The sequence below is a fragment of the Balaenoptera ricei genome, chromosome 3 (genome assembly GCF_028023285.1).
Source record: "Balaenoptera ricei isolate mBalRic1 chromosome 3, mBalRic1.hap2, whole genome shotgun sequence".
NCBI lineage: Eukaryota > Metazoa > Chordata > Mammalia > Artiodactyla > Balaenopteridae > Balaenoptera > Balaenoptera ricei.
In genome coordinates this window covers 64,355,921-64,626,124 of record NC_082641.1, presented here as the reverse complement: position 1 = coordinate 64,626,124, position 270,204 = coordinate 64,355,921, and the positions used below count along the sequence as shown (strand labels likewise).

The window sequence follows — 270,204 nt, the reverse complement described above, 5'->3', positions numbered from 1 at the left end:
CCATCTGAGTCAGGGCAGTTGGACTACTTCCTAGGGAAGAACTCAGAGAAGGGAGTGTACACTTCTGCCCCACATCCCAGGCCCACACCCTTGTTCAGATTTGTCACATGGTAGGACTTGCCCTGACAGTGGCAATCCCTGCTGTGGGGCGCCCTGGCTCTTAGGAATGAGTCTCTGATGCTTTCTCTGGCTTTTCATACTGCAACCCCACCTACCCCACAAAATGAGGGCATCCCTGCCCAAGAGATGAAAATCTACTGAGCAAGCCTCTGCGTCCCACAAAGGAGGTCTCCTCTCTAGATTTAGAAATTACTGAAAAACAAGGAGGCTTCAATGGAAAAGTAGGGACTCTAGATGGTAATGTAAGACCCAGAGCCTGGCGGGGACACACGCGTGCACACACACACACTTGATTTCATGTAGAGAAAACAGATACTGGAGTTTGAGGAGGGCGGAAATAAAGAGAAGGGAGTGATGAGGAGCAGGGTGAGCCTTTAGCACTCTGGAAGTGAGACTTGCAAGCCTCAGTCAAGGGCATCTCTACCCAGCTGCTTCGACCACTGCGGCTACCTCTCTCCATTCTTTTGAACTAAACATACTGGATTCCTTTGGGTAGCACAGTCATTTTCACAATGTTGATTCTTCCAATCCAAGAACATGGTGTATCTCTCCATCTGTTTGTGTCATCTTTGATTTCTTTCATCAGTGTCTTACGGTTTTCGGCATACAGGTCTTTTGTCTCCCTAGGTAGGTTTATTCCTAGGTATTTTATTCTTTTTGTTGCAGTGGTAAATGGGAGTGTTTCCTTAATTTCTCTTTCAGATTTTTCATCATTAGTGTATAGGAATGCAAGAGATTTCTGTGCATTAATTTTGTATCCTGCTACTTTACCAAATTCATTGATTAGCTCTAGTAGTTTTCTGGTAGCATCTTTAGGATTCTCTATATATAGTATCATATCATCTGCAAACAGTGCCAGTTTTACTTCTTTTCCAATTTGTATTCCTTTTATTTCTTTTTCTTCTCTGATTGCTGTGGCTAAAACTTCCAAAACTATGTTGAATAATAGTGGTGAAAGTGGGCAACCTTGTCTTGTTCCTGATCTTCGTGGAAATGGTTTCAGTTTCTCACCATTGAGAATGATGGTGGCTGTGGGTTTGTCATATATGGCCTTTATTATGTTGAGGTAAGTTCCCTCTATGCCTACTTTCTGGAGGGTTTTTATCATAAATGGGTGTTGAATTTTGTCAAAAGCTTTTTCTGCATCTATTGAGAGTATCAACTGGCAAAGGATTAATCTCCAAAATATAAAAGCAGCTCATGCAGCTCAATATCAAAAAAACAAACAACCCAATCCAAAAATGGGCAGAAGACCTAAAGAGATATTTCTCCAAAGAAGATATACAGATTGCCAACACACACATGAAAGGATACTCAACATCACTAATAATTAGAGAAATGCAAATCAAAACCACAATGAGGTATCACCTCACACCAGTCAGAATCGCCATCATCAAAAAATCTACAAACAGTAAATGCTGGAGAGGGTGTGGAGAAAAGGGAACCCTCTTGCACTGTTGGTGGGAATGTAAATTGATACAGCCACTATGGAGAACAGTATGGAGGTTCCTTAAAAAACTAAAAATAGAACTACTATATGACCCAGCAATCCCACTACTGGGCATATACCCTGAGAAAACCATAATTCAAAACGAGTCGTGTACCACAATGTTCATTAAAGCACTGTTTACAATAGCCAGGACATGGAAGCAACCTGTGTCCATTGACAGATGAATGGATAAAGAAGATGTGGCACATATATACAATGGAATATTACTCAGCCATAAAAGAAACAAAATTGAATTATTTGTAGTGAGGTGGATGGACCTAGGGTCTGTAATGCAGAGTGAAGTAAGTCAGAAAGAGAAAAAGAAATACCATATGATAACACATATATATGGAATCTAAAAAAAAAAAAAAAAAGGTTCTGAAGAACCTAGGGGCAGGACAGGAATAAAGATGCAGATGTAGAGAATGGACTTGAGGACACGGGGAGGGGGAAGGGTAAGCTGGGACAAAGTGAGAGAGTGGCGTGGACATACATACACTACCAAATGTAAAATAGATAGCTAGTGGGAAGCAGCCGCATGGCACAGGGAGATCAGCTCGGTGCTTTGTGACCACCTAGAGGGGTGGGATAGGGAGGGTGGGAGGGAGACGCAAGAGGGAGGAGAAATGGGGATATATGTATATGTATAGCTGATTCACTTTGTTATACAGCAGAAACTAACACACCATTGTAAAGCAGATATACTCCAATAAAGATGTTTAAAAAATAAAAAATAAAAAATAAACATACTGGAGATTCCTGCTGTGCAAATAACCCTGCTCAGGTGAGTCATTTAGTCCTAGCTGGCATTTTCCTGCAAAGTAAGTTTTCATCTGAAAAAGCCCAGGGGCATGGTAGTGTCACAGGTAATAGTAATAGCAGCAAACACACTTACTATGTGCTCGGTGTCAGTCCATGTCTTTTTCATAAATTAACTCACTTAATCCTCACCACAACATTTTGACCTGCATTTTATTATCACCACTATCTTACAATGAAGAAATTTAGGCACAGAGAGGTTGAGTACATTACCCAAGGACACAGAGCTCATGAATCATACAGAATTTGAACTCAGGCAGTCTGACTCTATGGACTTGTCCATATTTGTAAAAGGGACATTACATCTCCTGTTCCCATACTAGTCAAATGAGGCTTATCTAGTTTTGTTCTAATAATACTTCTCTTCATGAGTAATAGAACCCACTCTAGGTTCTTTAAGCAAAATAGGAGTTTAATAAAGAGGTTCAAAGAATCCTGGTAAGAGAACGAGGCTTCAAAGTATGGGGCATGGAGCCAGGAACAATAGCTGGGGACCTCCCAGGACTGCCTCAAGGTGAGACATGCCACATCTGGTGCTGGCATCGCAGGTGTCGTCCACAGGGCACCATCACTGCCACTCTGCCCCTGGAAGGGCAGAGTCTCTTGGTCACTCTCCACCAGTCTTACCAGCTGCTTCCTCATGATTTTCTCCTTAAGTGAAGTCATGGGTAGGTATGTCTAACTGGCGGAGCCGAGGTCACATGCCAGTGCTGCCAGGGAAGTGGATAATTGAGTTCTGATTTCTCCTTTGGGGAGACGAAACTCATAACCAGGGTTTGAAAAAGACGCTGGGTATACGAATGTTCATGCCAGCATCGTTCGTGATAGCCTGACACTGGAAACAACCCAACTGCCCTTCGCTATCAGAACAGATATACAAACTGAGGTATATCCATACAGTGGAATAATATACAGCAGTGAAATGAATGAAGTATGGCTACAAGAAACAGCATGGATAATTCTCACAAAATTTCTCATTATGTTGAGAAAAAAGTCTAACACTGAAGAGTATGTAGTATATTATCCCATTTATGTATTAATTAAAGAGCAGGCAAAACTAATGTATGGTGATGGAAATCAGAATAGTGGTGACCTTTGGGAAATTATTAACTGGGCGGGTGTGTGAGAGAGCCTTCTAGGGTGATGGCAGTTTTCTAAATTGTGATGTAGTTGCCGGTTACACAGATTTTCATGTTATAAAAATTTTAAGAGCTGTATGCTGTGATGTATGCACTTTTCTGTATTACATTATATTTCAACAAAAATGTTTACTTAAAAATACATGTTGGGCAGCTACACACATGATAAATATCAGCAATCGTCCTGTTACCACCCTCTCTGTTAAGTGATTGAGCAAATGAATCATTTTGTTTGCATCCATCTCCTGTTCAGAACCTTCAGGGGTTCCTTGTAGACTGGAGAATAATATCTAAGTTCCTTAAACTGCCCTGCAAGAGTCTTTCTAGTCCAATCTGTGTCCAGCACACTGTATTCACCTGCCCTAACCCCTGGGGTGGGCCCTACTCTCACCTGGAAAAGTCCACCATCTGGGAAAACTGGGAAATCTGATATTTTCTGCAGGCCAGTTAAGCCCCACCTCTGCCCTGAGGCCCCTACTCCAACCCTCTACTCCCTTAGCCTCCTCTGAACTCCCAGGGCAATTAGGATTGGTAAGACATAGTTGACAACCAATATGTATTGCAGGCAACATCTCTTGAAATATTACTTTTTTGGGGGTCAGTAACTCCCATTTTATATTTTATCTTACTAGTCAGATTGTGGACTTTTTGAAGAGCGATCATAGCTGATAATAGATCTAATTTCCCTGCAAGGTATTGCACAGGGACCCGCCCAGGCAGACAGTGTTTGGTAACTTGTAGACACACGGATTCTGAGGGGAAAAAAACCCTCGTGTTCAAGGTTCAATGTTCAAATCCCAAATCTGCCGCTTGCTGGCTGAGTGAATAACCCAAGGGAATTAACCGCTCAGGACCCTAGGACGTCCTTTAAAGGGTAGTTAATGATCACTTACATCGCTTAGCCTGGCATACTAAGTACATTATGCATATTAGCTATAGTTAATATTTTCATTCTTGTTTTTAACTCTAGGGCACCTTTAAAAGTTCACCTGAAGCCATAGGTCTCAGAACATAAAGAAGGTGAGGCACCTGACTTTGGCCATTGGAGAGGAGGAGTTTTGCTAGGGCAAGGTTCAAGGGAGAAGAAAGGTGGCTTGAAGGAGCCCATGTTCACATCTCTCCTGCGGGTTCCAGACTGTATATTGAACAATAGTATAAATATGACTCTGCCTTTCACCTTTCAGAATTTATATAGGAACTCAATTGTCCAAATAGTCCTAGCCTGTAAAGGCTGCTTTTTTATTTTTTTTGGCCGCACCTCGCAACATGCAGACCGACCAGGGATTGAAGCTGCGCCCCCTACATTGGAAGCATGGAGTCTTAACCACTGGACTGCCAGGGAAGTCCCCAGTTGTCCAAATAACAACAGAATTTATAGGGTTTGGTTTACTTTAGGTTTTACTTTTTTCTGGGCTTAGCTGTGGCCGATCCACAGCAGTAGGAAAAGGCTCTTTTAACAGAAGATAAATGTCACCACTGAAGCCATTTTTTTAAATGATCAATGGACATAATCTGATTTTTTAGCAGAAACCAGAGCATATGTAATTTGAACTGAGGAAGACAGACCTGGTTGAGACACAACAGTAAGGACCTGGGGGGCAAGAAGCAAGATAGAGAAGCTCCCTGACAATGTTATCTGAGAAAGGCAAAGCACGATGGAGCCTCCTAATACTCAAAAGATAGCACGTCTGAGGCAGTATTGTTTTATATAAATGCTGGGGGAGGTCATGATACCGTAATGCATAATATCAACCTCAGACTCTAAGTCGAACAGATCAGAGTTCAAATCCTGGCTCTGCTATTCATCAAAAGTAAGACTTTGGGGAACTCTATGAGCTGGTACTTCAGAATCCAGTGGAAATGTGTCTACTGATTTCCACATCTGTAAGTAGGGATGATGATGATAGTGACCTGACCTCATAGGGTTGTTGTAAAGATTAATGTATGCGTATTTTTAATACAGTGCTAGGGACATAGTATGTATTCATTAGTTAGCTATTATTATTCTTATCCACGTAATAATTCTACCCTATTGTTTTAAGACCACAATCCCCGGTCTTTGCCAAAATGCCAAGAAATCAGCAGAAGCCTGAATTATTTAACAGCTTCCTTCCTTTGATCAATCTTCAGCCATTGCCACCCTCATTCTTTTATTTCTCACAAAGTTTATGGTAATGGACAATAAAGCATTTCCTGTGGGATAGAGTCATTTGGATTTCCTATGCTGGGGACAAGCTCAATTTCCTGGGAAGGACCATCTGGCACTGCCCCCAGCTAGACCCTGGAGCCAGGAATATTGCCTGGCAGTGAGCACAGGAGAACATTTCATTTTCTCTTGTAGACTCAAATTTTGTACAAATTATAGCTCTGCTCTCCTTTAGTGCTAGAATCAAATGTGAAAATTAGGCGTGAAATGCACATTCATCTTCTAAAATTGTACTGCTCTATGTAGCAGCAGACTCTAGGTCTTGACTAAGTCTATAAATTCTGTGATATTTCTATTAAGAAGGCAACGTGAACCATAGAGATTAGAAAGGAAAGCTCAGAAATCCATATACCCTAGGCTGGCAAGAGGAAACTTCAGAAGATTCAAGGCTGAGAGTTTTTACACTGTGTTATATGTGCATTTTCATTTGCTTTTATTTGCCTTTGTTTGCATGAGTTGTGTGAAGTTAACTGTCAATGGGTTTATTTATTTTTATGACTCTTATGGTATTGTAGTTGCTGATATCTACTGCTGTGATTATTATTTATGACAAAATTAGCTCCTGTTGGTAAGCGTAGTAAATTTTCACTCACAGAGTACATCTATGTTTGTGTTATTTTAATCTGAAATACAAATTGGCAACCACTGTAATTGTGGAAGAGAACAAGGAAGTGGGATTATGAATTGCCTTTATGAAGACAAAATATCCTTGGGATACTTAAAACCTTATTTTTAAATAGCATCTGATGCAAACTATTATACATAGAATGGGTAGACAACAAAGTCCTATAGCATAGGGAACTATATTCAATATCCTCTGGTAAACCATAATGGAAAAGATTATGAAAAAGTATGTGTGTGTGTGTGTGTGTGTATATATATTACTGAATCACTTTGCTGTAGAGTAGGAAGTAATACAACATTGTAAATCAACTATACTTCAATAAAATAAATTTTTAAAAAATAAAGAGCATCTGAGGACGAGATAAACCTATGGTCACCTAATCTATGACAAAGGAAGCAAAAATATACAATGGAGAAAAGACAGCCTCTTCAATAAGTGGCGCTGGGAAAACTGGACGGCTACATGTAAAAGAATGAAATTAGAACACTCCCTAACACCATACACAAAAAAAAACTCAAAATGGATTAAAGACCTAAATGTAACACCGGACACTATAAAACTCTTAGAGGAAAACAGGCAGAACACTCTTTGACATAAATCACAGCAACATCTTTTTTGACCTGCCTTCTAGAGTAATGAAAATTAAAACAAAAAGAAACAAATGAGACCTAATTAAGCTTAAAAGCTTTTGCACAGCAAAGGAAACCATAAACAAGATGAAAGGACAACCCTCAGAATGGGAGAAAATATTTGCAAAGGAAGCAACTGACAAAGGATTAATCTCCAAAATATACAAGTAGCTCATACAGCTCAATATCAAAAAAACAAACAACCCAGTCAAAAAATGGGTGGAAGACCTAAATAGACATTTCTCCAAAGAAGACATACAGATGGCCAACAAACATATGTAAAGATGCTCAACATCACTAATTCTCAGAGAAATGCAAATCAAAAATGCAGTGAGGTATCACCTCACACTGGTCAGAATGACCATCATCAAAAAATCTATAAACAATAAATGTTGGAGAGGGTGTGGAGAAAAGGGAACCCTCTTGCACTGTTGGTGGGAATGTAAATTGATACAGCCACTATGGAGAACAGTATGGAGGTTCCTTAAAAAACTAAAAACAGAACTACCATATCACCCAGCAATCCCACTACTGGGCATATACTCTGAGAAAACCATAATTCAAAAAGACACATGCACCCCAGTGTTCACTGAAGCACTATTTACAATAGCCAGAACATGGAAGCACCCTAAGTGTCCATCGACAGAGGAATAGATAAAGAAGATATGGTACATAGATACAATGGAATATTACTCAGCCATAAAAAGGAATGAAATTGGGTCATTTTTAGAGATGTGGATGGACCTAGAGACTGTCATACAGAGTGAAGTAAGTCAGAAAGAGAAAAGCAAATATCGTATAATAACGCATATATGTGGAATCTAGAAAAATGGTATAGATGATCCTAGTTGCAAAGCAGAAATAGAGACACAGACATAGAGAACAATTGTATGGACACCAAGCGGGAAAGGGGTGGGGTGGGAGGAATTGGGAGACTGGGATTGACACATATCCATTATTGATATTATGTATAAAATAGACAACTGATGGGAACATACTGTATAGCACAGGGAACTCTACCTAATGCACTGTGGTAACCTAAATGGGAGGGCAGTCTGAAAGGGAGGGGATAGCTGTATGTGTATGGCTGATTCATTTTGTTGTGCAGTGGAGGCTAACACAACATTGTAAAGCAACCAGACTCCAATAAAAATTAAATAAATAAATAAATAGCATCTGAGGAAAAATGAGAAATTGCCACAACTCTGATGACTTTGACGATGACATTTTTGGAGTTAAGAAGCTGAATTTTAGCTCATGATCTCCTGGTTTTATTTCCTGTGCCATTACTGTAGCTTGTCAGATCACTGCAGGAATAAACTCGAAAGATCATGGCAACTTTTAAAATATATTCAATTGTCTTAATGGCAAGGAATATTGCTATACATATATATATATATATATTTTTAATATTTATTTATTTATTTGGCTGCACCGGGTCTTAGTAGTGGCACACGGGATCTTTGTTGCCTTGTGTGGGCTCTTTAGTTGAGGCATGTGGGATCTAGTTCCCTGACCAGGGATCGAACCTGGGCCCCCTACATTGGGAGCATGGAGTCTTAACCACTGGACCACCAGGGAAGTCCCTGGTATATTTTTAAGAACAAAAATTAATATTGAAATTGCTTTGAAACCAAGATGTGAAAAAAACTAGACTTGTACAGGGTCAGATGGGTGGACTTCGGTGCATTTGGAAAGAGAGTTTTGCTGATTAAGACTAGCACAGATGAACAGTTGCTGAGACATTCGGAAATTCTTTGGTTTCCAGTCACTGAGACCCCCTTGGGAACTTTATTGCTAACTTTGCTATATGACCACGGTAACATTATCCCTTGAGCAATTTTGACTCTAAATTGTCAAAATGGTCAAGAAAAAGAAAAAATACTATTTTTCAAAGTCCTTTATCAAAGGCACTTCTCTGGTTAACTTTGGACTGAGGCCACAGGAAGCAGCTAAACCTCTCCTGGGCCACATCTGGTTCCAGCAGTGGCACCATTCTAAGTTCATCCTAAAGAGCCACTGCCCACTGAGGCCAGGATCACTGGAATATTCCCATTAAGGCAACTGGCGGGGCACTGCTTGGGCAACAAAATAAAGCAACAGTACTTCCTCATATTTTTAGCAGGCTTTCATTTCAAAAAATATCAAAGTGTGCCTATATGTCATCTTGCAGAAAAGACATTTAGGAAGTCACCTAGACCATGTTTCTCTAAACATTGGTTTACAAAATCTCACTGTTCTCTGTGAAATGAGAAGAGTAAGAACAATGTAGTAAGTTTGTAGTACAACTACATTTATAAAAATTTAAAGGCCTGTCTTTTATTCTGAAAATTTTGCCCTTCCTATTTTAGGAATTAAAATATAACTTTTATATAAATGATAGTTATTGTTGATAGTACGTTTAAAAAATGTATATCCTTAGCAAAATAAGAAACTGACAACCAAAGTTGTCCTCTACACTCCAACCTCCAGTTTAAAAAAAAACAAAACAAACTTTGGATCCACTGATCTGTTCTTTTCAAAAGCTACACTGTATTCAAGTTTCAGGGGTGCTGTCTTCTCCACTGTATTTAAAAATCCTACATGCACAGCAGCCATGTTTCACTCATCTTTGTGCTTTGACTTCCCCGACAGTGCTTGGCACTCTGCATGCAGTAGGCGCTCCATAAATACATGTTGTGTTGACTATGAAGCAACCTCCATTCATAGTGAAAACATCTCCAGGGGAAATGGAAGGCAGCCTTTATTTTATGGTAATAGAGTATTTTGAGATTTGGTTATAACAGTGAAATAGAGTAAAAAGAGATGTGGAGTGACAGGCTTGGGTGGATTCTTGGCTCCATCACTTTCCCATGAACCTCTTAAGTTTTTGGTACCTTGGTGTCCTCACCCAAATCTGTAGGATGTGTGCTTTGCTTCTCTATGAAGTTGGTCGTGAGATCAGATGTGTGGGTAGCAGACCACAGTTTGTCTACCTAGAACTCTATTCTGACGCACCCCAGGCTTCTCTCTGGGTCCCCTCATGTGATTCTAGGGCAGCCAATCACAGCGTCCCTACCTCTCAGCTGTAAGGCTGGGTCACAAAGATGGGGTATGGGACCAGCCGCCACTCTCCCCTCTGTATAGAAGATGCCTCTATGTGGTTGGAACCTGAGGAAGTCAGCCAAAGAGATAAAGCTAATGGGTCACATTTATTAAGTCCTCATTATGCACCAGCACCATCCTAAGCACTGTCACACAAGAAGCCTGGGAGGTAGGTGCTGTTAATTTTCATCCTCATTTGTCAGAGGATAAAGCTGAGGCACAGCTAGTAACAGGAAGAGCTGAGCGAACCCAGGCCGTCTGAGAGGCGCCCAGAATCTCAGCCGCTGCATCATACCTGCCTTCCAAGGTGGAGGGTCAGGAGGCAGAGTAAGTCCTAACAAAGCCTCCCTAGGTCCACTCTCATCCTCCTCAGTTACTCGAGCCAATAGATCACCTTTTTGCAAGCAAGTTGTTATCCTTAGCTCAGCGCTCAGGATCGTAGAGGCTCGGAACTGTACGGAGTCTAAGAAGCGAATGCTCCATCCTCTCAGGAAGGTGAGGACACTGAGGTCCCATGATTTACACAAACAAAGCCACGCACTCCTAACATCCCTGTTGACTCACACCCCACTGCTTCCTCTCACAAAATATCTGACATCCCTACGCAAACACTCTCTGACCCTCCTGCTCTCATGCCATCGCTCTCCTCTGGCTGTTTAATTTCTACTGTCCGTCCAATTCCATCCCTTCTGTGCAGCCTTTGTACATCCCTCCAGCCCACAGTACTCTTCCCTCTGGATCACCCTAGCAGTGTAACTGTATTCACAGGCTGCCTTCCGGGATCTTTAATGTTCATATTAACTCTGGCCTCTATTTAATTCATGTACCTGGCCCCTAATGTCCATCTTGACTAAGTTCCTTGAAGGGTGGGACATTGTCTTTTGTGCTTCCCTAAGCAGCTAGTACCAGGACCTTACATACAATTAATATGTGTGGGTTGACCCTTTACTTTGTTGGTATTCATCTTCCTCTCACATGTTGCTGCCTATCACCTCTTTCCAAGAAAGTCAATAGCCTCCTCACTTTCTGGCAGAATCGCCCAAGCACTCTGCCCATGCCTGCTCTAGTTCTGGGTCTGGTGATGCTCAAACCTTCCAGCCTCAGGCAGGAGTCAGAAGACCCAGGCACTGGGCAGCCCCATGACAGACAAGCCACCATTTGGGAGCTGGATATTTCCTCCATGCAAACTGGACCAACGTACAACTTAGATATGTCACTGTAAACCTTTGCTGAATGAACACCTCAATGGCATTAAAGTTACATCTTAACTTCTTTTCTTTACAACACAGTGGTCAAGAACCTCTGAAGAAAAAAAATGTCTAGGAAACCTGAAGGCTGTGACCATGTGGAAACATTAAATATAGGAAGAAATACTGTCCAGAATTCAAAGTGTTGGAAGAAATTCTACATGGGATCATATAAGTATATGAAATCTATGTTAGATCATATAAGTAAATAAACAAAACATTTGGTCTTGCCCAGTCAGAATAAAGTAGCTCCATTTTTTTTTAGTATCTTCTATAAGTCACTACTACCAAGAGCTGTAAACCTCATGACAAAGTAAGGATTGTTCCATTTTGTAGACTAGGATGCTGACACCCTTCAAGGTTGAGTGACTAGCCCAGGATGACATAAGTGGGGAGTGAGAGAGCATATGGCCATTTAGCAAGGGCTCAAAACACTATTTCATACTCATATTTTTAAAAGCATAGCAACTAGGGCTTCCCTGGTGGCGCAGTGGTTGAGAATCTGCCTGCCAATGCAGGGGACACGGGTTCGAGCCCTGGTCTGGGAAGATCCCACATGCCGCGGAGCAACTGGGCCCGTGAGCCACAATTACTGAGCCTGCGCGTCTGGAGCCTGTGCTCTGCAACAGGAGAGGCCGCGATAGTGAGAGGCCCGCGCACCGCGATGAAGAGTGGCCCCCGCTTGCCACAACTAGAGAAAGCCCTCGCACAGCAACGAAGACCCAACACAGCCATAAATAAATAAATAAATAAATAAATAAATAAAAAAGATAAAATAAAGATAATAAAAATAATGTAGTTTGAAAAAAAATAAAAAAAAAAAAGCATAGCAACTAAATCATTTCTTCAGTAGAATGTGTATGTTTACTCCATTATAACGCACATGAACTTGTCTTCATGCAAATCACAGCAAAGATTCTTCCATCGATCTTGGTTTCAATTATTCTAAAATGGAAGCAGTTCAATTTTTATAATTATAAATGTACATGTTCAGTATATTTTACCACAATAAAAAATCACCAAAAAGGTAGATTCATTATAAAAACAAACAAAAATAGATATTACCACAAATATAATGCACAGAATAGAAATCACTAGTAATCTTCTCTTATCTAGGAATAACTAATTAATAATAAAGAGTTCCTGAACAAATTTAAATTCCTCTGCATTGTTATAGTTCTACAGTGATCCCTTAGAAATGTTAATCATGAATGGCTGGCTTTTCTTTTAGCCAGTTTGTTGCTATATTTTTATTTTAGTTTCATTTACATTTGAGAGGAAAGAAAAAGTAAAGTCAAAGTACTGGCAAAGTCACACAAATCCATTGTAATCTTCAGTCTGACTGCACCTAAACTGACAGTTTCTCCTTTTGTACCCAGAAGACTCACTGTTCAAAACAATATTGTGTTGATCAAGAGACTGAAAGAAACAAGACACTTCAGAGCAAAGAGGACAATTTTACATATCAGTACAGGTGGAAAATGCTGTCCTTCTAAAGCCAGTAAAGTCATCCTGTTCTCCATACAAACAGGTTTTATTTTTTATAGAGACAACTGATTGCTGTTGAAATATTAAGTATCTAAGAAGCTAACAAAAGGTCAAGTATACATGCTTTCTACTTATGCTACTGGCTAACTGCATCTATAACCCAGCCAATGTATTACTTATGTGAAAAAGGGGCATATTTTACCTCTCATAACATACTATACTAAGGAATTACTACATAACATGAATTTAGAGCCCATTTTTATAATTTAACAGGATGTGATCATCTGAGCACTGGGAATAAAATACAACAGAATTATTAAAGAAATTGAAAGCCTTTAGAATTTGAGTTATTTTGCCTGGATTGAGAAGGTTAAGAGGTGACCAAAACTGCCTTTGAGATATAAAGGGGAACTGTTAAAAATAAACTGAGGCAAGGACTTCCCTGGTGGTGCAGTGGTTAAGAATCCACCTGCCAATGCAGGGGACACGGGTTTGATCCCTGGTCCGGGAAGATCCCTCATGCCGCGGAGCACCTAAGCCTGTGCGCCACAGCTACTGAGCCTGTGCTCTAGAGCCCGCAAGCCACAGCTACTGAAGCCCGTGCACCTAGAGCCCGTGCTCTGCAACAAGAGAAGCCACAGCAATGAGAAGCCTGCGCACCGCAGTGAAGAGTAGCCCCCGCTCGCCACAACTAGAGAAAGCCCACACGCAGCAACGAAGACCCAACGCAGCCAAAAATAAATAAATAAATAAATTTTAAAATAAAATAAATAAACTGAGGCATATCAAAAATTTTAAAGTTTACTTGAGCAAAAAATTATTTTAATCGGCAGGGCCCAACTGGAAGTGGTTAGCAGTGCTCCATCAACAGGAGCCAGGGGAAAGACTTTTACACAGAAGAAGGGGAAGCAAAGCAAGGGGATTATTTGATTGGCGATGACTTAAGCATTTGTATTTGGGAAAGCCTAGTTGGGGATGTGTGATTGGTTGCCCTTAGGTCTCAATTTCTTAATCTTGAAGAATTTACATGCTTATGTGGGCTGCTATGGTTTTAGAACCACCTCAGTCTAATGGTCTCCTCGTTTCTTTAACATTACTTTGAGGGACTGTGTTGAACCTACAGTATTTACTGATCGCAAACCACTGTTATTTAAATATGATTTATAATATCTCTAAACTTGAATGTATAACTGGTGTGGTATGAGGGGCCCACCATGAATAATAAAGACACTGCTATTGCTGGGAAATTCTAAGGGTTTAGAGGTTACCTCCCAGGAACTGGGGACAAAGGCTAGCCCAATTCTTTATTATATAAAATTGCATATCTGATAAGGAGCTAGTGTCCAGAATATATAAAGAACACTTAAAACTGAACAGTAAAAGGACAACTCAATTAAAAAGTGAGCAAAGGATTTGAACAGACTTTTTTCCAAAGAAGTTATACAGATGGCTAATAAGCACATGAAAATATACTCAGCATCATTACTTCATTACCCATCTTGGTCATGAAATATTTTCCTTCTTATATATTATTGAATTTATTTTGCCAATACTTTGTTGAGGATTTTTTAGTAGCAAAGGTATTTCTTATTGAATATTGATATCTTGTATCCAGAAACTAACCTGAAATCTCAACTCTTTTTTGACTGAGGGACAGGAAAGCAAAAGCAGCACGGCTTATCTCTCATTCTCTCTGTTCTGCCTGTATTTTCCAAACCTCCACCAGGGAGTCCTGTACTTTGGAAGGAATTAGGTAAGGCTCATTCTTTGGTGCTCGTTTAGGTCCTTTGTCCACCATTTAGAATCTGAGGAATGGAGGGGACAGTTGAGCGCTCCTCACACCTCTAATAGGCCTGGGACTATGAGATAAGCTGTGCCTTCTGCTTCATGCCATTCTCCATGACTGATTTCTCCTCGTTCTTCAGTTGGATGCCACGTCTGCTAGATGACTTCCCTGAATTTCTCCATGTTCCCAACCCCATTTTTTTTTTTATTTAAAATATTTATTTAGGGACTTCCCTGGTGGTACAGTGGTTAAGAATCCGCCTGTCAATGCAGGGGACACGGGTTCCATCCCTAGTTCGGGTAGATCTCACATGCCACAGAGCAACTAAGCCCGTGCGCCACAACTACTGAGCCCGCATGCCACAACTACTGAAGCCCACGTGCCTACAGCCTGTGCTCCGTAACAAGAGAAGCCACCTCAATGAGAAGCCCGTGCGCCACAACTACTGAGCCCGCATGCCACAACTACTGAAGCCCACGTGCCTAGAGCCTGTGCTCCGTAACAAGAGAAGCCACCTCAATGAGAAGCCTGTGCACCACAATGAAGAGTAGCCCCCCTTGCTGCGACTAGAGAAAGCCCACACTCAGCAACAAAGACCCAACACAGCCAAAAATAAATAGGTAAAATAAATAAAATTTAAAATAAAATAAAATATTTATTTGTTTATTTGGCTGTGCCAGGTCTTAGTTGTGGCACACGGGATCTTTGTTGTGACACGCGGGATCTTTAGTTGTGGCATGCGGCGTCTTAGTTGCAGTACGCGGGATCTAGTTCCCTGACCAGGGATCGAACCCAGGCCCTCTGCGTTGGGATCGTGGAGTCTTAACCACTGGACCACCAGGGAAGTCCCCCAACCCCAGTTTTGGTTCAAGTGCATCTCCCATATGTTCCTCCTGTACTTTATGTATATCTCTGCCATAGGTGGCATTATTACATGGTATTACTGTGACATGTAGACAGTGTAGTGTGGTAATTAAAAGTAGGGACACTGAAGTCAGAATGTCTGGGTTTAAATTCTGGCTTTATTTAGTATAGACAATGTGATGTAAAGCTTCTTAAATTCTTTGTGCCTCAGATTCCTCATCTATAACATAATGATAATAACGCCTCTTGCATAAGGTTGCTGAGAAGCAAAATGAACCCTAGATATTTGGAGATAGACTGAAGTTTATTTTTTTAGCTTTTATTATTTAGATAAATAATGTATCTATAGAAATTAGTATTATGTTTGGCACATAGTAATTGATCCATAAAAATTACCTATCATTATTGTTGTTTTTAAAATTTCTAATTTATCCAGGGGATAGTAAGCTTCTTGAGGGCAGAGAGCTTTATCTTATTCCTTTGTCATTCTCCAGCACTAGCAAGTATGCCTGGCAAACAGTAGGTACTCAACAAATGTTCTCTTGTTTTTTTAACATAGACAGACAAGAAGGCTTTGGTCTTAGGTGCAAAGCTAAAAAAATAAACTTCAGTCTATCTCCAAATACCTAGGGTTCATTTTGCTTCTTTCCAGAGTCCATGCACTAATCATCCTTTGGGACTATCCATGGTGCTGACCTTTGCCCAACTGGCTTAAGTGGCCAGAGCCTGCCCCAACAATTTGGGTTGTATTCTCTATTGACTTAATATCTCTGCTGCCCCCCCAGTCTGACTGAGCATGCTGTCACCTCAGTGTGCTGATGACTAAGGCTTTTCAGTAACCCTCCCTACCTGACTTCCTAAGTCGGCCAGTAGATGCTTCTTTCCTAAATCCTATTCAACTTGCTTCTCAGGACTCCAGTCACTAACGTAGCTAACTCTCTTCTTTATTCCCAATCAGTCCCTTTCTCTCTCTCATGTCTTTTCTGCTTTGGTTCCCCCACTATTTTGTTGTGCTTGTTTTTTTTTTTTTCTACCTTTTCCTCCTTCCCCAACTATGAGGAAAAAAATTTTATTTGGTATCCGCTTCATTAATGGTGACTCTCCCTCAAAAAATCCCTCTGGAATCAGTGGCATATTTTATGTCAATGCAGAAAGAGAGGAAGTAGGGCAGGCCTTCCATGGGACACAAGCAAGAAACAGGCAGGCTTTTCAGAGGTAGGGAGCTGTGTGTTTGGCCTCTAACATTCACCTGTTTAAAGTAAGTTCAAATATAGATTTTTTCTTAAGACAGAGTTTAGGATGACGGTGGTTATGGAGCGTGTGTGGCAACAGGGCTCTAACTGGGGGTTAAAACAGGTAGGAAATGCCCCACGGATGAACTCTGGTTACATCACTGGCTTGTGTGGGGCCTTATCTGGCTAGAAAGACATATTTTTGGTCCAGATAAACTCTGCTAGAGGGAAGGCATCCAAAGAAGAAAGGGAAAATTCTAGTTTTTTCTCTCCATGACCCACTTAAAAGAAATTTAGCTGCATCCACAAACAGATAAAAATCATCACCATCTTCGAGTAGGAAGACTGAGAGCATGTATGTATGCAGTTCCTAACATTGCTATACCAAAGTGTAACTGACAAGTTTAGCCTAGTTAAGGACCTCAAGTGAACCAGATTCAGATGTGACAGACTTAGAGCTCCTCAGATGGGTTGGTGCTGGGGGTGGTCTGAGTCCAAGGAGCTAAGCCAACTTCTAACTACTTACATGATCCCAAGCATTTACTAGAATGTTTCTGAAGGCAAATGAATACGTCCTCAGGAACACTTGCTATTGTTTTCTTTAACTATAAGTAACTGGGGCAGGAATTTTTTAAAGTTGTATTTTGTTTTGTTTTGCTTTTTAAAGCTAACACTGCTTAGAGCCAGGCATTTTTCAAAGAGCTTCACATACATTACCCATTCAATTTTTAAAGTAACCCAATGACCTAGGTGCTATTATTATGCCATTTTACGTATAAAGAATTAGGGCCCAGAGAAGTTAAGTAACTTGCCCAAAGTCACACAACACAGCTAGGAAATGACTGTGTCCTTTGAGTCAGGATTCAAATCCAGATGTTCTGACTCCAGAGTCTATGCTGTTAACCCCTGTGCTCCTCTGGCCCTTTCAGGGAATTATGTGTGTTGGGGCTACCTTTCCAGGGTGTAGGAACTGGGTGAATGTGCATTACTTTAAATACTTTCACAACAAATGTCAAGAACACCTTGAAGTAAGGATAATAAGTGAAAATAAGGCTATCTCAATAAAAATAAATGCAATTCAAGGAAGCTGAGAAAGGGGTGAGCAAGTTGTCAGTTTGTGTCAGTTTCCCTACCCACCCTGCATGGGGAGCCACTTTATTCTTCATTCCTGGGGACCCAGTTACTTAGCTAGCTCTCTCCAACTCTGTCCCTCCAAATATACTAGACAATTCGTAATCACACATTATCACATTATAACAAATATAAAATAGCTTTTTTATTGTGAAAAAATAGATCTGAATTGAAACTTCTGGACATTTCTCAAATTATCCCTTATTATTTACTTTTTGAAATCATGGAATTTATCTGAGCGAAATTGCTGCCAAATCATCTACCCTTTCCCTTTGCTTCACCTCCTATAGTTTCTAACATCCACCTTGCAAAACAGCCCCTTCCCTCCAGGCTGTGCTGAAATGGGCTCCCCGCCAATTTCATATCCCCACTGCCCTCCTAACACCCCTGCCAATTATATTCCCATCTAGTTAAATCTGTTTTACCTTGACAATCAGCATTCAACATATGTTTTTAAAGCTTCTTTCTTATTCAACTGTATTGTTTTTCTGGCTATTTAAGACTTACCAGTATTACAACAATATTCTGCTCTTACTTATTGTAATCTATAGAATTTTAGTTATATTTTGGGTGAAATAGGCTTTTATGAACTAACCTAGAAACTTAAGTGCCCCTCTTAACCTTGTTTCCATGGGGAAATGCATTTCAAATAACCAGCTGATATATAGACGATTAGAACACAAGCCATTTGTACACCATTGGCCGTCTGGAATGTCAAGGGCCTATGACTTTTATTTGCCACACGATATGCAGCAACAAAGCAGCTAAATGTGTTTTTCATTTCTATGTGACCACTGTTCTCCCAAGCACAGATGTTTCAAGGTTTCTGTGAGCTGATGGAAGAATGGAAATGCTCCAAAAACAAACAAAAAAATCACAATAAATCAACAAGGTGAAATAGTCATTAAACTCCTTGAGAACTGGGTGCGTTAGTCTATCCAAAGAAAATTTTATGGGACAATGTATAGAAACAGATTTTTTAATAAAGCTTTTCTGATTCAAGGCATAAATCTAAGAAAGAATGCTAAGAATTCACAGGTGCCAAGTAGCAACGAAATTGACCTAAGGGCAATCAACCTATCTATAAATTGGAGGGCATAAAAAGTGGAGAAAAATTGCAAATATAGTCAATTACTATCTATACTAAGCAAATTAAAATAGGAAAATACAAATTAAAAGAGATAGTTATTGTGATGATTATGAACTTGGACCATTCAGGAAAAAAAAAAAAAAAAACTATTGGTTTAATAGCAATTTAACTGCTCTTAGTGGAATTTTTCAAAATAGCTACCAGGATTGATTTAAATAACTGTACAAGACAAATTTTGTATATTTCTCTCTTATTTACAAGGAGAAAAGAAGTACATGGTAGCATAGGCAATAAAGAGGGACACCAAATATTAAAACAACATTTTTGGCAAAGATGAAATATGTATAAAACAGAGATAAAAGGAAAGTAGCACGAGAACAATTGAGATATTTGTTATGTGTTTCCAGAAACCTGAAATTAAAGTAATGCTCCTACATGATGTCCAGAAGCCACACTCAGCTATGACAACAAAGAAAACGATACCTAGAAAAATTAATGAATGATCAGATTTCTGAGACCTTTTCGAGGATCCACAAACACAGACATAAGACAAGGATTAAAAATAAAACATGGTTTGCGAAATAGAAAACTAGAATAAAAACAAGAAACATCTGGAAATACTGCATGATAACAGAATGCCAAAATGGAGGTTGTTCCAAGAAACTATAAAAAGACAAAACTTACGTTGAGCATCGAAAGGCAGGCCTGCTTGCCTAAACCCATGATCTACCCTGTGGTAGTTGCTGTCGCTTGAGACAGCGGCTGGCAGTGGGGGAATATTCTTGCTTCAGAGGAATGACACACAGAGTACTCTTTGAGGCTGAAGCCATGGGTCCCTCTGCACACATTTACTTGCAGCTTTAGGATACAGTATAACAGAGAGAGATCAAGACAATGGCATTGGCAGCTTTTCTGGCTTGCCTATCTTTCATTGGAGAAACCTCATATTGGGGTTTGGTGGTTGAAAAACTTGTTGTCCCCATTGGGGAAATAACCAAGGCCCAGGTAGCTTCTGGGACTACCTAGAGATACAGGAGTGCACACCAAAAGTCCACAGGGAGCTGAGAGCTTCGTTCAGTGCCTATACCAAAGAGGACTTCATGAAGGTTAGAGCTGCACTAGGATGGCCAAATTAAGTAAAATCCCCAAATAACCTTAACTTCCATTGTACTTTTTAAAAAAGAACTGGTAAACCTAAGGCCTATCTAGGGTAGTCATAAAGAAGATGAATTGTGAAACAGACCAAGTGAACAATGCTTTGCCCACATGTGTTGCATCAGTTAGGATGCTTTTGGCAGCAAGGAACAGAAAAATCAGACTTATAGCTTAAACTATAAGGATGAATAGTTCACTAAGAAGTCTAGGTAGGCAGTCCTAAGGTTGATTTGATGGTTCAATTGTGTCATCGAAGACTCCAGCTCTTTCTATCCTTGATTTCACTGCTCTCATGGTCATAGTTCCAGGCATCACATTCTTACATTACAGCTTTCAAAGCTAGAAGTGGAGAAAAGTGGACAAAAACAACTTTCTCTTTGCATGCTCCTTTTATCAGAAAGGAAAAGAATCTCCTGAATTCTCTGGCAGATTCCCCTTAAATCTCATTGTTCAGAACTAGATCAGATGCTCATCCCTAGAGCACTTACTCTCAAGGAGGAACAGAGTTGCTATGATTGGCTTAGACTAATCAAACTATTAGTTGGGCACATTGCAGCTAGAATGAAGTTGGGATTCTGCTATCAAAGAAGGAAGAAGAAATTATACAAATTTGTTCTTTAGGAAAGGATAAATAGGTAAATAAAAAGCCTAAGCAAAATGTTATACAGACTACATAAACGTTTATGCTGCTGCTGTGGTGTGGATGGAAACATGCAAAGATCAGGATAGGCTAAGTAATGCTGCAGGAACAAACAACCCCAAGTAAACAGAGGTTGATTTCTCACTCACGTAACATGTCTATCACGGGTCTGCTCCACTCATAGACCAAGGCTCACAGAGCAGCTCTTATCTGGAATGCTGCTGGTCTTACAGCAGAGGAATAAAAGACATGGCGAACAAGATGCTCGTTCTTAATGTTTCTGCTGCAAGGTGACACATGTCATTTCTGCTCATAATTTATTACCTAAAGGAAGTAATTTGGTCATGCCTGAGTTCAACAGCCAGGGAGTATTATCCTCCTGCAGGAAGGTGATCCCAGGGAAGGGCAACAAATATTTTGAATGATAATGCAATCTACCAAAAGGGTGGATGTGTCATTTACCCGTTACTCACTTCAATGTGGTCATGCACATTTGTGACTCAGCATTAAGCTTTTTTAAAACGACAGTCTAGTTTGAATTTTTCTGTTACCATTAAAGACAGTCCTTGCCATATATCCTATGATAAGCCACCTGAAGAACCAAGTAAATGTACAACAGCATTTGTTGTTTAATTTTTTTCAATAGAATAATGCAACCATATAAAAAATAATTTAAAACATCCATAAACAGTTCCATTTCCTGAGCTCCATCTCCCCTTTTCCCCTTAGCTTTATTTCATTCTGAGTGCAGAAAAGATTTTTAACTGTCCTCCTAACACCTCATGTTCTCTCTCTCTCTCTCTCTTTTTTTAATCTAGAATTAGGTTGGCTTAAGGAATAGTTCTGACACAACCACAATAGCCTAATCTTTCACAGTTCAGATATGGCCTAGTTGGAAAACGCATATTTTATTGTTGAGAAGTTTGTTTATACTGGGGGCAAATCCCACACTTTCTAAAGTTCTATTCTAATCCTCCCAGGACATAGCCTGATAAAGTTCTTGCAAAGCAACTCTCTTCCAGAGAGAGTTTTCTTCCCATTCCGCTCCTGTATCCTCAGGATGAGAATCAGGGCAATTATGTAACTATCTGTGATTTCTCTGCACTTAATTATGGGAAGAAACATTGCTTTTCTTGTTGCCTAGGGTTTTGCAGAAGCATTTAAAGCAAGTTTTTGCACTGAGAGCTTATTTTAACTTATTTTGCGATTAACAAAGTTCTACGGCAACATATTATACAGAAATCATATATGACTTTTTGGAAAGTTAATAGATTAACTTCTTTGTTCTTTAAAGAACTCAAAATTAACGTGAATTGGGCATACATAAGGCATTTTCCCCTAGTATTTCTCAGTCAAGACCTACAGAAAAGCGATATTATGTGATCTATTAACTTTGTGTGTGTGTCTAAAATATACATAAAATTTACCATTTTAGCCATTTTAAGTGTATAATTTAGTGGCATTAAGTACACTCATATTTTTGTGCAAATATCACCACCATCCTTCTCCAGAACTTTTCATCACCCCAAACAGAAGCTCTGTACCCATTTAACAGTAACTCCCCGTTACTCCATCCTCCAAACCACCATTCTATTTTCTGTTTCTATGAATTTGACTACTCTAGATGCCTCATATAAGTAGAATCATACAGTATTTGTCATCTTATAATTAGCTTATTTCATTTAGCATAGTGTCCTTAAGGTTCAACCATGTTGCAGCATGTGTCAGAATTTCCTTCATTTTTAAGACTACTAATTTTTAAACTGACATAGATGATAATGTATTTTAAAATGATCTGCATTGTTTTTAAATATTGTTTTGTTTTATTTTTAATTTACACACAGTTAGATGTACTCTTGAGGTACAGTTCTATGTGCTTCAGTATATGCACAGGTTTGTGTAATCACAAACACAATAAGGATACAGAACTCCCCCAAATTTCTCTTGTTACATTCTACCCTCCCCCAATGCTAATCCCAAGCAATCATTAATCTGTTCTCCCTCCCTATAGTTTGCCTTTTCCAGAATGTCACATAAGTACAATCATGAGTATGTAACCTTTTGGAACTGGCTTCTTTCAGTCAGAATAATACATGAGAGATTTACCCATGTTGTTTGTATCAATCATTTGTTCCTTTTCCTTCCTGAAAAGTATTCCATTGTATGGAACTGTCATAGTTTGTTTATCCAGCTGCCAGCTGTAAGACATTTGGATTATTCCCAGTAATGGGCCATAATGAATAATGCTGTTATAAACATTCATGTCTAAGTTTTTGTGTGGATACAAGTCTTTGTTTCTCTAAGGTAAATAAGAGTAGGAATGTTAAATCACATGGCAAATGCATATTTAATAGAAACTGCAAAACTGTTTTCTAAAGTGGCTGTACTATTTTGCATTCCTACTAGCAAAGTGTAAGAAATCCAGTTGCTCCATATTCTCACCAGCATTTGGTTTTGTGTTTTGTGTGTGTGTTTTAAGACATTCTAATAGGTGTGCAGTGGTATTTTACTGTGGCTTTAATTTACATTTCTATAATAACTAATGGTGTTGCACATCATTTTATGTGCTTATTTCCCATTCAGTTCTCTTCTTTGGTGACCAGTCTGTTCAAAACTGTTGGCAATTCATGTACTGACTTGTTTCCTTATTGCTGTGTTTTAAGAGTCCTTTACATATTATGGCTATGAGTCCTTTGTTTGATATGTAATTTGCAAATATTTTCCCCAGTATATAGCTGACATTTCATTCTCTTAACAGTGTATTTTGTAGGTCAAAAGTTGAATTTTATACGCTACTAAATAACCAAGAGATCACTAGAAGAAATCAAAGAGGAAATCAAAAAATACCTAGAAACAAACGACAATGAAAGCACGACGATCCAAAACCTATAGGATGCAGCAAAAGCAGTTCTAAGAGGGAAGATTATAGCAATACAATCCTACCTCAAGAAACAAGAAAAATCTCAAATAAACAACCTGAACTTACACCTAAAGCAATAGAGAAAGAAGAACAAAAAACCCGCAAAATTAGCAGAAGGAAAGAAATCATAAAGATTAGATCAGAAATAAATGAAAAAGAAATGAAGGAAACAATAGCAAACATCAATAAAACTAAAAGCTGGTTCCTTGAGAAGATAAACAAAATTGATAAACCATTAGCCAGACTCATCAAGAAAAAAAAGGGAGAAGACTCAAATCAACAGGATTAGAAATGTAAAAGGAAAAGAAACAACTGACACTACAGAAATACAAAGGATTATGAGAGATTACTACAAGCAACTCTTTGCCAACAAAATGGACAACCTGGAAGAAATGGACAAATTCTTAGGAAAGCACAAACATCCGAGACTGAACCAGGAAGAAATAGAAAATATAAATAGACCAATCACAAGTAATGAAATTGAAACTGATTAAAAATCTTCCAACAAACAAAAGCCCAGGACCAGATGGCTTCACAGGTGAATTCTATCAAACATTTAGAGAAGAGCTAACAACTACCCTTCTCAAACTCTTCCAAAATATAGCAGAGGGAGGAACACTCCCAAACACATTCTACGACGAGGCCACCATCACCCTGATACCAAAACCAGACAAAGATGTCACAAAAAAAGAAAACTACAGGCCAATATCACTGACAAACATAGATGTAAAAATCCTCAACAAAATACTAGCAAACAGAATCCAACAGCACATTAAAAGGATCATACACACTGATCAAGTGGGGTTTATCCCAGGAATGCAAGGATTCTTCAATATACGCAAATCAATCAATGTGATACACCATCTTAACAAATTGAAGGATAAAAACCATATGATAATCTCAATAGATGCAGAAAAAGCTTTTGACAAAATTCAACACCCAGTTATGATAAAACTCTCCAGAAAGTGGGCATAGAGCGAACCTACCTCAACATAATAAAGGCCATATATGACAAACTCACAGCCAACATCATTCTCAATGGTGAAAAACTGAAACCATTTCCTCTAAGATCAGGACCAAGACAAGGGGGCCCACTCTCACCACTATTATTCAACATAGTTTTGGAAGTTTTAGCCATGGCAATCAGAGAAGAAAAAGAAATAAAAGGAATCCAAATCAGAAAAGAAGAAGTAAAATTGTCCCTGTTTGCAAATGACATGATACTATACATAGAGAATCCTAAGGATGCTACCAGAAAACTACTAGAGCTAATCAATGAATTCGGTAAAGTAGCAGGATACAAAATTAATGCACAGAAATCTCTTGCATTCCTATACACTAACAGCGAAAAATCTGCATGAGAAATTAAGGCAACAATCCCACTGACCGTTAAAACAAAAAGTACCTAGGAATAAACCTACCTAAGGAGACAAAAGACCTGTATGCAGAAAACTATAAGACACTGATGAAAGAAATTAGATGTTAAAAACAGATGGAGAGATATACCATGTTCTTGCACTGGAAGAATCAACATTGTGAAAATGACTCTACTACCCAAAGCAATCTACAGATTCAGTGCAATCCCTATCAAACTACTAATGGCATTTTTCTCAGAACTAGAACAAGAAATTTCATGATTTGTATGGCAACACAAAAGACCACTAATAGCTAAAGCAATCTTTTTTTTTTTAACATCTTTATTGAAGTATAATTGCCTTACAATGGTGTGTTAGCTTCTGCTTTATAACAAAGTGAATCAGTTATACACATACAATATGTTCCCATATCTCTTCCCTCTTGCATCTCCCTCCCTCCCACCCTCCCCATCCCACCCCTCTAGGTGGTCACAAAGCACCGAGCTGATCTCCCTGTGCTATGTGGCTGCTTCCCATAAAGCAATCTTGAGAAAGAAAAACAGAACTGGAGGAATCAGGTTTCCTGACTTCACACTATACTACAAAGCTACAGTAATCAAAACAGTATGGTACTGGCACAAAAACAGAAATATAGATCAATGGAACAGGATAGAAAGCCCAGGGATAAACCCACGCACATATGGTCACCTTATCTTTGACAAAGGAGGCAAGAATATACAATGGAGAAAGGACAGCCCCTGCAATAAGTGGTGCTGGGAAAACTGGACAGCTACATGTAAAAGAATGAAATTAGAACACTCCCTAACACCATACACAAAAATAAACTCAAAATGGGTTAAAGACCTAAATTTAAGACCAGCCACTATAAAACTCTTAGAGGAATACAGGCAGAACACTCTATGACATAAATCACAGCAAGATCCTTTTTGACCCACCTCCTAGAGAAATGGAAATAAAAACAAAATTAAAAAATGGGACCTAATGAAACTTAAAAGTTTTGCACAGCAAAGGAAACCATAAACAAGATGAAAAGACAACCCTCAGAATGGGAGAAAATATTTGCAAAGGAAGCAACTGACAAAGGATTAATCTCCAAAATATACAAGCAGCTCCTGCAGCTCAATATCAAAAAAAAACCCAACCCAATCCAAAAATGGGCAGAAGACCTGAATAGACATTTCTCCAAAGAAGATATACAGATTGCGAAGAAACACATGAAAGGATGCTCAACATCACTAATCATTAGAGAAATGCAACTCAAAACTACAATGAGGTATCACCTCACACCAGTCAGAATGGCCATCACCAAAAGAATCTACAAACAATAAATGCTGGAGAGGGTGTGGAGAAAAGGGAACCCTCTTGCACTGTTGGTGGGAATGTAAATTGATACAGCCACTATGGAGAACAGTATGGGTGTTCCTTAAAAAACTAAAAATAGAACTACCATATGACCCAGCAATCCCACTACTGGGCATAGACCCTGAGAAAACCATAACTCAAAAAGAGTCGTGTACCACAATGTTCATTGCAGCACTATTTACAATAGCCAGGACAGGGAAGCAACCTAAGTGTCCATCGACAGATGAATGGATAAAGAAGATGTGGCACATATATACAATGGAATATTACTCAGCCATAAAAAGGAATGAAATTGAGTTATTTTTAGTGAGGTGGATGGAGTTAGAGTCTGTCATACAGAGTGAAGTAAGTCAGAAAGAGAAAAACAAACATGGTATGCTAACACATATACATGGAATCTAAAAAAAAAAGGATATGAAGAACTTAGGGGCAGGACAGGAATAAACACGCAGATGCAGAGAGTGGCCTCGAGGACCCGGGAGGGGGAAGGGTAAGCTGGGATGAAGTGAGAGAGTGGCATTGACATATATACAATACCAAATTTAAAACAGATAGCCAGTGGGGAGCAGCCTCAAAGCACAGGGAGATGAGCTCAGTATTTTACGGCCACCTAGAGGGGTGGGATAGGCGGGGGGGAGGGAGGGGATATGGGGATATATGTATACATATAGCTGATTCACCTTGTTATACAGCAGAAACTAACACAACAGTGTAAAGCAATTATACTTAAATAAAGATGTTAAAAAAAAGTGTTTTTTAAAAAATTTTGATGAAGGTCCATTTTTAAATTGTATTGTATTTGATGTCATATCTAAAAACTCTTTGCCTAATCCAAGGTCATGAAGATTTTTCTCCTATGTTTTCTTCTAGTAATTGTATAGTTTTACATTTTACATTTAGGTCTACAGTAAATTTTGAGTTAATTTTTGTACAAGGAGTATAGTAGAGGTCAGGGTCATTTTTTTTTTGCACATGGATGTCCAGTAGTTCTAACATCTAAGATTATATTTTCTCCAGAGAACTGCCTTTCTTGTCAAAAATCAATTGACCAATTTGTGTGGGTTTATTTCTGGACTTAGTCTGTTCTATTCCACTGATCTATGCAGTTATCCTTTTGCAAATGTCACTGTTTTGATTACTGTACTTTTTGAGTCTTAAAATCAAGTAAGATGAGTCTTTCAACTTGTTTTTTCTTTTTCAAAGTTGTTTTGCCTTTTCATATAAATGTTAAAACAAGCTTGTCTATATCTACAAAAAAATTCTGCTGAGATTTGGGTTAGAATTCATTAAAACTATAGATCAATTTTGGAGAATTGACACCTTAATTATACTGAGTGTCCAAATCCATGAATAGTATCTCTTCATTTATTTAGGTCTCCTTTGATTTATTTAATCAATGTTTCTAATTTTCGACATATAGATTCTGCAGATATCTTGTTAGATTTAAACAAAAGTATTTTATTTGGGGGGAACTATGTAAATGGTACTTCTTTTTAAATTTCATCTTTCAATTGCTAATGGCTAGTATACAGCAATGTGCTTGATTTTTATATGTCAACTGTGTATCCTGCAGCTAAACTGACTAATTAGTTCTAGCAGCTTTTTTATACACTCCTTTGGATTTTCTACATAGACAATCATATTGTTTCTGAATAGAGAAAGTTTTGTTTCTCCTTTCCAACTTGCATTCTTCTTATTTCTGTCTCTTGTCTTATTAAACTGGCCAGAACTTATGATGTTAAATACAAATGCTGAGAACAGACATTCTTGCCTTTTTCCCTATCTTAGGGAAAAGTATTTGGTCCTTCACCATTAGGAATGATGTTAGCAGTAAGTTTTTTTTTTTGCCCTTCATCAACTTAAGGATCTTGTATTCCCAGTTTGTTGAGTTTTCTTTTGTTTTTTTAAATAAAGAATGGATGTTGAATATTTTCAAGTGCATTTTCTACATCTATTCATATGATCATATGGTTTTTATGCTTTAGTCTATTAATATGGTGGATTACATTGATTTTGTAATAATTTTTTAATTATTAAAATATTTATTCATTTATTTATTTAATGTGAATACATATTTTATTGGATCTCATTTTTTTTACATCTTTATTGGAGTAAAATTGCTTTACAATGGTGTGTTAGTTTCTGCTGTATAACAAAGTGAATCAGCTATATGTATACATATATCCCCATATCCCCTCCCTCTTGCTTCTCCCTCCCAACCTCCCTATCTCACCCATCTAGGTGGTCACAAAGCACCGAGCTGATCTCCCTGTGCTATGCGGCTGCTTCCCACTAGCTACTTGTTTTACATTTAGTAGTGTATATATATCAATGCTACTCTCTCACTTCGTCCTAGCTTCCTCTTCCCACCTCCCATGTCCTGAAGTCCATTCTCTAAGTCTGCATCTTTATTCCTGTCCTGCCCCTAGGTTCATCAGAACCTTTTTTTTTTTTATTCCATATATATGTGTTAGCATACGGTATTTGTTTTTCTCTTTCTGACTTCACTCTGTATGACAGACTCTAAGTCCATCCACCTCATTACAAATAACTCAATTTCATTCCTTTTTATGGCTGAGTAATATTCCATTGTATATGTGTGCCATATCTTCCTTATCCATTCATCTGTCGATGGATACTTAGTTTGCTTCCATGTCCTGACTATTGTAAGTAGTGCTGCAATGAACATTGTGGTACATGACTCTTTTTGAGTTATGGTTTTCTCAGGGTCTATGCCCAGTAGTGGGATTGCTGGGTCATATGGTAGTTCTATTTTTAGTATTTTAAGGGACGTCCATACTGTTCTCCATAGTGGCTGTATCAATTTACATTCCCACCAACAGTGCAAGAGGGTTCCCTTTTCTCCACACCCTCTCCAGCATTTATTGTTTGTAGATTTTTGGATGATGGCCATTCTGACTGGTGTGAGGTGATACCTCATTGTAGTTTTGAGTTGCATTTCTCTGATTAGTGATGTTGAGCATCCTTTCATGTGTTTCTTCGCAATCTGTATATCTTCTTTGGAGAAATGTCTATTCAAGTCTTCTGCCCGTTTTCGGATTTGGTTGTTTGTTTTTTTGATATTGAGCTGCATGAGCTGCTTGTATATTTTGGAGATTAATCCTTTGTCAGTTGCTTCCTTTGCAAATATTTTCTCCCATTCTGAGGGTTGTCTTTTCATCTTGTTTATGGTTTCCTTTGCTGTGCAAAAGTTTTAAGTTTCATTAGGCCCCATTTTTTAATTTTGTTTTTATTTCCATTTCTCTAGGAGGTGGGTCAAAAAGGATCTTGCTGTGATTTATGTCATAGAGTGTTCTGCCTGTATTCCTCTAAGAGTTTTATAGTGGCTGGTCTTAAATTTAGGTCTTTAACCCATTTTGAGTTTATTTTTGTGTATGGTGTTAGGGAGTGTTCTAATTTCATTCTTTTACATGTAGCTGTCCAGTTTTCCCAGCACCACTTATTGCAGGGGCTGTCCTTTCTCCATTGTATATTCTTGCCTCCTTTGTCAAAGATAAGGTGACCATATGTGCGTGGGTTTATCCCTGGGCTTTCTATCCTGTTCCATTGATCTATATTTCTGTTTTTGTGCCAGTACCATACTGTCTTGACTACTGTAGCTTTGTAGTAGTCTCAAGTCAGGAAGCCTGGTTCGTCCAGCTCCGTTTTTCTTTCTCAATATTGCTTTGGCTATTCGGGGTCTTTTGTGATTCCATACAAATTGTGAAATTTATTGTTCTAGTTCAGTGAAAAATGTGTTGGTAGTTTGATAGGGATTCCATTGAATCTGTAGATTGCTTTGGGTAGTATAGTCATTTTCATAATGTTGACTCTTCCAATCCAGGAACATGGTGTATCTCTCCATCTGTTTGTATCATCTTTGATTTCTTTCATTAGTGTCTTACAGTTTTCTGCATACAGGTCTTTGGTCTCATTGGGTAGGTTTATTCCCAGGTATTTTTTACTTTTTGTTGTAATGGTAAAAGGGATTGTTGCCTTAATTTCTCATGCAGATTTTTCGCTGTTAGTGTATAGGAATGCAAGAGATTTCTGTGCATTAATTTTGTATCCTGCTACTTTACCGAATTCATTGATTAGCTCTAGTAGTTTTCTGGTAGCATCTTTAGGATTCTCTATGTGTAGTATCATGTCATTTGCAAACAGTGACAATTTTACTTCTTCTTTTCTGATTTGGATTCCTTTTATTTCTTTTTCTTCTCTGATTGCCATGGCTAAAACTTCCAAAACTATGTTGAATAATAGTGGTGAGAGTGGGCCCCCTCGTCTTGGTCCTGATCTTAGAGGAAATGGTTTCAGTTTTTCACCATTGAGAATGATGTTGGCTGTGAGTTTGTCATATATGGCCTTTATTATGTTGAGGTAGGTTCGCTCTATGCCCACTTTCTGGAGAGTTTTATCATAACTGGGTGTTGAATTTTGTCAAAAGCTTTTTCTGCATCTATTGAGATTATCATATGGTTTTTATCCTTCAATTTGTTAAGATGGTGTATCACATTGATTGATTTGCGTATATTGAAGAATCCTTGCATTCCTGGGATAAACCCCACTTGATCAGTGTGTATGATCCTTTAATGTGCTGTTGGATTCTGTTTGCTAGTATTTTGTTGAGGATTTTTACATCTATGTTCATCAGTGATATTGGCCTGTAGTTTTCTTTTTTTGTGATATCTTTGTCTGGTTTTGGTATCAGGGTGATGGTGGCCTCGTAGAATGAGTTTGGGAGTGTTCCTCCCTCTGCTATATTTTGGAAGAGTTTGAGGTTAGGTGTTAGCTCTTCTCTAAATGATAGAATTCACCTGTGAAGCCCTCTGGTCCTGGGCTTTTGTTTGTTGGAAGATTTTTAATCACAGTTTAATTTCAGTGCTTGTGATTGGTCTATTTATATTTTCTATTTCTTCCTGGTTCAGTCTCGGAAGCTTGCGCTTTCCTAAGAATTTGTCCATTTCTTCCAGGTTGTCCATTTTATTGGCATAGAGTTGCTTGTAGTAATCTCTCAGGATCCTTTGTATTTCTGTAGTGTCAGTTGTTACTTCTTTTTCATTTCTAATTCTGTTGATTTGAGTCTTCTCCCTTTTTTTCTTGATGAGTCTAGCTAATGGTTTATCAATTTTGTTTATCTTCTCAAAGAACCAGCTTTTAGTTTTATTGATCTTTGCTATTGTTTCCTTCATTTCTTTTTCATTTATATCTGATCTGATCTTTATAATTTCTTTCCTTCTGCTAACTATGGTTTGGTTTTTTTGTTTTTTGTTTTTGTTTTGTTTTGTTTTGTTCTTCTTTCTCTATTGCTTTAGTTGTAAGGTTAGGTTGTTTATTTGAGATGTTTCTTGTTTCTTGAGGTAGGACTGTATTGTTATAAACTTCCCTCTTAGAACTGCTTTTGCTGCATCCCATAGGTCTTGGGTCATCGTGTTTTCATTGTCATTTGTTTCTAGGTATTTTTTGATTTCCTCTTTGATGTCTTCAGTGATCTCTTGGTTATTTAGAAGTGTATTGTTTAGCCTCCATGTGTTTGTACTTTTTACAGTTTTTTTCCTGTGATTGATATGTAGTCTCATTGCATTGTGGTTGGAAAAGATACTTGATACGATTTCAATTTTCTTAAATTTACCAAGGCTTGATTGGTAAATTGATCCAATATATGATCTATCCTGCAGAATGGTCCATGTGTACTTGAGAAGAAAGCACATTGTGTTGTTGTTGGATGGAATGGCCTATAAGTATAAATTAATTCCACCTGGTCTAATGTGTCATTTAAAGTTTGTGTTTATTTATTTTCATTTTGGATGATCTGTCCATTGGTGAAAGTGGGGTGTTAAAGGCCCCTACTATTATTGTTACTGATTTCCCCTTTTATGGCTGTTAGCATTTGCCGTATGTATTGAGGTGCTCCTATGTAGGCTGCATAAATATTTACAATTGTTATGTCTTCTTCTTGGATTGATCCCTTGATCATTATATAGTGTCCTTCTTTGTCTCTTGTAATAGTCTTTATTTTAACGTCTATTTTGTCTGATATGAGTATTGCTACTCCAGCTATCGATTTCCATTTGCATGGAATATCTTTTTCCATCCCCTCACTTTCAGTCTGTATGTGTCCCTAGGTCTGAAATGGGTCTCTTGTAGACAGCATATATATGGGTCTTGTTTTTGTATCCATTCAGCCAGTCTGTATCCTTTGGTTGGAGCATTTAATCCATTTACATGTAAGGTAATGATCAATATGTACATTCTTATTACTATTTTTTTAAATTGTTTTTGGTTTGTTTTTGTAGGTCTTCTCCTTCTCTTGTGTTTCCTGCCTAGAGAAGTTCCTTTACCATTTGTTGTAAAGCTGGTTTGGTGGTGCTGAATTCTCTTAACTTTTGCTTGTCTGTAAAGGTTTTACTTTCTCCGTCGAATCTGAATGAGATCCTTGCTGGGTAGAGTAATCTTGGTTGTAGGTTTTTCCCTTTCATCACTTTAAATATGTCGTGCCACTCCCTTCTAGCTTGCAGAGTTTCTGCTGAAAGATCAGCTGTTAACCTTATGGTGATTCCGTTGTATGTTATTTGTTGCTTTTCCCTTGCTGCTTTTAATATTTTTTCTTTGTATTTAACTTTTGATAGTTTAATATGTGTCTTGTCATGTCTCTCCTTGGATTTATCCTGTATGGTACTCTCTGTGCTTCCTGGACTTGATTGACTACTATTTCCTTTCCCAGGTTAGGGAAGTTTTTGACTATAATCTCTTCAAATATTTTCTCAGACTCTTTCTTTTTCTCTTCTTTTTCTGCGACCACTATAATTTGAATGTTGGTGCATTTAATGTTGTCTCAAAAGTCTCTGAGGCTATCCTCAATTCTTTTCATTCTTTTTTTTTTTTTTATTCTGCTCTGCGGCAGTTATTTCCACTATTCTATTTTCCATGTCACTTATGTGTTCTTCTGCCTCAGTTATCCTGCTAATCACAGGTAAGACAAAGAGGAGTGTGCTTACTGCACCTTAAGTGGAAATTAAAGTCTGCACTCATTTTTATTTTTTAAGGGACTTGATATTATTCCTCAATCAGGGAAATCGAATATTTGGAGAAATAAGTATGAGAGTAGTGAGATGTTTTATCATCTATCTTACAACTGTTGATATGAATATTTTAAGTTGTGTGTAATATTACTGATTAATTATAAATATCAGACATTGTTAAAATAGTATCAATAGAGCACAAAAAAAATCAATCACAACCCAAACAGACTATGAGCTTCAAAGACAGATTTTCTCATCCTTGAGTTTTCTTCTTTGCTTTGGTCATCGGAAACTGCTATACCTCTACTTCATTTTGACTCAACCTTCACAACAAGTATACCTCAGAGCTTGAATACAAAGCACAATGATCATTAAAGTACATAAGACTACAGTAATTAGTGGCATGTTTTACACAAAGAAACAGTTCTATGTGCTGCTCTACCAGGGCAAGATGCAGTTACAAAGAGGCATTAGAGAACTAACAAGGAATTCTTAAACAAATTTCTTCTCAGAACACACCTAATAGCCTCAGAAACCATGTGCATTAGATATATATATTTAAAGGATTCTTCAGAAGGAATAGTGATTGACTTTTCAATTTAAAAAAATGAGCTGATCCCAAGCAGGATGTCTATTTTTAGGTTTAGGGTCAAAATTGTGCCAATATTCATCATTTTAAAAAGAGGAAAGATTAAAGTTCCAGGAAACATGAGAGGAACATAAAATGCATAAATCTATTTTTCCCCCTCTGATACCCAGAAATAACAAACAGGGCCAAACATGAAGAAGGAAATATCTATAATGAAATCAGTGCAGCCAAAATCCCATTGAATAGACTCTGAAGAATGTTTGTCAAATACAGTAAAATTGGGATAAAAAAACTGAAGGAGGATGCAGAAATTTGACATACATCTAGTCTTATCTTAAGAAGGATACAGGTGTAGGGAGGGAGGGGAAAATATGGTGAGCCCTCTCAACAATGCTTACATTGGATATAGCTAGATTGAGGGTGTGGATAAACACAGCAGGGGTAGTAAGCACTCACTTTCACACCAGCCTACAGTGAAGCATTTGAAGAATGACCTTTCAGCATATTAAAAACAAAACCTTCTTATTGAAGTATACTACACACACAAAATGAATTAAATGAACACACCCATGTAACTAGCATCATCTCAAGAAAGAATATTATCACCACTACAAAGGCCCCTATTGTCCTTTTCCAAGGGAGCCCTTCTAACAACATATATTGGTTTTGTTTCTTTCTGTACTTGATATATATGGAGCCATTCATATGTATGATTTTGTCTGTCAGCCATGTCATTTTTATTTCCCCCTATCTGGTTTCCTAACCAGGGAGGAAGGTGAGGAGATGATGAAACTAGCTCTACCAGAACAAAGATGACTGTACAGAAATAAGTAAGACCAGACCTTCCAAACAAAGGGCTTGTGAGCCGCAAGACCTCACACTGTCCTGCACTCTGAAGCGAGATGGACATGAGAAATCTGGGATTGTTAGAATCCTCTCCCCGTTATGCCAAACTAGACAGACCCCAGTGATGGAAGATGCAATAACTATGTGATTATATATTTGGAAACAGCATACCTGAAGTAGGTTGGCTGATTTCTTGCTGCCTAATATCACTGCTCCCTGCCCGGAACATAATTGAATGATTGCATAAAGATTATAAGATGAAAACATAAAGAAAAAGGCAGGAGAATTATTACTTTTACTATACTGGGCAAAGAGCAGTTCTACATAGAAGTGCCTCAATTCAAAGATAAAAAAAATAATTGTATATGACCCATGCAAAAATAATTTTTATAATTAAGAAAAGGATTATAACATGAAAAGATAAAAGCAGAATATACAACTGAAGAATTCCTCCAGAAAATTTGATAAACTTTTAGGGGAAAATGTGTCCTATGCTGTCTTGGGATCTGAAAAAAACAAATGTAAACAGAAGGGGATAGTAATGGAGGATAAGAAATAATAGATAAGGATACAGATTTGAACGTTATTATTAAATGAGTAACCATATAGAAAACAATAAAGAGTCAACATATGGTAACTGAGTTTTCTAAAGAAGATAACAGGACATGAAACAAACAAAAAAAAAGCTCAAATATATAGTAGAAGAAAAATTTTCCATGTGAAAGGAAAGCTAGAACATGCAGAATGAAAGGGATCAACATGTTTAAAAAAATAATAGAATATGGTCATTAATGAAATAAATTCTGGCTATACTGTTGAACTTCAAGGATAAAGAAAGAATCATACAAGTATCTATGCACAGGAAAAATGTCATCCTAAAGGAAAGTAAGACTGACCTCATATTCTTCTTCAGCAACATTAGATACCAAAAGGCAATGGTGCAAAGTCTATGGTGCTTGAATGAAACAATGAGATCCTAAAAAGCCAAGCTTCCATTCATATATACGTGCAAAATAAACTATGTCCATATATGCAAGAATTCAGGAAATACAATAACCAATGAAACCTTTCTAAAAAATATTGTTAAACTATAATCTAACTAAGCTGCTGCATTACAATAAAGAATTCATAGGAAATTTTGGTATGAAAAAGCTGGAGATAAGCATTATTTTCACTTAAACAAAGAAATAAATACAAACATACGTGGTAAGTGTAGATACCAAATAGACTATAATTTTTATAATTTTTTGAAGAAAAGCTAAATACAATTGACCCTTGAACAATGCCAGGGTTACGGGCACTGTCACCCCAGGCAGTTGAAAATTCACATATAACTTTTGACTTCCCCAAAACTAAACTCCTCATAGCCTACTGTTGACTGGAAACCTTACTGATAACATAAACAGCCAATTAACACATATTTTGCATGGTATATGTATTATATACTGCATTCTTACAATAAAGTGAGCTAGAGAAAAGAAAATGTTATTAAGAAAATCATAAGGAAGAGAAAATACATTTACAGTACTGCATTGTATTTATTGATACTGTAAGTTTACATCTGTTTATGAGTCATCTGTCAGTACCTACATCAATATTGTCTTATATGATACAAAACATTATAGATGCTATATGTATTACTAACACTAGACATGAAAAATGAAAAGATAATGTTAAAGAGAAATTCACACTTATTTACAGATATAACAATCATGCATTGATAATGAGGAAGCAGCAATATGATTATTTTATGGTAGCCTAGTGTAACTGACACAACTGCTTCACAGTAGCCTAGCCTATACACTAATGAATGAATCATCATAAAATTTTTATGGCATACAGTTTACAATCATATTCATAATACAGTACTGGAAACACTGCTACATTAAAAAAAAAAAGAAAAACACACACACACTTACTTTTTTAAAGACCTAAACATAAGACCTGAAACCATACGAGTCCTAAAAGAGAACATAGGCAGAACACTCTTTGACATAAATCGTAGCAATATTTTTTTTAGATCTGTCTCCTAAGGCAAAAGAAACAAAAGCAAAAATAAACAAATGGGACCTAATTAAACTTAAAAACTTTTGCACAGCAAAGGACACCATCGACAAAACGAAAAGACAACCTACTGATAGGAAGAAAATATTTGCAAATGATGCAACCAATAAGGGGTTAATATCCAAAATACATAAACAGCTCATACAACTCAATATAAAAAAAAAGATTAAAAAATGGGCAGAGGATCTGAATAGACATTTTTCCAAAGAAGATATACATATGGCCAACAGGGACATGAAAAGATGCTCAACATCGCTAATCATCAGAGAAATGCAAATCAAAACCACAATGAATATCACCTCAAACCTAGTCAGAATTGTTACCATCAAAGTCTGCAAATAAAAAGTGTTGGAAAGGAAGTGGAAAAAAGGGAGCCCTAGTATACTTTTGGTGGGAATGTAAATTGTTACAGTCACTGTGGAAAACAGTAAGGCATTTCCTCAAGAAACTAAAAATAGAACTACCATATGACCCAGTAATTCCACTCCTGGAAATATATCCAAAGAAAACGAAAACACTAATTCAAAAAGATACATGCACTCCAATGTTCATAACAGCATTATTTATAATAGCCAAGATATGGAAGCAACCTAAATGTGCACCAACAGATGAATGGATAAAGAAGATGTGGTATATATAAAACATGGAATACTACTCAGCCATTAGAAAAAGAATGATATTCTGCCATTTGCAACAACGTGCATGGACCCAGAGGGTATTATGCTTAGTAAAATAAGTCACAGAAAGATAAATACTCTATGTTATCACTTGTATGTGGAATCTACAAAATAAAACGAATGAATATAACAAAACAGACTCACAGATAACAGATATAGGAACAAACTAGTGGTTACCAGTGGGGACAGGGAAGGGGGGAGGAACAAGATACGGGTAGGGGATTAAGTGATACAAACTACTATGTAAAAAATAAATAAGCAACAGGGATATATTGTACAGTACAGGGAAATAAAGCCATTATTCTGTAATAACTTTATTTAATTATTTATCTTCTGGCCACACCACGCAGCATGTGGGATCCTAGTTCCCCAACCACGGATCCAATCAATGTCCCTTGCGTTGGAAGCACAGAATCTTAACCCCTGGACCACCTGGGAAGTCCCTGTAACAACTTTAAATGGAGTATAATCTATAAAAACATCAAACCACTGTTATACGCCTGAAACTAATACTGTAAATCAACTATACTTCAATTTTTTTAAAAAACCACTTACTTGTGATGATAGTCTGATATGCGGTTTCTTCAGTTACAAAAGAGAGGAATACTGTATGGTACTGTAATTTTTTTTGACAGCAAAGTTATAAAACAGTAAGAAAGCTAACACATTATTATTACTCACCTTATGCCTATGGAAAGATAGGCTATCCGCTTCAATGCAAGTCTTGCACATAGTGTTCTACAACATGAATATTTAGGCAGTGATGATAATCATGATGACACAAAAACAACTCATATAATTCTTGCCATAGTTACTAGCTTTCCACACAAAAATACACAAACATACACAACAGATAAGTTTATTAACTGCATGGCACAATGATTCTTTACTATTCATTAAGTGGAGGCGAGTCATCATAAAGGTCTTCATCCTTGTCATCTTCACATTGAGTAGGCTGAGGAGGGGAAGAAGAGGAGGGCTTTGTCTTGCTGTCTCAGGGGTGGCAGAGGTGGAAAAGGAGGCAGGAGAGGCAAGCACATTCAGTGTAACTTCATGGAAACACACAGTAATCTGTCTGACTTTTTTGCTTTCTCATGTGTCTAAAGAATGTTTCTATACAACACCAATCCTTTTTCCACCATTTGCTTTTGTTTCAGTGTCCATATCATAGAAGGGTCTGTGTTGTAAAAGAAGTCAAAAGCAGTCTTGTATAATAAAAACTCTTCTGCCAGATTGTCTAATGTCAATTTGTTTTGTGGCACTGCTTCTTCTACATCTTCTTCCTCATCATCTGGCACTGGTTTGGAAGCACCCATCTCCATCAGGTTGTCTTCTGTTCAGTTCTCTAGTTTGCTGTCTACAGCTCTTGAATTTTTCCAAGGTTCATATCTTGAAACACTTCACCCCCCATTTTTTTTTTTTTTTTTTGCCATATCCACAACCTCTTTCATGATTTCCTTGACTGTCTTTGTTGTAAAGCCTGTGAGGTCATGCGAACATCTGGACAGTTTTCTCCAGCAGGAATTTATTGCTTTGGGCTTGATGGCTTTCACAGCTTTTTCTATAACTATGATGGCACCTTCAATGGTGTAATCACTTCAGACTTTCATGATGTTCTCTGTATCCGGGTTCTCTTCCATAGCATTGACAATTCTTTCCATAGAGGACCATGCATAATGAGCCTTAAAGGTCCTTATGACCCCCTAATCTAGAGGCTGAGTTAGAGATGTGTTTGGGGGCAAGTAGATCACTTTGATGTCTTCAGTACTGAACTCATGGGGTTCTGGGTGGCCAAGGACATTTTCCAATATCAAAAGAACTTTAAAAGGCAGTCCTTTACTGGCAAGGTATTTCCTGACCTCAGGGACAGAGCATTGTTGGAATCAATCCAGAAAAAGTGTTCTGGTTGTCCAGGCCTTCTTGTTGCACAACCAAAAGACGGACAGCTCTTGCTTATCTTTTCCCATTAAGGTCCAGGGGTCAGCAGCTTTATTGGTAAGGGCAGTCTTGGTCATAAACCTGACTGTATTTTCACAAAACAGTAGAGTTAGCCTATCTCTTCCTGCCTTAAATCCTGGCACACGCTCCTCTTCCTTACTAATAAGTGCTCTTGGTGGAATTTTTTTCCCCCAGAATAAGGCGCTTTCATCTGCATTAAAAACCTGTTCAGGCAGATATCATCTCTCCTTAATGATTTTCATAATGGCATCTGGGAACTTGTCTGCTGCCTCTTGGTCAACAGAAGCTGCTTCTCCTGTTACCTGACATTTTTTAAGCCAAACCTCTGTAACTATCAAATCAGCCTTTGCTGGTATTAAATTCTCCAGTTTTAGATCCTTTACATTCCTTTTGCTTTAAGTTGGCATATAATGACTCCACTTTTTCTCAAATCATATTAGAGTCTACAGATATGCCTTTTTTATAGCAATCCTGCACCCACATAAAAGCTGCATTTTCAATACGAGCTAAAAATGTATTTTGCAAAAAGTGCAAGGTTTTTGTGTCCACTGGCATAGCTGCACTAACGGCTTCATGAATTTCCTTTTCTTTTTTTTACAATGTGTCTTACCCTGAACTCATTTATCGTGAAATGGCGGGCAACCACAGCTGCAGACCTCAATCTATAATACATACCAAGCAATTCAACTTTTTCTTGTAATGTCACGACTTTTCTCTGCTTCTTGTGAGCACTTCCAGCAACACAAGCAGCACTTGGTATGGGTCCCATGGTGTTTTTCAAAGTTTGTGGTATTGCACTAAACAAGGTAAAAAACATGCAAGAACCACAAGAGATCACTTTTTACTGTGACACACAATTTACTGGAGAAACAAACTGCTCACACAGAGACGATTAGCGTCACACAGCATTTTAAGTGGATACTCACAACTCTTGAGCTCATTGCAACAGCTACAGGAGTTGGCTACAAAATTATTATAGTAGTATAGTAAATACTACAGTTAATTTTATGCAATTATGACTTAATACTGCGTCTTTGTTTACATTTCTCTCATCTGCAGATGGTGCCATATGGCCTGTGTTCGCATGTGTAAATTTTGGTAAATTTTAACTTTTTATAGTAGATTTGTGTATATTTTATGGTAATAAATGATAAAATAGACTAGTATCTGCATATATTTTATACATGGATGACATCCCTTTTTCTTACTTTTTCGATATCTCTAGGCTATTTGATTTGTAAGTTTTTACAAATTGCCACAAATCTCCAAGAAATTTTCCAATATATTTATTGAAAAACATCCTCATATAAATAGACCCACTCAGTTCAAATTGATATTTTCAGACCACGATGAAAAAAAACTCCTCAGAATTAATAACAAAAGCAGATGCTGCAGGTTGGCTCAATCAATATAACTTCAACTCATCTGTAGTATTTCCTCCTCTAGAAGAGAGCTGGAAGGTCAAAGACCAAAGGGATTTCTCCCGTTCCCTTGAAGCTAAAGTTATGTATGGACTACCTTTGTAAAGTGAAGATCACATGCCTCCTCAGGCAGGTTTTGTCTTGGAATGTGGTTTCTCTGCAGCAGTTATAGTAGAACATCTGGTGTCTAATAATTATCTTTTGTGAACTGCAAAGGAAAGGTATTGCCTGCAACTAAGAACTTGGCCAAAACAACCCCAACTACTTGATGATTTTAAAACTGTCTCAACTTTAGACCAAAGAAGAAATAAAAACTGCACTTATATCATGTTTGGAAATTAACTACAATGAAAATATCAAAATTTATGGGATTATACCTAAAGCTGTATTTAGAGGAAAATTCATAGCTTTAAAATGTTAATATACAAGTATCATTATTAAATATGAGACTTATTTTTTATACAGCAGGTTCTTATTATCTATTTTATACATATGTATTTGTTTATTTTTATTGAAGTATAGTTGATTTGCAATGTGGTATTAGTTTCTGATGTACAGCAAAGTGATTCAGTTCTATATATATACACATATATATATACATACATAAAACACACATATACATATGCATATATATATTCTTTTTCATATTCTTTTCCATTATGGTTTATTATAGGATATTGAATATAGTTCCCTGTGCTATACAGTAGGACCTTGTTGTTTATTTTATATATAGTAGCTTATATCTGCTAATCCCAAACTCCTAATTTATCCCTCCCCCACCCCCTTTCCCCTTTGGTAACCATAAGTTTGTTTTCTATGTCTGTGAGTCTGTTTCTGTTTCTTAAATAAGCTCATTAGTATCATATTTTAGATTCCACATATAAGTGATATCATATGGTATTTCCGATCAGATATTTTTATCTTTCCTTTAGTTATAGTCTCCCTTTCAATTTTAAGATGTTACTGAATCTATAAATAGATAGTGCAAAATGTTCTGTACTTCAGGTATTTCACTAATTCAGATGAGTATGTCGGAATACTCCTCCAACCAGGCTGAACCAGTGAGGTTTTCTGTTTCTAGAAGGCTGATTTCCAGTGTATTCACATATTGCACAAACCTCCAGCACTTTCATGAAATCAGATCAATCACTTGTACTGGTGTCCAAATTTGCTGCCAAGCTCATAGTAAAGTGAAGCTGGGTAAAGTGAAGCTGCCATTCTGGACAGAACTGACTAAGCAGAGTAGATGCTTGATCTTGGGGTTGCTACTCTCCAGGCCAACCAGCTGCTCATGTGGTGACCCAACAGGAACAACCATGATAAACTGAACCAATCAAGTCTGCCTTCTTAGGGCATCTGAAGAAAAAAGGAAGTAAGAAATATGTAAGAAATTGGTAGTGGAGGCAGAAACAGAGACTCTTGGAGAGAAGGCAGTAAGCATAAGTGACGGAAATGCAGAGGCCAGAAAACAGAGAGAAACAGAGTACAAAGTCAGTAATGGCAGAGGCAGCAAAAACAGAGAAAAGCTGATTCACTACAATGGTGGAACAGCTGCCACATAGGGAGAAAGCGAACCCTGTTGCTGATGAAATAACCAAACAACAGAAATAGAACCGTATATGCTATATTCTGAAAATCATTCAAATTTCTCCTCTTCCATAAGCCCGAGTTAGGCTGCTCTTTCTGTTTTCCTTACTTTCAATGTATCCTCTAGTGTCTTTCTGTTCTTGCAACTTAAAATAGAATCTATCACTATTAACTAAGTTTGCAGTTATTAACTTAAACACAGATCAATGAATTTATGATAAATTGCTATTCTGAAGGAATCATTTTAGTCGAAAAAAATATCTTAACTGTGGTTAGACATTTACGTAACATTTTCTTCTGTTTTGAGGCCAGTAGCTAAATTGAATATAGTAAGATGTCTTGCAATTGGCTATCTACACTTACCTGCTACTAATAAATGTAGTTTTTACATTTAAATAAGATGCCTTGAAGTCTCTGGTACTTTCCTCTGTAGAAAAGTTATATTTTCAACTTGCTCCTTCCTATAAATAAGGAATTGCATTTTCTCACTTCAAGAGAACACTAACTCAATAACTTTTTTATTCAAACCTCACTCAAGGTTTCTATCTGACATAGGAGTGATTGTTCTGGGAGCTTCTAATACTGCAGGTTTGTTAAACCACTGCTGACCAGCATTAATTTACACAGGGACCTGTAAGCCTGTTGCTTACAAAGTGAGTTAATTTTTGGTTCCATCAACAACTCTTTTCTGACTAAGGTCATCTTGTTCTTGTGCCTACAGTGAAAGAATATTTTAGAACTTAGCTTGTGTACTAATAATAGCAAAGCTACTGTTCACTAGAAAATTCTAGTGCTCAAGGTCATGAAGCAGAGCTGATGCTTGGAAAGATTTTCATTATCTCCTTTCCTGATTATGCTCTACACTGGCTGGAATATTACTTAGAATATAAAATACCATTATGTCAGAGAGCTTACGAACAGTTTGAGGCATCATGCATGCTCTTTATAGACACTCCTGTAAGTTTCATAACACAAAAATGCAACTTTATGTGTTTCTTTTGCCTAATATTCTGTTACAAAGAAATGCAAGGAGTTTGCAGAAATTAAAGGCCCACCGTTATTTGCAGAACTGACTTCTTATGAATAAGAATTTGAAGGCATTATGACCATGCTTCTCATAACTCAATTCTTTAACTATCTGCATCAAGATCACTTATGAGACTCATTTCAAAAATAAACTTTCCTCTTGGTACTTTCCACTCAATTTTGCTGTGAACCAAAAACTCCTCTAAAAATAAAGTCTATTTTAAAAAATGAATCTGGATACAGACCTTACACTTGTCACAAAAATTAACTCAGAATGGATCATAGACCTACATGTAAAATGCAAAACTGTAAATCTCTTAAAGGATAACAGAGAAGATCTAGATGACCTTGGGTATGGCAATGACTGTTTAGATATAACACCAAAGGCACGATCCATGAAAGAAACAGTTGATAAGCTGGATTTCATCAAAATTAAAAAAACTTCTCTCTGCAAAAGACACTGTCAAGAGAATGAGAAAACAAGCCACAGACTGGGAGAAAATACCTGCAAAAGACACATCTGATAAAGGACTGTTATTAGAAAAATACAAAGAGTTCTTAAAATGCAACAATAAGAAAATGAACCGTGCAATTAAATAAACAGGCAGAAGGCCTATACAGACAGCTTACCAAAGATATATTGATACATACGGCAAATAAGCATATGAAAAGATGCTTAGCATCGTATGTCATAAGGGAATTCCAAATTAAAACCACAATAAACCTACACACCTATTAGAATGGCCCAAGTCCAAAATACTGAGAACACCAAATGCTGGCAAGGATGTGGAGCAACAGGAACTCTCATTCATTGCTGGTGGGAATGCAAAACGGCACAGTCATTTCGGAAGAGAGTTTGGCAACTTTTTACAAAACTAAACATACTCTTACCATACAACCCAGCAATCACACTCCTTGGTATTTACCCAAAACTGTGTTGCACAAAAACATGCACACAGATATTTATAGTAGCTTTATTCGTAATTACCAAAACTTGGAAGCAATTACAAGGTCCTTCGTAAGGTGAATGGATAAACTGTAATAAAAACAGACAATGAAATACTATTCAGTGCTGAAAATATGAGCTATCAAGCCATGAAAAGACATGGAGGAAACAAACACATATTACTAAGTGAAAGTAGCCAATCTGAAAAGGCTACATACTGCATGATCCCAACTAAATGACAGAGGCAATGGAAAAGACAAAACTGTAAAACAAAGGTTGTAAAAAGAGCAGTGGTTACCAGGGGTTAGAGAAGAAAAAGGGATGAATAAGCAGAGTATGGAGGATTTTTAGGGCAGTGAAACTATTTTATATGATACTATAATGGTGGATACATGCCGCTAAACATTTGTCCAAATCCATAGAATGTACAATGCCAAGAATGAACCCTAGTATATATACCATGGGCTTTGAGTGATAATGATGTGCCAATGAAGGGTCATCGATTGTGACAAATGTACTGCTCTAGTGGGGGATGCAGACAGTAGCAGAGGCTGTGCTTGTGTGGGCAGAGGGTACATGGGAAGTCTCTGTAGTTTCTCCTCAATTCTGCTGTGAACTTAAAACTGCTCTAAAAAATAAAGTCTATCCAAAAAAAAAAAAGTTCCTTGGGTTCCATACCAAAGTTACTGAATCAGACAGAAAACTGGAAAAGTGTTATGATCTGAGGAATATGAGTTTTAGCAAATCTCTCTGGAGACAAGACCACTAATCATGTAGGGAGAGGTGAGAAAAGGAAAGGGGAGAGAAAATGGGAAAGAAGAGATGAGGACAAAAATTAACATTGACTGATATTCTTGTGTACCAACCTCAAAGATTCAGATTCAGCAGAGCTAAAGTGAGGCCTAGAAATCTGTATTTAAAACCTCCTTAGGTGATTCTGAAACTACAATGAGGTACCACCTCACACCAGTCAGAATGGCCATCATCAAAATGTCTACAAATAATAAATGCTGGAGGAGGTGTGGAGAAATGGGAACCCTCCTACACTGTTGGTGGGAATGTAAACTGGTACAGGCACTATTGGAAAACAGTATAGAAGTTCCTCAAAAAACTAAAAATAGAGTTAATATATGATCCAGCAATCCCACTCCTGGGCATATATCCAGACAAAACTATAATTTAAAAAGATACATGCACCCCTATGTTCACAACAGTACTATTTACAATAGCCAAGACATGGAAACAACCTGAATGTCCATCAACGAATGGACAATGAAGATGTGGTGTGCGTGTGTGTCTGTGTGTGTGTGTGTGTGTATAATTGTGTATATATATGTGTCTGTGTATATATATATATATATATATATATATATACACAACAGAATATTACTCAGCCTTAAAAAAGAATGAAACAATGCCATTTGCAGCAACATGGATGGACCTAGAGATTATCATACCAAGGGAAGTTAAGTCAGAAAGAGACAGACAAATACCATATGATATCACTTATATGTGGAATCTAAAATACAACACAAATGAACATATCTACGAAACAGAAATAGACTCACAGATAAAGAGAACAGACTTGAGGTTGCCAAGGGGGAGGGAGGGATAGGGGAGGGAAGGATGGGAGTTTGGGATTAGCAGATGCAAACTATTATATATAGGATGCATAAACAACAAGGTCCTACTGTATAGCACAGGGAACTATATTCAATATCCTGTGATAAACCATAATGGAAAATAATATGAAAAAGAATATAAATATGTATAACTGAATCATTTTGCTGTACAGCAGAAATTAACATAACACTGTAAATCAAATATACTTCAATAAAATTTAAAAAAATAAAATAGAATAAAACCTCCTTAGGTGATTCTGATAGAGGGCGGGACATCCCTACATCCGATGAAGGAGCTTCATGGAAGTAAGGTTTTAAAAAAAGGGAGCAGGAGGCTGAAAAGGAGGTTAAAATGGCACATAACATTTCTGATGTAGAAAATAAAATGACTGTTCTGAATGTTAAAAAGAAAAAGGATATAGTCAAAGGCAACGAAAGGATGATTTGAGCAAAGGACAAAACAACTAGAGAAAAGGGTTCTCCGTCCTGAGATCAATAATTACTTCTGCCAGAAGACAGCCCTGCTATGTGTTTCATGATCATATAGGTGCACACTCTTCACCATCTTCATGGAGACAAGGCCGATGACAAAGTTATCTCTGGGGATTTAGTCTCAAAAACAGATTAGTTAGTAAAGCTCTAACATGCCAATTACCAGAGTGGTAGTTTCTAAATGCCACAATGTAAAGCATTTATTATAAACAAGCAAAAAACAACTGGCAGGTCGTTCAGATAAAAATCAGTTCATACAGTGGGTTAAAAAAATCAATTTTTAAAGACGACATTCAAAATCCATCAAGTCGGTAAGTGTGTCCATGAATTAGCACCTAAAACTAGGGTAACCACGTAATTTATTATTCAGAACAAGACACTTTTGAGTGAAAGAGGCTTTTAACAAGTACACCAGGAAAACAGGGGTAGACCAGAATGTCCCAGATTGATCCCAGGCAAACCAGAATGGATATCTCCCTAGTGGTAATACCTCTTTGAACATTAATAAACCTAACGATAATCATCTATACTAACCACAATGTTCCAAAGAGGAATTGATGGTAATTACAAAGTTAGAAACCGCAGATGGTATTAATCCAAGTTCCTTTTTCTCTCCACCCATGTCCTTAGTGTGAAACATCAAATGACACTTTTATAATTACTTGGCACAGCAGTAATTAATACTGATCTTGGAACTTAGTAAAGCTCTACAATAATTTGTAGACCACATTGGATTCAATCTAGTCTTTATTCTGGAATTCATGCAGTGAGCACTATTTCACCAGCTACCTTACCACTACCACTAAGACAACAGGCTCTAACTTGGACAAATTGGCAGAAGAAATTTTAATTTTTTTGTTTTAAGATATAGTATACTTCTATATGGATCTTGAATCCCTAGTGAAATAGTATCTTGATTATGAAACGAAGAGTCATTTCGTTGGATTTCTAATATGAAAGGGTTTGGTTTTTCTTTTCTATTTCAACAAATATTTATTGGGGTTCTACAGTATGCCATGCTTTGTCTAAATGATAGATTAAGCAGAGGAGAGAGAGAGATCAAATGATTGTCAATCCAATGAAAAATATTGTTTAGTCACTTGTAATCTATGAGACTAGTGGTTCACAAACCAGACTGCACTTTAGAATTATTGGGGGGGAGCTCTAAAAAAAATCTTGTGGCTTGCCACATAAAAATCTGTACATAAATGTTCACAGTAGAACTATTCATAATAGCCAAAAAATGGAAAGAGACCAAATGTGTATCACAGTTGATGAATGGATAAACAAAATGTGGTATATACATATAATAGAATAGTTTTCAGTAATAAAAAAGAATGAAGTACTGTTACCTGCTAGAACATTGATGAACCTTGAAAACAGTAAGCTAAACGAAAGAAGCCAGACACCAAAGACCACATATTGTATAATTCCATTCATATGAAATGTCCAAAATAGCAAATCTATAGAGACAGAAAGCAGGTTAGTGACTGTCTAGGACTGGGGATTTGGGGGAGGAATGGAGAGTAACTGCTAATGAGAACAGATTTTAGGGTGATAAAAATGTTATAAAACTGACTACAATCATCAGAGAAGTGCAAATAAAACCACAATGAGATATCAGCTCACACCCCTTTGGATGGCTATTATCAAAAAGACAAGCAGTAACAAGTGTTGGTGAACGTGCGGAGAAAAGGGAACCCTTGCACCCTGTTGGTGAGACTATAAATTGGTACAGCCATTATGGAAAACAGTATGGAGGTTGCTCAAGAAATAAAAAATAGAACTACCATATCATCCAGCAATCCCACTTCCAGGTTTATAACTAAAGGAAATCAAATCAGGATCTCAAAGACATTATATCTAATGTTAGAATTGCAGCACTCCTTAAGTTTGATACCTGGAGTACATACCCAATCAATGGCATCTTCCCTGCCAATCTCCATGGCACATGTGCAATCTTCATGTCTAGGACTCTGACACAACTTTCCCTTCAACACCTCAGCACCCTGGCTGGGAAGGAGCCTCACTTAGAATTGCAGTTTGGCAGTGCTGATCTTCTTCCAAACTTGGAGCAGGCCTGACCTCCTGCAAATTGGCTGGCTGGCTGATATCCTGCTTATCTTAGAGAATCTACCTTGTAATATTCCACACTGTCACCTGCCAGACACTGAGGACCGTCACTGCCTGGACACACTGCTCCTGAAACCCTTACCTGCTTGAATGTTGACATTGGGCAAGCCAGAGATAGCCCCAACTGTCCACTTGGATATGACCTGTGATTGCTGGTCCCTGCAGCTCCCTCAGGCATGAGCATGACATTCCTGGATTCATCTCCTTTTTCTGCTGGCCTGCCAGTAAGGTTACAGCACTACCTCTGTTAATATAAAACATTTATGGTCTTACAGAGTATTGAAACATTGCTTAAAAAGTGTTATTTTTAAAATTTAAAGAGTAAATCCCAACTAACTCTATTTGGAGATACGTTTGAGAATTTCACCGTATGTTAATATTTCTGGAAGGATGGAGGAATCAAACTACATCATATTCTAACTCCATAAAGGTGGGGAATCACAGGGCTAAAGCGTGAGTGACTCAAAAGTGTAGCAACCAACCGCTCTTCATCAACTTGGGGAGACTTAATTGACTGTGTCCAGGGCTCACTGTTAGGGCCACTGTAAGAAATGATCTAAAGGGACCTTCCCTGGCGGTCCAGTGGTTAAGACTCCGCGCTTCCACCGTAAGGGGCGCAAGGTTCCATCCCTGGTCGGGGAACTAAGATCCCGCAAGCTGCGCAGTGCAGCTAAAAAAAAAAAAAAGAAGAAAGAATCTAAAGAAGAAATTAGACATGTGGCCATCAAGTGAAGGCATTTCACTGAGTAGGAATGAAAACCGAGTGGGAAACAGGATGGAAAGCCTTTGTGCAAGATCATATATTTAGAAACAAAAAGAATATGGCTATGAGAAGCCAGGCTGTGAGTGCTATAAAAAGCTCAGGGACAAAGCTGAGCACTGTCACCCTAAACATGCAGGGAGCGAGCATTGTTATGAATCAACATAGCTACAAGGTCCAATACCGGGAAGACCACACATTTGCTATGTCAGTTAGTAGAAAGGTCCAAAACGAGAAAGCTCAGTTCTGTGTACTTGGGAGGAGCAGCAACCTTGGTTCCACAATTAAACCTAACAAGTAACAAATGTCCCAAATAGTTGAGAACCCCCGAATTCAACAGGAAAAAAAATCATATATTATAGCAAGTATTCATCAAATGTTTATTACTTGAATGAATGACAAATAATTTAATCCAACAATCTTCAAATTGCTTAAAACTATGACAATATTTAGCTTTTCAAATTTCATATGACCTGACTCTTTCTGTGCTCGTTTCTAAAAGCCTGATAATTCCTTCTATTTCTCTTCAAAAATCCTTATGCTTACAGTGAATAAACTGGCAGCATTATAAAATTATTTTAGTTCGAATGAAAAGGTATATTCCTGCAAGACATTTCAACCAGTTGCAAATTATCTGAACTGAAACAAATAAAATTATGCATTAAATTTTTATATCACTCTAATAGTTCATGAACTGTATATTCTACCACTCCAGGTTTTACTTAGAAGTTTTTGATTTTATTTGACTCTTACCTTCCACGAGATTTTCTAATGACATGATAGAAATCTTAATATTCAAAAGTGTTTATACTTTTAAAAGGATGGCAGGAACCTGAAACAGACTTTCTACACAAAAGGCCTCCCTGTTTCTAACAGGAATATATCACTGTCAGGTTTTATGCTCAGGTCACACAAAGATGGGCTGTTATTAGAGAGTTGTTTTATACAGTTGGTATTTTTAATTCTCTATTTTTTGGTTCCAAAACGTTGTCTTCATTTTCATCAGGAAGAGAAGTCTGTAATTTCTTCCAGTTTGAACTCATCCATCCACTTTTGCAAATCATTTGCATCATTTATCGTCCATAACTTCGCAAAACACTTTAGCCTTTTCCTGGAGAGAAAATAAAATACTATTTCTTTTATAAATGCAATTGTTAGAGGCCAGCACATCTCATGGAAAGCTATGAAAAGTCTGTAACATTAGACTCACAGGCAAGGTCCTGTGGTTGGGAAGCTATGTCAGGAAGCATCAGCCTTCCTGAGAAACAAGTTTTTCAGTGCTGCTATTATAATCAAGAGACCAAAGTTGTTGATCAGCTCTCTTGCCTCCGGGGAGGGGAGAGCCCAGCTTCCTCCCTCTTCTAACTCAGCCGGAGGCTATGTGTGCTCACAGGATGAAAAGTAAAATTGATTTAATAAAATAATGCAGGCTATGGAAACAGTAAAATGCCAACATAACAGACCTACTTAGGGTCTGAAGAGGGAGTATTTGAGTTCCAATCACTGCTCTGGCACCAACTAGCTGCGTGACCCTGGTTTCCTGGTCAGCTTCCTACCCCCGTTTGGCCTCATTTCCCCCAACTATAACATGGGGATGACAGCAGTACCTATCTCACAGGGCTGTCGTAAGGATTAAGTGAGTTAACGTATGTAAAGCAATAAGAACAGTAACTGGCACAGGGTCTAGGCTGCTGCAAAGGACTGACTGCCCAGACTTGCTGGTGCACACAGCAAGCATTCAGTAAATATTAGCTATTACCAAACCCACATGAATGCACCAGATTCAGTTTGCTTTCTTTGATCTCGCCAATGGAATCGATGTGACAGGCACTTTTAGTGAAAAGGAAAAACAATAAATGCAGTGTATCCCGATAAATCATCAGATTCCATCCCAATGCAATCTCTTTCTATAATTCTGTCTTTTTAAGATAACTTTCTAGATTTCAAAATGTCATATACTAGTTGGAAGAGTTAAAATATTTATAAATAACCTGTGAATTTCACTGCTCTTGCTTTATAGGCTATACAGCAGCAACATGTATAAAATCTCATATTTTATCACCATCTTGCTTATGTATCTTTTGTAGTAAAGTTTTATTCTAGTTTCTTTAGGGAAAAAGAAAAATAAGAAGACAAGAGAGGATTTAAAGCAGCCCAAAGAACTAAGGGCTAAGCTTATTTTTAAACTCTCATAGATGATTACTTTTCTCTCTAGAAAAATTCTATGTTAATCTATTTTGTAACAAATAACTAGAAATAGTCGGTCACTGATTACATTTGTTTCTAACTTGGCATTGAGGAAAGTATCCAGAAGAGAATGTCAACAGAGGAAACGACATGTCTTTTATAGTATTCCAGCACTTTAGACCTGGTTCACCAGCATTTACCACTGCGAAGTGTGGAGTGCAAGGCAGAACCGCAGAGGAAGGAAGAGGAGAAAGAGAAGTTGGTTGCACAACTGTACATCAGTATACAAGTTGGCAATTGTTTAACTAATATTAGGTGTTAATATTTCAATATTTAAATAGGGGATGATTTCCAGAACTAAAAAATATTCTTACAGTATAGTGGTCAGCCAAGATGTTCTATTGGACTAACAGCCTGTTCACTCTTGGTCATATGGTTATGGACCAGGGCAATAATGTCCTGCCCCAGGCTGAGCAGACTCTCCAAGCAGAGAAGGAGTGGGGTAGGTGGCAGGTGAGGAGCTTATGTTGTTTTATAATATAATCTTATATTTGGGGGAAAAAGGCTATAATTTATTATTTATTAGTATGATATTTTCCTAGGAGTATCTTCCTTCCAAAGTATGTCTCAGGTTTATATGAAGATTAGTATATATTCATATAGGTTTATATGAAGATTAGTATTAGTATATTAGATTATATGAAGATTAGTATATATATATTATTAGTTTATATGAAGATTAGTATATTAGTATATATTAGTATATATGTCTCAGGTTTATATGAAGATTATATATTAGCATATATATTAGTATATTAATATATATTACTGACTATATACTTGCTGGCTATTCAGGGTAAAAGGTGAGTGCATTCACAAAAGCGCTCCTAGATGATGGAGAAGTCGGTTAGAATGAAAAATTTGTCACAAACAAATCCACAAAGTAAGTGACGTGTGGATACTGACTCTAATCACCTAGTTATGTGATACTATTATTTTCATTCATGTCCTGACAGAATTCTTCATTTCTGAATGCAACCACTGCATATCTGAATGCAATATATGAATAAAAGAAGTACTCTAAACATTTTATATATTGAGGTTTCCATTAGTAATTTTTTGCATAAATGAATATTTTAGGCAACGAATGTGTTGGTACATATTAAGGAGTTAATTCTTTAGAGAAATGATTAAAAAACCAATTTATCAACTTAATAAAGATCTGACTAGAGAGGGCTGAGTGAATTCACATGAGCTTTGGTAAGAGCTGTTTTCATTTTACTGTAATTAAATGTTTCACAATACTTCAAGAGACACTTGAAGGAAGTCCTGATGTTCATTTACAGGACAATCCTCTTCCTGGGACAACTTGGAAGATTTCATTATAAATCAAAAAGTGCAGCACAATCATTCTGACCTTTTCATATTTACTAATCCTTCCAGCTCTTTTGATTTGCTAGCTGCTTTCTTTAAAATTTCTCCAGGAACATCTGCTAGTTTAGCCACATTGAGTCCATAACTCCTTGCTGCAACTCCTCTGGTTATTTGATAAAGAAAAGTGACAAAATCAGGAACCTGGTCTTCTTCACCTAAAAAATAGAGTTAAAAAAGAAAGAGAGAGAGAGAGATAAAGAAAACCATGCTTGAAAGTTGAAAGAAATTAGAGGATTAAAGACAACATACAAATTCTTATAACTTTATTCAATTAAAATCTATAATATGAAAAAGAAATCCATTGTTCATAATCCCTTGTTAGCTCCTTTTATCAATACTACATATCTAGAAAAGGGTAAATACTGCTTTGAAAATGCTTTTGCATTTAGAATCTATCTTTTAGCTCAGTTAAAATGGTTTTTAACAATTACTCATTGTAAGCTAAGAAGTATTTAGTTTTATGCTGTTTGCTGAAAAATTTCAGATGACCTGTATCAATAAAAGAGTGATTCCGATACATGGTACAATACAATTTCTCCTTTAAAAATAGATTTTTTTTAAAAAAGTGTTTCCAGTGGAAGAATATATTCACCAGTCTTATAATACACTCTGTAAAGTAACATATATAAAAGATGTTTCTAAGAGTGCTAGAAACAAAACCACAAAAACAGATAAGGAAATATTACATGTTGCACAGTTTAAATAACAAGACTGAGAAATTCTGGCTTATTAAACATCCTAGTTAACTAAGAGCTATACATATTGAAGTGGATGCTGTTTGGTACCACCCAAATCCCACTCAGGACTGAAGCGTTTACTGCCCCAACTGTCAGGAAGGCTGTTAAGCCTGCAACCCTCAGCTGTGTGCTCTCTTTGGGAACTTCCTCAGCTGAAGAGAACTGCTTCACCCAAGGTCACATCCCATCTTGGGCAACCTGCGTCCAGTGACTGGTTGCTATGGGGGTTTGTAGGCAGCCTCTAAGATGGCCACCAAAGTTCCCTGCCTCCTAGTGTTCAAGCCCTTGTGTCACTCCCTCTCCTTGAGTGTGGGCTGGTTCAAAGGACTTGCTTCTAGTGAATAGAATATGACAAAAATTATGGCATGTCACTTTTGAGATTACATTATGAAAGACTGCGGCCTGTCTTGGGCACTCTCACTTTCTGGCTTGTTTGCTCTAAGGGAAGCCAGTGGTCATATTGTGGGCTGCCCTATGGAGGTCCCATGGAAAGAAACTGATGTCTCTGGGCAACAAGTCAGTGAGGGCCTGGAAGCCTACCAACAGCCACGTGAGTGGACTTGGAAGTGGCTATTCTGAGGTCTGCCAACAGCATGTGAGTGGGCTGGAAAGTGGATTGCCCCAGTCAAACCTTGAAGTGACTACTGCCCTGGCCGATACCATGATGTAGCCTGTGAGAGACTGTGAGGCAGAGGTGTTCAGCTTAGCTGCCCCTGGATTCCTGCTCCACAGAAATTATGAGATAATAAATATTTGCTGTGCTAAGCTGCTATGTTTTGGGGGGTAATTTATTATGCAACAGTAGATAACTAATAAAAGGTATAAGGCCTGGCTCTCTCACCCGAAGTTGAGGTAACTCTGAAGGACCAACCCTCGTCAGAGCTCTCTGCAGGGTTGGCTGAAGCCTTATAACTGTAACACAGCCCAGGACTGCCCAGTCCTGCTCGGGTGTTGATCGTGAGAGGACTCCCCAATAAACCCTGGCATGTAAACCTCAGAATCTGCTTCCTGGGGAACCAGTCTACCACATAGTACATATACATGAAGTTAAAACTTTTAAAGAATTGGGATATAATGAAGTACAGTAATACAAAGACAAGGCTGTGAAGGGATTCAGAACAAGCCTCCCTAAAATGTGCCACTCTGGCATGCAGACTATCTGGAGCTGAAGACAGGGAAGGTCCAACAGGCTCAGGAAGGGCTTTTTAGCTCCCCCTTCAACGGCCTAAAAGAATTTAGATGGAGGTAGGGGGGGCCCTGGCTCAGAGACAGACTGTTACCACAGATAACGTTTATCTGAATGACCTATGTATAGGGCAAGACAAGCATATAATTACCAAATATCTGTTTTTCTTATTTCCCTGTGAATTACCCTCCTCCCCTTTGATGCCCCAGTCTCCTATCCCATTCCTTAGCTCAGGATGGCATAGGAGCCTCAACTGCCCAACTTGCCCTCATATTCTTATGAGGCCCCCGTAGATAAATAATTAAATTTGGTTTTCTCCTGTTAATCTGTCTTATGTTAATTTGATTATTAGACCAGCCAAAGAACCAAGAAGGAGTGCTTCCCTGGTGGCGCAGTGGTTGAGAATCTGCCTGCCAAGGCAGGGGACACGGGTTCGAGCCCTGGTCTGGGAAGATCCCACATGCCGCGGAGCAGCTGGGCCCGTGAGCCACAATTACTGAGCCTGCGCGTCTGGAGCCTGTGCTCCGCAACAAGAGAGGCCGCGACAGTGAGAGGCCCGCGCACTGCGATGAAGAGTGGCCCCGCTCGCCGCAACTGGAGAAAGCCCTCGCACAGAAACGAAGACCCAACACAGCCATAAATAAATAAATAAACAAATACTTAAAAAAAAAAAAAGACCTTCGATATATGTTAATGACATTAAAATTTCCTTTAAAAAATAAAAATAAAAATAAATAAAAATTAAAAAAAAGAACCAAGAAGGGCAGAGAACAAATTCTTCTCCCCAACAGCTGCATACAGTTTAATCTTTGATAAATCTAAAGCAGCTCGGGATTATGCAGCTCTTATTACAAAATTCAATATAATTGCACGGTATTGCAAAAATGTCCAAGATAAACCAGATTCACAATGATTTCTGAGACCCTAGTATACTTATTATAAGTTTATCAGGAGCTTTTCTCATATATTATTTCATTTGATAAATGTGTATGCTTTATTCTTTTACCAGCTAAAAGCTAAAAAGCCAAAAGACTGAACACAACGGAGAACAAGGATAACGGAATTTTCTTTAACCTCCTCTAAGAATTCAGCAACAGACAAATAATACCTTTCTAAGGGTGGGTGCTAGAGGTGGGAGGTGAAAAGAATGCTGACACGCCCAGGAATACATATAGACTAAAACTCACATTACAAAGCACTAAGAATACCTTTTGCCTCCAAATAAAACTCAAGGAACACAAAGAACAGGTGACAAAGTGGGTGGGAAAAGACTAGGAAAGAAGCATGTAGAAACCAGTACCTGCTAACCTGGATAGTTTTTTGTTACCCTTCAATGCTCACAAGACCCAAACTCAAGTGAACAGCAGTGGGGTATCAAAAAAGCCAATTCTTTTCATCTCAAAGACAAGTATTGCCTTTATCACTTCAACTGGGTTAGTCCTAACTGATTTCTCCACCTCCAGCCTCTCCTCTATAATCTAGCCTCCACACTGACCTTTCTAAAAAAGAGGTTAATTCATCTGTCAGTCCATCTGTCCATTCATTATCCATCCATCCCTCCACCCATCCATCCATCCATCCAACCATCCATCTATCCTTTTCTGAAAGCCTACTAAATGCCACAAAACCCCTTCATTTAAACACTGCTCTGCTGACGGCTTTTTCCTTTTTTTTTGCTTTATATACATATAACATGTAGTATATATAATATAGCTAGCTAAAAAATGTCTCTTAAATATAGCTATAAAATATAGTTAAATTATATAAAATATGATACTGCTCCCAAAAAACTCATTAACATACCTCAGTACAAACAACTGCTGAATTTGTCATCATATGCTGGTCTCTACTTTAGTACTAATTATGGTAGTTCTTACAGCATCAAGGTAAATAATGTAACCACTCTTCCATAATCACCTGAAGGAGCTATTTTTATAGTTACGTTCTACTTCAAGACTATCTTTCACCACTCTTCCATGGGAGAGAGAGGGAAGAAGAGGGAGAAGAGAGAGAGAGAGAGAGGGAGACGTGTGTGTGTGTACAAAGGAAACATGGAGGTGGAGAGAGCCAGGTCGCAGAGCAGATGGTAAAACGACTCACTTCTTTACAGCTTCAAATAAAAGTTCTTAGTGAGGACCCTCCTTGTAAGCTATGACCAAATTCTTAAAACAGGTATTACTGAAAAGCTTATCTGACACAGCTTAGAGTCAGTGAAAGTAATCATTCAAGTTTCTGTTTGTTACAGGGAAACTTAGCAAAACTGTTTTAAAGCAAAACTCCTCTAGGCAGGTATTAAAGAGATGTGTGCTGATCAAATAGTTTCTGAAGTCACTTTTAGGATAGATTCATAAAAATTTAGAGATGGATGAGGTTAGGTGACTTTTCCAACATCTATTGGACTGGAAGAGACTAAAACGCAGGTTTCTTACTGGTGGTCCCTTGCTGTATCTACCACACCAAAGGAAACAGATAAGCATAGTATCTTGGAAGTCACCCAAAAGGCCACTGGGGCATTTTACCGATGACCAATGGCCTCTAATCTAGACAGAAGAAGAATTAGGTCAGAGGTAAAGGCTGAAGCATAGATACAGTCAGGGATAATATTGGAAGTGAGCAGGCAATGGAAGAATGCTTCAAGTTTCTGAGTGAAAATTATTTTCAACCTAAAATTCTAGCCCTAGCTAAATTATAAATCAAGTGTGAAGGTATGGAGACATTTCCATTCATGCAAAATCTTAAAAACTTTACCTTCTTTAGTTGATATTATTAGTAGCCTATCCAAAATCTATTCCACCTCTAAGAAAACCCTGATTTATAAAGGAATTAACTCCCTGACCATTTATCTCAGGGAGCAGTGTCTTCATATCCAGCTCCAAATGTTGATCCCAATTAGTCTAGGCTGATCAAAGTTATCCCTTCCATTCTTACTTCTAGGAATTGGTTTAAGAATGATCATGTGATTCAGTCCTGAAAATAAGATAGGACACTGATGAGATGCTAGTGGGTATCTAAGAAAAGTTCCCTTGCTCCTAAGAAAAGAGTCACAGGAAAAGCTGGTCCCTTTTCTTCCTTCCGACATTGTCAATTCTGGATGCAATGCCCAAAAGAGCTGCAGCCATCTTGCTGCTAGTCTGATGATGAAACCAGCAGGGCAGGAAGACAAAGCCTGGAGAACTGCAAAGAAGAGGAGCTGAAGCCCACCCTTCCTGAGGTTCCTGTAATACGAGATTATACGTATCCTCATCATCTGAGCTGGTGTGAGTCCAAGTGTTCTGTTACTTGCAATCAAATGCACAGAGGAGAGGTTAAGAGACTTCCTAGGATGATATCAACAGCTGGGCAGCAGGCCTAGGAAACAACCAGTTCAGATGAGCAGGAGGACAAAGGGCTCCAGGAAGAATGACACCACTGGGGAAAACTGGAACCAACAGGTTCAATCATGTGGAAAACTGTCTAGAGAGGTGTTTTGCAAAACTATTGGAGGATACAGGAATTTTCAACAATAGACTCAAATAAAACAATGAAAAACTAAAAACAATTATTACCTTCAAGAAAAACATTGTTAAAGAAAGAAAACATACTTGTCTCCATACTTGGCTCATGAGTAAGCAATACCTACTGGCAGTAATAGTGAAAACAATGAATGTGAATGAAATGGAAAAAACGTGAAACTACTATACCAGGAGGAAGGGGAAGGGAGGGCCGAAGACCCTCATTTAACAGAAGTCAGTAAATATTGTGTCAGGTTGATGAACCAAGAGATAGGAAAATAAGCACAGTATTTAGAACTATGGAAGAAATGGATGAAAGAGTCAAAAGCAGTTGCCTTGGGACTGGGATGGGGAGGAGCCGTGGAGTAATAAAAGGATGGAAGCAGGGGAACACTGCCTGTTAGCATGAGTCTTTGGATCATTTAGTTTTTAAAAATTATGTTCACGAATAAAAATCTAAATCAATAAAATAAAATGCCAAAACACTTAAGATGTAAGGGTCTGGGTTAGCAGTCAGTTCACATCAAACACTTACCACTGACCCTTCCCTGCTAGTGAACTCTGTTTTGTTTATCCCATTGGATTTTAGCTTATAAGCTCCTCCTGTCACTTTGGATGCAGATGAATAGATACAAAACTGCTTCCATGAGAGAATTTATGATGTGTTTTTCAAGACCGCATGGTGGTGAAAGGCCAGGACTGCCTAACATTACATTTATCTTAGGTCCAGTACTTTGTTTTATTTGGGCCAGTTGCCTGATATCTTTTTCAGGTCCATCCTTACTTATTACTTTTCCAAAATAAAATTTGGACTCTGGAGTATCTTTGATAATGGATTTTTCCATTGTAGCACACCAAATGCATAAACCATCACTGGCCCACAGCTTAAAAAAAATTATTATTGAACAGGGGAAAAAAAAAAGCTAAAATCTACTATATTACTTACAGCACTTGAATTTTTTCTATTGGCTAATGATGTTCTTTTTCACGAAAAGAACATTTCTAGCAGAGCAGAAGAGAACCTGCAGGCAGAGGACATGGATTCTAGGCTCAGTTCAGCCCCCACCCAGGTGTCTGACATGGGGAACCCACTTTACCTGAGATTCACTTTCCTTGTCAAATTAAGATAACATGTATGGCCCGTATAGAGTACTGCTCTTAGTAAGTAATTAATGTTAAATGATATTTTGGGAAATGTATTGAGTATTTTTAAAGATAACTAATACACTTGGACTGTTAGGGCATCTTTCCTGAGACGGATCTAAGAATAAAACCTAAATGATCCCCTCACCCCACCTTCTTGTAGAAAAATGAGATAAGGAGGGCCAGAGAAGGAGTCAGACATGGCGAGGATAAATGCAAATTCTATCTGACCCTAAGCTTAGAGAAAATGAATTTGGACAAATGTCAATTACAATCAACATTCACAGCTTTTATGATTAATAAGCAATAAGTTCATGCTTCTATGAACTTCAAGTTATAAATTATGAAAACCAACAGAATTCTAGTTGTACTTACTGCAAGAACAATTCATACCTGGGTCCTGTTTGCTTTCATCCTCATTGACCAAGAATCCCATGTGATAATTCCCCACCTGTTGTGAGTAACTTTTTTCTAATTCACAGACTGGTGGATAATGGGTAACAAAGAGGGTTAAGGATTTCACCTAAAGCAGTGAGACATAATGAAAGTTATTTTATTTTTAAATTTTAATTTAAATTTTTCTCCAACTTCATTTTGAAAAATTTCAAACCTTCATAAAAGCTTCAAGACAAGTACAATGAACACTCATGTATTCTTTATCTAGACAACCATTTGTTAATATTTTGCCATATTTCCCCTTTCTTCCTCCCTCCCCCTCTACACACACACACACACACACACACACACACACACACTTTTTTCCTGAACCATTTGAGAATTGTAGACACCATGACACTTGGTCCCTAAATACTTAAGATTCTATCTTCTGAGAACAAAAACATTCTCCTACATAACCAGAATAAAATTAATACACTCAAGAAATTTAACAATGATATATCACTATTTACTAATATATAGTCCATGGATTCCCCTTACTGTCCCAATAATGTTCTTCAGAAATTTCTTTATATTAAAAAAAAAAAAAAATCAAGACTCATGTGGTGCACTTATTCGTGCCTCTTTAGGCCCCATTAATCTAGAACAGTTCCCCAGACTTCTCTTTTTTGACTTCTATGTCTTTAAAATTTTTGAAGTATCCAGGAGCGCTGTTTTGCATAATCTCCCTCAATTTGGATTTGCCTCATTCAATTCAGATTAAAACTTATTACCAGCAATATTACATATATACGTAGGTGACATACCCTTTTCAGTATATCACATCAGGAGGCACATGATGTCAATCTGATCTATTATTGGGGATGCTAAAGCTGATTATTTGGTTTAAGTGTGTGCCCAGAAGATTCCTTCACTGCACTGACACCTTTCTCCTTTGTAATTAATAAATAACTTTGAAACTGTGTGAATATCATTTTCTCCAACAATCTTTCATCCAAAGGTTTTACTATCTGTTGATCATCATTGCCTGAATCAGTTATTATTCTGGTAGTTAATAAATGTAGATTAAAAAAAAACCAACAAAGCATTCTCTGTTAGCTGGAATTTTGTAAAGTAGAGCTTTCCCTTCTTCCTCCCTACCCTCACCATTTTAAAATTTATTTTTGTGTTGTTAGTATCAGTACAGACTTGTGGATTACTTAATTAGCAATGTTTTAAAGCACAGTTATACGTGTTCTAGAAATCCCTATCTTAAGGGAAGTTAACACCAAATCTTGGTCTAAAAATTAGCAGAAGAGGGTAATCAAATTGAAGAACTCCAGTTTTGATTCATCTGCCATTCGCCATATTAAAAGTCAGAACATATGCCTTCTCTCTAAAAACAATTACAAATAAACCTATTAAGGCAGGATTTCTTTGACAAGTTGCTCTTAAAATCTGCCCTGAAATATCTTAGGACCAGCTGTCTCCCTGGTGTCCCTTCCCTGAGCTGACGGGCATTTCTAGCTGGAAGACCTAAGGGTTTGGGTTACACCACTGCCCCCCTCAAGGCCATTTTCACCCTGCAGCAGCAACACGTAGCCTCCCTGACTCCTCCTTTTCCTCTCTTCCCCATCCCAGCAATCGAAACACATGAAAAATAAAGATTTTCATCCATAAAAAACTTAGGGACTCTTGTTCCTGAAGAATCCTCTTCAATGACTTAACTCCAAGGTAAACTTTATCTAAAACTAACACTTTCTTCATCAACGTTTAAAATATCCAAAAACTGCTACAGAAGCAATGAAAACATAAGTGACAAATTCAACTCTGTCCTAATTTGTTCCTGAAGGTTCTTAAATGACTCTTTGAGATTGTGACAAACTGCTTTTGGCAGCCAGCCTCCAACATGGCCCCAAAGATCTTCGCTTCCCAACGCTCATGCTCTTAAGTAGCCTCTTCCACACTGATCAGGGCTGGCCCTGTGAAGTCAACAACATGACGGCAAAATAAAATGCACTGTTCCTTCTACCTTGGCCTCTTGGAACGCCTCCTCTGGGGGAAGCCAGATGCCACTCTGTAAGGATACTCAAGCAGCCCGTGGAGAGGCCCATAGCGAAAGAAATTGAGGGCCCTGGCCAATCGCCAGCACCAACTTGCCAGCCATGTGAGTGAGCCACATTGGAAGAGGATCCTGTAGCCCTGGGTGACAACTTGACTGCAACCTCAGAAGAGGCCCTGGGCCAAAACCACCCAGCCAAGCTGCTCCCAAATTTCTCACCTCCAGATACTCTGAGAGACAATAAATGATTATTGTTGTTTTAAGCCACTAAGTTTCAGGGTATTTTGTTATGCAGTCAATAGTAACTGATACACTGCTATAGAGTTGATACAATTAAAGGAAACTCAAAGTTGACAAATTCAGCTCTGTCATAATTTGTTCCTGAAGGCTCAAAAAAAAGGGAATGTCTTAATTAATTAACCTATTTTTTATTAAATGAAAGATTCTTTAAATTCTGTAGTGCTTTACAATTTTTGGAAGTTTCACACACATGATTTCATATAACCCCATAATAACCCTTTTTCCCCTTACCCCTAAAAAGCCCTTCCCTGCTTCCTTCTCCCCACTAGTTTTCTCTCTGTATCTGTGAGTCTGCTTCTTTTTTGTTATATTCACTAGTTTGTTGTATTTTTTGATTCCACCTAAGTGATATCATACAGTATTTGTCTTTCTCTGTCTGAGCTATTTCACTTAGCATAATGCCCATCCATTTTGCTGCAAATGGCAAAATTCCATTCTTTTTTACAGCTGAGTAGTATCCTTTTTTTTTTTTAAACATCTTTATTGGAGTATAATTGCTTTACAATGGTGTGTTAGTTTCTGCTTTATAACAAAGTGAATCAGCTATACATATACATAGATCCCCATATCTCCTCCTTCTTGCATGAGTAGTATTCTTAAATGAATGTTTAAAAAGTGTGTTTTGGAGGCAGATATAGAACTATACTGAACCTGTCGTTTCTACAATGATTAAAGAAAAGTTCCTGAGCTATATCTTTTTGCAAATACAGAATTTCTTTAAAAATAAAAAGTATTAATTTTAAAACAGAAAATATGTCATCATTAACTATGTAATCTAACTAAATGTTTAAACAAAAAACTGAGGGCCACAAAACTTTAAAGAAAAGGGGATTTTACTTTTGCAAAGAAATATGAGCAAAAAATGAGCTTTTATTGGCTATTTAAGGAAGAAAGGAAGAAATGAAAATGGAAGGAAGACACAAAGAAAAGTGTAAAAAGTAGAGAACAAAATAGAAAAAGAAAAACCAAAGAAGAGACAAGGTTCAGGGGCAGGTGTTAAGGTGAGAGAAAAAAAGGAGAGATCAAAATAAACAAAAATAGAGACAGTTAATAAAGGGGACAGTTTGATGGAGATGACAGGGGTGCAAAGTTTGACACAAACAAAAGTTCACATTCAGATGCTTAGAAACGAACTCTGGTACTTCCCCGGTGGCGCAGTGGTTAAGAATCCACCTGCCAATGCAGGAGACACGGGTTCGATCCCTGGTCAGGAAGATCCCACGTGCCACAGAGCAACCAAGCCCGTGCACCTCAACTACTGAGTCTGCGCTCCAGAGTCCGCAAGCCACAACTACTGAAGCCCGCGTGCCTAAAGCGTGTGCTCCGCAACAAGAGAAGCCACCACAATGAGAAGCCCACGCACCGCAATAGAGTAGCCCCCACTCGCCACAACTAGAGAAAGCACACGCACAGCAACAAAGACCCAATGCAGCCAAAAAAAAAAAAAGAAATGAACTCTAAAAAAAAAAAAAGACACATGCACTGAAGGTGTTACTAACATAGAGACACCGAAAGATCAGATCAAATGTCTTATAAGGAGATCTTCTAGGATATTGCTGAAAAAAGTATTTCACAGGGCAAAAATGGCACTATCTCTTATTTGGTTCTTTTCTCAAGGATTGGGTCGCAGGTGGATGGCCCCTGCTCTTGATTTAGTTTGCCAAGGAAAGTAAGATACAGTTCTAGGTGGAAATATTGCCAAGGAGGCCTTTCTCCTACTGACCAGGTTTATTCTGCCTCAGCAAAAGAAAGTAAGACACATCAAAGAACTACAAACGTTACTTAGGGCCAATCTACCTGACTTCCACGTATAGCATTTGAATGATCAATTGCAGGAATAGGATCAACTGCAGGATAATATTGAATATTTCGAAACTGAGGTCAGGAAAACAATTTGTATAGTATGCACCACTCCTGTACAAAAAGGTATGCAAGATACTTACATCTCTAATAAAATGCTCAAGTGTAGCGTAAGCAATGGCGATTCCATCATGGGTGCTTGTCCCTCTTCCCAGTTCATCCAAGATAACCAAAGACTGTGATGTTGCTTTTCTTATTATTTCTGCTGTGTCAGCCAGTTCTTCCATAAATGTACTCTGTCCTTTATATATGTTATCTGCAGCCCCCATCCTACAAACAAGATGACAAAATCCTGATTTTCCTCTGAACTTCATTATTAGGAAGCCAGACATTATTTTCTGAACAATAACTATAAAAGATCCCTACAGGGGTCTATGTACTTTGAGCCATTAACAGTTGAAATTGTATTAAACAAAAGAAAATATGTTGGATATAAAGAGTGTCTAACATCAAATGGCACCTTATAGAAACATTCTGGGTAGAACCTGAGGTACTGGACAGAGCTCTTGAAAAGCAGGGAAACCTCTGACTCGGCCTCTTTCTGACCAATCATTTCAAATCAAGGTTTTGGTACTCACAGGGGAAAACAACGCTTCTCTGTAACACTGTGTGTAAAATCCATGAGTACTAGGATGCTGTACATTCAAAGGCTTTTTCCAGTGTTTCCCGAAGAAGATTCCACACCGATATTACAAATTAAAGTACCATGTTGAAATAAGATAAAACTTTTTTTTTTTTTTACTAGAACTAGAATTATAGAGGTTTAAATAACCTCAGACACCTAATACAGGTTCCTAAAGTGGACTTCATGGAACAGAGTTCTTAGAGATGTCAAGAAACAGGTTCAAAAGATGTAAGGGTTCTTTCCTGTAAGACTTCTTAGAGCCTTTAATATTCTACTACATATTATGCATTTCTTACACCTGATCTAGTACACAGCATTTCTAACTCATTTAACCATGGACCCTTGAAACTTCTCCTGGAGCCCCTTCTGACAATAATGGTTTACAGAACACATTTGGGAGAATGTAAAAAGAAATCTGGGGGGGAAAATTAGGTATTTGCACTCCAGGTCACGCAGTTAGCCGCAAAACCTAGAATTCAGACTCTGACCCACTAGCCAGCTTTGTGGACGCTGGTGACTATTTTCTCAGCAAAATACCTTCATCAATTTAGTTTTTCTACAGCAGTTCACATGTGACCTACAGCAGCATAAAATGTCTCTTATTTCTGGAAAAACTCATGGTAAAACCGAGCCTTAACTATCCTGTGACTGGAGCCACGTACTGGGCAGGAGCGATGGAGTATAATGCCCACCCCCTCACTTCCAAAGACTGGTGGCACCTTAGGAGAAAGGCTCCAGTAATAAGTGGCATTTAGAAACTGTAATTAACTACATCTATGATGGAGGTGATAGTGCTGTCGATTCTGTCTACTTTAAAATCTATAACTACAAAACATAATTTCTGAAATGTTGCTAACTCAGGAGCATTCTGGTTACTTTTTCAAAGTTCAAACCCTATTACTTACCTCAATTTTCAATGTTTACTTTACTAATATGTTCCCTACCACGAAGCAAGAAGATTAAACTTTCCTATCCCTGCAACCACTCTGAATTCTTCAGAACCATAATGTTTGATTCTCACTTAACAATGTTTGATTTTATTCCTGACAGGTTGTGAACTGACAAAAAGAACATATCTTTCGTTGATAATAAAATAGCTCTGATAAGGCAACTATCGGGGGTGGTGGTGTCTTTGATTCAAGAGTTAGAAAAACAAGCAAGCACTGGCTAAGATTTTAATGCAACAGTTTACATATACTTAAGTGCTTTCTAGAAACACTACGGTAACAGAGTGGTCTCACTGGGAACTGCAGGAATTGTAGAATGCTTTGGGGAAAGATATTCTAAGGTGAGATTTCAAATCAGGAGGGAAGGCTGAATGATCAATCAATAAAAAAAGATGGTAGCTAATTGGTTCTTTCAGAAAAAAAAACCAAAAAAACTGACAACAAAGATGTGTCCCTACTCACACCATATTCCAAAATCAATGTGTATGAATTTAAAAGTTGAATGTAAAAATAGAAACCATACACATACCAAGCAGTCTAGATGAAATTTAATCTCTAGACAGGTGGGTGGGTGGCTTTATATACATGGCATCAAAACATGTGTGTAGCAAAACGCCATGGTACCAACGTGTCTTATGGTGTTACAGGGTTTCTGTCCTTAAGGAGGTCAGGCCAGATTTCAGGGGATCTTGGGTGTATTTTTATTAAACAATGGTCCCAACTCTACTATTAGACCAGTAGTTTTCAAATATCTTTTACCTGTTAAATCCTTTGTTCACATGAAATTTTACAAAGAAACTCACTCTGCCAATGAGATCAAAGGAACGCTGATTTGGTCAAGAACCCAGCACTATGAGGCCTCGCTTCCCCTTCTAGAGGGGGCTCTGTGGGACTCCTAACACCCTGTAGAACAGTCTGAAAGCCACTCCATTATAGGAGCCAAAACGTTTTTTCACAATTCTATTTTTCCATAGCACCTGATGATAAAGTAGCAATGCTGCCCAGCAGACGCTAAAGAAGTGGTGGCGCCTTAACCAGTCACTGGGGCCACTGGGGAACTATGTGTTTGTAACTGTGGGAACTGTTTATTGATAAAAATATTTTCTGTTAACTTCTCAAGAAATTTCCTTTAAGGAATTCCTCTTCTTAAATTTATTTTTCCAATAAATTTCAGCAATATAAAGATTTTATATGATTCTGATGGACACAGAATTTTATCAATAAATCCATTTTCCTTTTGGTCTTGGTTACTAGGAGACAACTGGATAGCACCTTATAATGACAAATAGCAACACTGACTTTATCTTAGGTTTCTATCCTTACTTGTCCTTGATCTTTGAATACCATTTTACTTTCTTATTGTCCTGCTCTATTGTATATATCCCAGTAAACTGTCTAAAATACGTTTTGGAAATAAGGCAGGGTATAACACCATTAACAAAAGGTCTGTAATTTTCTATTAATCCAACAAGCATTTACAACACATCCTACTGGACAATGATTCTGAAATTTTTCAAATGTTAAAATATGTTAGAGATTTAAGGAATTCAGAACATATGTCATTATTATCATTCTGCCTGTATTTGTATTCAAATGCAGGGGAAAATGGTAAATGCATTCTTTAGGTTTCATCTCAGAGTAAGTTTGCTCTGACAGGTTACAGATATGTGATTAAGAAAAAAAAAATCACTCTGATATTTTTAGGAGTGGAGGCTGACTAATCTTTCTAATCCCCTACTCCCTCCTCGTCTAACCCTTATATAGGTCAACAAAGCTTAATAAAGCATTAATGGAGAAAAGAAATTACTACTTTTTTGAATCAGTTTCTAAAATCAAGAACACTTTCATGAAAATTTGAACAAGGGTTTGTTTTTATGAGGTCTTGATATTTTGAGATAACATTCTAGATGTTTCTAACTTATAGCAAATAGGGTGGGGCTCTGTCCCTTCAAACCACAATCTCTGGGCCTTATGAAAGGAAAATGCTAGCATGAGGGAGAAATTCTGAAATTAACAGGTGGAAAAAAGGATTCTTTATATTGAATGATAAGTAATTGGAGCTTAAACATGAAAATTGTTAACTAGAGGAAATGATTATTGTACTGCATCAGGATTTTTTTGGACATACTTCAAGTGCTTTTAAAATAATATGTAAGTACATATATTTTACATATATATAACTAAAATTTACCATTTTTTAAAAAATTTTATTTATTTATTTATTTTTGGCTGTGTTGGATCTTTGTTGCTGTGCTTTCTCTAGTTGTGGCGAGCTGGGGTTACTCTTCGTTGCGGTGCGTGGGCTTCTCATTGCGGTGGCTTCTCTTGTTGTGGAGCACGGGCTCTAGGCACGTGGGCTTCAGTAGTTGTGGCACGCAGGCTCAGTAGTTGTGGCTCTCAGGCTCTAGAGCGCAGGCTCAGTAGTTGTGACACACGTAAAATTTACCATTTTAACACTTTTTAGGTGTATAATTCAGTGGTATTAAGCACATTCACAATGTTGTGCAGTCATCACTACTATCCATTAGCAGAACTTTTTCATCATCTCAAAATAACCCATCAAAAAATAACTCCCTGTTCTTCTCTCCCCTCAGCCTCTGCCTCTATGAATCTGCCTCTTCTAGTTCCTCAGATAAGTGAAATCATACTCTATTTGTCCTCTAAGTGTCCTCTAGGAGGGCTTTTATATTAGCTAATTTTGCCTTCTTTTTGGAATTGAAGATGTTCTACTCACTTCACTTCGCTAAAAACTTTGCAGAATTCTGTACAGTATGGGTGTTTTAGCTTGGGTTTTTTTTGCATATTATGTAAATTTTACAGAAGGAAATAATCTCCTGAATAGCAAAGTACTCTAACTTAAGAAGGATGGTGTAAGGAAGAAAAAAAAAGTTAAAGTCTAAGAAGAGAAAAACGGCTTCAAAAGAACACCAAATATTGAAAGATGTGTAGATACAGCATGGTATTTAAAAGGTATAAAAAAATGTGAAGTAGTAGATCTGTATCACATTTACACATAAACACTAACCCAGCAATGGAATGAAATCACAAATAATTTACCACTATGCGTGTGCATTTTTTAAAACCCTGGAAGGCCATACACCTAAAGGACGATTTCCAGGTAGTGGAATTACAGGTGATTTAAATTTTTTTCCTTTTTGAGCTTTTCTATAGTTTTCAATTTTGCACAATGAACAAGCTTTACAGTATCATTAGAAAAACAAATGTTATTTTAAAAATCACAGTACATTTAAAACACTTTATACTCTATTGATACATTTCAAACACTTTATTGTATCATTGTGTTAAGACAAGGCAAAATGATTGCAATTACCAAGATAAATAACCAGCTTTCTTCTACCAATATCAAAAACACCTCATTAGCAGCAATGAAATTATTATAATAGATAATGAAAAAGGTTTCTTTATCTAGGGTAATTGTTTCTACTATCAGCTGCAATCAGATCACACTATGGTATTTAAAGTCAATTTATAACAGCTATTACAGTGAACTGCAAATATAACCAAGCAAAAAAACACTACAGCAATCTTTCAGTGTCAATGGAAACATAGCTGAAAATCAAAGCAGCAATCCAGGAAAATGCCAAACTTGTATTGGCTCACATGAAACCATGTTCACTAGAACCACCTACAAAGCACATGCAGGCCACATAAGGACACAGGTGTTTTCCTATCAAAGGAAACCCACAGTGTGCTGACTGGGCAAATCATTCCCCAACACATCTACTTGTCTATTCAGTGGGATAGTCCCAAGAAATTCAAAGGAAAATATTCAACTATTTCTTAACTATTATCTATGAAACAACACAAATAACTAAGGCCATCAAAGCAAGGATAAATCAGTCATGAGGGAAAAGACTAACCAGATTAATTACTAAGATCAATACAGGGGAACGCGACACAACCAGAGAAGGCATTCTTATAACTGAACTCACACTATGAGCTCGAGCAAATCACAATTTCTGTTTCTGTTTTTCCTTCTGTAAAATGTCAAGTGTTGAAACTAAATAATAGCTCCTAAACCTGGATATGTTTCTGAGTCACTTGCAAAGGTTCTTTTTTTTAAATATTTTTTTCAATTGAAGTATAGTTGATTTACAATGTCATATTAGTTTCAGGTGTACAGCACAGTGATTCAGTTATATATATATATAAATATGTATGTGTGTGTGTGTATATATATTCTTTTTCAGATTATTTTCACTTACAGGTTATTACAAAATATTGCGTAGAGTTCCCTGTACTATACGGTAGGCACTTGTTGGTTATCTATTTTATATACAGTAGTGTGTATATATTAATCCCAACCTCCTAATTTATCCCCCCCCTTTCCCCTTTGGTAGCCATAAGTTTGCTTTCTATGTCTGTGGGGCTATTTCTGCTTTGTAAGTAAGTTCAATTGAACCTTTTTTTTTTTTTTTTTTAAGATTCCACATATAAGGGATATCATATGATATTTTTCTTTCTCTGTCTGACTTACTTCACTTAGCATGATAATCTCTAGGTCCATCCATGTTGCTGCAAATGGCATTATTTCATTCTTTTCTATGGCTGAGTAATATTCCATTGTGTGTGTATACACACACACACACACCCCACATCCTCTTTATTCAGTCATCTGTCAAAGGACATTTAGGTTGCTTCCATGTCTTGGCTACTGTAAACAGTGCTGCAATGAACACTGGGGTGCACGTATCTTTTTGAATTATAGTTTTCTCCAGATATATGCCCAGGAGTGGGACTGCTGGATCATATGGCAACCCTATTTTTAGTTTTTTAAAGAACATCCAAACTGTTCTCCATAGTAGCTGTACCAATTTACATTCCCACCAACAGTGTAGGAGGGTTCCTTTTTCTCCACACCCTTTCTAGCATTTATTATTTGTAGACTTTTTCATGATGGCCCTTCTGACTGGAGTGAGATGATACCTCATTGTAGTTTTGATATACATTTCTCTAATAATTAGCAATGTTGAGCATTTTTTCATGTGCCTGTTGGCCATATGGATGTCTTCCTTGGAGAAATGTCTACAGATTCAATGCAATCCCTATCAAATTACCAAGGGCATTTTTCACAAAACTAGAACAAAATTTTAAAAATTTGTATGGAAACACAAAAGACCCTGAATAGCCAAAACAATCTTGAGAAAGAAAAATGGAGCTGAAAGAATCAGGCTCCCTGACCTCAGACTATACTGCAAAGCTATAGTAATCAAAATAGTATGGTACTGACATAAAAACAGACACACAAATCAGTGGAACAGGATAGAAAGCCCAGAAGTAAACCCATGTACCTATGGTCAATTAATCTACAACAAAGGAGGTAAGAATATACAATGGAGAAAAGACAGTCTCTTCAATAAGTGGTGCTCCAAAAACTGGACAGTTGCATTTAAAAGAATGAAATTAGAACATTCTCTAACACCATACACAAAAACAAACTCAAAATGGATTAAAGACCTAAATGTAGGACCAGATACTATAAAACTCCTAGAGGAAAATATAGGCAAAAAGCTCTTTGATGTATATTACAGCAATATTTTTTTGTATCTGTCTCCTAGAGTAATGAAAATAAAAACAAAAATAAACAAATGAGACCTAATTAAACTTAAAAGATTTTGCACACCAAAGGAAACTGTAAACAAAATGAAAAGACAACCTACAGAATGGGAGAAAATATTTGCAAATGATGCAACTGGCAAAGGATTAATTTCCAAAATATAAAAACAGCAAACAGCCCAATCAAAAATGGGAAGACCTAAGCAGGAGTTCTTAATTACAAAGTCCAGGAGTCTCCTTCATCATACCGATAACAACTGTATCTCCAGGGAATCTACATTCCAGGGACATGCCCGGAATCTGCACTTAAAACTAAACGAAACCAAACCCTCAGGTGACTTTGAAGCATTAAATTCATATGACCACTTCCCATCAAAAAGATGAAGTGAGATATCTCCTGTTTGGCAGACACAGCTACAGGAGCTAAATAAACCAGAGAGGCACTCATAAGGCAACATTTCTGTTGCCAATAAAATTCTCAACAGCCCACTCATTTTGTAAAATATAATGTGGTTTTTAGTGCTGGTATTTACTACCAACTAGAAGACATGTACTCAGTCAAGATATTTTCCTTCTGTCCAAGAAGTATACATATATTTTAATAGAGTACAAATACTCCACAGTAGGTACTCAATCAATATGTGCTGAATTAAACTAAATTCGGCAAACAAACCAGTTATCATCCACACAGCCAAAAGCAAACATTTAAGATAATTTAATTTAAGCATTTGAAGACCTATTACTTTCCAATTCTCTCTCAAAATAAACACAATGGTGTGATTCTGGGTACAAAGCATTCCTGAAGCTAGGGACCATAAGAAAGAGTTTACGTGGGGAGGGTGGCATGAAAATTATTAACCAGAGGCCACTTAATGTAAATACCCTTTTCTACCAACACTTAATTGACGTAAATAGAAATAAATTATGCTGAGAGAAGCCAATTGTTTTGTTGTTTTTTTTCAACCAGACTTAATAATTCATCGCTTTCCTAAAACTTAATTACTGAGTCCAAAAAGTTGAATGAGGTTTAAGTTTGCACTTATCAGGATAATAAGAAACAGATCTTAATTCAGTGATGCACTCAAAGATGTTAATAATCCTTGGAAATATGTGTCTAGAAATATAATATTTCACCAATGAGTACATATATCACCAATTAGGGCCAAATGTATATGTTTGCCAAAATTCTACTTTTAAAAAATCCTTCTTATTCAGAGAAAGGTTCATGAGGTTACAACATCCAGAAAAAGACTCCCAAAGCCTCCTATTTATAGCTTTTCACACATTTATTTATTCTTCTTATGGCACAGCACACACCACATAGTAGGCACTCAATGAATATTTATGGAAAACATGAATTTAAACCTAGTGTTGTAAATGTCCAATTAATAATGCAAAAATAACCAATTTAAAGATAAAGTTTGGGAATTCCCTGGCAGTCCAGTGGTTAGGACTCCATGCTTCCACTGCACGGGGCACGGGTTCGATCCCTGGTCGGGGAACTAAGATCCCGCATGCCACATGGCATGACCAAAAAAAAAAAAAAAGACAAAGTTTGGAGCCAGATTTTATGCACACATCTGCTAGATTTTAATATTTTTTCCATTGAACACAAAAAAGGATTTGAAGTGATTTAGAATAACAAAATATTTATAACAGAAGAGTTACAATGAACGTGAAAGTAAGATTACAAGCCATATAGTAGATGCTCAAATTTGAGACAGCAAATTTAGCATGAGCATTTAAAATGCTAATTTTAGGGTCTCACGCTGAAGATTCCAATATAATAGGTCTGTGACAGGCCTTAGAAAGCAGCATTTTTAACAAGCATCTCTGATTCTGATGCAGCTGTTCTAAGAATCATGCTAGAGAAATACTCATGGAGAAATACTCCCATATAAGAAGAGATGGGGAAAACTAAACCAAATTTGTTTCTACACTTGCGCCTTAAATTTAGCTCTTAACCTCTTGGCAGTCAAGACAAAAAGGAATTAAAGGGGAAGCAGCCATTGGCTGAAAACATGAGGCCTGGCAGTTTGTCAAGGAAGGCCAATAAATTGCTTCAAATCTCTTTATAAACAGGCACAGCACGCACATGGAGAGAAAAAAATTCCTTAGCATTAATAAAATGTGATTTATCAGATGGTACTTCATGTAAAAGATATTAATAGAAATGAAAATGCCCTTATGACCAATTTTGGAGACTATATAGAAACATCATCAAATGGGTATTTCTTGTTCTAATTAATTTAAATCGTAGGGACAAACTTTTACACACTGCTGGTGGGATTCTAAACTGGTCCATGTTCCTTGAAGAACAAGAAAGATGCACATTCCTTACACTCTACGGTCCCACTCCTAGATAAAGCCCAGAATCAGAAAACTCACACGTGTACTAGATGTGTGTAAGACAGGTATCAGCACTGCTGATATTTGCAAATATCAAATTTGATATTTGCAAAACAAATTTGAATCATATTAGATATTAATCAAGAAAAATGGATAAACTATGGTACATGCATACAATGGACTATCATAATTAGAGAAAAATGAGTGGACTAGAATTATATGCATCCATATGGATGAAGTTCATAAATATAACATTGAGGGGGAAAAAGCCACTTGCAGAAGAATGACGTTTAAAAGCATACCAAACATAAAGTTTAAAAGCATACCAAATAATTCCATATATTATTTCAAAACATACCTATGTAGTAAAAATATAGAGAAACTCATGAGATAAAAACCAGAGTCAAAAAGGGTTACTCTGGATGGGGTGGAGGGGAACAGGACCAGGGAGGGTTATGGGTTCAGTTGGATTGGCAATGCTTTATTTCTTTAGTAGGTTGGAAGCTACATGGGGGACTGTAATATGTCTGAATAATTTCATAATAAACAAATGAAAAATATGAGGTTATAATATTAAACCATATCCTAGTAAAAATTTAAAATCCTAGGGATATAACTGAATGTGGTCCACATAGACTCCTTTCCAATGGTAACAGGAAGAGAAGGCGAGGACAGGGGGAATGGACAGGGAACAGGGTCCTTCTACTAGAGCAGTGCATCCCAGATGGAGGTCTCAGAGGTTAAAGAGTTCAGGGAACCTCTGCATAGCAGACACACCACAGCCAATAAAAGCGTGAGACTAATCTGTAAGAACTGACAGGGAAATTCAGTTTCCCCCAGGTTAGGAAATAAAAGCAAGCTACATAATAATAATGCTTAGTATAAGACCATTTAAGAGAGAAGACTTATGTATACCTCTAAACTTGTGGAAAGTTACATGAAAAACCATAAATAGATGCTGACCTGTAGAGAAGTAAACATTTCACTTAATACCCTACTACACTGTAAATAGTTTTCATAATAAGCTTCTCTTACTTTTAGAATTAAATAACTGAGCTCTCCAGCAAGGGCTTGGGGAATTGCTTCTCACCTTGCCCACATTTCAAAACCACCTGGACATATGTAAAATTCAAATTCCCAGACCCTGCCCCAGGCCAACTTAGAACCTCTGAGGGCAGGGTCCAGGTTTCAACATACTTTAAAAGCTCCATTAAAAAAAATCTAATGTACATTAAGGGTTAAAAAAATCAAAGATGTTAAATGTGCAAAGGGCAATGTTTCTGTTATGAAAATTAAAGACACCAGTCTTGCATACTGATCTGACAGAAAGCCATCAATTCCTAAAGGAGGAAGAACTAGGGCTACTTAGAGGCTGGGTTAAAACTTCGGAAAAATAAGGTCTGATATGCTGTTGGGAAGGTTTAAAGCTTAGAACCCCAAATTCCATGCTACTGAGTTGGGAAGAGAAGTCTGTCCTGGAAAAAAGTATTCCCAGACAATGACCATATATGCATTTCATTAGACACCTATGAAACATCTCATTTTGACTGATATAACCCTTAACATTTTTTGGGCAGGGGAGTACTTTTGTTACCTGTTTATTTCAGAATTTTGAAAATATTCATAAGCCAAACTAAAGAAAAGTCACCATAATCCCATATCTTTTACGATATTTTGGAATGCAGCCTTCTATCTAGATGGTTTTCTCTGCATATATTTACATATATAATTGGTCATACAAAAGTGGAATCACACTGAATGCCAAGCTTCATAACCAGCTCTTTTTCATGTATTGTAATAAGAATATTCTTTCATAATACTACTTCTGGATTGGCTCATCAGGACCAGGTAACTATAAAATGTATCCCCAAGTAGATGAATAAACTAACGTGTTTGCAAGAGTTAACTCAGAATGAATACTACTATACTGAAACAATGAATTTGGTGTTGGCAAGGTTTAGAGTGCGGAATATTTGGTTAACTTCTTTCAAGGATGACAGCTAAGACCAGCAATTCGTAGTGATTTCACACCCTTTAAAAATTATTCTCAAAACCTGGTATTATCAAACTTTTTGTTTCATAGATGTGAGACCTGAGGCTAAGTTTAGAAAATGAGTACTATACTAACATATATATGAAGACAGACTTTTAAATCCAAAATACAAATGACACAGACTCTAGAAGAAGGAACAAAACTCAAATTTACTGAGTACCTATTACATACCAGGCACTTCATGTACTTAATTCCCACAATAATCTGTGATTAAGCAGTATTATCTCTATTTTATAGATGAAAAAACTGAGACATTGAGAAGTCAAGTAATTTGCCAAAGGTCAGATAGTTGTTAAGTAGCAAAAGTGGGATTTGTACCCAACTATAACACTTTTTTTTTTTTTTTTTTTTAATTCCATGACACCATACTTCTTTCAAGGCTCTAGGTGAATGAAGTAACTAGCACACAGTCAGGAAACTGGTGAACTTGTATTGAGACCTGAGCTTTCTGGCTCTAAAACTTCCATCCTTTCCCACACATAACCTATCTACTCACATTTTAGGGGCACTTATTATTAGCAAGAGATAAGAGAATCCTACTGACCCATCCAGAACTGGGCAAGGTCTGGGATTTTACCCTATTTATATCAAGTTAAGCCAATATGGTTTCACAGATGCTAGCAAAAGACATGAAAACCCTAAATCAGAAACAAAGGACTTTTACCCACATTGGTCTGCATCAGCTGTCAAGTCCCCTAAGGGCAAGGCAAAGGGCTCACCACGGATGCTGTGCGTGCAGTGGGTTGTATTACAAGGCAGAGAACTGAACTTGAGGATTCACTACTTGTACAACAAAAAGAAGCAAGCTTCCTCTTTGTGGGGAGATGTTATTACCTCTTCCCTCAAGATTGCTTGCTGCAAGCCCAACCCTGACAAATGCCCAGGTAGGGAGCAATCAGGGGCTTTCTTGGTGTACTCAGCAGGGACATGCAGGGACACTCAGGGCCCATGGCAGACTGCTTTTATAAACATGACCTTAAGGTCCATGAAACAACAGCTACTTGAATGGTAAAGCGTAAGAGAATGTCCCATATTTCAGTGTTTATATCTTTATAATCTATTTATTCCTTTAACTGACTGAAATGATTCTTTGCTAATTAATATTTTAAAGTTGTGATCAATCTTGCAGTATAGGGACTTCCCTGGTGGTCCAGTGGGTAAGACTGCGCTCCCAATGCAGGGGGCCTGGGTTCCATCCCTGGTTGGGGAACTAGATCCCACATGCATGCCACAACTAAGAAGTCCACATGCCGCAACTAAGAAGTCCACATGCCTCAACTAAAAAGATCCTGCATGCTGCAACAAAGATCCCGTGTGCCGCAACTAAGACCCAGTGCAGCCCTCTACCCCAAAAAAAATCTTGAAGTATAAAAGATCAATATCTCTCTGTGTTTCAGATAGATCTAGATATACAAATATATTAAGGTTTGATTTGTTTGCCCAGACTTCATAGCTTGTGTTACAAACTTTGCCCAAATGTCTGGTTGTCTCTCTTTTCATGACATTAGCAGCCATTTCTAATTATCGCCTAGATCTATAACTACATTAGAGATTGCAAAAAAAGAGAGGGGGTGATATTCTAATACCTTCTCTGTTAGCTGGAACACTTCCATAAAGAGAAAATTCTTCTCATCATATTTTTGGAAAGGCATGGTAGCTGCATGATTCTTCCCCTTTATTTTTCAATTTTCATTCTCCAAAGTGACTATGATTTTTTGTTTTAAGTATCATGAATTCATTCTAATATCCTCTAAGGTGACTGATGCATTTTTTTAGAATCATAAATTCATGGACATAACATATTCCACTGGATATCCCTCTTAAACATGTTCAAGTCTACCACTCAAAAATAAAACAAGTCCCTTATTGGATCTCTCACCCCCTCTTCCCAGCCAATCTGCTCCAGGGTCACCTACTAACTCTATTTCCTAACCTCTCACTTACTCTCTAACCCTCTTTAACTGGAGTGAGGCCCCACCACTCCACCATAACAGCTCTTGCAAAAAATCAAGGTGGACTTTTCAGGCTTCATCTCATTCAGCCTTTCAGCGCTGTGGACCACTTCCTTCCTCCTTGAAGCACTTTCCTCCATGCTCCCATGACACTGGGATGTCCTGGTTTTCCCCTACCTCTCTGGGTACTCCTTCTCTGTTGGTTTTTCAAGCTTATCTTCTTACTCAGCCATGACATGTTGGCAGTTCTAAGGCTCAGCCTTGGAACATTATCTTCTTCACTATACTTACTCTCTGCCAACATGATCTCATCCACACCCAGGATCTCACTTCCCACTTATACAAAGATGTCTCACAACAAATCTACATTGTTACCTTTCATCTCTCCCTCTGAACTCAAACTTTATATCCAACTGACTACATGACAGCTTCCCTATGGTCTCAAGAGTATTGCTACCTACTACATACAAAAACCAAGTCAATACTCAGCCATAAAAAAGAACAAAATAATGCCATTTGCAGCAACACAGATGGACCTAGAGATTAGTATACTAAGTGAAATAAGTCAGACAAAGACAAGTATATGATATCACTCATATGTGGAATCTAATTTTAAAAAAATGATACAAATAACTTACTTACAAAACAGAAACAGAGTCACAGATTTCAAAAACAAATTTATGGTTACCAAAGGGGAAATGAGTGGCGGAGGGATAAATTAGGAGCTTGTGATTAACATATACACACTACTATATATAAAATAGATAACCAACAAGGACTTACTGTATAGGTCCTATTGAATATTCTGTAATAACCTACATGGGTAAAGATCTGAAAAGGAATGAATATATGTATAACTGAATCACTTTGCTGTACACCTGAAACTAACACAATGCTGTAAATCAAAAAACCAAAAATAAAGTCAAGATCCATGGAAAAAAAATCACTCTCTTACAGTAAATGCCGGCATTCTCCACCCAGATACGCAAACCACTGTCATTGCTGAAAACTCCATTTATCTCAGCCTCACATCCCATCTATCACCAAATCCTGTTGATTTATTTCCTGTTATTTATTACCTTTCAAATATGACTCCTTTCCATTTAAACTAACACTACAACCCAGTCCAAACTACTGATACCTCTCACCAAGGCCACCGCAAGGGCCTACTGGTAAGACTGCGCTGATCAACTGTGTTCTTCCTCCAAACATTCTCTGCATTTCAGCCAATGTAGATGTGATCATACCAAGCCCTGTTTAAAACCCTTCAATGGTTTCCCATGGCTCTTACATAAACTCCTAACACGGCCTACACTTTGTGTAACTTGCCCTTACCTATTGTCTTCAGCTTCATGGAGAATCTTGCTCCCCTAGAGGGCCACCCTTCAGCTGCTGTCTCACTATGGTTTTTTTTTAATGTGAAAGAACATCTGTGCATGCTGCTTTCTTGGTCTGAAATGCTCTTCTTTCCTTTGATTAGTTAACTCCTCCTTCAGATTACACATCACTTGCTAAAGGAAGCCTTCTCCTGACGTTCCTGACCAGATCAGGTCCCAGCACCACAGGCTGCCACAGCCTCATATACCTAGCCTTTGTAGACTTGTCACAGCTGCAATTTTCCATTTCTTTATACAATTTTTTGGTTTATGCTGATCTTCTCCATCAGGTAAACTTCATGGGAACAGAAACTATGACTGCTTTGTATTCTGAGTGCTTGTCATATGTTAGATGCCAAGTTAGTATATGTTGGATGAATGAACAAATGAAAATGAATGGATAAAGATCCAAATTTGTTGAATTAATGCACTTCGTCCTTTTCCAGAAGGCTTATATTTGCTCTCACCGAATATACTTTATATAAATGTTTTATATACATAGAACAGGTTCTATACATTGGTAAGAATTTTATTATACTAATATTATAAATATGTTATCATCACAAAGGTTAGTTATTGTTATTATCATTGAATTCATTCCTTATGGCAGAAACTATTTTCTGGTTACCTCTGAATCCATTCCTGAACACCTGTCCCTTGCCTAACTCCGTTATAAAAGCTGGATAAAATCAAATTCATACTTTGTTTTGCTTATAATTATGGCCATGAGACACAGCGCTGCGTTAGCGAAATGTAAGTGAAAGTTTTCTGGGAGGCTTCTGAAAAGGTACTGGTTGCCTGAAAAAAAGGAGACGCTTTTGCATTCCTTTTCCCTTTTTCCTCATATGAATATCAATGTGATGTCTGGAGTCACCGCAACCATCTTGCAACTATGGGAAGACAACAAAACTGCAGAGCCACTGAAACATCAGAAGTGGTCACCTATTTCAAGCTTCCTTGTTAAATGAGAAAAGTAAACCCTTATTTTCTTTTCTATTACTTGTATCTAAAAACATTCCCGATATTCTGCTAACAAGATTCTCTTCCAGACAAATTACCTTACATTGCCCAAGATATTTTTTCTCTTTCTTTTTATTTTTCTTTCTTTTTCTTTTTCTCTTCTTTTTTATCTTTTTTCTATTGATGAAATTTCTCTGTCACTCCTCCTAATAATGTAACCAAAATAAAATACCTAGCATTTTTTCTTAGGAAATAGAAAATTAATTATAATGTTAAAAACTAAAGAAATATTTTTTAAATTTATTATATTGAGTTCATTTACAAATATATGGAGATCAAAATAACATCTGTTTGGTGATATGGCATCAAATATTGGGTTGGCCAAAAAGTGTCTTCGGGTTTTAAGTAAAAATAAAAGACATATTTTTCATTTTCACCAAGAACTTTATTGAACAACATATTTACTATTTTGTTCCACTACCTTCTGCCATTTTTCAGGCAACTTCATAATTCCATCTTCCCAAAACTTTTTATCTTTTTGAGCAAAGAACTGTTTACAGTCTTCCAGGGAACTGAAATTTTTTCCTTTAAGAGAATTTTGTAAAGACCGAAATAAATGGAAATCTGAAGGTGCAATGCCTCATGAATAAGGTGGATGAATTAGAACTTCCCAGCCAAGCTGTAACAGTTTTTGCCTGTTCATCAAAGAAACACGTGGTCTTGCGTTATCCTGATGGAAGACAATGCATTTTCTGTTGACTAAATATGGACACTTTTCATAGAGTGCTGCTTTCAGTTGGTCTAGCTGGGAGCAGCACTTGTTGGAATTAATCGTTTGGTTTTCCAAAAGGAGCTCATAATAGAGGACTCCCTTCCAATCCCACGATGCACACAATACATCACCTTCTTTGGATGAAGACCGGCCTTTGGTGTGGTTGGTGGTGGTTCATTTCGCTTGCCCCATGATCTCTTACATTCCACATGATTGTACAATATCCACTTTTCATCACCCGTCATAACTTGTTTTAAAAACAGAACATTTTCATTACGTTTCAGTAGAGAATCGGACGCGGAAATACAGTCAAGAAGGTTTTTTTCACTTAACTTACGTGGACCCCAAACATCAAAGCGATTAACATAACCAAGCTGGTGCAAATGATTTTCAATGCTTGATTTGGATATTTTGAGTATGTCGGGTATCTCCCGCGTGGTATAACGTTGATTGTTCTCATTGAATGTCTCGATTTGATCGTTATCAACTTCTACTGGTCTACCTGACCGTGGAGCATTGTCCAGCAAATCTCCAGCACAAAACTTCACAAACCACTTTTGACACATTTGATCAGTCACAGCACCTTCTCCATACATGCAAAAATCTTTTTTTGCGTTTCAGTTGCCTTTTTACCTTTCTTGAAATAATAAAGCATAATACGCTGAAAATGTTGCTTTCTTCTTCCATCTTCAATATTAAAATGGCTACACAAAAATTCACCAATTTTGATGTTTGTTTTTAAATGCATGCTGATATGACAGCTGTCACAATACAATCGTAACAAAATTGTTTCAAATGAAGTTAAAGACAGCTAAGAACTACTAGAGCCATCTTACGGTAAAAAAGGAACAAACCTTTTAGCCAACCCAACAGAATTTAGGTTGCTTTGCTTTGTTCATTCTCTGATTAAAAACCAAGCCTTAAAGTGTTTTAATGTCTACTCAACTACATGAACCTTAGCATGTGATATATTCTGATGTGTTCAAGGGTCAAATATTAAATAAGTAGGAAAATAAATCAGACATTCCACACATATACTTTGACTATACACTATAGACTATATTTACTTTTTTCTAAAAATGTAAGTGTAAGAAGTATAAATAATATTTTAAGAACTGATAAATCTGACTAAATAGATTAAACTATGAATCCTAATTGGTGAGACCACGATATTTCACCTATATTCCTAATACGGCATGCAATTTAGGTTTATAGGTTGAGGGTAAGTCTTAGCCAGCTGCATGTTATGTCCTTACAGCAAAAAAGAATATGAATTAAATTATCTTGGGCCAGTGCCTTTTCCAGTCTGTTGTCAGTTCCCGACCTATAAAATAAGGAGGGTAGACTAGGTTGCAGACTGCTCTATAGAGCCTAGAAGCCAAGTCTCCAAGCCTTCTACCTCTTTTTTTTTGGAAATTAAGAAAAATTTTATTTTATATTGCAGTATAGTTGATTTACAATGCTGTGTTAGTTTTAGGTGTACAGCAAAGTGATTTAGTTATACATATACATATATCTATTCTTTTTCAGATTCTTTTCCCATATAGGTTATTACAGAGTATTGAGTAGAGTTCCCTGTGCTGTACAGTAGGTCCTTGTTGTTTACCTATTTTATATATAGTAATGTGTATATGTTAATCCCAACCTCCTAATTTATCCCTCCCTCCACCTTTCCCCTTTGGTAACCATAAGTTTGTTTTCTAAGTCTGTGAGTCTGTTTCTGTTTTGTAAATAAGTTCATTTGTATCATTTTTTAGATTCCACATATAAGTGATATATGATATTTGTCTTTGTCTGACTTACTTCACTTAATATGATAATTTCTAGGTCCATCCATGTTGCTGCAAATGGCATTATTTCATTCTTTTTTATGGCTGAGTAACATTCCATTGTATATATGTACCACATCTTCTTTATCCATTCATCTGTCGATGGACATTTAGGTTCAAGCCTTCTACCTCTGATTAAGCAGAGCAGATCTGCTTTTATCTGTTTAATTTTCAACTTCTACAAATAATTTCCTTTAAGAAAGAACTCGGTAACTAAAAACAAGTTGAAAATGACCAGACAAAATGATCTCCTAGGTCTCTTTTGATATTAATTTCATGATGAAATGATTTCTTTAAGTTCCTAAATTCTAAATAGCAAAATCCTATATAGCAAATCTGTTCACCTAACTATGTATGTAAGAAGAAAATTCATGTGACGATGTGGGCTTGATTTATTGTCAGAAATATATTCAAATAGAACTAATGTTTTTACCTTGTGAAAATGCCATCCACAATTCCAATTGTTGCTTCCTCTGCCGGAACATAGGAGCCAATCTGAGCCATGATAGTAATCAATGCAACTTGCTTTATGTAGGAGCTCTTTCCACCCATGTTTGGTCCAGTAATTATCATTACTCTCTCTGAGTCCCCCTAGAAAATTAAAAAGCAATTTCACTTATTGTACTAGAGGGGCTTCTATGTAATAGCTACAATTTATTCCATAAATGAGAATGTATTAGGCAAAAGATTAAGGTGTGGTATTTAAATATGTCACCCATTAAGTATCACAAAGGGAAAGAGGACCTCTTTGTCTTCAACTTGAACTGTGCTATTACAGAACAGTGAAGTCTTAGCAGCACGCATGGTTGCTTCTGGACTTAAAAAAGGAAGTAACAAGAAGCAACCTAAACGAGATAAATACTATGGCTTTCTCTTTAAATAATTATTAATCTGCCTATGTCTGTTTTTTATATTACTTACATTTAAAATCTATCAATTTCCATTTGTCCATACTAAAATTATAGGTATTACACATCTAATTGCAGAAAGCCCTAGTCTGGGTTGGTAGCACATGAATATTTTCAGTTAAAGAGGGATAACTGCTAAAGGGATGGATAATACTAAATTCTAGATATTGGTTTTATCAGGATTTAATTACTCACTGGTACTTCACCAGAATAAGTGAAAATGGGAGAAAAGCTGCAACACTTGCAATGATTTAATTTCTAGAACTTACCTGTATTAACTAATTCTAGTACTTGCCATGTATAGACTCATCCTAAGAGAAACTGTCCAGCTGCAGCCCTCTGCAGAGGAGTTAGCCTAAGGCATCCATGTGCTATGCTATGTGAACCCACCACTTTTGGCAATACCTGCCTGGTCAAGAGTAACCAATCGGTAACTGACCAACAGCTTAAGAGGTGGTTTCACATAGGGGTCTTCTGAAACTAATCAACTAATCTCTTGGGAGCTGAAATCGAGAACCATGGAGAGGTTCAGTCAAACTGGAGGAGAGGTTGAAAAGAAACACAAAATGAGGCTACAAGGCACTGGGGACCATGAGTAAGAAGTTATGAGTAACCAAAAGGTAGGGCAGGGAAAGAAAAAATAGAGAAGAGCCAAAAGGAATTAAGAAACTTCATGCAAACAATGGGGGCATTAGAGTAAAGCATTAGAAAATCTTACTATTAAAGGTATTAAAAAGTAAACCTGTTCCGTCTCTAAAGATGTCCCATATCCTTATTAACAATACATTTCCAGTCTCCCTAAAGCCAAGGTATACTAGAGATCTTGCTCTTCCTGTGTGATTCCTTTCTCTTAGGATTACATATGGCTTTATAATGAGCCTCATGAATCTCCATTACTTGAAGGAACTTGAGTGAATCTGTGTTTCTTGGAACAGAAAGAGCCTAGCACAGTAAGAGCAAAGGAAACAAACTTGGTACAAGTAGAATGATAAAACTTATGATTAAAATTTTAAAAATTCTCCTACAGATGTTAAAAAATAATAAGCCTATTATAAACAAATGAACATTTGGCATATGAAATGTTTTGAAAATTCAAATTAAATGAACAGATTTCTTTTTTAAAACTGACAGAAATTACACAAGAAATAGAAAATCTGAATAATCCTATAACTATTTTAAAGAATTAAATCTGTAATTAAAAGCCCTTCCAAAAGAAAAACCCCAAACCCAGATAACTTCCCCACTGAATTCTTGCAAACATATAAGAAAGAAATAGCACCAATCTTACAAAAACTCTTCTAGAGAAGAGAACAAGAGGGAACTCTTCCCAAATCATTTCAGAAAGCCAACATAATCTTGACATCAAAACCTGACAAGAGCATTACAAGAAAAAAAAAAATTACAGGTCAGTTTCATCCATAAATATATAATATATGCAAGACTCCCTAATAAAATATTAATAAGACAATCCAAGGATATACAAACCATTTAGAATTTTTGAGGAATACAAGGTTGGTTTAATATTCAAAAGCCAATCAACGTAATTCACCACATTAACAGAATAAAGAAATCATATGATGCTCTCCAATGACACACAGAAAGCATTTGATAAAATTCAATATCCATTCATTTAAAAAATTGCAGGAAAAGGAAATAAAAGGTATAAGAATTGGAAAGAAAATGATGAAACTGTCATTATTCCTACGTAAAGGAATAATGACATACAGGAAAAACTGTGTTTCCAGAAAAATCTAAAGTAATCTATGAAAATAATTAGAATTGACTAATGAATTGAGCAAGGGCTCGGGGCATAAGTTCAGTATTCAAATGCCAACTTTATTTCTACATTTTAGCAACAAGTAATTGCAAATTTTAAAAATTTAATGACATAATTTACCATAGTATCAAAAGAAATCAAATACCTAGGGATAAACCTAACAAAATGACCAAGACTTCTAAAGAGAAAACTACAAAACATTATTGAAAGAAATTAAAGAAGGCCTAAGTAAATTAAAGAAAGCACCATGTTCATAGAATAGAAGGCTGAATATTGTAATGCTACAATAATTAAACTAGTGTGATTCCGGCACAGACACAAATAGACCAGTGGAATAGAATACAGTCCAGAACAGACTGACACGTATACAGTTTCCTGACTTGTGACAAAAGTGACACTGTAGCACAGTGGACAAAGGATGTTCCTTTTAATAACTGGTGCTGAGTCAAAAAGATATCCATATAGAAAAATTTTAAATCTTGATTTCTTAAGTTACATCATAAAAATCAATTCCAGGTGGATTATAGATTTCAAAGACAGGGAAAAACTATAAGGTTATTAGACAGTAACATATGACCTTGGGGTAGATGAAGATTTCATAAGCTGATCATGAATCACAATTAACTATAAAGAAAAACGTTGAAAATTAGAGTACATTAAAATTAAGAACTTTTATTCATTAAAAGATGTCATTAAGAGAATGAAAAATTATGGAATAGAAGATATATGCACTAAGTATTTCCCAAAGACTTGAATACAGTATACATAATGAACTCCCACAAATCAAAAGAAAGACAACCTCAAGAAATATGGCTGGAAAAAAAAATTTTTAAATGACAAGAGAGGGACTTCCCTGGTGGTCCAGTGGTAAAGAATCTGTCCTGCAATGCAGGGGACACGGGTTTGATCCCTGGTTGGGGAACTAAGATCCCACATGCCATGGGGCAACTAAGCTCATGCGCCACAACTGCTGAGCTTGTTGAGCACCTCAACTAGAGAGCCCTGCATGCTGCAAACTACAGAGCCCATGTGCTCTGGAGCCCGTGTGCCACAACTACAGAGAGAAAACCTGCAAGCCACAACTAGACAGAAGCCCATGTGCTGCAGTGCAAGATCCCGCAGGCCACAACAAAGACCTCGCAGTGCCACAACTAAAGACCCGATGCAGCCTAAATGAATGAATGAATGAATAAATGAATAAATGAATGAATTAATGAATTAATGAATGACAAGAGAAAAAACACAAATGGCCAGTAAGATGACATTCTACTTCAAATCATTAAGAAAATGTAAACCAAATCAGAGAGACCACATCACTTCACTAAATGGCTAAAGTTAAAACCAGAAACTGCCAGTATTAAGCTTTGGCAAAGATGCAAAACAACTAGAATTTTTATATACTGCTACTGGGGAAGTAAACTGTACACTATTTTGGAAAACTGTTTGGCAGAATCTATTAAAGCTGAAAGTAAACATATCTGAACAATTCTGCTCTTAGGTACATGCCTAACAGAAATGTATATGATGTATATTAAAAAAAAAATGTAAAAGAATGTTCACAGTAATACTTTTCATAATAGTACTAAATTGGAAGTAACTCAAATGTTTATCAATAGAACAGAAAAGTTATCATGTATTTATACAATGAAATTCTCTATGACAATGGAAATAAACAATATGCAAAAAATATGGATGAACTGCATAAAACCAATGTTGAATCAAAGAAGTCAGACACAAAGAGTATATATTGTAGTCTCTATTAATATAAGGCTCAAAAACAAGAAAAAATAACCAAAATTATTATACTTTGGCAAAGAAATTAGGACAGTGATTACCTTTCAGGGGGGAAGTAGCTACTGGGAGGCCCTCTCATACTCTGCAAGTGGAGCTTTTAGAATGTGTTCATTTCCATTCTATTGTTCTACTTCTCGACCTGGTTTTGGGATACTTAAATGGGTACACTTTGTGAAAATTCACTAAGCTGTACACTTATGATTTGTGCATAATTCTGTATATTTCAGTAAAGGTTATTTTAAAAAGGAAATGAATATATTCTCACAAATTAATCTACCAAGCAATAAAATTCCAGAAGTTAATTTTGAAATTTCTTTGATAGATTAAAAAAAACAAACAAAAAAAAAACAAAGAAAAGTCAATACAATTTTGAAGAACCACAATTGTGAGAGGAGACTTTGTAATAAAGCTATAGTAATTAAAAGTGCAATATTGCTTTAGGCACAGGTAAACATAGCAGTAACAGAAAGCCCGGACACAAACCTATACATGGCACTTGGTATTTTGCTTATTTTATAAATAAGCAAAAAAGATACCATGGTTCAATAAACAATGGTGGGACAACTGGGTATCCATATGATAACAGAGTTAGGCTTGAATCTCACAGAGTCCCTAAATCGAATCTAGATGGATGAAAGAAAGAAATGTGAAAAACAAATCTTAAACTTTTAGAAGAAAACATGGGAGAACGACTTAATGACATGAAGGTAGAGAATGATTTACTGAACAAGATAGGAAAAGCAACACAAAAATATAAACCATACAGGAAAAGACTAATACATTTGATTAAAATTTTAAAACCACTGTTAAAAGCAGTCATCAAACATAAAATGAAAAGGCATATAACAAAGAAGTAGTATTCCTACTTATTAATAATACCAAAACAATGGAAAAATGGGCAAAGGACATGAATATGATTATTTATAGAAAAAAGAAACATGAAAGACCAAAAACACATGTTAATCAGGGAAAGGAAAATAAAATCAGCAGTATTTTTCAAGGGACCTATTCCTTACATTCATATGAAAAAATAAAGAAATATCCATAGTGAAAAGTTTTGAAGGAATAATTTTAAGAAATAACTTTTACATTCATCATACCATCAAAAAGTTTAAAAGTCTGTTTACATAGCATGTTGGCAAGAATGTGGACAGCAATTTAGAAATGTTTACTGACGTTAAAGAGTCCATATACTGGTACATATGACACAGCAACTCCTCTTTTAGAAATCTAGGAAAATGCACAAGCGCTCAAAAAGACATTTATAAAGCTGTTCACTCTAATACTGTTTGTTTTCGTAATAGACAAAAAATAAATTGTCTATCACTAGGAAAATGAAAAGATCTACTTTGTACAATTATTAAAACAATTATTTACAAGGTAGAATACAATAAGATAGGTTCAGTGGCACATATTTATGTAAATTTTAAGTATATACAAAAATATGTATATAGTATTAAGATAAATCTGTATCAAAGAATAAAAGCCATGCATAAGGATAATAAATAACATCAGGATAATGGTTGCCAATGACGGTAGGAGGTAAAGAGGGAGGAAAAGAGATGGCAGTTAATTACATATGACCTTAGCTCTACGTATACTATTTTATTCACTTTAAAAAAACCCTAAATTATTACCAAATGTCAGTCTCTATGATATCTGAGTGGTAAATGAATGTTATACTGTTTTCTATGCCTTTCCACTTGTTTGAAATATCAGGTAGTTGAAAGTTATTTAAGTGAATTACTTTAAGATTTAATTATTTCATGGATAATCATGAACAATCAAGTAACTCTTTGCAAAAATACATAAAATTTCAGAAAAATTCACATAAGTTCCAAACGACATTTTGTTATTTGGATTTCCAGCATATTATACAAAAACAAAGTACTATAGAAAAGCACATAATGGAAAGTGAAAGAATATAACACAAAGGAGATAACCCACAGAAGGGTTACACGTGCCATGCTAAGGCCCCCTGAACTGAGAAGGCATTGTTTATGGAGCTTCCTGAAGTGTAACTACCAAATTCAATGAGCACGTGAGGGTGGCCAATGGGAATGCAGGAGCAGAAATTTTTTTTTTAATCAGTAATTAAGGAAAGCTATAAGAAAAACATACACCTTTTATCTTGTAGACAACCTTACTCCTCCCAATGCCTTGAAAAATAAAAGTAATTATATTTATTGTTCGATTCCATTTTTTCATCCTGTGAAAATCAATAAATTTGACAGGGTATCTTAAAAAAAATCTTAATTTAATAACTAAATATTTTAGTAAATAAGATCTATAGTGATAAAGCAAAATATAATAGTATGTGTAGTTAGAAGATGGTATCAGTTTCTGGCTTTGCCATTAACTAGGTAGGTACATCTCATTTCCTCATCTGTAAGAATGAGTAACAGAAATCTCGGCCTTACATGAATTTTGTGAAATTTAAAGTAAATAAGAAAACAAAATATGAAGTTCCTTCAAAATTATAAATGCTGTAACAGTTTTTGCAAATCATGTTTCTTAAAACTAAGCCACAAGAAGAAAAAGTCACAACACACTCTAAACTAATTGAAACAGAAAAAATGAATTAAAGGAAATGGATAAAAGGAAATGAAAGTAAGTTTGCCTTAGGCTTAATGTAACAGTCAAATGTGAAATTTATTGGAAGAGTTTCATAAGTAAAATAAGTATGTGTATGGCACTTACACAAATAAAAATGTTACTCTCTTTTGGATTTAAATTGCATGTAAGTTAGCGAAAAATGAATAAGCAAATCTGGTACTTCCCATTATTTTCAAAAGGAATGACATTTTCCTTTTACACTGAACTACACAGAAACTGCTGGTGTTTAGAGCCACATGATCACGTACATGTTCCTTGAATACTTCATCTCTCCAGCATTCAATACAGGATAACAAAGTTTTTAATTTATTTGATTTCAGAGCCAATTGATACACAAAAATCAATTCTTTGTATGTATAGAGAAAAATATCACATAAAAACTTAGACTTCAGAGTTCTAATATTTAAATAATGTTTATTTAGCTGGAAAACAAGTCTCTTTCCCTGACACTATACACCAGTAAGTGATGAATGATTGATAAAACAAAATGACCCTTAGAGATCTTCTTTAACCAGGTAGAGGGTATCCACCAAAGCCTTATCACAAACATCAGACTTAATGGTCAAATATTAAAAGCATTTCCTTTAGATCAATCATGACAAGATGTCCACTATTACTGCTTTTATTCAACCTTACACTGGAGGCCCCAGGCAGCATAACATGACATTGAAAAAAATAAAAGGTATAATTACGGACTAAAAAGAACAAAACAAAATTGTCATTCACAGACACATGATGGTTTACAAAGATAACCAAGAACAGCTAGACGAATTATTATAATTAATGAGAGAGTCTAACAAGGTGGCTAGATTTAAGATCAAAATGCAAAATAAACTTCATTTTTCTATAAGAGCAACAAATAATTAGGAAATAATTGTAAAAAAGTGGTGTGATGAATTGGGAGATTGGGATTGATGTATATACACTAATATGCATAAAATGGATAACTAATAAGAACCTGCTGTATAAAAAAATAAATAAAATTCAAAAATTCAAAAAATAAAAGTTATGACCTACATAGCAACAAAGGAATACTTAGTAATAAATATGATAAAGATGTAAAAACACCTTTATGAAAATAATTTTTTACTTTTCTTGAGAGGACTTAAAGAAAACCAAAATAAGTATATACTACATTCATAGAGGAACAAATTTATATGCCACATCTATATCATAAAGATGCCAACTTTCTCCCAAAGTGATCCCTAGGGCCAATGCAATTCCAATAAAAATCTCAATTTTTTCCCCCCCAAAGAACTAGTTAAGTTGACCCTAAAATGAAATGGAGAAGCAAATGCTAAGGAAAATTCAAGATGTTCTATTAGAAGAATAGGTGGGGAGATGTAAAACATTATTTAAATGCTATAGTAAATAAAACTGTGTGATTTCGGCTTAGGAACCAAAAACAAAACAACAACGACCAAAAAAAAAAAAAAAAAACTGACCAGTGAAAAATAATAGAGTCCAAAACAGTTCCATGAAAATATGAAAAGTTAATATATGACAGAAATAATTCTGCAGATTGATGGGAAAGAATGGATTATTTGAAAATTGATGTAGGACAATGGATTATATAGAAAGATATGGGATTGGAATCCCACCTCACACAAGATATAAAAATAGATTTTAGGTTGACTGATTAAGGACCTAAACCTGAAAAGTAAAACTTAAGAAATTATAGGTGAATACTTTATAAACTTTATAAAGATTGGTCAAAAAGATTAATATATAACCCAAGTTTATAAAGTATATAGAACTTAACATTTCAAAAAGTCATTTGCGGTCTCTGTAAAACTAGTCAGGAATATGTGACTGCCTTTCCTCTCCAGTTCCCAAGATGACATAGCAAGTACATACATGATCAAGGAATTTCACCTATCTAATGTGTTTATCTATCTTTTAGTGAGGATCATATGTATTTGAGGCACCACACATCAAAGGGTCCCAGATATGAAAGATACATTAAATCTATCTGGAAGACCAGTTTGGATGAGTAAGCATTCTAACAGAATAGCCAGAAGCCAGAAGTTGGCAAAAAAAAACCACTACCCACTCTGGAGCTTACTGAAGTTACTAGTAATGCACCCAACAGGACTGGCCTAGACAGTGCCCAAACCTGTGGTAGCATCAAGCAAGATGCCATGCACAGAGCAAGTTCTCAAGAAACCACACATGGATGGGTGGATGGATGGATGGATGGATGGATGGATGAATGACAGGGAACAAAAGCTGAGGTACTGCACCAAGGGGACTGTTTCTGGATAGCATCTATTACTCTGATGAACCTTTGGAGAGGCTAGAATTTCATTCTTTAAAGTTTTTACCTTAGTATTGGCAATGTCTGGATAGCATGTCATAAGATCTTAGTATTGTGTACTAAGAGTCAAAACACTGAATTTAAATCAGTAAGTTTTAAGATAGCTAATCAAGTTCCACATTTAATGCCATATTCTGTGGGAGAAAAAAAGAGGTAAAGATAAAAAAATAAATAAAAGGTAAACTTTAAGGTATCGTAAGAAAATCACAGACAAGTGCCAGGCACTGTGCTCAAGATTTTATACTGGTCATCTCATCCAGTTCTCACAACAGTCTCATGGAGCAATACTAGTATCGCTGTATTTTCATGTTACAGGTGAGGAAAGAAAGGCTTGGAGAAGCTAACTATTACCTTGCCCAGTAATGCGGAGCTACTAAGTAGTAGAACTGGGATGCTAAGTGAAGACCACCCTGACAGATGTCTCAAAGGGAACCCCTATTCAATGACAAGAAATCACAGTCACCACTAGATAGGAGTGCTGCTCTAGCTCAGAGCCAGCATCCTTGGATTTCTCACTGGGTAAACTACAGTGATGATCAGTCAGAATATCCCTGAAGTCAGGAGATGCATAGCAGAAAAAAAAAAAAAAAGCTAAAATTGTTCAATGTTAATTTCCAAGACTTGAGTATCACCTAATTTTCTGCAAAAACTGCTTTCTTCCTTGACAAGTACAGATGCTGACATCTATCCTTTAAAAAGAATCATGGTAGAACTATTTTTATAATAGCTGCAGACTGCTGAAAAAGTTCAACAGTTTCAAAGTGTTTTATTCCCTGAAAATGTCAATCAATGGCACGTTACAGTAAGAGACTCATCAGTGAAAGCTTCGTCCAGACAAGCTCTCAGCCAAATCCTTGCACTTTTAACCCAAGGCGAACGCCAAACAGAAAGGGGGAGAATGAGGCTGGAGAGAAGTACAGGCTGTATGCTGAGATACCAAGATAAAAGTCCAAATCCTTCCAACAGCTACATGCTTTCCAATTTACGTTCCACTGAGAGCTAGTTGTTACTCTGCCCAACCCCTTCATTTTATAGATGAAGAAATCAAGACCCAGCAAGTATGGTGGCCTATCCGAGATGACAGTAAACTAACAGCAGAGCAGGATTTGAATTTACATCTCCCATCACAGTCAGGCACTTTCCCACTACACTCATGTACCAAAAAGTAGTACACAATAAGAATTTTTTTAAAAAGGAACAGAGAAAGTGCTAGAATAGAAAGAAATTATTTCTGGCCACAGTGATGGGGAAGGCTCTAAGGAGGCAGCAGCATATTTTGGGTCTTGAAGGCTGAGTAGTTCAGTCACTGGAGATGAGTAAGAGATAGGAAAAGAGAAGAGGAACATTCTGCACAGGTCAGAACACTTTAAAAAGCAGTTATCCTTGACATGCAAATTCATGAAGTGTTCCATATTTTTAATCTATGATGAAGGAGGCAAGAATATACAATGGAGAAAAGACAGTCTCTTCAATAAATGGTGCTGAGAAAACTGAACAGCTACATGTAAAAAAAAAAAAAAAATGAAATTAGAACATTCTCTAACACCATACACAAAATAAACTCAAAATGGAATAAAGACCTAAATGTAAGACCGGATACTATAAAACTCTTAGAGGAAAACATAGGCAGAACACTCTCTAACATAAATTGCAGCAAGATCTTTTTTGATCCACCTCTGAGTGAATGAGACTAAAAACAAAAATAAATGAACGGGACCTAATAAAAGCTTTTGCACAGCAAAGGAAATCATCAACAAAACGAAAAGAAAACGCAGAGAATGGGAGAAAATATTTGCAAACGAAGTGACTGACAAGGGATTTATCTCCAAAATATACAAAGAGCTCATGCAGCTCAATATCAAAAAAAAACCCAATCAAAAAGTGGGTGGAAGATCTAAACAGACATTTCTCCAAAGAAGACATACAGATGGCCAAGAGGCACATGAAAAGATGCTCAACATCACTAATTATTAGAGAAATGCAAATCAAAACTACAATGAGGTATCACTTCACACTGGTCAGAATGACCATCATCAAAAAATCTACAAACAATAAATGCTGGAGAGGGTGTGGAGAAAAGGGAACCCTCTTGCACTGTTGGTGGGAATGTAAATTGATACAGCCACTATGGAGAACAGTATGGAGGTTCCTTAAAAAACTAAAAATAGAGCTACCATATGATCCAGCAATCCCCCTACTGGGCATATATCCAGAGGAAACCATAACTGAAAAGGATGCATGCACCCCAATGTTCTTTGCAGCACCATTTACAATAGCCAGGACATGGAAGCAACCTAAATGTCCATCAGCAGAGGAAAGGATAAAGAAGATGTGGTACATACATACAATGGAATATTGCTCAGCCATAAAAAGGAAAGGAATTGGGTCATTTGTAGAGATGCGGATGGACCTAGAGACTGTCAGAGTGAAGTAAGTCAGAAAGAGAAAAACAAATATCATATGATATCACTTATATGTGGAATCTAAAGAAATGGTACAAATGAACCTATTTTCAAAACAGAAGTTGAGTCACAGATGTAGAAAATAAACTTGTGGTTCCCAGGGGGGGAAGGGGGGGCGATAAACTGGGAGATTGGGATTGACATATACACACTACTATATATAGAGTAGATAAATAATAAGAACCTACATATACACACTACTATATATAGAATAGGTAAATAATAATAAGAAGAAGAAGAAGAAGAAGAACCTAGCACAGGGAACTCTATTCAATTCTCTGAAAGGACCTGTATGGAAATAGAATCTAAAAGAGTGGATATATGTGTATGTATAACTGACTCACTTTGCTGTACAGCAGAAACTAACACAACATTAGTTAATCCACTATACACCAATAAAAAAAATTAATTAAAAAAAGAGTTTAAAAAAAAACTGTTGATTTAGGGAAAAAAAAAAAAAAAAGCAGTTTATCCAGGAAGAAAGGAGCACGAGAAGACAGAAGTGATAGAAAATAATATTCAAATGCCATTAATATTTCCTCCAATCATTAACAATATATGATGATCATGCTATGTGAAAAACACATTTATAGTGATTCTCACTGAGGATAAACTGGAGACTGGCACAAAGACTCTTGTACAACCAAAGCTGTAAGAAAGATCCACAGAGAGAATCAAAAAAAAAGGATACAAATGAACTTATTTACAAAACAGAAACAGACTCATAGACGCAGAAAACAAACTTATGGTTCCAAAGGGGAAGGGGTGGTGGGGATAAACTGGGAATTTGGGATTAACAGATACACGTTGCCATATATAAAATACATAAAAAACAAGGACCTACTGTATAGCACAGGGAACTATTTTCAGTATCTTCTAATAACCTATTACAAAAAATAATCCAAAAAAGAATATATATACATATACGTATATATATATAACTGAATCACTTTGCTGTATACCTGAAACACTGTAAGTCAACTACATTTCAATAAAAAATATTTTTTTAAACAAAAATACATAAATGAAAAGAAAGAGCCACTAAGAATCAGGTAGGAAGGGAAGAGAAGCGATCAGGTCAGGACCTATACCCCTAGGAAAGGACATAGAAGAGAAGGGGGATCCTCCCTGGGCAGTGAGCGGTTCAGGCCACATATTGGGCGCCCCAGCCCTGGGGTCCAACACGGGGAAGAAGAGTCCCCTTAGCTGGTTAGAAAGCCAGTGGGACTAACAGGAAGGCTGAAAGAAACCTAGACAACGTTCACGAAGAGTGCACACAAACTTCCTTACTCTTGAAACAAGGTGCAGAAAGCAAATTGAAACTACACTGGGCTCTGGCAGGTTTCCTGCGACCACTCCAGCACGTGCCCTAGTCTGAACCGAGCACCCGCTCAGGCCCCACCTGCTTTGTGACACAGCTCCGTGCTAGGGTGAGTGCTGCTGCAGCTGAGGAGAACGCTCAGTTGCAAGGGACTGCCAGCCCAGACCCAGAATGGCATCTGAACGGGGTAAGAGCAGCCATTACTGGCGCTGACAGAAACAGCTCATCGGAAGAGGTCCTGGGCTTCGACTGTGGCCAGGACCACCACAGCCCGTGCCCAGGTCTAGGCCAAGTGCCCACAATGGCCCCGCCTGCTCTACGGCGCAGCTCCACACTAGGGTGAGAGCCGCAGCAGCCGAGGGGAGTGCTCAGCTGTGAAGCAAAAAGGGGGCTCAGACTGGGAACAGCGTCTGAACAGGGCAGGGGCAGCCATTACTGGCACTTACGGAGGCAGCACATCAGAAGCAGTCTCAGGATCTGACGGTGGCTGAGGCCAACAGCCCGCACCCAGACTCTCCTGCTCCAGCACTGCTCCCTTCTGGGGCGAGGGTACTGGTGCCGGGAGTGGGGAGAGCAAGAGCACACACTTGGAGGGAATGGAGCCAGCTTGGACCCAACTCTCAGGGCTTCTGCTCCAGCACCTTGGGACCTGCCCCTGCCCCCTGTAGGGTGGTGTTGGCCACGGAGCAGAGGAGAAGCTCCAGCTCTCACCTGGCTCTGGCCCTGGCCCTTCCACCTCCAATCCCATCGCCTACCAAGGTGATGGCTTCTAGCACACCCTGGGGAAAGATGTGACTCATGCTCACGTGAGATCTAGCTCTCCCACCAAAGGCACTGGGCACATTCAGACTATATAAGGTCGCTCCCACACAAGGATACCCCTTCAAGACCACAACAGGTAACTGTTTCATCTAATTTCACACAGACAGAGAAAGTTAAGTAAAATAATAAGACAAAGGGATTTGTTTCAATCAAAAGAACAAGAGAAAAACCTCTGAAAAAACAACTAAGGAAACAGAAGTAAGTAATTTGCCAGATAAAGAGTTTAAAGCATTAGTAATAAGCATGCTAACTGAATTAGGGAAAAGAACAGAGGAACACAGTGTGAATTGTAACAAGGACCAAGAAAGTATAAAAAAGAACCAGTCAGAACTTAAGAATAACTGAAATGAAAAACATACTAGGGGCTTCCCTGGTGGTGCAGTGGTTGAGAGTCCGCCTGCCAATGCAGGGGACACGGGTTTGAGCCCTGCTCTGGGAGGATCCCACATGCCGCGGAGCGACTAGGCCCTTGAGCCACAACTACTGAGCCTGCGCGTCTGGAGCCTGTGCTCTGCAACAAGAGAGGCCGCGATAGTGAGAGGCCCGCGCACCGCGATGAAGAGTGGCCCCCGCTCGCCGCAACTAGAGAAAGCCCTCGTACAGAAACGAAGACCCAACACAGCGAAAAATAAATAAAAAAAAAAGCTGGAACAGAAAAAGTTTAAAAAAAAAAAACATACTAGAAGGAATTAATAGCAGACTAGGTGATACAGAAGAATGCACAAGTGATTTGGAAGATAGAATAATGGAAATCACCCAATCAGAAGAGCAAAAAGAAAAACAAATTTAAAAAATGAGAACAGTTTAAGGGACTTCTAAGACAACATCAAGCGAACCAACATTTGTATTATAGGGGTCCCAGAAGGAGAAGAGAGAGAAAAAGGGGTCAAAAATATATTTGATCAAATTATGGCTGAAAACTTCCTGAACCTGAAAAATGAAACAGATAATCAGGTATAGGAAGCACAGAGAGTCCCAAACAAGATGAACCCAAATAGACCCACACTAAGATATACCATAATTAACATGGCAAAAGTTAAAGAGAGAATTCTAAAGTCATCAAGAGAAAAACAGTCATATATAAGGGAACCCCCATAAGGTTATCAGCTGATTTTTCTGCAGAAAGTTTGCAGGCCAGAAGGGAGTGGTATGATATTTTTAAAGTGCTGAAAAAGAAAAACCTGCAAACTAGGATAACCTACCTAGCAAGATTATCATTTAGAACTGAAGGAGAGATAAAGAACTTCTCAGACAAGCAAAAACTAAGAGTTTATCAATACTAAACCTACCCTAAAAGAACTGTTAAAAGGTCTTCTCTAAGTGGAAGAGACTATAACATGAAGTAAGTATCTATAGAAAAGGAAAATCCCACTAGTAAAGGCAAATATATGGTAAAAGCTGAGGATCAACCACTTAAATAAGCTAGTATGAGATTAAAAGACAAAAAATTGTAAAAGGAACTATAACTACAATGAACAGTAAAGGGATAGACATGAAAATGTAAAATATGACATCAAAAACACAAAATGTGGAAGAGGGGATATATAGCTGTTAGCCTAACTGATGCCAACTTGGGCCCTTAGAGTCTCTCCTGTCCTTCCACTGACGCTACGCAGGACTGTACTATGCAGTAAATCACTTCTCTGTTGTTAAGGGCTTTGAGTTAACAGATATTGTTTAATAATAATTAGGATCAGGTGGCCTCTATGCTCTGTTAGTCCCCAAACAATGATGAAAACCTTCACTGATGTATTCCTAGTGCCCACAAGACTAGTTACCCATTCATAAATTTAATTTAGGAATGCACATTCTGTTTCCAAGCACCTATCCCCCACACCCTAGGTCAATTATAAAATTGTCCCAATGGCCCCTTGGCAGTGCAGACTGCACCTACGAATGCCTCTGTATCATTGTCTCCTCAATCCCAATCACACCCTGTGAGTAAGTTACCCTATAATAAACTGACCCATTGATTATATGGGGCTGCCTGCCTCATCGTTTGGTCTCAAGATGCCTTCTCAGTTTGGTGGGACTTTTCATTCCCACTGTCCTCTAACGGGGGAGTAAAAAATTGTTCAAACACATCTTTTAGAATGTGTCTGAACTTAAATGACTACCAATTTAAAACAAGTAGATATAGTTATAGGTCAACATAAATAAACCCCAAGGTAACCACAAATCAAAAACCTACAATAAATAAACAAAAACTAGAGAGAAAAGAACACAAGCATACCACTAAAGAAAAATCATCAAGCCAAAAGGGAAGCAACTAAAATAATAATAGAAGAACAGAGAAGAACTACAAAAACAACCAGAAAACAAGTAACAAAATGGCAATGCCAATAAGTACATACCTATCAATAATCACTTTAAATGTCAATGAACTAAATGCTCCAGTCAAAAGACATAGTGTAGCTACTGAGATTTTTTTAAAAAGGACCCATCTATATGCTGCCTACAGAAGACTTACTTCAAAGCTAAAGAAACACACAGACTGAAAGTCAGGGTGGGAAGAAGGTATTGCATGCAAATGAAACAACAAGAAAGTGGAGTTGGCAATATTTATATCAGACAAAATAGACTCTAAAACAATGTCTATAACAAAAGACCAAAAAAAGGGCATTATATAGTGATAAAGGAATCAATACAAGAAGAGGCTATAACACTCACTAACATATATGAACCTAACAGAGGAGCACCTAAGTATATAAAGCAAATACTAACAGACATAAAAGGAGAAATTGACAATAATATAATAATAGTAGGGAACTTTAACACCCACTTACATCGATGCACAGATCATTCATACAGAAAAGCAATTAGGAAACAGTGGTCTCCAATGACACATTAGACCAGCTGGGCTTAGTATCTACAGGACATTCTATGCAAAAACAGTAGAATACACATTCTTTTCAACTGCACATGGAATGTTCTCATGCTAGGCCATAAAATAAGCCTCAACAAACTTAAGAGGGTAGAAATTATATCAAGCATTTCTCAATCACAACCATATGAAACTAAAAATCAATTACAGGAAGAAAAATGGGAGAAACACAAACACACAGAGACTAAACAACATGCTACTAAGACACCAATGGGTCAATGAAGGAACCAAAGAGGTAATCAGAAAATACCTTGAGACAAATGAAAATGGAAATGCAACACTCCAAAATCTATAGGATGTAGCAAGAGCAGCTACAAGAGGTATGTTTATGGCAATACACACCTACCCCAAGAAACAAGAAAAATGTTACATAAACAAGCTAACCTACCATCTAAAGGAATTAGAAAAAGAAGAACAAAGGTCAAAGTCAGAAGAAGGAAGGAAATAATACAGATCAGAGAGGAAATGAATAAAATAGAGACAACCACCCTCCCCAAAACAGAAAAGATCAATGAAACCAAGAGCTGATTTTTTGAAAAGATAAACAAAATTGATAAACCTCATTAAGGAAAAAAAAGAGAGAGGGCCCAAATAAATAAGAAAGAAGAGAAATAATAATTGATATCACAGAGATACAAAAAATCATAGGAGAATACTATGAACAGTTATATGCCAACAAAATGGACAACCTAGAAGAAATGGACAAATTTCTAGAAAGAGACAACCTTCCAAAACTGAATCAAGAAGAAATCTGAACAAATGATCACTAGTAGTGAAACTGAACATATAATTACTGATAGTGAAATTGAATTTGTAATTTAAAAAACCTCTCAGTGAACAAAAGCCCAGACCAGATGGCTTCAAAGGGGAATTCTACCAAACATACACAGAAGAGCAAACACCTATCTTTCTCAAACTATTCCAAAAAAAACTGAAGATGACAGAACACTCCCAAATTCATTCTATAAGGCCACCATTATCCTGATACCAAAACCAAAGACACTACAAAAAAAGAAAAGAAAATTATAGGCCAATATCTAAGATGAATATAGATGCAAAAATCCTCAATAAAATATTAGTAAACCAAATCCAACAATATATAAAAAGGGTCATATACCATGATGAAGTTGGATTTACTTCAGGGGCCTAAGGATGATTCAATATTCACAAAATCAATGTGATATACCACATTAACAAAAGGAAGGATAAAAATCACATGATCATCTCAATAGACACAGAAAAAGCATTTGACAAAATCCATTCATGATAAAAACTCTCAAAGTAGGTATATAGGGAACATATCTCAACATATTAAAGGCCATATATGATAAATCCACAGCTAACATACTCAACAGTGAAAAGCTAAAAGCTTCCCCTCTAAAATCAGGAACAAGACAAGGATGCCGACTCTCACCACTTCTATTTAACATAATATTGGAAGACCAAGCCACAGCAATCACACAAGAAAAACAAATAAAAGGCATCCAAATTGTAAGAAAATAAGTAAAACTGTCACTATTTGCAGATGACATAATACTATATATAGAAAACCCTAAAGTCTCCACCAAAAAACTATTAAAACTAATAAATGAATTCAGTAAAGTTGCAAGATACAAGACTAATATACAAAAATCAGTTGCTTTTCTATACATGAATAGTGAACTATCAGAAAGAGAAAAGCAAGAAAACAATCCATTTAACATCGTACCAAAAAGAAAAAAATACCTAGGAATAAACCTAACCAAGGAAGTGAAAGACCTAGACTCTGAAATCTATAAAACATTAATGAAGGAAAATGAAGGTGATACAAAGAAATGGAAAGATATCCTGTGTTCATGGACTGGAAAAAATATTGTTAAAATGTCCATAATACCCAAAGCAATCTGCAGATTTAATGCAATTCCTATCAAAATACCCATGACATTTTTCACAGAACTAGAACAAATAATGTTAAAATTTATATGGAACCATAAAAGACCCCTAGTTGCCAAAGCAATCTTGAAAAAAGAGAACAAAGCTGGAGGTATCACCCTCCCAGACTTCAGACAATACTACAAAGCTACAGTAATCAACACAGCATGGTACTGGCACAAAAATAGACACAAAGATCAATGGAACAGAGTGGAGAGCACTGAAATAAACCCACACACTGATGATCAATTAATTTACAACAAAGGAGGCGAGGATATACAATGGAGAAAAGACAATCTCTTCAATAAGTGGTGCTGGGAAAACTGAACAACTACATTTAAAAGAATGAAATTGTAAGATTTTATGACAACATATAAAAATAAACTCAAAATGGATTAAAGATCTGAAACCATAAAACTTCATAAATCATAGCAGTATTTTTTGGGATCAGTTTCCTAAGGCAAAAGAAACAAAAGCAAAAAGAAACAAATGGGACCTAATTAAACCTACAAGCTTTTGCACAGCACAGAAAACCATCAACAATACAAAAAGACAACCTACTGAATGGGAGAAAATATTTACAAATGATATGACCAATAAGGAATTAATATACAAAATATATAAACAACTCAGCATCAAAAACACAAACAACCAGATTAAAAAATGGGCAGAAGACCTGAATAGACAGTTTTCCAAAGAAGATATATGATGGCCAACAGGCACATGAAAAGATGCTCAACATCACTAATCATTAGAGAAATGCAAATCAAAACCACAATGAGATATCACCTCACAGCTGTCAGAATGGCTATCATCAAAAAGTCTACAAATAAAAAATATTGGTGAGGATGTTGAAAAAGGCAACCCATTTACACTGTTGGTGGGAGTGTAAATTGGTGTAGTCACTATGGAAAATAGTATGGAGGTTCCTCAAAAAACTAAAAATAAAACTACCATATGATCCAGCAATTCCACTGCTGGGTATGCATCTGAAGAAAACAAAAAACACTAATTTGAAAAGATACATGCACCACAATGTTCATAGCAGCATTATTTACAATAGCCAAGATATGGAAGCGACCTAAGTGTCCATCAACAGATGAATGGATAAAGAAGATGTGGTATATATATATATATATATATATATATATATATATATATATATATATATATATACATACATACATACATACATACAATGGAATAATACTAAGCCATAAAAAAGAATGAAATTCTGCCATTTGTAACAATGTGGATAGACCTAGAGAGTATTACACTTAGTGAAATAAGTCAGACAGAGAAAGACAAATATTTTATGTTATCACTTACATGTGGAATCTAAATAGTAAACCAAACGAAGGAATATAACAAAATAGAAATTGACTCACAGATATAGAGAACAAACTGGTGGTTACCAGTGGGGAGAGGGAACAGGGGAATGGCAAGATAGGTGTAGGGAATTAAGAGATACAAATTACTATGTGTAAAATAAAGAAGCTACAAGGCTATATTGTACAGCACAGGGAAATATAGCTATTATTTTGTAACAACTTTAAATGGAGAATAATCTATAAAAATACTGAATCAATATATTGTACACCTGAAATCAATATAATACTGTAAGTCAACTATACTTCAATTAAAAAGAAAACACATTTATAGCAGAATCATGAGAATAATCTAGCCATAGAATTAAATTAAGCTTACAACTCAAACATATTTTATGGTATGCATTATTGTTGTTCTGCTTTGTCATTAGGTACAAAGTCAACAGGGTATGCACATTATCGTAATCACTCTTTTAACATTTATATAGACAATACAAGCATTTCTGGGAATATCTGTTCTGGGAGAAGAGAGGAAATGGAAAGTTTGTGGTCTTTGCTCTCCTCCCACACTACCTCAACTTGACTAGTTTCAAGTATCATTCTTGTAACAAATATGTGAGCTCCTACTATGTGCCCACATGGTAGTAGGTTCTAAGGCACCTTCTTGATCTCAGAGTAAGAGACTGTGACCAGGATTCTAGTGTCCATCCTGCCCCACTCTAGAATACTTGGGCTGTGGATTTCCCTGCGGTTACAGAGATCCACAGGGTTTGAGCACTTCCTGGGAATCTTCCTGCTGTGCGTATTTGACTCATTTTCCTCCCTCTTACAAACTTAAAAGCCACCAACCACACTTTTCCCTTTCTCCCTCCCAAAAAGGTAAATTTATATTAAAAAAAAAAAAACCATGATCGAACTAAAAACTCCATCTTGGACTGCTATAAAAAATCCATCCATTATGAAGTCATTTGGTTTAAAGAGCAAACAATCCTGAGACTGCTGTGGGTTATGGTGGCGTTTCCCAAGCAGTACTGAGACAGGCTGGGACCTGGGACCCTTTGCTGCAGTGCTTGCACCTGGACAAACGTCTCCTCGAGAAACAAAATACAAAGAAACTATATGAGACTAAAAACAACTGCATGCACGCGCAGTTGGGGCAAATTTTGGACAACAACATACAAAGAGACCAAAAACCGAACTGCCGCTTCTGAAGAGCCGAGAGCAAAAGCAGGGTACTGAGCATGCCCCCTGCATACAGCACCGCCAAGGGGGTGGGCAAACCACCTAAGCCACTCTCCAGCCCATCCCCTGGATGCATCCCTACCCTCACCCCATATAAGGAACCAGCTTGGCCTCCCTGAGTGAGCCAGAGAAACTGTTGCCTGTTCTCGCTCCTTGTTGCTGAGGCAGGGGCCCCAATAAAGCCTTGCCTGAATTTCTTGTTTGGCCTCTTATCAATTTCTATTGATTAAGGAGGCTAAGAACCCTGGTTGGTAACAGTATGTCTTGGCAAACTGTCTTGCTCTGCCTCACAGGTTACAGGTGTGCCAAGATGCTGACCCTCAAAGTGGCAGGTGGAGCTGGGGCAGTCAGAGCCCCCGGGACGACCTCTTTTTGCTCTGAGCAACCTCTTCCTTCTCCTTTTATTCCAGTGTACCAGCACTAGCATCATTTTGTTAGAGTGCTGCGAAGTGAAAAAGGTTGGAAAGCACTGGCTTGCCTCAGCATACTTTCATGTTTTGGGAAACAGTTCAAGACTATTCAACTTGGGTAACCCCTGGCAGTCAACTCCCCTTTCTGGGCCTTGGTTTACTCACAAGTATGAAGAGGTGGTTACACTAAATGATCCCTAATGTCCCTTTCTAGTTCTACAGTATAATTACTGTGTAAGTTGTGAACTTCCCATATAACATCCTGAAAAATAACATTTTGTGAAGAAGAAAAAAGCACAGATTTGGAGTAAGACTTGGAGACTGCTCAAGACTTCAAGTTAATCCTTATTTAACAAATCTGATTAGACGCCTGCTATGTGCCAGAGAGCCGTGATTGACAGTAGGATTATAACTAAAGCAGAGAAGCAAAGTCCCTGTTCTCTTCAAGCTTATAATCCACTGGGAACCACAAACCAAAAAAAGGCAATTACAATTTAGTGGCATAAAGACTAAACTGGGGAGAAATACAGAGTGCTGTGGGTATGTGACAGGGGTACCCATCCCAGCTTTGGTAGGGAAGCCTTAGTACGGGATATGACACCAGGACCAGACTTAAAGAAAAGCAGGAGCTGGAGGGCGTGTGGGGTGGGAGGTGGGTGTGTGGGAGGTGGGTGCGGACGGTGTGGGGGAAGATGACATTCTAGGCAGAGGGAAGACCATCTGCCAAGTCCCTTAGTGGCGCAGTACGTTGGGAACTATACGACTGGAATTTTAAGCATTAATTCAAATAAGGGAGTGATATGACAGGTTAGGAAAAGCCCTGTGGCTGCAGAGTGGAGAATAAACTGGAGGTGGGCAGATCCAGTGGCTGCTAAGTCTACAAATACTCAGATTATGTAATGAGTCAGGGAAGGGAACCAAAAAAGGAGGGTTTAAAAGCATATTCCTTTCAATTATGCTTGTAGGAAGTCAAACAAGGTTTCCTAGAAGAGGAGGCAGAGCTAGGTCTTAAAGGATAAAAAGGAATATACAATAGCACCTTGCTTTTTAAAATTTTTTGTATTTCTATTTTTTTGATGTTCAGATGAAACAATAACTGAATGCTAAAAATTAGGTAGGGATATATTTAAAAGATAACTTGAAAAATTCTCTTCAGCTAAACCCACTTTCAGTGAAATGACTCCTTCTACGTCACGCCTGAGAGGGCTTTTTCTTCAGCCTTCTTTACATTTTTATACAATCTCCCTGAGTGACAGACCCAGAATCTGAACTCCCTGTACATGCATCGTGATGATTCTTAAATCCCTAACTCCAGCTCAGCCCTCTCTCCTGGCTTTTATATCCACCTTCACACTGGGATCTCCACCAAATGTCCCACAAGCACCTCAAAGTCACAGTTCCTTTCTATCTGATTCTTTGCTATATTCCTGCCAGAAAACCCAACGTAGCAGGTTAAAAAAAAAAAGTTAGCTTGTTTATTGACCATTCGGATATCCTCTACTTTGAAATGCCTGTTGAAGTCTGTTGCCAATTTTTCTACTGGATAATCTGTTTAGTTCCCTCATAGCCTTTATAAGTACTCCATCGGTGTTAATTTAATTGGATCTATCTCCCACCAGATTAGAGAGGTATTGTGTCTCTTCTTTGTAAGCCTGAAATCAAGCACAATATTGACACAAAGTAACTGCGTCAAAATCTGTACGAATAAAATATTCATAAAACAATGCTAGTAAAAAATTCATAAATCAATGCAAGATTGTGAGATGTGAAAAAAAAATGAGTATTCTTAAAACCGGTTCAGGAAAAGCGGGCAGTAAGTTGGCTTGTTTAGAAGCATTACAATGAGTTCATATAATACAAAATTCAGAAAAGTATAATTACATGTGCAAAAGACCATTTCTTAAAATTACATGACTATCAAAAGCAACGATACCACTTGACTTTCAGGAAATTATTTTCAGAGTATATTTTATAATTAACACCTATAAAATATTTAAAATTGAGTTTTACATAGTAAGTTCTTTTGCAACAGTATCCCTATATAGAAATTTATACCCTGCAAAAAAGAATGCACTTCACCATAGCAACAGTTCTATATCAACTCCTACTCAAGTTAGAAAAAGCATATGTAAAAGAAATGAATATTCTGGAATATTCTGAGGTGCTTGCTGGAATAAATCACTCCACTTATTTTGTAAAAATTTAAAAGTAAGAGTTCAGTGTTTCTTTGAAACATTCCTGTAATTAGGCTAATTTAGTTTCTCAAATCTTGCTTTTTTAAATAGTGTAATACATTATTTAATAGAGGGGGAAAAAAGATTAAAAAAGGAAAAAACAAATTCAATGTCAAGAAAAACATAGTTGATTGGTGTTTTGGTTGGTGTTTTGGGGGATGGGAATAACAACAGGAAATGATGTTTCAAGTGATTTATAAGTAAACCAAGGTACTATATGGTACAACTCTATTACTTTCTCAAGAAAAGCTACACCCTACTGGTATTATGGAAACTGAAAAAGAAATTCTTATGTTCACAGAGACTTCCTGTAATAAGTACTTTCAAGTACTTATTAACTTGGCTTGATAAATTAAGTAACTTACAAATTCCCTAATGAGAATAAACATGTTTACAGAGACTGGGGATCTGGTTATGTACTTCTACAAGTCTTTGTATGATATTGCCAACTAAAAATTGCCACTTGCCATCTGCCTCTACAAGGACTAAGTCACAAACCACTGTAGCTGCTGACCTTCAACACACCCTGGAAGGAGTTCAGGGTGGAGATCAGGAATAAGGCACTCTGTGCTCTGGGAAAAACTGGCAGAACAGGTCTTCAGATAGTTAGATATTTTCAGGAGAACATTTTGAGCCCAATTCTTGCACCTCCTCGTATCTAGAAAAGCACTAAAATCATTAATGGTGACATCTGCTCCTCGTGACTAGCAGCAAGCCTCCGCCAAAACGTATGCTTGACTGCACGCTCCCCCTTCACTAAAATCATATGTAACACTGACCTTTCCCCCTACCTCTTTGGAGCAGTTTCTCAGAGCTATCTGAAATGCTGTCTCCCAGGCTATAGTCCTCATTTTGTCCCATATAAAACTTAACTCACAACTCTCACATTGTGCATTTTTTTAGTCGGCAATATCAGAACGTATCATTAAACTAGATGTAATTCAAAGCATTTCCTTTCACTCACCACCCTTGTGGTCAACCGAATTCACCAGGCTCACATCTCTGTCACCCTTGCTCACAGCCCAAGATGGAATACTCTGTGATATTCCCAACTCCCTTGCTCTTCTGGGCTTCCTTTCTCTGACCTAATTTCCAACTGCTCCCCTACATTTCAATGTTCTCACTATCCTCTGAAAAATTCCCCAATACGTCTATGTTTCTAACTTCGTTGCTTAACGTTTCCTTCATACGTTGACTTAGACGGAAAGCTGGCTGTTATTCCCCTGCAGTCCTCTCATTTCAAGGATGAGCTTTTTGCCACATCCTGTCACATGTATCTCAGGGTTCAAACGTTCTCCCATATCTGCTTCCTCAGGGCTTTACCATCTCTACGTGTCTTTACCACAGGCATCTACATCTACCTCCAGGTCACCAGTCTCCATCCCTCGGAATCTCTGACACCTGGACCACCTTCACCTTCCACTACCAATCCTGTTGTTTTATATGATTTCAATGTGCATATGGTTGCCTTTTTCTCAAATGGTGTTCCCTGATCCCCTCATCTCTGAAGACCTTCTCCACTTCCGCTACTCACCTTCCATGGCCATACCTAGGATCTTGCCCTCACCCAGAACACTACCTTTGAAATCTTGAAGTCAGGCATCTCATTCTCTGATACAATCTCTCTCACTTAACTATTCCCTACATATTAATTCTTTCATGTCATCACCAGATAATTTTCCTCTGTATTGACAAAGACTCCCTCCTTGACTAAATTCTAGTCAGCCTCCTCTGAGCCCTCTTCTTGACTAGGCCCCAACCTTGGCCTATAACAACTGCAACCCTCTCAGCACAAATGATTTCATTTACCCTCCCCACTAAGAGACCAGAACAAAAGCCAGCAGAGCTTCTAACTGCTCAAGGCCGCATTCTTGGGATGACCCCAGTCCCCCTTAAAGTGCCTGCCTACAAAAGCACAACACTGCCGAGAGAGAATTTATACTTGTTCCAGCCAAAACACGGTGATAGGCAGATAGACCCCGAACCTGCTCTTAGAGCAGTTACTTCAGAAAGCTTGCAATTATAAATCCTTTCTCTGCCCCTCTAAGAGGTAAATCGTCTACCACCTAGAGCTGCGTGAAATGCAAACATTCATTGAAATGCAAACATTCATGGAGATAACTCTCACTGTCCTTCTCAGTCCCTGTGGGAGGGTATTAGCAACAGTTGCCAGTTAATAAACCCAGAAGGGTCTCACACTAACCAATCCCCTTTCTCAATTTTTCTGTTCCCACTTCCTTGAACCTGCCCACGCCCACCACTCCTCCCTACTCCCTCATTCTCCCTTTAAGACACCCAGTCACCTCTGTACAAACTGAAGTTGAGTTCAGTTCAAGCTGGACTCTTTTCCCTATGCAATAATATTACTGAATAAAACTACCCTTACCACTTTAATTAGTGTGTGGTAATGTACGGCTCTGTTTATCTTTGACAATGTAATTCTATGTAACACACTAACACACACACACACACACACACACACACATACACACACACACGGAGTTCACTTTTTTCCCCAGCTTTAATCATTCTCTTGCTCGTATTCTCAATCCTTTAGGAAAAAAAATAATCTAAATTCCTTAACATGGCTTTAAACAAATTGGCCTCTTCCTTATTTCTGACACTTTTTTCTTTACACTCTATGTCCCAACCTTCCTCAACATCTTTCAGTTCCCTGAACCCACCCTGTCTCACTCCCAGACTCTACCATGCTGGTTTCTGACCTGGAATACTCCTCTCCATTTCCCTGGCCTGCACTGACTCACTCTCTTCAGTCAATATATCCTCCCTGGGAAACTTCGCAAGTGCTCCCCCTGCATTGGGTTAGGTCAACCTGCTACGTGCTCCATGACATCTCGTCTCCTGTACCCTAGCCTGACCAGGCTGTATTGTAATAAGCTATCTTCTCTGCTAGACCACCAGCTCTCTAAGGGCAGGGATATTTCTGTCTTGCTTTCCACTCTCTGTCCTAATACTCTGCTTCACTACCTGGGGCTAAATAGGAACTCAGTAAGTATGTGTTAAATGAATAAGTATTTTAAATCATTAACGTAGTATCAGAGAACTCTAGCCCATATAACAAAAATTCTTATCACTGAAATCATCTGAAGCATCTGTGATTCTTTCACAGAATGTCTGAAAACAGTAGAGCACAAGACAAAGCCTATACTATACACCAACAGGAATCTGCAAAACCATGGTATGATTCTACCCCACTAGCATCTGCGAGCATTTATAAATATAAAATATTTTTCCTGGATTACCAAGGATAACTAATTAAGGCTAATCCTTTAGTTGCTAAATTGTTCCCTCTATGGATAATCTTTCATTGGAAATAGCACTGATTCCATATTTGGTGGTGAATATAAAACTATAGCCAAGGATTAGTTGATTTAAAGCCTAAGGTAAAACTTGTGTAAATTTTTAAAACATTATTTCGTATTTAAAAGTTTGAGATCAGTGTTATCATCTTTCACTTATCTTTGGCCATGATGTGGTACTTACCAACAAATTTGTACTATTGGGAACATACTGGTCCTGTTCTCCCAGCAGCACATTAATCACAGGGTGCCGGCCATTTTTTATTATGATTTTCCTTTCTTCTTGTAGAGTTGGTCTGCGAAAAGAAGCATGTTTCAATTTACAAGGCAAGGAAACAGGCTTTAAAAAACTCTCTAAGAGCATGAAAATTTTTGTGGCCAGTCTGTCAGACACACAACAAAACCTTAAACATGGACTTTAAGAACATATGTTCAGAATAAGACTTTGAGTATAAAAGTTAAATTTCAACTGTAGAATCAGAATTGGAAAGACAATTATTATAATTATAGTGCTCTGAAGAACAAACTTTAGCAGAGTCTTATGATGGCTCTGTAACTGAGATCTACCTTTATAAGACCCTTTTTATTTTTTATTTTTCTACTATTCTCTAAAATATTTTCATTAATAAAAATTACAGTTCAGATTATTACTACTTAAAACATTTTTAGTAATAAGCAAAATAAAGAAAATCATGCAAAATTATTTCTAGATTTAATTATTATATTAATAAAAATTGTGTGTTGGACTTGGGGACAGAATGACCTAAAATTTTCATATTCTGTTTAATTGAAACATATTTATATGGTCTTTAGTATCTTTCACTTTTTTTGATATAAAAAATGTTTGTTTGCCTTGCTGGTTTTGTTTTTTAAGGTTTTATCTTTCTGTTTTTATCTATAGCTTTATCTATCCAAGCTCTTGTGAGCACTGTCCTTCTCTCAGTCTCCTCCCCAGAGGTTACCACTGAGAGCAGTTTGGTGTCTACTCCTTCCAACCTTCTTCTCTGCATTTAAGTTTATATAAACTCATTGTATTGCTTTGTGATTTCTTAAAAAAAAAAGAATCATACTGTAAGATATCAATTCCACACCTACTTTTTTTCCCCCTTAATATTCCTCAATACATATAAAAGGCAGATTTCACCATTTACCATATGGGTCCAATGGACTCTTTCATTTATTTTTTAAATATTTTTAAGTTATTTTACAAGTAATTTGTAGAACTGAGAATAAAAGAATAGTGAAAAAAAATCATGACAAATTTTAGTAAGAATTCAAATATAGCAAATTTTTATTCTATATTTTCCTGGTTTCGAAGGCATATATACCTGGAATGGGCAACACACTGTGAATGTAAATAACTGTTCATAAGCTGTCATGCATGCACCTGGACCATATTCATTTATAAATACTAATTCTAGATTTCAATACATTTCTAATAGGTTTTAGCTTATCATTATTTCTGATTCTTTTCCCACTTGCAACAAAAATGCAATGTTTGAAGAATTTTTTGAAATCTTTTAAAGCTCATAATTTTGTTAAAGAGAAGACAGCCATCTTCTTTGCTTCATAATTGCAAAACGTTTTTACACTTACGTTTATAAATACAATTAGAATAATCAATCAAATGAGTATTTTTATTTTATATCATCTATTTTCTTTCAATCTCCTGCCTTCAGCACCTATCCACCAGCAAACAGTATCAAGAAAATTTTAGCGCAGAAATATCATAAAAGAATACTCCCAGACGTCCTTTTAGCAAAACAGGATGGTCCTGATTCTTGTCACTAAGTATTGCATGCTGTGTGTTTCCTTTGGAATAACAAACTGGATAAGAATACTACATTTCATTTTGCCCTCACAAATAAATTACTCACATGCTAATTCTTGAGTTGGAGACAGTGCACCTAGGATATTATTACCCGCACACTCATAATCTGAGATTTTGTTTACACAAGAAATTTCACCACCATCATTAATATCTAGAGCACTGCTATCTTTCCCTTCACATTCATGTTTTGAATAACCTAGTAACAATGAAATGTCTTCCGTCAGTTTTTTTCTCTTTGCTATTATGGGTGAGAAATGAAAAATTCTGAGTTCTCAACTGTGTTCACCCAAAGTCGGAAGCAAACTACAAGAGTGGCATCTCCAGTCTTCTTAATATACCTTCTTGAAAGATGATGTAACTCTTCGGAAAATACAATGAGAAAAATGAAGAATGATGTGACAGTGATTTCTATCTCATTTTTGCATCATCATTCTCCAGCTTCCTTCTTATTTTAGACTTTTACAGCATACTGGGAAAAATTGATAAACAGTGATGAAATCATTCCTAGGATGATGAAATAGTAAAGCATTCCAGACATAAGCAAGATAAAAATCATTAAAGATCCCAAAATGCATCTTAGATTTATAAAAGGGTCCAATGGACCCATCTGGTAAATGCAAGACAGAATAAATTTTATTCTCCTTTAAAAAAAAAAAAGTAAATTGTCTCTTTGTTCTTTGGAAGACCTTTAAAGAACTCAAAGCTGAAATTAGGTCCAGTGAACCCTGATGGTATGGAATACTGAAGATTACGGATCATTTCTTGTCAGAACTTCAGCATTCTTTGGAAGGTACTGAATAATAAGTTAGCTGTTCTCCACTGTTGAACATTTAGACTGTCTAGATTTTCACTGTTATAAACAATGCTCCAATGAACACCCATATATATATGTGCACGTGCATATTTCCAAGTGTTTCTCTAAGCCAGAGGAAATTCCTGAAGCAGAATTTCCAAATCATAGGGTATGCATATTTTTTAACAGATGAGATACCTGTATCAATTTACCCTCCCACCAGCAGGATATGAAAGGTGACTTTTCATATCCTTACCTAAAGTTGGTATTATCAAACTTTCTAAGTTTTAACAGTGTGACCTCATTGCTTTAATTTGCAATCATTGATTCCTAAGGTTGAACGTCTTTTCAACAATTTCTTGGCCACTTGCTGGTCTTTTTCATCTTAACGTCCTATCAATGACCTCCTCAAGTGCTTAGACTCAGAACTTTCACATATAAGCACATTTCTGAACTTACTCAAAACACCAAGAAATACTACTTTCCTATATAAATACTTAAATTCTTCTTAAATATATCTGGCTAACAAAACCCCAAGAATGTATGTACACTCACATGTCTCAGAGAAAGTCACTAAAGTATCTTCTGAGTAAACAATTCGAAATCATCCTTTGGAAAAGGACATTTAAAATTACAAGAAAAGGACAGTTTTTGAATTTTAGGGTATAATTTTAAAATACAATTTTTACCTAAATGGGTTACGAATCTACTGTAAAAGAAAAAAGATGAAACCAACTGTAAGGGATATCAGATTTAAAATAAAATTCTAAGTGCTCTGCCAAGTGAAATCAACATATATTCATGACATTGATATGATTTCCCAGGAAGGTCTTCACTTTAGAATAAAAATTTGAGTGATTTGTTCTGCTCCAAAATCTACACTGACTTATTCTGTTGCTATCAAAATTACATAACGACAAAACACTTCCTGGTATAGTAAGAAGCAAATGATTATTCAGAGAGCTGAGATGATATACTAGGACAGGACAGTTACAGCAAGAAAGATATGAAAATCATGTTGAGGGCATTTTGTGGCACTCAAGAGAAAGAACTGAGAAAATCTGGATTCTGCCTGAAAAGAATGAAACACTGAACTTGAACAAATTTACTTATTTTATATTTTTAAAATTGCATCATTCTCCTTTAAATGCCCCAGGGAAACAAGACATAATCCATATTAATAAAACAGTATAATGTCCAGAATACGAATTGGATAGAAAGACCTAGAGTAAGAACTTTTGCATAAAAATTTAGACTCTAGTGAATAAAATGTCCTAATAGCATTTAGAAAGAAGAGACTGTAATTATGAAGCCAAATAATCAATTTTAACTGCAATAACTCAGATGCACTAAAATCTTTAAACAAGTTGGAAATCTAAGGAAAAAAGAGTATAAACTTCAGATATTTAAGTACTAGTTTAAAAGGTATTATTTATTTTTTTTTATTTTTTAATTTTTTTTAACATCTTTATTGGAGTATAATTGCTTTACAATGGTGTGTCAGTTTCTGCTTTATAACAAAGTGAATCAGTTATACATATACATATGTTCCCATATCTCTTCCCTCTTGCGTCTCCCTCCCTCCCACCCTCCCTATCCCACCCCTCTAGGTGGTAACAAACCACCGAGCTGATCTCCCTGTGCTATGCGGCTTCTTCCCACTAGCTATCTATTTTACGTTTGGTAGTGTATATATGTCCATGCCACTCTCTCACTTTGTCACAGCTTACCCTTCCCCCTCTGCCTATCCTCAAGTCCATTCTCTAGCAGGTTTGTGTCTTTATTCCCATCTTACCCCTAGGTTCTTCATGACCTTTTTTTTTTTTTTTTCTTAGATTCCATATATATGTGTTAGCATGCGGTAGAAGTAAAAGGTATTTTAGATAAACGTTTCCTATTTCATGGCTATTTACACTCAATTTTATGGCTTCTAAAAAAGAGACTGAGTATATTACTTAAAGGTTATGGTGTGATTTTTCATTTAAATTTTTCAGGTGGATTTTTCTTAATATAAAATATATAGTATCCAATTTGAATAGTATTTTAGTGTGCAACATTTCCTGAAACTGTCTTACTGATAGAAAAGGTGGTTTGGAACAATCCTACTGAGGACAAGTAAGAGGCTGGATACAGTACCGAAAACAGCTACTTGAAGGCTCCTGACAACTAACAGGACAGCAAGGAATTACCAGGGAAGGATCTGGGGTAGAACAGAGGGTCAGGGAGACTGTTTGCCAATTACTGAGGGAACGGCTGACACTGAGCACTATGGACAGCTTTAATCTGGACTGAGACACCAAAAGGCTGCGTATCAGGCGTAAGAGTGCATATGAAGTGAGAACTGCAGGTTCTGAATCTTTGAACCTTTGAATCTTTGAATCTCTGAATCACCTCAAGCCCTGATAAGGACTAAGTGATGCCAGAACGTTAGTGTCTTGAGATGTGACTCTTTCAGAAGAAATATAACATCAAATTATTTCTACAAATGATTCTTCAAATACAATGCCTAGAAGATAATCAAAATAACCAGGCATTCAAGGAGATACATGAATGAAAATGAACAGAAACAACAGACAATAGAAACAGGCCCACAAGGACTACAGATATTCGAATCATCAGACACAGACTTTAAGATAACTATGCTTACCATGTTCAAAGAGACAGACAAGATTGCGAATTGATAGAAAACAAAAAATGATTTTTAAAAAATAAATTATTATAGGTATGAAACATACTAAAAACCCTTAAGCTCAGATATTTTTTATTAAAGACAAAAAAGTTTTACAATACTTATTTCTTTCTGATTTTTGAATAAACATCTGTGAGTAACAAATGCTGTTTATTAAGTGTTTATCATCTACCTGGTCCTGCTTAGAAGTTTCATAATGTCTTTATCACATTTAATTTGCACAACATTTCTAAGAGGCAGGTATTATTTTGTCAATGCAGAAACTGAGGATCAGACAGGTTACAAAACTTGTTTAAGGTCAATTGTCAAAAAACCAGGCTGGTATTCAAAACCATGCCCCTAAGAGGTGATTAGGTCATAAGGGCAGAGCCCTCAAGAATGGGCTGGTACTCTTATAAAAGAGACTCTGGAGAGCCCCCGATAGGGCAATGCCCACAGGAGTCACAGAGGGCCACCAGTGCAAAATTCCGGTCTGGGGGAGCTGCCAGAGTGAGCGCAGGCACAGAGCGGCAGCAGAAGTGGAGCCACCGAAGAGACCTACCTCATGGGCAGGGCCCAGGCACAGAGCCACTGTGGGAACTGGGTGGCCTGGAGCCCTAGGGGCCCAACCTTTGCCAAGCAAAGCTATGGGAACAGGACTGCCACCCCAGTCTGGAAAGCAGGACCCCTGTGCCCCAGTGGGCCTAGAGGGTAGAGCACTGAGTCAAAGATTTAGCTGAAACTTAAGATTTGGACTTAAGGAAGAGCAACTGAGTGCAATTTGCCTCAAAATGAATCATACCTTAACTCTCCCCCATATCTGATTTAGATGATATTTAAATGAGACTTTTATAATTATAAAGTTAAACATAGCATAAAGTGTTCCAGTGAACGTGAACAAATGAAAGGATTGCTCCTTTATAAAAATGTCACCCACATAAACCTAAAAATTGAAATATGTAACATTCCCCTCTAGTTATAGGGAATATCTGCTTTCATTGCACTCAATGGTACAGCAAGAAAGGAATTTCTTAATTTTAAATCAAGCTATATGTGTATGACATTCAGCTTTACCAAGAGTTCAACATATTTGAGTAATTTTAATACTTTACAATAAAAACACTAAAATTAATTGAATAATTCTATCTGTTCTAAAGCACTGGAAAAGGGGAGAAATAAAAAAACACATTACCTGCAGTAATCTCCTTGCTTAGCGACCTTGGCCAGGGAGAAAATGCAGTCAACAGTTGCTAGGTGATGTACTGCTTTACACAAGGAGTGATAATGTTCACTGAAATTCCTACAGAAGCAACAACAACAACAACAAAAAGGTGAGTAAATTGATTTCTTAGACCTGTAAAAGCTGCACAATAAGTAATCACTTTAGCTAAGTGATTAGCTAAGATGAGCATAAACAAAATAAGCAAGCATACCTAGCAGTTAAGAAAGGTGGAAATTACAGTGAACTACTTTTCTGTTTAATAACTCGATCATTGAGGCTTCTTTTTGTTTCACTTGGAAAGAAATATATATATTTAAAATAGTTTCTATACAAAGATGTCTACTATTAATACCTTATTGCACATTTCATCTGACCATGACACTTCAAACTCGGACCTAATGAACACTAATGTAGTGATCATTTTCATTTAGCTTAAATAATGTCATCAACTACCCAAATGGGTCAACCTCCCTTTGTGCATCATCCAAACTAGGAATAACAGTTTTATTATCTTTCTCTCACATTGACTGGAAGCTTCTCGATGGTAGAGAGCCCAAATCCATATGATTTACTTATCTAACATCTAGCCCATAGAGTTGACACTGTAATAAGTTTCGCTGAAGGCAAGCAAGAAGAAAGGTACTTTTTTTCAGTAACCTTCAGTTGTCTTATTAATAATTCATATAGAAATTAAATCTTAGACTTGTTTTTTGAAAGGTCTGCCACTGACTCAAATCTTTGGCCAATTAAGTAGCTGGTGATCTAAAAGCTTAAAAGACGTTTACTGAAAGACTTATTCAAGAAAAAATATAGGAATGTATCCAGGGGGTTTCCTTCTCTTTGTTTTTTTTTTTTTTTTACTTAGATTATCCCATTATCTCTTGTCACAGAAGTCCCTTATACCCTTTTAAAGAAGATCCCCCCAAAAGTGATGACTGTTATGCTGAATGCTTCTCTTAAAAAATATTTCTCTATTGCACTGTGGGTTTCAGAAACTTAAGAGATTTAGTCTGTTTGCTTCTTAAATCCAAAGGTTTTTAGAGTGCTTCCTAGCTTGAAAACGACATCCAGATTAAGCTACTATGTGATTAGTTATTACTATAATACTGTATTGATTTTTTAGAATCTGTAATTTCTGATTTTTTAATATTAGACTAATCTATTCTATGTAAATGACTTTTTCAGATACTAGAAACAACACGTTAAACATCCAGTTCTATTTCTGTGTTAACTTTGTGAATTGAAAAATTTGTGAACTGAAAAATATATTTTTACATTACAGTATATTTTAAACTTCTTTGAGTAGATGAAGCATAATGAATACAATTTACCTATTTCTCCCTGAATTAAAGTTAATCAAAACAAACAACATGAATCCCACTAACAGTATTAAGAGTCTGTGCAATGGGCTTCCCTGGTGGCGCAGTGGTTGAGAATCTGCCTGCCAATGCAGGGGACACGGGTTCGAGCCCTGGTCTGGGAAGATCCCACATGCCGCGGAGCAACTGGGCCCGTGAGCCACAACTACTGAGCCTGAGCGTCTGGAGCCTGTGCTCCGCAACAAGAGAGGCCGCGATAGTGAGAGGCCCGCGCACCGCGATGAAGAGAGGCCCCCACTCGCCGCAACTGGAGAAAGCCCTCACACAGAAACGAAGACCCAACACAGCCAAAAATAAACATAATAAATAAATAATAAATAAAAATTTAAAAAAAAAAAAGAGTCTGTGCAAAATCGCAAACACAAAGGAGACTGGCCCCTGCCATCAGACAGGAGCACTAAGTTGTCACCTTAAAAATGACTCTTAGTTTTGAAGATGCCACGTGCTGCACGGATGTAACACCCCTGAGTGGTTGCCCTGTGATCAGGCCTTGTCATTTCTGGTCTGGCTTCAATTTCAGATCTGACCACTCATCTATCCCTTGGACTGTGGCTGATTCTGCCCCTAATTCTAATTACTGACCCATCTGGTCTTCCTATCCTGGCACTCTCTCTTTTGCCAGAGAGCAGCCACATTTGAAGTTTCTGCTCTTGCCTCTCTGGATCTGAGTGTCGGAGTACCTGTGGCACTTAAAAAAAAAAAAAAAGCAGCCTATTTTTTCCTACTCTCACTCCATCCTTCTCAAGTCCTGTCCAGGCTACTAAAACCCTAATTTGCCACTACCCAACAGCCTTAGGTTGAGGGTAACTGTCCCTGATGATCTTCTAACTTCCGGGATTGAAATGAATAACATAACTCTCAGTCAGTACCATTTCAGTTTAACAACAAAAAAGGCAGGAGAGAGAAGGTAATTATTTTGATATGGACGACAATGTTCTTTTTCATGTCAATTGTATAAATAAGGCATGTGAAAAAAATTTTAAAACCATCATAAACCTTAAACATCACCATCATAACTTCATAATTCTTAAGAAGCCTTGTTTGACTTCTTGGTCTTTGTCTATTTGCTACACTTTGCTGAATTTCAAAGAGATCATTCATACTTAGAAAAATGACAAGCTGAAAAATGGGCAGTTCAGATAACAATCTGATAGACTGGGTTTATGTCATAACAACGTGCAACTTTATCACTAAGCCACCAAACAACTTCACCTAACCACTGTGATTTAATCTCTGGTCAAAAGATATTGCTGGGTCCATGGGAAGCAGATTAAGACACTTGTGTTCTAAAGCTGTTATGACAGTTTACCATCAGATGTTTACTATCAAATGTTGCTCAATGATATCTGAAGTTAATAAAAAAGGAGAATATTTTATTTTTTATTTGCATATGAATTTCTAAAATAATCAAATGACTGTACGAGAGGTATTATAATTCAATTTTTAAAGAATTTGCAATTGAGATTATTCAATATCCACAGGCCATCTTCTAGAACACAAAAGAGACAGTTTTTTGAGAGAGGGTTCTATTCACAGACTTTCTTACAGCCTTGATTTCTTATGATATTATGATAAAAAGTAATGTGACTAATGGATAACTGTTAGTGTCTCAGTAAGAGACAAAAACACTTTGTATAGCTGGTATTCAATCCTCTGGTGTCACGTTCAATGAGGTTAATCATTTCTGAAATGACATTATATTCACACCATCTGGCACCTCAATAAACAATATGCCATAACAATCAATGCTGTTCTCAAGTTGGGGCTCTAGCTGCAAATGCTGTAGCTAAATTTCAGCCAATACTCTTTTTTAAGATAAAAAATTTAATATATTTTTCTCATTTTCAAAGTAATACATGTATATGATAGAAACTTTTGATATCATGTATCTGCAAAGTGCATTAAATTTCCAGTAACCTCATCATCTAGAATTAATCACTTAATATTTGAGACGATACACACCCCCCCACCACACACACTTCTCCAAAGATATACAAATGGCCAATAAGCATATTAATAATAATAGCACATATATTTAATCTTCTAAAATACAAAGATTTGTATGCTGTGCATGTAAGTGAATTTATACATACAGAATTGGCATCACATTTTGATACTTTCCATCCTTTTTTCGCTTAGCAATATATCATGAGTATCATATTCTTCTGTGATGTTTTATTTAATGTTAGCTCACACCCAACTACAGCAAAGGTGTGGTAAAAATGAAAGCAGGATTTTCCTGGGTTAATGGGGTAGAATGGCCCAGCAGAGGGCTGACACAGTGAGAACGGTGGGGTGTGAGAAGAGGACAGGAAAGAAAGGGGCAAATCAAAGAGACATTTCAAAGAGAAAAAAGACAAACAGGAATTTGGTAACAGATAAAGAGACAAAAAGAAAGAATCCAGATGCTGCCAAAATCTTTAGCCTGGAAGACCTGAACTTCCTTTATTCTAGAATTGTGACACGGCGAACATAACCCAGACCTATAAAATCATGTACGGTATGCAGACAGTGAAGAGGAACAACCTCACCAAATCCCAGGACCCTAGGACATGGCCCTCAAAGCTTGAAAGGCGAAATGTGAGTCCAACTTTCATGTTCCCAGTGATATTACTAAGGGAAAAGTCAGGAAAACTGAGAGACTCAAGGGCCCTAAAAACCCTTAATATGGGTAATTGAAAGTAAATTGGAAAAAGGAATTTCAGACCAAATTTCCATCCCTGAATTCAAGACTCTGAGACAAGATAACCTCAAAAGATTCAGGATAAGTAGACTGGAATTGAGATAGGCTGGGACCTGGGACCCTTTGTTGCAGTGCTGCAATGCTTACACCTGAACAAACCTCTCCTCCAGCAACAAAATACAAAGAAACTATATGGGACTAAAAATAACTGCTCACATGCCCAGCTGGGGCAAATTCTGGACAAAAGATACAAAGAGACCAAAAAACCCAACTGTCACTTCTGAAGAGCCCCAAGCAAAAGCACGGGGTCAGGAGCAAAAAGCAGGGTACTGCGCATGCCCCCAGCTCACAACACCACGTAAGGGGTGGGCAAGCCACCTAAGCCACCCCTCCGGCCTGACCCCTGGACGCATCCCTACCCTCACCCCGTATAAGGAACCAGCTTGGCCCCCCTGAGCGAGCAAGGGAACCTGTTGCTTGTTTTCATTCCCCCCTGCTGCAGCAGGGGCGCCATTAAAGCCTTGCCTGAACTTCTTGTCTGGCCTCTGATCAATTTCTATTGATTAAGGAGGCCAAAAACCCTGGTCGGTAACAAAACCTCTTTCTGATCCTATAATTCAAAACTCTGCTGGGCAAGAAGAGATGGTACCAATTTACCACCTTTTAAAAACTCACATATTATCTTTTTCGTTCCTTTTTTTTACTTGTCAGATTGGTTAATTTAAATGGAATAAAGCTCCCTGAAGACTTCACTGAATACTGTTCAAGTTTTTAAAGAGAAAGACTAAGAGATTTCTGTTTAGACTGATGCCCATGGATTGATTCATCATGGGCGGGCTCTACAGCCTGATGGTAAGGGGCACACACCCTACCACCAGACACCCTGGGTTGCATCTGGGCTCCAATCCTTACCCTTGTTGTGAGCAACTTATTTTTCATTTATGCATCTCACTTTATTCATTTGTAAACTGGGGATGATAATAATATTTCATTCGTAGGGCTCTTGTGAGGAATAATGAGCTAACATATATAAAGTGCTTAGATGCGTGGTGGTCTGGAGCCGGCTCCCATGGACTCCTGAAACTCAGCTGTGCACATCTCTTCCCAGTCCCGTCCAGCAGCAGACTGCAATCAGTCCAGGTGGGAGTAGTGACACAACAGAAATCAAACACACACTACTACTCTTCCAGAGAGCTGGCTGTTAACCATTTACCAGCACACCAGCAACTTAAACCTATTAATATGAACACATGACTATTAATAAATCCAGAATGAGACATTCTTTGAGACAAAGGCAAGGACTCTTCAAAAAAAAAAAAATATCATAAAAATCCAAAAACGTAGGGGCCTATTCTAGATTCAAATACACTAAAGAAACATAATAACCAAATGCAACATGTGAAAGTTTTTTTTAAATATGGGGGGAGGGGGACTCAGACATAGAGAACAGACATGTTGCTAAGGGGGAGGCGGGTGGGGGAGGAAAGGACTAGGAGTGTGGGATTAGCAGATGTAAACTATTATATACAGGATGGATAAACAACAATGTTCTACTGTATAGCATAGGGAACTATATTCAATATCCTGTGATAAACCATAATGGAAAAGAATATGAAAAAAGAATGTCTGTATGTGTATAACTGAGTCACTTTGCTGTACAGCAGAGATTGGCACAGCATTGTAAATCAACTCTACTTCAATAAAAAAAAATTAAAAAATTAAATATGGGGGGAGGGGGAATTGAGGCAATTCAATATTTCTTAAATTAATATTAATTTTTCTTAGGTATGATAATGGTGGTAAGATTATACAGCAAAATGTCCTTATTTTTAGAAGATGTATGCTTAAGTATTTAGGGGTGAAGTATTACAATGTCTAAAACTTACTTTAAAATGTTTCAGGAAAAAAAAAGTGTATGAGAGAGATATAAAACAAATGTAGCAAAATGTTAACACTTGATAAACCTAGGTGAAGGGTATATAGATCTTCATTTCAACTTTCCCACAGATTTAAAATTTTTCAAATTACAAAGTTAGGGGGAAAATGTAAAGGATGTAAAAATATAAGAAAAAAATTAAATGGAGATAATAAAAACAAAATAACTAACCCATACTTGTCCAACCCTGAAAATGTTAAGCCTTTATATAAGAAAAGTACACAAAGTCCACGGTAGAATTTCAAAGTGATGCTTCTAAACATCCTTAGCAACAAAATGTTAGTACAGTAACAATAAAGTATATTTGGTCTCTTACCAAAGACTAAAATGAGCTTACATTTCAATGGATTAAAAATAAAATCAGAGAACACATGTACTCAACTATTTTATGGCAGGTCACAAGCAGTAATCTCTACTTTTCTTTTTGATGGAAAGATTTTCCGGTCTATTTCTCATAGCAAAAAGTCAGATTATATTTTTCATTGTAAACTCACTCTAGAAAATCAAGCCATTCAGCACTGCAGTCAAGGACTAGCTGCTCCCGGAGCTGATTCAGATGTCTGTAATTCTCTACAATAAAAGGAGAGTGAAAGCGGCTCACAGCTTTTGTGCTGGAAGAGGAGAAAAAACATAAGTAGGAAATCAAGGTTACTAAGAAATCAGTAATGCCATCACTTCAGAAAATTAAAGTAGTTATTTATTATTCTCTGATGAACACTGAAAGTAAATAGCTGTAAATAGAGAACATTCTTCAATTATGATACTGAACTTTATTGACTCCAAAGATCTTTGTTGTAAATAAAATACTTGAAGTTCATAGGACTTTGTTCAGGAGGCTTTTAAAATTCATTTCAAGTTATATCCATATGGCAAAGTCAAAGTTTAGAATTTCTGTTTCATAAGTAAAGAGCTTTTTTCTTTAAATTATACTAAATGCAAATGCTTGCTTTTTTAAAAAAAGATCAGACGCAAATATAACAAAGGAAGTCCTAACAAAGCGGGGAGTTGGACATATTGGTGAGGGTGGTATTATTTTTTAAATTTTATACTTTTTTGTATGATTAAAGTATTTCAAAAAAAGCATTACAAAGAATAGCAATGCATTAATTCAGGAGGCAGTCAAAGAAGAGTTCTTCACGATCTAACTATAGATTCACAGTGACCCTGGATGGGAAGAAATATCATGTACTCCTCTTTGGGGCTTGCATATAATCTCTGCTTCTTCCTCAAGAAGCTGTAGAACACAATGGGGGATGCTATGGGTCCCCAGTCAGAGAATCCAGACCAAGGCTTCAACTCTGCCACTTACTTGCTAGCTATGTGACTTTGGGCCAATAAAACCGACTTTCTCTAAACTAAAAACTTTCCTCATCTATCAAATAGGGATAATAATATCTACCTTATAGGTACTGTTGAGAGGATCAGATAGTGCTTAGCAGAGTACCTATGTCATTAGTACTCAATGTTAGGAGTTGTTCCATGGTGGTGGTGATTACTGCTATTGATGCTATCACTATGATGGGAACTTTAAGAAGAAAAGGTCAAGTGATAGGCAGGTGATGACAGAGTGTATCCTGATCTTTGTTTGCACCCTCACTCCTGTAACATGCTGTCACAATCACCTTTAATTTGGCAAGTTATTGGATTATAAGTGAGCCTTTCACATTAGAAATCTGACTTGATATTCTAACCTATTCCTGTCAAGGCTCCGATAGCTAAACAACAGATAAAAAATAACAATGAAACTTCCCCCAAACCATCTTACTTATTCATTCAATTTACATCATTGAAATGTTCAAAAGACGCTGGCACTGATTTATGCCTTGCTTATTGCTTTTAAAGTATGTCATCTAGACTTCTATGCAAACATATTTATCATAGTTCTCTTCTGACAAAACTCATTTAGTGAGACATTTTAGTGATTGTTCTAGATAGACTAACATGATTTCTAGTAATTTCTCTTCACAAAGCATATTACCATTCATTAGCTGTAGCACAGGACAAAAATAGATAAAGAATGCCTGCAAAATGAGGAAACATTCCCTAAAATCAATAATACCCAAAATTCAATTATAGCTTCTGGTAACATAGAAAAGAAAAAGGATGGTATTAGAGGTAAAGAAACCCATGACTGTGCCTTCAGGATCCTTTGATAGTGTCCATGGATAATAAATAGTTTTCTTTTTTAATTAAAATAATAATTAAAATTAATATTCATTCACACATCATGTCAAAATAATGTTAAAATTTCCTTCCATTCTTACCACAGAGTTCCTTCATACCGTCACCAGCTACTAGTCCCTCTTCTACTATCTTAGGCAAATGTAGTATTTTCATCTCAAGTTCATGCAAACATATTAACAGTAGTAATAAATATTACACAAACGATGCTACTCACAAGAGGAAATACACTTCTCTAAAACCACTTCTTAAAAGAGTCCCCTCTTGGGGATTAATGCCTAACCAAGGAGAAAAGGCAGGGTCTCAATGTGGTTCTCTAATTTTGTTTCTGATTAATTATTTTCATCAATTCATGATACAACTTAAAAAAAAAAAAAGAACATGTAAAGAACTATTATAACTATGTGCCATGGAAAGCAAGCGCAGTGAGGCACAAAATGAAATGTCAGCTTCTTAAAAGAAATGTCAGGTATAGCATTCATCAAGAAGTTCAAGCAACCAAATTAATCTCATAATTGAAGGTTCTGCAACTTTCTTTTTCCATGTGTTTAAAGTGTTCTCTGAGGTATAAGAATAAAACAGTAGTTCACAAAACAAGAAAACAAGTGTACACAAATAAGATACCCTTTGGAAAAAATGTTTTTAAATCCATGATAAAAAGAGTTTAAGATAATTATTTCTCTAGTTAAAAGCTCCATAAAGAAACTGAAGGGCCAAAATTGCTTTTAATGTCAAGGATGTGGTTATTAACATACCAGAAGCATGCAGGTAAACACATGTCATAATTCACGTTAATAAGAAAAAACATGTATTTTTAAACTTACCTTCCAACCTTAACCCAATCAGTTGGTATACAAGATACAGCAGAATTCTTTACCTCAATCATAAACTAAAATAAATACAAATAAAGGTTAGATATTTAAAGGATTAACCATTATATTTTTAAATCTTTTAAATCTTCCTCAAAATTGTGCTATAATAGCCAAAAATAAATGTAATGATTGTAATTCAAAAAAAAAAATTGTGCTATAATAGTCTAGCAAATATTAATCTAAACATTCAAAATAAATCCAGTATTATTATTGGGAGAGTTCATATATGTCTGTACAACCAAATATTATTAATTAGGGTTTCAATACTTGGGATAAAGTATAATTTGTATTCAGCCAAAAGTTTGTAATAAAGGATATAACTTGGCACTTTAATGTTTGTAACATTGTTATGTTCATACTACGATTTTTCTTTAATGACCTTTTTCATTTATTAGTACCCACTTATCTTAAGAATTCTATTACTCAGTAATAAGATTGAATTTCTAAGTACATAAAATTTTAAAATATTTGATTATTAGATGTTACATCAGTTTGAGATATGGTCAGTCCCTAATTCTGAACAGAAGAGGATTCATCATAATAGTTTTTATCCAAGAACCCTAAGTCCTCTAAAAGTATCCTCAGACAAAGCACTTAACTTCCTCAGCAATTAAGGGAGGAAGAGATTTCTTCACAAGTGTCTTCATTTATATGAACCATATCTTTATAGATCCAACTGTACTCTACAAGCTTTTCTGAAATCATCCAGGAAGTAAATGAAATCACTACTTCAATCACACCTTCCATTTTTAGCACTAGTTATATATCATCTCCTCTTCCTGTTCACTTTCCTGTATTATTGCAATGAAATTTAATGTTTATTTAAATAAATAAAAAATACACTTATTTTGTATGGGATGGGACCCAGAAGCTCTGTGGCTGCCACTAATTTTGAAATGGCTACAGGAACCTTGTCACATGTTTTACAACATTTCAGGTATTTACAATATGCATATTATTAAGTATCAGCCTGGGACTTCCCTGGTGGTCCAGTGGTGGAGAGTCCGCCTTCTAATGCAGCGGATGCAGGTTCGATCCCTGGTCAGGGAACTAAGATCCCACAAGCCGCGGGGCAACTAAGCCCATGTGCCACAACTACTGAGTTTGTGCGCTTCAACTAGAGCCCGCGCACTGCAAACTACAGAGCCCATGCACTCTGGCGCCCACATGCCACAACTAGAGAGAGAAAACCCACGCTCCACAACTAGAGAGAAACCCATGCACCACAACAAAGAGCCTGCACGCTGCAACACTAAGACCCGAAGCAGCCAAAAAAAAAAAAAAGTATCAGCCTGGCTTTTGAGTTTACTTTTCTATTAATAGAAACAGTACAGCTTTTACATTAATTATAATAGGAATTAATGGTTAATTTTAAGAATTTTCATCCTTAGCAAAGGTTTTGTAACTAATGATGTCCTCTTTTATAGAGGGAATTAATACAATTTCAAATCTGATATATCCAGTTAAAGAGTTAAGAGTGAAGAGTCTTTAAAAGTCCCCTTTGGCTAAAAAAAAAGTAACTAAGGAAAAAAAATTCACAAAATAAATATCACTGATGAGAAATCACTTTAAGAGTAGGCTAAAAAATTCTGCTTAAATATTATTTTGAAATGTTCTATGAGAAAACATATTGGTCTTTTTAAAAAATAATTGTGGGAGGAGCTATGTCAAAAGCAAACAGCAAAATTCAGGACCACGTTAGATCACTAATATTTGGGAAGGACACGTGTAACACAGAGCTGCATAGGAATTACTGCCTAAGGATGGTGGAAATTTTGAAAAGAAGCTACAACTGCTTCAATGAGTTCTCTGGGCAGCTAGCTAGGATAGTGTACTTAAGTTATTCACCATAACTCTGCAGCATGGCAGCTCTGGATTCAGATCCATGCCTTACAGTCATTACCAACTGCCACCGGTCACAGCCCTTTGGAGCACCTTGGGAATAGTCTGGACCATAATCGTTCTATCTGTAAGTATCCAGGGTCTATTCTAAGGACCACAGCTCCTCAAGCAACCCATTTATAGAGCCAATACAGGATGGAAAACAGAGTGAGAATCAGGAAAGCTACGTGGACCTCCTGCTTGTTAAACCCCTGGGATCACTTCCTCAGGTGCTGGTCCTGTGTGTCATCTTCTTTTCAGCCTGTGTTTCTCCTCAGAATTGTCATCAACTAGCAAGTTTTTTTCTGTTCTACACTAGCTATGGAATAGGAAATTTTCTATTTCATGAACATTCTAAGAATGAGAAGACAGGCCTTTTGTTTAGAGACTTTATTGCTAAAGAAAAGGAAACTGACAAAAATTGGAAATTAACATATATTTCAGAAATCTTAGAGAGTTCTCATAGCAACTTCCCTCACTCTATAGTTCGTGACTGTGTTTCTTAGGTGTTGACGCTAGAAGTCTGTCCAGATTCATCGTAACAATCCCTCATATTCTTCTGCTGGGATCCAGTTCTGTCCTGGTTAAATGTCAGATACTGTTACTCAATCTACAGCCCGGGGAATCACTGGACTGGCATCATTGTTAAGTTTGCTGAAATTCTTATCACACTCCAGAAACTGCTCTCTGTTTTCTCCAAGGCCACACTTCACCCATTCCTATTCTCCCCCCTTTCTTTCCCACTATGTCTTAGGAATTTGCAAATATTTTTTATTTAGATGTAAAATATAACAGAGATTGCTTTCCACGTCTTAAACATGCTAAGCAGATATTTGGATATGCTGCATGCTGTGAATTAATAGAATTTTTTCTAAAGATTTTCCACTAATATTTCTTTCCTTTTCCTTAAGAAAACTACTAATCAATACTGCCTCAAGTCTAAATATCACCCAATGCCTATTCCATATCTGATTCAAGGTTAAGAGACAATTCTCTCCACACATAAAACATGAAAGAGACTGCCACAGAAGCAATGAACTAACTACGTAAAGCTATGTAAATTTCTGCCTTCATTATTTTCTTTCCAGGATTTTCTTTCTTTCACTATTTTCTAAACCAATACTTTCAGAGTCAGACACAAAAATTCATCATAGTCAATAAGGCTTAGTATTCTAATGAGTACATAAAAACTGGGAACAAAGGTGAAAAAAATGAATGGTGCCAAAAGTAACACTGACTTGACAGTCTATCTATCTATTTTTACTAATATTAACAAGATCCATGTACCACGCAGGGCTGCTATAACAAGTTTTTAAAAATATATTACAAAGTTATATGTATGGAAATAAACTTTCAGACAGAACCGAAGGGTATAAATAAGAAGCACATATATATAAAACAAGGGTTTTCCTTCTTTCCCCCTTCACTTCTCAGAGGTAATCACATTTGATGGAGTCTGTTCTTATTCCTTTGAGTATCTCTAAATTTGCTTATAACTTCAGTACAAATATTTAAACAGAATTTGATTATAACAATGCTGACTATTTAGAATTCATTTGGTGTTCGAATGAACAGAATCAGTAATTCCCAAAAAATGTTATAAAAGTGATTCTGTATTGATGCACTATTAAGATTCTATAGGTTTAAAAAAAAAAAAACCAACAAGAATCCACCCTATTGTTAAAAACTAAGAAATTTCTTGCCTCAAATTTATCACCTTAATTTAGTAAAGGTTAAAAATAATAAGATAATTTACCTTCCTTGTTAATCCTTTGTAATCTAATTACTTAATCTCCATGCTGGCTTTTTCTTAAATGTCAGTGCTATACTGATACAAAATAACTAATCTACTATCCCTTATGAATTCCTAATCAGTTTTCCCCATTTTTACTTTAAAACTGCCAAATGAATCCATGGCTGTCTTCCAAAGCCTTAAGCTTTATTTAAGTCTGAATAGTATGAGCTCTAAAATGTCTGGATTTTATCAAATAAAATCTATGATGTTGATAATCCCTTGTATTAATATTTGTGAGCTGAGTGAAATAACCACATGGTATAAAGATTGGAGGCAGACCTGGGCTGGAAATGAGCTTCTAACTTGGGTAACTTATCTCACTATACTATGCCAAGTCTCAGTTTTCTTTCCTGCAAAACTGGAATAATCCCTTTTTGTGTTGTTACAAGGATTAATAATATATGCAAAGCACTTAGCACCATTCTGAACATTAACAAGTGCTTGACAAATGGTAACTATATTACTATTGTTATTATTATTATATGAATAATATGTGCATAGTGCTTTCTGATTAGAAAATACTTTCATGTATTTTAACTCAATTGGTCTTCACGGTAGTCTCACTACAGAGGTGACTCTTCCATGGTCACGTAGCATATAAGTGGTAGAACTGGCAGCTTTCCCCACTGTAATACCAGGTAACCACTTTTCTACTAAACATCTTTTATTAATGTATTAAGCAATTTTGATCATCTCATTTTCAACAAATAGAACAGAACAGTGGCACTGAGGTCACTTGTCACTTTGCAAGGTCATAATTATATAGTGAAACCAAGAGATACAATTAAGTATTTGGTATTTGCCTGTTCAGGGGAAGAGTGAGAAGTAAGTATACACAGTGTGAAGTCATTTTTCTGTTATATAGAGCTCTATGTGGAATGCATGATGAAATGTCTGCCTTAGTATAATATCTTAATTTTGTCTAGAAGACAGGCTGACTTAATCACTGGTCTGTTACATTACTAAACATTTTAATAAAGATTATAATTTACTGTAGAGTTTCTTATTTCAAGTAATCATACAAATCAACACTTATGGCTAAATAGATAAAGCAGTGCAAATATTTTAAAAACATTTGAAATTATGCTTTTCCCCACTAGAAAAATATCTGTTTTTAAAAATTCTGAATAAAATGTTCATCCTATAGAAATTATTCACAAATTCCCTAATTTGCTATTTTAACAAAGTAGAATTTTTCAGATTCCCTCAGTTGGAATCTTTATATTTTATTAAACATAAGATGTAGAAGTAGCAACACCTCAAGACTCAGAATAGGACCGACAGATATAAGTACACTTTAAAAAGCGTACTTATTCCTGGTTCTCATTCAGATGCTAATATCAAACTTTAAACAGAAATACACATACCAAAAAACACATTCTAGACAGCACCATAATCTTATGGAAGATCCACTAAATGTAGGTTTTTGCTATAGTTTTGTTCTTCTGTTCTTTTAGCAGCTATACTGCTTCAAAAGGAAGCCCTGCCATTTCATCACTTTGTGATCCAATTAGTGTAGGTTATTCACTACATTAGGTGGTTTGTATCATTTCATCATCTGCAGGCCTGGAGTCAAAGACTAACTTCTCTCTCCTGGATTTAGGGTAAATGAAGTCTTGAAAGTTATTATTTACGATAGTCAAGGTTCTCTGTAATATAAGTTCAATAGATAATATTAAAACGCACGTAACATTAAGTTCCATGCTTTTACCGAGACTAAAGTAAGTAAGCAAACCAAATAATGTTATTAAAAGAAAATTCTTATCAAAACAAGCTATTACAATATATTTCCAAGAAACAAAACAGAAAATCTGAAAAAAAAAAGAAAACAATAATACTTTCATCTATCCTCAGATTTTTATTTACATTTTAAAATATCCTTTCCAATTGAGGAAAAGTAACGTAAAAGAAAAGTATCTTTGATACTACCTCCTGTCCTGATACTGTCACATATTGTGCAGAAGGATTTTTTAGTATTTTTCGTATTTCTTGCAAATGTGTTTGGATCTTGTCAGTAACTTCCTGAATTTCGTCCTTCCTCTTTTTTATTAAAGGGAAGTGAGAAAGGTCTTTGAATAATTCAGTTTTATCCCCAATCCTAAAAAAATGAGAAAATGCAAATACATATATTAAAGCATATTACTTACACCAATTAACAATTATTTTTCAAAACATAATGAAAGACCAAAGGGTGGGAAGTCAAGAGAACAAGATTTTAATTCCAGCTCTTCCACTAAATATTTATGGGTAAGTTTCTTAATTTCTTTGAAGACAGACAAAATTACCCTAACATTATTTTCGTTTTGCAAATTCATGATTGCCATGGTGAAACCAAGAGATGAAATTCAACATTTGTTGTATATTCAGAAAATAAACACAAATGGAAATACTGTCAAATCTTTTTTCTTATACATAGAGTTCTTTGTGGGATAAACTGTAAAATGACTACTCCTTAGAGGATAACTTTGCTTCCGCGGTTTCTGAATATAAAGCAGAGGATCTCTGGATATCTAGCAAATAAGCACAAGATGCCATCTGCCATCTATTTTTGGATTAATAAACTGCTACTACTTGCTCGGCCTGGACTTTATCTTTTCATCACCTGATACCTGAAGTACCACATTTGTTCTGTATGACGGAACTGCCTAAACACTAAGTGTTATTTCCAGCTGTAATATAGAGCCTTTAGTATCCGATCACATTTCTAGTTTTACAAGCAACTTCTATCATTACTTCTATAGAAGCTTAAGTATCCACACATCAAATGGCAAATACATTACTTTCACTGCTAGAAAGGAAGAACTAAGGGTCTGCTACTTACTTGGCAGCTTGTTCGTTGAGAATCTTTAAGTAATGCTCCACTGGACTGAGGAGTTCAGGAATTTCTGAAATAAACGTCTGGAGCAACTCTGACTGAACATGGGAATTAACAGCAGGTGTTAGTGCTTGAAATTCTGACTTCAGGTGATACAGGGTTTTGACAATCAGGAAGAACTCTTGCGTAGAACACTGAAAATAGAAATATTTTTCCTAAATAGCATAACATATGTGAAAATGAAATTAGTTAGTGGTCGTTTTAAAGGTAGAATCAGAATAAAAGAAAATTTTAATTTACTGTATAAATTAGTTAATTGAAATAAAGTTTTTGTTGATATGTCCTAAATGTTAATAGTTTTAGCACTTTATAAGATAATATTTTCCAGCTATAAAGAAAATAATTTGAGTCAAGGATAGGAAAGCTAATACTCGTTCAGAATTTTTTTCATTTTAAAATATGTTGACCATGTAACAAAAATACAGTAAACAATGTCGCAAATAAAAAGAATAATTCTGAGAAAATATCTGCAAAACATTTAAGAGATAAAGGGCAAAATTCTCTCAAGTATAATGAGGTTTTACAAATTGACATGGAAAAGATGAATAATCCAAAGAATAGTGGCTAAAGGAACTGAATATGAAGCTCATAGAAAAAAATGTCCAATAAGCACATGATTAATGTCACATATAATTAGGATAAGCAAATTAAAATGACAAGGTAGCATTCTTCACTCATCAGAATGTCAAAGATTTTAAAGTATGATAATAGCTAAGTCACATAGAGTGTGAAAAATGACACTTTTATATACTACTAGTAGAGGCATAACTTTCTTGAAGAGCAATTTGGCATATATTTATAATAAAAAGTGTATATACCCTTTGACTAAACAATTCCATTTTAAAGAATTTAACTAAAATTATTTTTCATAAGTAGTGAAAAAACTGTGTATCTGAATCTTTATAGTAGCACTGTTGGTAATAATATTAAAAAGATGAATAAGAAACAAATACCCAGCAATTGAGATATTAGGAAAAACTCATTCAATGTGATACTATAAAACAGTTAAAAAACTTAGACATCTGTAAATACTGATGTGCAGGTTGCTATGGAACGCTGTAGTTTCAACATATATTAAATATACATAGTATATGCTTACACTATATACCATGTATGTATTTACACAGTAAAATTTCATTTGTGCTTCTTTGAACTATATATATTATTCTACAGAAATAAAAGTATAAGTTGAAAATTTCTGGAAAGTACACATGTAACTTTCTCTAGTTACCTCTGGGTAGTGGATATGCGGGAGGGTGGTAAAGGGAGACTTTTTACTCTTTATTTTACACTCCTGTATACTGTTGCAATTTTGTAACATAAACGTGAATAATTTTTTCAGGGGCATATAGTTGTTTTACAATGTTGTGTTACTTTCTACTGTACAGTGGAGTTCCCTGTGCTATATATCAGGCTCTTATTAGTTATCTATTTTTTACATATTAGTGTATGTATGTCAATCCCAATCTCCCAATTCATCCCACCACCACCCCTGTCACTTTCCCCACTTGGTGTCTATACATTTGTTCTCTATATCTGTGTCTCTATTTCTGCCTTGCAAACTGTTTATCTGTACCATTTTTCTAGATTCCACATATATGCGTTAATATACAATATTTGTTTTTCTCTTTCTGACTTACTTCACTCTGTATGACAGTCTGCAGGTCCATCCACATCTCTACAAATGACCCAATTTCGTTCCATTTTATGGCTGAGTAATATTCCATTGTATATATGTACCACATCTTATTTATCCATTCATCTATCGATGGGCATTTAGGTTGCTTCCATGACCTGGCCATTATAAATAGTGTTGCAATGAACACTGGGGTGCATGTGTCTTTTTGATTTATGGTTTTCTCTGGGTATATGCCCAGTAGTGGGATTGCTGGGTCATATGGTAATTCTATTTTTAGTTTTTTAAGGAACCTCCATACTGTTCTCCATAGTAGCTGTATCAATTTACATTCCCACCAACAGTGCAAGAGGGTTCCCTTTTCTCCACACCCTCTCCAGCATTTATTGTTTGTAGATTTTCTGATGATGTCCATTCTAACTAGTGTGAGGTGTTACCTCATTGTAGCTTTGATTTGCATTTCTCTAATAATTACTGATGTTGAGCAGCTTTTCATGTGACTCTTGGCCATCTGTATGTCTTCTTTGGAGAAATGTCTATTTAGGTCTTGTGCCCATTTTTGGATTCAGTTGTTTGTTTTTTTGATGTTGAGCTGCATGAGCTGTTTATATATTTTGGAGATTAATCCTTTGTCCATTGATTTGTTTGCAAATATTTTCTCCCATTCTGAGGGTTGTCTTTTCGTCTTGTTTATAGTTTCGTTTGCTGGGCAAAAACTTTTAAGTTTCATTATATCCCATTTGTTTATTTTTGTTTTTATTTCCATTATTCTGGGAGGTGGGTCAAAAAAGATCTTGCTGTGATTTATGTCAGAGTGTTCTTCCCACGTTTTCCTCTAAGATTTTTATAGTGTCCGGTCTTACATTTAAGTTTTAATCCATTTTGAGTTTATTTTTGTGTATAGTGTTAGGGAGTGTTCTAATTTCATCGTTTTACATGTAGCTCTCCAGTTTTCCCAGCACCACTTATTGAAGAGGCTGTCTTTCTCCACTGTATATCCTTGCCTCCTTTGTCAGAGATAAGTTGACCATAGATGCGTGGGTTTATCTCTGGGCTTGCTATGCGGTTCCACTGATCTATATTTCTGTTTTTGTGCCAGTACCATATTGTCTTGATTACTGTAGCTTTGTAGTATAGTCTGAAGTCAGGGAGTCTGATTCCCCCAGCTCCGTTTTTTTTTTCTCAAGATCACTTTGGCTGTTTGGGGTCTTTTGCGTTTCCATACAAATTGTAAGATTTTTTGTTCTACTTCTGTGAAAAGTGCCATTGGTATTTTGATAGGGATTGCACTGAATCTGTGGATTGCTTTTAGTAGTATAGTCAGTTTCACAATATTGATTCTTCCAATCCATGAACATGGTATATCTCTCCATCTGTTTGTGTCATCTTTGATTCCTTTCATCAGTGTTACAGTTTTCTGAATACAGGTCTTTTACCTCCTTAGGTAGGTTTATTCCTAGGTATTTTATTCTTTTTGTTGTAATGGTGAATGGGATTGTTTTCTTAAATTCTCTTTCAAATTTTTCGTTGTTAATATATAGGAATGCAAGAGATTTCTGTGCATTAATTTTATATCCTGCAACTTTACCAAATTCATTGATTAGCTCTAGTAGTTTTCTGGTGGCATCTTTAGGATTTTCTATGTATAGTATCATGTCATCTGAAAACAGTGACAGTTTTACTTCTTCTTTTCTAATTTGTATTCCTTTTATTTCTTTTTCTTCTCTGATTGCCGTGGCTAGGACTTCCAAAACTATGTTGAGTAATAGTGGCAAGAGTGGACATCCTTGTCTTGTTCTTGATCTTAGAGGAAATGCTTTCAGTTTTTCACCATTGAGAATGATGTTTGTTGTGGGTTTGTCATATATGGCCTTTATTATGTTGAGGTAGGTTCCCTCAATGCCCACTTTCTGGAGAGTTTTTATCATAAATGGGTGTTGAATTTTCTCAAAAGCTTTTTCTCCATCTATTGAGATGATCATATGGTTTTTATTCTTCAATTTGTTAATATGGTGTATCACATGGATTGATTTGCGTATACTGAAGAATCCTTTCATCCCTGGGATAAATCCCACTTGATCATGGTGTAGATCCTTTTAATGTGTTGTTGGATTCTGTCTGTTAGCATTTTATTGAGGATTTTTGCATCTATAGTCATCAATGATATTGGTCTGTAATTTTCTTTTATTTGGTCGTATCTTTGTCTGATTTTGGTAGCAGGGTGATGGTGGCCTCATAGAATGAGTTTGAGAGTGTTCCTTCCTCTGCAATTTTTTGGAAGAGTTTGAGAAGGATGGGTGTTAGCTCTTCTCTAAATGTTTGATGGAATTCACCTGTGAAGCCATCTGGTCCTGAACTTTTGTTTGCTGGAAGATTTTTAATCAGTTTCAATTTCATTACTTGTGATTGGTCTGTTCATATTTTCTATTTCTTCCTGGTTCACTCTTGGAAGATTACACTTTTCTAAGAATTTGTCCATTTCTTCCACGTTGTCCATTTTATTGGCATAGAGTTGCTTGTAGTAGTCTCTTAGGATGCTTTGTATTTCTGTGGTGTCTGTTTTGACTTCTTTTTCATTTCTAATTTTATTGATTTGATTCCTCTCCCTCTTTTTCTTGATGAGTCTTGCTAAAGGTTTATCAATTTTGTTTATCTTCTCGAAGAACCAACTTTTAGTTTTATTGATCTTTGCTATTGTTTTCTTTGTCTCTATTTCATTTATTTCTGCTCTGATCTTTGTGATTTCTTTCCTTCTACTAACTTGGGGTTTTTTTGTTCTTCTTTCTCTAGTTCCTTTAGGTGTAAAGTTAGATTTTTTATTTGAAAATTTTCTTGTTTCTTGAGGGAGGGCTGTATTGCTACAAACTTCCCTGTTAGAACTGCTTTTGCTGCATCCCATAGATTTTGGATCATCGTGTTTTTGTTGTCATTTGTCTCTAGGTGTTTTTTGATTTCCTCTTTGATTTCTTCAGTGATCTCTTGGTTATTTAGTAGCATTTTGTTTAGCCTCCATGTGTTTGCGTTTTGCATGGTTTTTTACCTGTAACTTATTTCTAATCTCATTGTGTTGTGGTCGGAAAAGATGCTTGATATGATTTCAATTTTCTTAAATTCACCAAGGCTTGATTTGTGACCCATGATGTGATCTATCCTGGAGAATGTTCCATGTGCACTTGAGAAGAAAGTGTAATCTGCTGTTTTCGGATGGAACGTCCTATAAATATCAATTAAATCTATTTGTTCTATTGTGTCATTTAAAGCTTGTATTTCCTTATTAATTTTCTGTCTGGATGATCTGTCCATTGGTGTAAGTGAGGTGTTAAATTCCCCCACTATTACTATGTTATTGTCCATTTCCTCTTTTATAGCTGTTAGCATTTGCCTTATGTATTGAGGTGCTCCTTTGTTGGGTGCATATATATTTACAATTGTTATGTCTTCTTAGAGTGATCCCTTGATCATTATGTAGCGTCCTTCCTTGTCTTGTAACATTCTTTATTTTAAAGTCTATTTTACCTGAGTACTGCTACTTCAGGTTTCTTTTGATTTCCATTTGCATGGAATATCTTTTTCCATCCCCTCACTTTCAGTATGTATGTGTCCCTAGGTCTGAAGTGGGTCTTTTGTAGACAGCATATATATGGGTCTTGTTTTTGTATCCATTTAGCCCGTCTGTGTCTTTTGGTTGGGGCATTTAATCCATTCACATTTAAGGTAATTATTGACATGTATGTTCCTATTATCATTTTCTTAATTATTTTGGGTTTGTTTTTTAGGTCCTTTTCTTCTCTTGTGTTTCCCGCTTACAGAAGTTCCTTTAGCATTTGCTGTAGAGCTGGTTTGGTGGTTGGTGCTGAATTCTCTTAGCTTTTGCTTGTCTGTAAAGCTTTTGATTTCTCCATTGAATCTGAATGAGCTCCTTGCTGGGTACAGTAATCTTGGTTGTAGGTTCTTCCCTTTCATCACTTTAAATATATCGTACCACTCCCTTCTGGCTTGCAGAGTTTCTGCTGAGAAATCAGCTGTTAACCTTATGGGAGTTCCCTTGTGTGTTATTTGTTGTTTTTCCCTTGTTGCTTTTAATAATTTCTCTTTTTCTTTAATTTTTGTCAATTTGATTACTATGTGTCTTGGTGTGTTTCTCCTTGGGTTTATCCTAACTGGGACTCTGTGTTTCCTGGACTTGGGCGGCTATTTCCTTTCCCATGTTAGGGAAGTTTTCGACTATAATCTCTTCAAAAATTTTCTTGGGTCATTTCTCTCTCTCTTCTCCTTCTGGGACCCCTATAATGCGAATGTTGGTGCATTTAATGTTGTCCCAGAGGTCTCTTAGGCTGTCTTCATTTCTTTTCATTCTTTTTTCTTTAATTTGTTCCGCAGCAGTGAATTCCACCATTCTGTCTTCAGGTCACTTATCTGTTCTGCTGCCTCAGTTATTCTGCTACTGATTCCTTCTAGTGTATTCTTCATTTCAGTTATTGTATTGTTCATTTCTGTTTGTTTGTTCTTTAATTCTTCTAGGTGTTTGTTCTTTAATTATTCTAGGTCTTTGTTAAACATTTCTTGCATCTTCTCGATCTTTGCCTCCATTCTTTTTCCGAGGTCCTGGATCATCTTCACTATCATTATTCTGAATTCTTTTTCAGGAAAGTTGCCTATCTCCACGCCATTTAGTTGTTTTTCTGGAGTTTTATCTTGTTCTTTCATCTGGTACATAGTCCTCTGCCTTTTCATTTTGTCTGTCTTTCTGTGATTGTGGCTTTTGTTCCACGGGCTGCAGGACTGTAGTTCTTCTTGCTTCTGCTGTCTGCCCTCCGGTGGATGAGGCTATCTAAGAGGCCTGTGCAAGCTTCCTGATGGGAGGGACTAGTGGGTAGAGTTGTGTGTTGCTCTGGTGGGCAGAGCTCAGTAAAACTTTAATCTGCCTATCTGCTGATGGGTGGGCCTGTGTTCCCTCCCTGTTGATTGTTTGGCCTGAGGTGACCCAGCATTGGAGGCTACAGGCTCTTTGGTGGGGCTAATGGCAGACTCCGGGAGGGCTCACACCAATGAGTACTTCCCAGAACTTCTGCTACCAGTGTCCTTTCCCGGCGGTGAGCTGCCCCCCGCCTCTGCAGGAGACCCTCCAACACTAGCAGGTAGGTCTGGTTCAGTCTCCTATGGGGTCACTGCTCCTTCCCCCTGGGTCCTGGTGCGCACACTACTTTGTGTGTGCCCTCCAAGAGTGGAGTCTCTGTTTCCCTCCAGTCCTGTCGAAGTCCTGCAATCAAATCCCACTGGCCTTTAGAGTCCAATTCTCTGGGGGTTCCTCCTCCCATTGCCGGACCCCAGGTTGGGAAGCCTGATATGGGACTCAGAACCTTCACTACAGTGGGTGGACTTCTGTGGTATAATTTTTCTCCAGTTTGTGAATCGCCCACCCAGCAGTAATGGGATTTGATTTTACTGTGATTGCAGCCCTCCTACCGTCTCATTGCGGTTTCTCCTTTGTCTTTGGATTTGGGGTATCTTTTTCGGTGAGTTCCAGTGCCTTTCTGTAGATGACTGTTCAGCAGTTAGTTGTGATTCCGGTGCTCTCACAAGAGGGAGTGAGCACACGTCCTTCTACTCCATCTTCGAACGTGAATAATTTTTACTTTTGGAGCTTGGGATAAAGAGTATGGGCTAAACACGTGCATCTAATTTCACTCTGTCTTGAAGCTACAGACCAAGATTGTTTTAAAAGTCATGAAACCTCAAGAATAATCAGGAGAAAAAACAGCAGCAACAACCCCTTAGAAGCTACAAAGAAAATGGACTAACAGTAATTGACTTAGAAGCCTCAAGGTTTTTGAATCTTAAGCAGCTATGAGGAAAAGTAGGACCCCACTTGAGTTATACCCAGAATCCTAAGACTCAGGAACTGGTGGCACAAAGTGGAAGTGGAAGCTGGGGGTAGGGGAGTTGGGAGGGGAGAAAGTGAATTAAGCAGCAATTAAATCCCTCAATCCCCTATTCCTCTATATGCTACTAAACAACCACCATTTTCCTACCCTACAGAAGACTACAGTTGACCCTTGAACAACGTGGAGGTTAGGGGTGCCAACCCTTCACACAGTCAAAAATCTGAATATAACTTTACAGTCAGCCCTGCATATCTGTGTTTCTACAAATCCATGGATTCAACCAACCATGGATCATGTAGTACTGTAGTACATATTTATTGAAACAAATCTGCTGTAAGAGGACCCGCACAGTTCAAACCCATGCTGTTCAAGGGTCAACTGTAGTTTTCTTCTCTGGAGAAGGTAAAACATGGGGCGTCTGAACCAGCTTCAGGCACAGTGAAGGATGAGAGTACCACCAAAAGCAAGGGATTAAAGGAATGAGTACAAACTGAATGCTGAGATTCCCAGCTGTCCCCATTGAGCTCCCAGAACATTAGCAGTCAGAAAAGTGAAAGAGTCCCTGGGGAATCTCACAAGCCCAAGAGGAAAATTCTAAAGATAGCATATACCAGGAGTTCCCCCAATAAGTGGGCCATTGAATTCACGCTACAGTTCACCTCATAATTTGTAAGCCACATTCAACTACACAGACCTTGCTATCAGTACTTTAGTTACCCACTCTTTAAAAATGATCAGACAGATTAAAAATTCTAACATGAAATGCAAAAACTAAAACAAACAATCAATGGACCAACAAATACTAGAAGAAATAGGGCCTATACAGGTAGAAGAAATCTTCTAAAAAAAAAATGTTAACGATATCCTCAGTTAAACAGAGAATATTGAAATAAGAGTATTGAAATAAACAGAGAATCATGAAGTAAGAATGGCATGTTATTTTTTTTAAAAAAGAAACATTCAGAGAACAAGAAAACAACCAAAAATTTGTAGAACTTAAACTATCAGAGTAGAAATGAAAAATGCAACAAAAGAGGCAGAAGATCAATGTGATAAAATTTCCAAGAAGGTAAAGCAAAAGTGTAAAGAGATGGAAATACAGAAGAAAGTTTGATAATCAGTCCAGAAGATTCAATCAACTCAAATAACAGAGCTGCAGAAAGAAAGAAATCATCAAAAAATAATTCAGAGGGGCTTCCCTGGTGGCGCAGTGGTTGAGAATCCGCCTGCCAATGCAGGGGACACGGGTTCGAGCCCTGGTCTGGGAAGATCCCACATGCCATGAAGCAATTGGGCCCGTGAGCCACAATTACTGAGCCTGCGCGTCTGGAGCCTGTGCTCCGCAACAAGAGAGGCCGCGATGGTGAGAGGCCCGCGCAACGCGATGAAGAGTGGTCCCCACTTGCCACAACTAGAGAAAGCCCTCACACAGAAACTAAGACCCAACACAGTCATAAATAAATAAATAAATAAATAAAAGAACGTGAATTTCTAAAAAAAACTAAGACCTGGCGCAGCTAGAATAAATAAATACATAAGTAAATATTTTAAAAAAAATAATAATAATAATTCAGAGATGTGTTACATGTATACAGTGGACTACTACTCAGCCATAAAAAAAGAATGAAATAATGCCATTTGCAGCAACATGGATGGACTTAGAGATTATCATACTAAGTGAAGGAAGTCAGAAAGAGAAAGACAAATACCATATGATTATCACTTATATGTGGAATCTAAAATATGACACAAATGAACCTATCTATGAAACAGAAACAGACTCATGGACATAGAGAATAGACTTGTGGTTGCCAAGAGGGAGGGGGTTGGGGGAGGGGTGGAGTGGGGGGTTGGGGTTAGCAGATGTAAGCTATTATATATATAGAATGGATAAACAACAGGTCCTACTGTATAGCACAGAGAACTATATTCAATATCCTGTGATAAACCATAACAGAAAAGAATATATTAAAAAAAGAATGTGTGTATATATATGTATATATATATATACATACATATATATACACATACACACACATATCTGAATCACCTTGTTGTACAGCAAAAATTAACACATTGTAAATCAACTATACTTCAATAAAAAAATAATAATTTTGAATTTAGAATTGTACATCCAAACTTTAAATAATAATAATTCAGAAAAATTTCCCAGAACTTGGTTGCCAGCTTGAAAAGGCCCAATACAATGAATTAAAACAGAACCAAATCATGGCAAATCATCACGAAATTTTAAAACACTGGAGACAGAGAGAATCTTCCATTTCCAGAAGGAGAGAAAAAAAGAACAACAACAACAAAAAGTCACACGAAGAATCAGGAACCAGTATGACTTCAGACTGTTTAACAATAATAGTAGAAGCTATTGAAGAAGACAATGAAGTAACACAAAATTCTAAAGGAAAATAATTTATAGCTTAGAATTTTTATACCCAACCAAACTACCATCAAATGTGAGAGTAAAAGAAAAAAGACATTTCCAGACATCTATGTTTCAAACTTATTTCCAGTGCCCTTTCTCAGGATGCTTCTAGAGAACGTACTCTACCAAAATGAAGGAATAAACCAAGAGGAAGTCATGGAATACAGAAAACAGAAGATTCCATTCAAGGGAAATAAAGGGAATCTAAGAAGATAGTTATTCAACAGGTATAGCAGGGCAACCAGTCCAGGTTGGATCAGGTAGGAAGGCTCAAGAAAATGAAATTAACAGAATATTTGATGAAAATAAATATCTGGAGATGATAGGACAATGTAAGTTTGAGTTAATGATAAGTACACAACATAAATAGTATATATATATATACACACACACATATATATAAATGGATGAATGCTAAGAACATATTTAGAAAGATAATAATTAACTACAAGGAATGAAGTAAATTATGCAAAAAAAAAAAAAAAAAAGGAAGTTAGGTCCGACTGAACAAACGCTGAGTTCAAAATGCATCATAAAGCACCTTTTCTCCAGAAAGGCCATGGCTTGCTGGGAAAGATACATACAGGAAGCTGCACTGTTTGTATAAATATGCAGCCTAGAATTAATTTACAGCCTAGAATTGACCTAGAGTCACTTAATAGTACCTTCTAATAAGAGAGCAAAAATTAACATTTTCAATAGAATTTCTGAATAATAATGTCTTGTAATTATTGTAATTTGATAAGCAAAAAAGGGGATTGATGGTTCACGTTCAGGTATGGCATAAAGTTTAAGTCAGCAACAGAAGAAAGGTGAAAACCAGAAGTGCTTGCAATCAAGTCCTAAGTGCCCATGGCAGGTTGCTCCCAAACTTCTTAAGCAAAATGACTCAATGGAGCTGCAAGAAAGCTGAGGATAAGGGTAAAACAGTTGCTCCTGGAGTCTCTCATGTTCAACCCCATTTCTGGCAGCAACCTTCTCTGTGGAAGAGTTTGAGAACACATGCCCAAGTGCAGAGGCAGGTCATCACAGTACTGCAAGAACCCCAGCCTAAGCTCCATACTGAAAACATGGCTTTGGGCTTCTACCAGTCTAGCTATGAAACTATTCTCGCCTACAAAATTCTGGAAACACTCTCCTTTCAACATTTACTAAGTGCTATAATCCTTTAAATGTATTCACCACCCTTAGCACTTATGTATCATTTTCTTACAAAATAGTTATTGAGCAGTTAATATGAATTCCTATGACTACCACTATTTTCTAAGACTTAAATTTGAAGTCTTACTATCAAAAGAAATGCTTATTTTATTTAAGAGTCGGCCCACTTGGTATCCTCTATTATTATCATCATAAAAATACCTATTTGTGCCTAGTCCACGACACTTTCCACACAGCCAGATGGCCTAGGCCTACCACTTCCACAACATCCAAACCGTGTTCCTTACCATTTTCTGAATTTCACATAATTGGCACAATCTGTACCCAGGATATCACTCACCATTTGGTGCATACAGCAGAAGCTTATTTAGAGTAATCTAATGATAAAGAACAGACATGTGTTTGATGGTATGTTCCAAGAGCCAGCTAACTAATCTATAAAAATTTGCTTTAAAGCATTCAGACTTCCTAAAGTTGGTCTGTTACCAAATCATTTCTAATCTTCGCTTTTCAAATCAATCTTTAGGCACATTCTTGTGTAAACACTAAAACAGCAACAAGGAACAGCTTCTGAGTGAGTCACAAGTTCCTTCAGTATAGTTTGAAACTCTAAAAAGTCATTCCTACTCTGCCTGTTGGTTACTTTTAAAAGGATCATATTCCATCATATGTGGAATCTAAAAACAAAAACAAAAACAGAAAACCCGAATTCATAGATACAGAGCACATATTAGTGGTTGCAGGGGGGGTGGTTGTGTGGGCAAAATGAATGAAGATGGTCGAAAAGTATTTGTAAGTTGCTAAAAGAGTAGATCTTAAAAGTTCTCATCAAGAGAAAACAAAAAAACCTTTATAACTACACATGGTAAAGGATGTTAACCAGACTTACTGTGGTGATCATTCTGCGATATATATATATATATATATATATATATATATATATATATATATATATATATATATATATATATATATATATATATATACACATACATATATACATCGAATCCTTATGTTATACATTGATAACCTGAAACTAAAATAACGTTGTTTATCAATTATACCTCAATTTAAAAAAGAACTAGATTCTGATATTTACCAAAGTTTTAAAACTTTTATAAGTATACAAACTTTATGAAATGCAAATATTAAAGTACAGTTTAAAGAGAAGCAGGAAGGCATAATAGAAATCACAGCACCCATTTTGATGCCATGGATACTTTGATTCAGCTCTTCTGATTAGCAATTGATAATTTTTTCAGCTTTGCTCCTATTTTCTTTTGAGAAAAACAAAAACCTCTAACATCTGTCAGTAAACCCTTTCAAGTAGTGAAGGCAATGTGTTTGGAGATCTGTTGCTTGATGAACGGTTATAAGCCCTGATTGTCAGCCACCGGGTCAAGGTCGAGAACAAAATAACAAATGGTTTGACATCCATTCTGTAACCTCAAAAGAGTCAACCATAAGACTTTCAACTACCAGGGCAGCCTCTACTATTGGCAGCAAAACAACAACACAGTGCACCAAGCAATGGTACAACAGATGCCGCCAACCCCATAACCAATGCACACATCTTTTCCCTAGGGATTAGTATTTCCCAATTTCAACTTGTTCTTTCTTTTCAAATGTAGCCGAAGCATATGGAACAGTTACGTAAGGCCTCTTGGGCACTGCAAGTATTCTTGGAAGCAGTAGTTATTATTCTAGTAAAACTTTGTGGGGGAAAAGGCCTAAAAAAAGTAGACTCATGAAAAATTGGTCACAACTAAAGTTTGGGCACATAAAAATTGTTCTACAGTAAAATTATTAAATTGGCAAGGGTTTATTTACATTTGGGCAAAAAATAAAATTTGCTTACGTAGGGACGACCAGGGAAAAAAATGCAATGGTATTCAAAACCGCTACTACATCAAAAATAGTAATGTCCAAAAATGTAAGCCACTAAAACCCAATCAAGGACCCTCATTTGAATATGAATTCTGTCACTTAGTAACAAGTTACTAACCCTCTTCTAGCATCATCATTTAGTCAAGGTAATGCAAGCTGTTGTAGCATTATATAAAGACAGCAATATACATAATTTCCCACCAGTAAGAAGGTGCTAAACCTTCTTAACCTCACCAAGTTTTTTTTTACAAGGAACAAAGAGTCTAATGTATGTGAGTGACTTCTGCAGTAGGTAAGACACTATAAAAAGTTTATTAACAATTATAAATATAACTAATTGATAATTTTTTTAAATTGTAGGCATATTTTGAAGATAAAGCAAATTATTTCTCTAACAAACCTCACTTGTTACTGTTATGACTTAAACTGTAAAGCTTAAGTGATGAAAATCAAAGTAATGCTTTTTACCTACCCTCAATATCCAAACTTGTCTGCATATTAATACCACCACAAATATTTCACTAGCAGATTTTTCCTTTGGTTAAGTCAAATAAGAAGTTGTTCTGAGGTCAAAAGAAATAAGGCATCTCTTTCTAAAAGTAGATGGTCTAAGTAAATTTCCTATTTTATGATGGTCCATACTTTGAGGTTGAAACAGGAGAACATCCTGTATTATAACAGAAGGGCCTCTATGTATTGCTATAGTTAACAAAAGTGGGCAAACTTTACTTTTTACAATGCAAAAATTGGAATAATCTCAGTTTGTGCAATTAAAATCTCTAAGGATTCTCTCATGTTATCTGCAAGATTTTACAAAATAAAATAAAAATAAAGCTCTGAGATGTTTCCCATTAGCACCTGGTGTCCTCAAGCTGAAGAACATTATCAGTTTTAAAAGATTTGATTTCTATCACACTTACTTTTTTGTGATAAATGCTACAGAGTCCTCTTTCGATGTCAGGCAATTTACGTAGATGATTTTCTATCTGGCCAAACACACTGGATTCTGAATGGAGAACTTCAGATACAGCATCAAGTCGAGCATTTATCTCCCTGTGAGAACAGAGTAATGGCAATTATCAGATATGTTAGGAACTCAGACTGCAGACATTTCCCACTCTAATGTCCAGCACTGTGAGAGCAGCCACTCAGAAAAGAACAAAGGAGACTCTTCCTCCATACCTCTGGCCCTTCTCTGCCCCTTATCATTGAAATCAAAGAGCAGGTACCACACAAGGAAAGTCATTAACTAGATGGCTAGTCATTAACTAGTCAGCAGAGACTGGTTCCTTAAGTTTTCCTTCCTCCAGAGCAAACACACAGACTACACTTCCCAGCCTCCCCTGCAGTGAGGTATGGCCGTGTACCCAAGTTCTAGTCAGTGAAATGTGGGCAGGAATGATTATGCCACTTTTAGCCCTGGCCATAAAACCTCCTGTGATCTTTCACATTCACTCTTTCCCCCTTTGCCAACTGGATGTTGAGTCCAGGGCAATTCTGTGAGCCCCTCCCCTGCTGACTCCATCAGCATGGGTGTGTGAGTAGAGCAGAAAACCCTCCACTCCCACATCTGCTACCAAATGAACGTTTCATTAGCAAAAAATAAACTTGTATTGTATTTAAACCACTGAGATTGAAAATTTACTTGCTACCATTGTTTGTATTACCTGGCTAATAAAATGGGTCTACAGTGGGCAAATGAATTTCCTACTCTGACTGAAAGGACAGACCATCTCAATCAAAAAGCAATTCATTCACCTAACCAACTTTTTTGAGAGAATACTTGGTGGTGGTGGTTGAATTGATCAAGTGTTTGACTGAAATGGGACTAGGCACACTGAGCCTGGGCAAAGACTGGGAGCAGCAATAGAAAGTGCAGAGGATGGGATTTCCCTGGTGGTCCAGTGGTTAAGACTCCACACTTCCACTGCAGGGGGCACGGGTTTCGATCCCTGGTCAGGGAACTAAGATCCCGCATGCCGTACAGCACACGAAAAAAAAACAAAAAGGAAAGTGCAGAGGAAAAACATCAGGAGACATGGGAGGCCAGGGCTGCAGGATTTTATGAATGGCTACACCCAAAGTGATGGGCCATTTGGGGAGAAATGGTGAGACTCTGTCAACTCAACATGGAAACCTGACTAAATGTGTCCTAAATGAGATAAGGCCCATCCAGCACCTATACACGTCAAAGGCCTACACTAGGTATGATGGCCATATGTGAAAAGACTGAAATAAGTAAACATATCTAGTAGAAAACGGGCCTTTAGTAAATACTTTTTGGATCAATGAATGAACAAACAAGCAAGCAAATGAAAGAATGAACTGACATTTGGGGGGAAATGGGGCCATCAGCTGTTGAATACACATCTATCAAAGTTCTGTTGATATCATATACACATGTGAAGGGCAAACCTTATATCAGAATCCTGCCTAGATAACTATTAAATTGAGTATTTCACAATTAATTGAGTGCTTTTATCTTTGTTATCCTTATAACTATCCTGTGAAGTCATGCCTGTTCACAAAACAGATACTAACTTCAGGTCTCATTTTTTAAAAAAATATTTATTTATTTGGCTGCACCGGGTCTTAGTTGCAGCATGCGGGATCTTTAGTTCCCTGACCAGGGATCAAACCCGGGCCCACTGCATTGGGAGCCCAGAGTCTTAACCACTGGACTACCAGGGAAGTCCCCAGGTCTCATTTTTGTTCCATTTTTTCTCTGGCTTATCCTCCGCTATGTAGAACAGGCTCCGCTATGTAGAACAGGTTTAGCATGACAAAGTAGAACAAGCCAGAGCTTTGTAGACACATAGGCTGACTCTTCCATTCTCAATGGGATGGCCTCTTAAATCTATTCAGTTCTTTCCATGTCTACTGCCACTACCCTAGTCTAAGTAAAAATCATTTCTCACAAAGAGAAATGTTCTACCAAATCAGGCTCCTAACTTGCCACCCCATGTGCTTCTGTCCCTTTTTCCAATCCATTCTCCACACTGCAGCCCGAGTGGTCTTCCTAGAACCCAAACCTGTTCATGCCATACCTCTGCCTTAAGCTCATCAATGACCTGCCATTAATCTTAGATTCAAATCCAGAATCCTTAACTGACCTATAAGACAACTGATCCCTGCTTACCTCGCAAGTCTCGTCTCAGATCACCTGTCACTCTCTTCCTTTCACTCTAAGTTCCAGCTGGACTGAATTTCTCCCAACATCTCGGTCACTCCAAGTTCTCTGACATCCGGGCTTTATCATCTGCTCCTCACTCTGCCTTGAAGACTCCTTTCCCCTTTCCTACTGCCTACCAGCTTCCACTCTGGCAAACTCCTTCTCACCCTCCCTCTGAAAGGGCTTTCTAGACTCACTAGACTAGATTTCATCCTTTGCCATCCTTTTCCATACAACCCTCTGTTTTCTTTCCATAGTGGAACTTACAAGTGTATTTACTTCTCTACTATCTTTACCGCTAGACAGTAAGCTTGGTGAGAATGGGGATCATTTCTTCAGTCCCATAGTTCTGAGATCACGATACGTGCTCAATAAGTAGCTGTTGAATTTGATTCAACTGAATTTCAAAGACTACATATAAAGTAAATCAAGATGAGGTGAAAAAATAAAAAATTAAATTTTCTTCGCATAAGATTGTTAGGGTAAAACATTGATTTATTTTATCACAACGTTTACCCCAAATGCTATACAAATATAAAGTTTTATTTTAATAACTCACTCCTGCACAAATGAAAGATGACACCAATTGAAATAGACTAAGTTGATGCTGCAGATGGTATGAGGACAGATAAAATAATGCCATCTGTGAATGTATAAAAGACAGCCAGATAGCTACTCCCTCAAAAATTATAAAGGTTGTCTGAAATATGGAAAGATAAAAGCAAAAGAGGCTAATAAAAACCTAAATCATATTTATGAAGTCTTCCAAAAGACTTTTAAAAAAGTACTTTCTTGGAAAATAGAAAGGTAGTAGCTTTTTTTAGCCTTGTGACAGCCCAGAAAAAAGCCTGTTCACTATGAATCACTTTCACATTAACCCAGCCTTCACTTGTTAGGGAGGTAACAGCTCAGAGGTTAAGAATTTGGGCTGAAAACGTAAATGACCTCAGTTCAAATCCAGACTCTTCCATTTACCAGTAATTTAGACTTGCCCTATTTTCTCCATCTATAAAATGGAAATAATAATGGTCCCTAACTCATAGAGTTGTTACAAGAATTCAATGAAATAATACGTATTAAGCACTTAGCACAGTGCCTAGTACATAGTAACTACTCAATACATGTTAGCTGTTACCACCATTATTATTACAGAGATCTTTATTTGGTTATGAAATTTGTTTGGTAGGCATCACAGAGAACAGCTCAGGGAAGGGAGAAACAGCACCCAAAACATAAGCTTGGAAATAACTATGTGTAGACAAGCCTTTAGGCATAGATATGCAAAAAGGTGTTTTGTGCAAAGTGAACAGGAAAGGATTACACAAGGAAAGCTAGTTCTGGCATCTCAAGTGCTACATCTGACTGGTAGTAGTGACCTGAAGTACTGTGCTAAGATTGGTTAGTAGGTACATTGAGAAAGAATGCCATAACCAACTACAGATGTCTAACACGGGCAGGGAGAGGGGGAGACGGGGAGAGGGTATGAGGCACTGTTTACCACCATGAATTTCTCATCACTGGGGCAGCTATACTTCCACTTTTATCTCCTATAAGCAGATCAGAATGCAAATCAATAAAAAATGACTTCTAATCAAGTTTTTTAAATAAAATGGTGTATCTTAGAACTGTTCTTTAATTAGCAGGTATAAGACTTTCTAAATAACCGTAATAAAATAATAGGTCAGACCACCGGAACAGAAAACAATTATTTTGGTGCAGTCAATGACAGAGATCAACAAAACAGGAAATAGCACTGTCAATTAAATGAGGATAAAGATATTATTCCAAGATGCCCTATGGTATTCTACAATTGATCTTACCACATGATACATTCTAAGCAAATGAAAAGAGGACACCTGAGTCTTTCATTTCATTCCATATGACAAAAAACAATGAATTTGAGGTCCTGGGGATGACAAATATTCTTCTTTACCACCAAAGATCCAACGAGTAAATGTGTCGCTGGAGTCCTTCACGTTTGAAAATGAACTGAGTGATGACGTTAATATCTGTTGTATGTGGCTGTCACTCAGAAACACAGTGTATCACCTATAGCTACTGCCATAGTAAGGACATGTGATCAGTCTGTACCTGCTGGTTGCTATTTGTGGAGATGCCTCTATAATTCTAACAACAGGTTATTTGGGGAGGAAAGAAATAAACTACTTAGAAGAGGTTTTTTGTTGTTGTTGTTTGTTCTGATTTTTTACTGAAAGGTTAGCTCTAAAGACAGATGATATAAAATGAGTAAATTAAATTCAGACATTAACACATTACTCATGGGATACGGCTAAACCAACTACCTAAACAACATTCTGGTAGAAACATGAATCATAGGCCTTCTCCTAGGGCCTAACCATCATTATTTGAATCCACCTAGCTTTGCCTTTCACATACACTATTCACTCATTCATTCAATGAACAATTACTGAGTGCTTATAAAGCACCAATTGCAAAAATAGAAGATGGAGAGTGAAAGTGTGATAGTAGGAGCTAGAAAGGTAAGCAGGGACCTGGTCATGTGAGTAATGCAAGCCACACAGGAGCTATGACTTTACCCTGAGAGCAAGGGGAGTCAATGGCTAATGTTGACAAGGACATAAGAACAATGGCAGGAAGACTGGTTAGAAGGCCGTTTCAGTAATCCAGCAGAGTGACATTGATGATGTGAACCCAAGTAGAGGATATAGCAATGGAAAGAGCACATAGTTTCAAGAGATATTAAAGAGGTAAAACAAACAGGAGTTGTGACTGATTAGATAAAGGAGGGAGGGAGAGAGGAGGAAGAAGGAGTAACTTGGGTAATGAGATGCAATGGGATGCCATCCGCAAATATCACGCTCAAACCCTTATAGATCATGAAAGAAAGAGTTTATTTTATTTATGAAATTACATTCTAAAGAGCTATTCTCAATATTTACTTTGTTGCAAATTGTAAATCACCCAAGTTTTTAAGGATTTTTATTACTCATGTTCAAATGAGGCATCATTTTACCAAGAGACAATTCACCCTTTTCAGAATATTAAACAGAACAATTTTCTGACAGCTACCTTCCATTATTGGTTCAGGCCACAAATCTGAGTCTTTGAAAAGAGCATGACTATGATTTCTGTTTTTGATGATAATGGGAATGGGTATTTTCAGACCATCCCTCCCACTGAGGACAATTCAAAAAGCCAAACAAAATATAAAACACGTTCATGAAAGCATCAAAGGACTAACAAAATGATAAGGAAAAACTATACTAAAATGTAGAAGAAAGCAAGAACCCAAAGAAATAATCCAGCAGTCAAAACCACTTTTGCACTAAAAAGATATGCCAGAAGAATCTGCTGTAAAAATGAGCTGGCCTCACAGTAAGGGTAAACTTGTAGACTAGGTGAGCATCATTTGGATAAACTGAAACATGTCAAGCATTGAACTTGAATTAAGATGTCCCAGACTGGAAGTATCACTGAGAATCTGGCAGAAGCAAATGAAAATCTTCTTTGGGAAAAGACAACTTCATCTTAGCTCTCATGTTATTTATTTATTTATTTTTATTGGCGTATAGTTGATTTACCATATTGTGTTAGTTTCAGATGTAGAGCAGAGTGATTCATTTTTTTCAGATTATATTCCATTATAAGTTATTATAAGATTTTGAATATAATTCCCTTTGCTATACAGTTTATCTATTTTTATGTATAGTAGTTTGTATCTGTTAATCTCACACTCCTAATTTGTCCCTCCCTCCCTCCCTCCCCTTCCCCTTTGGTAAACATAAGTTTGTTTTCTGTGTCTGTGAGTCTGTTTCTGTTTTATATATAGATTCATTTGTATTATCTTTAGATTCCACATATAAGTGATACCATATAGTATTTGTCTTTCTCTGACTTTCACTAAGTATAATATTCTCTAGGTCCAATCATATTGCTGCAAATGGCATTATTTCACTCTTTTTTATGGCTGAGTAATATTCCATTGCATATATATACACCACATCTTCTTAAGCCAATTGTCTGATGATGGGCACTTGGGTTGTTTCCATGTCTTGGCTATTGTAAATAGTGCTGCTCTCTCACTTTAGTCTTAAAAATAAAATTTCTAAATAATATACCCAGCATTCAAGCATAAAAAGAAACGAGATGAGTAAGAATCAATAGAAACAACAGACAATAGGAAGAGACATACAAACTACCAAGCTTTGTGGGGTGTGGGGCTGAATGATAAAAAATACTCAATAAATTCAAAAGACATTGTCAAAAGAAAGCAGACAAAGAACAGAACAGGTAGAGAAATTAGAAATCAAATCAGTTATATAATTTCCATTACTTTACAAGTGATCTTTCTTTGCTCTCTTGCTCTCTATAGGATTTTTACCTCTGATTCAGTATCATGTGTAGTTTCATCATGATTTAGCAAAATGTGGATTTCTTGTTTATTTTCAATTGCACTTTGATTCAATTGTGCTTTCTAAATCTAAGGAGTCACATCTTTCATGAAATATGAGAAACTCTCATCTTCTATCTCTTTGAATATTGTCTCTCTTTTCCTATTCTCTCTCATTTTCTTCTACTGGAAATCTGATGAGGATTATGTTAGACTTGATTTGTCTTTCAATCTCTTCTATCTCTGATCACACTGTCTCTCTGTGCTACGCTCTAGGTAATTTCTTCAGATATCATCTTGGATTTCAGATATTGCATCTATTCTGGTCTAACCCACCCACCATTTCTAAAAGTTGTATGTAGCTCTTCTTAAAAAATCAACCTGGGCTTCCCTGGTGGTGCAGTGGTTGAGAATCCGCCCGCCAATGCAGTGGATACGGATTCGAGCCCTGGTCTGGGAAGATCCCACATGCCGCGGAGCAACTAGGCCCGTGAGCCACAACTACTGAGCCTGTGCGTCTGGAGCCTGTGCCCCGCAACAAGAGAGGCCGCGACAGTGAAAGGCCTGTGCATCGCGATGAAGAGTGGCCCCCGCTTGCCGCAACTGGAGAAAGCCCTCGCACAGAGACGAAGACCCAACACAGTCAAATAAATAAATAAATAAATATTACATTTAAAAAAAAAAAAAAAACCACTTTATTAAAAAAAAAAAAAATCAACCTGATCTCTTTTGATGGTATTTTTGTTCTGTGCTCATGTTTTTATTCTCTTCTGTGTTTCTTTTAACTTGGTGGTTCAATATTTATCTTTATAATCCCCTTATCTGAAGATCTTGGGATTCTAAGTCTACTGTTTATAATTTCTGCTGACTCAACTCATGATTACTTGTTTCTCCAAGTCTTTTGTAATTATGGTTTATGAGCTTACAGCAGAACTTGCTCTTTGAGATTTCTAGGAGGCCTAGATGAGAGTGTATCCCTTCAGGGAGGACCTGTGTTTGCTTTCGCTAGGAACCATAACGCACAATGGGACAATTTTAAATAAATTTCACAACTTAGAAATTGCCAGACCACAGAGATAAAACAAATTAGAATAACAAACCTGGGGCTTCCCTGGTGGCGCAGTGGTTGAGAATCTGCCTGCCAATGCAGGGGACATGGGTTAGAGCCCTGGTCTGGGAGGATCCCGCATGCCGCGGAGCAACTGGGCCCGTGAGCCACAACTACTGAGCCTGCACGTCTGGAGCCTGTGCTCCGCAACAAGAGAGGCCGCGATAGTGAGAGGCCCGCGCACCGCGATGAAGAGTGGGCCCCGTTCGCCACAGCTGGAGAAAGCCCTCGCGCAGAAACGAAGACCCAACACAGCCAAAAATAAATAAATAAATAAATAAGTAAGTAAGTAAAATTAAAAAAAAAAAAAAAAAGAATAACAAACCTGAGTGAAGGTGGGCCTGTGGTTAAGAATTCTTGGAAACTTGGCAACTATAGAACAAAGCAGAGACCAGCTAAAGGTTCCTGAATAGACTGCATCGCAAAAGATGCTGGTTAATCCATATGCAATAACAGGGCAGACATTTGGGTAAGAGGCATTTAGGGTCACTTTTTTCTTGGTGGCAGCAGTCCCCTTCCCATTCTCACTTGCATCCACAGAGCAAAGGAAAAGAGGCATGGGGTCAACACCAATCAGTCACAGCTCCCAGTTATGCTTCACCCACCACTCTTCCTTCCCATTTATGAGAAGTAGTGTGTCTCACTGGGCTGAGTAAGAGTGGAGTCACCAGTTGAACATTTGTTGGCAGGCTCATAGAACATGGGAAACCACAAAGAATAAATAGGGCCTCCTCGTGTAGCTAATTTCAGGAAGTTCCAGAGAGTTAAAATGGCATTTAGTTTTGCTAACATAAACTAAATGTTAAGTGGAGCAAATATATTATATTCTATTACTTTGTCATTTAGGCCAGGGCTATAAATTAGACATACAAATATTAATACTCTAAACATATGGGTTTACCAAAATAAAAGTCATTTAATTATTCAAGAAATTAACTATCACTAAAATGTACTTTAGAAAATTACACAAAAATCTAGCCAAGGACTTATTTCCTAAAACCAACAATTTTCACTTTTCTTAAATATTTGTGTAATTTAAATGCCAAGAATAAACTTACCATGCTTAATTCTCTTAAGCAGTTTTATAAAAATCTAATTTGAATTATAAAAGTATTCTTCATTTGTTCTAATTATGTTATTGAGCTATACAGTGAGTAGCAAGCATTTTATTTTAGGTATAAGAGTTTCCATCACTTGCATCTCCTTCTCCTCACTAGATTACACCTTGACCAAATTAGATTAGAAACTCCTTGAGAGTAGGAACACTGTGTCATTGACACTAAATAATACAAAATTAATAATAACTATCTGGGACTTCCCTGGTAGCACCATGGCTAAGAATCTGCCTGCCAATGCAAGGGACATGGGTTCGATCCTGGTCCGGGAAGATCCCACATGCCACGGAGCAACTAAGCCCATGCACCACAACTACTGAGCCTGCGCTCTAGAGCCTGTGAGCCACAACTACTGAGCCTGCGTGCCACAACTACTGAAGCCCGTGCGCCCAGAGTCCATGCTCCACAGCAAAAGAAGCCAACGCAGTGAGAAGCTTATGCACCACAACTAGAGAAAGCTTGCAAGCAGCAATGAAGACCCAACACAGCCAAAAATAAATAAATGTTTAAAATAACTATTTTATACTACTAAGTGTTAATGTGCACTTGGTCAATCAGAACAGAAAGTTGAGCTTCCTAAATTCCCAGGACTTAGTCAAGTTAAAGTATTAAATAAAAGAGAAAGGCTGTGATCCAAGCCCAACCACATACAATAACAGTGCTCAAATGCTAATGGTTGCGTCATTCTGAGAAGGGACTCACACAAAGGCTCTACCTCCTTACCAGTGGTCCTTGAAAATTCTCCTCACGATTCTGACTACAGCTACGGGCAAAAGATAAAATACAGGCAAGTACCAGATTCAGGAGAACTGACCAGGACAGATACTGGACAACTGACATTGTGAGCACACAGCCTCCTTCCCGTCACCACTGGAAGCCCCCAGCCAGGTCATCTTATGACTGTCTTCCCATCTTTCTAAAACAAGATGTGGTGGAAAACAGATGCTCTCAAGTCTAACATGGGCTTTCCAGAGAGATGGGCTTGGGTTTGAATCTCACTTTCACCTGATTAGGATGGTGGTGAAGGGGTGGTAGCAGTGCCATTTAAAAAATTCATATGTGTGTGTGTGTGTGTGTGTGTGTGTGTGTGTGTGTGTGTATGTATTATATTCTCTATATTATTTACTTTTTAAGAATAAAACATTGCAAACACGCATAAAACACTACCCCAGCTGTATTTCTTTCCCTTTCCTCCCTTCCTAGAAGTGACCATTTTCCTGATGTTAGTAAATATCCCTTCTACTTCTTTTTATATTTCTACCACTTATGTCTGAACCCCTAAACAACACAAATGTGTTACAAAATTCAGATAAATGGTTATTGTGCTCTATGTATTCTTTTATAACATTGTTTTTACGAGATTTATCCACATTGAAACATGTAGACTTGAGGCATTCATTTTAACTGCTATATAATATTCTAATGTATGACCAGATAACTATTTTTCCATTGCCCTACTAATAACTAGGTTGCTTCCAATTTTTTGGTATCACAAAGCCCACAGCTCTCTTCTTGACTGCACAACTGATGCCAGGAACCACAGTAATCCTTTATATGTACCATCTCATTTGGTCCTCACACCACCACTATGGGGTAGGTAATGCAATTCCCATTTTACAGGTAAAGAAACTGAGGTGTACAAAAGTTCATAACTTGACCCAAGTGACACAACTGAATGAGGGAATCAGAACTCAAGCTCAAGTGTCTCATTAACTCCAAAACTGTGCTTTCAGACATGCCCCTATGTGCTTTGCTGGATGATCTCGGTTAATGAACCTGAGTGTCAGTTTTTCTCATCTATAAAATAGAAGCAGTAACCATCTCTGAGGATAGTTGAAAGAACAGAGATAACACAGATGAAAAATGCAGCACAGTTAGACACTGGTTTCCCTTTCTGCCATTTTCTTTCCACTCATATGATCCTCTTGAGTTTTCATCTTCTGCTTCCCCCACATAGAGACTAGTTTACAGAGGAACAGACCTCACCTCTCAAGCCTCAGCACTTCCCTCTTCCCACCTTGGCTACTCTTCTTTCCTCAACTCTTAGATTTGGACGTCTGCTCCTTTCTACCAAAACATTTCCCTTTCTTTTTAAAAAAAAAAATGTTTCCTTTTCATCCCTAAAATCAATCTAACATTTGCATAAATACCTTCACCTGGGCAGATACAATCCAGAATGTTTTTCAAAGGTAAGGGAGATGAAAGATTTTTCAGAATACTGTACTATAGGAGCAAAATTGCATAATGTTTGCAATTTACAAAATTCATTGTTTTTACAACCTCACTTCAGATACTGAATAAACGTGTGATACATTTAAATAATAATCAAAACACTTGTTTCCATTCCAGAGATGTGTACATTTGATCTGCCCATGCCGAGAGGAGGAAAGATATGAAATAATTGAGCCTATCTGTTATGGATTGAACTGTCCCCCAAAAAATATATGTTGAAGACCTCAGTGCCTCAGAATATGACCTTACTTAGAAATAGGGTTATTGTAGATGTAATTAGTTAAGATGAGGTCATACTAGAATAGGGTAGGCCCCTAATCCAATTTGACTATATTCTTATTAAAAGAATGCCACATGAAGAGAAATGTACACAGGGAGAATACTATGTAAACATAAAGGCAGAGATAAAAGACAACACATCTCCAAGCCAAGTAACACCAAAGACTGCCAACAAACCACCAGAAGCTAGGAGAGAGACACTGAACAGATTCTCCCTCACAGGCCCACTGACATTTTGATCTTGGACTTCTAGCCTCCAGAACTGTGAGACAAATTTATGCCATTTAAGCCACCCAGTTTGCGGTACTTTGTTTCGGCGGCCATAGTAAACTAATACACTGTCTAAATCACCAATTATGTAATTCAGATTCTACAGGTATGGTCTTTAAGAGCCATATGAAAATCACGTTAACCCCAAATATCTCTAAGCAAATAAATTCTGACTCAGATGTGTTTAGAGTTATGAGCTAGACCTTTTTACATGATACTTAAAACTAGCTATGCCTGAGGTGGATGATAGCCCCTTCCTGTCACCCAGCCTGGCTTCCTTACTAAGTCACATGACTTTCTCTGATCAACTTCTATCTATTCTAATTCCACTAGGGGTTTGACAAGAATGCAAGATGTCGCCACACCATTTCTTCCACTGTTAAGTACAATGTTTTCATACCTGAACAAGCAATTATTCCACTAAAAGAGAAGAAATGATTTCTCAGGACCAATTCTGTGGCACTAAAACAAGGAATCACATGAAAGAAAACTGCTTCTAAGGTTCTTTTAAAATCAAGAAGTTTTTCTTAGAAAAATAAACTTCCCTTATATAGGTTTGCCTTTATTTTCAAAGCCTAGTGAGAACCCTAAGATTTTCAAATGGATTCATTTGTTCATAATTTCTTAATCATCTGTTATATTCAAAGTACTATGAGCTGCCAGTGTATTCTATGTGTGTGTTTGGGGTGGAGTAGTAAGAAACAGGACATAATTGAGAGGAGATAACTTTCTATAGCAGGAGGAAGGAGAAGAAGGAGGACTTCTCAAGGGAGGAGTCTGGGTTAGGACTTTAATGAGTCATTCTTTTCATTATCCATTCAATAAGTACTTACCAGACTAGACTACAAAGCCACAGTAATCAAAACAGTATGATATTGGCACAGAAAGCAGATACATAGATCCATGGAACAGAATAGAGAGCCCATGGTCAATTAATGCACGTATGGTCAATTAATCTATGACAAAGAAGGCAAGAAGGTACAGTGGACAAAAGACAGTTTCCTCAGTAAGTGGTGCTGGGAAAACTGAACAGTTATATGTAAATCAATGAAATTAGAACATTCCTCACACCATACGCAAAAATAAACTCAAAATGGACTAAAGACATAAATGAAAGGCCTGAAACCATAAAAATCCTAAAAGAGGACATAGGCAGAACACTCTTCGACATAAATTGTAGCAATATTGTTTTGGCTCTGTCTCCTAAGGCAAAAGAAATAAAAGCAAAAATAAACAAATGGTGCCTAATTAAACCTAAAAGCTTTTGCACAGCAAAGGAAACCATCAACAAAATGAGAAGACAACCTACTGAATGGGAGAAAATATTTGCAAATGATATGACCAATAAGGAGCTAATATCCAAAATATAAAAACAGCTCAGGGTTTCCCTGGTGGTGCAGTGGTTGAGAGTCTGCCTGCCAATGCAGGGGACATGGGTTGGGGCCCTGGTCTGGGAGGATCCCACATGCCGCGGAGCAACTGGGGCCGTGAGCCACAATTGCTGAGCCTGCGCGTCTGGAGCCTGTGCTCCACAGCAAGAGAGGCCGCGATAATGAGAGGCCCGCGCACCGCGATGAAGAGTGGCCCCCACTTGCCGCAACTAGAGAAAGCCCTCGCACAGAAACGAAGACCCAACACAGCCATAAATAAATTAATTAATTAATTAAAAACAGCTCATACAGCTCAATATCAAAAAAAAAAAACAACCGGATTCCAAAATGGGCAGAAGACCTGAACAGACATTTTTCCAAAGAAGATATACAGATGGCCAACAGGCGCATGAAAAGATGCACAACATCGCTCATCACCAGAGAAACGCAAATCATTGCGTTTGATAGAAGGGGATATTGATATTGCGGTGATACAAGGGGATATCACCTCACACCTGTCAAAATCGCTATCATCAAAAGGTCTACAAATAACAATTGTTGGAGAGGATATGGAAAAAGGGAACCCTAACACACTGTTGGCGAGACCGTAAATTGGTAAAGAGCATGGAGGTTTCTCAAAAAACTAAAAATAGAACTACCATATGATCCAGCGACTCTCCTGCTGGGTATATATCTGAAGAAAACAAAAACACTAATTCAAAAAGATACATACACCCCAATGTTCATTGCAGCATTATTTACAATAGCCAAGATATGGAAGCAACCTAAATGTCCATCAATAGATGAACTGATAAAGAAGATGTGGTATATTTATACAATGGAATATTATCCAGCCATAAAAAAGAATGAAATTCTGCCATTTGCAAGAATGTGGATGGACCTAGAGAGTATTATGCTTGTGAAATAAGTCAGAAGGAGAAAGACAAATATTCTACTCTATCACTTATATGTGAAATTTAAAAAATAAAACAAGCAAATTTATGTAACAAAACAGAAATAGACTCCATAGACATTGAGAACAAACTAGTGGTTACCAAGGGGGAGAGGGAAAGGTGGAGGGGCAAGATAGGGGTATGAGATTAAGAGATAGAAACTATTATGTATAGAATAAATAAACAAGGATATTTTGTATAAACAGGGAATTATAGCCATTATTTTGTAATAACTTTAAATTGAATATAATCTAAAAAAATATTCAATCACTATGTTTTACAATATTATATAAGTTTCAGGTATACAACACAGTGATAATGTTGTGAATCAACTATACAACTATACCTCAATTTAAAAAAAGAAATACTGATATATGCTACAACATGAATGAACCTTGAAGATATTATGCTAAGTGGTAGGATAGTCACAAAAATACAAACCTTGTATTATTCCACTTATATGAGGTACCTAGAATAGTCAACTTCATAGAGACAGAAAGTAATATGGTGTTTGCCAGAGTTTAGGAAAAAGGAGTAATGAGAAGTTATTCATGAATATGTACTGAGTTTCAGTTTTGCAAGATGAAAAGAGCTCTGAAGATGGACTGTGGTGATGGTTGCAAAATACTAATGTATTTAATACACTTAAAATGTACTTAATGAATGTACTGTACTTAATGACATGTACACATAAAAATGATTAAGATAAATTTTACATTACATGTATTTGACATTAATAATACATATTTTGTTTAAAAAGTGCAAATGTAGAAAAATGAGCACGGGGAAAAATACTTATCAAATGCTTGTTATAAATGAAACACACAGTTGAGTGAGACAGGCAGATATTAAACAAACACTGATAAACAAATATCAATCATAATAAGTCCTATACACTATCCAAGAATAATACGAAGAACATAATTTAGATTAGGAGGTCAGAGAAAACCTCTCTGAAGAACTAACACTTTAAGGTAAAACCTAAAGAACAAAGCAGTTAGCTGTGTAAAAACTGACGAGCAAGAAAAGAATATTCTAGGTAGAGAGACGAGTAAATGCAGAGACCACGAGAAGAGAAAAAGCTCTGGGATGCTCAGGAACTAAAGGAAGGCCAGAGTGAACAGACGACAATGAATGCATGAATGCACAGGAGAGTCAGACAGAACAGCCATGTTTAAGAATTTTAATTTTATTTGAAGCACAATGGAAAGCCAATGAAGAGTTTAAGGCAGGGGAGTGACATGATTCAGCTTTTATTTTCAAAAAAGAGATCCGTTAGGAGGATACTGCAGCAGTCCAAGTGGGACTGACTGCAGTCAAGATGGCAAGACATGCACAGTCTCTGGATATATTTTAGAGGTAAAAGCAATAGGACTTAGTATTAGATTGGATGTGGTTGTCAAAAGGAAATGTCCAGAGTAACTCCCAGGTTTCTGGCCCAAGCAACACATTAGGTGGAGGGGACAGGGAACCAGGAGGAGGAATAGGGTTGAATACATTTAAGTTTGAGATGCCTGTGATACACATATGTGTTTAGGAGCCTGAGTTGAATATATAAGCCTGGAGAATAGAGGAGAGTAAGGACCAAAGATACAAATTTGAGAATCACTGACATTTTGATATTTATGGTCATGCGCATAGGTAAGTTCATTGGAGAGAAGAGAAGGGGAGGAAAGGATAAGGGAAGGAAGAAAGCTGAGCTCCTAAGGTTCAGGCCTCAGGAACTCCAACATTTAAAAGATACAGAGAAGATGAACAGTGAGCAAAGGAAACTTTGAAAAAGCAGCCAGCAGGTTAGGAGGGAGACAAAAATGAGCAGTTTCCACTTTAGAAAAAGGGAACAGACTGTACAAAGGTCCAGAAATAAATCACACCTTAGTGCTGTGAGAACTGTAAATAGTAGGGAGCAAAACATAATCAGATATACATTTTTTAAAAAAAATCATCTTTGGGTAATGCAGATAGAAACAGAGAAGGGCAATACCGGAGGCATGGAGATGCTTAGTTTCCTTAATAAAAAGTCTTTCATGAAAAGGCTTTCATCTGAGTGCCTTTCATAAAAAGTGATTTTACAAAAAGGCAAGATGATATAATACTACTTCTTGCAGAGAGACGTTTTCATCATTGATCAAAATAGTTCATCCACTAGAAGGGGAGGAACTGATTTCTCAGGTTCCCTTTGTGGTTAATAATCTGCTGTCCTATAAGTGTGTGTGCACACCTGCACACGCATGTACACACACACACACACACACACAGAGCTGCATTTCCAAGAAATCACTATCTCACTGAAGGAAATGTCTTATTTCCAATTTGTTCTGCATATTCATGTCAAACATTTCCTGAGGCAGAGACACAGTAGTGGATGTGTGGATCTGGAGCTACGGGAGATAATGGAGACAAAGTCATCAGCACATGAGTTACAGGAGAAGCCATGGTCACAGATAAGATCCTAAGTAGTGTTGAAAGTAAGAAGATGCCCCAGGAAAGAACCACGGGTAACATCAACACTTAAGGTGCAGGTAGAAGAAGAGGTACTCATGGAGAAAACTCAGAAGTTACCTTTGCTTAATATTTCAAAATATAGGGTAAGTTACTGAATCTTGAATACTCTTCTAAGATGACCAAATCTGCCTTGGAAATTAATATTTTGCCTAAAATACCATTTTAGATAGTCATCCCACACTTTTCAAAGTTTTCTGCCCCTCCCCCCTCCCAACCAGTCACTATTTACAAGCAGAATTTGCATTTTGGGGCTTGTAGACAAAACCAATAAAGTACCTATGGTATATGTATAAAAGATTGACAAGACCATATCAACTAAAAGAAGCAGAAGAAATTCAAAGATGGAATCTTGAAAAAAATGAATTCAATATAATTTAATTTTAAAAGGTCTTAGGACTAATGGCTTGCCAACACGGCATTCAGTTATAAGAAGCCAGAGACCTACACTGAAGAATCTTCTTGCCTAAAATTACAGAACTGATAAAACGTATGGGGCACAACACATAAGAAAGCATAACCTATTTATAAAAGCCAATGTGGTTTCAGTAGAGTAACATCTGACCTCAATAACCCAAGTGAATTCTTTGAAGCAGTAAGTATAGGGTAAAAGCCATTTAGACTTTCTAGAAAGTCACTAGAAAAATTTGCACCAAAGAGGCCATTTTATAGAATAAAAAGTAGTGGGAATGGAAAATCCTCTGAAACTTGAAACACTTGTTCCTGAATTTATGAACTGTGTGATTGCCCTGGAAGCTAAAATAGGCTAAAAATATAAAAAAGATCCTAAAGGATTTAAGAGGATTCATGGATGACTGACAAATAATGGGCTCTTGAAGAACTTTGGGAGATCCACCTTATATCTTGCTAAGCTCCCTTGTCACCAATTATTTGTTGTATGATCTCACTATAGACGAAAACTAGGCCCTAAACTAACCTTTGGCTGCCTATGTCAGAGACAGAATATTAGCCTGCATGCATGGCACCTAATGTTAGTACTAAAACGACAACAACAATAAATATATAGCTGAACTACTGACTAATCAGCTGAAGATTTTCTCTAGGTATTTGTTTGGAAGACATGGCAAGTGCAATTAAGATATAACTGGAATTCTTTGGAAGTCAATTTTTTTTTTTTAAACACATTTTTATTTATTAATATTTACTTATTTATTTTTGGCTGTGTTGGGTCTTAGTTGCAGTGCACGGGCTTCTCTCCAGTTGTGGCGCATGGGCTCTGTAGTTGTGGCGTGCAGGCTCTCTAATTGTGGCACACGAGTTCAGCCCCACGGCATGTGGGATCTCAGTTCCCTGACCAGGGATCGAACCCTCATCCCCTGCACTGGAAGGCAGATTCTTAACCACTGGACCACCAGGGAAGTCCCTGAATTCAATTTTAATGGATTAGGAAGCTTAAAGTTTTAAAACTATGACTTAAAATAAAAATGGCGAAGGAAGAAGTTTTTGTGTGCCTGTTTTCAGCTATATATGTTTTAGGCTGGTCTAAAGTTCATACTTGAAAGCACTGGAGTTCAATGCATGGAGTACCTTCTCTCAGCCTTTCTGGGAAAGGAGGGTCCCAAAGAGTACATGATCAGCCCCTAAAGAGCATACAACATGGTCTACTGAATTTATCTCAAATTAATCCTGTTTATACAAAACAAATTTAACAACAGAAATAAAAAATTTAATTTGCATGAAAAAGTCTGCTAGCAAGTCTGTTTCTGTTGAATATCTCAACCAACCAAATAAAATAATAAGTATAATGTGGATGCTTTAGATGCCTTGCTATCAGCCAGAAGGCAACACCCCTTATATTGCTGTCCGCAGACTATCTACAGAAAGCCATCTTGTCTGCTTTTGCTCCATGAGGTATCTTTATCTCGTTTGAATACTGAACCAAAGTAGACACTTCCATTTTCAGAATTCCTTCTTTACCTAGTCAGTCTCCCCTGTCCGTAGGTCTTTATGGTCAAGAAAAGAAATCGTAATGACCCACTAAAAGCTGAAGTGATTTAGTAACCAATCATCATCAGAACAGTATCTTAAAGCTTAGGACTAACGGTAACGGCATCCGCTATCCTTTGCCAAAGATGGCTGTTTACTAAGCACAGCATAAGATGCAGCCGTTAGTGAGGCTGCTGTGCAGTTTAAGAGACGATGCACGTAAAGCCCCTAGCACAGTGCTTGCTACATGATAAAGAGCTCAGAACTGGCAGTGAAGATTACTGCCTCATTCTATTCCTTACAGCAGCCCTGTGAGGAGGTACTGTACCACTGCAAAGGTGAGAACACGGTGGGCTAGGGGGTGGTGAGCTGCAGCCTTAGTGGGACTGACTCAGTTGACAGAGCCCACTAACAGCACCAGCACTACACTCTCTCTGGTCCGTCCATATGGGAAGCTGTTCAAGATGGATTCAATGCTGATTTTAAATCTAGGCTCTACCAGCTGTGAAACATTAAGCAAGTTATTGAAGCTCTCTGAATCTGTTTACTCATCTCAAGGACCCACCCTCAGAGGATGATTCTGAATATTAAATACTGGTACACAGTAAAAGCACAATAAATATTAGCATTCATTCATTCAGTCCGTCAGTCAACATTATTTGGACTCCTACTACGTGACAGGCATAGGTCACAGCTCCCAAATCTATCTGCATGTCAGAATCATCTGGGAGCTTTTAAAAATTCCAACTCCCAGGCCACGCTGGAGGCCACTGAAATCACAATATCTGGGGGTTGGATACAGGCGTTAAGTATTTCGAAGCTTCCCAGGTGATTCCAACGTGTAGACAAGCTTGGAAATGACTGTGTTTTAGGCACCAGACTCACCTACCTTCCCTGAAAGCACACCTAGTTTACTCATCCTACCTTCTTAAACATCTCACATCTAAGCCCTCTTTCAGATTCCTACTGTTACTTCTTTAGCTCAGGTCCTCAGAACCTCTCCGTGAACTTGCTAACTTGTTCCCCATCCATGGCCACTTTGTCTGCTCCCACGCACAAGCCAGCTCTGATCCGATCATTCCCATGTACAGAATCACTGGATTAACCTCCTCTGGCTACCAGCTCCTCAGCCCAGCCTTCAAAGCCCTCAACAAAAGGCAGTGCCCCATCTCCCCAGCCTCCCTCTCCCTACACCCTTATGCTACTGATGACCCAAACTTACTGGTTAACTCACTTTCTCCGGGCAGACCCCATGTCTTCCAACTGAAAGCAGACTCGTTCTCAGGGATAAGAAAAAAAATCTTCCCGATAATAGTCTATTGCCAGATACAAAATAAAATCTTCCCTGATTGAAAACAGTGTTCAGATTAAACACACAAAAGACAATTCCTTTTACCTTAGTTTAAGGAGTGGCTGGGTCACCCACTTCTTTAACTTCCGTCTCCCAAATGAAGTTTTAGTATGGTCTAAAACCCAAAATAAACTTCCTTTGGTTTTCATATCAGTCTAAAAAAGACCAGAAAACAAGGTTTATTAGCTAGATGATTGTATTTGTACCAAAACTGCTAGCTGTTCATGCGTCCTCATTATTCCATAGATCTCAATTTTAAATGTTACACCCTAGCATAAAACAGGGCTCAAAACAGGTGTTCATTTAATGCCAGATGAATGAATGTATACATACACACATCCTTATATACACAAAGTACCGATATTTTACACAAGAAAGATATAGTCTATGTATAGTTTTTAGTTAACTAACAATAAATTATTGAGAAGTCTCTTTTGAAATGTTTGTCCTAGACATCTCAAAAATATAACTGCATCCTTTCCTGTCTTGGAAAGCACAGTGAAGATAATTTCATTTTCCTTTGGCAGTTCAGTACCTCCCACTACCTAAGAGTTGCCATTCTAAAGACAGATACTCTCATGACAACACTGAACAAGTTTAAGGAGAGAAGTGAACCTGTACTGCACTCTAGGACTGTACCCCTGAAGGGTTTGATTTTAGTCTGTTTTATTAAATCCTTAGCAAATATTTATCTATGTTTTGCCACTTTAAAGTTAAGCCATTAAAAAAATTATACAATTAACTGGAGATGGTATTAAATTTTACCAAGGTTTCATTGTAGTACAAAATGTCTAATAATAGGTTTAGTTCTATTTGGAACATAAAGTTGTTTTCACCTGATTTTTATCTTTTTTTTTTACTCTTTCCTTTTCCTTCAAATCAACGAGCAGGTACTTACAGAATACCTCCTGTGTGCTCAGTAGAATAACTGGCAAAGGTATATTAAGACATGGGCTTCCCTGGTGGCGCAGTGGTTGAGAATCTGCCTGCTAATGCAGGGGACACGTGTTCGAGCCCTGGTCTGGGAGGATCCCACGTGCCGCGGAGCGGCTGGGCCTGTGAGCCATAACTACTGAGCCTGCGCGTCTGGAGCTTGTGCTCCGCAACTAGAGAGGCCCGCGCACCGCGATGAAGAGTGGCCCCCGCTTGCCGCAACTAGAGAAAGCCCTCGCATGAACCGAAGACCCAACACAGCCAAAAAATAAATAAAGAAAGAAATAAAGTAGCTATAAAATTTAAAAAAAAAATAGTTGGAAAAAAAAAAGGTATATTAAGACATGGTCCCTCCCTCAGGGCACTTACATCCAAGTGTGGGAGAAAAGACTCCTAATGAGGACACAATGCCACCTGGCAGAAATCAACTATAAAAAGTGTGCTATAACCTCTCCAGGCCTTAGGAGTTTAAAGCAGAGCACACACGGAAACTACAGTGGTCATGGAAGGCTCCCTGAGGACGAGCTGGGCAGGCAGAGCAGACCTGAGGAGAATCCGCATCAGTGACTGCACCATCCCTTCCTGAGACGAGAGCCTGACTGCCTGGACCACAGTAAAGGGTCCCAGGAAGAGTACGGTGGAGGGGAATCATTCTCTAATTACCTGGCATCATTGGAGAAGCAGGCTCAGACAAGAGAGGGAGAGGTGGGGGAGACCTGAGTCCTGTTATACCTTTGCTCTCCCCGACAGCCAGCTCCCTCCTCATGACCCCTTTCCACTGCTCTATGGTAAAGCAGGCCAAAGCCGAAGCACAAAGACAAGCAGAAGATGCTAATTCTCAGCTTCTATTTCTACAAGGGCCCAAGTCCTGATAAAGAAAGGGATTTTAGAGGGTATTCTGATGATGGATGATTTCTGCCTTAGGAATCTGATTTCAGAACTGACTCCACTGTAATAGGAGGTGAACAGGGAGGATGTGGCAGAAATAAAGAAATCTTGGAATACTGGGGCTGTGTCTGCAGGCTTTGACTGTGGGCTCTTCTTCACCCCAGAAATGACTTTTTGTTTGCTACCTCGGGGATGTAGACAGAGTTGATGAGAAAGACTTGCGGGAAATATGCTCAACTTCCGGATGACAGAGTGACATGATAAAAATGTTATTGCATAAAAGGAAGGCTGACCCCAGTATACAAGGACAACCTGGCAGAGGGAGAAACCAAGTGAGAGAAACTAGACAGCAATATACAAATCCAGGAGTCAGGAGAATAAATTCAGCATTTACTTTAATTCACAGCAGTTCTAGTGATTCACAGCAGATGGTTCAGCTTTTCCACTACTTACTCAAATGACTTGGAACTGCTTTTTCTTTCTGTGACTTTATGGTATAATAACATTAGTTTTACAATATAATATCTTACATTTCCAAGTGATAGTTTAATACATGAAAGTAATAATTTTAATGTCTTCATTATCCTTCTCATTCATCAATAAAGGGCAAGTAAACAATGATGGAAGTTTGTGAAGTGGAATATTATGCATCTTACAGTCAAACAAACTGAGTATCAGAGAAACTTGTTTTATATGCTGGATAATGAAGTAAGACTGCAGACATTTCAACAATCAGTTAAAAGTATGTAGAAAAAACATAACCAAGCAGACCAAAAAAATCCACTTTACATTAATTTCCAAAGATGATGCCTTTCCAAAGAAATATTCGATAAAGAAATTATCAGGATGGACATGTTGCTTCAATCATTAAAAAGCACAGCTCTATAGCTCCCAACGTAACCCCCAAGTAAGTATTTCATGTATTTGGTTCTCAAAAAAAGTGAGCACTGCAGTTACCAGCAGATGTCAGGCAGAGCTGTCAGCTGAAGACAACACTGTCTTCACCTGCATACCTAAGAACAGACTGCTATCTTATCCCAAAATTTTTTTCAAAACTATTTTGAATCTAATAGGCCTTATGTTTACCTGACCTGATTCTGAAGGATTTCCAGGTTCCTTAATGTTGTTCCATTAATTGTCATAAATTCCATTTCACCTGACAACTGTTTAAAATTCCTGTAAAAGAATGAAATATGAGCCATGATGTAAGTGCATAAAGAAATAGAAAAACTAATTTAGGCATTAGAAATACTCCAGTAACATGATTTCCTGCGATAGGAAATCGAACCAAAAAAAGCCAAAAAGAATATTCATTATGAGAGTATCTGCTATCGACGCTAGGTGCTGTTAGGTAAACTGCTGTGAAAGGACAGCTGTTGTCACACCAAAACCAAGAACTAGGAAGGGAAGTAATGGTACCAACAATTTTAAATTTTTTTTATATTTCCAGTAATAGAACCAAACATAGTCTTTTATCACTGGCAGAGCAAGTGGTGGTCTCTTCAGGAAAAGCTATGCAATTTGCTAGAAAAATATGTCAGTATACTTAAAAACGTCCTCCTTATTCTTTAGCATGAGATCATCCTGACAAACACTTTAAAAGCTTTTAATCAACATTCCGGTATGTGCAAATGTTATTTACTCTATAATTAAGACCACAAATTAATGTGGCTCTGTTTTAGTAGAGTATAAAACTGAAAAAGTAGAAATTACTTCCTTAAGTTCAAAGAATTCACATTCTCCATATGTCCCTGTAACTATCCCAAACTAGATTAAAAATTCAATAAATTTCAAATAAACTTGACTATTGAGTTCAATGTGATTAATAAATGTATGTACAATTCAAATTTTGTCCTTATTAGTCTGTCATGTTAAAAAGTATATTAATCAATGCATTACTAATCCAGTAATTAATTTCCTTTATAAGCCAGTCCTTTGACATTTCTGTCCACAGCACTTACAGATTTGATGGCTCATTTTTCAAAGCAAGAAAAATAACAGCAAGTCACTAAACTATTTGGAGGGAAAGCATGAGTGTTTGCATCATAAAACTAACCCCCCTCATCATGGCCGAAATAAGATGTAAATAAAATCCAGCTTCCTAAGCCAGTTATGGAAGCAAGCTTTCATCCAGGAATCTAGAGCCTAAAATCAGAGCCCAAGCAGCCACTGCTCATTGAGAGATGCCTCCACTTCTAGATGACTCCCACAACTAAGGTTCCAGAGCCCTGAAAAAGAAATAACTTACTGCATATTAGGAATGTTGCCTAGTAACTGAACACTGTCCCCTGGCAGTGTAATTTACCTGCGACAGGTTTGACCTAGCTTCCAAAGGATGACTTGTTAATGATTTTTAGAGGGAAGCAACTCCAACACTGATAGCAGGTGTGTGTAGACCATTCTCTCCTTCTTATAACCGTGAACTTAATTTGCCTTGCATTACAGTAATTTAACTTCTTCTGCTATCCTCATTAATAAAGCTAAGCTCCTTGGAGGCATGGGTTCTTTGTGTCTTATACATTTTGCAGCACCTGCAGAGCCTAGCAGAAAGTATATGCTCAGCAAAGGTCTGCCATCTTTCTATGGGGAGGCCAGTTTGGGTTTGTTTGGTTTCCTTTGAGTCATAAAGCCTAGAAATGTATGTGAAACACCCAGAGACGGTAATAAAATGTAAAGCCTTATTTTCAGGAAGAAACAATTAGGCAGTGATTTGCTGTACAACTGACAGATGTTCACACACCTTCATGGTCAAAGATACAAGTTGGAAGTATTGCTAGCCTGGACTCTGAGTTGCTATCTAACCAGTTCCCATGTGTTTAAAGAAAAGTCATTTACTTCCCCTGTTCTTGACAGGTTTAACCTACACCTAGGGGTGATTAATGAACACTTGAATACCTTAATCAGACACAGACTCTTGAAGGATGCTTAGTTGGCATCAAGAACCCACAATTCGGCAGCATGGACATCTGCACTGATCTTAATAAAAGAGATCAACCACTGGGCAATATTAAGTTAGACTGATTCCTGTGGAATGATAATTACCAAGCAACTATAAGAACTAACTATGCTTTCAGGTTTCCCATATGTTTGGATGATAATGTACTCTGGAGTTCTGACTCTTCCTTACAAATACAAAAGAAATTTCCTTCTGTCAGTGTCTATTTCCATTAGGAATTATATATATACTTTTGAAGTCAGGGTTATATCTGCCAGCATCCTTAGGAATTCGACAGTATATGATCACTGATCAAGCAATTCTAAATTATTTATCCTTTTGGAAAAAACCAAATTTTATGTGCTTTGAAATAAACCTTATAAACAATGCCTGGCTAGCATTCATCCTGTGTGAACTTCCACAGAAATCTTCCAAGTAACATGGGAAAATACTTCATTAATATTTCAGACAACAAAAATACAAAGGATGCTTTTTTTCCCCTCAAGTTTTATAATGGGAGAAAAATGTTCTTGCTGAAAATTGCCAAAGAAATTTAAGATTCTACATCATTCCTATACTACTTAAAGAAAAACAAAACAAAAACAAAAACAAAAACCAATCTTTCTGATTTACACAAAGGCAGCAAAGGTGTAGACCTCATGTGAAAGATCAACCCCTTACAAAGATTCTATTTAAATACTATTAATATTATTTGAAAATGAAAACAGACCAAAAAAAAAAAAAAGACACCCTACCACATTACATATGAAATCTATAGTGGAGAATAGTTCTCTATGTAGTTTTCAGAGTTCATACATTCACCATTTTTCTAACCTTTTGATGGTTAATTTATGAATTATAAATTGTATCATATGACAGAAATTGTTTTATTGTAGATTCACTTCTAATTTATTTGCAATTAAAACAAATATCTTTGCATTCCTAAATGCTGCCAGTATGCATATTAAAGAAGAAAATAAGAAGAAGGGTGTATAACAGATCCCTAACGAATCGCTAGGAGAATACATAGGACTCAGCATATAGTCATACTCACAGCTATGATTTATTACCATGAAAGGATACAAAGCAAAATCAGAAAAGGGAAAAGGTACATAAGGCAAAATCCAGAGGAAACCAAGGGCAAGCTTCCAAGAGTCCTCTCCTGGTAAAGTCACACAGGATGTACTTAGTTTCCCCAGCAGTGAGTTGTGGCAACATGTGTGAAATATCCACCAGAGAAGCTCATTAGAGACTCAGCACCCAGGGTTTTCACTGGGGGCTGTATTCACATAGGCACCTCTTCCCTACCGTGTACCAAAATTCCAGCTCCCAGAAAACAAGTAGGTGTTCAGCATAAACCATACTGTCTGCAGAAACCATTTAGGTACAGTGAGCCATTCTTACCAGAGAATGCTGGAAACCCTCCCCAAAGGCAAGGTCTCATATGCCAGTCAAGGGTCAAGCTTGCATGTAGGGTTTCCTAAGGATAGCTGTCTCATCAGGTTTGCCATGTTAATCTTTTCTTGCATCTCTCTCTTTTCAAATTCTGTTTCTCTTAAAAGTATCTCTGTTGTATTTATTTACTTTTGTATTCCTTCTAGTTTACTCTTTATTCCTAAACTGATCTTTTTCTTTAATATATAGTTCATTCTCAAATCCTATCACCTCATTTCAAATCTTTCCTATTTCTCATCTATTCTCATTTGTCCTTTCACATTTAGCATCATTTCCTTTTAGCTCATTTTGAAGTAGTAGGTTATAGTTTTTATTTAATTTGTGGGCATGTCTTTCTGGCATGCGTTCACTTTCTGTAAGGACATTATCCTGCTCCTTATTCTTTTTTATTATAATTTCATACGGGATTTCAATTTGGTTCTTTTCCCATTGCTAATTTTTAAGTGAAAATTAGTTTTCCAGAAGTTTCAGAACACAGACATTTTTTAGGATAGCTGATGTTACTTTACACATCTCCCTCTTCTGTTGTTTTTTTATGGTGTTCAATCATGGCACCTCACTTCTGCTTTCATTCGTAAAAGATTAAATGCATGAGTACTGTCCTTTAACCACAACTAGAAAATTATACAAATATATATATACACACTATATATATGTGTGTGTATATATATATATATACATTTAAAACTGTTTTCGGGCAGTTGGACATCAGGCAGCATAGAACTGTGATCCCTGAGAGAAGAAAAACAAAAGAGGTAAACACTATGACTAACTCCTTGGAGAGACCAAAGAAAGTAGAAGTTGTGAGACAGAATGCCAGAGATGACAGAGCTGCATACAGAGAGATGCAGAAGGGTCCCCTCAAGTCTTTGGCCAAGCACTGATCCTTAAATATGCGGAGGACCTCACATGGGATCAGGGAAAGAACCACAAGAAACAGTAGGACGAACAAGGGTTCACATAGGGCTTAGAATAGTTTGCTCTCTGACTAAAGAGAGTAGAAATACCTCAAAATACTTAGGGCATTGGGTAGAAGTCTTGGAAGTGTATTGCTTTCAGGATGGGATTAAAATAGACATAGACAAGGATTTCCCAATCTTGGTACTAAATGATATTTTACTGAGATAGCTCCTATCTGTCCACCCCACCTCTGCAGAACAGGAAGTAGCTTACCCAGGATCGATATGATATAGGGTAATTCTTCAGAGAGCCAAAGATAAGGGGCTAGTGAAGGTAGAATATGGAAAGGCAAGAAAATTATTCTGCTACCCTTTTTTTTATTCCACTGGCTTTTAAACTAGCATTTTCCTAGAATGTCAATTGCCAGCTTTTAAATCTCTCAACTCTACAAAGTTAATTACTCTTTTAAAAAGCTGTTTATAAGGGGCTTCCCTGGTGGTGCGGTGGTTAAGAATCCGCCTGCCAATGCAGGGGACACGGGTTCGAGCCCTGGTCCGGGAAGATCCCACATGCCGCGGAGCTACTAAGCCCGTGCGTCACAACTACTGAGCCTGCACTCTACAGCCCGCGAGCCACAACTACTGAGCCCATGCACCACAACCACTGAAGCCTGTGCGCCTAGAGTCTGTGCTCCGCAACAAGCCCGTGCACTGCAACAAAGAGCAGCCCCCGCTTGCCACAACTAGAGAAAGCCCACGTGCAGCAACAAAGACCCAGTGCAGCCAAAAATAAATAAATTAAAAAAAAAAAAAAAGCTGTCTATGTTAGTAGCTGTCCTCTTTATCTTCAACTTTATGGTCTGTGAAATAAGAATTGAAACCAAGAATAAGAAAGGTGATGAAGTTTTATGAATGCTTTTCAATACCACTTCTTAATACTACTTCTCAATTAACTGTGCATTAGTATAAAGCACAGTTTTATATTATAGTGTTGTAGTCAACACTATAATACATTCAATAGTTATCATGAATACCAACTGACAGAATTCTTAAGCTTTCTTTTAATTCATGTCAATTAATATTTTTAATATTCTTTAGCAACAATACCACACAGCTCATTCTTGCCGCAGAATATTCTATTCAGAGCAGGTAAACTTCTTACCTAGTACTTACCAAAATTCAATTCAATAGTACTTACCAAATTCAATTTAAGAAATGTTTTTTAATATAACACCACCCTTTTTTTATTTTTGAGAAATCACTTACTTGGGTTTGGAAAGCACCTTTTCCAAGTTAAACTCTTTCAGGTATCTTATTATGGCAGCCAAAGAGCAAATCACAGGCTTTTCCAAGTTAATGATACCAGAAAAACTTTGAGAACCTAAAAAAACAGAATATACACCTTCATTAAAGTTATTATTCATTATTAAAAACAAACATTAAGTTAAATAAAATTTAGTTTATGATTTTTGAAATAATAATTTAGACCGTTATCTCCTAAAATTCCCTTTGGAAAAATACAGAAGTTTACAAATACCTAGGGTACGGAGAAAAGGGCATTTTCTGATGGTGGATGACCCTTTTTTGGAGAGCAACAGAGCAACTATTTTCAAAGTGTAAAATGCTCATCCCCTTTGACCCAGAAATACTCCAAAGTGCTTGTTAAAGATGTGTATACCAGAAAGTGAGTTGAAAAATCTTTTCTAGTAGTTTCTGCTTTATAACAAAGTCAATCAGCTATACATATATATATATCCCCATACTACTTCCCTCTTAAAAAATTAGACACAACCTAATTGAACATCAATAAAGTATTACTTAAATAAATTTCAGTATATCCAGATTATTATGCACCTACTAATGGGAATGACTTTCCCACTAGCTTTCCATCTGGTCTCCCACCTTTACCCCTGTGCCCTATAGGGTATTCTTAACAGAGCAGCCAAAGGAATCCTTTTTAAAATGTACGTCACATAACTGGATTACTTTGCTTACAAATCCTCCAACATTTCCCAACTCACTGAGAGAAGCAGCACAAGTTAGTACAGGGTCTAAAAGTCCCTACACAACCTGCCTTCCATCTCCTTTCATCTCTGAGCTCACCTCCTAATATTCTCCCCCTGAGTTACTCTGTCCCAGCACCCAGGCTCCTTGATATTCTTTAAACACACCAAGCACTTAAGATATGTTGTACTTACTGTTGTCTCTGCCTGAAACACTGTTCCTTCACACGTCCATGTGGTTTTCCCCCTTAACTCCTTTAATCTTCATTCAAATCTTTGTTCAATTGCCACATTCTCAGTGTGGCCTTCCTTCACCACTCTACTTAAAAATTCACCTCTTCCCTGCCTTTCTGTATAGTACTCATCACCTTTAAACACTATTTTATTGTACACCTCCCCCTATTAGACTGTAAACTCCAGAAGGGCAGGAATTTTTGTCTGTTTAATTCCTTACAGTACATAAAATGCCTTAAATAGGCATTCAATAAAAATCAGTTGAAAGAATAAATACGTTATATTAAACAAATACATAGAAATATGTATGTTTATGTGTAGATCTGTACATCAAAAAATTCTTAAGGATTTGAGGGGAAGGACTTGTACTTTTTTCCTTACACACAACTATGTTTTAACTTTTTTTGCAGTAGGTATTTATAACCTTTAGAAAAAATTACAAGATATCCTCTACAAATCTGTAATATAAAATATATTACTTTCAACTATAGCTTTTTATAAAACCAAGGTGTAAATGACGAGTTAACAAAACTCTTTTCCCTTCTACTGAGAATTTCATCTTTTAACTGTCTAGCTCTGTTCCCCAGGAAACCTGACAAAGATGAAGTGCCATTGTGTTATGAGGTAGCATTGCGTATGGTAAAAATGACCTGAAATCAGTAAACTGCATCTGAACTAGGGGAAATTATAAATACCTGACTCCAGAATTTTGGCCTTCCTCGAGTACACTGACTCTTTGAACTTGGCATGTCCTTTGGAGAAATTCCAGCAAGAGATAAGGTTTCCTATAGGGCATGGGGCTTCTAAGCCAGGGCAGATCCTGCATCCCCCTGATGAAAGTCTGCTTTCTTTGCAACTGAGCAGTCACTAGAGGAGGGAGGGGATTTTAAGCGCCCAATGACTCTGTGGACTGCTGCAAAGACTGCTGAGTACTCCTCCCACTAAGAGGAACAGCGTCTTGTCGGCAAACTGGATTTTCTGTCCTATATCCTTCTAAGTGAATCTGATGCCAAGAGTGGCTTATGATAGTTTCGTGACTTAGTCTTGTCTTTAGTCGAACATAAGATGATGATCCCTTGGTGATATCTCGGACTGCCATTATAAATGGGTTACACTCTCAGACGCTTGATTCAATTTGGCCAAGACACCATGAGATTAAAAGGGATGGGGAAAGAAATGCCAACAAGACATTGATGCCTAAGAGGGAGCTGGGGGAGGCTGGTCTAACAGTGAAAGCTCTGCAGCTTGTGATAGGGGATAAAATTGGATCTTAGCATAAGCTGGACTGGCAGGAATGAGGGGTACAGACCAAATCAAACACATACTTGGCTGAGAAAACGTGAATTAGACAAACAATGGTAATCCAACATCTTAAGACCCTGTCACTAATGTTCTGGTATTTTAATTCTGGCCATCAATTTTGGGAAATGCTAGCCTTCATTAGGAGATTTACCCAGACATTTTATAAAATTGCAGGAAAATCATGGGCTATCTTTTAAAGGAAGCAAAAAGGAAGGTTCTTCAGTAACTAACTTGTTACACTCCAATGAATATGTCAAAAACATCAAGTTACTAAATGGTCATAATTACAAAGAAGCAGCTGCAGTTGTGCTTCTGACCAGTTATTAATCAATAACTATCTAGTTTCCATTAGAGTTTAAGTCAAACTTGCACCTTTATCCAAATCTCAACTCAGTTAAATTTGAGGACACATGGCTAACATGTATAAAATATTTAGCTTTACCGTCAACTACGTCTTTTGCATAAAATTCTGTAACCTCTTGGAAAGCGTGGCTGTATTCAAAACACATGCTATCCATCCTTTCTACTCGAATTCTGTCATCCCGCACGCTGAAAGAAAAAAATGCAAAATTAAAAAACAATTATCCACAATCTTGCACTATCTGTATTTAGGCCTTGACCTGACCAAAATAAATAAGACTCATTCCTTATTCTCTCCCAAGTTGAAAAAAAAGAGACAAAGAGCTAAGGTTTCCCTGTCAAAAGGCTGCATTTCATAAAATATTATTACTTTTACTACTGGTATTTTATATCACCTAGCACACTGTGAGTACTTTATATATATTGTTATTAAGAACTCATTAAAATTAAGGTCAGTTACCTTAATAAACACAAAAGGGAGAAAAATGGAAAAGCATCAATTTAATTGCATCAATTGTTTAAATCCACTAGAAACAGAATACATCATTAATTTCTTTGAAGTGGCATCTTTGGTTGGCACTATGCTAATAAGTCCATTTCTTCTACCACAGCCTCCAGTCAAATATAGTAAATTCCCCTTAAGTCAACTCTCACTCTTTCTATAAGTGGTTCTACACTTCTAAAAAAATATGCATATATGTGTGTGTGTATATACATAAATGATCATGTAAGTACATAAACAAAATCATCAAATCATCATCCACGCTAGCAGTGCATTGTCTTTTCCATTTTCTAGTTTGCTTGACTCCCCATTCCCCTCCGCTCCCCTCCTCTCCTTTCCTAATCACCTCACTCACAACCCCTGTTAACAGCCTAGGAGGAATCCTTCCTCATTTTTTTCATGTTCATATGGTCATACGTAAGTATGTCATATACACCTACTCATACATGCATTGTTTTATAAAAAGGGGATGACTTTATACAAACTTCCCTGCATCTTCTTTTCTTCACTAAATAATAACTCTTGGAAATCCCTCCATATAAAGTGACCTAGCTACAACTCATTCTTTTTAATGGCTGAAAAATATTTGATAGTATGTAAAAGCCATAATTTATTCCACCATTTCGTTACTATTGGACATTCACTTGATGTTAACATGTTGCCACATGTTGCTTTAGAATATTTTTATCTAAAAATAAAAATTACAGATACAGGTGTATCCTGCACACGTCCCTCTTCAGTCATATTCATCTACCATCTTCAGAAGAAAACACTACCTACAATTTGGTGTATATTAGCACCATGTATGTTTTTATACTTCACAATATATTTTAGCATCTTTACACAATACACTGTATCATTTCATGTTTTAAATTTCATATAAGCAGTACTTTATTACACCTATCCTTCTACAACTTGCTTTCGCACTCAGAATTATATTTCTAAGATTTATACATGAAGATGGACATTTTTTTTTAACATCTTTATTGGAGTATAATTGCTTTACAATGTTGTTAGTTTCTGCTGTATAACAAAGTGAATCAGCTATACATATACATATATCCCCATATCCCCTCCCTCTTGCACCTCCCTCCCACCCTCCCTATCCCACCCCTCTAGGCAGTCACAAAGCACCGAGCTGATCTCCCTGTGCTATGCGGCTGCTTCCCACTAGCTATCTATTTTACGTTTGGTAGTGTATATATGTCCATGCCAGTCTCTCACTTCGTCCCAGCTTACCCTTCCCCCTCCCTGTGTCCTCAAGTCCATTCTCTACGTTTGCATCTTTATTCCTGTCCTGCCCCTAGGTTCTTCAGAACCTTTTTTTTTAGATTCCATATATGTGTTAGCATACGGTATTTGTTTTTCTCTTTCTGACTTACTTCACTCTGTATGACAGTGTCTAGGTCCATCCACCTCACTACAAATAGCTCAATTTCGTTTCTTCGTATCTGTTTTTAAATGTTCAATTATTTATTTCTGAGTAAATTTTTAAGATTTGCTTTTCAAATTTAATTCACCTGAATTTATTTTGGGGGATGGTGTGAAGTTAGAAATACACTTTTATTTTCCATACGATTATCAATTAAGGATCAAGCACCATTATAAAACATTCCATCTTTTCCTACTAATTTAGAATGCTGCCTCCACATTTCTGTATACATTGTGACTCTGTTTCTGCCTTCTATCCTATTCCACTGATCTTTTTGTCTATCTCTGTATCAGGACCACAGTACTGTAATTTCCATGGTTTGGTATCAGTATCTGTGGCAAGGATCCTACCTTGCTTTTCAAGATTGTCTTGGCTATTCTTGGGCTTTTGAATTTCTTTAGAAATTTTAGGTTCATTTTGTCAAGTTTCACAAAAACCTTATTGGGCTTTTGACTGGATTTACAATGAATTAATTTAGAGAGAAATGATATCTTAACAAATGAAGATATCCTATTGTTAAAGATGGCATAATATCTCTATTCATGTCTTTTATATCTAACAATAATGTTCTGTAATTTTCTCCATGTTATATATATCTTTGGTTGTGCTCACTCTTAGATATATTATAGATTAATACTACTGTGAAGGGAATCTTTTCTTCTATTACATTGACTAAAAGCTTATCACTGGTGTACATGAACCTAAATTTTTATATGTAGCAACTATGCTAAACACTTTTTTCCTGTATTGTCTATGTGTGAATTAATATCATCTTCAAGAAGAAAATTTCTATTTTTCATTTCTTTTTCCTGTCTCGCTACACTACTGGCTAAGACCTTCAGGGCTGCGTTGAACAAAGGTAAGGCTAACAGCCATCCTTTGCTTTCTTACTGATACTAATCGGAATGCTTCCAAAGTTTCGACTCTTAAATATGATTTTTACTAATGGGTTTTGGAATAAATGACTTATTAGCCTGAGGTTTGGTAAGTTTCCCAGTTTTTGCAAAAATAAAAAAAATTAGTCATAAAGGATTACTGAATCTTAGCTAATGCTCTTTCTATAGGTATTAAAATAATCACATTGTTTCCGCTCACTTAATCTGGTAAGATATTATTCATATTTTCTGATGCTGAATGATCTTTGCATTCCTGGAATATATTATACTTGTCATGATGTTCTGCGTTGCTTAAATAAAGTTATAAATTTGATTTCTTAGTGTTTTTCTTTTCCCCCAGAAAATCTGTGCCAGCATACCTAGCTCCAAAGGCTTTTTCTGTTCTACTGAAAGACCAGACAGGCATAAGCTGCTTCAGGAAGAAATCGAAGAGGGAGGATTTTCTCCCATCTGTAGTGCTGAAGAGGATTTTTCCACCTTAATCCAATGGAGAGAGTATCAGACTAACTATTGCAAATCTCGTATCAATTTTTATCTTCCTGTAGACACCCTTAATACCTGGATTTTTAGAATCCTACTGCAAAGCTATTTAGTAACTCAAAAAGCAATGAATGACCTTAGGTGAGTTCCACAATGCTTTTGTACAAGTTCCTAGAGTGAACACACGAGGCAGCTGGTAACTCAATTACTGTTCTAATATTTTGTTTGAGAAGCAGATAAGGATTTAGAAACACATTAAGTTTGATAAAAATGGACTTGTCAGTTACCCTTGAGGCTTTCATGGAAGCATTACAAGTGTGTTAAATTCAACATTCTGCAATCTGTATATAAAATACCCTCATGCAAATTTTTTTCCACAGACTGATTGGAGTTATATGTGAAATCTCTTATCTGTGTTTCCCTAGATTTCTTTATGGTAAAATCAAATCACTGTATCTTTGAAACAAAAGTCTACTTGAAACACTGTATACATAGACAGTAATATCCAACCAGAATTTTGTCAAACTAGATTTTAGTAAAATTTCTATATTCAACAGAGAACTGTCAATCTTGGTTTCCTCAAACTGTAGCCTGTGAAATACCTGCATCAGAATCACCTGCAACACACATTAAAAGCACAGATGCCACACCCCGAATGTGTTCCATCTGAATTCAGCAAGAAGCTGGAGGAGAGGGGGTATTTTCATTTTCAACAGGGTTTTCGGGGTGACTCACAGGCAAACTGAAAACACTCATCTACACGAACAATACTGGCAGCCATTCTAGGACTAGAGTACAAAGTGGAAATATAAATCTTCTCCAAAGACAGTCTATGTTTTTAGCTGCTCTATTAGAGGTGAGCAGTAAATATCTTTTCACCAAAAAATTAAGGAAGTCAACGATGGTCCCATAATTGACCAAGGACTTAAAAACTTATAAAAAAAACACCTTCCCACCCTCTACAGAGGCTGTTTGTGACCAGAGGCTGAAGCCTTCTGAACAGAAAAGAGGCTGAACAGAGGCTATGCTCCTGGCTCCGTGGGCCTGGGGTGGCAACTGCCCTTCTGCACTGGATGGGAGGACTAATGTCAGCATGTGAGTCTCAGTCACTACATGGGGTGTGCAAAGCTGGACTGTTTTAAGATTTCTAATTTTATTTTATTTTTTTAAACATATATTTATTATTTATTTTTGGCAGCATTGGGTCTTAGTTGTGGCACGCGGGACCTTCGTTGAGGCATGTGGGATCTTTCATTGAGGCGTGCGGGCTTCTCTCTAGCTGTGGCAGCAGGTTTTCTCTTCTCTAGTTGTGGCACGCGGGCTCCAGAGCATGTGGCCTCTGTAGTTTGTGGCACGTGGGCTCTCTAGTTGAGGCACACGAGCTCAGTAGTCATGGCACTCGGGCTTAGCTGCCCTGCAGCGTGTGGGATCTTAGTTCCCTGACCAGGGATCGAACCCATGTCCCCTGCATTGTAAGGTGGATTCTTTAGCACTGGACCACCAGGGAAGTCCCAAGATTTCTAATTTTAAAAAATCCTTTTCATATGTTACATGCCTCTGTGTTGCCAAATACATTGTTTTTGAAAAATTAAGTGGCAATAAAACTCTCAACAAGTGTGGAACCTACACTAAAAAAAGGGGGAAATTTAGACCCAGTAATGTCAACTTGGACATAAAATTGGTGATTCTCTGGTGCTGAGTAGCAAACTACCTACAAAGATTTTGTTAATGTTTAATTGTGACCAAATGTCAACTTACCAATTTATGATCTATGCTGACTTTTGAAACTATAATTTTTATAGATGAAAAGAGCCTTGCTAAAGGCTGACAATCTACTCTAGGAAAACCCAAGGCCTCTTCTGACAGTGTATTTATTGATAATAATAATACAGATTGAGTTCCAAGCTTGCTGAGTGATTAATTCTTTCCTCTGAGGAAAAAATGTAATAGAGATCGAGATTGAATAAAACAGACTATGTAACATAGTTACAATGCCTCTATATTAGAATTAGGATGAAATTCATTAATTTATTACTTCTTATAATAGGGAACCGTCACTTTCTTAGAAGACTGAGGGCATTATGTCAAATTATAAAGACAACCACTAGAATGAAAATATCAGAATAACCCCAGAAGAACAGCAAGGAAAACAGACCACATAGTGGAAGATTCTTTAAGATATAAAAATAGAAAACTAAATATGGACAAACTAATATCAAATATATCTACCATAATGACAAATGTAAATGGACTAAACTCACTTATTTAAAGAAAATTAACCTCGGATTGGATTACAAAAGAAGAAAAACTGGGACTTCCCTGGTGGCACCGTGGTTAAGAATCTGCCTGCCAATGCAGGGGACACAGGTTCAAGCCCTGGTCCGGGAAGATCCCACATACCGCGGAGCAACTAAGCTCGTGCACCACAAATACTGAACCTGCACTCTGGAGCCCACGAGCCACAACTACTGAAGCCCGCGCACCCAGAGCCCATGCTCCGCAACAAGAGAAGCCACCACAATGAGAAGCCCGTGCACCACAATGAAGAGTAGCCCCTAATGCTGAATACTAGTGGTCATAGTAACTATTCTTGTTATTCTTCTGACTTTTTTAGGTCTATTATTAGTGCTTGCTATTGTTTCAGTTGTATAATCTTACACAGTATAGAAGTTTCCTGAAGCATTGTTGTAATTTTTGGTGTTGTCTTGTAATTAATAATGGATGAATGGATGTTGAATTTTATCAAAATACTTTTCACATCTGTCTAGATGATCATATATTTTTCTCCTCTACCTTACTAATGTGATGGGTTATATTATTAGATTTCTTTATGTTGAACTGTTTTTATATTCTTCAGCTAAGGCATCACACTATCTTGTATTTATCCTTTTTATTATACTGATGGATTGTTTGCTAACATTTAATTTTGGAGATTGATTATATGATTTACACCTTAAAAAAAAAAAAGAGTAGCCCCTCCTCGTTGCAATTAGAGAAAGCCCACACAGCAACGAAGACACAACGCAGCCATAAATAAATAAATAAATAAATTTATTAAAAAAAGAATAAGAAAAACTTTCTACACTACCAATAGAAGCAAAACTTAAAGTAATTCAGAAAGGTTAGAAAGAAAAGGTTGGCTGGAAAAAAATTGCCCAGATGAATATATTAGGCTAGTGCAAATAAAAAGAAAGCATGGGACAAGATTTTCTTATCAGGCAAGATAAAATTCAGGACAAAAAGCATTATAACCAGACAAAGAGAGGTACTTAATGATAAAAAGGACAAGATGGAAGAAAAGCTTTTCACCCCATATCCTTACAAGAGTTTTAGATTTTTGAACCATTGGAATATACCACTTATTCAAAAAATAAAATTGTTTCTTAAGAAGAGAGAAAGAGGGCTTCCCTGGTGGCGCAGTGGTTGAGAATCTGCCTGCCAATGCAGGGGACACGGGTTCGAGCCCTGGTCTGGGAAGATCCCACATGCCGCAGAGCAGCTGGGCCCGTGAGCCACAACTACTGAGCCTGCGCGTCTGGAGCCTGTACTCCGCAACAAGAGAGGCCGCAATAATGAGAGGCCCGTGCACCGCGATGAGGAGTGGCCCCCACTTGCCACAACTAGAGAAAGCCCTCGCACAGAAATGAAGACCCAACACAGCCATAAATTAATTAATTAATTAATTTAAAAAAAAAAAAAAAAGAACAGAGAAAGAAAAAGCAAAGAGTGGATTACAGGATTTACACAGGAGCTCCCAGGAGAAGATGTTTGTCCACTTCCCTGGACTTAAACCTGGGAGGCTAGGAGTCCGGGAAACGGAATGGCTGCAACCTTCCTGCTACCTTGTGGAACATAAGAGGGCAAACGCCAGAGGGAGAGACAAAGGAGAAGAGCCCCTAAATCCATCCATGCCCAATTCCAGCCTACCTTCAAGCTTTTCACTTACATGAGCCAGTATGTTCATTTTTAACTTTTAAAAATTCAATAAGAACTCACTATAAAGTATACAGTTTTCAAAAAGCAAAAAAGGAGAGAAGGAAGTGGACACAATCACACAGACAGCATCTTAGAAAGATGGCAACCTCTACTGTTGGCCAGATGGGCAATAGTGAACTGAGGTGAGAAAGACCCAGTTTGATTTCAGCTGGTGAGCCTGCTTCAGACCAAACCAAGAGGGAGACAGAGTACAAGTCAGAGACTGTAGAGACCAGGAAGCCCCCGGCCACCACTACACACACAGTTTCCCACCAAGCAGAGATAAAGGGACCTTAGACAAGTTACCATTGGGGGCTAGAAATTAAAAGCACATTTAGGGCAAGCCCCCGCAGGGTTAGAAAGACCCGAAGTAAGGAAACGCTAGGACCTAGCCCCAGAGGACAGGCCTGTTGGGGAGCCAGAAGAAGAACTGAGAATCTCCTCACTCACTATGCAAACTCCATGGGGCCTCAGACAGAGGAGGCCTAAGGCCCAGGAAGTAACCAAGGCCTGCACGAATGGCAGCTGTGCCTGCTGTTCAAAAGACTAAGATAGGAGGTCATATCTTATCTTACCTTATCTTAAGGCAAGAAGTCTACACTAGGTAAACTCATGTCTTTCTAAAATTTTCTCTAGCTTTTGATTTTACTTTTTCTTTTATAGTAGTTGTTACTTTAAGAAAAAAAAAAAAAAAGGTAACACTCCAACAAAAAATTGCTCATCTGTCTGGAAACTGCTAACCTGACAGGGAAGTATTTCTATCTGCAATGAGGTCAGGAAAACTAAAAGGATTAGAGCGCTCAAACTTGGGGAACCAGGGGGAAGAGAAAAACGAAGGGGGAGGGAATGGAGGCAGAAAGCCCAAGGGCCTAGAGAAGGCATCATTTCTGCCTATCGTCATAACCTCCCAGCTCTTCTTCCCTGACCCTGGAAATCTTCTCTAAGGATGAACTCCCTTGGAACAATACTTTAAAACCTCCATCCTTTTCTTAATCTTTCAGTCCATCCCAATCCTGGGTCTTTTTGCCACCCATCTCCACATACCATACCCCCAGCCCTGTGCACATATTCTTACTTAACAAGCCAGCCAAGACTCACCTCCTCTAAGACGCTTTCCCAGAAGAATAACCACATGCTAGGATGGCCTGTGCTTTCTACTGAACATGTGGGACTGCAGTTTGTAAAGTAATACCTTCAGAAATAAAGCTACTTTGTTTGAAGCACACATGCTTTTTGTCAGGAACTTCACTGCCAGAGATAGAAATACAAACTGTAATATGCATTATAAAGGAATGAAAGTTTCATGGAATATTAACCAAAATAATGTCAACTGTGCTATAAAACATTACTCCTTTTGAAGTCCAGAAGCAGAGGTGAAAGAAGGGAATGGTTGCTTCTTTGTGTGTTTTTACTGAGAAGCCGTATAATGGAGTGGTTCAGAGCCTATGCTTCAGAGCCAGGAAGTCTGGATCAAATCCCAGTTCTGCCACTTAGTAGTTGGATAACCCCAGACTTAACAGCTCTCTGCCTCAGTTTCCTGGAAATCTGTATTAAAAGAATAGTAGCTCCCTCACAGGGGGTTTGTGAAGATTAAATCAGTCAATAAATATTATAAAGCCCCTAGAATAGCGTCTAATACATAGTGTTAGCTATTGCTATTATTATTAACATTATTACTGCTACTTAACAATGAAAGATAGGAATAGTCAGTCACGTGCTCAAAGGAAAAGGGGAAAAAAGGGAGAGCGCTTTAGAATAGATGAAAGTGGGCAGGACAGGCACAAAGGAAAGAACACATCAGCGATGAAAAATATTCTCAGTAGATACCAAGATGTGTCTCTAACGGTACCTTTTTCACTCCAGGGGAGCACAGGATGAAGATGAGGAAAAGCTAATGTGGGATTTCAGAACCCACTACCCCTCCCCAAAATAGCACCTCACCTACTTCTGATGCTTGAAACGCCTTTAAATAGACACAAAGAATTTTCATTTCACAGGCAGAAACAAAAGAAGTCACTCAAAGGTCACTTAAATAGCAGTCTTCAAAGATGACAAAAGATACTAGTTAATTTTAAAGTTTAACTTTAGAAAAATTAACAAAAGTTGCTAAACTCTAAAACCAATTACCTAGACATGTACACACTACTATATATAAAATAGATAACTAATAAGGACCTACTGTATAGCACAGGGAATACTACTCAATACTCTGTAATGACCCATATGGGAAAAGAATCTACGCGTTGGCCAAAAAGTTCCTTCAGTTTTTAAGTAAAAATAAAAGACATTTTTCATTTTCACCAAGAACTTCATTGAACAACGTATTCACCGTTTTGTTCCACTAACTTCTGCCATTTTTCAGGCAACTGCATAATTCCATCTTCCCAAAACTTTTTATCTTTTTGAGCAAAGAACTGTTCTGGGAGCCTTTTATAGTCTTCCAGGGAATTGAAATTTTTTTCCACTAAGAGAATTTTGTAAAGACCGAAATAAATGGAAATCTGAAGGTGCAATGTCTGGTGAATACAGAAGATGAATCAGAACTTTCCAGCCAGTCTGTAACAGTTTTTGCCTGGTCATCAAAGAAACATGTGGTCATGCGTTATCCTGATGGAAGATTATGCGTTTTCTGTTGACTAACTCTGGTCACTTTTCATAGAGTGCTGCTTTCAGTTGGTCTAATTGGGAGCAGTACTTGTTGGAATTAATAGTTTGGTTTTCCGGAAGGAGCTCATAATAGAGGACTCCCTTCCAATCCCACGATATACACAATACATCACCTTCTTTGGATGAAGACCGGCCTTTGGTGTGGTTGGTGGTGGTTCATTTCACTTGCCCCACGATCTCTTCCGTTCCACATTATTGTACAGTATCCACTTTTCATCGCCCATCACAATTTGTTTTAAAAACAGAACGTTTTCATTACGTTTAAGTGGAGAATCGCATGTAGAAATACGGTCAAGAAGGTTTATTTCGCTTAACTTATGTGGAACCCAAACATCAAAGCGATTAACATAACCAAGCTGGTGCAAATGATTTTCAATGCTTGATTTGGATATTTTGATTATGTTGGCTATCTGCCGTGTGCTGCAACATTGACTGTTCTCAATTAATGTCTCGATTTGATCGTCATCAACTTCAACTGGTCTACCCAACTGTGGAGCATCGTCCAGCGAGAAATCATCAGCACGAAACTTCGCAAACCACTTTTGACACATTCAATCAGTCACAGTACCAAAAACTCAAATGTTCAGCAAGTGAATGGATAAACAAGTTCTGTAGCAATTCTACTGAACAATAAAAAGGAACAAACTACCCATACACTCAAAGCATGGGTGAATTTCACAGGCATCATGCTGAAAGGGGCTGGACATGAAAGAGTACATACTGTAATGATTCCATCTATGTGAAATTCTGTAACAGTCGAATCAGATCAGTATTTTTTTGGAGTAGGAGGTGGACATGGGGAGAAAAATGACTGCAAAGAGGCACAGGGAACTTTCTGGGAAGATGGAAATGTTCTACATCTTAATTGGAGTGGTGGTTATATTGATGTATATATTTATCAAAATTGATTTGACTCATATACTTAAAATGTGTAAATTGTATTGCATGTAAATTATACTTAAGGTTGACTAAAAATTAAAGCTTTATATATTTGCCATATATAATTTATAGCTTAAAATTTTCTATTAAAAAATCTGAATATTTTGGTACAGATGAACCAGTTTGCAAGGCAGAAATAGAGACACAGATGTAGAGGACAAACGTATGGACACCAAGGGGGGAAGTGGGGGGTTGGGGTGGTGGTGGGATTAATTGGGTGGTGGTGGGATGAACTGGGCGATTGGGATTGACATGTATACACTGATGTGTATAAAACTGATGACTAATAAGAACCTGCTATATAAAAAATAAAATAAAATTCAAAAAAAAAAAATCTGAACATTTAGACCAACAAATTCCTGTGCCAGTGTGTATTTCAAATACATTTTTGGAATAAGATTCTAATTCAAGTATTTATTCAGCAAAAAGCAATGGTGCAGAGAAGTATCTCAATTTGAAGAAAAACATTTAACTTAAAAAGTACATTCCATATTTACATGCTTTGAGATGATTATAGTTTAAATGTCATCCACTATTTCATATACACACAATCATCCTAACACGAAGCAAATTTTTACAAAATAATTTACGCTTCCTGTGGTTCAAAGACATTTCTGTTAATCACAAAAATCACAGAATCATTACCTGACATTATATGCCCTCGAGAAAAAGCAGAAGAAATCCTACTTTTCTGAGAACTTTAGAGTCTTATATAATCCTGAAGAGAATGATCAGCATTAAAACATTCTCAGCTTAGTGGAAATTCATCTCAAACATTTTTTTCATGCATGATTAAAAGCATTCTCTCAGTGACAGACACAAAATCAAGACCATTTCACTCGGATCATATGCCTTTGAGTTCATTAACAAGCTCGAGCCTGCCTCAGACAACTTAAAATAACCAATCTTCCTAAACTGATATTTTTCTCTACAAATAACGAACTCTGATGTTATCCCAAGAAACAGCTGCTTCAAAAAAAATAATAAAATCAACAAATTGATGATCTGGAATTCATAGTACATGAATAACTAACTGATGTTTCCTTTTCAATTCAACAAATCTTCACTACAGGAATAAATGGAAAAAAGGAAAAAAGGAGTTCCTTGCTGTGTGTTATGGGCTGAATTATGTCCTCCTAAAATCCCTATGTGGAACTCCTAACTCCCAGTACCTCAGAATGTGACCTTTTTTTGAAGTCAGAGTGCTTACAGAGGTCATCAAGTTGAAGTGAGGTCATTAGGGTGGGCCCTAGTTCAATATGACTGGTGTCTCTATGAAAAGGGTTTCCCAGACCCTTTTGTCCCAGATATCTGGACACAGACACACACACAAAAGGAAGACTATATAAAGAAACACAGGAAGAAGATGGCCATCTATGAGCCAAGGAGAGAGGCCTGGGAGAGCCTTCCCTCACAGCCCTGAGAAGAAACCAACTCTGCTGGAACCTTGATTTTGGATTTCTAGCCTCCAGAAGTGTAAAACAATAAATTCCTGTTTTTTAAGCCACCCAGTCTGTGGTACTTTGTTACATCAGTCCTAGCAAACTAACACAACCCTACTAAAGGGCTCAGTATCTATTTAGAGATGCTTATAAACAAATCACTAAAATACCAAGTAGATTGAAAAGAATGCCTGTGGTAGTATCTGCCAATTTCAAGAGTGTAAATATTCTCACCATGGCTGATTTTAAGCTACCAAAGCTTACCTGAAAGAAAATTCCATGGAAATATAACCACCCATTCTCACAAGCCACTACAAGCCATATCTAGCACAGAGCAAAAACGCAGGTATCAGTATTTAATACACAGGTGATTTCAATGTACAGCCAAGGCTAGAATCCCAATTGAAAATTGCAGGACAGCTTCATAAAAGCAGTAAGACTGTTAAAATACAGACTATTTTAGAAGACAGATGAGGAGAAAACACACCACACCACATAAGAATAGCTTAAGAATGGCAAAAAAACAAGTGAAGAATGAAAAAAAGAGCTAATATTTACTGAGCACTTACTATGTTCTATGCACTGTTTTAAACCCATTATATGTATTAACTATCTTAATCCTCACTACTACTCTGTGAAAAAGTTCCATTACTATATACCTGGTTTTGTACAAGAAAACAGAGTCACAGAGAGGTTAATAAGATCCACAGCTAAAAAACGAAAACAAAAACAAAAAACCGAGGAAGCTAGGATTCAAACACAGGTGGTCTGGCCCCAGACTCTGTACTCAGACCACTGTCCTGTGCCATCTCTCATTGTACATGACATGTTTAGAACACAGCGATTAGTCTAGTGCAACTAGAGCCCAGAGAAAGGCACAAGGGACCAGACAGGAGAAAGTGTGCCATACTCCTGGCTTCAGGTTACCTTACTTAAGCAATCGGTTTTCAACTCAAACTCTTGTAAAATCAATCAATGTAACCTTCTTGCATGACCTGTTGTTTAAATACGTCCAATCAAATAGAAAAGTCTGGAAGTGAAAATCTATCTGTAAAACAAAATCACCACCTCTTTATTTATATGTGAAAATAGGATTTAGACACAAGGATTGTTTAGCAGGCAACAAGCACCTGTCATCACTCAGGAGCAATCAGCAGGGCCTAGAGCCTCCGAGAAGGAATGCAGGAAAACCATACACATTCCCTAAGCCACAAAGAGAATTCTAGAAGACGAGGCTCACTCGCTAAGCTCCTGGGGCAAAGACAGCACCAAGCACGAAAAGCCTAAGTTTTCCACTTTTGAGGTTAGAGGAAAGACACCTATAAACACTTCACATCACCGAGGCCCCGGGGGACGAATGAATTCCACTATTGTTTCCAACATTTAGCCAGCATTTAACTCTGGAACTGTTCTTTAAAAAAAAAAAAAATGTTTTTTATCTATGTATTTGCAGAGCACTGTAAAATATCAGCATTTTGACAAAGGTAGTATTTTAGTATATAGGATAATGGCAAAACTGAATAAAACACATACCCTTTAAGTAAAATCTTTGCATTGTCAGTACAGAGGGAAAGATAAAGTGAAAGGAAACAAGCAAGCAAGGAGGGAGAGAGAGGCTTCTCTCTCCTTTTGGAGGCAAATACTTTAATGTGCACAGGACCCTGGAACTAACCTAAGGAAGCCCTTTCTTCTGCAGCCCCAGGAAAATGACAGAATGTGTTGAGAGGCTAAGTTCTATGTCTCTCTGTAGCAATAAGTAGGTGGGAAGGAGGTAGAATATGACAATCAACCTGCAGGCCAGGCTGTTCCCACTGTTCTCCAGAAGGGAGAAGAAATAGGATTTTATTCTCTATGGGTGGGCAATCTCTTGTCTTACTCAATTTAATTATCACCCACAAGTAAACTCTGTGATATCCGGGGGTTGAGAGTTAAAAGTTACATAAAGACTGTAAAGTATCCTTACCGACAAGGTAATTCATACATAAATGACTGCCTGACTTGGCAACCAGGAACTGCTTAAAAAGGGCAATAATCACTTTATCAAGTACTTCCAAACTCCCAATATTTCAGTCAGAAGCAAACTAGTTTTTACATTCCTACTTGCAAAAATTATATCTCAACAGTATTAAACACCTGTCACTTAGTGGCTTATTGGAACAACACACATTTATTATCTCACAGTTCTGTAGGTCAGAATTCTAACACTGGTCTCACTGGGCTGAAATCAGGGTATTGACAGGGCTGTGTTCCCTTTCTGAAGGCTCTGGGAGAGAATCTGGTTCCTTGCCCTTTCCAGTTTCTAGAGGCAGTCTACGTTTCTTGGCTTGTAGCCTCTTCCTCCATCTTCTGAGCCAAAATGAGTGGGTCAAACACTCACAGCACATCGCTCTGACTCTTCTGCCCCCCCACCTTCCACATTTAAAGGACTTGTGATTATTGAGCCCACCTGGATAATCCAGGGTACTCTCCCTACCTTAAAATCAGCTGAGTAGCTCCATTATTTCCCCTCTGTCATTTAACCTCACATATTCACAGGTCCTGGGTTTGGGACAAGGTAATCTTTGGAGACAGAAAGACAGATACATGCATATACACATACATGCTACTAGACCACCTGTGCCTGTTTCCTCATTATAAAAAATTTATAATTTATAAATTACATAGTAATTACTATATAATAATAGTAATTACCTCAAAGCATTGTTGTGAAGATTACATGAGTTAATGAGTAATCATCATTGAATATACCTGGTATATAGTAAGAGCTTCACTATTTTTTACAAACTCTTTAGAATTTCTTTTTTTTTGGCTGCACTGGGTCTTCGTTGCTGCATGTGGGCTTTCTCTAGTTGCAGCGAGCGGGGGCTACTCTTCGTTGCGGTGCATGGGCTTCTCATTGCAGTGGCTTCTCTTGTTGTGGCACATGGGCCCTAGAGCGCGTGGACTTCAGTAGTTGCAGTGCATGGGCTCAGTAGTTGTGGCTCGCGGGCTCTAGAGCGCAGGCTCAGTAGTTGTGGTGCACGGGCTTAGTTGACCCGCAGCATGTGGGATCTTCCCAGATCTTCGAACCCGTGTCCCCTGCATTGGCAGGCGGATTCTTAACCACTGCGCCCCCAGGGAAGTCCCTACAAACTCTTATTTCATCTTTGTTTAAACTTTTCTCTCGTTGTGCAATGTATTTTCCCAACACCTGTCTAGTTAAGTGTTGCCTATCCTTCTAGGCCTTCTCTTGCATGATGCTTCCCTACATTGCATAAAACTGCATTTGTCTAATACAGCAGCTACTAATCACACGGAGCTACTGAGCACTTGAAGTGGGGCTGGTTGGAGTTGAAGTATGCTATAAGTGTAAAATACACAGTGGATTTCAAAAACTTTGTAAAAAGGAATGTAAAGATTTAATACATAAAAAGGGATGTAACAGTTATATGTTGAAATGATATTTTGGATATACTGAATTAAATATATTATTAAAATTAATTGCACCCGTTTCTTTTTACTTTTTAATGTGGCTACCAAAACTTTTAAATTACATATGTGATTCACATTACATTTCTACTGAGCAGTGTTGCTGTGCACAGAATTATCCTCTCCCTCTCATGTACTCTCTTAGTATTTAGTTTGCTTTCCCATCACACACACTATATAATCTACTTTGTACTGCAGCGATTTGTATATGTGCTGGCTTTCCAAGTAGACTGGTAGCCTGTAATGGGCAAAGGTCATGGATCTTCTAATCTCAAGAAGATCAGGGTAACTGTACAATAACTGTTTGTGAAGCTGAATGGAAAGGGGAACATTATTTAGCTAATGTGTTTTGTATACCTTACCTGATTTATTGTTAACAGGAATGACCAGAAGTCAATCTGTCTTTGAGGCAACTTTTTCTTGGGTTAAATACATGATTAGGATGTACAGCAAATGGCAAAACAAAGTTTCATAAAACAATACTTAGCTTATTACATACAACACACCCATCTATCTTTGACTCTACACTATTGTATTTCTTTTTTTTAAAGTGGTAATTGCAACCCATAAGATTGTTTTCATAGTCCGCTGATGACTTGCAACCGCAACTCAAAAAGCACTGCCTTGATGGGTGGGTCAGATGCAGGCCTCCCTGGCTGGACACAAACCATCTTAAAGATGTCATGTAGGGCTTCCCTGGTGGCACAGTGGTTGAGAGTCTGCCTGCCAATGCAGGGGACGCGGGTTCGAGCCCTGGTCTGGGAAGATCCCACATGCGGCAGAGCAACTGGGCCCGTGAGCCACAACTACTGAGCCTGCGCGTCTGGAGCCTGTGCCCCGCAACGAGAGGCCGCGATAGTGAGAGGCCTGCGCACTGCGATGAAGAGTGGCCCCCGCTTGCCGCAACTAGAGAAAGCCCTTGCACAGAAACGAAGACCCAACACAGCTAAAAATAAATAAATAAATAATAAAAATAAAGGAATTCCTTAAAAAAAAAGAAAAGAAAAAAAAAAGATGTCATGTGATTCTCAGCACTCCCCTGATCTCAATGGCCCCACCAGGTAAGGACTAACCCTGTGGTGTGGTCATGGTCCAACATGGCCATCAGGGAGGACACAGAGATCCACTCACCATGAATTCTTTTCTCCACCAGCCTTCCTGTTAGCGCTGGGGGCAATTTAGTACACAATCTAGTACAGTGTGTTCAGGGCCCATGTCCACTCCCATGAGATGGAGAGCCCAGCTCAGCATGGCCAAGAGAGTTGATCAGAGCTGAAGGTACAAAGTAACAGAAAGAGCTCATGATGGTGCTGAGGGAAAGAGTCCTAAGAACTTGTCAGAGTTTTCTGAGCTGCTGTTGTGTGAAGGGGCTCCCAAGTAAGCCTGGAGAAACGCCATCAATCTCCGCACTATGTGTATTAAATCAAATTATATATTGAATCAAATACTAGACAGGTATTTTCTTTAAAAAGGTGAAGGGAGGAGGGGTAAGGAAGGGAAGAGGAAGAGGGAGGTAGGGAAGAAAAATGGTAGAGGGAAAAGGCAAGCCAGGACTTCACAGACTTTTATTGCTCTAGGGATGAAGACTTGGGTTAGTGGTTAAAAAGAATCCACAAAAAGAGGATGGGAGGGAGAAGAACTTCCTGGCCTGAAAATAAGAGATAAGGGAATAATTTCAGAGTAACCAACAAAAATAATGGAAATTAGTAAGAAATCTCCTTTCAGCAGAAAGGTTTGACAGGAAGGAGTCACTGAAAAGACTAATGGATAAGTCTGCGACCACAAAGGCTCCGACATAAGCAAGCCTGGTGGGGAGGCAGGGTGCGCTTTGAACCAAGGTTTTGATTTAAGGTAGACAGTGAAAGGAAGCTTTGTTAGAAGGGAAGAAAGTGAAATGAATCTTTGAACTATGAAGAGGGAAAGGGAAGAAAAATAACTGAAGAGACCCTAAGGACAGATGGCTACCTTTTTTAAGAGTTCAATTAAGGAGATTTTTGTACTTCATATTGCTATTAGGTTATATCTTAATAATGGCAGGAGGTGGACGTATCAACATCAAATAGGAATGGAGATCTAGTGGGCTTTGCCACTAATTACCTTGGTGATCATGTAACTTCAGAATAAAATGTTTTAGTTAATTAGGAGACTTTATGAAATTAAATCTCCAACCCCAAACGAACAGGTGATTTACAACAATCAAGTAAAAGTAGTAAAACAATTCTACACATATCACACAATTGCTTCCCAACTTTCTGTTCAAGTGGACTGGCCCCACCTTGGGAGTTCTCTGTAGTAATCATTCCTCCAGACTCCTCAAATTCTGTTTTTTCCTGTTCGACTACTATCAATAAACCTATAACATGTACACCCCATTATTCTTTTAAAATAGAGATATTCCTGAGGAGTTACACTCAATGAAAATGCACAAAGACGCTCACTATTTAGATAAACCACACAGCAAACACTCTTGTAGAATATCTATTAATTTATTGTGTTTTAAAATCTGGATTTTCATATATATGAGTTAAAAGTGCTAGCCATTAAGGGCTTCCCTGGTGGCACAGTGGTTAAGAATCCGCCTGCCAATGCAGGGGACACAGGTTCGAGCCCTGGTCCAGGAAGATCCCACATGCCGCAGAGCAACTAAGCCCCTGCGCCACAACTACTGAGCCTGTGCTCTAGAGCCTGAGAGCCACAACTACCGAAGCCCGCGCGCCTAGAGCCCGTGCTCAGCAACAAGAGAAGCCACAGCAATGAGACGCTCACGCACTGCAATGAAGAGTAGTCTCCACTCGCTGCAACTAGAGAAAGCCCGCGTGCAGCAACAAAGACCCAACGCAGTCAAAAATAAATAAATAAATAGTTTTAAAAAGTGCTACCCATTAAAAGTCTAGCTAGAGATGTAAAAACTATCTGCACCAAGAAAACTACTGAAAATACAATGGCATTTCTACCAGAGAAGAAATTAATATAATTTTTTTAAAGGAAATCAATATAAAAGAGATTTTTAATATATTAAGACTTCCTCTTTAAATGTTTGCCTTGAGACACATTTTCCTACTGTGTATTAGATTTATTTCTGCTACTTAATCCACTACCATATCTACTACCACAATCAATATTCTAATTTTGAATTTTCTAAATAGTGAAGTGAAATTATTATATAATAAACATAATGAAATAGAATGAAAAAGGAGCCAACTTTACATTTTATCTTCTACTCTAGAAACAAGGAATAAAGAAAATAAGAAAAACAGAATAGAAAGAGAAAAAAACAAAAAAAGATTTCCTATGAGCATCACAGTAGAAAAAGTTTCAAGTGCCAGAGATGAGGTTGGAACTTTGCTGTCAAATGACAGGAAATTAATATGGTCTTCCCAAAATGAGTTGGCTATCCTCATAACCATTTAAATACACATTTACCATCATATATCCTGTACAAATTTCCAGCTAGTACAACAATCCCTTCACGTTTATAAAACCCAATTCATTTTTCCTAAGAGAAACAAACAGGAAATATTCATTATTCTCCTTATTCCGAAAGTTACTTGTTTAGTCATTCACTCATCAAGCATTTATTAAGTACCTACTATATTCAAGCTACTATAATAGGTCCTGGGGACACAAAAGATTATTATGACACAGTTTCTGCCATGAGCCATCCCTTCTCGGTCTTTTTCTGAGGAGAATCTTAATCCAACTCCTCCTTAATGTTGCTCTCTCTCCACTGTTGATTCTCCAACCTTGATTCTCTTTCAGTTCCACTTTATACAATCTTTCTCTCCAAACCCCACCTCTGTCCTGCCTTAGGCTGCTACACTCACCCTGGCAGGGCAGCCAACCAAACTAGTTTCTGTTCCCTGAGAAAACCACGCTCTCTCAAACCCCCATCAGCCTGGCTGTCATTCTCGAGTCTCAATTCTGGCATACTCTTCTGGGAAGCCTCGCTTAACTGCGTAGACAAAGCTTGGTGTTCTTATGCTACCAGTGACTCTATAAGACCATAACATTTGGCACTTTTGTTATAACTGTTCGTTTCCATGACTACCAGCCCTGTAGACTGTAAGAATCTGGAAGGTAGGGACCTTACTCATTTTTGTATCTTCACCATCTAGTAATAAGCTTGGCACACAATAAATATTTTTAAGAATGAATGAATGAATAATGGATGGATGAATAATAATGTGCAAATCAGAGGATGGATCAAAAGGTGAGAATCCACTGCAAACATCTATCAATACAAATATTTCTTAGGGATAAGAAAAGAATAATCAATCAGAATTTACTGCCAGCTATCTAAATTAATAGAATAAACTTGAAAGCATAATAAAATACCTCAATTAGAAAGGTCAACTACTATAAAAAATGGAGAAGAGCCCAACTCCAGGGAGCTTAAATGCCCTTTCTGGACCTCAAATACATCACCTGTATTTCTCTTAAACTCTGGTTTGGATTTTTTTCATTCAAGCAATGGTCCCATTTATACTGGATTTAGCTCGAACACTCATACAGAACCTAAATGACAAGAAGCAGATAAACACGACATACACTGCCCCTAAAGTGTGCTCCAGCATGTTTCCCCTACCTCAGTCATTCCCCCTCCACCTTCAAGAATGTTCCCACATCTGCAAGTACATCACTACTACAACTCAGCAGTTTTTGGTAAACCAACCCACTGTTTTTTCAACTCAAATACCAACTTAAGAATCTTCCTATGCCGTAAAAACTTATGAAATCACAGGTTTGATTCACTAATTATACATTTTTAATATACCTTAAATAAATATTTAACTATGAAAGTAAAAAATATTTATTTGTGAACTGCTTGGAATTCTATCAAGTAAGTAAACCAAGTGTGACTCGGCTCCACCAGTGGTGGCCAGTGCCCAGAGCTACCCACTCCCAACCTTCCCTGTTCCAGGGCCACTCCTCTTCTGATCTAAGACTCTACGCCTGATTTATGCCCTTCTCCAGGCTCTCTGAATTCACTCGGTTTTGAGTTTCCTTCAATTCCTTTCGAATTTTAACTTAAATACTTAATTTTTTTTTTTGGTAATAAGCAATAAAGGAGAAACTTTATAAAAAGCTAATATGACTTAATCCTCGTGACAGCACTCTGATGGAGGACTGGTAAAACTTCACTACGGTTATTTTTTATCTGCTCAGATTGTTAATTCACCGAAGAATGGAAGAAGGACTTTCCCCATTGGTTGTGCTTTTAAAAATATTCTAACATGCTTAAACTTTAGGTGATACCAAAACAAATTTTAAACTGTTTTAAATTATAAAAAATTTGAAAACGGAGTTTTCTTTTTCCCTGAGTCAGATTCACCCCACGTACAAAACTACAGTAAAGATTTGCACATTGGATTATCAACATAATCCAAGTGCTTTTTAAATTTTATTTTAATTAAATTAAAGTAATATCAAGGAAGCAAAGTTCATTCATACTCAGAACAATCTCTGAAATAAGATCTTGATTAGAAGCACTTCTGCTCTGGGAAAGAGAAGTAAACACACTTTTCCCTCTTTCTCCTGCTGAGTACAACTCCCTGGGCATTATACATAAAACAAATAGAAGACACTCTGAAAGGCAGACAGAAAGCAGACCAGCAGGGAACTCGAGACCTGAGGAGTGACACAGAGGTGAGTCCCCTGAGTTTACTTTTGCCACATTAATCCCAGCCTTGGAGGTGAAGAAGCTGACAATCGGGAAAGGCCAACAGGAGCAGGCAAAAAATCTCCAACAATCCTGCTCTCCCCAAACACCCAGGAAAGGTGCAGCCAAGCAAGACAGAAAACTCTTAGACAATAACCACTCTACTCCAGCCAAACACCACAGAAAAAAAATGTGGTCCAACTCCACCCGTGCTAGCAAAGGCCAAGGGGGGAACCTAGACTTCCTTTCTCACCAGACTGATAAATGGTATCAACTGGTCACAGTTAGTTTTTAGCCAAGTATAATTTTCTAAATGTCATGCAGCTTCAGAAAATTTTAAGGGTTAATATTGTAAAAAATTAACACACACCACTGACCATATCATTTGCAACAGACGGACTACAACTACATATCCCCACCTTGTCCTGGTTCTCTACCTGGCTCTTTATCCCCTCCCTTTATGCTTCTTTCTATCCTTCTTCCTCCGACTCCCAACTACTGACATTCTCCAAACTCTTTGATCTTATCCTTTTCTCTGTACACTTTTTTCTTTTATGGGAACTGTTTATTTTTTTTATCTCAACGTTCGCACTAGGTCTCTTCTCTTTTATCATGCCATTCTTTGCCCAGAGACCCGACTGCCTTCCATTAGGAGTCCACACCCCTTTGCTGGATTTTAAGGTCCTTGACTCTCTCTTCCCCCAACTCTCAACATGAAAGTTCTCCTCCAATCAGAAAAGTCTCCCCACTGTCTTCACACCTCCTCTAATATTTCCAGCCTGTGGGCCTCAGAGTTCATGTCGTTTCCACACACACAACATACCGTCCTCCCTCCCCACTACCAATTCAAAGCCCCCTGTCCTGCAAATGCCCCCATGCCAGCCAACCTCCTCCAACAGGCCTTCCTTGGTTATGTCAGGGCCCAGAAAGCTCTCCCTCTCTGTACTCAAAGTTGACCATCATCTGCTCTGTTCATCTGACTTGCCTCAGAAATCAGTTTCTTTGAGAACTAGTAAATATTAATTAATATTTGTTTATTGTTTTCTATACCTTTCCTCTTGACCAGTTTTATAAACGTATAACATCTCTAAGCTAAAGTGATCTTAACTGCAGTTAATACAGCGCTTAAAATCATTACTTTCCCTTTGTTTCTCTCTATAGAGAGAATGTAAGAATGTATACATTCTTACAACAAATGGAAAAGATAACAATTAATATAGTAAGACTAATTCCCTAAGAACCAAACTGAAATCTATAAACACACTTTACATAAATGATCTATAAAATTTTACATAAATTATCTATAAAAGATAATTCACTGAAGAAAAATTGATAGTTTATCATTATTGAGAAAGAATAACTTTAGCTTAGTACTATCTTTGACTAATAGTTATTCACTCTAAATTATCATACAATACAAATTAATTCTGTACCTAGACATATAAAAATAAAAGTGAAGCTTTTCGTGGTCTTTAAATTGTTATCCATGGTATATGAAATGCTTTGGAGACCTCTTGTGGTCAAAGTTAAAAAATACAAAACAAAACAAAAAACCTAATACGTACTTAAAATGGATATTCTGTAATTCCAAGGCATTCTGCCTCTTCTCACAAAGCTTTATTATGTCTTCACTATTAATAAAATATCAACCACTAAGTGACAAAAACTGCTGGTTTTAACTTCAGGTTTATAGTGGAAGAAAAAAAAGGAATTCTAAATCTGAGACTCAAGAACCTACCCATCACTATTTAAAACAAAGAAGATGATACCACCAGAAACACAAAACAAACTTTTCTCCTTGAAAATTCAATGCTATGTTATTTACAGGTAGTAAATATGGAACAGAGTTTTGGCAAGCTCTGTTCTTCATACCCTAATTAAAAGTATTCCCGATCCCGCTTGCTAACGTTTTTTTTCTTTTTTTTAAAAATAAGGCTAGGAATTGTATCTCAGGTTGATAAAGGCTAAATTTTATGGATGTTAAAGTGGACCCACTAGCATTTAGGAAGAAATTAAGGTAGGACCACACTTCACACAGTAAAGCAAAAAGCAAAATAAAAAGTGAATTAGAAGTTGAATGTAAAAATTTTTTAAAAATAATAAATCAACTAAAATAAAATGTAAGTAATTATGTAAGTGTTTTCAGAATAAGGAGAGATATTTCTAAGCATAAAAATAATGGAATGCTACCATTAAGTATGGAGGACTTAATTGGTCCAGGCAGCACACTAAAAATACAGAGAAATAGTGAATTAATATATAATCAAAAATGTTTTTTCAAGAGAGTCAAAAAAAAAAAAAAAGGAAATCGCCAAGGGCCAAAAACCATATGAAAATCATAGCTGTGGATGGGAGATGACAACATAAAGGGCCATGAACAAAGAGTAGAATATGACGGTCCAACATACTTCTAGTAGGAGGTCCAGTGGAGCAGAGGGGAGAGGCAGTATTCAAAGAGATAATGGCTGATGGGAATAACAGAAAGAACAGCTTCCATCTATAGAGAGCTTTCTATGCTAGGTGTTGTTTCAAGCACTTTGCCTTTATTTTAACTTATTTAATCATCACAGCAATCCTATGAGGTAAACACTCTTACTTTCTCTATTTTACAGAAAAGGAAACTGAAGGACAACACAATTGAGTAATTCAACCAAAGTCACTAAGAGGAAAGCCAATTTTCGAACCCAAACCCTATGTCACAAGAGCCACACTGCTTGACCGTTTGATTTTTGAACCTCTACTGCTCCATTCTATACCTAGATGTAGATCAGCTTTAGACTACACAGAAATGTGGATTAATTGTTGACTGCTTAGTCCATTATGTGAATAAAATAAAAAATTACATGTGGTTAGTAAACACAGGAAAAATTACATACTCCCAATGCTAACCAGAAAAATACAAATTAAAACAAGACAAAGGCAGTCATCAAATTTGGTAAAACCCACATGACACCCAAACTATCTTTCGTATGCCAAATGGCTTTTGAATCTCATTTGATGAGTAAACATTTAGGAATATCCCCAGGTGATGCTGCCTGCCAGCCAAAAAATTCCACTTTGGCAAAGTCTTTGTGGAATGTTTTAATGTTTTATTGAATTTTGCCTTTATTGTTTTATAAAAATAAGTGCTTTGTGACCATCTAGAGTGGTGGGATAGGGAGGGTGGGAGGGAGAAGCAAGAGGGAGGAGATATGGGGATATATGTATATATATAGCTGATTCACTTTGTTATACAGCAGAAACTAACACAACAACGTAAAGCAATTATACTCCAATAAAGATGTTAAAAAAAAGAGAAGACTTTCTAGTTAGAATGCTGTGATTATACTGTAGCTAAAATTGAATATATCCAATTCTCTGGAATGAATAATAATCATAGTATGAGACATGATAATAGTCTCAAATATTTTGTCTAGTTAAAACAGTGTTTGCCACCAAAATGGGATAGATAATCTATGCCAAATGAAGAATTTCCACTTGTCTAAATTAATTTATACATTTGTCTGTTGGGCATTATATCTTGTGTGATAGATTTCTAAATGATGTGCTGTTTCAAAATCTTAATGTGGTCTTCATTTCTAGCTGTTGTTCAGTAGTACTGGTTTGAATCATAGTATTCTACTAAAAATAAATCATAAATTGTGAAAATAAATAAATAAAAGCTAAAAAAAATAAGTGGAAATCAGAAAAATGAGAGTGTTGATTCAACTGATCAACTTTAATCTCAATTACATCTAATTTAATCAAATATACACTCAGGTATGAAGGAATATTAACAAAATCAAAGATATAAAATATGGGAAATATAGTTTTAGAAGACTATCTTTAAAATCTTTAGAGATTTTATTAACTTTTTTAGCCCTCCAAAGGCAGCATCCCTTATCAGTCTACTTGTCTGACTTTTAATTATCCAAGTTTGAACACTGTCAGAAAAGGATTAAGAACAAAATAAGGGGAACTCATGCAGAATTTTTCATCTATCCAATTGGCAGAAATTATTTCAGTGATCACTTCCCATACTAGCAAGGGCTCAAACAACCTGCCTATACTATAGTGGTAGAAGTATAAATTAATATTACCAATTCTAGCAAGCAATCAAGAGTTTTCTAAATGTTTATACTCTCTAACCAATTAATTCCACTTTTAGGAATTTAGCTTAAGGAAATAATCAGAAATGCACACAAATATTTCTATGCATGGATATTCATCGTAGCAATATTTGTAATACTGAAAAAAATGAATACAATCTAACAAAAGGGGAACAGATAAATTACTGTATGATCCACTTATATGACTGAATGTTATGTAGTCATCTTGTCTTCATAAATACTCCTGAAACATTGGCAGATGCAATGATGTTCTCTAGAATTTGCTTCAGATAAATAATCCAGGGAGGGAGAGAATAGAGTTATAGATGAAATGAGATTGGCTGGTTGAGAAATATTGAAGCTGGTTGATGGAGTCACGGCTTTCACTAAACTATTCAGTATAATTTCATATACGTTTGAAATTTTCCATAATAAAGTAAAAAAATACATGGGGAATTTTTAAAAAACACAGAATACAAAACTGATTTTGCAACATGAATCAAAGTTTATAAACAAAAAATGATGATACATGTACATAGAAATAATACACCAAGATGTTTAACAGTAGTTATCTCTGAGTTATAGCTTGTTATTTTAATGGGTTTTTTTTTAACTCTCAACTCTCCCTAAATGAACACGGATTAGTGTTACAATCGGCAAAACATATTTTGAAAGCTACTTTGAAAGAATTTCAAGTCAGATGAAAAAGGAACATTCAACTCGAAGAACAAAGAAACATACAGAACTTCACTGAATCAATTAGTTTGATTTTCCAACTGATTTGTCAACCTATTAAATATAAATCTTCGTGGGCTCTCCGGCCTAGTCTAAAGTCCAAATTCCTCAATATATAAAGTCCTCTTCACCCGAGCCCCAGCCCACCTTTTCAGTCTCTTCTCCCACCAAACTTCTTGGGTAACAGTACAGGCACCTTCATGTCTGTCACGCAATACATCATGTTTTGGGAATCCAGTTAGGTCTCTACACAACCGCCTCTCCCATTGGATTATAAACTCTGCCAGACACATATCACAAGCACATCTTCTCCCTCCATACGCCATGGTGCCTAGCACACTGCCTCATAAATAAGAGGAGTGACCATAGATCTAGTAAATTTAACTAGTGGACTCAGCCACAAATTGAAACTTGCAGCACAAATAAGGCATTTCCAAAATTATATAAACTTTCTAAGAAATGATTATTTGCAGAAACTGAAGATTAATTACCAAATAATATCATTTAATAATATCATAAACCCATTAATTATCAAATAATTTCATTAAATATCATAACCCCCTTTAAAAAGAGCAACTTCTAAAAGCCTTCATTACGGTGACATTAAGGGTCATTTTGGTTTTCTTTTTCAGAATTTCCACTACTACTGATGAAATATTTTTATAAAGAAAAATCATTTTTAACAACTTTATTATCAGTTTGGGAATCAGATCTAAGTTTCAGAATCAACATGACTTTCCAGCAATGTGCCAACTCACCTAACAGCTGTGGCCTTGTGGATGAGCATCTCTGTTTGCTCTGACAAGTCTGATGGAAGCAGAAGCTCCACTGGCTGCAGGCACAATATCCGAGTTTCTAGCTCTGTACGGGAAGCAGAGTCCTGGAAACTGTCGAACACAACCTCACCTGTGGCGGGCTGCACTCCCTAAAAACAAAAATATAATGGCACAGAAAATATATATATTTTCCCCATTATAACTATGACACAGCATTAATAAACGTGGAAATAGTAAAGACAACACTCACAAGTATGTACTTGCATTTCTAAAATGTTTGAAAACCTGTCTGCTTTCCAAGACTCTTAAACAAGAAGTCAGACTCACCAATCTAAACTATGCTAGATGGGATTTTAGAGAGACACCCTGAGTCCAAATAAGTCCTGGATCTAACACACCGGACTGAGTGACTGTGACAAGTCACCAAACCCTCCTGGGCCTCAGGGTCCTTGTCTGTAACTAGGGATAAACCAGCCTACTTTCCTCATAGAGTTCTAGTAAGGGTCAAATCAGAAAACAAATGAACACCTTCTAAGCTATAAAGTACTGTACAAATAGTGGCTGCCATTACTGAGAGTAAGAAGTGATATGTTTCTAGAAACCTGGCCACCAGAGTAGGAGTAAGGTACTATTTCATTATATAAAATTAATAAATAAAAAATATAGGGGAGATGGGAATGTTTGTCTGGAAGGCGAGGTCTGGGTGGCTCACCACAGCATCTACTACACAGCTTTTCTTTCTGGCATGTTAATTTGTTTATTGGAGTCACATTCTTTTGTATTTTTTAATTAAAAAGATTTTCTTTTGGCTGCATTGGGTCTCCGCTGCTGCGCACGGGCTTTCTCTAGTTGCAAAAGCCTTCTTGGAAACTGACATGTTATCACTTTGGGACCGCTGGCCAGCTGCTCCTGACTTGGCCACATGAAGGCTCAGACTGTCCCAGTCTCTGAACTGAAGAGAACTAACACTATTAGCATATCTCTCACTACCATGAATGCAAGGTATTTCAATGAAGAGTATCAGGAGGACATCTACAAATCCCAGACTGGCATGTGCAAGTTCTGAGGAATGGTGGAATAATCCAATGTATCTGGGTGACCTTTGGAGACAGCTGAGACAGGGCTACAACAGGCCAGTGGCTGACACCCAACTCATAGCCCATCTTCTCCAGCCGTGTGATTGAGAGGGTCCTGGTGCTCCGGCAGGCTGTCAGGCCTGAGCCTCTGAGGTGGGAGAGCCGAATTCAGGACACTGGTCCACCAGAGACCTCCCAGCGCCACGTAATATCAATCGGTGAGAGCTCTCCCAGAGATCTCCATCTCAACGCTAAGACCCAGCTCCACTCAACGATCAGCAAGCTCCAATGCTGGGCACCCCATGCCAAACAACTAGCAAGACAAGAACACAACCCCACCCATTAGCAGAGAGGCTGCCTAAACTCATACTAAGTTCACAGACACCCCAAAACACACCACCAGATGCAGTTCTGCCCACCAGAACACAGGCACCAGTTCCCTCCACCAGGAAGCCTACAAAATCCACTCAACCAACCTTACCCACTGGGGGCAGACACCAAAAACAACGGGAACTACGAACCTGCAGCCTGGGAAAAGGACACCCCAAACACAGTAAGTTAAACAAAATGAGAAGACAGAGAAATACACAGCAGATGAAGGAGCAAGGTAAAAACCCACCAGACCAAACAAATGAACAGGAAATACGGAGTCTACCTGAAAAAGAATTCAGAGAAATGATAGTAAAGATGATCCACAATCTTGGAAATAGAATGAGGAAAATAAAAGAAACGTTTAACAAGGACCTAGAAGAACTAAACAGCAAACAAACAATGATGAACAACACAATAAATGAAATTTAAAATTCTCTAGAAGCAATCAATAGCAGAATAACTCAGGCAGAAGAACAGGTAAATGACCTGGAAGACAAAATAGTGGAAATAACTATGGCAGAGCAGAATAAAGAAAAAAAGAATGAAAAGAACTGAGGACAGTCTCAGAGACCTCTGGGACAACATTAAATGCACCAAAATTTGAATTATAGGGGTCCCACAAGAAGAAGAGAAAAAGAAATGGACTAAGAAAATATTTGAAGAGATTATAGTTGAAAACTTCCTTAATATGGGAAAGGAAATAGTCAATCAAGTCCAGGAAGCGCAGAGAGTCCCATACAGGAGAAATCCAAAGAGAAACACTCCAAGACACATATTAATCAAACTATCAAAAATTAAATACAAAGAAAAAATATTAAAAGCAGCAAGGGAAAAGCAACAAATAACATACAAGGGAATCCCCATAAAGTTAACAGTTGATCTTTCAGCAGAAACTCAGTAAGCCAGAAGGGAGTGTCAGGACATATTTAAACTGATGAAAAGGAAAAAGATTACTCTACCCAGTAGGGATCTCATTCAGGTTCCACAGAGAAACTAAAACCTTTACGGACAAGCAAAAGCTAAGAAAATTCAGCACTACCAAACCCGCTTTACAACAAATGCTAAAGGAACTTCTCTACTCAGGAAACGCAAGAGACGGAAAAGACTTACAATAACAAACCCAAAACAATTAAGAAAATGGTAATAGGAACATACATTATCGATAATTACCTTAAATGTAAATGGATTAAATGCTCCAACCAAAAGATACAGACTGGCTGAATGGATACAAAAACAAGACCTGTATATATGCTGTCTACAGGAGACCCACTTCAGACCTAGGGACATATACAGACTGAAAGTGAGGGGATGGAAAAAGATATTCCATGCAAATGGAAATCAAAAAAAAGCTGGAGTAGCAATTCTCATATCAGACATAATAGACTTTAAAATAAAGACTATTACAAGAGACAAAGAAGGACACTACATAATGATCAACGGATCAATCCAAGAAGAAGATATAACAATTGTAAATATTTATGCACCCAACATGGGAGCACCTCAATACATAAGGTGCCGTATATGCTAACAGTCATAAAAGGGGAAATCAACAGTAACACAATCATAGTACGGGACTTTAACACCCCACTTTCACCAATGGACAGATCATCCAAAATGAAAATAAATAAGGAAACACAAGCTTTAAATGATACATTAAACAAGATGGATTTAAATGATATTTACAGGACATTCCATCCAAAAACAACAGAATACACTTTCTTCTCAAGTGCTCATAGAACATTCTCCAGGATAGATCATATCTTGGGTCACAAATCAAGTCTTGGTAAATTTAAGAAAATTGAAATTGTATCAAGTATCTTTTCCGACCACAACACTATAAAACTAGATATCAATTACAGGAAAAAAACTGTAAAAAGTACACGCACATGGAGGCTAAAATATACGCTACTAAATAACCAAGTGATCACTCAACAAATCAAAGAGGAAATCAAAAAATACCTAGAAACAAATGACAATGAAAACACAACAACCCAAAACCTATGGGATGCAGCAAAAGCAGTTCTCAGAGGGAAGTTTATAGCAATAAAATCCTACCTCAAGAAACAAGAAAAATCTCAAATAAAAAACCTAACCTTACACTTAAAGCAATTAGAGAAAGAAGAACAAAAAAACCCCCAAAGTTAGCAGAAGGAGAGAAATCATAAAGATCAGATCAGAAATAAATGAAAAAGAAATGAAGGAAATGATAGCAAAGATCAATAAAACTAAAACCTGGTTCTTTGAGAAGATAAACAAAATTGATAAACCATTAGCCAGACTCATCAAGAGAAAAAGGGAGAAGACTCAAATCAATAGAATTAGAAATGAAAAAGGAGAAGTAACCACTGACACTGCAGAAATACAAAAGATCATGAGAGATTACTACAAGCAACTCTATGCCAATAAAATGGACAACCTGGAAGAAATGGACAGATTCTTAGAAATGCACAACCTTCCGACACTGAACCAGGAAGAAATAGAAAATATAAACAGACCAATCACAAGCACTGAAATTGAAACTGTGATTAAAAATCTTCCAACAAACAAAAGCCCAGGACAAGATGGCTTCACTGGCGAATTCTATCAAACATTTAGAGAATAGCTAACACCTATCATTCTGAAACTCTTCCAAAATAAAGCAGAGGGAGGAACACTCCCAAACTCATTCTACGAAGCCACCATCACCCTGATACCAAAGCCAGACAAAGATGTCACAAAAAAAGAAAACTACAGGCCATCTATCACTGATGAAGACAGATGCAAAAATCCTCAACAAAATACTAGCAAACAGAATCCAACAGCACATTAAAAGGATCATACACCCGGATCAAGTGGGGTTTATTCCAGGAATGCAAGGATTCTTCAGTATACACAAATCAATCAATGTGATAAACCATATTATCAAATTGAAGGAGAAAAACCATATGATCATCTCAACAGATGCAGAAAAAGCTTTCGACAAAATTCAACACCCACTTATGATAAAAACCTTCCAGAAAGTAGGCATAGAGGGAACTTACCCCAACATAATAAAGGCCATATATGACAAACCCACAGCCAGCGTCGTTCTCAATGGTGAAAAACTGAAACCATTTCCTCTAAGATCAGGAACAAGACAAGGTTGCCCACTCTCACCACTATTATTCAACACAGTTTTGGAAGTTTTAGCCACAGCAATCCGAGACGAAAAACAAAAAAAGGAATCCAATTGGAAAAGAAGTAAAACTGTCACTGTTTTCAGATGACATGATACTATACATAGAGAATCCCAAAGATGCTACCAGAAAACTACTAGAGCTAATCAATGAATCTGGTAAAGTAGCAGAATACAAAATAATGCACAGAAATCTCTTGCATTCTTAGACACTAATGATGAAAAATCTGAAAGAGAAATTAAGGAAAGACTCCCATTTACCATTGCAACAACAACAACAAAAAATACCTAGGAATAAACCTATCTAAGGAGACAAAAAACCTGTATGCAGAAAACTATAAGACACTGATGAAAGATATTAAAGACGATACAAACAGATGGAGATATATATACCATGTTCTTGGATTGGAAGAATCAACATTGTGAAAATGACTATACTACTCAAAGCAATCTACAGATTCAGTGCAATCCCTATCAAACTACCAAGGGCATTTTCCACAGAACTAGAACAAAAACGACCCCAAAAAGCCAAAGCAATCTTGAGTAAGAAAAATGGAACTGGAGGAATCAGGCTCCTTGGCTTCAGACTACACTACAAAGCTACAGTAATCAAGACAGTATGGTACTGGCACAAAAACAGAAATATAGATCAATGGAACAAGATAGAAAGCCCAAAGATAAACCCACACACATATGGTTACCTTATTTTTGATAAAGCAGGCAAGAATATACAATGGAGAAAAGACAGCCTTTTCAATAAGTGGTGCTGGGAAAACTGGACAGCTACATGTAAAAGAATGAAATTAGAACACTCCCTAACACCGTACACAAAAATAAACTCAAAATGGATTCAAGACCTAAATGTAAGGCCAGACACTATAAAACTCTTAGAGGAAAACATAGGCAGAACTCTCTATGACATAAATCACAGCAAGATCCTTTTTGATACACCTCCTAGAGAAATGGAAATAAAACCAAAAATAAACAAATGGGACTTAATGAAACTTAAAAGCTTTTGCACAGCAAAGGAAACCATAAACAAAACGAAAAGACAACTCTCAGAATCGGAGAAAATATTTGCAAATGAAGCAACTGACAAAGGATTAATCTCCAAAATATACAAGCAGCTCATGCAGCTCAATAACAAAAAAGCAAACAACCCAATCCAAAAATGGGCAGAAGACCTGAATAGACATTTCTCCAAAGATATACAGATTGCCAACAAACACACGAAAGGATGCTCAACATCATTAATCATTAGAGAAGTGCAAATCAAAACTACAATGAGGTACCACCTCACACTGATCAGAAGGGCCTTCATCAAAAAGTCTACAAACAATAAATGCTGGAGAGGGTGTGGAGAAAAGGGAACCCTCTTGCACTGTTGGTGGGAATGTAAATTGATACAGCCACTGTGGAGAACAGTATGGAGGTTCCTTAAAAATCTAAAAATAGAACTACCATACAACCCAGCAACACCACTACTGGGCATATACCTGAGAAAACCATAATTCAAAAAGTCATGTACCACAATGTTCATTGCAGCACTATTTACAATAGCCAGGACATGGAAGCAACCTAAGTGTCCATCGATAGATGAATGGATAAAGAAGATGTGGCACATATATACAATGGAATATTACTCAGCCATAAAAAGAAATGAAATTGAGTTATTTGTAGTGAGGTGGATGGACCTAGAGTCTGTCATACAGAGTAAAGTAAGTCAGAAAGAGAGAAACAAATACAGTATGCTAACACATATATATGGAATCTAAAAAAAAAACATTTTGAAGAACTTAGGGGCAGGACTGGAATAAAGACGTAGACGTGGAGAGTGTACTTGAGGATATGGGGAGAGGGAGGGGTGGGCTGGGACAAGGTGAGAGAGTGGCATGGACATATATACACTACCAAATGTAAAATAGATAGCTAGTGGATAGCAGCCACATAACACAGGGAGATCAGCTCAGTGCTTTGTGACCACCTAGAGGGGTGGGATAGGGAGGGCGGGAGGGAGACACAAGAGGGAGGGGATATGGGGATATGTGTATACATATGGCTGATTCACTTTGTTATATAGCAGAAGCTAATGCACCATTGTAGAGCAATTATACTCCAATAAAGATGTTGAAGAAAAAAAAAGTATAATTTTTGCAAAAAAAAATCAAATATAACAAACTCTGAATAAACACTATGTACATAGTCTATCCAGGGAAATAACTATGATAACTAAAAGCCACCTCCATCACCCCAAGCCAATAATAGCCAAGGTAACCTGGAAAAGATCATAGTTTGGAAGAGAAGAAAAAGATTAAGTAATTTACTCAAGGTCGAGGGGCGATAAAGTGGTGGAGGCAAGATTCACGTAGTCTGACTCCACAAGCCACACTCTTACTCACTACTGACAATTACGAAAGGCATGGGGCCAGTTACAGACTGCATGAGCTAACAGGAGGAAAAACAACCAGCCCCTACACTCATGCACAGCTGGTGGTAAGTCACCTGACACAGCCTCTCCAGAAAACTGCCTGGCATTTTCTAGGAAAGCTGAAAACATCCACATCCTGTAACTCAGCAATTCCTCCCCTACCTATATACTCTTGAGAAACTCAGGCACATGTATAAGGCATGTGCAAAAAGGTTGACAGTGTATCCTTTGTACAAGCAAAAACTGGAAAGAATCCACAAGAATGAAAAAAACTGTAAAATGAAATACAATGTAGCAATAACAAAAAAACTACTAAGGTAACACATGTAATATCTGATAAATCCCATGTACAAAATGGTAAACAAAGAAGCAAGACCCAAAAGGATACATATAATATATTTACATTTATATACTTTTTAAGGTAGTACAACTGTATCTAAAAGCAAGGGAATTATTACCTTAAAGTCTGGATTATGGTTACCTCCAGAGGGAAGGGGCCCTTCTGTGAGCAGTGCTGTATTTCCTAACCTGGGTGGTTGTCTCATATTACACTGTAAATTTCTGTTTTATGCATTTTTTCCTCGACTATTTTATAATTTTTTTAAAAATCACTCAGTTTTGGCTCAAGGAAGTTCCTTAATTCTAGCCCAGAGGCCTTCTCTAGTGGCCAGATAGTTGGACTATAAGTAAATTAGCATACATAAATAAGTTTATCTCCCAATCTACAACCAAATTTTTACAAAAGCTATTAACAGAAGTTCAAGTAATAAATTTATCGGCCAGATAAATTCCCCTCTGCTTTTTTAAATCAGAGAAACGGTCTATATCGTAAAACCTGCAACATCTACTACTCTGTGTGATATGTAACATTGATAAACCCATAGTCAGTCTGTATAAAGCTGTGCATTGCCCAGCCTGAAGGTAGAGGGCCTGATGGCAGTGGCACTACAACACAAAAGCCTTTGATTTCAGACTAACTACCAGTATCCAAAGGATGACTCCTAGGTAGTGACTGGGGAACACGTGACACTCATCACAACAGGGAAAAACCCAGCAAGAATAGGGTAAAGGAAAATGAGATCCATTTCAGCCACACTGAATTTGAGTGCCTTGTCCAATGAAGAGTTGGAAGCAAGAGCCTGGAGCTCAGAAGAGAGGTGCAGCCCGGACCAGACCTCTGGATGTCATCAGCCCAAAAGTGGTTGGTGAGGTAAAGAATGGGTCCCAAGAAAATGCCTGAGATGCAAACTATCATTTCTCATTTTTTTTTTTGCATGCCAGTTCATACACTACGGTTAACTTTGGCAGTAGGCCAGAGCATATTTCTAACTGCACAAAGTAGGAGTTGTATACTATCAGCTCTGCTCCTTAGATTGAGTTCCAGGTAAATATAAAATAGCACATTACATCTGATAAAGCTTAAAAGCAAGTAACCTTACTATTTGTAGGTAGGTTCAACTGCCTGCAGCTAGATAAAAAGTGCTTCTCAAGGGTAAAAAAATCATTTAGAGCCATCCAACAGTAATGCAAACTCCCAGAGAGAAAGGCTTACTGATTAAGCAAATGTCAAGTTAGCACAAAGTTATGCAGTCAGAATGAGGTATTAAAAGGTACTTTGGAGACATTTGGGTTTTAAGAATTTTTGTTGATATTGTAGCTGGTTGCAGAAGTTTGTAAAAAACAAAGAGAATGAGTTATTTACTTAGGCAAAGGGTTCTACTTGTGCTTAACAGAACAAGGGAGTCTAATAGTTCCAAAGGGCCCTTAAACCTAAGATTTTAAGCAGAGTCCAAGTAAGTCTATAAATGGGCAAATCTGCTCACAAATTGCCAGAGGCAAGATCAATAAAACTATGATTCACAAATTATACTTACCTGGAAGACTGGTTATAAATATTCCTAATGCTTATTAAAAAGAGAGTTTTGGGGCTTCCCTGGTGGCGCAGTGGTTGAGAATCTGCCTGCTAATGCAGGCGACACGGGTTCGAGCCCTGGTCTGGGAAGATCCCACATGCCGCGGAGCAACTGGGCCCGTGAGCCACAACTACTGAGCCTGTGCGTCTGGAGCCTGTGCTCCGCAACAAGAGAGGCCGCAATAGTGAGAGGCCCGCGCACCGCAATGAAGAGTGGCCCCCGCTTGCCACAACTAGAGAAAGCCCTCGCACAGAAACGAAGACCCAACACAGTCAAAAATAAATAAATAAATAATAAAAGTAAGTAAATTAAAAAAACAAAAAGTTTTGTACTAGCCAGCTATCATTTCCCTTTAACTCTCGAACTTTCCTCTAAACTAGATATGACAATCCCATAATCATTCGTGTTTAACTTCAAATCCCTAGAGGAAATTTGTACAACCCTTTGGTATCCATGCATGTGTTGACTTTTATTCTGCTATCTGTACACTGTCCACATGCATGCCTGTCACTGGGTCTATCTTCAACCCTAAACTGCTAGAGCCCATGGACAGAAACTATCTGGATCCCTCCACAGCACAGAGTGCCAAGTAGCCACCTGAGAAAATTATAACTAGTAATTTAACATATAAAATTAGGAGGAAAATGTTTTTCTAGTACAATTACTTGAGGACACAACCCATCAGATAGCCTCATTATAAACCATACATGATTACTCATATTTAAAGACTCCTTGAACATCTATCATTCGTTCTTTTTTTTTAAAATTAATTAATTTATTTATTTTTGGTTGCACTGGGTCTTCGTTGCTGCGCACAGGCTTTCTCTAGTTGCCGCGAGTGGGGGCTACTCTTCGTTGTGGTGCACAGGCTTCTCATTGCGGTGGCTTCTCTTGTTGTGGAGCATAGGCTTTAGGTGCACAGGCCCAGTAGTTGTGGCTCATGGGCTCTAGAGTGCAGGCTCAGTAGTTGTGGCGCACGGGCTTAGTTGCTCCGCAGCATGGGGGATCTTCGCGGACCAGGGCCTGAACCTGTGTCCCCTGCATTGGCAGGCGGATTCTTAACCACTGCACCACCAGGGAAGTCCCTATCATTCATTCTTCACCTACAAAGTACTTACCACAAGTCCAATGAAAACGTTCCCTTTTTTTTTGTCTTTAACATTTTCCTTATTTTCACAGATACACAGAAGATAGCTGGTAGAAGTATCAGTCATTATCTCATCGACATTAACAGCATCATCCAGCTTGACTAAAGGATTTACATGTAATAATTATTAAAGAAAAACAAATGCTGCATTCCCATTAGCTTTTCTCCCTTAAAATAATGGTTCATTTTCCTGGGCATTTTTGCTTTATGCAAAACTCTTCCATATAGCATTTATTCTTCTGATTTATTCTGATCAGTTACATGCCTTATCTTCCCTAAGATATAAGATTCATGAGAACAGACAACTATTATCCAATCAAAGGCAGAAGGCAAAGGTATCCAATCAAAGAACAGTTTTAAAAAATGCTATTTAAAACAAAGCCCTTGTAACATTTAAGAAAAACAATTCCTATTCGAAAAGGATATCTTCTCCAATAAGTGTAGATTTTGTATAAAGAGCAGTTAATTTCCGGGAAAAGACTGAACTTTTGTTGTCCCCAATGGCTTTTAACGCAGCTGTTTCAGTTTGTTTCACAACTCCCACCTTCAACAAAAGTAAGAAATACTGCATATTAAATATGATGGAAAATTTGTTAACAAAACATTAATTCTAGATTTTGAAAGGTTAATTCTGAAACATATAAAATAAACAAATTAGTCCACAATGTCCAGAGGTAGGGCTTAAGTAATAAGTACCACAAGGACCTTGCAAGTGTGGATAAATCACTAAGAAACACTCCATCACAGAGTTGAAAAACTTTTTACCCTAAATATCTAATATGTTAAAAACTCAAGGAGCTATACTGCCAATAATTATGACAAATATTAATTTCTCCAAAATACCAAATTCCAAAACCAGTTATAGCCTACCATCTTAGAAAACATTTCCCTCTCTGGAAGAGACTCCAATCCCCTTTTCCCACAAGTTGAAGCCAAAGCTGACCTTATATCCCTTGGCCACAAGGCGGCGAACGTGAACAAACAGCCGGTGAGTAGGTATGCTTGCTGTCATAAAGTTGTGATCTAAATGGCAATAGATATTGAGCTCCCGGGCTGCAATCTAAAAAAATTTAAGAAGAAAATATCAATAAATTTCTACTTCCAGATTCCCTGTGCAGTGTTTGTTCACTTTGTTAAAAATCCATCAAGGTATATACATTTAGGATTTGTGCACTTTTCTGTGCCGTATGTCAATAAAAAGTTTAAAAGACATTCGCTGTGTAGAAGCCTATGGTTTTATCTTTTTTTTAACAGTGTCCATGGCCTAACCTCAAAGCCAACATCTATATTTATAAACAACTCAGAAAAATATGACAGGTTTTCTTTTATGTCCTTAGATCTATCAAAACCTTAAAAGTGCTGAGCTTTCCCTGCACAATACAGAGAGCATGAGACTGAAATAGAGTAAGAATTTGCTACTTAGCACATGCAAATAACTGAAAATTAGGAGATACCACAGAGTATACATAAATGATGAACCTCCTTGGACAGAGGGCATCTTTGAGGAAGTGAGAAGAGAACCCCCTGGTCTGGTTAGCTACTTAATGATGCATGAATGATAGGAATGCAGAATCAGGCAGCACCACCTGATTCCCTACGTTTTTCTACAAAGTCCCAGGGCCTAAATATTGCCCACTGGGGCCACGGGATTGGAGTCATTCCTACACTCTCACTCCCCTATATCACCCGTCTCTGAACTGTATTAGTTCATCACTGCAGGGCAAGAAGACGTCAGTCTTTACTGTGGTCAAGGCTGAATTCAGCACTCAACCTAGAGAGAAGGGCAGAGAACAGCACTTCCTTTCACCCCTTCATCTACAGGAGGCCAACCACGTGGTTCCTGTCCTCAGGAAACAAGCCGATGCTGTTTCAAAGTCTAATTTCATGACACAGAAGAGAGCATCATGCCATCTGAACTGGAGAACACCACTTTCCTGCCACAGGACTTAGGACACCAGAACAGAAGTTGGCCAGGTCTCCACTTCCCATCCATGAGGTGGCAGACGAGCCACCTCATCACTCTCTGAAGATGTACTATCCAACCAGGCCTAAAACTAAGGGATCATCACAATCATTCATGACTTCAACAGCACCATCAGCAATACCAAGCCTAAGCTTGCCCCTAAATGCTCAAATTTACTTTTAACCTTCTTAACTTAGGCCTACATCAAACACCCCAAATTAAATACACACCCAACTTAGACTAAGATAGCAAGACAGCTGACATACAGAGACCTGTAAGACTTCACACACTTGTTGGTGGCTGGCAGAGTTAATGTGCTCTTCCACTGAGATTTAACTATGTTCCTGGCTATGAAAATTCATAAATTAAGGGTAAAAAGAGGAATTTCTGTACATCTCAATTTTTTTTTTTCTTGCTTGAGTCTTCATTAGGAATACTCACATGATTATGGTTCATTCACAATTGACTTTCGATGGATGAAAGGTACTGGGCCAGCACCATGGAGAATAAGCACGAACATTCCAATAGGGACCCCTCACTTCCTTCCCCACAAATCTAGCATCCACCAAGTTTGCTTGTGTCTATTTTTAGTTTTTACTTTAAATGAAAGTATTTTTGAAGGTAACTGATCACATTAGCTTCTCCATAAGGTCAGAAAATGAAATAAAAACACTGGAAAATATTTAAGGCTGGACAAAAAAACAGGAAACAGTATCTGAAAAAACAACTTACCTCTGCATCTTCCCCAAAGAATCTATACTTATATCCACATTCCACACACAAAATTGCATCTTTCTGCTGCTGCTTCATTTCTAAGTATTGTAATTCTAAGGGGGTGTAGATGCTTTTGGTCCGTTTGTTAGATGGTTTAGAATCAGAAGTTTTCTGTAAGTTTTCATAACTGCTATGTGATGATCCAAAATGACTGAGTGTCTTGTCCTGGCAACCAAAAGATATTTATAGTTTAAAAAGTATTAACTGTAATAATAGTTCCAGAACGTAAATTTGGCACAAAGCTAATAATTGGTGAATCCAAGTGAAAAGTTTACAAGAGTATATCATATATTAGGCAAATTTTCTTGAAGGTTTGGAATTTTTTCAAAGTAAATGACTTAAAAAAGTGAGCCAAACTAAACTACTGTATAATTATTTGAGCAAATTTTGAAAGCCTAAACTAGAAAAGCTTTCTATATTTCTTTTTAAATTGGATTTCATTAAACCAATTATAATTAACCATTTTCTTTTCTTTATTCCCAGATATGTAAGGCACAAAAAGTCATCAGGCATCGATCTGTCTCCCTCAGCGGTAAGGCAAAACCACTTTCAACAAGCATGCCAGCAGCTAAAGCTGCACTTAATGTTTAAATTTCCAAGTACAGTCTAAAAGATAGTATATTCCATAATCTTTATTCCAAGAAAGAATCACAATTTGTTTGGTAAAGAGAGATGAGAAACAGCTTTTGGAAAGCATAAAGCACAAGTTTACATTTTCAACATTAGTATTCCTGATATCCACCTGTCTGTATGAAAACCATAATTAAATCCAGTTCACAGCTTAAAGCAAATTCCTTGCTTCTGAGACTTATTAAGGTAAAATGAAACAAATCTGTACAATTGATGACATAAAAATTCATATTTTAAGGCAAGGCAAGAAAAATCTAAACATAAAATTTTTCTCTCCCCATTTTGGCCCCCTCCCTCCCCTTCAGTGTGCATTGTGCATCTATCTGCCTTATGCTTAGGTTTAGCAGAAATACCTGCTCAACCATTAAGATCAATTTTCCTCCTTCTGGTGCCAGCCTTATAACTTCTTGGAAGTTAACATTTCTTTCGCAATCCTGTAAGGGGTCACGATGACCCCCCGCTCGCCTCGTACACACAGACATCTATGGTGAACTTTATATACAAAGCCAACATACCATTTCCCTTAAAGATAGCCATTGGTGCATAACATACCAGTCAGACGACCTGGGGAGATACTGGGCACCTAATGGAAGTTTCCTTAGCTTAAATACTTACTTCTGACCTTACTAATGTTACTAGCTATATTACTTATATTCTGCCTATTTTATAAGATAATTGTTTCTTGCGTTACCAAATGTATGACTGAGCTTCCAATAAAATTAATAATGATTAGGCAACTTAAAACGACTGACAAAATATACAGTCCTATATGATCAGTGATTTTAATAGTGTTACTCGAGATATGGGAAGAAGCAACAAGAGGGAATCTTTTCCTAGACCGCAGCAGACTATAAGACAGGTGGTTCAGAGGCTTTCGGCTACTGTTAACAGGGCCTAGTCCAGTAACAGCACAGTGAGTGGCCTATCAACAAAATCCTTGCCTGACCTGAAAATGAGTATTCCTAATGCCATAGGACAAATTGATCACAAAACGCCTCCCAAACCTTGGTTGAAATTAAGACCGAAAGGGAACTGATTATAAAATAAAGACTGTTGGCCCATCACCCAATTCTACAAGAATGAAGTCATTAGCTACTGTGGTCGCTGACCTATATTACACCCTGAAAGGAATTTAGGAAGAAGATCAGGATGAGGCACTTTGTGAAACTTGCCCTCAGACAGTTAGATATTTTCAGGAGAAATTTTTTTATAAACCTGGATTCTTGCATCATCCCATACTTAGAAAAGCACTAAAATCATTAACTAAGATGTCTGTTCCTTGTGACTAGCAGCAACCTTCAACCGAGATGTGTGCTTGAGTGCACATACCCCCTTTGCCAAAATCACATATATGCTGGCCTCCCCCTTTACTTCTTTGGAACAGTTCTCAGAGCTCTCTGAGAGACTATCTCCCGGGTTATAATCCTCAGGTTGGCTCAAATAAAATTTTTCACTTCTTTCTTAGATTGACTATTGATTAATTATTTTTGTCAACAGGATAAATCCAGCTTCTAATTAACTGTCACTGGGTCACTGCCAACATCTAAAAACTTACAGCTACCCCTGAAATTAAAAATATGGCCTAAAAGACTAGTGACCAGTAGAGGCAGAGAAGAGAGAAAGAGAAACGTCTTATATGGCCCCGGGAGGGGACCACAGTCCAAGGAAAGCCCAGAAAGACGTTCTTTACAGTTGCAGTTGCTAAAGGTTTAAAAAATTCAGCTTAGCTGGAATAGCAGGTAGAGACACAGTTTATCTGAATAGCGTAGCCAAGCAAACCTCCAAAGATGAGCAATGAGATCTGGTAAGGTATGGACAGGCGTGGCAGGAGAAAAGTGGGTAATATACCAGGTTGGAGAATGCATTTGCTTTTAATTATGATGGATTTTCTACTTCATTTCCCTGACTGTTATCTAAAATCCAGGAAAACCATATATTGCAAAACTTAATGAATACTTAAAAAAATATATTTCCTGGAAAAAGAAAGTCCTTACTTTATACCTTATTCATATATGGAATGAAAGTAGGAATCCAGCAAATAGTTTTAACCATATGGGATACGAATAAACAAGTCAATCTGAATACCTGAGTATTAAGCAACTTTTTTTCCCCACCATTTGGGTGAAAATATTTCTCAGATATACTCTTTTTCATATTCCCAGAGACAGCATTCTGAACTCAATTTAACTTTGTCTTGACAATTGAGAATGATCCGAATAATAAAATGGGAATTTCAGGACCTATTTCTAGGTGTCCCTTCTAACTGGTTACTTCTAATGTGCTGTGAATCAGAAATGCCAAGTTGGTCATTTTATGTATAAACCAACAGTAAATCTCATGAGACCCTAGGATAAATTCTCCAATTAATAAAGTGAACATATATAGACAAACTTTTTGACCTCTATACTTTATGACCACTACACTCAGGTGAACTGCTTCTAAGTATTAAAAAAAGATTAAAAATAAAAACAAAGCAACTTTTTTTCTGATGATGTAAAATAAGTCAATGGATCTTATGGCCTGGCTGAAGGAGGAGTTCATGAATCTGGACTTTGTGGGAAGGAGTGTGAACTTCTGAAAATTAGATACAAAACTGTGTTGGTCTGAGTATTTTTCTGAGTAACGAATCCATAGTTTTCATTAGATTTAAATGACTCATAAGAAAAAAGTAAAGAACTAGTTCTCTAATTCCATGGTTTTTGATCATGGCTACACATTAAAATGAGAGCTTTTAAATGATATCCATGCCCAGTTTTCCATGAAAACTAACTAAACATGATTCTGAAGAAGGGTTCTTACTATTGGTATTTTTTTTTATTGACGTATAGTTGACATACAATATGATGTTAGTATCAGGTGTACAACATAGTGATCTGATAATCAAATACATTATGAAGTGATCATAAATCCAGTAACTAACTGTCACCATACAAAATTATGACAGTAAGGTGATTCTAATTTAAAGCTGGGCTGAGAACCACTAATTCTGAATTATAGATTTCAATGATGGATCAAGAGTTAAATTCCCTGATTTTGCAATGGTGAAAAATACTAATAATCACAAAACAGTGGAAGAAGTAAGGTAGCCATATACATTTGGTTAAACTCTGAATTTATTATATCAGCCAAGCTTTCAGCTAAAAACCTCAAAACATCTCTATAAATTATTCACTGTGATTTTCCAGGCTAATCATGGAAACTATAGGGAGGACTATAAGAAACTGTGCTTGTATTAACCATAAAGAATACCCCCAAGTCAGTGGCTCCTAATAATCCAGGCTATACATCAGAATCTGCTGGGAGGTTTTTTTGGTTTTGTGTTGTTTTAATAAAACCAATTCATCCTGCCTTAATACATAGTAAATCACAATCTCCAGGAATTAAAAAAAAAAAAAAAACTAAAAAGCAAAAGCTCCCTCAGCTAATTTGGATGATCAGCCAAGTTTGGGAACCAGTGCCCTGAGTGAACCCACAAACCTAATGGCACTTCAGAACCTACAGTTCTAAGTAACTGAATATTCATCTTTATAAGAGTTACATACCTTTTGACTAGTTTGAGATTTGGAATCTTCAGAAGAAACTGCATTCTTTGCACGTAGAAGATTGATATCATCAAAATCAGTACATTTTGGCAGAACTGCAAATCTCTTCTGAAGAGACTCTGTCTGGACTCTATTTTGAGGAAGGGCAGAATCGCAGCAGAATTCTTTCAATTTTTCCAGAGACTTTAAAACGATCCTGGTCCTCAGATGTTTCTTTGGCTCTTAGCAAGTCAGAAGAAAATATAACAATAGTATTTTATCTCATTATGTCAAATTCATAATTAGCATAGGATTTTTAAAGAGGGAGCTTCTCACTAAAGCAATGAATCTAACTATAATGTGAGAAGGAAATAAAGAAACCTCGGGTTCAGGGTGAAGATGGCATATTGAAACATAGATCTAATTTCACTTGGTCCTGAAACCCCATTAAAAACTACAACAGAGCAGAGAGAAAAGAAGAGGTGACAACTGCAAGCAAAATATCTGAAGCTAGAAGGATAAATGGATAAGCAATAACCAATTTAGCATACCTGAAAGCTAAACCCTAAATCAGTAATATATAAAACCAGGAACCAATCCTACTTACAACACAAAATGCTTATTAAATGGCTCAAGAATCAGGGCACCAGTGGCTCTGGAAATGGAAAAAAGGGAGGTTCTAAAATAAACAGAACTGCTTCAAAACAATTTAATCCCTAGACCGCTACTCCACTCCAAACTCAAGGGTAACTGTCCTCCTTCTACCTCAGAAGAAGACTGGAGATTTCTCTGGAAAAGGCAAAACAAGCACAGGTGAGATGCAGTACTGTGCCTGAGCCATAAGAATGATGTGAATACAGGCTTACTGTATGTGGAGAAACCAGCCTCTTCTCACCAGCTCTCAGAACACAGGCAGCCAGAGCTCTCCCTCCAGGCAGGAGCTCACAAGGCTCTGGACTGGGGAAACTGACCAGCTCCATGGGAAAGACCTAGACACTGACACCAGGAATTCACCAAGGAAACCAGATCACCACCCCCAGGACATGTGCCTTCCTGCCTCCACAGCTTTGCTCATGCTATTCTTTCTCCCCAGAATGCCCTTGACCCCAATTTTCACATGGCAAATTGTACTCATTTCATCAAGACCCATCTCAAAACTACTTTTTCATGGAATTCTGCTAATTCTCCCAGTTCAAAGTCATCTTTTCTTTCTCTACATTCCTATAACAAGATCGCATCTCTCCACAGCACTTATCACACTCTGCCAATTAGCAGTTATTAATAAGCAAGCAACCCATAAAATAAGGGAAACTATCATGTATTGGGTATCCACTATATGCCAGAATACATCTTTTCACTCTTTAGAGCAATACTATTAGGTAATTACTATTTAATATAAAGAAACTGGGACTGCATTTATTATCTCTTACTTTCCCATTAAAGCAAAAACACTCTGAGGGCAAGAGTTGGGTTTTGTTCATTTCTAAAAGTTTAAATATTTCCATATTAATATTCAAACCTCTTTTTAGATCTATACTTTATCCTGTCTCCTGTTAACCTTGTAGCTAGAAAAATGTATATTTGAAATCTCTTTTCAAATGTATATATTCATCTTATTTACTGTTATTCTCCCCTTTTCAGGATGTATACTTGAATCACTCTTCAAACATATACTGTAAGTTTTTATATTATATAAGGACTTCCCCCTATCGATACAAAAAAACTTTCCCGGGATAGGGGTGGGGTGTAAGCCTTAGAATTGCACTCATGTGAAAAAAGAATATCTAAAACTGAAGTGTTAAAAACTAAGGTGAAGTAGCCACGGACTCTTCTAGCTAGTGAATGCTCTGCTCTTTTCTTCCCATTATTTATTTTTTTAAGTAAACAGTAAAGTTCATATTTCAAAAAATTCCATGTCTATGGCCTTATTTCCACAAACTTCAGGGTTTGCTCAGCTGGATGTGCAACGACTTAGCATGCATGTGGGAAGAGCCCTTGATGGCTCACTTTCTTGCCCTCCTCCTTACCATCCTTCCCCACCCTACCCTACTCTCACCACTGCCAAGGAAGATTCCGCCATGAAGCTCCATCCTTGAGATATGCTCAATACAGAAAGGTTTTTGTCGGTTCAGAAAGATCCTGGATTGAGACCATGCTTCTGTACAACCTCTCTGCTACCCTTCCACATCTCCTAAAGTTTTTTCTCTCCTTTTTCTGTGTAGTCATCTTTCATCCTCAGGCTACAATGACTTTCTACGAGTGCACCACAGCTCAAGAGTTAGGAAAGAAGGTGTCCCACACTTGTTCATTTATATCAAGCCATTATGATTCCTGAACTATAAAATAAGCGAAAGAACTGGTACACAAGCAATTATCCAAAATTACAATTTTTTCTTAATGCTCCTAGGACCATCATATCTTGAGCCATCTAAAAGAAAACCAGGGGGAAATATGAACATGTTATCTGCGGGAAGAATGAAGCTTACACAGGAAAACCAAAATCTTCCATTGCCTTCCTCACAGATACCTAAGAGAGATTCTAACACCTCATAAGGCCCTCAAGGAAAAAAACTAAATTGGAAGGCTTCTCAAGTGCAAAGCCCCCAAGAGCTACGAAACCCTCATGCCTAAGAAGGGACACAGATATAGGCACCAGTCTCTCCATTAGGTCTTGAGGAAGACTGTAACTACTGTGAAAAACCTGGCTCATGGAAAACTGAGTACTATGAAAATTAAAAGGGAAACCTCCTAAAATGCAGTTGGGAGGCCAGCAGGGAGAGCTCTCCTGGACATACCACCCAGCATCAATACAGATCCCAACAGGAAGAGACTTACCTTCCGTCTCCTATAGAAGTGACACTAGTTTACTACCACCAGCAGGAGGAAGATTTTCTCCTTGACTGGCAACAGTTCAACCAATGAGACTGTCACAACTCAGCCAAAGAAAAGCCACTATACTTTGTACTCCCAGTTTCCTCCAATGACCTTCCCAAATTCCTCTTCTCCTCTATAAAAGAGTTTCCTTCCTCTCCTTTGCCTTGCTGAACTTGCATGCGGTTTGCCACAGTTGCATGTCCTAAATTGCAGTTCTTAGCTGCTCCCAGATAAATCCATTTTGCTGGTAAAATAATTGGCTGTTCTCCTGTTTTAGTTTAACAGTACCCAAATAAACCTTAACCTCCATATTCTGCTCCTATACTTAAAAGCTCACTTATACTATTTCCTTTTCTGAAGATGCCATGAAATGAACTATCAAATTGCCACAATATGAGATTAAGACTTGCCAGCATTATCACTAAAGTCCCTGAGCCCTTAAGAGGATATACCCTAGAAACAAGGCCATTGGTTGCTGTCCCAACATGTTAAATAGACCAAAAACTTTTCGCTAAAAATATTTCACTGAATTAACACCTTCACTGTTTGAGCTTTAATTTTTTGTGTACCATAAAATGGAAATACATAATAGTTACTTTCTCTACTCAGGCTTCCTCCTCTAGGCCTAGGTTATGAAGGATCACGGAGGTAGAAGAATTATCATATTTTAAATAAAGAATTTTAATCTAGAAGAAAGCACAGAGTAGCTGCTGAAATATAAATATGTGCCACTATCAACAGATTTTTTAAAATCTGTATAAGAATCTGTTTTACAGATAAAATAATTCATCTTAAAAAAAGGAAAAAAAGAAAAACCTTTGGAATATTACAAACATTTTAAATCAGTTAAATTAAACACAATGTTCAGGCAAAACCAATCTATACTGAAGTCAGGATAGTGGCTATTCTTGGTGGGGGGAAGGGGTTGTCAGCAGGAGGGAGCACAGAGAGGTTTCTGGGGGTCCTAGTAATATAGTTTCTTGATCTAAGTGACGGTTATATAGGTGACTTCAGTTTGTGAAATTTATCAAGCTTATGATTCTCTACATGTGTTAAACATCTATAATGAATTAAAAACAACAACAAATCCATGTTCATAGATCTCAGGGTCTCAAGAATTCTCTGTTTGGGAAGATAACTTACAGCCAATGTTTTTGAGGGTTTAAGCTCAAAAGAAGATATTTAAGCTTAGGCAGATAAAAATAATACACAAGTCAAGGAGGAGAGTCTTAAAAAGAAAAATAAATAGACTTAAGAGGCAGTTTCAAATCTTGTCTAACAACAGAAACCCAGGTAAAGGGCAGAACTTCCTCTTCTTTTAAAAGACTTATTTTTTAATCTTAGTGCCCTTGTTTTTAAATAGTCATTCCAAATTGGGGCACGTTGTTTTAAATGTCAAAAGGTGATTCTTTTTTTAAGAGCATAAAATGAAAATGGAAAGTTTGTTGGATAAAATTTCTAACCCTGTATAATAGGCAGTCATTACAGAATGCAAAAATGGGAATTTGGGGAATGGCATATTTGATTCCATGAACAAATTTGATTTTTTCACTAAAACTAAGTAGCTTTATACTCAGCCATAAAAAAAAAAAAAAATGAAATAATGCCATTAGCAGCAACATGGATGGACCTAGAGATTATCATACTAAGTGAAGTTAGACAAAAACAAATATCATATGATATCACTTATATGTGGAATCTAAAATGTGATACAAATGAACTTATTTACAAAAACAGAAACAGACTCACAGAGTTAGAAAACAAACTTATCGTTACCAAAGGGCAAAGGCCGGGGTGGGGGGTGGTGGCACAGTGTGGATAAATTAGGAGTTTGGGATTAGCAGATATAAACTACTATATATAAAACAGATAAACAATGAGGACCTACTGTATAGCAAGGGACCTATACTCAATATTTTGTAATAACCTATAAGGGAAAAAAATCTGAAAAAAAAAAAAATATGTATGACTGAATCACTTTGCTGTACACCGGAATCTAACACAACATTGTAAATCAACTATACTTCAATTAAAAAAAAATTCTAAATAACTAAGTAGCTTTGATGTTAGGATATTAATTGCAGTGTGTAATAATTATAAATATTAATCGATGTCTTTTATAAAATGGTCTAGGGTAAACTAGAAACTATATGAATTTAAGGCAAATTTCAATGTGAACTTTCTGGATATGGTTTAAAGGTATAATATCTGATACATTTCCCAGGTCTTTTTAAAAAATTGTATCTTATTTTTATATACTCTGGCTATATTTTATAATATCTTTGATTTTGGAAAGTCCACATTTATATAGTATTAAGATAATGGATATTTGTATTTATCAAAATGCATTTGAGACAGAGTTCTACACTATGTTTATCTGTAATTAAAATAAGAATAATAACAAAAAGTCAAGTCTGAATCTGGGGAGATTTTATTTACCAAAGGTAGCCACACATATATATATTCCATCCCATACGTTTTTCCTATGTGATGCTGACACTCCTGCACTGAAAGGTGGGATCCATGTTCCTCCCCCTTGAACCCACGCAGGCCTTTGTAACTAATTCAACCAACAGAGTATGGCAGAAGTGACACTATATAACTTCCAAAGCTAGACTGTGAAAGACAATACAGCTTCTGTCTGGCTCTCTCTCAGGAGACTCATTCTCGGAAACCAGCCACCGTGCTATGAGGAAGCTCAAATTAGCCCACACAGAGAGACAAGGGGAGCCAGCTCATACTGGTAAGTGAAATCTTCAAGAACTTTGTGAGCCAGTTGTAAAACACAGCTATTATGTTACAGTATATAAACTTACAATTAAATGAATTACATTAAAAACAAAGGCAATGAATACTCAGACCTCACTGCTTCCTAAAACTTTTATTACATTTTACTACTATCTATAATCTAAAGATTATTAACATTGTCTCTGCTGGTGTGAATACTATATAATGGTGTGCTACTGCAACTATGCATCCTTTCCCAACTCTAGAAAGTCAAGGCTTAAGAACGGGGCCACTCTAGACCTTCTCTTCCAAAGCTTAAAAACAATCCCTAGGGCTTCCCTGGTGGCTCAGTGGTTGAGAATCCGCCTGCCAGTGCAGGGGACACGGGTTCGAGCCCTGGTCTGGGAAGATCCCACATGCCGCGGAGTAACTAGGCCCGTGAGCCACAACTACTGAGCCTGCGCGTCTGGAGCCTGTGCTCCGCAACGAGAGAGGCTGCGATAGTGAGAGGCCCGCGCACTGCGATGAAGAGTGGTCCCCGCTCTCCGCAACTAGAGAAAGCCCTCGCACAGAAACGAAGACCCAACACAGCCATAAATAAATAAATAAATAAAATTAAAAAAAAAAAAAACAATCCCTAAAAAGTTCAAACTGATCCACAAGGAATTTAACTACTTGCCAGAACAAAATTCAACATTCTTTAAAGAAACACAAATCCCAGCACACAACAACACAAAGTTCAAAATACTTATTATCAGGACTTCCCTGGTGCCGCAGTGGTTGGGAGTCCACCTGCCGATGCAGGGCACAGGGGTTCCATCCCTGGTCCAGGAAGATCCCACATGCCATGAAGCAACGAAGCCCGTGAACCACAACTACTGAGCCTGCGTTCTAGAGCCCGTGAGCCACAACTACTGAGCCCACACACCACAACTACTGAAGCCCACGTGCCCAGAGCCCGTGCTCTGCAACAAGAGAAGCCACCGCAATGAGAAGCATGCACACAGCAAGGAAGAGTAGCCCCCGCTCGCTGCAACTAGAGAAAGCCCGCACGCAGCAACGAAGACCCAACGCAGCCAAAAATAAATAAATTTAAAAAACAAAATGCAATCCAAATAATTAATTACTAAACTTGCAAAAAGTAGAAAAATCAGTCAAGGTGTACAAAACCAGAAATGATAGCGATGACAGAATTAGCATATAATGACATGAAAACACATAAACATGTTCCATATAATCAAGAATGAAAAGGAAAAAATAAAGAGGAGCAGAATGGAAGGTTTTTGTTTGGCAACAGCTTTACTGAAATACAATTCACATAGAAAAATGGGAGATTTTTTAAAAAGAACAATATAGAACTTCTAGAGATGAAATACACAATATCTGAACTGAACATTTCACTGAATTAAATTTATGTCATATTAGATACTACAGGAAAAAAATATCACTGAACTTGAAAATACAGCAGGAGAATCAATCCAAAATGAAGCAGAAGGGGAAATAATACTGGAAAATAAGTGAAAACAGCTTCCTTATTTGAGGGATAATGTTAAGTAATCTAGCATCCCTATTAATAAACTCTCAGAAGAAGAGAAAGGGAAGAGACAGAAAAAAAATTTGAGAAAAAAGTGGCCAAAAAATTCTTCCAAATTTATGAAAACTATAAACCCATGGAACTCAAGAAGCCTTAAATGAACTCCAAACAGGATAAAGATTAACGAAGAAATAAAAATTTTTTTAAATACTAGACTAAGGCCCATCAAAATCAAATGTGGGCAAACCAGTGATAAATACAAAATCGTAAAAGCAGCCAGAGGAAAAAAGACATATTAGGGAAATCAACACCATAATTAAAAAACACCAAAAACACCTTGATGGCACAAATGCTAAAGGTTAAGAACCTTTGAAAGAATACTATAACTCCCTTTCTTCTTAAATATAGGACTTTTCTAATATATACTTTACCTAGTTTACTGTGACTTCTCTTCTTTTAGAGATATATATTTGAATTTCTTTTCAAATGTATGTTTTACCTTTTTATTATTATTCAATTTGTTTTCAAAACACATATTTAAATCACTTTTCAAATGTATCAAGTTTCCTTGTGAGTATAAAAGCTTCCTTCCCCTGTGGATCCTAGGTATAAAAAATAGCTTATAAATTGAAGAATTAAGAACTGAAGTAGATCCATATAATGGCATATTATTCAACAATAAAAAGGAATGATGTAATTTACAGTACTCAAAATCATAGAAAGTAGAATGGTGATGGCCAGGGACTGGGGGAGGGGGGAATGTGGAGCTATTATTTAATGGCTATAGAGTTTCAATTCTGCAAGACGAAAAGAATTCCAGAGATGGATGGATGTAATGGTTGTACAAAATTATGAATGCACTTAATTGAACTGTACACTTAAAAATGGTTAAGATGAAAATTTTATGTTCCGTGTATTTTACCACAATAAAAAGAAATTAAATCAAAACAACTTTTGAAAGGAAGGAGGTACCGATACATGCTACAACATGGATGAACCTTGGAAACATTACGCTAAGTGAAAGAAACCAGACAAAAAGGCCACATACTGTACGATTCCGTTTATATGACATGTTCAGAATAGGCAAATCTATAGACAGAAAATAGATACGTGGTTGCTTAGGTCGGTGAAGGGTGCGCTGCTTGGGGAAAATGGGAAGTGACTGCTATTGGGTACTGAGTTTACTTTGGGGGTGATGAAAATGTTCTAAAATTGACTTAATGAGGGCTGCACAATTCTGTGAATATACTAAAAGTCATTGAATTGTACATGGTAAATGGGTGAATTGTATAACATGTGATTATATCTTAATAATCTGTTATTTAAAAAAAAAAACCCGAGGTGGAGCAATCACCCAGCGTTTGACTGGGGAAAGCTCTTTCTTCTTCCTGAGTGTGATTTTTACCAAGTAGCAAAGGTCTTATTTCAAAACATTCCAAGTCTGTTGCCCCTTTTCCACCTCAGCTCTCCTGGGTGCCTGGAAAAGTTCCTTAAGTGTGGTAACCCTCAATCCTCACCTATCACCCACCTCTTCTAAAAAGGAGGACAGCAAGGGTTGTTTGGAAGAATAAAAGAACTACAAAAAGCCTGTAGAACAATGGAAGGCAAACAGAGGGTTCATTAACAGTTTGACGAATTTACTGAAAAACTGAATAGATCAGGTCCCTGTAGAGTAATGAAGCAAAGAAAGGTAGACAACCCTGGAAAATGCAAATTCTGTCAAGTCATGCCTCTAGTCATGGCCCCTTCAGGTAGGAGGAGAAAAAGGGTATCATCAGATTTATCCTTCTCTTTAACCATAACGTCTCCATTTCTATAGTTATTTCATACTAAGGCTTTCATGTTAACCCTAAATCCAAATTTTACCTCTTGATCCACTAAATTGAAACTTTTTTTTTTGGTTTTGTCTCATTTTCTTTACCTAATTTCCTGGGGATAATGAAGAAAGAAGCATTTTCTGTCCTCCCCTATCACAAATTGTCTGAGGCCAAAAACTAGAGAAAAATCTGCTCAACCATCTGTATCCAATACCTCCTCTAGAAGTCCAACAGCTCAGGAATAGTGGTTTTACCCAAAACCCTTTAGCATACAGAAAAAGCAGCTCCATGATTAAAAAGGACAGGGTAGATCTACATGTCCTGACATTGAAAATTGTTCAAAATGTTCTGCTAAGTGGAAAAAAACAGTTGCAAATTAGTATATATAGTATAATAAAATTTTTAAAATATTATTATTAGTTAACTAATTTTGGGGTCTATTTGAGTACATATAGATGTGTATAAACAGAAAAACCTGGAAGAATGCACAGCACCCCCAAAAATTAGCAGTAGCCCTTACTGAAAGGGAGAGATTATGAGGTCTTTTACTGTCCACCTTCTACATTTCTGTATTGTTTGAAATTTTTATAACAAGAACGTTTTACTTTTATAATCAAGACAAAAATTTGCTAGAGGGAATAAGAGAGAAAATTGGGAGAACTACAGCCAAATTGCAGAACTCCAGCTCTTACCTCCACTCCCCCAACCTCTTACCCACAACACCCCTTATGAAGGGGCCAGTCTACTCAAGCACAATGGAGACCTTTCTCCACAAAGGAAAAAATGGCCCAATACTCCAACAGTCTCCTCTGTCCTCAGGAGAATGTGAGAATATCAGAGTCATGACTTGTAAGAATGAAGAAAAATTGCCCCAGAACTCACCAGGGTTCCCAGACATTACTGAATCACTTCCTTTTTCCTTTTCTTGGACTTTCTTTGCTTTCTTTTTAACAGGTCCATCACTCTCCAGTGGTCTCTTTTTACTTCTGTCGATTTCTGCAACCTATGTTAGAAAATGATATTATCTCTAACCTCAAAACTTGATGTATGCAAAATAATTTAAACCTTACTTCTGAATGACAGCAAGGTTCTTGCCATCCACCCTTCATAGAATCATCTATTTAGAGTTATGGGTGAACTGTTTTACCATCTTCAAAGACAAGGTGGAGACTGGCAGGTCATGAGCCTCAGCACCTCAAGCCCTCCTAGAATTAGAACCAAGGCTGCTACTTTACTTCACTCGATCAGCCTTCCCCTATCTCAGATTATGAATCACCCTACTTACCTATGTTAAATAGAATACCTTTAAGAAAAAAACCTAATATTTAGAAAAGTTGAATTTAGACAGATAATTAAAAACAGTATCATTTTTGAAATGTTAATTGTCATTTAACTGTTTCACATTCAAACTCGGTTTATGTTCACCACTGAAAATGCCACAAGATTATGGACTATATGCTGGCAGAAAACCTGTCAAAAACTTAAGTCCTTCACCAAATAACCTCTAAATGGTAGGCATAAAATAAAATCTTGGTGAATTCATGAAAATGTAGGCTATGGTCAAAAAACAAAGACAGGAGAGGAACAATCATCTATGGAAGAAATATAAATTAAGGGAAGATTCTGAAGCAACAGGAAGCATCCAACAACTAGCCATCACATCTGTATCATCTTAAGAAACTTTATCTACCCAAATTGTGTATCAGACTTTATAACCTGAACTACAAGGGGTACAGTCACCAGGGAACTGCACAACACGTCTTTGACCCGTAAACGCTTGAAATACTCAGCAAGACTGTTGCAGCCTTAAAAACTAGAGATTTAACAGCAGTTTTCTTCTGGTCAGCTAACCAAACACATACAAATAATAAATAATGCTCCTCTTCAACCCTCAATCCAGAAAAAAAAAGGGGGGGGGCGGGGAGAGGATGGAGATTAAAATATGTATCCTTTGACTCTAACCTCATCAGAATGAGCTCAGGTCTGCCATTAAGAGCCGGTGTGACCTTAGCCTCAAATCTATTACCCCAAGTGTAATATTACCCTAAAATGTCTGAACTCCACCTAGGACATATGCGGCCCTGCCTCTTCCCTCTTTCTCCTTCCTGAGCCCCGCCCCTTTCCCGCCTGGCCAAGTCATCTCGCATATTCTCGCGCACAGTCCCCGCCTCCTCCCGCTCCACCCACAAGCACCGCCCCCGCCCGTATGGTCGCGCCCACTCCCCGATGGCCCCACCCCGTCCTGGACCGAACCCACCACGTGCGGCGGCAACTGAGGCGGGAGAGTGGACGCTAGGGGCGCTGCGGAGTCAGAGTCAGGATCCGCCTTCTCGGCTGCACCCGTTGCGGAGGAGGTGGATTTCAGGCTTCCCGTAGAGTGGAAGAATCTGCTCAAAACCGCCTGCCTTGCAGGGCCTGGGCCGGCGGGAGCGGCGCCACGAGAGGCCGGCTTCCGGCGCGACATCGCGGGGCTGGCAGCCACAGCCCGAGAGCAGGGCCGAGCTGGGAGCGCGAGCCCGCGACCGCCGTTCCTAGGGCGTCTGCGGGCGCGAGCACGTCGCGACCCTGCGGTGCGCCGGGGCGTGGGGCGGGACGAGGGCGGGGTCTCGCCTGCACAAATAGGACTGAGGGGGCGGGTGGCCAAAATTTCGCGCCAAACTGGCGGGTAATCCCCGTGTCAGTGTGATGTGCTAGCTCGGAAGTGTTTTCTGCAGCTATCATGGTTCGTCCGCTAAACTGCATCGTCGCTGTGTCCCAGAACATGGGCATCGGCAAGAACGGGGACCTGCCCTGGCCCCCGCTCAGGTACCTGCTGGGCCGGGGGTGGGTCGAGTGTGTTGGATCGGAGCTTAATCGGGGCACCTGGGCCGGGCCGGGTCGACGCTGCGAGAAGAAGGGTCGGACTCGACCTGAGTTGGCGGGAGGTAGGCTTAGACTTCCTTCCGCGTCAGGAGCCTGGCGGCTAGTTACTGATTTCCGTCCCGCTCCAGCTGCCCCGCTAGGCCTTTTTCCCCCGCGTTCTACCCCAGAGCAAAGTCCCATTCCTGGAGGTCCCCCCAGCGCACCGTTTGTCGGGTGCGTTATTAGAGCTGAAGCCCACGGGATCACATTCTGAGTAACTCTATGTGTTTCTCTAACTTGTAGGAATGAATACAGGTATTTCCAAAGAATGACCACAACCTCTTCAGTAGAAGGTAATGTGGTATTTTTAAGTGATTCAAATTTGCGAAGGGTCTTGCCTAAGAAAGCTTACCAGTGCAAATTTTACTTAAATTAAAAGCTTTTCATGTTAGTCTGGGACCTTTTGTCCTAACATAAATGTGTATGCAGTTCCCAAGATTCATTAAACATTTTTTTTTTGAAAAAATTTCTTTGAAATTGTATGTGGGCGCGCGTACAACTCAGGTATTGGGCAAAATTGGAAGCTAGGTAGAGGCTTCTGTGGACGTTAGAGCTGGCAAAGGAAACCAGAACAGGCCTTTGAAATAGCTGCTGGAAGAGATGATAGTGCCTGAATGTCAATGGAGAGGACAAAAGTCCAAAAAGCGGTTACAAGATACTCAATTTGGAGATTAGAAAGTTAAAGGTGATGCAGGAAGGCATCAAGGATGAACTCTGAGATTTTCAGTTTGAGTCTGGGTGACATGGAGAATAAAGGAGTGGGGAATAGCGTGCAGCTGTAATGATGATGATTTTAAAGTGCTTGTAGGATATCCGGGACAATTTCAGGCACAGGGAACTAGGTGAATTGAGCCACTGGAGAGAAGAGGATAACCAAGGATAAGAATGTGGGCATGAGGGAGAAAAAACCTAAGAGACATGTGTGTTTATTCATTAGAGGAGGAATAGCAGAGTAAACAGGGAAACAGTAAATCAGAAGGGAGCAGATGCAGCATAACTATAACAGGACAGATAAAAGGTACTTCAATTTGGCCCTTGAGTCACTAGTGGAGACATGATGGCAAAAGCTTGAAGCTAAAAAATTGACATGAACCACTCTCAAGAATCCTAAGTATGGCCTGCTAATAGGAAAAGCATCCCATGCCTGACCTATTTGCTGGTTTTCAGTAAATGTAGTATTACTTGGATGAACGAATGAAAGGGTACCAAGGATGTCTTGGCTTTTTTTTTTTTTTTTTTTTTAACGTCTCCTTATGTCCTTCACTCATCATCTCTACCTTAGTTGTTAGGTCAGGTCTGTGCCATTTTCCTCATCTGAATTCCTCACCTATTAACTCCATTATCTTTAATAGTTGATATCTCCTTATTGAACACGTAAAGCTCTGTCTTTGAAAATATAGTGCATATTGTATAAGGGTACTCTGAATTATAGGGGGTTTTTTGTTTGTTTATTCTTGGAGGAAAAAATTTTTTTCCAACATTTGGAGGTAATATTTGGTAAGAGTAGTGAAGCAAAATCTGAAAAATGCTTAGTCTTACGACTTGCAGTTGTAAATTTAGTGTTTTTGTTTAAATAAAATCAAACTAATGATGATTCTTTAAGAAAACAGATACAGGGACTTCCCTGGTGGCACAGTGGTTAAGAATCTGCCTGCCAATGCAGGGGACATGGGTTCGATCCCTAGTCCGGGAAGATCCCACATGCCACGGAGTGACTAAGCCCGTGCGCCACAACTGCTGAGCCTGCGCTCTAGAGCCTGCGCGCCACAGCTACTGAATCCCGCAAGCCACAACTACTGAAGCCCGTGCGCCTGGGGCCCGTGCTCCACAACAAGAGAAGCCACCGCAATAAGAAGCCCCTGCTCACCGCAACTAGAGAAAGCCCGCGCACAGCAATGAATACCCAACGCAGCCAAAAATAAATAAATTAATTAATTAATTTAAAAAAACTAGTAAAACAAAACTACATTAAAAAAAAAAGAAAACAGATACATGCACTCCTTTTGATAGTCTATCAGAACATATCAAGAATCATAGAAATGAGTATGTTCCTTTGATCCAGATACCTGACTCCCAAGAGTTTTTTTCTCCTAAGTAATTAAACGAAAATGGAAGTGGAAGCTTTACATGTGTAAAGTTTTTATAGAAGGGTTATACTTGAAATAGATGCACAGAGGCACAATTGATAATGTTTTAAGCTAATTGCATGGAATATTAAGCAGCTATCTTTTAAAAAAATGACTAATTTAAATCTATAAAGTATGCAAATATGAATAATACTGTTACATCAGTTATTACAGTACATATTAGATGCTGAGTATTGTTGTAAGTCTTCAATCACTGCAACAACTCTACAAGTAGGAACTATCGTTAATCTCCCTTTTATAGATAAGGAAAATAAGGTACAGGAGATAAACATGACTCACCTAGTAGATGACAGAATACATTCAATTTGAGTGCTTCAACCCAGAATCTTTGCTCTTAACTACTATAATATACATGACTACAGTTCATGAAAACTATATATTGGTTATAAGTTGGCTAAATCCAAAGGAAATAACAGTTACTAGACTTAGATAATGGATGACAAATGGTAAATTTTGATAAAGCTGTTTTAAATTTTAATTTTTTAAAGCAGATCCACTAGGTGTCCCTATGACAATCATATCTATGCATATATGTATGAATATATAAAAATATATATGTATACTCCCAAAATATATTTATCTTTTCCATGTGATTTTACAGGTAAACAGAATTTGGTGATTATGGGTAGGAAAACCTGGTTCTCCATTCCAGAGAAGAATCGACCTTTAAAGGACAGAATTAATATAGTTCTCAGTAGAGAACTCAAGTAAGTACTATACCATAAATTCACCACAAGAAAATCATGTTCCGTTTCTTATGGTAGAGGTCAGTATAGGACAAAATAAAATAGTATGAATGTAACTATGGATGAAGCTACTTAATATCATAAAGGTGATTACAGAAAATAAGAAGCAGTTATTTATGCCACATGACAGTAACTTATTCTGTTACTCAAGTGACTGATTTCATCACCTTGACAAGTTACGTTAAATCTAACTATGGTAATAGATTTGCACGTTTCCTTGAACCATTATTCTACTATTTCCTTGAACCATTCATCTACTATTTAAGTAGACTTAAATATCAGTTATATAATGTAATTTAATAAACTTCTCTAGTTTTACATAAAATCAAAATACATATATTATGGAACTTGCCAAACTTAAATGGTTATCCCCTCTCTGTACCTAGCCCTAAATGCAATAAGATGTAAATTGTAGGATGGGCTAAAAACTGGTCATAGTCTTGTGCCCTGTTATTTCTAGTTTACCACAGCAGCCAAATAATATTTTGTGCTTGTGTTCTTTACCCAGCGTCTGAAGGTTAAAATTTTCAAAGTTTTGAAATGGAAGCATTTCCTAGGGATTCTAGGGAGTGTCTCTAGTTGGCCTGGGGGAGGACTATTTCTGTTTACCAATTTAACATTAGGTAACATAGTTTTGGATGCCAGGAAAGGCCCTGGGGACTTGGCAGGGTGAGGAGGGGGAAGCAGTTTAGGTAAAAACATTAAGACTCTTCATCAAGTTAACTCCAGTGCTTTTACCTTCACCAAGGCTTCCATGGTATTTACTCTACATGTGATGCATACTGATTGCTATTTGTTTCTTTTTGTTATTGTTTACATTGGTCCCAGCCCACTAAAATAACTTCTGGAACCCCAAGGGGTTTTGCAGGAGTTTTCTGGGGGGAAGAGGGGAACCTGAATCATACCATAAGGGAAAGTTTGGGACTGGCATGGTAATTATTCTCTCTTAAACTAATAATCACAAAAAAAAAAAATGCAGCATCCTAGGGCACTGCTTGCTTAATAACAGTGGTCATAATATTCCTTTCCCATGTGTATGATTAGGGTTCACCCAGAGCAGCAGAACCAGTAGTAGATAGATAGATAGATAGATAGATAGATAGATAGATAGATAGATAGATGATAGATAGATAGATAAAAGAATTTTATTGCAAGGAATTCCATAACTGTGGGGCTGGGTAGGCAAGTCCAAATATCTGTAGGGCAGGTCATCAGGAAGGGCAGGCAGGAACTCTTCAGAAGCTGCTGCCCGCTGGTGAAATTTCTTCTTCAAAGAAGCCTCAGATCTGTTCTTAAGGCCTTTCAACCCCTTGAATTAGGTCCACCCAGATTAAAGTCATTTAATTATCAACTTTAATCACATCTGCAAAATACCTTCAGAGCAACACCTAGATTAGTGTCTAAATAACTGAGTACTATAGCCTAGCCAAGTGAACACATGAAGACCATACAACCACGGAAGGAAAAACACTACACAGCTATAGCCTAAGGGGACTCAGGCTTATATGGATTTTTCTCCTGAATCCCTCCTAGAATGGTATAGGTTAAAAACCTGGAAGAAAGTATACCAGAATATTTCACTGATTGCCTTTGGGTGATGGGGAATATGTTGATGTGCATCTTGCCATCTGCCCCGATCTTCATGCTGTTCTCTTTCTCCTGGTTGCTAGGATATTCTGATTATATCTTTACTTCATAGAATCCAAATTCACAGACCGTATTGCCATTCCCAGAGACTCTTTAATAACATATTCTTGAATACTACTCAAGTTTATTTATGGCCAGCTTGAGCTAAAACAAACATAAAGAAATCTCAGTGGGGGAGATGTTCAGTTGGGCCAGCATATCTCCTCAAATGATGAGTCTAATTTCTTCCTTATGACCCCCCTGTGGTGTATGTAATTGGATTCGGTTGTTTCTTATGTATTTATATGTAACATTTGTTGGTGCATTTCACTTTTTTTTTTTTTTTTTAATTATTAGCACCTTTAATTATCATTTATTTATTTATTTAATTTTTTTTTTGGCTGTGTTGGGTCTTCGTTTCTGTGCGAGGGCTTTCTCTAGTTGCGGCAAGCGGGGGCCACTCTTCATCACGGTGCGCGGGCCTCTCACTATCGCGGCCTCTCTTGTTGCGGAGCACAGGCTCCAGACGCGCAGGCTCAGTAATTGTGGCTCACGGGCCTAGTTGCCCAGCGGCATGTGGGATCTTCCCAGACCAGGGCTCAAACCCGTGTCCCCCTGCATCGGCAGGCAGATTCTCAACCACTGCGCCACCAGGGAAGCCCCTCACTTTTTTTTTTTAAGGCAGAGAGAAAATTTAAAATCTTTATCACCCAGCACACCAAGGAAATAGGGATATCAGTTAGAGAAAAAATTTAGAGTTATTTTTTGTCCTTCCTTCTGCTTCCCTACTTGCTGGTCAGTTCCACCCATATCCTGAGCACCTGCTATGTGCCAGGCACTGCTAGGTCCTAAATAAAAGGGGGAAGATTTACACATGTAAATCTCTTGCTCATGCAAGCTTTTAGAGATATTCAATTTTTCACCACCACCACACAATGTAAAAAGAAACTGAATCCTCAAAGTAATCCAAAAATTTGCTGCCAGATACTAGTCATTTTGCGTAACTGTTTCCTTAATAAGGTATAGGAAAAATGCCTTTCCAAAGCTTTCTAGACAATCGAGTTGTGGCTTTAAAAGAAATATTATGCAGCCACATTAGGAAAACAGGCATATTCTCAAAATGTTAAACATAGAATCATCATATGACCCAACAGTTCCACTCTTTGGTATATAATCAAGAGAAATGAAAACATGATTACATAAAAACTTGTACACAAATGTTCATAGCAGCATCATTCATAGTAGCCAAAAAGTGGAAACATCCCAAATGTCCATCAGCTGATAAATGGATAAACAAAATGTGCTATATCCATGCAATGCACTATTATTCCACAATAAAAGGAATGAAGTACTGATATATGCTACAACATGAATAAGCTTTGAAAACAGTATACTGAGTGAAAATTTAAAAAGCCACACACTGAAGGCCATTTGATTCCATTTATATGAAATGAAATGTCCAGGATAGGCAAATCTGTAGAGACAGAAAGTAGATTATTGGTTGCCTGGGAGTGGGGAATGACTGATAATAGGTACAGGGTTTCTTTTGGGGGTGATGGAAATGTTCTAAAAGTAGATAATGATGACAAAAAGTACTCCATGAACATATAAAAAATCACTGAGTTGTACACATTAAAAGGGTGAATTGTGTGGTATGTGATTTCTATCAAAATAAAGAGGTTTTTTAAAGTCTTTGGAACCAAAAATCAAATAAAGAAGTTTTACTGCAATGCTGCAGCTTTGGCAGCATCTTTAGAAAATCCAAAATTGCCTGCATGATATAAGATGTTGTAAACTGTCTTCAGTCCATGAAGTTGTCTAACACTTCATGGCAGAATAATTTTTTATGGTCCTGCTATCATATTCTCCACAGTGATTAAAACTTTCTTCTCTTCATAAAGCTTCAGTTCTCTCCCCACCACTCACATACTTGGTGTAGCAAAGACTTACCAACCTGGCTTCTAATACCTGTTCTGGCACCTATTAACTTTGCGGCTTTAGGCTTTTTTAACTTTGAGCCTTGCTGAACCTCAACTTTCTTATCTACTGAATGGGATTAATAATGACAACTTCTTAAGGTGATTTTGAGAGTTAATTAATATTTTATATGTTAAATTTCTGGCACACAGAAGGTACCCTACAGATATCAGGTCCTACTTCCCCAGTCCTTGCTATTTTTAGCAAAATTACATAATTTTGTAGCTTATTGAAAATATTAATATTAATGAGATCACAATGGACAGGCTCATGATCTTATTTTCACCTTAACGTATCACTTTGTTCTTCCTTCCCTCAATCTTGAGACAGAAAAATCCCCTGCTTTTAAAATCAATTCCTTCCCCCGCCTCCACTGTTTTATTCTAGACTCCGTTTTTTTTCCTGTCCTCAGGACCTTGCTCTATTATACTGCCCTTTAGTATTTTAAACCTCACCACAGATTACTTTTCTTCTCCTCTCAATTTTCCTGGAGCTTTCTTGTGTTAAATAACCTTAATGTAAGCCTCAATAGTATTTATAGTGGCCTGTCACTTCTGTGTTTTGCTCATGCTTTTACCTCCTTCAAGACTCAGCTGAGGGATCAGACTCCAAAGAGAATTCTTCCTGTCACCCCAGCCAGATGATGCACAACCTCTGTGCCCATCCAGCATCCTCCGTACATCCCCATTGCATGTCCTTTTCACTTTTATGGCAACTGCTGAGCTATTTCTTTGCCTGCCATCACAATCTTTTTGGTACAGGAAGTGCATTTTTTTCTAAATCTCTATTTCCAGCACCTAGCATATCTCCTAGCAGAGTAGGGGTTCCAGAATTTTCATGGAATAAATGGTCTGTAGTCAGTTTATAAAAACAGAATCATCCCCATAACAACACTTTGTAACCTGCCTTTTCCCCACTCAATATGTTAAAAGATTAATTTCTATAAATATTTTTAGTGGCCACATAGTATTCAATTATGAGAATGAAGCATATTTGAATCAATTTTTAATAGTTAGAAATCACATTTTTAAAGACTGAGTATTAAAGGTCTTAAAGTGAACATATTTCTGAATTCTGGTTAAGATGTGATTCTAGCCTAGGGCTTTTGTCTTTAACTGTTTTCCCAACAGTCCTCAGGGAAATTGGGGCAGAATTCTATCTGCCATCCTCTTTACATCAGGCACAATGGAAAGGATAATGTTTATATAATACCCCAGGGTAATCAAATGAGGCAGCTCAAGGCCAGAAAACACTGGTCTGAGGGCTCTGCCTAAACTAGGCCACACCATCTCTGAGGCCTGAGGGAACCAGAATCTAACACCTTTGTAGCCCAAGGCCACCAGTTGAAAGCCTATTGTCTGAATAAGAAGTGCAGCTCAGGCTCCAAAGTCAGGCTGCTGGAATTCAAATCCTAGGTCCACCATTTCCTAGCTGTGTGACTATTGGCAACCTAATCCCTCAACCTCAATATCCTCATCTTTAAAAAGGGATAATAGTACCTACATAGGACTGCTGGCAACATTAAATGGTATGATGAGTATAAAGCACTGCCTGACCCTACTACTTGTCAGAGCAAGTAGGCACTCAATTAATGTTAGATATTTTCTTTGTAATACACCTATCCATCAGGTAAAAAGCAGCCTCCCTTGAACAGGGCTTTTAAGGAAAGGAATGGAAGTATCACTGGAGTGCCTACTATGTGCATTATCTCTTTTAATCTTCATGCCAACCCTCTGAGGGAATTCAAGATTCTAGGTAAGAAGCAAAATATCAAGCATGGCCACATACTTCTTGATGTAGAATATGTGTGCTACCACATACCAACTGTCCTTTGTGAGGGAATCCAATCTGGATCGGATTGAGATAATTATAGAAAGAAAATTTATCGATGAAATAAGTAACAATACTGAGTGCTTGCCACATGGTATTTATTGTGTTAGTTTCTAGGATTTGTGCTGTGAAGAGGCTGATGAACTCAACCATTGGCTCAATTTTTTTGCGAATTTTCTGCCCATCTAGGGTCAAGTGTTTCTTGTGCAACATTTCTATACCACTAAGTAGCAATACTGTGCTGAAGCATTTCCTCCGTGTCTTTGTTATAACTAAAATCTGAAACAAATCCTTAATCTGTTCTTTGTTTTCCTTTTTAGACTCACTGCAAAAGGGCAAAGAAGTAGTCTTTACCTTAATCCCTTGAATCATTCTCAAGACATTGTTCCACGTTCTTCACAAAAAGATTGTCTCCTTTCTTTGAAGTCCACACCAACCATGTATACCACCTTCTAAATCATTTTGCTGTAATCCCCCTACTTCTAGAATACCTCTTCCGGTTTTCCTGTATGTCAGTTCCTAAATCACTGATTTACATCCTACCTTAACTCCTGTCAGCAGTCCTGACTTAAACATCCTCAGTTACTAAAACCATCTTGACTCTTTCAAAGTCATTGTAAACTTTGTTTATTAACTAGACTGTCTTCTCCCCCCAACTCCAAATCTGTTTCTTCTAATTCAGTTCTCCCCTTGAATGGCCTGGTCCATCCTAGTCACTGCAACTGCCCTGATACCTTTGGGGATCCCTTGGCTCCTTTAGCTTCACCCTAGCCTCCGTGTCTTTTTCCAGCTTTGAATCAAAATACATTCTTTGTGCTATCTTAACTCCTTGAGAGATGACAAAGAGCCAAGTAAGTCAAATAGATATCAAGAAGGTGAGAAAGGAGGCAGCAAAGAGAATGAATAGTCCCCATTAGCTCTTAACTAATCATTGTTAGAACTACTAGTTCAAAGGCAATTATATTATTTTTTAAAAGCATCAGTCTAAGAACTTGACATTGAATTGTAATTTCTGTTGTGTCTAATTACTCTGAAAGCCAATTCTGCATGTTTCTTCATTTATAAAGGGAATTGCAAACTCTCACCAAAATAACAGTTTTGGAAGTTGGGAGAGACTGAGCTAGTCAATATAAACAATAAATTAATTGACTTTTCCCCTTTGGGATTTTTAATTACAAAAGTAATAACATGCTCATTTTTTGATAATTCATTTATTTCTATATTGTTTGAAACATGAGAATCCTTTCCCCACACCCCAAAGGTAACCACATATTAACAGTTTGAATATCATTCCAAACTACAGTCACTCAAACATATCACTCTTTTTTCCAACATTTTATCATGAAGACTTTAAAGCCTATAGAAAGAATTTTACAGTAAACACCTGTATACCCACAACATAGATTCTATCACATAGATTATTTTATACTATGCTTGTTTTATCATCCATCCAACCATCCATCAGTCTTAATATTTTTATGCTTTTCCAAGTAAACTGCAGACATTAGTATATTTTCCCCTAAATAATTCATTATATATCTCATTAACTAGAGTTTAATATTACTTTACTGTTTTTTTCTTTTGAAATAAATATTATGTACAATGAAATGTACAAGTCTTACATGTACATTTGCTATATTTTAACAAATATATGCACCTATGTAACCCCATATCAAAGATATAGGACATTACTGTCACTCCCAGAAAGCTGCCTCAGGCCCCTTCCCAGTGAATCTTTACCCCATCCCTCCGGAAACAACTACTGTTGTGATTTTTTTTCCACCACAGATATCATGCAGTTTCACAAGTGGTTCTGTTTTTGATTCATTGTAGACCATACATACACAAATGTGGGTTGAATTTATTGGCCATGGGCCATACTGATGTTAAATGCTTTTTATTGAAAGGTTTCATATTTATGATGATTTTAATTTTATAATTACTGCCTCCTAGTCAGATTATTTGACTAGTATGAATGGGGTTTATAGAAATTATGTGTAATTCTTTCTTGTAATCTCAGGGAACCTCCACAGGGAGCTCATTTTCTTGCCAAAAGTCTGGATGGTGCCTTAAAACTTATTGAACAACCAGAATTAACAAATACAGTGGACATGGTCTGGATAGTGGGAGGCAGTTCTGTTTATAAGGTAAGTAACGTGATCTGTGACTATAAGGAAATAGTCTACCCTCTTTCTTTCAGCTTCCCTGCCATCTCAACTTTAAAAAATTAAGCCATGAGCAAAGGAAGCACATTATTTCTCCTGGAAGTTAGACATATTGCCAATTTGCACTATTCATTTTTTGATACTATCATACAAACTAAATGAAAATTTTAAAGTAAGTTTTTAGGTCTGTACCAGTCTATTTTCAATTCAAAATAGTTGATGTTTCCAATTTTAAAAACATTCTAAATCCTTCCTGAGAATTGTACTTGCACTGCATTGTCTTCTCCTCCCTGGATGTGCCTAGATACATTAAGCTATCGTCTTTTCCTCAAGGATAAATATTATGTCCCTTACTGAGGAAAGGCTGTGGCTCTCCATTGAGATACACTGACTAGATGTATGTGAACTTGTTCAAAGCACAAGACTTTCCCTCAACAATTTTCATATAAAGTGAGGGTAGGGGGAAAGTGTCACATGATTTCGTATCATAAGGGAAGACACTGTGTTAAATAGAAAATATTCCTTTTTCTTGATACCAGATGACTTCCAGCTTTAAAAATTTTTGAGGATAATAAATAGAATATTATAACTCTTTTATAACACTGAGGAAAGATTACATTTATGGAGAGGAAATATCAGCCCCTACCCTTTGTGGCTTGTCGTAATATATGAACACTGAAATTATTTTGGAAAGAAGTATACCAGGATCCTAGGTGGCATTATTAAAACTCTGTTTCTTGGGTTCCTGTTTCTACAATCTTTAACGTTCTCCATTTGTAATAGGGGGAAAATGGACATTTTCCTTTGATCTTTTCAGCCAAAAATGAATTTCTAAGAAATTAAGTTGTTTATTTTGCTGAGTGCCAATCACATTTTGAATGATTCAATACCATAGTCACTTGAAAATGTATTCTTTAAACAATATAAGTACTTAAATACAGTTATATAATTTAATATATCTGTACTTATATAAATAATAAAGAAGTAGAATCTGTAGGTTTTTGCATTATCCGCGTCACATCACACTGACTTACAGAACATTCGGGACTACCAGCCTGTTTTTGTAAATAAGGTTTCAATGGAACACAACCATGCCCATTGGTTTAGTGTTGTTTATGGCTGCTTTTGCCTACAAAGGTAAGAAACCATATGGCCCACAAAGCCTAAAATGTTTACCATCTGACCCTGTACAGAAAAGGTGGGCCAGGATTATTTGGCCTGAGGCAACCCAGCACTGGAGCCTACAGGCCCTTTGGTGGGGCTAATGGCGGACTCTGGGAGGGCTCACACCAAGGAGTACTTCCCAGAACTTCTGCTGACACTGTCCTTGTCCCCGTGATGAGCCCCAGCCACCCTCCACCTCTGCAGGAGTACTCCAGCACTAGTAGGCGTGTGGCTGACAGGGTCTTCGTGCTCCAGCCGGGAGTCAGGCCTGAGTCTCTGAGGTGGGACAGCCAAGATCGACATTGGTCTACCAGAGACCTCCCAGCCCCATGTAATATCAAATGGCGATAGCTCTCCCAGAGGTCTCCATCTCAACACTAAGACTCAGCTCCACTCAACAACCAACAAGCTACAGTGCAGGACACCCTATGCCAAACAACTAGCAAAACAGGAACAACACCACCCATTAGCAGAGAGGCTGCCTAAAATCATAATAAGTGCACAGACACCACAAAACACACCACTGGACGTGGTCCTGCCCACTCGAAAGACAAGATCCAGCCTCATCCACTAGAACACAGGCACCAGTCCCCTCCACCAGGAAGCCTCCACAACCCACTGAACCAACCTTACCCACTGGGGGCAGACACCAAAAACACTGGGAACTATAAGCCTGCAGCCTGCGAAAAGGAGACCCCAAACACAGTAAGTTAAGCAAAATGAGAAGACAGAGAAACACACAGCAGATGAAGGAGCAAGGTAAAAACCCACCAGACCAAACAAATGAAGAGGAAATAGGTAGTCTACCTGAAACAGAATTCAGAGTAATGACAGTAAAGATGATCCAAAATCCTGGAAATAGAATGGAAAAAATACAAGAAACGTTTAACAAGGACCTAGAAGAATTAAAGAGCAAACAAATAATGATGAACAACACAATAATTGAAATTAAAAATTCTCTAGAAGGAATCAATAGCAGAATAACTGAGCAGAAGAACAGATAAATGACCCAGAAGATAAAGTAGTGGAAATAACTATCTCAGAGCAGAATAAAGAAAAAAGAATGAAAAGAATTGACAGTCTCACAGACCTCTGGGACAACATTAAATGCACCAACATTCAAATTATAGGGGTCCCAGAAGAATAAGAAAAAGAAAGCGTCTGAGAAAATATCTGAAGAGATTATAGCTGAAAACTTCCCTAACATGGGAAAGGAAATAGTCAATCAAGTCCAGGAAGTGCAGAGAGTCCCATACAAGATAAATCCAAGGAGAAACATGCCAAGACACATATTAATCAAACTATCAAAAATTAAATACAATGAAAAAATATTAAAAGCAGCAAGGGAAAAGCAACAAATAACATACAAGGGAATCCCCATAAGGTTAACAGCTGATCTTTCAGCAGGAACTGCAAGCCAGAAGGGAGTGGCAGGACATATTTAAAGTGATGAAAGGGAAAAACCTACAACCAAGATTACTCTACCCAGCAAGGATCTCATTCAGATTCAAAACCTTTCAAAAAGGAGAAATTAAAACCTTTACAGACAAAAGTTTAGAGAATTCAGCACCACCAAACCAGCTTTACAACAAATGCTAAAGGAACTTCTCTAGGCAGGAAACACAAGAGAAGGAAAAGACCTACAAAAACAAACCAAAAAAAGTTAAGTAAATGATAATAGGAACATACATATCAACAACTACCTTAAATGTAAATGGATTAAATGCTCCAACCAAAAGACAGACTGGCTGAATAGAAGCAAAAACAAGACCTGTATATATGCTGTCTACAAGAGACCCACTTCAGACCTAGGGACACATACAGAATGATAGTGAGGGGATGGAAAAAGATATTACATGCAAATGGAAATCAAAAGAAAGCTGGAGTAGCAATTCTCATATCAGATAAAATAGACTTTAAAATAAAGACTATTAAAGAGACAAAGAAGGACACTACATAATGATCAAGGGATCAATCAATGAAGAAGTTATAACAATTTTAAATATTTATGCACCCAACATACGAGCACCTCAATATATAAGGCAAATGCTAACAGCCATAAAAGGGGAAATCAACAGTAACACAGTAACAGTAGGGGACTTTAACACCCCACTTTCACCAATGGACAGATCATCCAAAATGAAAATAAATAAGGAAACACAAGCTTTAAGTGATACATTAAACAAGATGGACTTAATTGATATTTATAGGACATTTCATGCAAAAACAACAGAATACACTTTCTTCTCAAGTGCTCATGGAACATTCTCCAGATAAGATCATATCTTGGGTCACAAATCAAGCCTTGGTAAATTTAAGAAAATTGCAACTGTATCAAGTATCTTTTCCGATGACAACAGTATGAGACTAGATATCAATTACAGGAAAAAATCTGTAAAAAATACAAATACTTGGAGGCTAAACAATACACTACTAAATAACCAAAAGATCACAGAAGAAATCAAAGAGGAAATCAAAACATACCTAGAAACAAATGACAATGAAAACACGATGACCCAAAACCTATGGGATGCAGCAAAAGCAGTTCTAAGAGGGTAGTTTACTGCAATACATTTCTACCTCAAGAAACGAGAAACATCTCAAATAAACAACCTAACCTTACACATAAAGCAATTAGAGAAAGAAAAACAAACAAAAAAAAACCCCGAAAGTTAGCAGAAGGAAAGAAATCATAAAGAGCAAATCAGAAATAAATGAAGGGCTTCCCTGGTGGCGCAGTGGTTGAGAATCTGCCTGCCAATGCAGGGGACACGGGTTCGAGCCCTGGTCTGGGAAGATCCCACGTGCTGCGGAGCAGCTGGGCCCGTGAGCCACAATTACTGAGCCTGCGCGTCTGGAGCCTGTGCTCCACAACAAGAGAGGCCGTGATAGTGAGAGGCCCGCGCACCATGATGAAGAGTGGCCCCCGCTCGCCACAACTAGAGAAAGCCCTTGCACAGAAACGAAGAGCCAACACAGCCATAAATAAATAAATAAACACATACTTTAAAAAAAAAAAAGACTACATTCTTTAAAAAAAAAAGAAATAAATGAAAAAGAAATGAAGGAAACGATAGCAAAGATCAATAAAACTAAAATCTGGTTCTTTGAGAAGATAAACAAAATTGATAAACCATTAGCCAGACTTATCAAGAAAAAAAGGGAGAAGACTCAAATCAACAGAATTAGAAATGAAAAAGTAGAAGTAACAATGGATACTGCAGAAATACAAAGGATCATGAGAGATTACTACAAGCAACTATATGCCAATAAAATGGCCAACCTGGAAGAAATGGACAAATTCTTAGAAAAGTACAACCTTCCAAGACTGAACCAGGAAGAAATAGAAAATATAAACAGACCAATCACAAGCACTGAAATTGAAACTGTGATTAAAAATCTTCCAACAAACAAAAGCCCAGGACCCGATGGCTTCACAAGTGAATTCTATCAAACATTTAGAGAAGAGTTAACACCTATCCTTCTCAAACTCTTCCAAAATATAGCAGAGGGAGAAACACTCCCAAACTCATTCTATGAGGCCACCATCACTCTGATACCAAAACAAGACAAAGATGTCACAAAAAAAGAAAACTACAGGCTGATATCACTGATAAACATAGATGCAAAAATCCTCAACAAATACTAGCAAACAGAATCCAACAGCACATTAAAAGGATCATACACCATGGTCAAGTGGAGTTTATCCGAGGAATGCAAGGATTCTTCAATATACACAGATCAATCAATGTGATAAGCCATATTAACTAACTGAAGGAGAAAAACCATATGATCATCTCAACAGATGCAGAAAAAGCTTTTGACAAAATTGAACACCCATTTATGATAAAATAACCCTCCAGAAAATAGGCATCGAGGGAACTTACCTCAACATAATAAAGGCCATATATGACAGACCCACAGCCAACATCGTTCTCAATGGTGAAAAACCGAAACCGTTTCCTCTAAGACCAGGAACAAGACAAGGTTGCCCACTCTCACCACTATTATTCAACATAGTTTTGGAAGTTTTGGCCACAGCAATCAGAGAAGAAAAAGAAATGAAAGGAATCCAAATCGGAAAAGAAATAAAACTGTCACTGTTTGCAGATGATAAGATACTATACATAGAGAATCCTAAAGATGCTGCCAGAAAACTACTAGAGCTAATCAATGAATTCGGTAAAGTAGCAGGATACAAAATTAATGCACAGAATTCTCTTGCATTCCTATACACTAATGATGAAAAATCTGAAAGAAAAATTAAGGAAACACTGCCATTTACCATTGCAACAAAAAGAATAAAATACCTAGGAATAAACCTACCTAAGGAGACAAAAAACCTGTATGCAGAAAACTATAAGGTGCTGATGAAAGAAATTAAAGACGATACAAACAGATGGAGAGATATACCATGCTCTTGGATTGGAAGAATCAACACTGTGAAAATGACTGTACTACACAAAGCAATCTACAGATTCAGTGCAATCCCTATCAAACTACCAATGGCATTTTTCACAGAACTAGAACAAAAAATTTCACAATTTGTATGGAAACACAAAAGACCCCGAATAACCAAAGCAATCTTGAGAAAGAAAAACAGAGCTGGAGGAATCAGGCTCCCTGACTTCAGACTATACTACAGAGCTACAGTAATCAAGACAGTATGGTACTGGCACAAAAACAGAAATATAGATCAGTGGAACAGGATAGAAAGCCCAGCAATAAACCCACACACATATGGCCACCTTATCTTTGATAAAGGAGGCAAGAATATACAATGGAGAAAAGACAGCCTTTTCAGTAAGTGGTGCTGGGAAAACTGGACAGCTACATGTAAAAGAATGAAATTAGAACACTCCCTAACACCATACACAAAAATAAACTCAAAATGGATTAAAGACCTAAATGTAAGGCCAGACACTGTAAAATTCTTAGAGGAAAACATAGGCAGAACACTCTATGACATAAGTCACAGCAAGACCCTTTTTGACACAGCTCCTAGAGAAATGGAAATAAAACCAAAAATAAACAAATGGGACCTAATGAAACTTAAAAGCTTTGCACAGCAAAGGAAACCATAAACAAGATGAAAAGACAACCCCCAGAATGGGAGAAAATACTTGCAAATGAAGCAACTGACAAAGGATTAATCTCCAAAATATACAAGCAGCCCGTGCAGCTCAATATCAAAAAAGCAAACAACCCAGTCCAAAAATGGGCAGAAGACCTAAATAGACATTTCTCCAAAGATATACAGATTGTGAACAAACACATGAAAGGATGCTCAACATCACTAATCATTAGAGAAATGCAAATCAAAACTACAGTGAGGTATCACCTCACACCAGTCAGAATGGCCATCATCATAAAATCTACAAACAATAAATGCTAGAGAAGGTATGGCGAAAACGGAACCCTCTTGCAGTATTGGTGGGAATGTAAATTGATACAGCCACTATGGAGAACAGTATGGAGGTTCCTTAAAAAAACTAAAAATAGAACTACGATATGACCCAGCAATCCCACTACTGGGCATAGACCCTGAGAAAACCATAATTCAAAAGGAGTCATGTACCACAATGTTCATTGCAGCTCTATTTACAATAGCCAGGACATGGAAGCAACCTAGGTGTCCATCAACAGATGAATGGATAAAGAAGATGTGGCACATGTATACATTGGAATATTACTCAACCATAAAAAGAAACGAAATTGAGTTATTTGTAGTGAGGTGGATGGACCCAGTGACTGTCATACAGAGTGATGTAAGTCAGAAAGAGAAAAACAAATACCATATGCTAACACATATATATGGAATTGAAAAAAAAAAAAAAGGTTCTTAAGAACCATGGGGCAGGACAGGAATAAAGACGCAGACATAGGGAATGGACTTGAGTACACGGGGAAGGGAAAGGGTAAACTGGGATGAAGTGAGAGAGTGGCATGGACATATATACACTACCAAATGTAAAACAGATAGCTAGTGGGAAGCAGCCACATAGCACAGGGAGATCAGCTGGGTGCTTTGTGTCCACCTAGAGCGGTGGGAAAGGGAGGGTGAGAGGAAGATGCAAGAGGGAGGAGATACGGGGGTATATATATGTATAGCTAATTCACTTTGTTATACAGCAGAAACTAACACACCATTGTAAAGCAATTATACTCCAATAAAGATGTTAAAAAAAGAAAAAGAAAGAAAAGTTGGGCCATATATCATTAACTTTGATACAGATCTTCTTTGATACAGATCTTTACTAATCTGTGATTAGTCCCTTCAATTTTTCTAATTTTTGGTACAGTAAGAATTGGTAGGATACTGATTTGATTGGGGCAAGAGAATAAATGATTTAATGTAAGCCATAGTATTGAAAATAAAAAGTAAAATTTGTTCTATGCCCTTTGTATGGAATTTTAAGGATTACACACAGTTGAATTTATATGTGTATGTGTTTTTGTTTTGTTTCAAAAGCTATTTCAAAATCAAGAGTTATTGCTTTCTTAGAGTTGCAGTTGGGACTCCTGACTTTGTATTAGAATTTTAAGATATTTGTTCCAGGGTAGTTTTTTTTCTGTATAAACTATCAATAGTACTATAGGCAGTAATAGAAAAGTCATTAACAATATAATGCCAAATGCAATCATTAGCAACAAGAGACAGAATAAATTACCTACTAGCATTGTAACTATCTGCTGAGAAATTGAGGCATTAATTTTATGTATATGTACTAAGTATGCCCTTGGGATTTTCATTAGTCAAGGTCTCATGAATTTACTATCCTATCCATACAGACATATGTAAATTTTTTCTATGGAGGGTAACTAGATAATTTGGGGTTTTTAATTCTTAAACAACAACCAAAGATAAAAGACAAAATTGAATGCTTAAAATGAAAAAAAGAGTTCATATAAGCAAACTAGATCCCAGAGTATGTTTGAACTCACCCTTGTAATTATTGATAAATGATTAGGGCCATTCCCAACTAAGTCATACTTCACAGGGTCCCAAACTAAAGAATAGGATAATTAAATAGCATGCTTTGGAGGTAACAAGATATGTAGCATGTCTCTAATATCTAGTACAAACTTCAGTATATGTAATTAAAGCAAAAATACTAGAGTTTCTTTAACTTTTGACACAGATAAATAAGGAAATTGATGCCTTTTGTTTTATTTCAAAGGAAGCCATGAACAAGCCAGGCCATCTTAGACTATTTGTGACAAGGATCATGCAGGAATTTGAAAGTGACACATTTTTTCCAGAAATTGATTTGGAAAAATATAAACTTATCCCAGAGTAAGTAAAATGTTATTAATTAGTCTGAAGCACCTTTGGCTTTCCTGCTTAAGAATTATAGAAAAGAGAATGTCTCTTCAGATTGAATTCGAAGTAGCAGTGTGTTTTATAGACAAAAACTATAGGAATTTTTGGATATCTGCTTTAACAGACTTGGGAATGTTCAGGTTTTAATGACTTCACTGAAATCTAGAGAATAGGCATTAGTGCATTCTGTAAGATCAGTGCTTATTTAGCATCAGACTTTGTCTTAGGCATTGGGGATACAGTGTTTACCAAGACAGATGATGTCACTATTCTCCAGGAGATTACATTGTTTATAGTAGAGGAGGATGGTGGCAAATAATAGATAAACATCCAAAGAGTTGCTGTGTGGTAAATTGAAATACTGTGATGTGGTAGATACTGTGTAGTCTGAGAAGTCCTCTCTGAAGAGTGATGTCTACACCAGATCTAAGAAGCCAGCCACACAAAGGGCTGAGGAGAGCATTCCGGAAACCAGAAGTAGCTAGCGCAGAGACCTGAGGGCAGAAAGAAGCCTGGCGTGTTCCCTGAACCTGAAAGCCATGGTGGGCATTGTGAGCGAGGGGGAGACCAAGAGGGATCAGACCCAGGACAGGTTTAGAGGGTTCTGAATAGAGAGTGATACTCTTCTGTTTATGGGCAATGGGCTGGAGGGGACATGAGTGAAGCAGGGAGACCAGTTACAGTAGTTCAGGTGAAAGATGAAGGAACTAACTTAGTGGTGGAGGTGGAAGAAGATGTTACACTTGATTTACTCTGTAGTTTACTTTGATTTTAGCATGAAACTGTCTGCTTTTGAAAACATTTTAGTTTAAAAGTGCTTTTCAGCTGTTGGCTGTGCAGAGTAGAAGATTAATTATATCAACACTTTTAGACTAGCTCTTAACACATTCTTTCAAACACTCTCAGTTGAAAACAGTCATTCCTTGAGTGCAAGTTTGATTTTGGAAATACCTTGTAAAAGCAGCATTCAGAGCCAAGTCTGAATAAATGGATGGCCAAGCTTTAGAATAAAGTATATTACTTTACAGAGTAATATAGGTAATGGTCTCAAATCAAATGAAGTTTGTGACTGATTTTCTTGGGCTCTTAACTAGGTCTAAAGAAAACTGGAAATTCTAAGAACTCTAAAAAGTTTCTAAACAGCTAAAGTACAGGCTTTTGCTTATAGTCTCCAAAGGTGACTACTTAGAAAAATCACATTGATTTCATATATATATATATTTTTTTTTTTTAATCAGCTGTGTTTCTTTGTCCCACCTTATTTTCTCTTGTACTGCTTAGATTGCTGATTCTCACATTATGTGCATATTGATCTCTGCTATCCCTCATTTCTTACCTTTCTTTTCGCTACTAACAAAAAGAATAGATTACTGTGTGAATCAGCTTCATATTAAATACCTTTGTAAACCCTGTCACTCTCGATTAGACCTCTTTCCAAAGTTATGACCCTTCAAGATCCTTGATAACTTAAAGCAAATACAATTCTGGCTCTTTGAATCTTAGAAAAGAAAATATTAACATCTCCTGAGAAATGATTCACACATCTCAACATTCACCCATTCGAAGTATATAATTCAATGGTTTTAGTATATTCAGAGTTGTGCAGCCATCACCACAATCTTAAGTTCAGAACATTTTCACCATCCAAAAAGAACCCCTGTACACATTAGCAGTCGCTCTCCATTCCCTTCCCCTGCTGGCACTAGGAACCACTAAATCTATTTTCTATCTCTATAGATATGCCTATTCTGGATATTTCATGTTAACAGAATCATATAATATGAAGTCCTTCCTGGAATTGGCTTCTTTCATAGAATTGGCTTCTTTCACTTAGCATACTGTTTTCAAGGTCATCCATGTTGTAATATGTATCAGTACTTCATGCCAAAAAGAATTCCATTGTATAGATTTACTACATTTTATTTATCCATTCACCAATTAGTAGACATTTGATTTATTTCCACTTTTTGGTTAATGTAATGCTGTTTTGAACATTCATGTACAAGTTTTTGTGGGGATGTATATTTTCATTCCTCTTGGGTATAATCTGGGAGAAGAATCACTGGGTCATATAGTTTAACATTTTGAGGAACTGCTGAACTTTTGATAACGTGACTGTACCATTTTACAGTCCCACCAGCAACATACGAAGGTTCCAGTTTCTCTATATCCTTGCCAACACTTGTTATTGTCTGCCTTTTTGGTTATAGCTATCCTAGTAGGGATGAGGTGGTATCTCATTGTGGCTTTGATTTGCATTTCCCTAATGACTAATGATGTTGAACATCTTTTCAGGTGCTTATTGGAGATTTATATACTGTATCTTGTTTGGAAAAATATCAATTCACATCCTTTGCCCATTTTTAAAATTTGGTTATTTATCTTTCTATTACTGAGTTTTAAGAGTTCTTTGAATATTCTGGATACAAGTCCTTTATCAGATATATGAGTTGAAAGTATTTTCTCCTATTATCTGAATTGTCTTTTCACTTTCCTAATTGACTTTCACTTTTCCTAATCATTTGCCGCACAAAGGTTTTTAATTTTTATGTAGTCCAATTTTTCTATTTTTTTCTTTTGTCGATTGTCCTTTTGGTTACATACCTAAGAAACCATTACCTAATCCAAGCTCACAGAGATTTTTTCCTGTGTTTTCTTCTAAGAGTTTTATAGTTTTAACTCTTAATTTAAGTCTATGATCTGTTTAATTTATATATGCTATAAGGAAGAGGTCCAAGTTCATTCTTTGGTAAGCAGCACACCAGTTGTCCTAGCACTATTTGTTGAAAAGACTATTCTTTTCCCCGACTGAATTGTCTTAGCACCTCTGTGGAAAATCTGTTGACTATAAATGTGAGGGTTTATTTCTGGACACTCGGTTCTATTACACTGATCTACATGTGTATCTTTATGCCAGAACCACACTGTCTTGATTACTGCAGCCGTGTAATAACTTTTGCGATCAGGAAGTACTAGTCTTCCAACTTTGTTGTTCTTTGTTGTTTTGACTACTCTATGTTCCTTGCATTTCCACATGAATTTTATGATCAGCTTGTCAATTTCTGCCAAAAAGCAAGCTAGGATTTTGATAGAGATTGCACTGTATCTGTAGATTACTTTGGAGAGTATTGCCATCACATCAGTATTAACTGCCAAATCATGAACATTTGATGTCTTTTCAACTTATTTGGATCTTCCTTAATTTCTTTCAGCAATGTTTTGTAGCTTTCAGTGTACAAACCTTGCACTTCACTGTTAAATTTATTCTTAAATATTTTGTTCTTTTTGATACTATTGTAAATCAAATTGTTTCTTAATTTTATTTTCAGATTGTTCATTGCTAATATATAGAAATACAATAGATTTTTGTTTATTGAGCTTGTATCCTGCAACCTCACTGAACTCATTTATTCTGATTGTAAATGGATTCCTTCAGATTTTCTAGATACCAAATATATCATTTGCAAATAGAGATAGTTTTACTTCTTCCTTTCTAATCTGGATGCTTTTTATTTCTTTTTCTTGCCTAATTGTCCTGGCTAGAACCTCCAGTATGATGTTCAATAGAAATGGCAAGAGCAGACATCCTTGTCTTGTTCCTGATCTTAGAGAGAAAGCATCCATTAAATACGATGTTAGCTGTGGGTCTTTCATACATGCCCTTTATCACACTGAGGAAGAGCTCTTCTATTTCTAATTCATTGAGTGTTTTTATCATGAAGGGATATTGGGTTTTGTCAAATACTTTTTTTTGAGTCTCTTGAGATAATCATGTGGTTTTTGTCGTTAATAAGACAAAATATATAATAAATACTTAATACGCTATCAATATGGTATATTACATCAGTTGATTTTTCTGTTAAACCCATCTGGCATTTTTGAGATAAATCCCACTTGGTAGTAATGTATAATCCTTTTTATATGTTGCTGAATTCCATTTGCTAATATTTTGTTGAGGATTTTTACATTTATATTCATAAGGATATCGGTATATTGGTCCGTAGGTTTTTTTTGGTAACGTCTTCATCTAGTTTTGCTATCAGGATAGTGCTAGCCTCACAGAATGAGTTGGGAAGTGCTCTCTCCTCTTCTACATTTTAGAAGAGTTTGTGAAGGACTGGTATTAATTCTTCTTTAAATGTCTGAGAAATTTTTAATGGTGAATAGACTGAGATAGGAAATTGCTATCCAAAGCCAAAATTCAAAGAAATTGCTCCAAAATGGACATTCTAAACAAGGCTATGGAAGAAAACAAAAAGTCCTTTCTTCCACTGCAGTACATCATGGTCATCTGTACTTTCAAGCCTGTAGCAACGTAGTAACAGCCTCTTTAACATGGGATGGAGGGAATCCCCTAAGGGATAAGGGAGATATGAAGTAGTATAAATCTTTCATGAAATAGAGAAAAAGGAAACCTCTGAAGCAAAGAGAATACACTTTGTCCCTGGACATCTGTAACATTGCTCAATTCTGGAGCTTTCTTTCCAAATCTCTGTACATTGGGCAACTTAGAATTGCTCCCTACTGTCCAGAAATGAGTTCTGATCATTCTTTACTACCCTTCATTCTTTCCCCACAGCTACCCACTTTGTTTAGACTTCCATTATCCCTATCCTAGGCCTCTTGTGGTTATATAGGTTTCAGTTCAAACACAGTATCTTTTATTAACACCAAACTTCCTGGTAATAAAAGCACCAGTATAATGAAATAAAAATGAAAGAGGACTACTGTGAAGCAAGAAGAGAATAAATTAAAATGTAGATGAAGCCACAAGTAGTAGAAGTCTAAAAGCAGAATATTAACGAAGTAAGATGGTTTTACTTTGTGTCTCCCTTTTCTCCCAGTGGGTCATTGTCAATGCAATCATTTTTTTTTTTTTTTTTTTTTTAATCATTTTTTTTGACAGCACCATGCCAGCCTGTCCATTAAGGCTCTGCCCTTATTCATCTTGCCTGGAAGAAGTCTTTCTATCTCAGACTATTTCACACTAGGCTCCAACCAAACCGTCAGAGCAAAATATTTTATAGCAGAAGTTTTCCCACTTAATGAGCCCCAAACAGACTTTTTCTAGTTAACAACCTTTCATGTGACCATGTAGTCAAATAGGATTAAAGACCAGAAGAGGCCTTTGAGGCAGTAATTGGCTCCAGAGCTAGGACAGATAGATGCCCCTCACCAGTAGACACTTGAATTAGGATTTAGATGGGCTGACGTTTCCTCTTCCGTTCCCATTATTTCTTGACTGTCCAACAGGATCCTGGCATATTTGTCCATATTATTTGTGGATCCCTCTCCTCCTGAGCCTGTGCTTCCTACAGAGTCATTATTTTTAGTTACGATTTGGTTCTTATAGATACCTGTTCCAGGAACTCTGTTTACCTCTATTTTAGACCTTCCATCAGATCATCTCTGCATTATTCTCATGATCCTTTGTCAGTTCAGATCTTATGATTATTTGTATTCATTTGCTTCTTTAATGCTTGAAGATTCTAGAAGAGACCATCTATCTGGGTGGTTCATAATAAATAGGTGGTATTTCCAAATCCTGTTAGACTTAAACTTGGAGTTCAAAGGTTGCTCTTAGACAGTTTGTTCTTCAGAAAAGTTTGGAATTATGATTATGAGGTAGTTATCATTATTAAAATAGACTGAATATGTGAATATTGTGGAAAGTAAAATTAATCTTAAGCAGAATTAAATTTTCGTTTCACAGAGAAAATAAACATTATTACCATGACTAGTGACCATATCTAGCCCATAGCATAGTTATTTCTAAATCATTATTATTCATGGTTTTAGAAATAGCTTTGACTTAATGCTTTGCTTTTATCTTGTTAACTGACAGTCTTGATACTCTTGAGAATTTTACACACACACACAAATGTAAATGTTGCTTTTGGTGACTCATCTAAGAAAGTAAAATTGTGGTTTAAAGTTGGCCTAGTAAAATCATTTCTTTAAACAAAGAAAAAACTATATTGCTACTAAAACAGTAGAACAGAAACAGCTTAGGAAATGGTTAGTAAATAGAAACATACCTTCTTCCTCTGAAATATATTCTCCTTTTTTTTTCTTACATATTATTATGCTATTGTTATTTCAGGTTTCTAGTTATATTTTTTTTCAAAATGGCATAATCTCTAATTGGTCAACAAAAGGTTAATTCCGATTATTACTCAGCATTCTGTCGGGTATCATAAGAGATTTAAATTTGTTTTCTATGTTATCTCTGCCTACAGTGAGGTTAGAAAATAGTTAGGGGGACAAAACAAACTAATATCATTAATGGGTAACATTTGTAGAGCACTTAATATATCAGGCACAGTGCTAAATTCTCTATAAGGATGAAGACTTTTTATTGATAGCTAAGTGTCACACAGCAGAACCAGATTCAAACACAAGCCTGACTAAAGCAAGTCTTCCTGACCCCTCACCTCGAGCACAGTGGATACAGCCAGCACAAACCTACAGAAGTGCACCAAGATTAGGGTTGTGGACAAGAGTGGTCAGAACAGCCTTCAGTGGAAGACCCTGGTTTGGGGTTTTTTTTGTGGGGGGGGGGGGTGTTCAGTGAAAAATAATTTTTTTGTTGTCATAAGAACACAGCATGAGATCTACTCTCAACAAATGCTTAAGTGTTTACACTGTTGTAATCTATAGGCCCAGCGTTACACAGATCTCCAGAACTTGCTCATCTTGCTGAAACTTTATATACCCTTTGAACAGCTACTCCCTGTTTCCTCCTTCCCTCAACCCCTGTGAACTACCCTTCTACTCTCTGTTTCTATGAATTTGACCATTGTAGATTTCTCATATAAGTAGAATCATGCAGTATTTGTCCTTCTGTGACTGACTTATTCCACTTAGCATAATGTCCTCCAAGTTCATCCATGTTGCTGCATATGGCAGGACTTCCTTGTTTTTTGAAGGCTGAATAATATTCTATTGTATGTATACATATTTTCTTTATATATCCATCTGTCACTGTAGTTTCCATATCTTGGCTATTGTGGATAACGCTGCAGTAAACATGGAAGTGCAAATATCCCTTCAAGAGATAAGTGTTGGCGAGGATGTGGAGAAATTGGCACTCTTGGACATTGTTGGTAGGAATGTAAAATGATGCAGCCACTATGAAAAACAGTACGATGTTTCTTCAAAATACTAACAATAGAACTACCATATGATCCAGCAATCCCACTTCTAAGTATATACCCAAAGGAGGGCCTGGGGTTTGACTTAGAAGCTGAAGGAAACACACACCTAAGTGAGTGTTAGGGAGTAGAAAAGATCAGATAAACAGTGATTCTAGTAAAGTATATGAAATAAGCCACACAGTGGGGAATTAGAGCAGTGTGGTGTCCACTGATTAAACAGAAATCAAGAATCCCCATGCACCACACACAACTTCAGTTCCACTCTAACAGCTAAAGGTTGTGTTTTATTTTTTCTTTGCTCACACAAGAGATTTGATACCAAATGTAAGACTTACAAAAAGTTCTTAAGAAATTTCATAGTAGCTGGGTGACAGAGTGGGAACATAAAATAGAAACTGCTAACGGTGGTTAGTTTGGGGGAGAAAAATTAGGAGTTAGAAGGAAAGGAAGAAGAATTATACTTTTTATTTTCTAACTTTCTGTAGTTTGAAATTTTTCTTACTATTTGCATGTGTAGTGTATTTGCATAATATTTAATTATACATCTTTTTCTTTTACAGATATCCAGGTGTTCCTTCTGATGTCCAGGAGGAGAAAGGCATTAAGTACAAATTTGAAGTATATGAAAAGAACAATTAATGTGAAAGTGTTTTCTGATCTATTTCAAGCCTCCTCCTCCCCCCCCAAAAATTATGTATTTTTTGTTGTAGAGACTTTTGTTGACTTTAGATCTATGGATAATTATTTCTAAGCAAAGCACTTTTATTCCCCATTAATCTTAACTAGACTGTATCAGATACCATTTGTGAAACATTTCTTGCTGTAACTTCCTGAATGCCCATCAAGAGTCAAGAATAGGTGACCAGCACCTGCCTAGGGTAGAATATCTACCAAGACAGCCCAAAGTGGGAGAGTGCCCTGGTAGCATGAGTTGAAACCAGAGCCTATAGAGCTAGGAGCTAGGCAGGTGGGTCCAAAGGTCAGAAATGGATTATAAACAGAAGAGCTAGCATTCAGTTACTTAAATTAGATCAAAAGAGGGACTGTGAATTACTTTATATCACACTTCTGAAAAAAATTCTCTTCACTCAGACCAGGAGCCAATAAGTTGAAATCCACAGGGATAGTAAAGAGGCAGGTACGAGACTACCTTTTCGGTGGTTAAAGGAGAAGGTTTGAGACCTTAAAAAACTTTGTTTCTGATCTTCAGTGAGACTGCATGGGATGTTACAATGATACAACAAGAACTGGCTGCTCTTTACAGAAAAGAATAATCTAATATCAAACATAATGGCTAAAATTAAAAATTCAAAGAGGTAATAAATTGAGAATGAATATTGCTAGAAACCAAAATTAGTAAGTTAGAAACTAAACTTCACAGAATTAAAAAATGAAAATTAAAACATGTTTTACCCATCACGTTAGCAAAGATTTAGATTAAATATCCAAAAAAAATAGCATTTTCTGCCTTATAAATTGGTACAACCTTTTTAGAGTGTAAGTTAGCAATATCAATTAAAATTCAAAATGTTCTGGGTTTGGACCCAGAACTTCCACTTCTAGAAATTAATCCTGAACAAAGAAATGGACCCAAGAGTATTTGTTGCAACTTTTTTTTTCAAACTTAGAAACAGCCCAAATGTTGATTAATAAGAAATAACTAACCAATATGTCTATAAAATGTAACATCTGCAGCAGTTAAAAAGAATGAAGTACTGACAGGAAAATGCCAAAAATTGCTAAATAAAAGAAGCAAATTGTGTATAATACTCAAAATGTTTAATAAATGTTCATGTGTGGGAAAAAGCATGCTGCAAACTGTTGACAGTATCAAACTGGGAGTGTTATTTTCTGCGTTAGGTATGTCTGTTGTGATTAGATTTTTTGTAGCATTATGTACTTATTTTCATGAAAAATTACCTAAAATGATAAATTGAGCCCTTTATGCTTAGCAGTAAAATTAGGTTACAGAACATCAGGAAGAAAAAATGTCCGAAAATCTTCCATAGAGGGAAAAAAACAGATCACACAGAAGAATAGGAATCAATACTGACTAAGACTTACAAACCACAAGAAGAGAGTGGTGCTCTCTGTAAGGAACATAACCAGAAAACTATTAGTATCCAGAATTTATAGATATCAGATTTTGATAAGAAAAAGAAACAAGCCATTTAGAGGAGAGGAAACTCAAGGGGCCAAAAATATATAAAAAGTTGTACCTTCCCACTAGTAATTGGGGAAATGCAAATTAAAACTACAGTGAGGGCTTCCCTGGCGGCGCAGTGGTTAAGAACCTGCTTGCCAATGCAGGGGACATGGGTTCAAGCCCTGGTCCAGGAAGATCCCACATGCTGCAGAGCAACTAAGCCCATGCGCCACAACTGCTGAGCCCGCATGCCACAACTACTGAAACCTGCATGCCTAGAGCCCATGCTCCGCAACAAGAGAAGCTACCGCAATGAGAAGCCCATGCACCGCAACAAAGAGTAGATCCCGCTAGCCACAACTAGAGAAAGCCCGCGTGCAGCAACGAAGACCCAATGCAGCCAAAAACAGATAAATAAAATAAATAAATTTTTAAAACATAAGTAAAACTACATCAAGGTACCGTCCATACGCATCAGATGTGGCATTCTCCCCAATACTTAACACTGTCAGACTGTTAAAATGTTGGCAATATTTATTAAGGAGGAAGATGCACATACCCTTTGACCCAGCAGTTCCACTCAATACCAAGAGAAAACCTCCTACATAAATCTTGAGAAGTTTGTAGAAGAACGTTGCAGCCTTGTTTGTAACAGTGAAAAACAAAACAACCTGCAAGTCCAGTGACAAGAAAATGAGTACATTACTGTCTTATATTGGGTTTCCCCCAGAGCAGATCCTGAGACTAGAATTTGAATGAAGCAGTTTATTTGATAGATGACACCAGAAAGCACCAATTGGTATGCAGAAAAGTAAGACCGGGAAGGTAAGAAGGCCAGTTCAAGGTCAGTGAGCAGATTCCCATTGGGTAACAAACTCAATAGTGCTGAGATATCTGGGAAATGGAGGGGAGGAAATCTGGAGTATTTATCCCCAACTCGTTGATTTGGGGCTGCTCCCAGGTTTGTCAGCTCCCTGACCTGTGTATGGCTGAACACACTCCAGCTGCTTGAGTCCCAGGTGTTTGCAAGAAGAGGCTGCTGGCATGCATAGGAACAGCGAATGCTAAACACTTAAAGCAATTCCATATGTTTATGATTGTGTATGTAAGATTTTCATACTTTTTAATATAGTAAAAAGTATAAAGCCACACATAGTTTGTTTGAAATATTTTACAATTTTAAAATATACAGAATCAGGAAAATCAATTAGAAGTTCAGGAGAGGAATGATGGTAATTCAGACTAGAGGATTGGGTGTAGTAAAAATATTTGATTTAGGATAGATTTAAAAGTTGGAGGTAGGGACTTCCCTGGTGACACAGTGGTTAAGAATCCACCTGCCAATGCAGGGGACATGGGTTCGATCCCTGGTCCAGGAAGATCCCACATGCTATGGAACAGCTAAGCCCATGCACCACAACTACTGAGCCTGCACCCTAGATCCTGCGTGCCACAACTACTGAAGCCCACGTGCCTAGAGCCCGTGCTCTGCAACAAGAGAAGCCACCACGATGAGAAGCCCATGCACTGCAACAAAGAGTATCCTCCGCTTGTCACAACTAGAGAAAGCCTGCACACAGCAACAAAGACCCAGTGCAGCCAAAAATAAATAAAATTTTTTTTAAAAGTTGGAGGTAACGGGATTTTCTGGTGGAGTTTGATTTTGGCTTTGGACCCACTGAATTTGAGATACCTTTAAGGAAAGAAGAAAGGAAGGAGAGAGGGAATAAAAAAACCCCAAAAAACTGAAATAATAGAACCATGCCTTCAAAATTGAGAGAAGTTATTTTCAACTGATAAATCTATATTCAGCCAAATAATCAGGGGTGATGCACACCTGAACAGTTGATCTGATAAATGAGTTGGCTACTAAGTCCTAACAGGCAGGACAAAGGGATGATTCATGTCCTGGGAGGGGCAAAGTGGGCCACAGTGTGAGAGTTCATCACACTACTCAGAACGGTGTGAGGTTTAAAACCTTAATTATTTCTGGAATTTTCCATTTAATATTTCAGACTATGGTTGACCTTGGGTAACTAAAACTGCAGAAAGAGAAACCTTGGATAAGGGAGTGCTGTTGTACATTGACATTTCTGTTAAACCTCTTTATCCTTGGGACAAAAAAAAGAGCAAATCACGTTGTGTGCTATTTCAAATAACTCTGCAGTCAATAGTAAAAGTAAATAAATGTGAAATGTGTTTATTGGAAGACAAATTTTAGGTGTCTTCTACCTCCTGGCCCCAGGGCCATAGGACACACAGAAGACAAACACTTGAAGGAATAGAGGGTTAATCTGCAAGGAGACGTGATGATACTGGACTCAGGAAAAACTGGAGAGAGCAGAGATTTTCTGCTCCATCTACCAGCCAGAATCATTTGGGAAACGGACCCTGAATGAGACTGCCCCTTTTTCAGCCTCTGCTCACAGCCCCCTTCAAAAGGCCAAAGTTTGCCCACAGGTTGGTTTTGCACTGCCAGTCCTCTTTGAGAGGTGAATTAGCATAACTCAAACCTGGCATTTCCCACCCCCACCAACAGCATTTTATTATGAACTCTTTCAAGCACACAGAAAAGTTGAGAGAATTTACCCATCACCTGGATTCTATCATTGTTAACACTTTGCTATCTCTGCTTTATCACATTTTCAGCCAAACATCCATCTATACATCTTATATTTTGATGCATCTCAAAAGTAAATTGTAGGTATCAGTATGCTTCATTCATAGATTCTTCAGCTTGTATATCATTAACTATATTTCAATATTTGTTACTCTATTTTGGCAAAATTTATATAGCAAAATGCAGATCTTAAGTGGAGCATTCTATAAGTTTTAACAAAAGCATATGACTGTGTGACACAAACCTCTGTCCCTCACCCCAGAAAATTCCCTCTTATCCCTTCCTAGTCAATCCCCACCCCCCAGAGGCAACCACTATTCTGGGCTTTTTTTCTCATAGATTAGTTCTTCCTGTTCCTGAACTTCACAGTATGCACTCTTTTGGTCTGGCTTATTTCACTCAGCAAAATTTATTTGAGATTCACCCATGTTGTTGCATGTATCACTGGTTTGTTCCTTTTCATTACTGAATAGTCTTCCATTGTATGGCTGTACCACAGTTTGTTCATTCTCCTGTTGATGGACATGAGGGTTTTTTTGTTTGTTTGTTTGTTTGTTTTTTTTTGGCTGTGTTGGGTCTTCGTTGCTGTGTGCAGTCTTTCTCTAGTGGCGAGCGGGGGCTGCTCTTCGTTGCGGTGCACGGGTTTCTCATTGCGGTGGCTTCTCTTGTGGAGCACAGGCTCTAGGCAGGCGGGCTTCAGTAGTTGTGGCACACGGGTTCTAGAGCGCAGGCTCAGTAGTTGTGGCACACGGGTTCTAGAGCGCAGGCTCAGTAGTTGTGGCACACGGGTTCTAGAGCGCAGGCTCAGTAGTTGTGGCACACGGGTTCTAGAGTGCAGGCTCAGTAGTTGTGGCACACGGGTTCTAGAGTGCAGGCTCAGTAGTTGTGGTGCATGGGCTTAGTTGCTCCACAGCATGTGGGATCTTCCTGGCCCAGGGATCGAATGCGTGTCTCCTGCATTGGCAGGCGTATTCTTAACCACTGCACCACCAGGGAAATCCCCAGGAGGGCTCTTTTAAGGTGGGATTTGAGCCTGGTATTGAAGGGTCTAGAGAGGTGATGAGTGACAGTCAGGCAGAAGGCAGAGGTATGCTCCAGGCAGAGGGAAAGCCATGAAGAAACCTCATCTCCAGATGTTGGGCTGCACCCTGCAGGCCCACAAGCCTTGTAGTTACCCAGCCTCAAGACTGGAGAAAGAGACAGAGACACCACCAGTTTATTGGATAGGAGAATCTTACATATCTGAAGCAAAGTCCTACAGTGACATCCCACCATGTGCAGCAGACGGCAGGCAGGACCTGGCAGCAGTCTTTCACTACTCCGGGGAGAAGGAGGCTACCACCTATAGGGGGCATTGATGTCAGGTGGCCTCATCAGTTACCCAGTTACTGATCAAGCCCTATAATTAAGAAGGCTGGATAGTCATGTGAGTGAAGCGGGGAATGGTTGAGTAGGGGATGTACAGAGAGCAAGAGAACAACCATCTCAATTGGCCTGACCATACGCCAGATTCCAGAAGCCGGGACAAGGCCTTACCAAGGAAGGTAGGCCCTGCCTCCACCCAGTGCCAAGTGCCTACTCCACCTTCCCTGTCTCAATCTGTTCTTTTTCAAAACTATAGCTAATTCAGGTCTTTATTTTCTCTCACTTAGACAGTTGGAGGAACCTAAATTGGTGGTTTTTCCATATCTGCTCTCCTTCCCCAACAATCTCTCATAAACATGGCCACCAAGACCAGCTTTCTGAACTGCACCTCTGATTATGTTGCTGTCTCGCCTCCTTAAAGCTCACCCAGCTAAGAACAAATACCACCTGGGCCTTTAGGGTCCTCTGCAGAAGGTATTGATCAACCTCTCCAAACTTATCTACCATTTCCACTCCCCACATGTTATACACAAGCCACACTCAGCTCCTCACAAATCCCCAAACAGACCCAAGCTTTGCCACACACATGTCCTTCCCATGCAGTTCTCTCTGCCTATAATTCCTCCCTCCCTGTATCCTCCAGTCTAAGCCATACCTGATACTCAGAGCCCTGCCCAAATCCAAAATGTTACCTCTTTCATGAAGCTTTCCATCTCACCATTCTCTGAATCACCCAGCACTATCTGTCTGTTACAGCCCTTAAATGTGGTTTGCCTCACAGCTATTTGTTATTCTCATCTCCTCTCCTTCATCAACTAGGAATGTTTTCAGCTGCAAGTACCAGAAAACCCAACTGGCAGTGGCTTAAACAAATTGGGATTTGCTGACTCAAAACAATTTGGTTTCTTGCTCAAGGTTGCAGAATGGCTTATACTGCTTCAGAAACGAAGTCCATGGTCACAGCAGGAAGAGAGAAAGGGAACAATGTCAGGCACATTGCTTTCATCAGGAAAACAAAACTTGTCCCAAATCCTCCTAGCACTAGAGCCTAATTCTAATTCATGCACATCAGAATTTAGGATTGCTGGTTTAAAACTAATCTTGATCTATCATCTGGGGCTGGTATATTGCCCCCACCCCAACAAAATCAGAGGTCTCTTGGCAAGTAAGACAGGAAGATGGATATGAGACTACAATTAACAGTGTTTTTGCTACATCAACTCTGCCTCACTGCCAGCTGTTTCAAGACAGAAACTACATTTTATTCACCTCTGTCTGCCCTCAAGATGTCTAGCATCTCAAAAATATTGGTTGATTGATCAATCAATAGACAGATGGATGAACAAAATGCCATGCACTGGGGAGGACTATACACTGGGGAGGACCATGCCTGGGGAGGAATTCAACTGCATGGAGGATAGCACAGATCATCACAATGCCGGCCACCAGGAATAGAACTCCAGACGCTTCTGCCCACAGCATCTTAGTATCGGAGTTGCCAAGGAAAACACAATACAGTCAAGCACTGGCTGGAACAACACTTTACGCACATAGAGAAGAAAGAGAGCAAGAGCAGCTCCAGTAGTGTACATGGTTCCCCATGGCAAGCAGGTCCGCCTGGCAGCCAGTGCAGGGCAAATGGCCTACTGGCACCCCTCTTGTGCTGTCCTAGAAGGACCCCGACCTCTACTCCGTGGAGTCTGAAATACTGAAAGCCAGGAATGTGCCTGGGGTCATTGATGCAAATACCTAAGCAGAACAAAGGAGCCCACACTGAGCCTGAAATAGGGAAAAATAACCCTACACAAGGTGGTAAACCCAGCACAGGCTGTGTGGCTCTTTATCTCTTGGTAAGGAAGTGTTCTAGGCCCAAGGCCCATATTTATATGCCTAAGCAGGGGTCAAAATATGTGCCTTACAGCAGTTTGGGTTGAAAGGCACATATGAGACTGCCTTTCCCAACACTTAGATAGATAGATAGATAGATAGATAGATAGATAGATAGATAGATAGATAACAAAATGGGTTAAATAAAATTTTGTATCTACTTTCCTCCCTGGTTACCAATGCCTCCACTCTCCACAGCTGATAAAAAATTTCCAGGCCATGAAGGCTTAACCCGCCAACACAGCGCTTGGCGGGTGGAGGGAATTGCAATCTAGAAATGTCATATTTAATTTCTATCATATATTCAATCTCATTTTAATAAATTCTATGTGGCATCCACATTTGAGGCTGATTTGGCATTTCATTATATCAGCCACATTGCTATAAATGACATTCCCAATCAATAGATTAAAATAAACTTGTGCACTTTCCCTGCAGTACATTAAAGGTGAAAGCAATGCTCTTCACTCATTGTGTTGATTAAGAATTCACTGCCTTAGCAGATAAACCCCTAATTACAGTGCTTTAACACAATGGAAGTTTATTTCTTGCTCAGATGAAGTCCAACACAGGTGTTTCTGATCAGCAGGCAGCTCTCCAGGTGGTGATTCAGGGATCAAGGGTCATTCCATCCTGTGGCTTCTATCTTCAACTAGGGATTTCCAAGATTGTTGCCAAAAAGGAAAGAGCATGGAGGATCACATGTGGGAGGTCTGACGGGGAGGGCAGGCTGCAAAGTGGCACACAGGACTTTCCCTCACATTCCACTGACCAAAACTTTGTCATATAACCACACCCAACTGCAGGGAGGCTGTAGTCTAGCTGTGGACCAGGAGATAAAGGAAACAGATTTGGTGAACAGCTAGGTAGAAAGGAAAAGAGAAAGATACCAGGATTATAACTTGACCTCTGCTTCTCCATTTTTCTATTTTTGCATCTTTGTTCTGGGGTTAAGAGATTTGGGTGAATAGTTTGGAAATGCCTCTTTCTTCTAGTAAGGGTCCTTGAGGTTTTTGAAAATAGAAGGCTAGAATGAGTTAATGCTAATTGTTCTTTAATGGTTGTGAGAAATATAAGCAGAGTTCAGGTCTTCTTAGGAAAGAACTCCATATTTTAGGAAAGAGACTCATTCATGGGCAGAGACTAGATCTCTCTTGTAAAGAATGGAAAGAGTAATACCAGTCTTTGCACGTGGAAATAACTTTGTCATTTAGAGCCTTTGTTTAACATTACAGATTGGGCTTGTATTTTAGTTCCATATTACCTATATTCTCATTGCCTATGTCATTATATTTGGTAAAAAGTGTTCTTCTGTTGTGGAATATATTCTTGTTTGGCTCTTCCATCTAGACTAGAAAGCCTGTCCTTCCCCAACAGGCCATTAGTAGCACAGACTTCTCCACATTCTGTCCTCAAAACTTACTCCTGGAAGGAGTAAGATTTCAGGTTGTGAGTGGAAATCGGGTCTGAACTCTGTGGGTCTCATTTGGTGAATGCTCCCTGCTGGTCCTCTCACTCCCTAGAGTTCTCTTGTGTGTATCTCCAGGCAGCCTGACATCCAAACATCTTTCTCACTTCCCTCAGACAGGACTTTGTAGCATCTGAATTGAAATTAAGAATGTTGTCAATTCATTTAGTACAAACTCAGAGGGGCAAGAAGAAAGTTCATCCAGATTGAATGGTTCTGAATTTCCATCTTAAAAACTCCAGCTATTACTCAGGTACACAAATGCGATTGAATTGGTCTGGGTTTTCCACAGAATGTGAAATATATGTGTCAATTCATATATATATATATATATATATATATATATGTATAGAGAGAGAGAGAGAGAAATTTATTTTAAGTAATTGACTCATGTAATTGTGAGCACTGACAAGCCTGAAGTCTGCAGAGCAGGCCAGCAGGCTGGAAATCCAGCCAGGAGTTAACATTGCAATCTTGAGACAAAATTTCTTCTCAAAAAACCCTGCTTTTGATGAAAACTGTAATTCAAAAAGATACATGCACCCCAATGTTCATAGCAACACTATTTACAATAGCCAAGACATCGAAGCAACCTAAGTGTCCATCGACAGATAAATGGATAAAGAAGATGTGGTACATATATACAATGCGATATTACTCAGCCATAAAAAAGAATGAAATGGGCTTCCCTAGTGGCGCAGTGGATAAGAATCTGCCTGCCAATGCAGGGGACATGGGTTCGATCCCTGGTCCAGGAAGATCCCACATGCCGGGGAGCAATTAAGCCCGTGAGCCACAACTACTGAGCCTGCGCTCTAGAGCCCGTGAGCCACAACTACTGAAGCCCACGTGCCACAACTACTGAAGCCTGTGTGCCTAGAGCCCGTGCTCTGCAACAAGAGAAGCCACTGCAGTGAGAAGCCTGCACACTGCAACAAAGAGTAGCCCCCGCTCACTGCAACTAGAGAAAGCCCGCATGCAGCAATGAAGACCCAACACAGCCAAAAGTAAAAAATAAAAATAAAAAATTAAATTAAAAAAACAAAAAAAGCAAAAAAAAAAAAAGAATGAAATAATTCCATTTGCATCAACAAGGATGGACCTAGAGATTATCACATGAAGTGAAATAAGTCAGGCAGAGAAAGATAAATATCATATATCACTTATATGTGGAATCTTAAAAAAAATGATACAAATGAACTTATTTACAAAACAGAAACAGACTCACAGACATAGAAAACAAACTTATTGTTACCAAAGGGGAAAGGACTGGAGGGGATAAATTAGGAGTTTGGGATTAACAGACACACTACTATATATAAAATAGATAAACATCAAGGACCTACTGTGCAGCACTGGGAACTGTACTCAATAGCTTGTAATAACCAAAATGGAAAAGAATCTGAAAAAGAATATGTATATATCTGAATCACTTTGCTTTACACCTGAAAAAACATTGTAAATCAACTATGATTCAATTTGAAAAAATTATCAGGGCAGAAAAAAAAAACAAAAACCTGGTTTTGCTCTAAAGCCTTCGACTGATTAGATCTGGCTCACCCATGTTGTTAAGGGTCATCTCCTTTACTTAAGGTCTACTGATTGTGGGTGTTAACTATATCTACAAAACACCTTTATGGCAATACCTAGATTCATGTTTGATTAGCCTACCAAGTACTACAGCCTGGCCAAGTTAACCCAGGAAACTTACCATCACAGTAATCAAAGTAATCAAAAATGTGATTGTGCAATATGCCTCCTTGCAGTTATTTCCTTTTCA

At 37.5% G+C, this 270,204-nt stretch overlaps 2 protein-coding genes across 9 annotated transcripts; one reads left to right on the top strand and one right to left on the bottom strand.

Moving 5' to 3' along the window:
- Positions 1-49,940: 49,940 nt before the first annotated feature.
- On the bottom strand, positions 49,941-232,465 carry MSH3 (mutS homolog 3). Of its 4 annotated transcripts, none has more exons than XM_059916664.1 (24): positions 232,159-232,465; positions 230,784-230,904; positions 220,971-221,191; positions 216,757-216,963; positions 215,005-215,121; positions 214,488-214,605; positions 214,033-214,178; positions 203,954-204,120; positions 176,995-177,101; positions 174,280-174,394; positions 168,816-168,900; positions 165,949-166,058; positions 146,153-146,285; positions 132,170-132,357; positions 131,278-131,446; positions 125,625-125,689; positions 123,114-123,230; positions 116,592-116,699; positions 110,292-110,403; positions 83,195-83,352; positions 64,405-64,591; positions 60,118-60,247; positions 53,151-53,322; positions 49,941-50,657 (listed from the first exon to the last, which is right to left on the bottom strand). In XM_059916664.1, exons 1-24 carry the CDS (start codon positions 232,363-232,365, stop codon positions 50,549-50,551), a joined length of 3,369 nt encoding a protein of 1,122 aa, XP_059772647.1. In that variant the 5' UTR covers positions 232,366-232,465; the 3' UTR covers positions 49,941-50,548. The 4 variants fall into 4 exon arrangements, with proteins under 4 accessions (XP_059772647.1, XP_059772648.1, XP_059772649.1 ...); XM_059916665.1 differs by having other exon boundaries at positions 232,162-232,465; XM_059916666.1 differs by lacking the exon at positions 232,159-232,465 and adding an exon at positions 231,945-232,003.
- Positions 232,176-262,157, top strand: DHFR (dihydrofolate reductase). Of its 5 annotated transcripts, none has more exons than XM_059916669.1 (7): positions 232,176-232,471; positions 233,046-233,095; positions 235,551-235,656; positions 241,449-241,568; positions 243,149-243,275; positions 251,639-251,754; positions 259,499-262,157. In XM_059916669.1, the coding sequence occupies exons 2-7, from the start codon at positions 233,071-233,073 to the stop codon at positions 259,575-259,577; spliced, it is 573 nt and encodes a 190-aa protein (XP_059772652.1). In that variant the 5' UTR covers positions 232,176-232,471; positions 233,046-233,070; the 3' UTR covers positions 259,578-262,157. The 5 variants fall into 5 exon arrangements, with proteins under 5 accessions (XP_059772652.1, XP_059772651.1, XP_059772654.1 ...); XM_059916668.1 differs by lacking the exon at positions 232,176-232,471 and adding an exon at positions 232,487-232,706; XM_059916670.1 differs by lacking the exon at positions 232,176-232,471 and adding an exon at positions 232,763-232,825.
- Positions 262,158-270,204: the final 8,047 nt, after the last annotated feature.

Excerpts from the sequence above, each read along its gene's own strand:
- DHFR (XM_059916668.1), top strand. The coding sequence starts at position 232,621 with ATGGTTCGTCCGCTAAACTGCATCGTCGCTGTGTCCCAGAACATGGGC. Across the intron at positions 241,569-243,148 it reads TTGAAGTCCACACCAACCAT|GGAACCTCCACAGGGAGCTC; the intron begins GTATACCACCTT and ends TTGTAATCTCAG. Across the intron at positions 243,276-251,638 it reads GAGGCAGTTCTGTTTATAAG|GAAGCCATGAACAAGCCAGG; the intron begins GTAAGTAACGTG and ends TTTATTTCAAAG.
- MSH3 (XM_059916664.1), bottom strand. The coding sequence starts at position 232,365 with ATGTCGCGCCGGAAGCCGGCCTCTCGTGGCGCCGCTCCCGCCGGCCCA. Across the intron at positions 53,323-60,117 it reads TGAAAGCAAACAGGACCCAG|GTGAAGAAGACCAGGTTCCT; the intron begins GTATGAATTGTT and ends TCTATTTTTTAG. Across the intron at positions 50,658-53,150 it reads GGATTAGTAAATATGAAAAG|GAAAAGGCTAAAGTGTTTTG; the intron begins GTCAGAATGATT and ends TTTTCTCTCCAG.